Source organism: Alosa pseudoharengus, unplaced genomic scaffold (assembly GCF_046254945.1).
Source record: "Alosa pseudoharengus isolate Yale_2024_CS ecotype anadromous, Long Island Sound unplaced genomic scaffold, YU_APseudo_1.1 YU_APseudo_1.1_scf_5, whole genome shotgun sequence".
NCBI classification, from domain to species: Eukaryota; Metazoa; Chordata; class Actinopteri; order Clupeiformes; family Clupeidae; genus Alosa; species Alosa pseudoharengus.
In genome coordinates this window covers 27,114,290-27,356,789 of record NW_027468837.1, presented here as the reverse complement: position 1 = coordinate 27,356,789, position 242,500 = coordinate 27,114,290, and the positions used below count along the sequence as shown (strand labels likewise).

General features: G+C 40.4%; 10 protein-coding genes and 1 pseudogene across 10 annotated transcripts in view; 9 read left to right on the top strand and 2 right to left on the bottom strand.

Annotated features, from left to right (window-relative positions):
* The first annotated feature begins 7,387 nt into the window (after positions 1-7,387).
* On the top strand, positions 7,388-20,490 carry LOC143104108 (von Willebrand factor A domain-containing protein 1-like). The gene is made up of 6 exons (XM_076268050.1): positions 7,388-8,003; positions 10,405-10,959; positions 14,470-14,802; positions 15,772-16,056; positions 18,570-18,851; positions 19,393-20,490. Exons 1-6 carry the CDS (start codon positions 7,922-7,924, stop codon positions 19,404-19,406), a joined length of 1,551 nt encoding a protein of 516 aa, XP_076124165.1. The 5' UTR covers positions 7,388-7,921; the 3' UTR covers positions 19,407-20,490.
* A 1,192-nt stretch (positions 20,491-21,682) lies between these two features.
* Positions 21,683-30,935, top strand: LOC143104139 (cyclin-L2-like). Its single transcript, XM_076268092.1, has 10 exons — positions 21,683-22,000; positions 22,339-22,413; positions 22,707-22,816; positions 28,133-28,253; positions 28,607-28,671; positions 28,801-28,900; positions 29,181-29,436; positions 29,812-29,902; positions 30,128-30,193; positions 30,546-30,935. The coding sequence occupies exons 1-10, from the start codon at positions 21,758-21,760 to the stop codon at positions 30,802-30,804; spliced, it is 1,386 nt and encodes a 461-aa protein (XP_076124207.1). The 5' UTR covers positions 21,683-21,757; the 3' UTR covers positions 30,805-30,935.
* Positions 30,936-41,030: 10,095 nt separating this feature from the next.
* On the top strand, positions 41,031-65,374 carry LOC143104120 (olfactory receptor class A-like protein 4). Its single transcript, XM_076268065.1, has 4 exons — positions 41,031-41,332; positions 42,097-42,348; positions 43,320-43,574; positions 65,058-65,374. Exons 1-4 carry the CDS (start codon positions 41,066-41,068, stop codon positions 65,268-65,270), a joined length of 987 nt encoding a protein of 328 aa, XP_076124180.1. The 5' UTR covers positions 41,031-41,065; the 3' UTR covers positions 65,271-65,374.
* A 14,593-nt stretch (positions 65,375-79,967) lies between these two features.
* On the top strand, positions 79,968-82,865 carry LOC143104871 (olfactory receptor class A-like protein 4). Its single transcript, XM_076269204.1, has 4 exons — positions 79,968-80,234; positions 80,972-81,223; positions 82,183-82,437; positions 82,653-82,865. The coding sequence occupies exons 1-4, from the start codon at positions 79,968-79,970 to the stop codon at positions 82,863-82,865; spliced, it is 987 nt and encodes a 328-aa protein (XP_076125319.1).
* A 14,427-nt stretch (positions 82,866-97,292) lies between these two features.
* On the top strand, positions 97,293-165,229 carry LOC143104870 (cyclin-L2-like; annotated as a pseudogene).
* A 1,548-nt stretch (positions 165,230-166,777) lies between these two features.
* On the top strand, positions 166,778-180,716 carry LOC143104869 (olfactory receptor class A-like protein 4). The gene is made up of 4 exons (XM_076269203.1): positions 166,778-167,044; positions 173,132-173,383; positions 180,019-180,273; positions 180,493-180,716. The coding sequence occupies exons 1-4, from the start codon at positions 166,778-166,780 to the stop codon at positions 180,703-180,705; spliced, it is 987 nt and encodes a 328-aa protein (XP_076125318.1). The 3' UTR covers positions 180,706-180,716.
* Positions 180,717-182,425: 1,709 nt separating this feature from the next.
* ora4 (olfactory receptor class A related 4) lies at positions 182,426-184,073 on the bottom strand. The gene is made up of 3 exons (XM_076269202.1): positions 183,987-184,073; positions 182,772-183,767; positions 182,426-182,557 (listed from the first exon to the last, which is right to left on the bottom strand). The coding sequence occupies exons 1-3, from the start codon at positions 184,071-184,073 to the stop codon at positions 182,426-182,428; spliced, it is 1,215 nt and encodes a 404-aa protein (XP_076125317.1).
* Positions 184,074-189,360: 5,287 nt separating this feature from the next.
* Positions 189,361-196,639, top strand: ssu72 (SSU72 homolog, RNA polymerase II CTD phosphatase). Its single transcript, XM_076269336.1, has 5 exons — positions 189,361-189,585; positions 190,315-190,458; positions 194,170-194,309; positions 194,578-194,696; positions 195,247-196,639. Exons 1-5 carry the CDS (start codon positions 189,506-189,508, stop codon positions 195,346-195,348), a joined length of 585 nt encoding a protein of 194 aa, XP_076125451.1. The 5' UTR covers positions 189,361-189,505; the 3' UTR covers positions 195,349-196,639.
* Positions 196,640-198,759: 2,120 nt separating this feature from the next.
* Positions 198,760-208,917, top strand: tmem240b (transmembrane protein 240b). Its single transcript, XM_076268986.1, has 4 exons — positions 198,760-198,795; positions 199,096-199,202; positions 202,046-202,254; positions 208,763-208,917. Exons 1-4 carry the CDS (start codon positions 198,760-198,762, stop codon positions 208,915-208,917), a joined length of 507 nt encoding a protein of 168 aa, XP_076125101.1.
* Positions 208,918-211,446: 2,529 nt separating this feature from the next.
* On the bottom strand, positions 211,447-223,992 carry atad3 (ATPase family AAA domain containing 3). Its single transcript, XM_076268397.1, has 16 exons — positions 223,698-223,992; positions 223,054-223,130; positions 222,059-222,160; positions 221,163-221,222; positions 219,859-219,928; positions 219,142-219,307; positions 218,019-218,088; positions 217,672-217,827; positions 216,677-216,733; positions 216,371-216,496; positions 216,031-216,155; positions 215,617-215,668; positions 215,411-215,481; positions 214,487-214,654; positions 213,324-213,432; positions 211,447-212,555 (listed from the first exon to the last, which is right to left on the bottom strand). The coding sequence occupies exons 1-16, from the start codon at positions 223,888-223,890 to the stop codon at positions 212,235-212,237; spliced, it is 1,923 nt and encodes a 640-aa protein (XP_076124512.1). The 5' UTR covers positions 223,891-223,992; the 3' UTR covers positions 211,447-212,234.
* Positions 223,993-230,279: 6,287 nt separating this feature from the next.
* The window catches only part of nckap5l (NCK-associated protein 5-like), a 78,514-nt gene continuing 66,293 nt past the window's right edge, over positions 230,280-242,500 (top strand). Inside the window, exon 1 of the mRNA XM_076267301.1 lies at positions 230,280-230,449. The gene's annotated coding sequence lies outside the window, so the exon portion shown is untranslated. The remainder of the gene's footprint in view (positions 230,450-242,500) is intronic.

The window sequence follows — 242,500 nt, the reverse complement described above, 5'->3', positions numbered from 1 at the left end:
TGTAGAGAAACTGTATCTCAGTGAGTACAACATTGTAGTGTCCACAGTACCCCAGTGTGACACAGAGATCCTATACATTTAGTTGTTACCAGTTCCTATGGCGACTCAGGAAGGGACGAAGAATGAATCCTGACCACCACCCAAGTTATAAACGACTTGATTTGTCAACTTGATTGTAATGGATCATAAACTGTCAGGTCAGTTTTTCTGCAGTCATTATGCAGTAACTATAAAGGCGCAGTCGCCATTTAACAGGGGCCTTGCACTGGGCAGGAGTGAATCTAACTGAAGGTCTTCAGTGACCTATATCGTTGTGCTCCCCCTGACACAAGCATGTGCGTAATGAGAAAGCCAAATTCCATCTCTCATTATTCCCTCATACCGTAGCGGTTAGCTCTAAACATAGGGGACAAAGAGAGCTGTGGGGGAGAGTGCGTGTGTTTCAGGACATCGCTTTTTGGCATGGAGCCTGTGCATTCTTCCCCACATTCTCTGTCCGCCTCAAAGGGCCTTGAATCCTCCTAACGACTGGACAGCCGACGGATGTTTGCTAACTCCGTCAGTGGCTCTGGTGATTTGTCGTCTGATTTTTATTTATTTTGTGGTCAGGACTGTGTAAATGCTCCAGTGAGGATCCTCATGGCCTTCCCTCCACCCTCATCCTCCTCTCCACCTCTCCTCACAGGTGACAGGATATACGAGTGGTTTATTTTGGCATCGGTTCCAGTGCTGTAGATCACCAGAGGAACATATAAACAGGCTAGCGGGGCAGTCCATCAAGGACCTGTGAGGTGTCCAGACGAGGGTTGGCGCGCATGATTGTTTGCTGTTGGCCATCAGTCTGGCTGGGATGAGTGTGCCTCTCCTCTTCCTCGCTCTTCATCTCGCCCTTTTGCTGCCATCGCCGACACCGCTGATGATAACATAATCACTGCTCCTAATGTGATTAGTGTGAAATGTGCTCAGACAGATTAATCTCTCACCCATATACAGCGGGGAAAATAAGTATTGAACACGTCAACATTTTTTTCAGTAAGTATACTTCCAATGAGGCTATTTGCATGAAATTTTCACCAGACATTAGTATTAACTCAGATAATCCACCCATATAAAAAAATCCAAACATTAAAGTCCATAGGTAGAGTTATGTGCAATAAAGTGGAATGACACAGGAAAAAAGTATTGAACACGCCTGCTGACATTTCTTAAATCCTTTGTGGAAAAGCCTTTATTCGTAATGACAGCTTCAAGGTATTTCCTGTATGATGAAACTAATCAGTCAGAGTATTCTGGTGTGAGTTTGGCCCATTCTTTTAAACCGATAGTCCTTTAATATTGAAGATTTCAGGGGTCCCTCTTGTAAATCCTGATCTTTAGTTAACTTCCAAAACTGTTCAATTGAATTGAAGTCAGGGCCTTGATTTCCTTTCTCTGAAACCAATTGAGAGTATCCTTTGCTGAATGGTTAGGATCATTAGGTCCTGCTGGAAGGTCTAGCCATGTCTCATCCTCATCATCCTGGTGGATGTAAAGATTCTCCCAGAAAAAAATGACTCCATTCATCATTCCTTCAACTGTATGAAGTCTGCTAGTACCATGAGATGAAAAACAGCCCACACCATGTGTAGCAAACTTTCAACGAGCTTCCACCTGTTTTTCTTCAGCAATAGAATCATGCTGGATGAGCGTGCATAGAGGCCATGGTGGTGGAGTGCATTACCTATGATTTTCTCTGAAACAATTGTACCTGCTGCCTCCAAATCTTTCTGGAGCTTTCTCAGAGTGGTCCTTGGCTCTTGGGCTACTCTTCTGACTATCCTTCTGACTTCCTGGTCAGAAATCATGCAAGGAGATCCTGTGCATGGCCAGTTGATGATGTAGTGATGTTCCTTCCACTTGCAAATAATGGCTCCAATACTGCTTGCTGAATGATTCTGAAGTTTTGAAGTGCATCTGTAACCAGTTCCATTAATATGTTTGGCAACAATAAGGTTGGAAAGATCTTGGGAGAGCTCTTTGCTTTTACCCATCATGAAATGTTTCTTGTGTGACACTTTGTTAACAAAAAACCTTTTTATAGCCCACCAGTATGTACTAACCCAGCTTATATCAACTTGCACAGATAGGAGGGATAATTTCTCTAACTACTTATAGATTCCAGTTTGTTCCTTGCCATTCCTTGCGTTTGTGTACTGCTTTATCTGCGTGTTCAATACTTTTTCCCTGTGCCATTCCACTTTTTTACTCATAACACTACTTTTAGACATTAATGTTTGGATTTTTATATATGTGTGGATTACCTAAGTTAATACTAATGTCCGGTGAAAATTTCATGCGAATAGCCTCACTGGAAGTATACTTACTGAAAAAAATGTTGACGTGTTCAATACTTATTTTCCCCGCTGTACATATGTTCTCACACAGTCATATTCACATTCACATCAGCAGACAAGTGCTGTTATCACGTTCACCCCACCACACAAACACCACCACCACCTATTCTTTTTTTCTTTCTCTCTCTCTGTCTCTCTCTTTCTCTCTTATTCACACACACACACACAGGCAGACAGACAGAGAGAGAGAGAGAGAGAGAGAGAGAAAGAGAGAGACACACACAGTCAAACACACACACCACACCCATACACACACTCAAACACACACACACACACACACACCCACACTCACACCACCATGATTCACACATATAGAGGCTCACCCAGTTTCACACTCATATGCTCTCTATCGCTCTCACTCTCATACAGGCTCTCATACGTGCCCACTGCACACAATGATTTGTGAGCCGTCGGTGACTCTCAACACCGTGTGTAATCTCAGCTAATTTCATGGTTGTTTCCTTTCCGCTTTGATTCACGCTCATGACATTGTAACAATCTCGGCTAACAAAGAGAAACCAGAAAAAGACCTTCCAATTAGGATTAAAAGGCTTATAACGGTTGGGCTGGGCCCTTTTTCCCCCTGGCTAAAGAATGCTCTCTCCTCTGCTCTCCTCTTTTCTCCTCTTCTCTCCTGCTCTGGTATTTCCAGTTTCCACATGGCCTGGCTCTGCTTCTTTCCAGGTTGTGTCATAGCGAATCAGCCCTGGCCTTTTCCTTCCTCGGTTCCTCTCCCTTTCTCTCCATCTCCACAGGACTCTGCCCTTTACAAAAACACCCCGACACTTCCCTCTCTCTCTCTCTGCGCACCCTTCCCAAGCAGCACACTCGCTCAAGGATGGAAAAATCTAAATTATTTCCATAAAGTTCCATCACATTTATTTCTTGTAACTGTACTTTTTCATGCCGGCGTCATTGTAAACGCTCCCAAATAATCATTTGATCATGACAGTCCAATAATTGCAGAATGGTTTGAATGATTCCCGCTGCCTGACATCAGCAGGAAGAGAGACGGGTCACAAGTTCACTCCGATGTCATTTGACAGACATCATATTGGGGGAGAACAAGAGCCATCCCTGCTAATTGAAAAGGCCTGGATGTGAAGGACTGGCCTGAATTAGTAAGATCATCATTGGTTTTAATTAAGACTTCCTTCCCCAATCGGAGGTTAACTCAGAACAGATTCTGACATGGCTCCTTTTGTCTCAGCGCCACTGAGGGGCCTTTTCAGCACGAGAGATTGACAGGCAAATCGAACGACATCAGACATCTGACATTTAGACATTGGTGAATTTGCGACTCTGTTCGCCTCAATGAGGGCTTTGTCACACCGGGCGCCACTTCCATTCGCTCACTCAGCTGGGCATCCAATGCAGCTCTGCTGTGGCCGGCAATGGCACAAACCCACTCTCTATTGGCAGCACACGGCGCGCAAATGCCAACCTCCGGTATGATGACATAATTACTGCAGTGGCATTAAGGGCAACAACTGCAGCCATGCTCGGCTGTCGTTCCGCGACTTGCTCTTTGTGAATAATCACAATCACTGATGAGAAAGTGGGACGCTCCACAGAGCGTCTTGTTTGTGTGTCAGAAGACACAAGCGTTTTGCACAGTTGCTGCTGAATGTGCCCTCTGTGCACTACTGTGTGACTGTCAACAAGAAAGGAATCAGTTTCGCTGGGTTCCCATACATTTGGTGTTGTATAAATACAAGCGCACACTCTTTCATGAAGCTTAGATAGCAGATAGCCATCTCTCTCCTGGAATGCACTGAGATTGTGCTGTGCTAGCGATCACTGCCTCGAACGAGGTTTCCTCTGAATGAAACGTTTTAGTGAACTAACCGCACTGCGGGTTGACAGATATGTATACGTACATAACATTAAAAACCACACATGTGTAAAGAACACGCTGCCAATTTGTTGTGCAAACAAGTGCAGAACCTCAGCTACATAAGGGGGTTTCCGAGCACCTTGGCTGGTATGAGTTCTTCAGGAAGCGCTGGGTAGGAGTGAGGGGACCAGCAGGTCCAAACAGGTACCTGCGCAGGGGAGGCGTGGAAAATGACAGCGGCAGCACAGAAAAAGGTTAATTCGGCCCCTGTAATGTGCCCCCAACCAGCCATTTAGGGCTCCCAGTATACCTGTGATGTTCCTGTCAGGCCGCTCCCTGGCTCTACGGCACCGCGCAGGAATGTGCCCCATAGAGCTGTCAAATTGGTAGAACTTTCCACCATCTAGAAATGTGTGTGTGTGTGTGTGTGTGTGTGTGTGTGTGTGTGTGTATGTGGGGTATATTGAAAAGTGTGTGTGTGTATGGGGTGTGTGTGTGTGTGTGTTACAAAACAAAATAAGCAAAGGTGAAAATCAGAGCCGGACAGTAACGGAGTACATTTACTTGAGTACTTTTGAGGGATCTGTACTTTACTCGAGTATCATTTTTGGGGAGTACTCATGACTTTACTCAAGTACATTTGAGAGGCAAATATTGTACTCTTTACTCCGCTACATTTCTATTCATAACCGTGAGTACCCGTTACTTCTTCTAAAAAAAAGGAAAGAAAAATCTCGGAAACCCTCAATTTGTTGTTTCCCTCTCAAATGTGATTGGATTGTGCAGGCACCACTGATTGGGACAGCCTATTAGCAATCATACTACTAGCAAGCATACTACTGCCACAGTGCTTACATTTATGTACAGAAACAATATTTAGAAATATTTAGACAATATTTAGAAAATGTAGGCTACTCTTGTATTCTTGATACTCAAGTGCTTTTAAAAACAAGTACTTCAGTACTTTTACTTAAGTAGACATCTGACTGTTGTACTTTTACTTGTACTTGAGTAAAATTTAGCAAAGGGTATCTGTACTTTTACTCAAGTAATGAAGCCGTGTACTCTGTCTGCCTCTGGTGAAAATGACATCAACCACTGCAGTGATATGCAAAACATCATCAGCCAATATGCAAAGGCAGTACAAATGTACAAACCCTCACAGCCCTTAAATGTCAGAGCAGCAAAAATGTATGAACAGCCTATTGTGTCTCAGCCATGAAGTGCTGTAGTGCAATATTTGCATCAGGTCCTTGATTCACCATTACCGTTGTCCAATTGCAAACAGACTGAACGTATGCATACAGATCTATGGTCTAGAAGTATTATGATGCTTTAACACATTCTCATGTCAACTTTTTGTTTTTCAAACACTTAGATATTTGCATGGAGAAAAGGTGTGCACTACTTCTGAAGCTCATCTTTCGTGCTGAACATTTAGTCAAAACCGTCACCCTTAGTAATAATTCATCACTTTGCTCCCTCCAAACAGCAGCCTGACCCAACCTCACCCCGACCATGACTTCCCCCATTAAGTGGAGACACAACAGTAAGAGGCTGGTATGTTATCTGCTTGTGCCATCAGTGGAGGAAGGAAACTTGAGAGAGATTGGATGGATCCCTTAACAGGAATATGCGGTGGCCTCCTCAACAGATTGAGTGATGGAGAGTGTGTGTGTGTGTGTGTGTGTGTCATGTACACCAATGTCCAGATCGATGGATCCCTCTGTCGTTTCAATTGCTATGACAGAGTGACCCATAAAAAGGTTAAAACTGTGGGTGGCTCCCTTCTGTTCAATTACAAAAATAGAAACAAAACAAAACAAAACAAAATGAAAACACGCCCAAGGGGTATCGGAACTCTCACCTCCCAGACCAAACATTCAGCAATGGCAGTTCACTGTGTTTGAATAGTCATGGCAATCAGAGAACCACGATTGCATTATCACAAGCCTTTTCTGACTGTTTGTAGTCTGGCCAACTTATCTCTGTGAGCTCAACCACAACATAGCCCACTCATGCATGAACTCTCTTCACACACACACGTACGTGCTCACAGAAAGCTTAAAGAATGTGAATTTTCTTATGAACTCTCCTTAGGGACAAGCAAACTACATGTTATTTTTGTGCCATATTATACTGTTTTAACGTCTGGCTATTTATCAGGCCAGTGAACTCCCATCTATATTCTTTATGGATGGAGACCTTAACCTCTGCTTCTCTGATAAATCATCATTCCTGTTGCATATTTTTTAGCACTCTCTTACGGGCACGCACACACACACACACACACACACACACACACAAACACAGAGACAGAGGATGAGAATATGCTAAACAATGTCCATGGCTTGGTGTACAGATTACAAACACACACACACACACATACACACAAGCATCCATAAACCCCATTGTATGCTAATGAAACTTTTTGTTTTATCTTGCATTACTGAGGAAGAAATATCCCTATCTTGCAGTTTTACAGGGATATATGGATCAACCTGGGTGAGCTGTTATCCAAGGTTACATTTTCCTCGCTTCGCTTTATCATAGGCCTATGCATGTACATGCAGGTAAAGTGTCACTGAAAATACATCTCCTTGGACCTGTATGGATACAAAGACACGGTTACAGCTGAAAGATGGATGTGATGCCAACTCTTCTACATTTTCACTGCAACCCAAGGACATGAATTTGATAGAACTATTTGATCTCTCTCTCTCACACACACACACACATTCAGAAACACACAGAGACAGAGAAGAGACACACACACACACACACCTGTCTCTGCTTCACATTTCACAGTGTATCACAGTGTATCTCTTCTTCTAGATAGTGTATCTATCTTCTAGTATTTATCAGAGAATGAGGGGGAAGAACTGGTGAATAGCTTTCCACTTGACACTTGTTACAATACACACACACATACATTCTAGAAACATTTATAATTGCCCATCACGTTCTAACATGCAACAAAGTCTTCTTTGTTTGGATGAATTTACAGTTTCGGAGGTGGAGAAGAGAGAGACAGATACGTTTCATATTAGTTTATTTAATCACCTGACCTCCATGTGAAAACTCCCTTGTATGGTTGTTAACTGCTAACAAAAGGGCCAGTTCCAATAATGGTGACGCATTAACTCGTTGACTGAGGAAGGGAGTAGGCACGAGGCCAGGAAGACACTCAAGGAGGGGAGCAAAACGTCGTAGTCGTCGGTAGCCGTCCGGAGTGCTCAGGGGGAGAGGAGACGCTTGTATCATTTTGCTCTCACGGAAGGAGGGTTTATAATTCAGTAATTGCCAGAGAGGCTTGGCCCAGACTTTCAATGAAGGTATGCCAGACTGGAAAGTTGCGCGCAACTTTTGTTAACCTGTTGGAGGAAGAGTTTGCATTACAATCGGTCAGGATATGCAGGTGGCCGAACCACGGCAAGAGTTTCGACGCAAATTCTTGGGATTTGTTGTCATAACATGTGTCAATTTTGATTGCAAAAGAGGCTTGAAATCGATGTAATGTAATATAGGTTAGTTTCGAGACTGATATGTCCGTGTTGGGCGAAATCCTTGAAATGAGGGACGAACTGCGCAGCATCTTTGTCAAAGAATTAATCGGACGACGTCCTAAAGAAATTCGGCAGTAGAATTGGTCTCTTCGCCTTGTTAGTACATTGTTAGTGAGCACGTCAAGATGCGCTGGACAACGATAGCCCTCCTGATCGCTGGAGTTCTCCTTCGGCCCTCAGAAACGCAAGACACCGTACCTGTCACAGGTGAGTGTAGGCTACATGAAGAGATGGTCAGTTTAATTACTCATTGCCTAGATGGTTATTAAGGGAACTCTTAAAAAGCAAAATCACTTAATTTGAAGATCATTAACTACTGAGTTCAATAATGAAGTATGCAGAGGTGCAGGACTTCCAGAAGGTAAACCGTCAAGTAGGCTAAGGCACTAAAACTGTTTTGTCCAAAGTGTCCAAACCTACAGCCTGTGTACACACACACACACACAAATACACACACACTGAAACAAATAGTTTGTTATACTTGGCACATAGTTGTTATACTACCCTTGGCAAGGTTAATGAACATTTGTGATCCACTGACTTTGTGTCATCAGATTTGAGACTAATGCATGTATAAAGAAAGGGCACAGCTGTGAACTGAATTAGAGGGATAGCCTAATCTCAAGTGTGTTTGTGGTGGTCTATGTATGTGTAAACTGATACAACACAGCATCACAGTTATTCTCTCTTTCTCTCTGTGTATGTGTGTGTGTGTCCAGGTCCAGCAAAAAGACAGTTTTTCTTCACTATTATTTCAATCACAGAATCCTCAATGGCTCGCTTGCCAAAAACTATTGGCTGTAAATCAAAGCAATTTTTGTTACTTTTGTTACTATTAAATGTTCATTTGGAAGGCAGATAAGAAAGGTTACACCAGATGCACATAAATATACATGGCTCTGAAGTCTTAATCAAAAGGCAAACATGTGGCTTGCAGGTACAGGGCAGCACTCTGTTTGAACTAAGTGTCGAGAGGCTGTGGTCGTCCAAATGAAAGCTCTCAAAAACACATCCAAATACAGTATCCATGTCACAGGGGACTTTTTCCCCATTGGAATGCAGGGAAGGCACATTCTTTTGATCCTCCATGTATAAGTTGCCAACACTATTCCAGTCCTTCACCCTCCTTCTGTCATTCCGGTATCCCTCTCCCTTTCTCTCGCTCTCTCTCTCCCTCCCTCTGTTTTTATCCGTCATTGAATTCCAATGGCTCTCCTCAATTTTATGCCTTCTGCACTATTTATTGTATTTCTTCATATTGCTATTTTCATCCACTACTTTTAGCTGTTAATATCACTAGGCTGTTTGACACTGGAGTGAGAGGGAAGCATTACATAACATTGCCTCTTTCTCTCACCCACTTTCTGTGTCTTCTGGTCTTTCCTGCCTCTCATTTGTTCTTGAGCACTTCATAAAACTTTAATGGCCACCGGCTCTTCTTTTCAAGTAGTCTTCACCCCAAGATGAAAGAATAAAAGCAATACACAGGCTCAAAGAGAGACAAAGGAATGGAGAGGCAATGCCATTATGTTCACAAGCATGCTAAGAGCATTCATCATAAGATTCTAATTATTGAGTATTGATTTAGTGGGGTAATGTGTGTGTGTGTGTGTGTGTGTGTGTGAGCATGAGCATACCTCGGCAGGTGTGGGCTAGCACCATTGTTCTGCGGTCTACCTTTGCACTATTTCACACAGGGCTCCGGGTTGGGCCAGTAAAAGCGTCCCCACATCTCTACTCCCGGGTGCTATCATGTTGCTGCTTCATTAAATGCACTCAGTCTCACACAATGCCCCTCAGGAGTCTATGTGTTTTTCTCACAACACAGAGCCAGGGGTGTGAGTGTGAGTGTGTGTGAGTGTGCTTGAGTGTGTGAGAGTGAGTGTGTGAGAGTGAGTGTGTGAGAGTGAGTGTGTGAGTGTGATTGTGTGAGAGTGTGTGAGTGAAGCTAGAGGTGTGTTCTCTTCTCATTTTCTCTTCATCTCTTATTTTCCTCACCTCTTTCTCTTCCTCAATTTGTCATGGATAGGAATAGGGTTCGCTTTGCTATCTGACCACATTAAGTGGATTTAAAAAAAGAGAGAGAGAAAACAAATATGTGACGTTTATGTTGCTTGAGTAAAAACAAACACCTGTGGTGAATAATACCATTAGCAAACAAAGCTCTCGGTGGGTGTGAAATGGAGTTCATTATAACAAGCCTGATTGTTCTCTAAGACCCCCAGCCTGTGGAGGTAATCAGTATCTGAGCTGGTGTATAGGCCACAAGTACAAGGTTGGCTGCTGTTGTCTCCATGCAAATTTAAGCTGCCATGCATAACACACCATAACCATGTATTTTCCGAAAGGTATAGCAAAGAGATTCTCTTCTATGAATGTCGGTTATTTGTTTCACTTATTGAGGCACAAGAAAATGAATAGGATCTTTGAAAAAAAGTACATATTACACTTTTGTGAGCAAACAAGCACTGTCAGGGGGTGGGGGGATTTCCACTGTTTGCTATAATGACAACATTGTGACTGTGTTTGCCTTTCTTTCTCTCTCTCTTTCCTGTATATCTCCTCCTGTCCTGGTGTGTGGTCCCCCCTCCCCCTACTCCGTTTCAAGTGTTTAACTGCTGCGAGGGGGACATTGTCATCGTCCTGGATGCCTCGAGCAGCGTGGCCGCCTATGAATTCACCCACATGGTCCACTTCCTGTCCGACCTGCTCCGCCCCTTCCAGCTGGGCCGCGGCCACGTCCGGGTGGGGCTCCTGCAGGTGGGCACCGAGCCTCGGATTGAGTTCGCCCTGGACGGCCACACGGCCCAGAGCGGGCTGCAGTGGGCGATACGCAACACCCAGCAGCTCCAGGGCGACACCAACACGGTCGAGGCCCTGCGTCTGGCCCAGAGGCTGCTGGGAGTCCGTCCCGGGGACAAGAGAAGGGACGGCCCCCCCAAGGTGCTCCTGTGGCTGACGGACGGGGTGGAGCCAGGGCCGGTGGAAGAGCCAATGGGAGAGCTCCGGCGAGCAGGCGTGGCAGTTCTGGCGGTCTCCACGGGTTCAAGCAACTACCAGGTGCTCCGTCGCACGGTGTCTCCACCTGTGGAAGACCACTTGCACTTTGTGGACGTAGATGACATTAGCATCATCACAGAGGACCTCAGAGATGCCATCATTGGTAAGAGAAAATGGAGAGAGAGAGAGAGAGAGAGACACAGACACACACACAGACACACACACACGCAGACACACACAGACACACACAGACAGAGGCGTATCAAGCTTTTTAAAAGTGTGGGGGTTGTGGGATAGGAAAATGAAACAATCTGGCCAAATTATAAATAACTCCCTAGTATTTTCTGAGAGGGGTGCGGACGAGTATCTCCCTCAAAAAATGTGAGATTCTGATTGCTAAACACACCATTTTAATGCAGTTTGGGAGGGACAGAAGAAGCAGTGCCTATGTGTGGCTCATGTGACATGTAGGCCTACATGATCTACCTGCTATCACTTCACTATTTGACACTACCCTACATGGAAACATATCTCATGTTATAAATCAAGAAATCATTTCAGAAATTATGTTTTGTGCATGTGGGTTAGCAGGCTACAATAAATTGCCTCACAGATAACAGCCTAATTTCGAGGTATCACTAATACCTATTAAATAAATGTAAAGGACACAGAATAGTGACAGAATTGTAAGCTCAAATTCAAAAACGTTTGAAGTCCACCCATTATGCATAGGGAATATAACATTGTGTTGCATATAGCCAGTTGAATTAATGTCAATTTAAAGATTATGATTAGCAGTTTCTTTGGTTTTCCATTGACAGACAGGAAGCCACGTTGTTGTTTAAACTATTGTTGATTCTAGCCCACGTTACCTCCAGTTTCACTTGCTGCAGGGACGCACACATTGCATGAGCGCTCATAAGCGTTCTATTTGAGTTCTACATGCTGGAAATCTTAGTTCTCAGATGTAGAAATTTGTCTTGACGCCGCCGTTTGTAAGATCAAAATAAGATATAGCCTATACATGGAACGCGATCGTATTTAAGATAATAAGATCTCCAGTAGATGTAGCACTACGACACATATGACAGTGAAATGCCGCCGACGTTTGTAAGATCAGGCCAAATAAGACGTTCTAAATGGAACGCGATGTAATTAAGCTGATCTTTTCCAAGCGTTTTGGAGACATGTGTGCTGACTGCGATATGTCTATATAGTTAATGACACCAAATTTATAAGTTTTGATTGCGGAAACTTTTAGCCTAGTTTATTTTTGTTTTCAGTCCGCGGTTCCAATTCAATCTTGCTGCAAATCAGACGTGTGAAGTACCGGGCATAACTTCATTTCGCGGCTACGTGTACCATTAGGTTAATTGTTGAGGAGGCCCATAGTTTAAGAAAAGCTGCAGATCATAGACAGAGAAAGCATAATGCTCTGAGAACAGTAGCCTTTCTGCAGAAACAAGTGCCTCGGTGCGCGCACCCCACCCCCGTTTTCACTTTGACTCCCTGCATTTCTACATTGTAACAAAAACTGTCAGTCAGACAGTGAATTTTGGTTTACTAAATTAGCATAATGCGGTAACAATTATCATTTAAATTCTACCTGAAATCTGCTCACTGCAGACGTTATAATGCAGACCCAAGCAGCGGCACCCTTGTAAGACGCACACTTTGAATTTGATCAGAGCGGCTCTGATTCCTCACTGGCTAACTTGATGTGATTGGCTGGATGACCGTTCAATCAAATCAACAGACCTATTTGTGTCTCTCTGTGTGTGCGTTATGGTAGATACGGTTCCAACTCTGTACGGGAGCGTCTATTTCCATGTTTTACTTTCATTTTAATCTGACAAAAAGTGTGGGGGATAGAATCGTGTTCCAGCAAAAGTGTGTACGTTATAACACCCACATCCCCCACGCTTGCTACGCCCCTGCACACAGACACACACACACACACACACACACACACACACACACAGACTCACACACACACACAGACACACACACACACACAGAGATGGGAAGGCGAATGATATTGAGATAAAAATATTGAGAGAGAGAAATGTAGAGGTCAAAACCAAAGGAGTAAGTGATTGAGACAGATTGTATAAAGAGAGAAAAAGTCATTTGGGAAAAAAATTAGATGAAAGATAATAGATGGGCGGGTGAGCTATATTAAGGCGCTGTCCGAGCGATGGTGCAGCTGGGCCCAGAGATGACAACGTGCGGACAGTAAGCGCGGCTAATTTAGTTTCATGAGATGACTGATTTGGAGCTCAAAGCGAATTACGAGGAGATGGAGAAAACTCACAGGCTCGTCAGAGAAAAGAGCAGTGTCCAAAAAAGACACCCTGGAACAATTCCCATCCCCACGTGTGCCTATTCAGTTTAATGTAACAGCGTTCACAATCGACAAATAATGAATCTTTTCAGATTCGCACGTGGCAAAACATCTCAGCTGTGCGGGGTGGGTGGTTTCTCAGGAGCACAGTGAGAGGGAGGCGAGGAGATGAGGGACGAGAGCTTCCTGACAGCGACTTATGCAGCCCTCCTCCACTGCTCCACTCTTTGACTCGTTAAATGCTCCTAATGAACCCTGGCTTGTCTCCTTTCATCTCTCTCCTGCTTTTCTGTAACACACCCTCTCTCTCTATTTCTTTCTCTCCAACTTTCTCTCAGCCCCTTTCTTTCACACTCACTCACACACAGACACTCACACTCACAGGCTGTATCAGATCAATCTAGTTCTTTGCCACCCGAAGGGTTGTACGGATCAAACTGATCGTACCGCACCCTTCTGTCTATTAACAGTCTCATCTACACCATCAAAAACAGAATGGAGGCTTTTAGTGCCCACTAGGCTGAAATGCAATTTTCACTCTTGCTTGAGTGGTGAATACAAATGAACCCTTTTAGAATTACGAGTGGACACTGCCTCATAATGCCTTCTATTGCTAAAACCCCATTTGCAACTTTGCTTCAGCAGAGAATATCAATCAACCTGTTTTACAGTTGTGGTTTACGGTTGATGAGAGCAATCTGTGTGGCTGCAGCTCCTCATACCAGACAGGCTCAGAAGTGTTTTGACTGCAATTGATGAGATGAGTGGAATCAGTTGCCTCCCATACAGTTGTAGTGTAGTGGAGGTTTCTTCAGTCTTGATGCTTTTTGATGAAGTATATTTTTTATGTGGATATAGGACAGTTGAGAGAGACAGGAAGTGTGTGGGAGAGAGAGTCAAGGGGGGTGGGATTGGGAAATGATCAAACCAAGGTCTTTATGGAAATGTGCGGCTACGGCTGTCACCCTACTGAACTCTAGCTCTGCATCCTGGTGACAACCAACCAACTAAGCCCCCCCACCCCCACCCGATGCCTCCTTGCCTGTGCCTGTTGAGGTGTCCACGACAACAAGGAGGCGGACATTTTGCAGACTTTTTTGCCCATCATCAGCCCCCTCGCCCCCAGACAATTGCCTGTTAAGGTGTCCACGGCCATGGCAACCTTGACAGAGACAACAAGGAGGCGGACAGTTTGCCCATCAACAGCCCTCAAACTGTATTTCGTTGACTTTGTACTTACTCTGCACGATGACAATAAAGTTGAATCCATCCATCCATCCAATGATGTTTTTTTTTTATTTGTCCCATTTGTTCTCCTCCTTGTGTCAGAAATCATCCGTGCAGATCGACTCCAGGTGCGTGATGTTACTTCCAGGAGTGCCATCCTGCAGTGGAGGCCTGTTTTGACTGCACACACTGGGACCTACGAGCTGAACTACGGGCCCTCGGCTGACGGGGTACCGACGGGAGGGCATGTCAGGGGCCCAGGGACCAGCACCAGCTCCAACCGGGGGTCGTACGTCAGACAGACCCTGCCGGGAGACCACAGCACGTGGCAGCTGACCAATCTGAGGCCGGGTACCACTTACACGGCATCACTCAGACCTGAGTCCAACCAGCAGCTGCTCAAAACTCTCAGTGTGAGCTTCACCACACTATCAGGTGAGAGACAGAGCAGGGAGGGTTGGAGTAAGAACAGGAGAGGGAGAAGGAATAAGAGAAAAGAGAAGCAGAGAGGGTGATGTGGAAAAAAGAGAAGGAGACGGAGAGAAAGGACAAAGAGAGATATGGAGAGTTGGAAGATGGAAAAGACAGAAGGCTTAACACACATTATTAAAACAATATTGGGTATTTAAATACTACAAAATAGAATCATTGACAGAAGGAAGAGAGGAAGACATGTAGAGAGACTGATGAAGAAAGAAAGAAGAGGGTGGGCATATAGACACCCCCACACCCACCTCCACCTTCCACCTGTTCAGCCTGAAGCTACTAGACATTAGCTGCAGCACACCACCTGCTGAGACAGAATGGAGGGGGGGGGGGTTAGAAAGGGAGAAAAAGATGACCCGAGGAAGTGAGAGAGAAAGTGATACAGAGAAGGAGAGGGAGAAATAAATACAAAGAACTAGAGGAGGGCTGTGCAGATGGATGAGATGATATGAAACTGTCAGTGAAACTAATTCCTGAAATATGAAGGAATATAAGTTATTGATTGTAGAATTAAAGAATTAAATGATGCAGCAATCATCAATTGGATTTTTTTTTCTGCACCACAGTGCAGTAGCCGGAAATTCATGGAGTCAGGAAGTAGCTCACTTCACTGGGTACATTAGCTCATATCTTTCTTTAACTCCCTGCCATATAGAAAAAGGGTTGGATTGAAGGTTAATGTTTTCTAATGGTTTATGCTTATAAAATATAATAGAAAATGGCTCAAATGGTTCTACAAAGCATGTTAGAGGAACCCATGTGTTTTGCTTAAAGCCATAGACTGGATGAATAAGGCTTAAGACTGTTCTATTTTAATATTTCTGAAGGACAAATTCAATATCAGAAGTCTGCCAAAAGGCTTGACTGGATGTGTTCTCACTTATTTCAAAGCAAATACATGTCTTGCTACTTTTTCAGATGTTCCAGAAATTCTAAGTCCAACCACGGTCTCTATTTCTGAGTCGGGCCCAGACAACGTGCGTGTGAGCTGGGGCCCGCTGCAGCCCAGTCGGGTTCGGCGGTACCAGGTGGAGTATGCGGTACTACCCTCTGGAGTGGTCCGAACAGTCACCCTCCAGAGTCACGAAAACTCCACTTTGCTGACCCAACTGCAGCCAGATTCGCAGTACTTGGTCACAGTCACCGCGCTGCACTTCAATGGCCAGGAGAGGGCGATGTCGGTCAAAGTCTGCACTCAGGAGGGTAAGACAGGCTCCTTTGTGTTTGCATCTACAAATGGACAAGACAGGGAAACGATTTATTGCACTACCACAATCCATGACAATCCATCCTTTTTTAATAAACAGAATAGTATGTAGTCAGACTTATTTGGCTTGCACTCTGAGGAACCCATAAACACAGAGCGCACTTACTGACCCAAGAGAATACACCATGATGGGAATAGTACACAAATCCCAAGAATAGACTTTGACAATTGTTTTCATAGTCTCCAAAATCCTGAGAAATGAATGTCATTACTGAAGAGAAAGCATTATTCTCTTCTCATATAAGACTGGTCTATATGTTGGATCTAGCCTGGCATCACCATTCCACAAATGTCACTTCAGTCACTTAAAGTAAGTCATTGAAAGTATGGTAATCCATTAAGATTTGTTAGTGGAAGACACTTTACTCGTGGGCACAGAACAATAAAAATCATTGAATCAGCTTGTGCTGTATTGTGCTTTAAGGAGCTTGTGAGGGGCATTCTGAGATGTGAGAGGCATTCAGAGTTAAAGTCTATACTCAGGTTTCAGCCAGTGTATTCACATTACTTCAGATAAAATTAATCCACTTGCTGCAGGGATGATGATAACCACTATCACATTGTTGCAGCAGGTTTCTCGAATCATTGTTTTTATATTATCAAAAACACTCTGCAAAGCTTGCTGACCACTCCAGAGGAAATGTGCTCAGTCTGTTTCTGCTCTGGGACAGTATCTCAGAGCAAAAAGTGAACGAGTCAGATTCAAATTGGCAGTGCCATGCTAGACTGGGGTCATTTATCACTATGACTACCTTTCTGAGAACTACACTGTGTAGCTGACTTGAAAACAAATAAACCAAGAAGGGCTCATTAAGTCACAGAAATAGTTTCATTCACTATGCCTGTTCACATACTTTCTGTCAAGTACGGTAAAAATGACGGCTTGGTTGTTGATTGGCCACTGCGTGAAATCCCCCACATGTACATGTTATCCAGCTTGTCAGGTTTAGGCATGAGGTGGGTTGTAACAGCATGTTCAGATCCAGCCATGATGCCAGTGTTTGTTTTGATATTTCTCTGCTGACACAGATGAGATATACCCCTAACCCTGACAAGCAAATACATCACTGCCTAGTGTTGGTGTGCACAACAGAGTCGGGGATGAATATTTCCAGTGCTGTAGACCTATCCAAATCTTATGACACATTAATTTGGCTACTTCCTACTTGTAGTGGATGCTTTCACCACATGCTTAGTGTAGTTGACCTCGAGAGATTTATATTTCATCGTTGCCTGTGCAGTTAAGAGTGATGAACGACAAGGATATAGCCAGAGGATTATCTCTAAAGGTCAGCGCCTTTTTTTAGGGAGGGCTGCCACCCCGACATTCCTGAAGCTGTTATGAATAATTTACAAAGTCAAAAAACGTCTGTCTTCTAGAGCAATGTTTCTCAAACTTTTTCTGACCAAGGACCACTTAACCAATAAAAAAAACCTCACGGACCACCTAGCTAAAAAAAAAGAGTAGACCTACTTCAACAGTATATTACACAATAGGCCTACTCAATGAACCACCTTGCTTATTGTCTTTGCACCTTGCTTATTGTGTCAGATGATTCATATGATTTAAACTGGCATAGCTTACATAGTCAGTGTTATAGAACTGTTTGGATTTACATACAAGTTGGTTCAATATTTCACACAACTAATCTATATTATATTTTATCACGTCTGCTCGCGGACCACTTGGGATAGCTTGCGGACCACCAGTGGTCCCCGGACCACACTTTGAGAAACACTGTTCTAGAGACTCAGCCTCTTTAGTAACCTGGTGATGCTCCAGACCTGATGACCTTGACACGGCTATATTTATTACTTTTTAAGATGTTCAGGGGAGGGGGAGAGCAACTTAGAGGTGGGGGTGGGGGGGGGGGGCAACCTCTGGTCTCTGGCCCCTGACCCAGATGTGGCCCAGATCTGATGCAGATACTTAACCTGGTTGAACTCTGAGAGCTGCCACTGTCAGCTGTACTCTCAGACTAAATCGTGTCTATTCTTATCTCATCACTTGTCACTCTCACCCTATCTCCCCCTCCATCTTCCCCCATGCTTCTCGCTTCATGTCAACCTGTATCTAATCCCCCCCTTTCTCTGCATTTCACCATTTCCCTCTTAATCTCTCCACCTCCAACTTGCACTCCTTTTCTACTCTCATCTACTCTCATACCTGCTGTTTTTTCACTCTTTCATCTCATTTTCTTTATCATTTTCCTCTCACATTTTGTCCTACTCTCTCTCTATCTTCACGCTCCCTTTCTCTCTTTGCCCTCTTTATCTCTCTCCTCACCCCCCCACCCCCCTTGCTCCTATTGCATCTCCCTTCTCCTCAATTCCCACTTCTGTATCTCATCTTCATTCTTTATCTCTCACCCCCCTATCTATCCATCACTTCCCCCTCTCTTTACTCCTCTCTCTCCTCCTCCATTTCCTCTCTATCCACCTATCTCAGTGCTGCCACCTCTGGAGGACCTGCAGCTGAGGCCCATGGGCCGGAACTCTGTGCAGGTGGAGTGGAGAGGTCGCACAGGTGGACCACAGGGCTACTGGGTGAGCTGGGAAGGGGCCAGACCTTCGTCCTCCCGCTCGCTATCCTCATCCTCATCCCTCTACCTGCCGTCTAGCTCCGCGTCTACCTTCCTCACCAACCTGGCGCCTAACAGCCGGGTGTGTGTGTCGCCTGTGTACAAGACAGCACGGGGACAAGGCCTGTGTTGTACACACAAACATTCAGGTTTGCATGTTTCTACACCTATGTTGTAAAATAACAATGAGATATTAATAGTAAAATAACAATGAGATATTAATGCATGTTATGAATAACGTAAAATAACATATGTTATCGATATGTTCATATTTAGCATGTGAAAAAGAACATTAGCATTGGCTAAGAAAAAAGCACTGAGCAAAACTTGAATGTTGACTCCTCAGAAAGGAACTCCCTTGCTCAAATTCTATTTTTTAACTATAGCTCATCTGAATGTAATCATCTGAAGCAATCCAAATAATGCCTCTCTAATTTGTTGTCCAATTTAACACCCGAGTTCCTGCATTTAGGCTCTTATCAATAGAACATCTGTCTGTTTTGTCAGTGAAATATGCTCTAAACCCTGAAGTGCATAAGCACTGTAACAGCCTCTCTGGAATTTAAATATACAGTCGTCTTCAGTAGATCCATACAGGGATACTCTCCACCATGTGTTTATCTAACTACATTTTCCCTCTCCACTTCCCATCTCATTTTCCCTGGCTGATCCTCTTACCCTTGCCTGCAGACTTTTGGCAGTAGATGTCCAATTCTTTGAATCCACTTGGAAACCAAGAGCAAATACTGTAGGCACTCTGCTGGAAAACAAGGCCTTATCATCTCTACTCTGCAAACCCCATCAAGTTCCATTGTTGCTTCTCAGTGTATAATTATAGCCTGCAAATGGGCAAATTAATGTCTTGTTTATGGAGTTTGAATGAAATTGGGCAGTGAATGCCATGAATGATAGTAACTGTAGATCAGAGGACCAAAAGCCAGCCCAGAGACAAAAAAATTATGAAAAGGATAGGAAGAGGCAAATGCATTTAAAAATCAGACAGATGGACATTTTACATAATTTCAGCAGAAGACGTTGCCTAGCCCATGGCTGTTCTCTCGCTGAACAGCACTGTGCTACTGACGACTGAACTTTTTTTGCTGTCATCTTCACTGGGACACACACACACACACACACACATACACACCATACCATATCATACTTACAAACACACACAGATAACACAGAGAGAGCAGATGCAAAGACATAACATCACATACAGCTGCCCTTAACTAACAAATATTCAGCATTTTTTATGTTACAAACCTTTCTGCTGTAAGGCTTGAAAATATGCCAAAGGCATACATTTAGTATGATCATCTCACTAGCTCATCTAGAGTCTAGTGTACTTAGTGTTTGTGTGTGAACAGTGACACTCAGTGGTCATTTGATCAAATTACACATGACTGTCAATACATTTCTTATCAAACTATCTAAGTAATTGCTTCAATAATAGTATAATGTATGAACGTCTAATGTTTAATCTAATTAATGTATTTGAAATGAAGATGTATAGCCTATATCTTGTCTGCTTTGAGATGTAAAAAATGATTTTAATATGTATTGTAAAGAGTTAAGACATTTGGTGCTTTTACATTGGTTTGACTATTAAAACATGCAGTTGTTTCATTGTTTTAGACCATAAATTTTGCATAACATGTTTCATCACATAACATGAAAATACATTTTTTATGTAAAATTATATTTAAGTAAATATCTGTCACTTCTAAAAGTCATTGATATGTTGTGATGTAAACCAGATTAAAGGAATCAATATAAAGACTGTCATCTGTCAGTGACTGTCTTCTCATTGCACGATGTGTAAGAAGTGAAAATAAGAAGACGTCACAGTGAAGCTCACCTGGTTCGACCTCTCACCTCCTCCTCTAAGCGCCCTCACAATGTCTTCACTCCTTCAACAGACTGCCACACTGTTCACACATTCTACTCACACCACACACTGCCTTTGAAATCTCCCACATAAAAGCTATATTGTCAGCTGAACTCCACTGCTACAAGCAATTCCTGCATTCCTGTTCTATGTTAGGCTACTGTTCACTTTCATCATGCATGAGTCTGAATCTGAATTTGCACAGAAGACAGAGGAAGAATAATCCATAATCCATTTATCAAGTTGGTTAGCTCTGGCCTTTCATGAGACAGAAAGGCCTGTTAAACCCTGTCGAGGGATGCTGACACACACTAATTCTGAGGACAATTTGCATCATCTGATTAAACACTGGCAGGAATTCGGTCATGATAGCTAAACATGCCCCGTTCTTTTCTCAAAAGAATTAGATTGCATAAAATAGATGTAGGCCTAACCTAGCTGTGTGTTTGAATAACACGTGCATGCACTCATGGGCGGATTATGAACTTTTGGGCCCCTGGGCCCAGATGTATTAAGGGCCCCCCACTAATTGTTGTATACTGTATTCTGCTGCATTTTGGGGATTGCCAATACTAAATTCAATCAGATTCATAGCCTAAATCCTGATTTGTTGATATTGAGGCAATGATTCCATGCAAAGGCTTGGGCTTTAGGGCCCCCTGACCCCTTGGGCCCCTGGGCCTGGACCCGGTAGGCCCGTGCAGTAATCCATCCCTGCATGCACTTAGGCCGTTTTGTAGGCCAATCTAGCCTATATGTAATGTTAATTATGTGCATTTAAACTGATTAAACGGTCACTGTCTTTGCATGTTTAACTCAACTTCGATTTTAAAATAATCCAATAAAGTTTTAAGTCTTTCTATGAGAGCTATGTAAAAAAGTGTGTACGAAACGTGTGAAACCAAAGGAAAAAGTCTACATTTGTAAGCATGACTTCTGCAGTCCTAGGTGAAGATCAAGTGGATCAAGAAAACTGTGAATTGTCGGTCTAGGGCTAGGCTAGGCCTAGCCTACATCTTCTGTTTTTATTTTTGTGGTGAAGTTTGTCCAGTCCACATCTGAATCCGACCAATCAGAGGCCACCAGGAAGTTACAGGTTTTGCTAAGCTTGTTGTGCCTTCGCTAGAGTTCCTGCCCCTGAGCCTCGGTCTCTCCTTGCGCCTGATGCCCTCCCTTGAGCACACAATGGCGGCGGGAGATATGAGGCTGCCCGGGGAGGGGTTACTAATTAAGGACAAATTGTATTCCGGAGTAATGCTCACACTAGAGAATTGTCTTTTACCAGCGGAGCAATTAAGTCGAACCCCGTCGGCTGAGCACGGGCTGTCGGGGGAGACGGAGGAGCAGTTACGAATCAGTGGCTGCGAAAGGATACAGGCCGCAGGGATACTACTTCGACTTCCACAGGTTGGCAATGATGGCTCTTAAGTCTTTATCAAATATTTAAACCATGCCCTGATGTGCAACTGTATGAAATAACATAGCTAAATCGGCTTTATAAGGTGTTACACTTCTTGCTATTGCTACATTATTCTGTAGCCCAGGCAAGTTGTGATGTGTGCACGTGCCTTTTTTGCTGGCCCTTTCATAGCCTATTCTGTTTAGAGAGCCATTTGACGGCTTTCCATTGCATATGATATAATTTGAGCACTTTTGCAGTTATAATTGTGTCTATCGTCGTAAATGGACCATCTTTGACAGACCAAAGCGATTCATGTGCTGTGATCTCACATTGAACTCTGCAGGTTGCCATGGCCACTGGGCAGATACTATTCCAGAGGTTTTACTACTGCAAGTCATTTGTACGGCACTGTGCAGAGGTAATCTGTAAACATTCATCTTTGCAACTTTGGTCTAAGTGAGCCTAGTCCTTTGAGGAAAGGCAAAGGGTGTGGTGTAATTTTCATTTCATCATCATGCTCTGTGAATCTATAGCTTCCATGCCTGGCCTACATATGCAACTTTGCTTCATTCTTGTCATGATTCCACATTATTATTCTGGATTATTTAATTTCACCTGTCCTAATCAGATATATAAATGTATAAACCTATAAATTGTGTTTCCAGTAACCATTTGCTTCCTCGCATACTACCTTCACCTCACTGCTCTTAGACTGTTGCCATGGCGTGTGTGCACCTGGCCTCGAAGATTGAAGAAGAGCCAAGGAGGGTCCGTGATGTGCTGAATGTGTTCCACTTCCTGAAAGAGAGTAGAGGAGGCAAGTGAGTAAGCATGCTTATGCAGGTACACACAAATGAGCAAGCAAGCATGCATTGTCTTTCAAGAGCATGGATGCTCACACACACACACACACACACACACACCTGGGTACTCTTTCATGTGCACACTTGATTGCATGACATCATTCCTTTTTCCGACTCGATTTTATCTGCGGTTACCAGGATCAACAGTGGTCTGATGGAGTGACCTGTTAAATCTGAGCAACATTGACATTATCTATATAAAGTCTCTTTCATTCATTCATTCATTCATTCAGTTGATGGTGACTAGTCTGTACATGTCAGAGTAAGATGGGAGGTAAAGATGACGTGGATGGAAAAGATGACATTTGAATACTGTTGTCCTTAGTATTGATTGCAAAACGCAGTGAGTTGATCACTAAATTGGCCTTCAAATTTGTTCATTGCATCAAAATAATGTGAAAAGTAGTTGATGGATGTTGTGTCATATCTAAATGAAGTGCATATCCCTCACAAGATTGTCATCTTGCTTCACCTTTTGGCTTAAAATGAATAATGCTAAAAATAGCTAAGAGTTCCTAATGGAATAGCCTAAGAAAATGTGCCTGAAATGGTGCATCCAAATGATTGTACTCGTATTTGATGGGACACGTGAGCCTCGAGCCTCAAGCTTCGAGCCTCTGCCTACGCTTGATCATCTTAAAACATGACCTAATTTATAGGATGCACAATATATCGGCGGCCGATATATTATTAGCCGATAAGTGAAAAAATGAAAATATTATTATCGGTCCGATAACAGAATTCTGGCCGATATTTTTTAAAGTCCTAATTTAGGCCTATGTAAGGTCCAGCTGGCTACACTGAGCTAGCCTACTTGACAGTGTTGTAGTCAAGTCACTATGCCTCGAGTCCGAGTCCAGGTTCGTCCCCAGTGTTCAAGTCCAAGTCATTAAAAAAAAATTCCGAGTCGAGTCCACTACTCATCCGAGTCAAGTCAGTGTCGAGTCACTATTGATCCACGTCGAGTCCGAGTCGAGTCCCTATTGATCAAGTCGAGTCCAAGTCCAGCACTAAAGTAAGCATAGCCTACATGTCGTTCCATTTTTTTCCATTGCAGATGAAATCCTTAAAAGCAAAACGGACAATCTTCTGTCTCCAAGCAGGGGTGCCATCACTTGTGTGAAAGTAGTATTGCCAAATTTCTTGCCAAACCCAATGTGTTGTATTTATTATATCGGAGAGAATACCATACCATACCATAGCCTATAGGCCTACTCATAATAAATGAGCAATCCACATCCCAATCACACAGGCCATTAAGTCACATTATGCTGTTACTGACTGCTGACAATTGTATAGGCAGTGTTGTAGAAGTTCATACTTCACAAGAGCTAGATGGACGTTGGAGTAGGCCTATTTTGTAAGAGGTAGTGTGGATCATAAAAGGGCCATTTTTTTAAATTCTCGCTGTTAAAATAGCCTACACAATTTTAGCGCAGTTTGGGAGGGACAGAAACAGAGCAAGGCCCGTCTTGTAGAGTTGGATTTTGTCGTTCGTTCTCATGACACAGTTCGCGTCGTTCAGTTCGCCAAGATGATTCGTTCTGAATCGTTCGTTCTTTCGTTCATTCGCATTTCCGGTAGCCTACAACGTAGTTCAGCAGTGAATCATGGAATGCAGGTTCTCAGCTCCTCGTTTGTGAAAACGGTCAACACAACACTGTAATTGTAGCGGCAAATATAGCTGCAACTTAATGATTATGTGTACTTTTAGACAAAACAGCAGTAGCTAATGTGTTCATTCACCTTGACATTACATTGACATATTGAAGGTAAATAGAGTAGACTACGGCTAGATCAGCTCATTTCTTTTTTAAAAATGTGTTCATTCATAAAGGAACAAAGACCCAGTAGGCTATGCCGACAAACCTGTTTAAAGGCTTGGCAGAAAGATTATATTGATGAAAAGGTTTCAAGTCCCCATTTAGCCTAGGCTACAGAGCCATAATCAATCTGCTTCTTCTGCTTCACTCTGCCAAGAACGAGTGACTGACTTAACGAGAACGACAGACCGAAGTGAAACAGGTGGGGGGTCTTGGCGTGAGAACGAACGAACGAATGAACGAGACAGATTGAAGAGACATTTATTAACCTGGCATGACACAGAAAATACAAAGACAGCATGCATTTACCATTAGACAGATATTTAAATGTAAATGCCAATATTGAAATGCAAAATGGAGTTGTTAATGTAAACCATTATCGTTATTTTTTTATCGTATGCTCTCCCACTAGTCTCACTAGCCCATTTGTTTTTTTTCATGGAAACGGTTGCTATGCTTTCACGCCCCTCATTGGCTAATTCGATGAGAACGTTTTAGAAACAATACAGACAACAGCATACGATTGGTTTGGCTCTCGCTTTAGGAAGCTGGGCCATAGGCATTCACAGCAGCACTAGGTCAGTGTGATTCAGCGACGAACGAAAGAACGAACAAGAACTGGAAAGGCGAACCAGTTCAGGTCGTTCATTTTAAAGACCCGTTCAAAGGAACTAGTTCGTTCGCGACCGACCCACCTCTACCGTCTTGGTGAACACTGGCTACCGGCAACTGCATAATTATGTTATCACTTTACTGACACTATGGAGACATATTTCACGTCAACAATAGAGATGAAAACTAGCTTTCGGTTAACGGAGATGTAGATCATCTGCCTAATTAATTTATTTGCGCAACAGGCCACATTCTACGTTCATTTCAGCGAGATGAGTGAAATAAATGTTTTTTTAAGCTGCCATCGCCATGGGCTACTATTTGCTACGATATATTCACCTGTTAGAAATAGAACACGTTGCTATTTCCTTTTTTTTCGTGCAGTGGATTAGGCTATCAAATCGCTCGTTTGAACAGTAACAGTAATCCAGTTCACTCGCGTCAGTCAGGGAAAACACTGTTCACCAAGTCACGATGATCAGCTATCCAGCAGCAGTGTGTGTTGTTTAGCCTAGGCTAAGTGTAATCTTAGGTAATGTTTTGTCATGTATGAGAACTAATATGCAATAACCTACTACATTGAAATAGCGGCGGCCATATCTCCAGGCATTTTGGTGTTAAAGTTAACGTTAGTTTGCTTTGCATGTGAACATGATGTGACTTGCGATGTACGACACGAAGCAGTAGCCTAACATTCCCTTGAACTAAAATTAGTATTACGAATAATTTAGATATTAAAATCATGTAGCAAATTGTAGCCTAATGACATACTACAATTATAGCCTTATGATGTATTACAAAAAAAAGTCGAGTCCTCGACGAGTCACCGCGAGTGCGAATGCACGAGTCCGAGTCCAAGTTCGAGTCATTCAGTGCTTAAGTCCAAGTCAAGAGTCTCTAAATTTAGCTTATGACTCGGACTCGAGTTCGAGTCTCGGACTCGAGTACTACAACACTGCTACTTGAGCTTGGTTGGCCATACTTTTTCCTCAATATAATGTCAGCGGTGTGAATGTATTTCACCACTCTAACAAAATCTGTGGATATGCGTTCATTTGGGAATCTGTGCATCTCAAAATCCTCTCATGAATGATCCGCCATTTAACCTTAACAGAGCGGAGCTCAGCCCCATCTAGAGCCGTCTTGTGCTGGTGTGTTTGCACTTTACCGCGCTGGTCGGGGAAACAAATAAACAAACTCGTTAGTGGGACGAGTACATAAGTAGGCCTAGTTCTAAGTTGTGTTTTAGTATTATATTTGCATTACTTTAGCTTGGGTTTTGTATTATTACCTAGAAATATGCTAACCATTCGTGCTTCAGTTCCAGACAGGTCATCATAATAAGTTATTAAAACCTTCGGGGCTAACGCCTTTCATTTCTGCTGCAGCAGGTTGTACGCAACAGAGTAGACGGACAGAAGATACAGTCTGAGGAGTTGCAGCTTTATTCAGTTACCCGCAGTTGAAACTAAACCTAAGTTTCCCTCACAAACTCTGATTTGGTCGCTATACTGTAGCTTATTCCAAGCTGAGCCGTTTATGAGCGTTTAGTCCTAAAACGATTCAAACTCTCTAGCCACTCACTCGCAATTCACTGACGTCAGGTTCACTAGGAGCCACACATACTGTAGGGCTAGGCTACTGTTATGTTGTTGACTGCCGTACTATTGAGGACTATTATGAGTTATGTCCATCATTTGGTGGTAGGTAAAATTACTGCAATAAAATTATGCTTATTAAATGCTTTCCCCAAATCACTTTTCACAATTTTTTTTCAAGAGTAATATTATCGGTTATCGTATCGGTATCGGCCACAACAAACCAATAAATATCGGTTATCGTTATCGGCCCTAAAATTCCATATCGGTGCATCTCTACTAATTTATCAAGTACTTTTAATCACCTGATGATATCAGATGAGTTCGGTTCAAGCTGTGGGTTTACAGAGACAGCTGTAGTACTGCACTCATCACTATATTTCATGTTTTCGCTCCGCTCACTTTCTCTCTTTGTGCTCACCAATGCCTGGCATGTTTGTGAGCTGTGTGATGTCAGACACATCACATCCTATGCTTTGTGACATGAATGAATGAATGAACGAATGAATTCATTCATTAATGAAGGATCGCCTTAAGCTGATCTTATTGGGCTGGCTTTTCGCAAAAGTGATCTTCACTCAAGTTCTCTTTTAGTCCAGAACTAACTGGCCCATTTTGCATGAAGTATCACTAACCACATTCACGTCCTTGGTAGAGTTGCATACCTTGTGTCCATGGAGAACACTCAGCAGGACATTTAAATTAGTTACTTACTTACTTATCCATTTGGCTGATGCTTATCCTGCTTGATGATGCTTAAAGCGACTTACCTACGTTAAGTATTACAAGAGCATGTCTCCCCAGTTGCCCTGCTTTGCTCAAGGGCACAACAGTCGCAGTCAGGAATTGAGCCCACAACTTTTCAGTCAGCTCTATCTCAAGTGATGGACCAATGTGCTAACAGCACCAATATCATGCCCGTGGAGAACACAGACTGCTGGGAAAAAAATGTTTGTGTGCATTATGCTGCAAGTTGCACAGGTTAAAAGTGTCCATTAAGGCCCCAGCCGTGACTCAACTGGCTGGGGCACCTGCACCGTACACCGATTCCAGCCCCGTGGTCCTTTCCGGATCTCACCCCGTCTCTCTCTCCAACTCGCTTCCTGTCGTTCTCAACAATCCTATCACATTAAAGGCATAAAAAGGCCAAAATATAAAAAATAAATTCAAATATACTTTAAAAAGTGTCCATTAACGTATATGTGTAATTGTTAATGATTTCCAAATCCCCTCTCCAGTAGAGGGTACTACCCCATGCCCTTGGATGGCAGTTACATCAACATGAAGAGTCAGGTGATCAAAGCGGAGAGGAGACTACTGAAGGAGCTGGGCTTCTGTGTGCATGTCAAACACCCACACAAGGCAAGTCCTGGTCACACACACCATACACATACACGCACTAATATACGCGTATGCAGATGTGGCCCTGTCTGGCTATATTGGTTTAAATACTCCAACTTATTTTGATAAAAGCTATATGAGAGGATTTATGAAATTGTTGTTTTAAGGTAGTCCATTGAACAAAGCATGTCTCTGAATTCAGTGCAAAAGCTGCTAGTACTTTGAAAAAGCTCAATTAGAATTTGATATGAGGGATATTGTTATGGTTTGTGGTTTGATTTACTTTTTTGTTATTTTCCTTTTTTCATTTAAACAAATCACTACTTTCTGTTCTCGTGAAAGCCATTAGTAACAGTTAGTCTTTTTGTTTTTAGATCATTGTGATGTACCTGCAAGTTTTAGAATGTGAAAAGAATTCAGAACTAGTTCAGATGGCGTGGTAAGTGCTTGCGCCTCCTCCTCCTCCTCAGTTCTGCTGTGTTCCGTGCTCAAAATGAGCATTACATTTCAAGAAGGTAATAAATAAATCTCCGACTGCTCTCCTCATTTGCCTCCCATCTCTTTGCAGGAACTACATGAATGACAGTTTGAGGACAGACGTGTTTCTGAGGTTCAGAGCAGAGACTGTGGCCTGTGCCTGCATCTACCTGTCCACCAGATGCCTACAGGTCTCCCAGCTCTTACCATTTTTCCTGCTAGGCAAAAGCATGAAAATGCACTCAGTTTCTGAGAAAGTTTGTGCCTTCCACAAGTAATTGGTGACAAGTGCCCCTACTTGCACATTGAGCAGATTTCCTTCTTTAAAACCTCCTGCTGGTAATTGTCATAGTCGGTTAAAGCTACCATGTGATTGTTTGCTAACGGTTAGTTGTGCCAGTTTATAGTTAGTATGTTGTTTTCTGTTTGCTTGTATTTACTTTGTTTGTGTCTGTTTAAACTCTTGGTCAGATCCCTCTACCAGATGAGCCCCCATGGTTCCTTTTATTTGGGGCGAGGGAGGAGGACTTGCGGGATATCTGTGGAAGGATTCTGCACCTGTACACCCTCCCGAGTGTCCCTCTGTCCACCCTCCTGAAACAGGTAGAGGAGACGCGTCAGGCCCTTGATGCCCTCAGCAGCAAGGGGAAGCCCAGCATGGCGATGTCTGCTGCTGCCACCCCCAACTTGGAGCCATTCAGTAGCTTCTCCCCTGCCTCCAAAGCCGGTGAGGGTGCGGAGGTTGCCTGATTACTGTTATACAACAATTGGGTTCTATGGAACTATTTATTTGTTTCTGATCGGCCGAGAGACGTTCCATGAGTTGGAATATCCCTGGACTGCTTGAACAAGAATACACCTTTGCGTTCTACTCCAGGTTTTGTATACAAGCATAATGATTTTTGTGGTGGTTAGACAATGTAGTGTACACTGTCATGCACCTCAACTTATATAGGCTTTGCACGCTTTGCATGTCTGCTCATGGACAGTGAATTTCAATTAAATCTTAAAATTAATTAAAATCTTTGTTGTAAATTTGAAGTGATTGTTACAATGTTGGTTGAGTGTTTGTTTTTGCCTTCTTTGCATTACCTCCTCACAGCTTCCCCTGCTGATGGTCGGCCCAATCACGAGACTTCTCTCAACCAAGTGGCCCTGAAAAATGCCTGTCGGAAACTAGCCAACGGAGATGAGTAAGTACTCCCAATATTTGCCTGTGCATTGGTGTGACTTGGTCTCCCTGTGAAAAGTATTATAGAGGTTGGACCTAAAATCTGAGAAATTAATTTCACACTAGCCAGTTGTGGATACCTTGCAGTGTAGATTGATATATTTGTCTACAAATTCAACATTAAATTGAATTTAGTTACATATTGTTATTACATTACATACATAAATATTTTTTTGTTAAATTGTAGGCAAGAGCGACTTAGTCGCAGTGAAGAGAGAAGAGAAACCAAAAGCATTTCTCCCCCGAGACGCAGGTATGGCAAGGAATTGTCTCTGCAGGAGTATATCTTAATTATAAGCACTAGTGTCTATTCCCTCTTCTTCCAAAGCACTCCCTTAAGCATTTCTTACTCTGTCTTTTGATTAGGGCTGTGCGATTTATCGAAATAATCAATTGTGATTATGACTTCTAATGATTATGAAAACAAAATGATGATTTTGCTACGTTCAGTTTCAAGTTTTGAAAGTGGATGAGTTCCAAAATCACAGAGTAATCGTGTTTAATAATCGTGATCTCAATATTGGACAACATAATGGTGAATGGTGAAAAAAAAGATTTTTGCCATAATCAAGCAGCCCTGCTTTCGGTCCCTCTCTTCTCCACAGGCGCAGTCGCAGTGTTGCCTCCCCCCATCACTCACTCTCTCCAGTGCGTCACAAAAAAGTCTCTCACAGAGAAAGGGATAGAGAGAAGGACCGGTGGAGGGATAGAGACAGAGATAAAGACCGCAGTAGGGAGAAGAGTAGGGAGAGGGAAAGAGAGAAGGACAGAGAGAGAGACCGACAGAGGAATCACCGAAGAGAGAGAGAAAGAGGGGAGAGAGAAGGACCCAGGAAGGAAGTTCGTTCGTCACACAGAAGATGACCCTTCAGATCAGAGGACCACATTCCAAGATGTATTATGGACCAAAAATCAAGTTGTAATTTTTTAAAACTTTAGACAAAAAGCTGTGACTTTCATAAACAGTTTTTGTAATAAAAAGTTGTCATATTTTATGTTTTCTTGGTCCATAAGTATCTTTGTGTGTGTGTGGTGTGTGTCTACTCCACATCATTGTAAATGAGGGCTAAGCTCTCAATGATTCCTCAAGTTTAAATCAAATCAACAAAAATGAGAGAAAAAAATCTAAATGAAAAGATGTGTAGCGATAAATCTGACTTTTAAAAACACTTCATCTGTGTTGGAAAAGTGAGCCCAAAAATTGTGGTCGCCTCTCCACAACCTCCCCCAGGGCTGAGACAGATTTAATGAACAGCGGTAGCTGCCAACGGTGCACTCTTTGACATCACCATGCTGTTATTAATTACTGTCCTGTGTGCCTTCGAGACAGCTGTGTAATACTGCTTACCTATAGGTTCAGTGCTAAATCAGAAAGAAAAGACTGTCAACAACTGAATTTACATATATTTTAAATGATGTTAGGATTTAGTTTAGACATCAAGAATGAAGTAACCTATAATAGTCAAGTCAAGTCAGATTTATTTGTATAGTGCATTTAAAGAAGCCCTATGCAACAATTTTAGCAAAAATAACCTTAATTATGCAGGTTGAGAGTCGTTCTGATGGTTCTACAACACTTTTTGGGTCGTTTGGTGGGTGCTTCGTCTCCCCTAGTGCTTCTCCGCGGAAAAACCGAATATGCAACTTTCTGGTCCCGGACCGAAGAAATCCGGATGTGACTCGGCGGAAGGACTCGAAAATGTAGTCAGATTGTAGTTTCTAAGAAGACTGCAAAACGGACTCCCAACTATAGGGTGACCAGACGTCCTCTTTTGCCCGGACATGTCCTCTTTTTGAAACCTAAAAATGTGTCCGGGCGGAATTTCAAGGTCGTCTGGGATTTTGTTATTCTAGCCTCAAACATGTTTACAGCGAATTTGCATTCTCTCTTTCATTCATGGATATATCTATGTCTTTCGTTCACATACTAGTCACGGCCTCCCCCTACAGTTCGCTTTGCATTGAGTGGAAAGTGTAGGGTGTTGAGCCTGACCTTAGCTACCGTCATTGGTCGATAGTAATCTCAAACATTTGGTCAGTCAGTCACCTCATTAGCGCAAACTTCCTTGTTTAGTGTAAGTTCACGGACGAATTAAAACGTAAATTTCCATGTTTTTGTCTAGGTCGATATCAACATGAAGCTGAGTGCCGGACCTGCAAAGCAGGCACTTACGCGTCGGTCGCAAATAAGGTGCCAACGACCTACAGGTAGGCTACACAATGTTCAGCAAAGCATCGAACGGCAGCGAGGGGTGAGAGCTCATCAGCTAAAGTGACAGAGTTTTTCGACCTTAACATAGGGAGGGAAAGGAATCTCATCGCCATCTAGTGGTTGCGTTCCTAGAGTTTAGCGGAGGGGATGGGATTTTTTTTTAGAAAAAATATATCTCGGTGCACATTGGGATCTTAATTTAATGCCTTCCATATGTTAGGCACTGGGGTCACCTCTATTGCTTCAAGTGGTCATACCTTATTTTTAGGATCAGTTGAATTGTTTTGAGTTTTCGTCGTAACATGGTGATAACAAACTACAGTTGCATGTGACGTCACAGGTTTGGCTGCTTAATCTCTTAACTGATCAATACGGCAATTTGCTTAACTGGCTTACATATTTTTGTAATAACGGAAGGTGATGTAAACCGCGTGGTGATAACCTTAATGTCCGGATAACTGGTGTTGTGCTTCTACTCACATGAAGAGCTGGCAGTAAGTGTTAAGTGGCAATGCTAACCAGGCTAATAAACAAACCATGCTACCTTGAGTAACGTTGAAGGGTAAAGTCACGTGGCTTTTTTGTAGTTCGTTTATGAAACAAAAGGAGCAATTTCGATTTTTTAAAATAAGGCAAAATAGGGTCTGACATTTTCACAGTTAGAAGATTATTACTGTATAGACACTGAAAAATATTTTTGGTGGATAAGATCGCTGATTTGGCTTCACAGTATTTTTTTTTAAATAGGTCTATGGGACTTAACATTGGAGCTGCTCTTCTAGTCATATAGGTAGACATTCAGTGTGTTTGAAATAATTAATTCGATAATATTTTCCATCTTTGCAGAGGAAAAGTTTTGTGTAAAGGGAATTAAAGGCCTGTCTCATATAGACGCCTGTCTCTAATACTAGCCGGTGCAGTTTGGCGATTTGGGAAAATAAAAGCCTGGGCTATTATTTGGAGTTTTACGGTAATCCTCTATCTACTGCAGCCTATATTCAGGTGAATTAAAGATGTTGGCATAACATGAGGGATAGATGTAGGCCTATTTCTTTACAAAATAAATATCTAATAATAATGGATTGAAAAGAGGTAGGCCTAATAATAGACCAGACATGATTGAATAGATGGTTTGATAGATAGATTGAAAATGGACAACATATCCACAACAGTCCCCATCAACACAACTGTTTTCATAGGTCAGGACTATTAAGCTCTAAAACAGATTGTTCAAAATTATAGAGCTACTGTAAAAGATTCATGTATTTTCAGAAACACCTTGGATCAAATTTAGAGATAGGCTATGCAACATTAAAGATGGGTCGCCATCCAAATGTATCTTGCGAGTATAGAGCTCAACAGCCCTGCTGTTATTGTTTTTGCACATTTAAAACTTTCATGTTTTCAAAATAGTCTTTTGAGGCTGAAAGGCTGAGGAATGAAAGTTCTGCTGTGTTTATTGCAAACAAAATTCCGCGATATCTCCCGCGAGTCACGTCAGGCAGACTGTAGCCTGCCTGTCCGGGATGAGCTGCCCTCTGTTGTAGCTCCTCCCGGCTAGCCTCTGAAGATCACGTTTACGTAGAAAGCCAGACCAAGTCAGTAGTGATGGGCAAATGAAGCTTTGGTGAAGCACTGAACCACTTTGAACAATTCAAAAATGGGTTCATTACTCGAAGCTTCAGTAACAGCGACCTCTCCTGGTGAAAAGCCAAGACTGCATCTATTGCTAGATAGTGGACAGGAAGCTTTACTAGTGAAATAAATCAAGTGCACGCACCTAACCACCCCACCCCCACACATACGTAGTGCACATGAATAAGAATGGCATATCATTATTTATACAAATAAAGATTGATCAGGAGCCATCAGAATAAAGTTTTCCCACGTATCTCTTACATTGTAATAAAAACAAATCGATATGAACAAACTATGCTTGTCACAGTAGAGGCTATGAACCAAAAGCAATGTTGTGCATTAGCCTAAAGTGTTTATGCTTTGAGCGCGCTACCATTCAGACTATAAACGAGGCCGTGCCAGTTGCAGTGGCCGCACGATTGGTTCGCGAGGCGGTGGCGCTGCGAACCACTCAGGTGATTCATTCAGAGAATGAAGCAGTTTCTGCTTCGGACGTCATATGTCACGTGATTTTTCCGTAGCAAAGCAAGCTTCGGAGCAGTGGTTCAAATGGAATTGTAGTTACTGGTTTGAAGCACGTATCGAAGCTTCAGTGTCAGACTGCCATCACTACAAGTCAGACTCAGCCGAAGTCGAACTCGCCTAATAGATGCCGGACGGAGCGGCGTAGTCGCCAGCGTACCCGTGACACCCAGACATAGGCTACATTTAAGAAATAAACACAAAAGATGCTGGACGGAGCGGCGTAGTCGCCAGCGTACCCGCGACACCAAGACATACAACAAACAAATGAATAAATAAAATAAATACAAATTAAAAATAAAATTAGTCCAATTTCCAACCGGCTGAAAATGTCCATGGGCAAAGATGACCCGCGTGAAAACTGCGCACAGCTGTGTCTTCACAACCGATGCAACACCAACAAAGTTCTTTATAACTGACCAACCCGGAGAATTCACTGGCAGTCTGGAGAGCACTGGAAGAACAAGACAGTCCGAATTTGTGATGGGCGACCCTGCTGATTATCAGCTCGGTGGTCCTAGACAGTGACCGTTTGTTGTTTGTTGTTTCATGCTTGACGCTGTCATCAGAGTTTCTTAGCACTCATAGTCCAGTCATTTTAGGAGAAAGGGTTGAACAAATTGCAACACAAGCAAACTTAACTGATTTTGTATCCTCAATATGTCCTGAGTAAGGGAAAAAAAGCCCCGAAGAATCCCAATAGGGGAAAGTTTAGAAAAAGACCTAAATATACCCTATTCATGCGCCTATACAGTATTTTTCTCACGCAAATAGGGGGAAAAAATTAACCTTCACATATCACCATGAAAATTACTGAGTTGATTACTTACATCAAGACAAAAAATGTATTATACGTTTTTTGAAATTGTTTGTTAACATGGGCAAACAGGACATAATGTAATTATGTATTGCTAATGTATATAGTGACCCAAAACTAATTGCAACATTTGACAAACAAATTGTCCAAGGCATGGAGGAAGATAATACATGTCTTAACTGGTATTATATATCATCTAGAAGGGTATATGCTTATAGAAAATATATAGTTTATGGTGTTTAATTTGTTTTCCCTGGACAGTATAGGCCAAAATGTATCCACTTTACACTAGATTCCCCTTTACAGAATAGAGGGCAATGTATTGTGCATGGCATAGAGGAAGATGGGAAATGTCTTAAATGGTGTTATACTTCCTCCGGAGGGTATATGCTTTCAGAAAATATATAGTTTAGGGTGTTTAATTTGTTTCCCTTAATAGTGCAGGCCAAAATGTATCAGCTGTTCACTTGATTCGCCTATACAGAATAGAGGAGTATGTGTTATGCATGGTATGGAGGAAGATGGGACATAAGTTGATTGATGCTATATTTCATGTACAGTGCATATACTTTTAGAATATGTATAGTTTTGACTGTTCTATGACTTTGGTAAAACCATGACCCATAGGCATGCATTGTTAATTATTAATCTTAAACTATATTTATTAGTATAGCATTTTTGCCAGATGTCACAACAATAGAGTCACTTTTTTGGAGGCTAACTGCAGTTATCCCATCTGCACCCTTCTGTCGAATTAGGACATGATCATGGCCATCTTCAACTTTGCCTTCACAATTTTCCTGCATTCACTAACATAAACATACTGTGCTTTCCGATTATTGTTTTAGACAAAAATTGTGCAAAGTAAAGGGGCATCATACAGGCCCCTCTGATTGGACAGACAGTATATCAGTCAACCCCTGGGCAAGAGGTCAATTACTATAAGACTTGCAAAATGATGGACTGATACTTTAGTGTGATATACTGTATGTTTCAGTGACCTCTAAATCAGATTACGTAAACACCAAAACCACTTTCCTAGGCTGAATAATGCCTAACTATGTGTTTGTACAGATTACACATTGTGGAACACTTACATGCAAAAATCCACTTGGCTCTATTTAAAGATTTAACAACCATTTCCATTGATTCAAAGGGCCACAATGTAAAAATAGACACCAATTTTGCAACAAACCAGTCTGAAATAAGCCAAAGGAATTCACTCTTTGAAAATAAAAGAATGTTCCTCAACAATGCAAGATTCTAAATTTCCATGTTAAGTTAGATGGGGTCAGATATTCTTTAGAATGTGTATTCTACAACATTCTAATTACAGTTTTATCAGTATTTGCTGAAGAATAATGCATAAAACAACCCTCATTTTAACATATTTCCACCAACTGGATTTTCATGGTCTTTTACTATGGTGTAAAGATCACCAATTGAAATATAAAAATGTGAGAATAAATTCTGTGAAAATAAATTCTGAACAATTCTGTTCAGTTTTGGGTCAGACCTTTGCCTGGACTATTAGCTCCGTTGTGGTATTTATACAAATTAACTATACGTAATTACATTATGCCCTGTTTGCCCATGTTAACAAACAATTTAAAAAAGCTTATAATACATTTTTTGTTTGTCTTGATGTAAGTAATCAACTCAGTAATTTTCATGGTGATATGTGAAGGTTAATTCCCCCCCCCTATTCACGTGAGAAAAATACTGTAGGCGCATGAATAGGGTATATTTGGGTCTTTTTCTAAACTTTCCCCTATCGGGATTCTTTGGGGCTTTTTTTCCATTACTCAGGACATATTGAGGATTCAAAATCAGTTAAGTTTGCTTGTGTTGCAATTTGTTAAACCTTGACCCCTATTTTGGCTTAAAATGACTGGACTATCAATCCAGACTCCAGGCACCGGTAGATGCTAGCATGGCAGCTAGCATGTCAGCCGCAGCTCGGTGGTCGTGGCAGCTGCAGATCTCTTGCAGATTACGGATTGCAGAGAACGTTAGGCACCCTTGCTGAGCAATCCCTCCGTCCAGACATTGGATGTGCAGCGTCACGGATGGATGAGGGACTTCAGAGACATAAGGCAGGCTAGCCAAGGCGCTCATCAGCCCAATGGAAGCTGGTTAACGTTAACTTCACGTTGATGGTGTCAGCCGAGTTTGTTAATCAGAAAAAAGGACTAAGAATAACACAAAAACGATCGAAAATAACATAAATAAAGAGTGATTACATTTAACTAGAAAAATAAATAAAATTACGAACATTACATAAAAACAAACAAAAACATGATGCCAGACGAAGCGGCGTGTCTCCACGTGTCTAGTGTGACCATTAAAGGATTTTTGGTTGGAAAATGTTGCCTCAAATTATAATAATGGAAATAATGATATTGGGGTAAGAATGGTGAAATCAGAACTGATTTGTATCAAGCATTGGTGTCCACAATTGTGCTTTCAGAATCAAATTGTGTGAGGATATGACTTAGGCTATTTAACCCTTAGAACCCTAAGCTGTTTTTAGGGCATTTTCACTACCTTTATTCATAAGGATTTATTCTGGTCATTGTAAGTGCCACACACACACACATTATATATTGTTTTTTTCAGCAGAGTCTATGCTATCCAGATCTCATTTCATGTATTAGTACTAGCATTGTATTTAAAGAATTAAAATACAAAAAGCTTATTATAAAAATTCTTATATTTTGACATGTATCTCACCACAACAATCTCATAGCTCTACATGCATTTCATTTGTGTGTAGGGCAGACTGTCCTGAATCTGGCAATATCATTGCCATGGTGGAGGGATTCTCTGGGGCTGAGCAATTTACAGAAATATGTGGTGTGTGATTTACGGAAATAAATGCCATTTTTTATTTAGTGATGAAAAATTACCTTTCTGCGCTCCATATCTGTGACACGAACTGATCTGACCTGACTTGACCTGAGTTTGCGTGTTAGCCTGCGTGTGTATGCACTCATAATGATTCTCAACTTTTTACTGCATTGCCATAAACAAAGTAAAGGCAAAAAAGGTGTTTCTTTGTTGAACAAATTGGGATGCAATGTGAGCCTTGAATTGGATGCCATGCAGGAATTTGCTAGGATCTCAAAACCGGATTATGAACATGCTCTGCCATAGAAAAACACACGATAGCGTTGGATTATAAACATGCTTTGCCACAAAAACAGACAAAAACGTGGGGTAAGTCCAGCTATATGAAGTTATTATTTTGCTGTCACGTCGTCTGTTTTATAACCCAGAAGGACGTACTTGGTATCTTTCATCTGACATGCGTGGCATATCTATCCGATCACGGGTCCGCGAGTAATTCAAACGAGAGTGATGGGTGTGCGGCATTGGTTTGTGTACATGACGTTATTATTTTGCAGTCACTTCGTCTGTTTTTATAAGCCAGAAGGATCGATATACATGATATCAATGAATAGCCCTGTGTCTCCTATTTCATCTGATATGCTTGCCATATCTATGCGATCACGGGCCCAAGGGGTCAGGGGGCCATGAAGCCCAAGTCTTTGCATGGAATCATTGCCTCAATATCAACAAATCAGGATGTAAGCTATGAATCTGATTGAATTTAGTATTGGCCATCCCCAAAATGCACCAGAATACAGAAAATCACATCAAACAAATTAAAAAAATTCTGGGGGAGGACCCAGGGGCCCGAAAGTTCATAATCCGCCTATGGTTCTAAGGGTTAATATTAGTAGACCCACAGCTTTAAATTTAGGACTATGAAAAAGAAAATAATTTAGGCTAGCAATCTTTAGTTGAAATCTATTGTAGAAGGACCCAGTGTTACTGTATTAATACCTGGTGTACATAATTAAGATGGCAACTGGGGTGTTAGATAATCAAGGATTGGGATAGACATGCCTGCTTAACTTTCACATGGCTAAAGCGACAGTGCTTCTTTCAAAGGAACTAGGTTACCCTCGCCTGTCAGCAGACCAAAGTTAACTCGGGGAGTCAGATTGATCACCTGGGGGATAAAAATTTTTTCAGTAAGTATACTTCCAATGAGGCTATTTGCATGACATTTTCACCAGACATTATTACTAACTTGGATAATCCACCCATATAAAAAAAATCCAAACATTAAATTTCATAGGTAGAGTTATGTGTAATAAAGTGGAAGGACACAGGAAAAAAGTATTGAACACGCCTGCTGAAATTTCTTAAATACTTTGTGGAAAAGCCTTTATTTGTAATGACAGCTTCAAGGCATTTCCTGTATGACAAAACGAATCACTCACAGTATTCTGGTGTGATTTTGGCCCATTCTTTTAAACATAGTCCTTTAATATTGAAGATTCCAGGGCTCCCTCTTGTGAATCCTGATCTTTAATTAACTTCCAAAACTGTTCATTGGATTGAAGTCAGGGCCTTGATTTCCTTTCTCTGAAACCAATTGAGAGTTTCCTTTGCTGAATGGTTTGTATCATTGATCTGCTGGAAGGTCTAGCCATGTCTCATCCTCATCATCCTGGTGGATGTAAAGATTCTCCCGGAACAAAATGACTCCATTCATCATTCCTTCAACTGTATGAAGTCTGCCAGTACCATGAGATGAAAAACAGGCCACAACATGATGCCACCATCTCCAAACCTCACTGTTGGTAGGGTATTTTTCGGGTAATGCACAGTGCCATTTCTCCTCCAAATATGGTGTGTAGTATGACATCCGAAAAGTTCAATTTTGCTCTCGCCTGACCAGAATACATTCTCTCAGTAATTCATAGGATTGTCTAAATGTTGTGTAGCAAACTTTCAACGAGCTTTGACATGTTTTTCTTCAGAAATAGAGTCATGTGGGATGAGTGCGCATAGGCCATGGCGGTGGAGTGCATTACCTATGATTTTCTCTTTAACAGTTGTACCTGCTGCCTCCAAGTCTTTCTGGAGCTTTCTCCGAGTGGTCCTTGGCTCTTGGGCTACTCTTCTGACTATCCCTCTGACTTCCTGGTCAGAAATCTTGCAAGGAGATCCTGTGCATGGCCAGTTGATGATGCAGTGATGTTCCTTCCACTTGCAGATAATGGCTCCAATAATGCTTGCTGGATGATTCTGAAGTTTTGAAGTGCATCTGTAACCAGTTCCATTGATATGTTTTGCAACAATAAGGTTGCAAAGGTCTTGGGAGAGCTCTTTGCTTTTACCCATCATGAAATGTTTCTTGTGTGACACCTTGGTAACAAAAAACCTTTTTATAGCCCACCAGTATATACTAACCCAGCTTATATCAATTTGCACAGATAGAAGGGATAATTTCTTATAGATACTTATAGATTCCAGTTTGTTCCTTGCCTTTGTGTACTGCTTTTTCTTAGCGTGTTCAATATTTTTTCCCTGTGCCATTCCACTTTTTTACTAATAACTTTACTTTTAGACATTAATGTTTGGATTTTTATATATGTGTGGATTACCTAAGTTAATACTAATGTCCGGTGAAAATTTCATGCGAATAGCCTCACTGGAAGTATACTTACTGAAAAAAATGTTGACGTGTTCAATACTTATTTTCCCCGCTGTATCTCTTCTGCATCATGAGTCTCCTGGATGTGGTTGCCATGGTGATATGTTGCATCCTATTATTAGGAGGAGGTTGCACCAGTTTATATGGCAGAATACCTGGTTGGTGCACATGTTGCTTTTCTGGACTGACTTCAATGACATGGCCATAATTTTAATGGGATTGAGCAAGCAGGATACGCTGGGACAGGACTGAATGAACTTCACTTTCTTGGGCCTTAAGAGGAAACGGAGGTCCGGATGACCATTCTTGACCTCGATGTATAATAGATGATGTTAAGACAGTCATTTCAGCCAATAGTCTTTCAAATTATACTATGAAACTATACCTATCTGAGTCTCAAAAAGAAGCCCCACCGGTTTGGGCCATGGAGGAAATACACGCGACCGTGAAGCCCATTGGTATGGGTCTCCGGATCCGGGTGTCAGACATTCAGACAACGTTCTACCTAATACTGGTTGTGATTGGGATCCTGGGAAATGCAACGATCATTGGTGTGATTGGCAAGGGTGTTATCAAGGACCAAGGTGGAGGTCGCAGTTCGGACATGATCCTGGTGAACATGGCCTTCTCCAACCTCATGGTGTCCATCACGAGGAACACCCTGTTGGTCATATCAGATCTGGGAGTTGAGGTAGGTGGGATGAGGCTGATTGGTAAAAGTTATAAGTGCCTTTACTCAGAGCCAAGACATAGATTAATGATAGAATAATCATTGCAATTTTGTGTAGCGTGCCTTCTGATGTGGTGAACTGGGTAACAAAGGAGATGTATGTTAGGTAGGATCACAGGGATGACACGATTTGCACTTCTGCTCTGAGGTGGTTATTTTATAATGGCTCACTATAAGTTCATGAACTGACTGCCCTACTTTGACATCCCTGCCTCTGGGCCGTGGTGAAGATCAGTGAAATGGATGAGCGGGGGTGTCACATTTAACTTCTTCTAAAGGGCTTGTGAGCCTGTTTCTTGCCTACTCGTGGGAAATTCTTTAGTTTAAGTTGTAACAGAAGGGACACATGCTTAGATTATATGATACTTTTCAAAAGTAGGCCTGTTTAAAGATCTTAGGCCTGTTTAAAGATCTTTAAAGATAATAAAGGATAACTTTGAGATCATGATGCATCATAAACTGATTAGATCCATTCTACAAATTTCAACAATCCTATCAATATTTCTTGGGTGTTTTTAAGTCAGTCCCACCAATTGAACATATGCAATCTCATGGTTGTAGGCTACACATGCGGTTCACAGAGTTTTTTGTTCTAATGCAGTACTGCCTGCGCTGTTGCAAAAGTTTCTGTATTAGGTCACTGGATTATGATTGCAAATGCTTCTTGCTCTCTTTTCTTTTCTATTGATAAGATCTCTCTGGCCTCTCTTTCTTGATGATGCTAGCTGTACTCATCCAGAGAATGGTGCCAGTTCCTCATGGGCCTGTGGGTGTGGATGCGCTCCGTGAATGTGTGGTCCACCTTCTTCCTCAGCGCTTTCCATTTCCAGACTCTCCGGCGCATCACTCCCATCTCGGTCAACAGAGGCCTGTCCAAATTTGTCTTTGCTGTCTTTGCCATCATTTGGGTCATCAACCTGCTGTATGCCATCCCTGCATATATCTTCTCAACCAGTGGGGACAGGAACTCAACAGAGGTATGTGCCCAGTGTACATTGTGTCCCCCACACCCACACCACACACAGAGCTGAAGATGTGCAGTACAGGGCCAGAAGATGTGGTCTCTTAATCAGTAAAACATGAGTGCTTGTTTTGGTGATGGTCTTGATGCAGGATGCAGGATGTACTTTTGTCCTGATGCAGGATGTACTTTTGCACTGAACCTAAAAGAATAGGACAATAGAATATAATAGTATAGACTTTATTGTCATATCAGGCACAAATATTGCCTTTGGTCCCACCAATAAAATAGACAGTACATACAATATACAGTATAGACACAATTCAAAAAACACAACATATCCATGGGATAAATACCTCACAAAATAGATCTCGATTGCATATTCTCTCTCTCTCTCTCTCTCACACACACACACACACAGAGTGCTCCAGTCCCTCCATCTTCCTATAATGCTCCTTCCCCCAGACCCCCCATCCTGCCTCCCCCTTCTTCTCCCAGACCTAGCTGGGCACATATGCAGTACATAGCTAACCAAACTAAACTCCAGTGTTTATTTTTCCATAGTTCATTAACCATAGTAATTGCATTTGGGATGAAAGAGCCCATGTAGATCTTTTTCTTTGCCATAGACTGTAGCGCAGCCCTGAGGGAAGTAACATGAACAGTATAATTAATTCTGATTCGATCACAATATCAATGCAGAAGGATTTGTTACAATAGAGTATGGAAAATGATATGTTATCAGCTATTGTACATTGTACGTTTATGGTCTTGGGATGTTATACTGTACCCATCTGAATGGGTACTAAACTGAAGAACAGTTAGGTCACGCTGTTAAGTATTCTAAATATCTGAACCATGACAAGTACTCCACAAAGGTTTTTTGGGTTCTTTAATGAGAGAAAGATGAATAATATTCCAATATTTCTCTATAAATAAAAGTAAACACCAAATAAACGTTTACCTCATGCTTCCAATCGCTTATAGACTTTAATGTTAGTGAGCAGCACCACACGCCCCCTGCTGGGCTGCGTGTGGAACTTCCCCAGCTCCTACAGTGGCCTGGCCTATGCGACAACCTCCATGGTGATCCATGAGAGCCTCCCCATCATCCTGATGAGCTTCACCAACCTGGGCTCGCTGCTGACGCTCTATGCCCACCAGAGCTCTATCCTTCACACGCAGAGGAGCCCAGATGCCCCCGTCATCAGGAGAGTGCCCGCCGAGAGACGTGCTGCCAAGGTAACATACAGAAACTGTCAGGTGTGCTGGAAGCTGTTTCAAGCGAGTGGGGCTGATGGCTGGGTTGGAAAACACGTGACGTCATTATGCTGTGGGCTGTGGCTGACGTTTTCAACATAATATTATATAGTGGGGCTGTTAAGCTCTTAAAATAGGGACGATCTTGCTTTTTATGAAAGAAGCATGAAACTTTCAGGGTTTATTCTTGATGACCTAAGCTTTAATTTAAGATCTGGAGGCATTCTCAGTTTGACCTCTGAGTTCAGATAGAGGTCACTAACCTCTGTAATATGTTGTGACACTACAGGTGAATGGGGTAAAACAAAATAATAATAGATAATATAGAGACCATGAAACTTTCTCAGTTGATTACTCATGTTAAGCTAAAAAAAATGTATTGAAAGTTTTTTATATTTTCATGTTTAAATATGCAAATTAGGCCTTATCTCATAAAAAATGTGCTAATTTGCATACATTTTAAAAAACAAAATCACAACGTCACAACATAGCCTATTACAGAGGTCAATGACCTCTATCTGACCTCAGAGGTAAAACTGACAATGCCTCCAGATCTAAAATTAAAGCTTAGGTCATCAAGAACAAACCCTGAAAGTTTCATGCTTCTTTCATAAAAAGCAAGATCGTTGAGCTTAACAGCCCCACTAGTAGGCCTAGGGGAGAACTGGTACAACAGCGGTACAAATGTAACAGTGTTTTATTCTCAAGATATGGTCTACGGAAACGTAAACAGACACATATCATGTAATTATGTATAATCTTACAGCCATCCAAATATGAATGGTCTACTATAAATACGAACAGAGATATTAAGCAAAAAGGTGCAAAATTCCAGCATCGCGAATTTTTATTTATTTTTTAACCGCAACTGTTTGTTTAAGTTTGCTTCGTGAAATTTGAGCGTGTGGACTCACATGTCATTCATATCTTCAGTCCCTCTGTTTCAAGTTAACATGAGTGTCATTTGATTTATATAGTCACAGCAAATGCAATTAAACGAAAATAAAAACATGACCTGTGCGGGTCAGTTGTAACACCAGTCTCTATAGAGTGTCCCAGTGACGCCACTTCCATTTGCCTCCATGGAACCTATCTTTCAAAAAATTTTGAACGCCAGTCTATGGCGAAAAAGAAATTATTTTTTTGGTCCCGGTTGACTTGTGCCTTGAATTACCCATATGATTTTTGTCAATTTTAAAGACAAATTCTCATGTAAAGACATTTGCAGTTTGTTTCGTAACTATTGAATTACAACATTGTGAAAGATTGTAATTCCAACGACTACAAACCCATCAGTCGCGCTAGTGACGTTAGCTCATTCACAGCCACACTAGATTGTACAAGCATACCAGCAACAGGTCTTAATTGGGCTTTCCTTGCCGATGAAAATACCATGAGTCAGAGGATTAAACACATCAGGTAAGTTGTATTCGTCCATAGACTGTACATTAGATACTGTTAAGTGATATAGCAGGCAGCAAGATGCAACCGTTAACTAGCATAACAGCTAATCTCATCGTTAATTACGTTGGTGACGTACATCGTTCGAGACGAGAGATGTAGTCCACTGAGCGGATTCGCACAAAACCAACATAACTTTTGAAGTCTATCGAACAACAGTACTTTCTTGACGTGAAAAATTATCTTTTAAATTCACAGACATCTTATGTGAAATTCGTGGCACAATTCAAACTGGACCAAAAAATAATTGTTATCTCTCCATTACCTCCCGTTCATATTTTTTTGAAAGGAAGGTCCCTTGTAGCGGAAGTAAAACGGAAGTCACTGGGACACTCTATGGCAAAATGAACTGATTTTATCGCGCATGCGTAGGGTGACCACCCGTCCCGCGTAGCGCGTGCGCGCACAGCGTTTGAAGCCCAATTCATGCGTCCCGCAAATTGAGACTGTGTCACGCATAATCAATGCTTGCTCAAAAAAAAGTTGGTGCTCTATATCCTGCAGCCGGTTGCACCAGTTGAACGTAAGTTCCATCTTAGCTTAGTTCTAACGTAAACTACGTTGAAGTTTACGAGCTACTAAAATGTATCGGTTTGCACCAAACTGAATAGTTTCAACGTAACACCAGAGAATCGGTAGACGGGCTCTGGTAACACAAGTTATGACTTAAATTACACCCCCCTCTCCCTAGGTGTAAGGTCCGTCGTAGCGTAGGTGAATTGTTAACATGGGTTTCTCATTTAAATTGTGGGGATGTTAAATTTAACAAAGTATAAGTCGAGAAGAGTTACATACGCGACCGATTACACACATTTAATTTAGCTAGGCTACTTGAGCAGTGCTTGAAAGTCGTTTGTATACACTGGAAATCATATGGACCTAGCAGTAGCCTACAAATAGGCTACCACAAATCTACCTATTATTACCACACAAAGCACATTTCATTGCTGTGGATTGATCTGTTATCAGAGATTTCATTAGCCATAGGCCTACTTGAAAGAGTGTTAACGTTACCGTTACCTTCACTAACGTTAACGTTATCCACTGCGGTAGCACGAAGCTGAAGTTGGCCGCACATTCAGAATGCGGTGTAGTTAAGTTTCGATTCCACCTTAAATATTGCAATTTTCTACCGACAGGGGGCAGCGCTGACTGCAAATACGCGATAACACTGGCATTTGCCTAGTAGCAGACGAACACGTAGGCTACTCCTCACAGACGAATAAAAGCCTTTTTTCTGGTGACTCCATTGTCGTTTAAGTAAATGATACAACATGCTTTCTGTCAAATAAATCGGTTCATATTGCACTTGTTTTGGGGGGCCTTTTCTGTTTCTTCTTTACATGAGCTATATTTCATATTTTACAATTTATGCACTAGATTTGATACCCATTGCTCACACATGATTTGCCGTGAGATATTACACCACATCCCGATACTACCGTCTCACAGTGTTCATATGACACCCAGCATGCCAAATTTCGTCGTGGAAAATGCCCATTTTTCTTACATTTAAATTACTATATTTCATATTCCACAGTATATGCACTAGATTTGATACCTATGGTCCATACATCATTTGCCGTGAAATATTACACCACATCCCGATACTACAGTCTCTGAGCTTTCATTTGACACCATGCATGGCCAATTTCGTCGTGGAAATTCACCCTTTTATTACAATTGAAATTCCATGAGCTGTTTTTCATATTCCACAATGTATGCACTAGACTTGATACCTATTGCCCACACAACATTTGCCGTGAAATATTACACCACATCCCGATACTACCGTCTCACAGCGTTCATATGACACCCAGCATGCCAAACTTCGTCGTGGAAAATGGCCATTTTTCTTACATTTAAATTACATGAACTATATTTCATATTCCACAGTATATGCACTAGATTTGATACCTATGGTCTATACATCATTTGCCATGAAATATTACACCACATCCCGAAACTACAGTCTCTGAGCTTTCATATGACACCTTGCATGCCATATTCCATCGTGGAAAATGGCCATTTTCCTTACATTTAAGTTACATGAGCTATATTTCATATTTTACAATTTATGCACTAGATTTGATACCTATTGCCCACACATCATTTGCCGTGAAATATTACACCACATCCCGATACTACAGTCTCTGAGCTTTCATTTGACACCATGCATGGCCAATTTCGTCGTGGAAATTCACCCTTTTATTACAATTGAAATTACATGAGCTGTTTTTCATATTCCACAAATGTATGCACTAGATTTGATGCCTATTGCTCAAACATCATTTGCCGTAAAATATTACACCACATCCCGATACTACCGTCTCACAGCGTTCCTATGACACCCTGCATGCCAAATTTCGTCGTGGAAAATGGCCATTTTCCTTACATTTAAGTTACATGAGCTATATTTCATATTTGACAAATTATGCACTAGATTTGGTGCCTATTGCCCACACATCACTTGCCGTGAAATATTACACCACATTCCGAAACTACAGTCTCTGAGCTTTCATTTGACACCATGCATGGCCAATTTCGTCGTGGAAAATGGCCTTATTTCATAGATTTAAGTTACATGAGCTATATTTCATATTTTACCATTTGTGCACTTGATTTGATGCCTATTGCCCACACATCATTTGCCGTGAGATATTACACTACATCCCGATACTACATTCTCTGAGCTTTCATTTGACACCCTGCATGCCAAATTTCGTCGTGGAAAATGGGCATATTTCATAGATTTAATTTACATGAGCTATATTTCAGAAAAAAAGAATAACTGCACAATGGATGTAATTGCACGCTCCTCGTGATCATTGTCAGATTTCAACAGTTATGACTGACAGTCGGAGTGTCAAATAAGAGACCTGAGTAGCGTAGCCTATAGCTATATGCAGAGTAATTCTCATTCATGCTATACTTAAGCACACATATAGTTTGTGAGATTTTTTAAATAGTGCAAAGTCTGTTGTATCTGGATGTGCTGTATGTCACGCCAAATAGGGATCAAATCTGCATAAATCGTAAAACATGAAATATAGCTCATAGAATTTCAATTGTAATGAAATGGGGATTTTCCATGACGGAATTGGCCATGCATGGTGTCAAATGAAAGCTCAGAGACTGTAGTTTCGGAATGTGGTGTAATATTTTCCACGATGGAACTTGGCATGTAAGGTGTCATATGAAAGCTCAGAGACTGTAGTATCGGGATGTGGTGTAATATTTCACGGCAAATGATGTATGGGACATAGGTATCAAATCTAGTGCATAAATTGTGGAATATGAAATATAGCTCATGTAACTTAAATCTATGAAATAAGGCCATTTTCCACGACGAAATTGGCCATGCATGGTGTCAAATGAAAGCTCAGAGACTGTAGTTTCGGAATGTGGTGTAATATTTCACGGCAAATGATGTGTGGGCAATAGGCACCAAATCTAGTGCATAATTTGTCAAATATGAAATATAGCTCATGTAACTTAAATGTAAGAAAAATGGCCATTTTCCACGACGAAATTTGGCATGCAGGGTGTCATAGGAACGCTGTGAGACGGTAGTATCGGGATGTGGTGTAATATTTCACGGCAAATGTTGTGTGGGCAATAGGTATCAAGTCTAGTGCATACATTGTAAAATATGAAATATAGCTCATGTTATTTAAATGTAAGAAAAATGGCCATTTTCCACGACGAAATTGGCCATGCATGGTGTCAAATGAAAGCTCAGAGACTGTAGTTTCGGGATGTGGAGTAATATTTCACGGCAAATGATGTATGGACCATAGGTATCAAATCTAGTGCATATACTGTGGAATATTAAATATAGCTCATGTAAATTAAATCTATGAAAAAGGGCCATTTTCCACGATGGAATTTGGCATGCAAGGTGTCATATGAAAGCTCAGAGACTGTAGTATCGGGATGTGGTGTAATATTTCACGGCAAATTATGTATGGGACATATGTATCAAGTAAAGTGCATAAAATGTGGAATATGAAATATAGCTCATGTAAATTAAATCTATGAAAAAGGGCCATTTTCCACGATGGAATTTGGCATGCAGGGTGTCATAGGAACGCTGTGAGACGGTAGTATCGGGATAGGGTGTAATATTTCATGGCAAATGATGTGTGGGCAATAGGCATCAAATCTAGTGCATAATTTGTCAAATATGAAATATAGCTCATGTAACTTAAATGTAAGGAAAATGGCAATTTTCCACGACGAAATTTGGCATGCAGCGTGTCATAGGAACGCTGTGAGATGGTAGTATATCGGGATGTGGTGTAATATTTTACGGCAAATGATGTTTGGGCAATAGGCATCAAATCTAGTGCATACATTTGTGGAATATGAAAAACAGCTCATGTAATTTCAATTGTAATAAAAGGGTGAATTTCCACAACGAAATTGGCCATGCATGGTGTCAAATGAAAGCTCAGAGACTGTAGTTTCGGGATGTGGTGTAATATTTCACGGCAAATGATGTGTGGGCAATAGGTATCAAATCTAGTGCATAAATTGTAAAATATGAAATATAGCTCATTTAACTTAAATGTAAGGAAAATGGCCATTTTCCACGATGGAATTTGGCATGCAAGGTGTCATATGAAAGCACAGAGACTGTAGTTTCGGGATGTGGTGTAATATTTCACGGCAAATGATGTATGGACCATAGGTATCAAATCTAGTGCATATACTGTGGAATATGAAATATAGTTCATGTAATTTAAATGTAAGAAAAATGGCCATTTTCCACGACGAAGTTTGGCATGCTGGGTGTCATATGAACGCTGTGAGACGATAGTATCGGGATGTGGTGTAATATTTTACGGCAAATGTTGTGTGGGCAATAGGTATCAAGTCCAGTGCATACATTGTGGAATATGAAAAACAGCTCATGTAATTTCAATTGTAATAAAAGGGTGAATTTCCACGACGAAATTGGCCATGCATGGTGTCAAATGAAAGCTCAGAGACTGTAGTTTCGGGATGTGGTGTAATATTTCACGGCAAATGATGTGTGGGCAATAGGCATCAAATCAAGTGCACAAATGGTAATATATGAAATATAGCTCATGTAAAGTAAATCTATAAAATATGGCCATTTTCCACGACAAAATTTGACATGCAGGGTGTCATATAAAAGCTCAGAGACTGCAGTATCGGGATGTGGTGTAATATTTCACGGCAAATGATTTATGGGCTATAGGTATCAAATCTAGTGCATAAATTGTGGAATATGAAATATAGCTCATGTAAATTAAATCTATGAAATATGCCCATTTTCCACGACGAAATTGGCCATGCATGGTGTCAAATGAAAGCACAGAGACTGTAGTTTCGGGATGTGGTGTAATATTTCACGGCAAATGATGTATGGACCATAGGTATCAAATCTAGTGCATATACTGTGGAATATGAAATATAGTAATTTAAATGTAAGAAAAATGGGCATTTTCCACGACGAAATTTGGCATGCTGGGTGTCATATGAACACTGTGAGACGGTAGTATCGGGATGTGGTGTAATATCTCACGGCAAATCATGTGTGAGCAATGGGTATCAAATCTAGTGCATAAATTGTAAAATATGAAATATAGCTCATGTAAAGAAGAAACAGAAAAGCCCCCCCAAAACAAGTGCAATATGAACCGATTTATTTGACAGAAAGCATGTTGTATCATTTACTTAAAGATTGGTCGACAATGGAGTCACCAGAAAAAAGGCTTTTATTCGTCTGTGAGGAGTAGCCTACATGTTCGTCTGCTACCATAGATATATACACTAGATGTCGCCTTGACTACTGCTGTTCATTGGAACGAATGCGTCAATCGAGACGCCATCTTGCTTCAGTGATCCACTCCTCTATAATGCATTAGCGTCAATCTGGGCAAAGATCTAGCGAAAATAAAATCACCATAAATCGTCAAAATCTCAAGCAATTATCTAGTTTTTTGGGTTGTTCCAACTGACAGGCATGTATTTATGGTTGAGTCTAGAGAAAACTAAGCTTAAGACGATAATAAAGATACATTTTACCCGTCTAGCCCCATAGACTCCCATTCATTCTGCACTAGCTAGCGGCGGCCCCTAGAGGAACAATGAGTAAACTGCAACCAGGTTCGATACAATGAAAGTAAACAGGCTCTTCGTAGACAGGCTCTGGTTGAGGCCACATACCCCTCGTCTCGTTTACTCATGTAAGTTGTAATCTCACCAGAAGTTGCTGTAGATCTGTAGAACATTTGCCTCTGCTACTACATAGGCTACGCCAGTCGTTACTTTTATAATCATGGGTCAGTGCCATGGGCAAACGAGATGTAGCTGAATTCATAAATGACAAAGCCATGAGAAAGGTGATTTTCTTACGTTTCAACAACAAAGAAGCCAATCTGCCATCATTGTTAGAAGTTCCCAAATTTGTCGCTAATCGCTAAAAAGGTTTTCTATCGCTGGGGATGGCCAAACGTCGCTAAATAGGTAACGCTGACAATACAGGAGAACTAGTTTAGCGCTTCAGATCCCTGTACCAAGATGGCGGCAGTGTTGACGCATGCTGAGAAGCAGAAGGCGACATCTAGTGTATATATCTATGGTCTGCTACTAGGCAAATGCCAGTGTTATCGCGTATTTGCAGTCAGCGCTGCCCCCTGTCGGTAGAAAATTGCAATATTTAAGGTGGAATCGAAACTTAACTACACCGCATTCTGAATGTGCGGCCAACTTCAGCTTCGTGCCTACGTTAGGCCAAGTGGTGGCTGAAATATTCCCAAAGCACATATAGCCTACAATAAAATAAAGTCTGTTATTTACAAATACAGTGTTATTTTATTCCATACAACAAAGTAATTGCGGAGGAAGTCAAACCTAGATGTGACTTTATCATACAACATTAGTGAACGTTAGGCTACCCAGAACACTGAACAGTTTTTTTCCCCCTGCGCCTGCCTTTACTAACATGCAAGTCCACCATCCTTCCTCCCCCTTCTCGTTCCGTGAACCTCTGGCGTTGTGAGTTAAGACTTTTTTTTTTAACTGTTCCTGTGGTGTTGAGCAACTACAATTCCTGTTAATCCTACAGTTTTACATTATAATTTATTTAAAGTGAATAAATAATGAAAAATAAATAAAATGAAATAGCTAAAGTAAATCGGAAGTGGAAGTGGAAGTGCATCTGTCAATTCATTGAATGTTCAAAGTATTATGAATCTTTATTTAGAAAAACAAAATACACATTGGTTGGCCTATTCATGATGCATCAGCAATTACACATGTTTAGGGGAATAGGGCATTATTAATATACCATGTAAGGTGGTATGTGCTAGAAATGGGTAAACCAATATCAGTGAGTCTGACCGTGAGGTGGGGGCACCGCCACGCCAGGCAGTGTCCCACATTGTCCCTCAGAAACATACCCCTTGTCCCCCCTTGGGCTTATTAGCAGGTGGTCACCCTACGCATGCGCGAACATTCTCATTGCGAGTTATGGATTATGATTTTTGTGCCGCGATCATCCAATTAAAGTTAACACAGCAACTTGAAATATCACTGTTGGACCAAATGCTTCAGACATGTAAGAAATAAGCAGTTTATTAACTATATTTACTGGTTTTATCAAGTGGATATGGCCAAAATAAGCATATTTAAAGGTTATTGTGAGCTAGCATAACACCGTAACATATGGTCTGCAATCGCTAATCAATAATGCAATAAATTAGCTGTAACAGTCATACATTTGGACTTTTTTTGTTGATTTTATATGAAAACAGATGCTCTTTGTTTAACCCAGCAGTGTTTTGTGTTAAAATATGTTATAGGATTCACGATTTTAGCACTGTTAGAATCTAACATATTTTTTAAATTCTGTTTCAACTTTCATGGAGTAGACATGTACAACTCTGTTCTGGTCAAATTTCACATCTCTCAAGTCTATCGTCTTTGTGTAAATCGAGTTTGAATTGGAAAAATAAAAAAGTGTTACAATTGTGCCGGTGTTCCAGTTTAGATGGTGAGCAGGTTAACTTGTGATATTTGCATAAAATCCGTGAATATTCAACAAGACCCTGCCTACTTGTTAACAACGCTATGCTCTGCCTCCGCCCTTCCAGTGCTGGAGATTCACATTTTCACAAGCCTATGTGGCGACAGAATAATAAGCAAGATCTTGCCGAAAACACGTGGAAATCACCAGTTCATGTATAAGGCATGTCTGCTTAAGCATCCACACAAAATGTTGTGCAAACAGGAAATGTGTCAAAGTAAATCAGCGAAGGTTTTGTTGGGTTTCGAACATGAGTGTCACTGAGGCAAAATGTTCCAAGCAGCAAGCACTATCACCAATACGCCACAGAGAGCAACGCTTGTCATTAGTAGACTAGTCTACTAGTTTACTAGCTATCCTGATGTCCATGTTAACTGGTGATAGCCTATGACATGAGCAAACATAGCGAATGCATGCCTTGAATAATGCAGATGAATTTTGCCTCAGTAATTTTGCATCACAAACAGTAACAAACTGGCATGACCCCATCAGACATTGTTCGTTTTTTGTGCAGAAACACACATTGTGCGCAAAAATTATGAATATCACTTGTGGGCCTCGAACTGCTCACTAAAATAGCAAGCTAGCAGTAATAGGCCACCCTGTTAACCTTACACCACTGGTCATTTAGTCTCTACAATAGCATGGTGTTCCAATTAAATTAATGTGTAGGTCTATGTTGTCTTGTGACAGCTTATTTGTTAACCCATTTCACCCCATCGGTCACAATTGTGACCGAAAAAAAATATGTACTTATAAGCCTCTAAAACTGTAAATGGGGAATATCCCAATACTCTTTCAGTAAATATTGAAACAATAGAGTGTTTCAATGAAATGTGTGCAGTGTCAAATGTTTTGAGTAAATTGTCACATGACCAGAGCTGTTTACTTCCTGGTTGCACCTTGAGAAGAGGATGACGGCCTCACAGCTCCCAAATAAAAGGTTTTTAAAGTATGTTAAAATAAACATAGGACAAATATTTTTGTACACATGGTCTTTAAGGTGTCTAGTTATGATATATACATTTATAATTATTCAAATGTCTTTGGTGTGTTTGCAGAATGAGTAAACATGTTAACGGTCACAATAGTGACCGGTGGGATAGAATGTTGTATCTAGATGCACACATACTTCTACACCTACAAACACACACACATACTCATACATACACACATACAGAGACATACACACACACTTACACACAGATACACACACACATACATACTCACACACACATACACACAGATATACACACTCACACACACACAGACATACACTCACTCACACACACTCACACACACACAAATATACACACTCACACACACACATACACACTCACACATACACACACACACAAATACACACATACACACACACACAGATATACACTCACATACACAGATATACACACTCAGACATACACACTCACACACAGACACAAACACACACACAGACATACACACTCACACACACAGATATACACACTCACACACACAGATACACACTCACACACACACAAATACACACACACACACACACAGATATACACTCACACACACAGACATACACACTCACACACACAAAGACACAAACACACACACAGACATACACACTCAAGGGGACTTCACATTGCACGCGACATGCACTTTGCCTGCTGCTCACACACCCACCTGCAGATACACACACACACACACACACATATATATATATATATATATATTAGGGGTGAACGATTTTGGAAAAAAATCTAATTGCGATTTTTCTCACCAATATTGCGATTGCGATGCGATATGCGATTATTTTTAAGCTCTTTATCTTCTGTCTTATTCAATAAAGACAAGCAATATATTGTTCTATAGTATGACCAACACAAAATTAGATAAGTTAAACATAAACTGTTCTTTCCTGGAGCCCAGGCCTATGTTATGATGGCATTAGGTCATTGAATATGATTGATGAATGACATATTTTAATCACATTAGTAGACCTATATTTGTTGAACTTCCAGCCTTGTAAACATTTAATGATTCTGATTCGTTTCTATTTTGTTTCTATTTCATGTAGATATGACCTTCTTGTTAGTTAACAAATAGGTCTACATGTAGTGGCACTGACACGGCTTCTCCTTGTCCTGTGCTCTCCATACACACGGGCGCGCGCGCGCAGGCACACACACACAGACCCGCTCCTCTCCTCTGTAGGCTACTTACACGTGAATCGGAACAAACTACTGTAGATTGTTGTAGCGCAAATAAATGCGGCCGAATGACCGTTCGGCTCGGTGTTAACTAAAGGTTAGCATCATCAACACCGCAGCGCAATACGCATGCATGCCAATTAACTAGTTTGTTCATATCACAAAGCCAATCGCGGAGACAAAACTCTTTAAACATGCAAAGTTAGCAGCATGTATGTAGCCTAGAGCCTTAGCTGGTAAGCTAATGTTAGAACAGCTGGGTTTTTGGTGGTTAGCTGTGTCAACTACTTGCGGATAACATTATGCATCAATTCTGTGCCGCCAACCCCCTTGGATATCGCAAATGCCCCCACTGTCACTGTACTCCAGTAAACAAAGTCCCCAGTGCACAGGTGAATGGCTGCTGTGCAGCCTAAACAGTCGTGGAGTTTTAATCGTCAGCTGGACAAGTGAACGAAGTTACCAGCCAGAGTAGCAGCACAGGGGAATTATGAACTAGAACCAGGGACATGGCAGGTTCGAGCAAAAGGTAATGAAGAGGTTTATTTTTAACCAAAGTAGCTCTACTGATCAGACCTTTCTTGACACTGTTAGCTGGTCCTCTTGTTTACATTTTTTGCTTTTTCAGTGGTCGGTGAGAAGAGTCGGCGCGTTGGCAAGCGCAAGTATAAATGCGTTTTGGTGACGTCACATATTACAAATCGCAGCCTTTGCGGTTTGAAAATCGTGTTTCATCATATCGCGATATTATCGCAAATGCAATAAATCGTTCAGCCCTAATATATATATATATATATATGTGTTATATGTGTGAGTGTGTATGTCTGTGTGTGTGTCTGAGTGTGTATATCTGTGTGTGTGTGTATTTGTGTGTGTATGTCTGTGTGTGCGCGTATATATATACACACACACACACATGTGTGTGTGTGTGTGTGTATATACGCGCACACACACAGACATACACACTCACACACACAGATATACACACTCAGACACACACAGAGACATACAGTACACATGCACACACACACACATATATATATATATATATATATATATATATATATATATATATATATATATATATATATATATATATATGTGTGTGTGTGTGTGTGTGTATCTGCAGGTGGGTGTGTGAGAGCAGCAGGCAAAGTGCATATATATATATATATATATATATACACACACACACACACAATATGCACACTAACTCTCACACCCCATGCAGATACACACACAGAGACCATATACACTAACTCTCACAACTACATGCAGACACGCACGCATGGGGGGTTCTATTTTAACGAGCCGAAGCTCCTGGTAAAAAAACAATGTTTACATATTTTTCATATTTATTATTGCCAATGGTGTCAGTGTTCATATCAGTTTAAAAAATTCCTGTCAGAATACCTTTATTTTAACAAAAAAGCAATTTGAGCAACCTTTAATTGAGTATACGCATATTATCCTAAATAAAATCCATAATAAAACTCACTTTTTCATCTACTTTTATACATTTAAAAAAAAAAAAAATTATTGATTACTTCAAAGGGTTGCTAATAACACATGATCTGCATATTTGCATGTCTGGGAAAAATTTGGGCTTAAATGGGTTAATCGATCAAGATATTCATTATAGCAAAAATAGGCTATGTGAATGTTTTGCAACAGGCTGCTGAGCAGTAATAAGCTGCAGTAATAGGATAAATATTTCCTAATTTATTTTATATCTGAAACAAAAAGCACACAAAAAAACAATTACCTAATTTCATATTGAATCACTAAATAATAGACATATTATTTAGTGATATGCAGCCTTATGCTAGCGTAGACTTCTTCAGCCACAGGACTACGACGAATAGGCACAGCATACAAAAATGAATAACGCTAAAATGCTCGGCGGCAGTATAGGGGATTTAAAACCATTTCTTACCTCGATTTAAAGTGCACCAAACATGGCCTTGCGTTCTGGAGTGTTGCCGATGAAGCTCCGAACAAGAGATGGTAGCTATATCCAGCCTGTCCAGAATGTCACTATGTATGTGCATTAGCGCCAGATGTGTCAACCTCTTCTGGCTTGTGGTAGGCTACTTTGGGTCCAGGTTTTCAGTCATCTGAGTGCTGAGAATGATCTTTCTGATGGAGCAGCTGACACAGGTAGACATAAACAAAGCTCAACGAATGCCTCAACTTCTTTAAATAGCGCAGTAGTTTGGGGATGCAAGGATGAAATTAATTCAGCAACCCTTTTTCACTGCAACGAACCTTTTCTCCTTAGTTAGGTCACCCAGTAGAGTTAGTTGCATTTGTAGGCGTGATCGATTGAACTTTTTCGGGGGTTCCCATAACTATGTTTACTTTTCTTAACTGTGTTACTCGAAAAAAAGTCAGAAATACGTTTCTGCTGCCTATTGCTAGCCATGTCCAAACAAATGTGAGGTGACGGAAGCACTTCCTGAGGAGTAGCCTAGTCTTTTATCAACGAAATATTAAAATAATGAATCATTAGTTTATATCTTATAGGCCTACACAGCCTCTTTAAATATAATAAAATAATAATAAAATATAGCTGCAAGCAGCAATGTGGGGGCCAAGCAGGCAGTTCAGCAGTCCAGATTTGCCATGCAACTTAATGCTGTGGCATCAGGCATATAGCATTAAGCAGTCACAGCAAGTTCCATGTCAAACAACCCAAGATTGGCTGAGTTACAAGGTCAAGATTCACATAGAAACATAACCGATTTTGTGGGGCTGAATCAGGGCTGAGTTTCGCTGCCCCCTCACCCAGCCAACCCACCGCCGCAATCGCCCCTGCCTGTCCCACCCTGCCCCACCCTTGCACGCAAGCATTAGAATTAACTGGATGGAACTCGCTGTCATCAGTTTAACATCATAAATAAAAGATCAATTGAGATATGATCATGCTTGCTGTAATTTCAATGCACCCATAGAGGTCAAAGGTCACCAAATGATTTGTGCATCATTAGGATGAACCAGACGGTTCTATGGGATGCCATTGACCTACATTGCAGAATAATGCAGCAACTACAGGCCAAAATACATTTTTGCCAATTACAGAGCCCCCTAGAGGCCAAAGGTCACCAAATTTCTTGAGCGTCCTCCTGGTGGGTCCAGAAGACCATGTACTAAGTTTGGTTTTGATACATGAAAGCGTTGCTGAGATATGAGCTCACTTCCTGTTTGGCGGCTCCGCCGCATATTTCGATTGGCTGTTACAGGCAAACGCTTTTGTCAATTGTTCCAGAAAAAAATACACTGATAAGGCATGGTCTGAGGATGGTCTCTGCCAATTTTGGTGAGGATCAGCTGAAATTTGTGACTTGTAAATACTTATTCATGTTTTTGATTAAATCCAATATGGCGGCCAAATCAATTATGTTGATGTCACAAGTTGTCCTCTGTTGACCTAAGGACCTTCGACAGTATTGTCAGACACCACTAATCCGTTTTAATTCTAAGCACAACAGCAGCTACAGGCCAAAAGGCATATTTCTTAATTGCAGCGCCCCCTAGAGGTCAAAAGTCACCAAATTTTTTGAGCCTCCTCCTGATGGGGTCATGAGTCCATTTCGCCACCAATTTCGATTGGATATTACGATATAACGGTTTTGAATTTGAAGAATCTGTTGGATAACTTTTGTGCGGCTTGGTCTGAAGATCATATGTACTAAGTTTCGTGAAAATCGGACAAACTATGTGAAGCGTGAAACTTTAGTTTCACTTTCGATAAAATCCAATATGGCGGAAAATCCATCATGGCGGAAAATGACGTCATAGGGTGCGTTGAACTCGGCTTGATCCAAGGATTCCAATGATACCTCATTTTTGAGAATCTATCCTACGGGTCAAAAGTTACGTGCGTGAACGCATGTTCAAATTTGGCCTGTTGGTGGCGCTAGAGCGCTTGAGGTGCCGTTATGAAACTTGGTGACATTAAACATGGGACTGTCCCCAATCAGTGTGCCAAATTTCACAACTTTTGACCAGACGGTTCTATGGGCTGCCATAGACTTCCATGGCGGAATAATAATAAATATAACCGCAAGCGGTGATTTACGGGGTCCGAGCAAAACAAACATGATGGCATAGCTTTTTAGTTTTATATATGCTTTGATTGTTTGGGCACAATTGTTCAAAAGAAACGTGATCGGATTTCGGTTATCGGATTTCAGTTACCGGATTTCAGCTATCGGATTGGATCAAATCTTGAAAATGGGTTGTTCAAAGGGAAACAAGGATCCTGAAATTGGATTAGATCACATAATCTATTCTTGGTTTTGATCTGGATAAAACCTTCACTTTGTGTCGTTCAACACTTTTGAGTTGGATTGGAATAAATTTGATGCATAAAATTAGGATTACCCTGTGCTGTAACATTATAGTGTGCTAACCTCCACAACCCAACAGTATTCTAACAATACTTGATTCTACAGGACTATTTATTTGTTGTGGATAAGATGAAGGGTTTGATAATGGAAGGCAGTGTTTCCCACAGAATTGAATTGTATTTGTGGTGGTGGGTTCTGTGTCGGAGTCAATAAGATAAACAGCGTATAATTATACAGTTATACTTGCCTTGCACTACAAGTCCATATTGACAAGTAGCTGTAATGCTGTAATGTTATAGTGTGCTAACCTCCACAACCCAACAGCATTCTATTCTAGTATGCTAACCTCCACAACCCAACAGTATTTTAACAATAATGCTTCAGGTGGGATTTGAACACTCAACATAAGGATGACCAGTACAAGGCATTATCCCACTAAGCCACTGTCAATCCTACATCTTTGCCAGTCACATTCACATGCTGAAAATGTGTATTGGTAAACACACAAGAAAAACTCCAAGTATACATTTGACAATAAAATGAAGGGCTTTCCTGAAAGAGAACACCTGAAAACGTTTGGAAATTCTGGGACAATTAGACATTTGTAGAGAAGAACAGTAATGGATGAAATATAAATATGATAGACTTAATGATGAAGGAAAAATAGTAAACAAAGAAGTTCCACTATATGTCTTCGAGTGTGTCGGCATTCTGATTCTTGGCAACTAATGAGTGTGAATGTTGATTGCCTGATGTCATTCAGGTGCTGTTCAATGGTGTGACTCTTCAATAACCAATAGCATGTGCATCTTGAGCCTAAAGCTCTAGCAGGATTCGAACTCTCAACCTAACAAACACCAGCACTAGGCATTGTCCCTCTGAGCCACTAACAATCCGACATATTAGGCAGTCACATTCACATGGTGAAAATGTGTGTTGGTAAACACACAAGAAAAACTCCAAGTATACATTTGACAATAAAATGAAGGGCTTTCCTGAAAGAGTACACCTGAAAACTTTTGGATATTCTGGGGCAATTAGACATTTATAGAGAAGAACAGTAATGGATGAAATATAAATATGATAGACTTAATGATGAAGGAAAAATAGTAAACAAAGAAGTTCCCCTATATGTCATAGAGTGTGTCGGCATTCTGATTCTTGGCAACTAATGAGTGTGAATGTTAATTGCCTGATGTCATTCAGGTGCTGTTCAATGGTGTCAATCTTCAATAACCAATAGCATGTGCATCTTGAGCTTCAAGCTCTAGCAGGATTCAAACTCTCAACCTAACAAACACCAGCAGTGTGTAATGAGTGTGAATGTTAATTGCCTGATGTCATTCAGGTGCTGTTCAATGGTGTGACTCAGAAGGCTCAATGGTATGGAGTGATGACACGAAGATGGCAGGTTTCGGTGCAACACAAGTTAACTTTATTTGAGTTTCAATTCATCTGTTCTTTTGTTCTTTACTTGTATGTGTGCTGCATCAAAGAGGAAACAAACAGAAAATGGAGTAATCAGTGAAATGGGGTAAATCAGTACAGATCCCAACTCACAAACAAACCAATTGACATTTGAACAATAAACTGAAATCATAAGGCTATATAAGGTACAACTAAACAATACTTGACATCCCAAGTCAACCAACATCACCTAATCATCTCTCACATGGGACTCCAACACACCAAACCAACAAACAAAGACCTTAACTTTACACATGATGGCAGAGCTACTCTACAAACTGATAAACATCACAAAAGTCATAGTGAGGGTGATTAAAGTGATGACTTACGTTAACTCAAAGACGCACACAGAGCAGGACACACTGGAGTGCTGGGTTGAGATGAACAAAAGAGCGAACTGAGGGCGAGCAAACAATTTATCCTGGTCTGAGCCCCTGCTCCGGAGCTACAGGGTTTCCCAGCGGGTAAACTTTGGAAAGATTTGCAAAGATTTGGAAAAGATTTTTGAAAGACTACAGTCTCAGACCCTCTCACATCTAAAGACAAGTAGTAGAGTTTTAAGTCACAGACTATGATTTTGCAATGACTAGGGATCTTGCAGGGTCACTATTTACAAGACTGCAACATGATTCCTTTAAATTATTACCCATTGTGCAATAGATAAACAGGAACTGAAAATTATAGCCTACTAAACTCAAAGTCGTATTTTCATGTTTCTGCAGCATTGTTTCATGCGTGACATCCTTAACCGATATAGAGTTGTTCTGTCAAGTGGAAGAGCCGACTAAATATGTATAAGAAATGACAAATATTATAAGAATAACAAATAATTATAGGCTACAGCTTATAATTATACAGTAATACTTGCCTTGCACTACAAGTCCATATTGACAAGTAGCTGTAATGTTATAGTGTGTTAACCTCCACAACCCAACAGCATTCTATTGTAGTATGCTAACATCCACAACCCACTAATGCTTCAAGTGGGATTTGAACTCTCAACCTAAGGATCACCAGTACAAGGCATTATCCCACTGAGCCACTGTCAATCCTACATGTTGGCCAGTCACATTCACATGGTGAAAATGTGTATTGGTAAACACACAAGAAAAACTCCAAGCATGGAGGGGCGATTAGACATTTGTAGAGATGAACACTAATAGATTAAATATAAATATGATAGACTTAATGATGAAGGAAAAATAGTAAACAAAGAAGTTCCCCTGAATGTCATAGAGTGTCTCGGCATTCTGATTCTTGGCAACTGATGAGTGTGAATGTTGATTGCCTGATGTCATTCAGGTGCTGTTCAATGGTGTGAATCTTCAATAACCAATAGTATTCGAGCTAGAGCCTAAAGCACTACCGGGGATCCTATATGTCATAGAGTGTGTCGGCATTCTGATTCTTGGCAACTAATGAGTGTGAATGTTAATTGTCTGATGTCATTCAGGTGCTGTTCAATAGTGTGAATCTTCAATAACCAATAGCATGTGCATCTTGAGCCTAAAGCTCTAGCAGGATTCGAACTCTCAACCTAACAAACACCAGCACTAGGCATTATCCCACTCTGCCACTGACAATCATACACATTCAGCAGTCACATTCAAATGGTGAAAATATGTGTTGGTAAACACACAAGAAAAACTCCAAGTATACATTTGACAATAAAATGAAGGGCTTTCCTGAAAGAGTACACCTGAAAACTTTTGGATATTCTGGGGCAATTAGACATTTATAGAGAAGAACAGTAATGGATGAAATATAAATATGATAGACTTAATGATGAAGGAAAAATAGTAAACAAAGAAGTTACCCTATATGTCATAGAGTGTGTCGGCATTCTGATTCTTGGCAACTAATGAGTGTGAATGTTAATTGTCTGATGTCATTCAGGTGCTGTTCAATAGTGTGAATCTTCAATAACCAATAGCATGTGCATCTTGAGCCTAAAGCTCTAGCAGGATTCGAACTCTCAACCTAACAAACACCAGCACTAGGCATTATCCCACTCAGCCACTGACAATCATACACATTGAGCAGTCACATTCAAATGGTGAAAATGTGTGTTGGCAAACACACAACATCAAGAAAATTCCTAGCATACATTTGACAATAGAATTAAGGGCTTTATAAAAAAGAGTACATATCTGAAAATGTGCACTGTTAATGGTATCCACCTAATGATGGTTGTATGGTTGTTATCCAAGAAAAAAAAATTACTCATATAGGAATATAGGTGATATAGGAGAAATGGGCTGAGTGGTCGAACTTTATTGGCCTATATCTCTGAAATGGAACAACGTATCCAAATTCTTTTGATAACTTTTGTGAGGCTTTGTCTAAACATTGTCTGTGAGAATTTTGGTGAAGATTTGATAATTTTTGAAGCCTGTGAAACTTTTTATGATGTTTGGCTTTTCTCTGAAATTGTGGCAAAAGTAAACATTTTTAGAGCATAAGACCAGGGTGAAAAAGATGCATCTGAATGTAGAGATTAATATGATGAAAGAATTTTGAGTCTAGGTGAATCTGGTAAGGAGAAATAAGCGTTTTTGACAAGAGCGCCACCTTTGGGTGCAGTACCCCAAATTTGGGTTATGGGTAGTGGGGGGTACTGGTAACAATACTTGAAAATGTCAAGTTTCTAGGACTTACGGTTTATAGGAATATAGGTGATCTAGGAAAAAAGGCCTAAGTGGTCTAACTTTATTGGCCTATATCTCTGAAATGGAACAAAATATCAAAATTCTGAGCGATAACTTTTGTGAGGCTTGGTCTAAACATTGTCTGTGATAATTTTGGTGAAGATTCGATTATTTTTGAAGAGTGTGAAACTTTTTATAATGTTTGGCTTTTCCATGAAATTGTGGAAAAAGTAAACATTTGTAGACCATAAGACCAGGGCCAAAAAGATGCATCTGAGTTTAGAGATTAATATTCTGAAAGAATTTTGAGTCTAGGTGAATCTGGTAAGGAGAAATAAGCATAATTATCTTTTTTTTTCAATAGCGCCACCTTTGGGTGCAGTACCCCAAATTTTGGGTTATGGGTAGAGGGGGGTACTGGTAACCATACCTGAACATTTCAAGAGTTTTGGAGTTACGGTTTAGGCTGCAGTATGACTTTTACAGAATTTTGGCCAAAAAATGAACGGTACAGAAACAATAGGGTTCCTGCAGCTACGCTGCTCGGACCCCTAATAAGAACAAAGAGAAACACAATGGTTGCCTCGCAGCTTCGCTGCTTGGCCCCCAATAATTTCACGTTTTTAAAGCAACACCAAAGAACTTTTCCTCTGTCGCATGCACTAGCCTATTTGTTTATCCAGAGCGGCTTTGCAAATAACAATGTCCACAGACAAGGTAGAATATGTTGCATGATTTTATGAAAGTACGATGTATTGCGACATCAGATGCAAGTCAAATTTGTAGTTTCTCATGTCTCATTCCATCGAACTACAGATCCGCTACCCTATCCGGCAAACTTACATAGTGCGGTTATAGCCGTTAGAGGGCCGCGAAGCGAATGCAGAAAGTGCCGTTCACCCTGTTACGAGTTGATGAACCACTGAAACGATTTTGGAAACATTATTTTAAGGTACAAAAAACTCTTTGGTGTTGCTTTAAGTACAATATTATGTTACTCCACAGCCCCCCACCATGGGGGGCTGATGCTATGACGAGGGAGGCTGCAGCCCCCGCAGCACCCCCCTTCCCGCATCTATGGAAACTGTGCTGGTATAGCCTGGATTTTAGGGAATAATTCAATTAATACAGTTCTTTACTCAGTTGTATATATTTACATTAATTGTGTAAACACCCTATGAAATGTAAATGGAAGTACATGTAGATAACAATTCCTTTCATAATAATATGGTAATTTGGTCATTAACAGCTCTCGTTGTCCATCTCTGTCTCTCTCTCAGGTGATTCTGGCTCTGATCATGCTGTTCATCTCCTCCTGGGGTACCAGTATCATCTCCGTAAACTACTTCAATTACAACCGTGGCTCATCTACAGATTTTCTGTTGATCATAGCTCGCTTTGCCAATATCACCTTTATTGCACTGTCCCCCATTGTCCTTGCTTTTGGACACAGAAGATTACGAGCCTTTCTGAAGGCATTGATCACTTACTGAAGGCTAGACCCTCGCACACCAAAGAATTCCCATCACCAAAATGAAATGAAAACTACCCCTTCAAGAGCTTTCAGTGGACATTTTGAGCTTGTCTGGTTCTTGTCTTGTTCTCACCACTTACTCATACAACTATAAAAATCAAATGTATCACAAATGTGTGAAGAAATGCTGTAATTAAAATCAGTCACCAGTGTTGGACAAGTTACTTCAAAAGCGTAATGCATTATTTATTACTTGTTACTATCATTTCAAAGTAATTTGTTACATTACAACAGTGGTCCCCAAACTTTTTCTTCCGAGGGCCAGCTCACTATGCCTGAGGGCCAGATACTCGGAGTATATCAGTAACCATAAATAGCTTAGTGCTGTGAACAACAACAGTCTAGTTGAATATTCCAATTAATTTAATCATAGGCTACTGCAATTTAATACCATTTAATACCAGCTGTGTTTATATTGCCATCATGCCATGTAAAATGTAGCTCAAATGAAATAATACTAATAAAAAGACTTTAGCATTCCCAAAAGTATTAGAAGGGAGTCACAAAAGTATATTTTATTTAAAATGTGTGGACTCTGAACTCTGTGTCTTTGCATACACAGCTCAAGCAATATCCTACAAATAATTTAAAGTTGTCAAACTATGAGAGTTTTATGAAATGCTGGCAAAAACATCTGGAATGACCACCATTCTAACTTTCACTCACCTGATGAGAACTTTGTGAATTTGGATGAACATTTGAACGAGTGAATAAGTCCCAGAAATATGACTTGAATACTGTAGAAGTTAGTTAGTTATTAACAATTAATTGATAAACTTTTAGAATACTTTGATCACTGATGCAGTCAGCATAGGCCTCTTACATTGTTTGCATAGGCCTACATTTCATTCCGTTTTTGATGGTAAACGCGAAACAGCGCCAAAACAACCACCAATGGACAAAAAGAGTATTACACGTGTACTGTTAAGACTAGGGTTGGGCATCGTTTCAATTTGAACGATTCCGATTCCAATTCCGATTTCTTATTTCGATTCCGGTTCCTAACGATTCTTGATTCCGATTTTTTTTTAAAGGCAGGGTCAAAAAAAGTTTAGGATATTTTAAATGAGCTAGCTAACCAACGGTCTTTCTCAGGGTATCTGCACATTTTCCAAGTGCAAATTTAAAGACTTTTAAGACCTTTTCAAGACATCTAAATGAAAATTAAGACTATACCACGGCAAAAAGATATATATGACTGTTTATGCAATAGTTTTTTTTCCTACTAATTTTAACCCCCACCCCATTTTGGATGTCTACAGAAGTTACCAAATATATTTTGGCGAAAGAAAATAATTGTGTGTGAATTACCTTCACAGCTATAAATGCCCAATTTTAGGGTCTGGACTGCTTGCTTTTGAAGCTGGCTGTACATATTTGGTTTTGCTTATTTTTTTCAAAGTTAACTAAGCTATTTACATATTTTAATAAGCCTACTTTATATAATTTACTATGTGCATCTATTGTCCAATATGCAGCACAGCAAATTAAAGTTAATCCACTACTTTACATTTTGCATACCAGTTGTATCTAAATCAACCAAAGCTTGACTGAAACATTGTAAATTAAGAGACAGGTCCTCTTCGCATGATCCTGCTGAAAACTGCTGGTTTCATCTCAAGCACGCACGACACGTATTATGAACGCACCTATTTTTTTTATGTAGCAGTCGCCGACATTCAAAACATATGCGGTTATATTTCACAACTTTTGCGAAGTAGGCCTAGCCTACTGGGAAACGCTGGCAAGCAAGCTGCTGGCAGATATTACAGGTAGGCTATTATAACTTAGACAGATATTTTCTTCCCTAGGCCAGCAACACACGCTGGAAAGATGTAAACAGATCAACTTAACATATACAGTATTTCCTCCTGATTGCGAAGCACTGCATATAATTTCACCAGCAGTCTTCGCGTCCATAGTTTGTGAAACGATGCTGCGTCCGAGCAAAGACTTTGGATGCCAAGCGCAACTCCAAAAAGAAGAACAAATGAGCGTCCGGCTTGAGGCTGCGCCGGACGCCGGACAGGGCTTTTAAAATCCATATGTCGGCCTAAATTCGAACATATGTCCAACCTATCGCTAACTGGCTTACCAACTCTTTCTCCCGCTCATTCCACGTAGGCTACCTGTCTATCTCTCAGGCCTCAGCTACACTACGAAAACGCCAGGCATATTATTTTGTACATAGGCCTACTGTATTATTATTATTTAACCAAACCCGTGAAAAACATCTTCACTCTGCAACCACTACACTTCCTCCCGTAGCCTAATAGCCTATCACTTATAGGCTACAATTGCGTTTTAAATACACGAAACTGGATGGAGATATCACTCGCTCTCTTGTACTCACTGGCGGTCCCATACGCACATTTAATACCTCTCTTTCGAAAATTCAGTTGTATTTAAGACTTTTTAAGGATCCGCGGGAACCCTGCTTTCTGTATGAAATAGTCTGACCTTCTCCATGAATTTTAATTCTATTAACTATGCGCTTCTTCGTTGGTGTTCAGCCGTTTCTTCTTCCGGTCGGCGGACTGGGAATCGAAACTAGGAATTGAAATTTAAACTTTTGAACGATTCCAGGAAAATCGCAAAGATAGTCCCGGTTCCAACCAATACTCGATATTCGATACCCAAGCCTAGTTAAGACTCGCCATAGAGAATGAATGGGGGAAATTACGGAGGTTATAGTTTGACATGTCGTACTCCCAAAGATTGTTAAGGGCGGTTCAGGCCAGATGCTATATACCACAGACATGTTTTGGGGGGCCACCCAAAATGAGGTGGCGGGCCGTATCCGGCCGTAGTTTGGGGACCACTGCATTACAATATTACTGTCTTTGAATTGTAAGGCATTACACTACGTTTACATTACTTTTACCAAAATAACAGGAAATATGGATTTGGTGTTCTCAAGAGATAACCCTCTCTGATTAAATAGGCTAGGCGCGAGTGGCGATATTGCGCAGTATGCGCAGTTGCGCACGGTAGGCCTACAGTATAGTTATAACTTGACACACGAACACAACAGACAGAGATTTTTCATAAAAATTGATTCCTTTTAATTAATTTCAACATATTATTGATTGCAATAGTCCATATTTCATTTCAATTTCACAATACAAAGAAATAGACTAAAAAATTTAGTCGGAGTGCCATTCTCAATTTCACAACTCATTTGAACCAGACCACCGTCTCAGATAGGCTATCCTCAGTGTCAAACACAATAATGCATGTAGTAACAGGGAAAATGCACTGGCAGAAATTAATAAAGCCATTGCAGCCAAACTATGTTCTAGTATTATAGGCAAATGTACACATAGTGATATTAACACCTGGGTGTTCAGTCGTCTCATGTTAAACCGTGTAAATAAATAGAGGAACCATTTTGGAATTTGCAGTGAGATCTTGTCGGGTAGCCATCAGAGATTGCTAACAGGTGTTTCAAAATATCTGGGAACTTTCCGGAGCTCTGAATGGCAGAGGATAGCTACAGATCAATTCACACAATCATTGAAGTAGGCTATTATGGGCAATAGTGTATGGTTTTGTCAATAAACATAGAAGAGGCGAAGCGCAAGTTCAACAGCAAACAGGACTTTTTCAGCACATATCAAACCATGTAGGCTAGCCCAATGAACGCCAATGTAAATAGACAAAACACTCGCATCAAAGCAGGGTGATTTCTTCGGACTTGCGAGTGCTGTCAAATCGATCGTATGCGGTTTGCTCATACAGGGTGTCTTCCAAACGGGTAAAGTTGCTGCCTTTTAAGATATCTAACTGGGGAGCAAGGCAGCAAGTCCGGTTCGAAACCGAAAAACAAATTCTGCTGCCTTTTAAGATATCTTAGAATTCCCAAATAACGGTAATTTTTGAAGGCAGCATCGATGCACACTTCATGCTCCCTCCTACCCATAATCCCTTGCGGCAACGTCTGAAACAGCTGTGAAAGGTAAACAAACATGGCGGATGACATCGGTAATGGCTGCTGAATCTGTTTAAAATGTCATTTGTGTGACCTTATTTTGCTTAGATTTGTAGAAAAGAGATGAAAAATAAACAACTTACTATCTGATTATGCCATTGTTGTAACCATTAATAGCGTCTGGTCTGATATATCTGCCGGCCGTAAAACTAATTTATACCGTTAGCCTGCTAGCTTACGTAAGCTAATTTAGTTTAACGTCAGGCCTTTGCTAACGTCACACCGTAGTGTTAACCAAAGATTCTAGAGTGCTACGCTCATTTTTAAAAGATGCATTTAATCCAAAGTCATGTCTAGTTAGACAGCTCTCTATGTAGGGAGGGAGGCAGTAGGCAGCTGTCTCCCGTTTCGAACACACCCATAGTCTAGTGGTGTGGTGGTGAAGTGCAGTCATGCTGCGTTCAAGAGCGTAGGGTAGGTCTACGTCCAGTAGTAGCCTATATTTTAATTTAACGTCTTTAATGGTAAGAGATCGCACTGGGATGGATAATGAGCGTTGTTTAAGATTAAATTACAATGCCAGACACCTTCAGATATGAGAGTCCCCCTCAGAATTTTGACTTTTTTGTTTTTATGGGAGCTAGTCCACTCTCAGCTCCCTCGTAATTCGAGCACTGACTTGATAAGTATTGATAAATGGTGCATTGTCACTTTAAGAGAGCCTAAATGTTGACAGAGTAGACGCAACAGCATTACTGACTTCCAACCATGGAGGTATTATATATAACTGGAGAGAGTGACTAAGTCCCGCCCTCCATACAAATGAATGGTGGAGGCTAGGCTAGTAAATCCGGCCAATTCATAGTCTACGCCATCTTGAACACTGGGGTTCGGATCCAGCGCCAGTCGACTCTGACCATGCGCCAGTTACAAAGCTGGAAATGACGCATGGACCAACGTCGATTTTTATTGGATATTCTGTAAAAAGAGTGTCATCCTCCAGTAAGAGGGTGGCGATAATGCACATAAAGTCCTTGCCTCATAACAAGAAGAAAAAAAAGTTGCTCGGGAACGCGCATGGAGTCCGAGTGGAGTCGCCCTGAAGCGCAACTTAATTTCATTGGATAACACAGCGGCTCTAACTAGGAGCGGTCTGCTTGCTGTCCTGCTGCAAATATGCATTCGAACTTGACGTGAAATATCCGTGGTCGAACTATAAATAAACTATTCTGTTTTTAGTGCCAAGTGTAGCGCATTTTTACAGTCTATGATTAGTTTGTTTTTTATTTTATTGTTTGCCATCTCATAGCGGGTGCTCTAAACGTATTCTAGCGTTGGCCCATGACCAAATCAAGCCTATAATAGCCAGTAGCCACAATAATGACTGGAGCCAGAGCCCTCAAATAGCCACCCTGTTTTGAAAATAATATTGAAGATAGTATTGAAGATAACGCACAAAACGGTCAGCCTGAGCGGACAATTACGTCCCCAACTCATCTAAAATGTGGAGTCTTTACTTTGAGTTGTACACCGCACAACCGTAAAGTAACGGTTAAAGAGACTATTGTCTGCGGACTCAGCAAAAAACAGTTTACTTACGCATCCACGACATCCAATCTTTGCGCTCACCTGTGGAGTTACCATCCAAATGAAGCAGCGGTGTCAGAGGCACAGTAGACGGCCAGAGCATCGCCAGGCGTCCAACATCGTATGATTGCATTTCCGTAAATCCTAAATTATGTCCAGGGTCTGCTATTTACTTAGGCTGCAAAGCACAAGTATTTATTTGAGGTATGCTTATTCGAGGCAGACCTTTATTTCTTACTGTAGCGTCGGTGGATGTTCATGTCTAACGTGGAATGAGTGTCTCCCAGAATGCAGTGCGAGTGAATGCTAGAATGTGTAATGTCGATTATAATAGTTGTAGTTACGTTTAGCATGTTGTGTATTTGTTAGCGTGTTAGTCTCTTTGGTTGTACCTCATGTGCTTATCCTCGTGTTGATGTGTGTGGTAAACCCTTATTGTGTGTAGCATGTGCGGCTGAGACTACCCCTGTGTTGCCCTATGTAGGTGTCTGTGTCCATATGAGTCTTCCTGTTCCAATAAATGGCCGTCCTGGCCAAAGGTGAATCTTGTCTGAGGGTGAGATCGCTACATTGGTGTCAGAAGTGGGATGGGCCCCTCCCGGGGCGCGAAGATCTACGCCAGATCAAGACGGAGAAGAAGGCCGAAGACCAGACCAGCAAGATGGCGGCGGACCTCAGCAGATGTTCCAATGGTCCTTTTAAGGACTAGCCAGCTCGCTGAGCTCGCCACTTCGGAGGATGGGGGACCTTCCGGCCCGGCGCGGGACCTGTGCAGGCGACCAGCGGGACCAGCCCTGCACAGCCGACGAGAGCTGCCAGCGCTGGAGGAAGCGGCCCCGGCTGAGGAGTTCCCGGCTCGACGCCGATGTCGATGCTGCCGTCATCCGAGGATCTCATCCATAGAGAGCGCGAACTCTCTGACGACCTTGGAACACGACCACAGCGGCCGGGTTTACACCGCCAGCTACGGAAGAGCGTCAGCTGCCGGTCGAGAGTGTGATGGAGTCATAGCTGCTAGTTCGGGAGCTTGCGGTGCTCCAGCTAGTGACCAAGAGGGTAACGTCGACCTGTAGAGCCTTGGGAGCTATCGTTTTGTGGACTGTTGAAGTTTGAAGTGCGCACGTTCGACACAAGTCGGCGCAATGTTTTTCATGTTTTGTGTGTGAGTTCCTGTGTGTCCCGAGCCTGCTGAGAGGGTCGGGGTCTCCATTTCCCGCCACAGTGGAGCATCGTTGTGCTCGAGAGACAGCCGACAAAAGTTCTACAAGAGGGCAGCGCGAGGAGGGACCTCGACGTGGACTGCTGACCGCCTGGAGATCGGCACACTGTGGACAGGTGGCAACGGCCACGAGCTGTCACAGTAGCCAGAGGGGGCTACCGAACGTCCAGGGGTTCCAGCGTATCCGGGGGTTCGGCTTGCAGTGGGACTGTTTGCTGCTGTTTGAGGTAGTGCAGCTGCACGGCGGGAAACTGAGGGCCCAAGCGACACCACGACCCACGTCTGGCCGGTTCTGGTGCTTGTTCGGGGGAGAACTGACGTGACAGAGGCAGCCGAGAGCCCTTCCAGTCGGGATGGGTTATCGTGCAGCCGGAGGCTTTCCGGTCACTTGGACTAAGCACTGGGATTGACACCGACGCAGCCGCGAGCGGTGAGCTGAGCTGTCATTGCCGGGGACGACAATGGCTCGGGAGGGGGTTATGTAGCGTCGGTGGATGTTCATGTCTAACGTGGAATGAGTGTCTCCCAGAATGCAGTGCGAGTGAATGCTAGAATGTGTAATGTCGATTATAATAGTTGTAGTTACGTTTAGCATGTTGTGTATTTGTTAGCGTGTTAGTCTCTTTGGTTGTACCTCATGTGCTTATCCTCGTGTTGATGTGTGTGGTAAACCCTTATTGTGTGTAGCATGTGCGGCTGAGACTACCCCTGTGTTGCCCTATGTAGGTGTCTGTGTCCATATGAGTCTTCCTGTTCCAATAAATGGCCGTCCTGGCCAAAGGTGAATCTTGTCTGAGGGTGAGATCGCTACATTACATTGTACGTTATTGTGAGACATGCGTTTTGTTTGGAGCGGCATACCAGGCTATCAAACGCAGACGATTTTCGGCTTTGGTATGGGATTTAATTTACTTTTTGACTTTTATTATATAGTTAAATGTTGAGGCTGATGGGCATTTAAATATAGAGGGTATTTGATGATCACTGTAAAGTTTCGTGTTGGAATTTCCAGCTGTTTGCGAGACAAGGCCATTTTCATTCATTGAACGTGCGCTGTGCTCTAATGGAATCCTTATTGCATAGAGAAGTAGCCTAAATTGAGTTTTTTTTTTTTTTAATTATGCATGGTTTACTTTTTATTAAATTCGTAGGCTGGAATGCCTCGCGGCAATAATTGTGTTTAAATGTAGTAGCCTAGTGCTTCAGCCTCTGGCAAGCTCCAAAGGGGGCGGCTAGGTTGAGAGCAACGTGTTGGATGGTGTAACGAGACAAGGTCTTTATGCCGCTGTTCATATGTTTAGGCTACGTTTGTTCGGGACAAACAACAACGAAACAAGATCAATAAAATTTTCTTTATTTGTTTATTTGTCATATGATGGATAAACAACCATAATATGCACGTCTTCTCATAGGATCCTCAAGAAATACACACTGAATAACGTTTGGCTGTAGCCGCCGGATAGGTACCCGCCCACCAACATGTACGCGCATGAGAGCTCGTGCCCAACACGGATTTTCGTGCATGGCGCTGGTTCCAAATGCTCCATGCAGCGCCATATTTGAAAATGGCGTATGCTAACATGCCGAAGCTAATCTGCACGCTCTTGACCCCCTGCTTCCAACACACAGCCACAGCTGCGCTCATTCAAGGTGATTTATTCCACAAAACCAATCACATTACAGGTACACACCCACATTAAGTCACAGGTGTCCGTGTTCAATCAATTCAATCAACTCAGGATAACGTCAAATAAACATCAATAAACAAAACAAAACAAAACATACAAGTTGAGAGCACACGTTTAACACCCCCACTTGCTCTCACATTATTAATATACATCATTTTCCCAAATTAAATGCAGCAAACTTTATCAACTTATACTTGGTGGCAGGCTTTGTCAATACATCTGCTACCATCTCATCAGTTGGACAATATTCTAACACAATTGTACCATTATTTACAGTAGATCTAATAAAGTGATACTTGATGTCTACATGCTTGCATCTTTGCCTGCTTACGGGATTTTTTGCTAAGGCTATTTTGTACCTTGGTTATCTTCGTATACCTTAGGTGGTGAGTACTGACATTTATCAAGATTTTCTAACAGCTGTTTAAGATAGAGACACTCTTGTATGGTTGTGGCTAGGGCTATATACTCTGCCTCACAAGTGGACAGTGGGCTGTTTCTTTGTCTTCCATGAAATCAAAGCACCACATTCGGTTAGACTTACACAATAGCCTGTTGTACTACGTCTGTCATTACTAGCCGCCCAATCTGCATCACTGTATGCTTTTATTCCTAGTGTCTCATTACATTTTCTGTAACACAGCTCTTTGTCAATCGTACCTTTAAGATACCTCAGTAAATGTTTAACTGTGGCCCATTGCTCAACAGTAGGCTCTGTGAAATACTGTGCCAGTTTGCTTACCACAAAACTTATATCAGGTCTAGTACAGATGGTCAGATAGATGAGGCTTCCCACTGCCTCTCTATATTTTTTCACATCAGTCATCTTTTCAGCATCATAAGTAAAGTCTAATTTCTGTTCACAGGGTGTCGATCTAGGTTTGCAATCCTGCATGTTAAACCTTTCCAATATTTTTCCCACATATTTTGTTTGTGACATTCTCACACAGTTGTCACTCTGGTTAAAATCAATACCCAAAAAATGCCTTAGTTTTCCCAAGTCCTTCATTTTGAATCTTTCTGTAAACATGTCCTTCACATCTCTGAGAACATTTTCATCACTTGCAGCAATCATCAAATCATCAACCCATATTACAATTATCACTTTTTCACTCTCGGTTTCCCGTATGTACACACAGTGGTCAGCTTGATTCTGCTCAAAATGGTTTTTGGTTAAGTACTCATGTAGCACCTTGTTCCAATTTCTGCCAGATTGCTTTAGCCCATATAATGATCTTTCTAATTTACAAACCAATTTTTCATTTGTGTCAGATTTCACCTCATAACCCTCTGGCTGTTCTATGTAAATTTCTTGGTCTATGGGTGCATTCAGGTAAGCAGTTTTAACATCCATTTGGTGCAAAATCATGTTTTCTTGCGCTGCTTTTTGTATTATCACTCGGATACTCGTCAAGTTAGCTGTAGGGGAAAATGTCTCCTCATAATCTACACCCCTCTTCTGATTGTATCCTTTTGCCACAAAACGTGCTTTACACTTTTCAGATCCATCTATGTTGTTTTTGATTGCATAAACCCATCTACCCCCCACTGCTTTCTTACCCTCAGGCAAGCTACTCAAGGTAAATGTGTTATTTTCTCTAAGTGACTGTATCTCCTCATCCATTGCAGCACCCCACTCTTTTGATCTGTCTGAGGTTATAGCGTCTGTGAAAGTTACAGGTATGTTACATGTCACTCTATAACAGTAATCTATGTTAATCTGTACCTGATCAGTTTCCTCATCAGATGCCTGTTGAGAAACATAGTCATGGAGATAGGCTGGCCTCCTTCTCTCTCTAGAAGGGTACCTAGGCTCAGGCACTTCAATTATCTGGGTCTGAGGACTGCTACTTAGTTCCTCCTCTTTGATTGGAATCTGGTCACTTACTGGACTTGCTGTCACTTTCTGCCTAGTCCTATTGGCCATCTGCTCCAGATCATCATCATCTACAATGCTGGTCTGAGTCTGTTGCTCAACACCGGTCTTAGAAAGAAACTTGACTAACCTGTGCTTTTGCACTTTCCTGCTCTCAGGGAAATAGATAAAAGTATGCTGGACTACTTTTGTCATAACCAATAAAAACACCTTTTTCACATCTTGGATCCAGCTTTCTTTTATCTTGTTTATAAGCAAAACACTCTGAACCAAACCTTTGCATTCTGGATAGATTGGGCCGTTTCCCTGTTAACATCTGAACTGGTGTCTGTTTGGTGCGTCTGTTAAAACACCTGTTCCTGGTAATGGCTGCTGTCTGCACTGCGTAAGGCCACAAACCTTTAGGTAACCCACTCTCTATCAGCATGCACCGTGCCATGTCAAAAAGTGTACGCCAATTTCGCTCCGCTGTACCATTTTGATGGGGAGAATATGGTGCAGAGGTCTCGTGTCTAATACCATTCTTAACCAACAAAGTTTTGTAATGCTTTGCAGTAAACTCAGTGCCATTATCAGATCTAAGACGTTGAATTTTACCATATGGGGCCGTATCTGCAAGAAACCTCTCTGTTGCTTGTAGTGCGTCACTTTTATTCTTAAGGGCATATACAAACACTGCACTGGAAAAATCATCAGTGAATGACAAGACATATTTGTACCCCTCTCTGGACTCTGGGTGAATTGGACCTGCCAAATCTGTGTGCACTAGTTCTAGAGGTCTTTTAGCTCTCACATCAGGCTTTCTATTTCTGGTTTGCGTAAACTTGCCTTGGGTGCACACTTCACAAGATGGAGGTTTGTTTATTGGACCTTCAATTTTCATGCCTTCAACAACACCTTCTAACATCTGTACATCATCAAAATTACAGTGTCCCAGTATTTCATGCCATGTCTTTAAATCATAACATCCCTTAACTCGGTCATCACATCCATCAGGTACTGTATGCAAGTAATATAGTCCATCATGTACATTAATGGGAAATTTTGTACCGTCTTTGTGCACCAGAATGTCCTCGCCTTTCTTGAAAGTCACAATCGATCCGCTGTCAGCCGCTGCTTGCACCGAGAATATGTCCTGCGGGTAAGAGGGAATGTACAGCGCCCGTCTTAGCACTGTTTTGAGGTGGCGTCCCCGGCTGTCCACCAAGCAGACCTCTGCATCACCTCGGCGCTCTGCCACTCCCTTGCACCTTGTGCCGTCAGCCAGCTCCATGCAATGAGTCCCGGCCTGGAACTCGTCATCAAACCTCTTGAACTTGGCGATGTCTGTGACGATATGCGAGGTTGCTCCGCAGTCGACCATCAGGCCCCTCATGTAGATACCCTGGTTGCTTGGCTGGAATCCTGCCGCCCCATCGGTCACCAGGAATACGTACTCGTCTGTCATTTCCTCGGCGGCCCTCCATGTTGAGTCCTGGCGCCGTCTCCTTCTGCAGGTTGTGTCGCGGTGTGTGTTGCTTTTGCAGTGGCTGCACCACAGTTTGCGGTGGCAAGCGCAGGCAATATGACCCTTCAGGCCGCACCGATAGCACACCACGTCCGCTGCAGCCCGTTCAGCTCCACGTTCAGTTGGGCCTGCACTGGCAGGTCTCGCAGTCCTTTGTCGCGCCCGCACCGCCATAACATTGTCCTCAGCGGCTAGGGCTGGAGACATCTTTTCGATGTCCTCGTAGCTTCGAAGCTTCGTTTTGAACTCGGCAAACGTTATTGTCTCATCTGCTTGCGTTACATGGATGGCAAACGGTTTAAAAGTCTCAGGAAGTCCCTTCAGAACCATAGCCACCAGCAGCCCATCACTCAAAGTCTCTCCAGCATTTCGTAATGCCGTGATAGCAGTTTCTGCACGAATAACATATTCAGTCACACTCTCGCTGCTTGATTTTTGAAGCGAGGTCAGCTCAGTATACAGGCTTATTACTCGGCTTTCCTTTACCTGCATAATAGTCTCTCAAAATCTTTAGAGCTGCGCGCCCATCATCGGCTGCCTCTCGCATCACGAGCGATAAACTTTTATCGTCCAAGAATTGTATCAATTCTGCATAGGCCTCAGCATTTGAGGCCGCTTCCTCTTCTGTCTCCACACCGTCGGGCTCTGTTGTGATTATCCCTTTCAGTCCTTGCAGCCGGAGGTGCCCCAAAAACTTAATCTCCCAGATTTCGTAATTCTTCTCATCTCCGTCAAACAGAAGCCGTGACCAGCGACCGCTATGTTCAGAGGATTTTCTGGCGTTACTCATGGTGCTACTACTTCAGCACGCTAAAAACAAATAACGCGGTGTACCTTGCTTAGGCTTACTCTGGGCCCATAACCTGTTGACAGAGTAGACGCAACGGCATTACTGACTTCCAACACACAGCCACAGCTGCGCTCACTCAAGGTGATTTATTCCACAAAACCAATCACATTACAGGTACACACCCACATTAACAGTCACAGGTGTCAGTGTTCAATCAATTCAATCAACTCAGGATAACGTCAAATAAACATCAATAAACAAAACAAAACAAAACATACAAGTTGAGAGCACACGTTTAACACTAAACGGTTCTCATAACGTCCTTTTGCCAGCTATTGTTCACAGGCTGATAGGCCTACTCTAGCCTTGTTTGTTTGCACCACATTGACAACACAATATTAAGTTATTACAAGGAGCCTTCATTGTTAGGATATGGAAACATGTCATGAGTTGCTGCTAGCGTGACATTTCTGTTTGCAGTTGGCCATTAAAAGTGCAGTATGAGCATGGTAGCCACCTAGCTATCTGAATGGAATACGCTATGTTTCAGTCGGCATTGTGCCTAACAAACGCTAGTTAGTCTGTTAACATTCATATTTGCAAGCCTCAAGCACAGACGTCATCACTTTAAATCCTACCTGTTGCCTTTCACCGTCCACTTATTTAACTGCTGTTGCATCCCTTGACATGACATGCCATCTCCCTCTTTCTTTTTCCATTTTTAGCCGCCAACAGCTTTTTTTGCTGTATCCATCTTTTTCCATAGACGGCAACTGACTACCCGTTGGCCTATCCGCATATAGCGCATACCCACTTTTTGCGCCACTGAATGGCCTAACAACACATCGGCCAGCTCGAATTCGTCCACACAAGCAAATCTATACAATTGGCACAATGTGCCTGTGCCACAAATCAGATCAACAAATATGAGAGAAAACATCTAAATGAAAAGATGTGTAGAGATAAATCTGACTTTTAAAAACACTTCATCTCCTTTGGTAAAGTGAGCCCAAAGATTGTGGTCGCCTCTCCACAACCTCCCCCAGGGCTGAGACAGATTTAATGAATAGCGGTAGCTGCCAACTGTGCACTTTTTTGACATCACCATGCTGTTATTAATTACTGTCCTGTGTGCCTTCGAGACAGCTGTGTAATACTGCTTACCTATAGGTTCAGTGCTAAATCAGAAAGAAAAGACTGTTGGTCAACAACTGAATTTACATATTTTAAATGATATTAGGATTTAGTTTAGACATCAAGAATGAAGTAACCTATAGTAGTGTGACCATTAAAGGATTTTTGGTTGGAAAATGTATTGCCTCAAATTATAATAATGGAAATAATGATATTGGGATAAGAATGGTAAAATCAGAGACTGATTTGTGTCAAGCATTGGTGTCCACAATAGTGCTTTCAGAATCAAATTGTGTGAGGATATGACTTAATTAATAGTAGTAGACCCACATCTTTAAATTTAGGATTATGAAAAACAAGAGAATGTAGGCTTGCAATCTTTAGTTTAAATATATTGTAGAAGGACCTAGTGTTACTGTATTAATACCTGGTGTACATAATTAAGATGGCAACTGGGGTGTTGGGATAGACATGCCTGCTTAACTTTCACATGGCTAAAGGGACAGTGCTTCTTTCAAAGGAACTAGGTTACCCTTACCTGTCAGCAGACCGAGTTAAACTCGGGGAGTCGGATTGATCACCTGGGGGAAATATCTCTTCTGCATCAACCCCATGAGTCTCCTGGATGTGGTTACCATGGTGATATGTTGCATCCTCTTATAAGGAGGAGGTTGCACCAGTTTATATGGCAGAAGACCTGGTTGGTGCACTCGTTGTTTTTCTGGACTGACTTCAATGACATGGCCATCATTTTGATGGGATTGAGCAAGCAGGATACGTTAGGACAGGACTGAATGAACTTCACTTTCTTGGTCCTTAAGAGGAAACAGAGGTCCAGATGACCATTATTGACCTCAATGTATAATAGATGACGTTAAGACAGCCTTTTCTGAGTCTCAAAAAGAAGCCCCACCGGTTTGGGCCATGGAGGAAATACAAGCGACTGCAAAGCCCATTGGTATGGGTCTCCGGATCCGGATGTCAAACATTCAGACAACGTTCTACATAATACTGGTTGTGATTGGGATCCTGGGAAATGCAACGATCATTGGTGTGATTGGCAAGGGTGTTATCAGGGACCAAGGTGGGGGTCGCAGTTCGGACATGATCCTGGTGAACATGGCCTTCTCCAACCTCATGGTGTCCATCACGAGGAACACCCTGTTGGTCATATCAGATCTGGGAGTTGAGGTAGGTGGGATGAGGCTGATTGGTAAAAGTTATAAGTGCCTTTACTCAGAGCCAAGACATAGATTAATGATAGAATAATCATTGCATTTTTGTGTAGCGTGCCTTCTGACATGGTGAACTGGGTAACAAAGGAGATGTGTGTTAGGTAGGATCACAGGGATGACATGATTTTCACTGCTCTGAGGTGGTTATTTTATAATGGCTCACTATTAGTTCATGAACTGACTGCCCCAATTTGACATCCCTGCCTCTGGGCCGTGGAGAAGATCAGGGAAATGGATGAGAGGGGGAGTCACATTTAAGTTCTTCTAAAGGGCTTGTGAGCCTGTTTCTTGCCTTCTCGTGGGAAATTCTTTAGTTTAAGTTGTAACAGAAGGGACACATGCTTAGATTATATGATACTTTTCAAAAGTAGGCCTGTTTCTTTAAAGATAATAAAGGATAACTTTGAGATTATGATGCATCATAAACTGATTAGATCCATTCTACAAATTTCAACAATCCTATCAATATTTCTTGGTGTTTTTAAGTCAGTCCCACCAATTGAACATATGCAATCTCATGGTTGTAGGCTACACATGCTGTTCACAGAGTTTTTTGTTCTAATGCAGTACTGCCTGCGCTGTTGCAAAAGTTTCTGTATTATGTCACTGGATTATGAATGCAAATGCTTCTTGCTCTCTTTTCTATTCTATTGATATGTTCTCTCTGGCCTCTCTCTTCCCTGATGATGCTAGCTGTACTTATCCAGAGAATGGTGCCAGTTCCTCATGGGCCTGTGGGTGTGGATGCGCTCCGTGAATGTGTGGTCCACCGTCTTCCTCAGCGCTTTCCATTTCCAGACTCTCCGGCGCATCACTCCAATCTCGGTCAACAGAGGCCCGCCCAAATTTGTGTTTGCTGTCTTTGTCATCATTTGGGTCATCAACCTGCTGTATGCCATGCCTGCATATATCTTATCAACTAGTGGGGACAGGAACTCAACAGAGGTATGTGCCCAGTGTATATTGTGTCTCCCACACACACACCACACACAGAGCTGAAGATGTGCAATACAGGGCCAGAAGGTCTCTTAATCAGTAAAACATGAGTGCTTGTTTTGGTGATGGTCTTCCTGATGCTGGATGTACTTTTGCACTGAACCTAAAAGAATAGAACAATAGAATATAATAGTATAGACTTTATTGTCATATCAGGCACAAATATTGCCTTCGGTCCCACCAATAAAATAGACAGTACATACAATATACAGTATAGACACAATTCAATAAACACAACATATCCATTGGATAAATACCTCACAAAATAGATCTCGATTGCATATTCTCTCTCTCTCTCTCACACACATACACACACACACACACACACACACACACACAGAGTGCTCCAGTCCCTCCATCTTCATAATGCTCCTTCCCCCAGACCCCCCATCCTGCCTCCCCCTTCTTCTCCCAGACCTAGCTGGGCACATATGCAGTACATAGCTAACCAAACTACACTCCAGTGTTTATTTTTCCATAGTTCATTAACCATAGTAATTGCATTTGGGATGAAAGAGCCCATGTAGATCTTTTTCTTTGCCATAGACTGTAGCGCAGCCCTGAGGGAAGTAACATGAACAGTACAATCAATTCTGATTCGATCACAATAGCAATGCAGAAGGATTTGTTACAAATGAGTATGGAAAATGATATGTTATCAGCTATTGTACATTGTAAGGTTATGGTCTTGGGATGTTATACTGTATTTACCCATCTGAATGGGTACTAAACTGAAGAACAGTTAGGTCACGCTGTTAAGTATTCTAAATATCTGAACCATGACAAGTACTCCACAAAGGTCTTTTGGGTTCTTTAATGAGAGAAAGATGAATAATATTCCAATATTTCTCTATAAATAAAAGTAAACACCAAATAAACGTTTGCCTCATGCTTCCAATCGCTTATAGACTTTAATGTTAGTGAGCAGCACCACACGCTCCCTGCTGGGCTGCATGTGGAACTTCCCCAGCTCCTACAGTGGCCTGGCCTATGTCACAACCTCCATGGTGATCCATGAGATTCTCCCCATCATCCTGATGAGCTTCACCAACCTGGGCTCGCTGCTGACGCTCTATGCCCACCAGAGCTCTATCCTTCACACGCAGAGGAGCCCAGATGCCCCCGTCATCAGGAGAGTGCGCGCCGAGAGACGCGCTGCCAAGGTAACATACAGAAACTATGCTGGTATAGCCTGGATTTTAGGGAATAATTCAATTAGTACAGTTCTTTACTCAGTTGTATATTTACATTAATTGTGCTTACATTTTAGTGATATATTACACACTATGAAATGTAAATGGAAGTACATGTAGATGACAATTCCTTTCATAATAATATGGTAATTTGGTCATCAACAGCATCTCTGTCTCTCTCTCAGGTGATTCTGGCTCTGATCATTCTGTTCATCTCCTCCTGGGGTACCAGTATCATCTCCGTAAACTACTTCAATTACAACCGTGGCTCATCTACAGATTTTCTGTTGATCATTGCTCGCTTCGCCAATAGCACCTTCATTGCACTGTCCCCCATTGTCCTTGCTTTTGGACACAGAAGATTACGAGCCTTTCTGAAGGCATTGATCACTTACTGAAGGCTAGACCCTCGCACAGGCTAGACCCTCGCACACCAAAGAACTCCCATCGCCAAAATGAAATGAAAACTACCCCTTCAAGAGCTTTCAGTGGACATTTTGAGCTCGTCTAGTTCTTGTCTTGTTCTCGACACTTACTCATACAACTATAAAAATCAAATGTATCACAAATGTGTGGAGAGATGCTGTGATTAAAATCAGTCACTATGACTGACACAATACTTTCTGATCATTAGAAGATATTTGTCTCTATTTCTGATCTCTTTCCGTTGTTTTGTTTGCCTCATTAATTGGAATGCAAATCAGCAGGCTAGTTGGTCCTCTGTCTCTTATACACAGACATACACTCACATTCTTCACATTCCTTTCAAAACATTTATAATTTATTCAATTTCTGTTGATGCTCATTGACTCTGAATTTGACATAAAGATGATGTGATTTGTATACTATCTTGCTTTAGTATGTCATGCCAGCATGGTGCTAACACAATCTGTTTCGCGTTCACAGGCTATAATTAAGTGTGCTTGCAAAGCAGCACACTTATTGTTAAGGGTTCGAGCAGCGTAGCTGCAGGACCCCTATTGTTTCTGTACCGTTCATTTTTTGCCAAAATTCTGTAAAAGTCATACTGCAGCCTAAACCGTAACTCCAAAACTCTGGAAATTTCCAGGTATGGTTACCAGTACCCCCCTCTACCCATAACCCAAAATTTGGGGTACTGCACCCAAAGGTGGCGCTATTGGGGAAAAAAGTTAATTATACTTATTTCTCCTTACCAGATTGACCCAGACTCAAAATTCTTTCATAATATTAATCTCTAAACTCAGATGCATCTTTTTGGCCCTGGTCTTATGGTCTAAAAATGTTTACTTTTGCCACAATTTCATGGAAATGCCAAACATTATAAAAAGTTTCACAGGCTTCAAAAATTATGAAATCTTCACCAAAATTGTCACAGACAATGTTTAGAGAAAGCCTCACAAAAGCTATCAAAAGAATTTGGATATGTTGTTCCATTTCAGAGATGGCCAATAAAGTTCGACCACTCCCAGCCCATTTCTCTTATATCACCTATATTCCTATATGAGTATTTTTTTTCTTGGATAACAACCATACAACCATCATTAGGTGGATACCATTAACAGTGCACATTTTCAGATCTGTACTCTTTTTTTTTATAAAGCCCTTAATTCTATTGTTAAATGTATGCTAGGAATTTTCTTGATGTAGTGTGTTTGCCAACACACATTTTCACCATGTGAATGTGACTGCCTAATATATAGGATTGTCAGTGGCTCAGTGGGATAATGCCTAGTGCTGGTGTTTGTTAGGTTAAGAGTTTGAATCCCCGGTAGAGCTTTAGGCTCAAGCTCGAATACTATTGGTTATTGAAGATTCACACCATTAAACAGCACCTGAATGACATCAGGCAATCAACACACAGTCATTAGTTGCCAAGAATCAGAATGCCGAGACACTCTGACATTTAGGGGTACTTCTTTGTTTACTATTTTTCCTTCATCATTAAGTCTATCATATTTATATTTCATCCATTAGTGTTCTTCTCTACAAATGTCTAATTGCTCCAGAATTTCAAAAAGTTTTCAGGTGTACTCTTTCAGGAAAGCCCTTCATTTCATTGTCAAATGTATGCTTGGAGTTTTTCTTGTGTGTTTACCAATACACATTTTCACCATGTGAATGTGACTGGCCAACATGTAGGATTGACAGTGGCTCAGTGGGATAATGCCTTGTACTGGTGATCCTTAGATTGAGAGTTCAAATCCCACTTGAAGCATTAGTGTTTGAATGCTGTTGGGTTGTGGAGGTTAGCATACTAGAATAGAATGCTGTTGGGTTGTGGAGGTTAGCACACTATAACATTACAGCTACTTGTAAATATAGACTTGTAGTGCAAGGAAAGTATAACTGTATAATTATAGGCTGTTTATCTTATTGACTCCAACACAGAACCCCCCCCCCCCCTTCACCTACCACCACAAATACAATTCAATTCTGTGGGAAACACTGCCTTCCATTATCAAACCCTTCATCTTACGGCTCCCACACACAGCTGCGTTCCGTCAATGCATGCCAGTGGGTGTTCCCGACGGTAGCTATGCAAATGACTTGAAGTAAAACCGTAATGTGATTGGTTGGTGCCGTCCGTAGATTGGCTTGATTGGCCGGTGCCGTCTGTCGGTGCAGCAACAGCTGAACTCCTCAACGCGAGCGGCGGGAGAAACGCAACGCAATGGACCCACAATTCAGTTCGGCAACGGATCACGTGAGCCCATGTAAAGTGAATGGGATGCGTCTCCAGCAACGCGAAGCACGCAGCTGTGTGTGGGAGCCGTTATCCACAACAAATAAACAGTACTGTAGAATCAAGTATTGTTAAAATACTATTGGGTTGTGGTGGTTAGCATACTACAATATATTATTGTTAGAATACTGTTGGTGAAAAGACTCCCTAAGTTTTTATATATATATATATGTAAGCAATGGGACTTCATTACCCAGAGTCACGTAGTATAAAATGACATCTGCTGGAGTAGAATGCGCATTGGAATCAGCTGTCAGGCAGGGGGAGTGGACAAGAGTGGAAACGCGGTAAGCTCGAATTGTTTGGTGTTGCTGTTAGACGTCGCTAGTGGTATCACAATATATGGTGTTTATTTGAAATTTGGTTCTCATAGATTTTCAGCAAGTACATGCTGGGTTAGTGCACAGGCGTGCAGTGATTTTGGAGAGTGGCCCGAAACAGCGGCAACTTGCAAACCCAACGCCGGCTTTATCATATGGTATGTATTCCTGCCAAGTGCTTTGATGTGATGTGAGCCTCGTAAAAGGGGATTATGTGATTTGACCACAAGCTATTTTGTAGAACTTAACTGGCGACTGAACAGAAGCAATTACTAACGATTCTCGCAGAGACCGCCAACCACTAAGGTGCGTATAACTTAAGTGTTTTGAAATGGTAGCCCCGGTCAGCCGGATTGGGATACTTATGTTTATTGCCCTTAACTCATTGAATGCCAAGCTGTTTTCGGAAGCTTTGTCCTAGAGTGCCAGCAAACTAGACCATTGTTGATGATTTTTGTACAGCCACAGCATATTCTGTGTTCTAGCTATGAACACATACAATGGCTCGTTTAAAAGGTGAGACTTAAGCTCTCAGTGGGTGCAAACCGTGTGTTTCTACACGCCTCTGTTCCTGAGAAATCCCAAGCTAAACAGTGGCTAGTTTTCATCAAAATCGCTGTTTTTCTTCTAGAAATGGAGATATAACGTCTTTCATGAAATATGAAGTGTTGCCTGTAAACTTTCCGGGAAGTGATCAGCGAGACCTGGCGAGACTGCCACCTAGTGATAGACTCACGAAAATGGCTTGGTTTTAACCTGACGTGCATGCGTTACTGATTCGACCCAAAGCGGCAACCGAGTTATGATAAAATGTCCAGATAAAATGTCCAGATTGTGTGTTTTCATGAGTTTTCGATCGTCATATATTTCATTTCCATTCATCACAGAGTTCCCAAAATCACATATAAGGTGTGTTAGAGTGTCTAGTTTCGTAATTTTAAAAAAAGAGCTAAAAACGTAATATTACGTTTTTGGCACTCAACGCATGTGGCACTCAATGAGTTAAACAGATCAACTTTGGCGCTGCATCGCGAATGCTAAACTGGCTTGTGTGCTTGGGCGGATCTCCTCGTAAAAGTAGGTAGGCTACCCGTTGGTTTACTAAGCTGTCACCAGATTCTAGTTTGGCAATGACTTAAATGCGCGTATATTGTGTGTAGCCCGTGATTTTCTCTGGGTCTGGCTTCAGTGACGGAGCCGCGCACATTAGAAGCCCTTTGGCCTCGAGGCCCGTTGATTGTGAGTGTTTGGTTTATTACTTGTGAGTGATAGTAGCCTGTAATATCGCACAATGGGAGTGAAGGAGTTATGACTGCACGACTGAATAAATGTGTGTTTCAATTTCTCTTGTAGGATTGCGGATTTTTTCCCATACCGTGAATTATCATGTGTTTTAGCTTTTGTATCATGCCGTGCTTATGAATTTATTAGTGTCGGGACTAGGGCTGGGATAAACGATTATTTTTTAAACGATTAATCTAGCGATTATTTTTTCGATGCATCGATTAATCTAACGATTCATTTTTTCAGTCCGATTCGATTTCGATTCGATTATCGATTATCTCCCCATTAATTCACTAATAGCAACTTATACATGTTTATTTACATATCTGAATGAAAAAACATGAATTATTTAACATTGCAATATATGTTTATTGCTCTTAAGATTCCAAAATAAAAGACTGAAGTGCAAGTAACTACAAGTGCAAAGTAATGTATTCTTAGTCAGAGTCAGGTAGCATTCAATAAAGTTTCAGTTAGTCATTTTAAGACGTTCTTGTGGGAATCATGTGTGGATGCAATTCATAACGTAGTTCAAATAACAGTTTGTACTTCTCCTTTGGACAAGCACTTTTGAGTCTTGGAGTAAAACACTTTTCCATTTCCATCTGGATTTTGCAAACAGTCAATAAAATGAGCCCTGCATGAGTAATACAAGCAGCTGCAAGTAAGCATGCTAAACTTGACATCCAAACAGTATTCTAACGTTAGCTTTGAGATAAGGTTACTGCTTGATTGCATACTGTAACTTAACTTCGTTTAGTCTCCTCAATGTACTATGTTGTGATAAGACCTTAGCAGAGTTTACTTTAACTTTAATGCAGCGGTTTTGAACAAATTTGCGCAGCATGGTCACGATGCTAAGCGGATTTAATAGCAATGTAGCCCACTGTGTTCTATGCAGTGCTTCTATGTGGCAACTAGTGTTGACGAACTGACCGAAGTGTCGGTTAAATAACCCGGTTCGTGTCACTGAGCCGGGAGAATCGAGTGCCAAACGTCAAAAACCGACTCAGTGTTCCTAACATCCATTTTCACATACAGAGCAACACTGGCTTGATTGGCTGTGCTCGAGTGTTCTCGTCGCTACTCTTTCATCGTATCGCGTATTAGCGCCTCTACTGGAGTGGTAGTATAATCAGTCAAACTATGATGAGCCTGTATGGCTCTGGGCCTCATAACCGTGGCTGTCAAAGGAGTCAAACAGTTCGCTAGGTTCTCCGGGCCTCGTAACCGTGGCTGCCACACGAGTCAAACAGTTCGCTAGGTTCTCCGGGCCTCGTAACCGTGGCTGCCACACGAGTCAAACAGTTCTCGGCAAGTTGTAATCAACCGATCACATAAGCCTTTCTAGTGCAAACTAGATGCTTATGTTCATGGACATTTTATCGATGGGAAAGTATTATATCACATACAAATACACATAGGCCTAATGTTATCTTAGTAGCCTAGTCAAGTTAAATAAATGCTTAGAAGTGAATGACTGTAGGCTGCAGGCTGTCACGAGGAGACAGAATGAGACCGAATGTAACCGTGCAACAACCTGTACCCTTTATCTGGTTCTCGGCTAGTTTGATTCATACCAGCCTTAGTGCATCGTAGCCTAGATTATTTATTCATGGCAATTCACACATTATCGATGGGGAAGTAGGCCTACATCTCATATTAGCCTACACGTCATATTATCTTAAAGTTATAAAGTTAAATGTTAGAGAAGTGAATGTTGCTTAGCCTCACGAAGACCGTGCCAGGCTGAGCAAGACCGTAGTCGAGGGTGAGTCTAATGTTATCAAACGGTCTAGGTTCTCGACAAGTTAGTTATTAACCAAGCCTTAGTATCGTAGATGATTGTGTTCAATTTACACATTAATGAGGGGGAAGTAGCCTACATCACATAAGCTTCAAATAGGCTACTGGGTAGCCTAGTTATAAAGTTAAATGTTGCTGGCTTCGTTTGTCACGAAGAGACCGCGCATCAGGCTACTTCGCCTACTAAACGAGACCGTAACCGAGGTATAGGCTATGAGTCTATGTAATCAAAACGGTTGTCTAGGTTCGTGGCAAGTTATTAACCATGCCTTGTTTTAGTGCATCGTAGAGTCTAATCAAACGGGTGTTATCGCAAGTTTGAGTTATCAACCGATCGCAGAAACCTATTTATTTCTCGTGCATCTTAGGTGATTATGTAGCCTACATAGAGGTTCATAGGCTACATTACCGATGGATATAAAATACAAATACACGTCATGTTATCTTGGTAGTTGTTAAATGAGATGTTTGTTGGTAGGCTGTCACGAGGACTGTACAACAGGTTAGAGACCGTAACCGTGCTAATGCATGAGTAATCAAACGGGTGTCTAGGTTCTTGGTAAGTTGAAAGCCTTTATGTTTCGTGCATCTTGGAATTGTTCATTGAAATTCATATCCTAAATTACAAAGGGGGGAAATATTATATGACATAGGCTATGTTATCTTGGTAGTTAAGTTAAATGTTAGAAGTGAATAGGCTATTGGTAGGCTTACGAGGAGACCGCGCGCACAGCTGACTACTGAACAAGACCGAATGTAGGCCATGGGCAGTGCTTGAGTCTAGTGTAGGTCAATATGAGTGTGTATGTCAGCTAATTTCAGCGACATGGAGAGCATGACATTTGCAGCTTGAGGCTACATGTCTTGGAGCGATATGGCGGGGGAAGTAACGCGCGATATAACCCCCCCCCCCCCCCCGTCGCGCGAACCGGTGACCGAATCTATTAACTCGGTAGGCCAACCAACGACCGTCCGGTTGAACCGACTTGCGTGTAAGAGTCGGTTGTCCCATCACTAGTGGCAACAACAATCCTTAAACAATCGTGAATATTTTGTTAAATGCACATGCAGAGGAGGAGCACCGGGCTCGTTACGAGAGAGAGCGGGCGGGGCGAGGAAAGGCTGTGTGGCAAGTGCAGTGGCAAGTGGCAAGTGCAGCTCAATGACATTATTTTATCTCATCTTTAATTTAAATAGCAGGCCTACAGCATAGAACATCAATGTGTGGTGGCCGGTTTTGATTTCGTGGTGCCCAGCCACAGATTAGTCAACGTATGAAAAACACTGATAGTGTAAAATTAAAAATATTTAGCAGCACACGTTATGCTTGACGAATCGACGCTCATATTTTGCGTCGACGTATTTTTTGCGTCGACGTCATCGATTACGTCGACGCGTTGTCCCAGCCCTAGTCGGGACAGAAGTGCAATTCCTCCTTTTAAGAGGGCATTTGTAAAGGGTTTCCCTTCTCTTTGGGGATTGGCCATTGTGCAATTTGGTGAGGTAATCAGCAGCGAAACCTACTCCTGCTTGTTATGTGGAACATTAATTTATTTGTATAGTGTGCAAATTCTAGCCTATGCGTTGACTCGGGATCTGAGGTGGACAGCGGGCACTTCTCGGATGTGATAAGGTGATCACTTTACTGCTGTGATTCTTATTGGAAATGCTGTGATTTGTAGTGGGATAAACACAAGTTAATGCTGTGCTGTCACGTTTGCTGTGGGAATTGTAGCCTCTTAGGCCTATAAAATAAATTGTTTGTTTAACAGGTGGTTCTCCATTTTACACCGAGAGCTGCGTGCTGTCCATATTCCCTATAACTCTATTGGCTGTGGATCCATGAGAACCGATTGTTTTAGTCTTTGACCTGATATACTGATGATGAACAAGAAAAATGACATTTTAATGTGAATATTAATAAACTATTTCTGTATCGCTTTTGCACATCAGCCTCCAGCTTGTTTCATCTTGATTGCAAATAGGTTCTTCCACACCTTTCAGATAAGTGCACGCATGTATGTGGATGGACACTGGCGTGTATGTCCTGCTATTTTACTGTTTACTATTCACTTGATACATTCCGCGAGTGAAATCTGCCATTTTCGCATACTTTTTGAGTGTTACTTTAATTGCACTGCGCGACCATGGCGATCAAGCACTACCAACGTTACCTGGATGAATTCAGTTGGCTACTACGGAACAAGCTGGAATCTTACCGTTGGATTGGCTATCCTGGCACCACCGGCGGCAGATTCTAGTCTCTCCTACCAACATCGCTGTGGCTTTCTGTGCCTTCCATCGACAGCACAGTCGCTGTATCCAGGTGGGACCTCCACTTGGAATCGCCCTGCAGTGCAACCAGTGGCTTGGCGCCTAGCCAAGCTAGCCACCCGGCATGGCTCTCATCAGATACTTCGCAACAGAACTGATGAATCTCTGCTCCTCCATCCCGCCGAGCTGCCTAGATGTCATAAAGTCTCTCCACATCTTGCGTCGTCCCAGATATGTCCACAGAGCCTCCCGATATAAGTTTGTGCATATGAATACAACTCCGACTGTCACTTCAGTCCGATGCCATACTTCCTTGTCGCGACGTCATCAAAACACACGTCACGCAGAGCTTGGCAACCTGCGTCCCTTGGCTTGTGCTGTCATATCTGGCCCTCTGATACATCCACCATGAAGATGGCAAACTTTATGCTCCTGAATACTCGCTCATTAAACAACAGGCAGAACTAATTCATGACATAATTACTGAAAGAAAACTCCATTTAATGTGTTTGACCGAGACATGGCAAAATCAGCAGGATTTCTTCTCTCTCAATCTGGCCACTCCCCCAGGCTATGTATACATCCAAAAGTCTCGCTCCTTGAACCGTGGTGGTGGGCTGGCTGTCATATACAATTCTGACATCATGGTCAAAGAACTCCCCATAAATTCCAGCACTTTCGAATGCGTGCACTTTGTGTTGACTGGGGCTGCACAGCTACAAGTTATACTTGTCTACCGCCCTCCCAAAGCCAACAGTGGGTTTCTATCTGAATTCTCAGAGTTACTCACCACTGTCTGCCCCATGTCCCCATCCACCATAATTTTGGGTGATTTTTAATATTCATGTGGACTCGCAAAGCTGCCCATTTGCAACAGAGTTCTTATCTATCCTTGAGTGTTTAAACATAACGCAGCATGTACATGGCCCCACACATGACAAAGGCCACACCTTGGATTTAGTCTGCTCCACTGGCATAACTCCCCTCAATCTCCAATGCCTGGACCTAGCTGTCTCAGATCACCGTGCCATCCTCTTCTCGGTACCTGAGCCCCCACCCAGACTGCGTGTGAATCGAACAATCACGTTCAGGAACATCAAGCGCGTATCCACACCTGTACTGTCGAGCATTCTGGCAGAACATCTTGCCTCCCACCCCTCCAGCTACTCTGTGGATGCCCTTACTGAGCACTACAACAAAGCTCTCTCTCACAGTCTGGATGCTGTCACCTACAAATCTTACTCCTTACATACAAATTCCTCAATGCTCTTGCTCCCCAGTACTTCTCCGATCTAATCCAGCATCACTCCCAGCCAAGGTCCCTGAGGTAAGGACCCGCTTGTCATCCCCCGTTCCAGGCTACGGACTTTTGGTGACAGAGCCTTCTGTGTTGCTGCCCCCACCCTTTGGAACAGACTACCTCTCCATATCCGCCAAGCCCCCACACTGGCTACGTTCAAAATAGGGATCGACCGATATGGTTTTTTCATGGCCGATACCGATATCAATTATTACCAAAACAGGAGGCCGATAACCGATATGTAAAACCGATATGTCAGTTGTCAAAAAGGGGGGTAGATAGTAAAGGCTATATGCTGCAAAAATTTAGGGGAGTGATGCTGGATTAGATCGGAGAAGTACTGGGGAGCAAGAGCATTGAGGAATTTGTATGTAAGGAGTAAGATTTGTAGGTGATGCGTGACTTCACCGGGAGCCAGTGAATTAAAAATCATTTAATTATGCAAACCTTTCTTTCTTCTTTTGATACACAATTGTCTATCAACTTGCATCACTTTGCACGTGTAAATCCTGTGTATCATGTTAATCATAGAGTAGGCCTGCACAATGGGCTATGTGCTTGTTAAGGGACCTGTCACAAAGAGGATGCTTTGCCATCGTGTGTGTGAGTGCACGAGAGGGAGAGGAAGAGGTGCATGCGTGATGGCAAGTGTTACGGTTGAATAGTTTAACAAAACAGTTTTAAAATAGTTCTTAGGCTATTTAAGCATGCAATTTGTATCCATGTGTAGGCTATAAGCTACACTTTTGAGAGTGGCACGTGAAGGCACGTTAATAGCCAGCTCATGACGCGATTTTGTTCAGGTCGGATTAAATTACGGTTGGCCCAGGTTGCATGTAGTCTTTTCTGACAGTCCGTTTCAAAAAGGAGCAATTCTACTTTTTGACGTTCGATATCGCATAATTTAGGACTTGTCTGTACTATGTCCGCCAAGGTGTCCCGTTATTCACAATTAACGAACGAGGCGGAGGCAGAGAACTCCCGACGCGCAGCACCCGAATTTGTGGGCTAACTAGTAAACAGCATCAGTAACGTGCATCAATCGGGAATTCGCTAAATGAAGGAAGTGGGTGCTTTACTTATTGATCCGGATCAAAGAGACAATAGCTTAAGTGGAGTTTTTGTAACTTCAGTGTAGATGATTGTGATTCACTGCAACTTCAGCAATGTAGGCTACCTTCCTTACCTTCGAAAAATAGCTCCGTAGGCTACAGCTGAAGCCCAGTCTGCCTCAGTGAGAATCCTAAACTTTGTCTGTGTTCAGTCTTCGATCCTGATTGGCTGCATTCGTGCTAACTAACAAATCAGACGGTGTAGTGGGCGGGACAATGCTCTTGACCACAGAGTAGCAAATGCAGGGAGTGAGAGACGCTTTACAGAAAAAATAGCGCGTTTCATTTTTTATCCATTTCAATATTGGCTTATCGGTGGAAAAAATGAGCGATACCGATTATTATAAAAATGCTAAATATCGGCCCTAATAATCGGCCAGGCCGATAATTGGTCGACCCCTAGTTCAAAAAGCACCTAAAATCACATTTATTCACTGAGGCCTATGGTCCTTAACCACCCTGCCCCCCAACCCCACTTCCACCCCCTCCTCTCTTCTCCCCTCTATTCCCCTGCCCTACCTCCTTTTGTAAAGCGACCTTGGGTTACTTGAAAGGCGCTAAATAAAACCAAGTTATTATGACCGCCGCTAGCGAAGCGGTCATATATGGATTGTCAAAGTTATTATTTTTTTCCCCCCCGTCATCTACTTCCTGAAATTTTGGTCAACGATACCCGGGGCACCGAAACACCGGGGCACATGAAATTTGGTGGGTATGTAGCCCCACTAGACTTTTACGGAAAAATTTCGTTTGGTCCCCGGGGGCCACTCCCCCACCGCGCTGGGCCCCCCAAAACCCAAAAAATGCAGTTTTTCCTAAATAACTACCTGAACCGTGGCCCTGAGGATGAAGATTTTTTTAAGGTATGTTGGTCTCAAGGGCCCACATCAACCTGGCCCATAATCACTCATTTGTGATTTGCACCCCCACGGTAAAAAATTAAAATGCAATATCATTCTGCTTTAATCGCCCCTATCTTCAGTTAAGATGTTCAGAACTGCACCAAATTAGATAGATAGATAGATAGATAGATAGATAGATAGATACTTTATTGATCCCCAGGGGAAATTCAAGGTCTCAGCAGCATACATACAACAGACACATTCTTTAACAGCAGAAAGAGTCATTAAAGTATATAATATAAAAACACAACTAAGCAGTAAGGACAGTAGAAGTTAAAGAATATGCTAAATATACTAAAATACAAATTATACTAACACTGATAGCAATAAAATGTATGGTTAAAATGGATAATAATTTAACTTCAAGACTACTTTTAGTTAGCCATGTAACCCATCTTGGTTTTAAACAAAGACACTATCCCCTCCCCCAATGGAATGCTAATGTGCTGGTTTAAGGCCTATCACTTACACAAGACAAAGGATGCTTCCTTGATATAATGTATCCATGTATCATGAAATGTAAATGTATTCATGTCTGGTATCATTTTGATAGTCTCATTACAAGGATTGTAATGATGTGATTGTGAGAATGTTTGGAACATTCTATAAGTGATATTTCTGATATATAAGATATCTCTCCTCATGCTATTCTGACAAGAATTCATAGGTGTGAAGTGGGTGTGAGTAGGTGTGTCTGATACCAACTGTAGAACCAATCAAGTGGGCTTGTTCTTGGCGCCACTTTGTTCTTTGTTTAAACCATTTAAAAGTAACTAAACTGCAATGTTTGTGGGATCAGATTTTCAAGATTAGAGCATGGAGAACTGAGAGAGAGAGGGTGATCCTACAGAGGCCATGGCCTTGTGCCATGGCCTGGGCTAGGCCTACATAGACCTTTTTTGTACTCTCTCTGCTTGTAACAGAATAAACCTGATTCCTGAGTTTTTCCTGAAGTTCGCCAGTCTAAGATTAATATTAAGTAATTAGTCACCTACAATTACTTTCATGGAGGTTCCAACCGCAGAGATAATATACTTTTGTCGCTGATTCTAAGATGCCGCAGTTTTTTTTCCCTTTTTTTCTTTTTCTCATCGCTTTGGTGTCAGCTCCCAGGTAAGGACGCTTTTTATCTGCATTTCTTCTTTGGTGATGAACGAAGGTGGATCTGTAAACCCGGGCGGTTCCTGCTAACCACAGTTTGGAATGGGCGTTAAGATATCGGGAAAGACATTCTGAGTGAGTAGACATTTTGGCAAAACCGTAACTTAATAGTGGACACAAAATTGTGCTTCCCCGATTTTGGCAATATTTTGGCAAAACCGTAATTTAATAGTGGACATAAATTTGTGCTTCCCCGATTTTGGCAAAACGTCGCACAAGACGAATTGATCCATATTTTGTAAAGCGTCGATATATGTGTTGGATTGAAGTCCAATGGTGCCTCTTTATTGTATATAAAGAGTAAATAGATTAGCGAGTGTGCTAGGCAACTCAATATTAATCACTGTGGTATAGTGAGCGATCTATTTTCCGCGGTTTTAGGGACGTCAAGTCCTAAGAAGCTACGTAGCTTATGCCCCTCTTTGTTTACAGAACATTTTTATTCCTTCATTACCAAAACAGAATATTAGACAGAACTTGGCGCTGCTGTTTTTGTTTTTATCACCAAGAGCGTATGAGCGGCTAGAATCCAAAGTGTTAAGCTAACACTAGTCTTGTTTTGTTTTTGAGTAGATGTGGTGTTTTGTTTTAGGCTACATCTACACTCAGATGATGAATCCAGGATTCATGTCGTAATCTTTTTCAAGTGTGAAAACAGCATAAGCTCAAACAGCATAGGCCTAAGCTCAAGAGAGCATGGTTAGGCCTCTTTTAAGTACGCCTGAGCTAACTAGCTGCCGCTAGGGGCGTCTAGATGTCTTTGTGAGCTAATATGAGCTAACTGAAAAGGCTTGACTAAACTTCTTTTGTTCTTTTAAGCAGGAAATTCTTCCTGCAGCCCGTTTAAAGTTGTCCTCCAGCTCCATGGAGCTGTGTGTGTCTGTGTGTCCAGTATGAATGAATGCGCGTGTGGGCCGGCCCTGTGTGTGTGAAATTTGTTTATTTCGTTATATGTGTTTGTTTCCATTTTTTTTGTTTCAAGTCCTTCTTTGTTTTCTTGGGTCAAAAGTTTTCACACCTTTTGCTATCTTATCTCACTGCCTTTGTTCCTAGCAGCACTGTATTCTATAACCAACCCCCCAGCTTCTCCCCCATGGACACAAAAGGAACTTCACTGGGGAGATATGAACCTAAGAGGAGTTTTAATGGGAAACCATTGTTGATTTCAACCATTTTCTTTCTTTCATTTGAGGGACATCTTTTGGGGTTTAACATGTTAAGACAGATTTTTATTTTTGCTTGTATGCCAATGGGAAATGTTTGCTACATGTTTACGCCTTGTTTGATGTGGGCAAATGTTCAATTGAATGGATTCATACCCACAACTTGAGTTTCTTTCTGTTTGAAATTACCTTTTATTTGTTTTTAGTTTGTATTTTTTTGTTATAGTTAAGAAACTATAAAAAGGGGGAGATAGATGGTATTGACTTGAAATACCATCTAAGTTTACTGGTTTTATTGCTCAAATGGTCATTTTTTAAATGCCTACTGTTTTGTTTTACTGACCCTCACTTCTAATGCAAAATCTCTTTAAAAGACATGCAGGGGTACCCTACCCACGTGAGTCTGTGGATTATTTTTCTTTTAAACATCTAAACTTAACCAAAGTTTATTTATTTTCTTTATATTGGCCTTTTGCCAATAGATGCAAATGTGTAGTCTCTGTTTGGAGATAAATAGCCCTGCTATGTTAGAAGACCCATACTGTAGGTGTGACTGTCTCCAATTGAGAAACTGAATACATTAGCATACTGTTGTTGACTTGTGAATCTGCATTCACGAGACACTGTTTGACTCTGTTTACACTCATGCTAATGTCTCTCAAAGTTGTTGTGAATCCACTCTCCAGAATCTCTTTCATGCCAAAAGGGACAAAGGGAGGTGTGACATGCCTTTGTCTTCGACTACCACTAAGCAAACATATCAGAAGATCCTTTCAAGATGGCGAATGGCTCCACCAACCAGGCTCAGCTACCACGCCAGAGCAGCAGCCGTGGAGACCAGGCCATGCCACTGGACGAGCTTGATGGACCAGACAACTCTGCCCTGGGCTCAGGTACAGCCAGCCGCAGCGGTCGGGGCTAGGCCATGTCATGAGACGAAACTGGACGAGGCTCAGGAACCACAGGTCCAACGGAACCTGTGGCAGAACCAACTGCCATGACTCTGGAAGCAACAAAACCGGACTGACTGAAAGCAACGAAAGGGGGTGCCGAAAGCAGCATCGCACTCCGCATCATCAAAGACACTCATGGCCCATTGTTCATGGACTGTTTGGACTGACACAAGGGTGCACGCCGAACGCGGCTTGCATGCACACCCTTTGCACTCGCATACACTTACACTGAAACAATGCAGACACATTCAAGTTTCATAAGAGGACCCTTCTTCAACGGAAGAGAAACGCAAGAAGGGATGTATGCTGAACGCTGCTTTCCTTGCTCACGCACACACTTACATTGATTATGGACTGATTATGGACTTTATAAAAAAAAAAAAAAAAAATTGTAAAATTGTTCAAGAAGGCTCATGTTATGGAATCTTATTTTAAACTTCAAGTCATTCAGACTTGAAAAGGGGGAATTGATAGCAATAAAATGTATGGTTAAAATGGATAATAATTTAACTTCAAGACTACTTTTAGTTAGCCATGTAACCCATCTTGGTTTTAAACAAAGACACTATCCCCTCCCCCAATGGAATGCTAATGTGCTGGTTTAAGGCCTATCACTTACACAAGACAAAGGATGCTTCCTTGATATAATGTATCCATGTATCATGAAATGTAAATGTATTCATGTCTGGTATCATTTTGATAGTCTCATTACAAGGATTGTAATGATGTGATTGTGAGAATGTTTGGAACATTCTATAAGTGATATTTCTGATATATAAGATATCTCTCCTCATGCTATTCTGACAAGAATTCATAGGTGTGAAGTGGGTGTGAGTAGGTGTGTCTGATACCAACTGTAGAACCAATCAAGTGGGCTTGTTCTTGGCGCCACTTTGTTCTTTGTTTAAACCATTTAAAAGTAACTAAACTGCAATGTTTGTGGGATCAGATTTTCAAGATTAGAGCATGGAGAACTGAGAGAGAGAGGGTGATCCTACAGGCTAGGCCTACATAGACCTTTTTTGTACTCTCTCTGCTTGTAACAGAATAAACCTGATTCCTGAGTTTTTCCTGAAGTTCGCCAGTCTAAGATTAATATTAAGTAATTAGTCACCTACAATTACTTTCAACACTTAATACAATATATAAAAATATACTAAAATACAAATTACAAAAATACAAATTATACTAACACTTAATCTAAATCGATTCTAAAAACAGTATCCACATAGTGGTGATTAATAAATCAGAGGCGCTTGCAATGACTGAGGCAGGGACTGAGCCTGTGATTCTCTGTGCATAGTAAGGTATGGTAAGGTGCTCTAAGGTGCTCTGTGTGAATGAGTGTCATGGTGGTAGTGCAATGGTGATAGTGGTCATGGTGATAGTGCAAATGAGTAAGTCAACAGTGCAACAATGCATAAATAAAGTAAAGTAAAGTCTATATATCTATATATTTAACTATACTTATTAAATTATTGGTATTATTTATGTGTATGATTGACCTGGCATTCTCTGGGGGTATGCCAAGTTTCGTACTGTACACTCATTGGCCTGTAGATGACGGTGCACACATATACACATGCACACACACACAGGCACGCACATACTACCGTTTTCGGCAATTTGAACGGCCAGTACATAATTACAAATTTAGTAGGATGAAAGAAAAGCCAAATATTCATCATCATCATCATCATGGCTGCATTTCCAGTATTGGCGATACGTAGTCGTTTGTCCACTAGATGGCGCATCGTTGCAGTGAGACGTAATTTTGTTGGAAGTTAAAAAGTGGGTTGGAAAAACAATGGACGCTTCCTACAAGGACTGTAGTTTACCGCAGAGAACGTCTAATAAGGATAGGACGATTTCCACATGAAATGTAATTCCCATTGCTTCTTGAAGCCGAAATAAATCTGAGAATGTTTATCAGACATGCTTGGTTTTTACTGCAGGTAGGCTACGTTAATCTTATACAAGTTATATCCCATAGACATCTAGCTGCTATGGTTATATCCTAGAACATAGGTAAAATAATGTTAGGCTACCGTTAGCATTTGTTGAGTGATGGAGGCCCATTTCATCATTGATGTATTTGTAGAAAACCATAAATGCGGTTATTATAGGCTACCAAGCAAATTGATAACAGCACTAATTGTATCTTTCGACTGTCACCTCATTTGCTTATGACCATAACCTAGGCTACTAACAGGAGCTAAGTGAGTTAGCCACAACACGTTCGCTACGTGATGGTTTTCTAATGGAAAATATATAGGCTTCCTGAAAGATAACCTGTCTATATGATGCATCCTAAACACCGGGCTGGGACATTTCTGCTCAAAGTCTCAAAAAGCATCTGAGTCAATGTTCATTCCCAAACACCCATATAGACTACTTCAACCCTTTATTTTCAAAGGTGATTCAAGTAAGGAAGAGCATGGCTCAAAGTAAAGTAACTAGGACTGAAACTACATAAATTCGTCAAAGTGGATCATTTGTGTCAACTCGCCACAATGTAGATTTATTAACGCACCCGTGATGATCTACATCTCCATTTAAACCAAATGTTTTAAAGCGCACGTTGAGAGATGTATCCAGGGCAGGGCTGTACCTACACATATTTGTTGCACGTGCTACAAAAATCCTTCTTTGCGATGGATGATTTAGTACCAACGTTACACCGGTCCGATACAGTTTTGCCTATGGCTGTTACCGTGAGATGCTTTTTGTTTGTTCGAAGTGCGTGGGTGTGAGAGGGGAGTCGATGTGCTTTGATTCCAGCTTGGTAGTTGTAGTTGCTTGATAGTCTATGCGATTAAAAAACATGTGTGTGAAGTATCCAAACAATGATAACGCTTTCATTATGGCTGCTTTAGCCACAGACCTTGAGCTACTGTACAGTGGGTTGGGTTCCATTTAGAAGTGTCCACTTCATTCGCGCCTTGATTAACACAGCTGCGTGAAATGTACTACTGATATGCAAAACTATTAACTTTTCGCCAAGAGGTGGCAGCTTGATACTGTAAGCCATTGGTTCCCAAAGGAGATTTTATTTGGGTCGCCAGCATAGCCTAGTGACAATTTATGTTGTGTAATAGGCCTAGCATAGGGCCTACCTTATATAGCTTATGTTAACAGTCACGGTTTTGTCATACCTCCCTCTGGGGGCGAACACGTCGCGGGGGGGCGCCAGTGCGTGGATATCTCAATCGCAAAATTAAACAATATTTCTATCTGGCGCCTACCATGGACTAGGCTGGGTGAACTCAGCCTGATCTGCCGGCGATTCCTTTTCGATTTCTTAAAAGATTGAGCTTGGTCTGGCGAAAGCCAGACTAACCATGGACCTCATAGTTGCAAAATGCAAGGGAAAATGAATCAGCATATTATTTGCACAAACAATTACGGACAGTAGCTCTTCAACTTGGCCCGTTAAAGGGGTGGTTCAGGATTTTGGACATAGGACCTCATTTCCAAGTAAGCAAGTGTGATATTTATCAGTGGAGACCGTTTTCAACACGTTTCATCCAGTCCTTCTAATTGCAGAGTTCACAGGTGCTAGGCTAGGTATGTGCTAGCCTGCCACTAAAAACAGTCTTACCCACTCCAAAGTACACCCGAGGCAAATAAATTATAACGCCAGACTATCGATGTAAATGTCTGTATTGATAGTGTTATTTCTAACGTTATTCTAACCTTGCATTTCAACGATCGCATTACATTTTGAGGGACTAGTTTCTTAGCAGCGGCGGAATTATACTTGCTCCGGTTAGTAGTACTGCGCCGAAAAGTAAACAGTAAAGCGCACTCGAATGGGGATACCTAGTAGTAGCCTTGGTAATAGCAGTCCGCCGCTGAGTTGCAAAATGACTACTAACAACTAAAGGGACCAAAGTATAACTATTGCAATGCGATGCAAGGGTAGTTGTATTTCTTACACTATTCTATTAACACAGACATTTACATCGATCGTCTGGAATTTGCCTCAGGTGTACTTTGGAGTGGGTAAGACTGTCTTTAGTGGCAGGCTAGCACATACCGTTGACTTGCGCTAGCCTAGCACCTGCGAACTCTGCAATTAGAAGGACTGGATGAAACGTGTTGAAAACGGTCTCCACTGATAAATATCACACTTGCTTACATGGAAATGAGGTCTTATGTCCAAAATCCTGAACCACCCCTTTAAAATGTGTATGAACAGTCTAGCAACGCATTTCATGAAGGCCCTTTTGGACATGTCAGTTATTTGCACCACTGGGTAAAACGGCATTTTGTTTTAGACTACTGGTATTTAATTTGTGCATTGACAATAAAGCTGAATATCATATGAACTAGATGACTAAACTTATGCATATGTAGAAGAAGAAACATTCACAAAAATCCATGACATGACCTCTCTTCTTGATAGCTATTGAAAACTGCATGGAACTGACAGGGATTGTTTTGTTTAATAATAAATAAATAAATACATTATGCTGCTACCTTCTGCTTTTCCCAAATACAATGTAGCCTACAGGTGTACCTTTCATCAGTCCAGTTGCAATGGATGGACTGTGATGAACTGCCCTACTTGTGATTGTTTAGATATTTTAAAGGTTTTATAACAATGCTACAATTTTTTTGGCAAGTGCTACAAATCTAGTCACCTTTGCAGCGTCAGTAGGCTACTTTGTGTGCGGCCCGCAAACACACATTCCAAACAAGCATACACAAAAGTTTCAAGAGTGGGGGATGGAGTAGAAGATAGAGACAAATTCATTATTATGATTTATTTTCGCGGAATGGATGTACAGGACTGAGCGGCGGTCATATTTTGTACCGCTATGCGGTACATCTAGTTATTATTATTATTATTATTATTAAGTGGGAGTGGCGTAGTCACATATAGGCCACATATATATATATTATTATTATTATTATTATATTGTTTCTCATTTTCAAATGTTCACTTAAATCTGCACAAAGTTGCAGGATTGTTTGGCTCTGCCACCTAACCACGCCCAGTTTACCTGCTGGGAAACCCTGTAGCTCCAGAGCAGGGGCTCAGACCAGGATAAATTGTTTGCTCGCCCTCAGTTCACTCTTTTGTTCATCTCAACCCAGCACTCCAGTGTGTCCTGCATTGGGTGCGTCTTTGAGTTAAAGCGATGGTTCGGAGTAATTTCACCCTAGGGTCCTTTGCACCATGACCCCGAGCCAAACACCCTCCCAGAACCTTTTTTCCCTTGGTCCAGCCCTGGTCGAGTAGCGCTGTCAGAAACTAATGACGTTCTGCAGTCGTGATGGAACCAACTTTTATCTCGTAAATTACCCCACTAATAATGCCCTGAATGGTACGAAACTTCTGCAGTAGTACAACTACGACCTTTAGTCCAATAACGAGGCATTAGAAAGTTTGTAAGTGCACCAGGAGTTGCCTGATTATCTGCTACTATACCGCTGCGTCGACGTTTCTTCCGTGATTTGGGAAAAGCCTGTAAAGCAGCATGCCCTTGGTCAATTACTGGATGGGAGACCACATGAAGTCACAATAAAGAGAATCTTATTGCTGCCACTATGTGTTCTCTAAATCACTTTCTTCTTAAAAAAACTCTCGATTTTTGACCATTCTGAGAGTTTAGTTGAAACTGTGTGGTTAATGGTGAAGTAAGAAAACATAAACAGATACGATCTGAAACAATACCTTACAAATCAAACAGGGATCGAACCACATTTGAGCAGCCTGGGCTACCGTGCAAAAAACACCCTCACTACACCATCATGGTTATTGCTTAAGAGAAAGCTACACTGTTAATTGAACGTGCGGGCACGCCTGCCGACACCGGTGAAATGTACCGAAGGTTCACTTAACTTTGGTCACATGACATGGGGATTTTGAACGATGTTTCGAAGCAGTGGTCACATGACATGGCTGTTTTGAACCACGTTTCGAAGCAGTGTTTTGAAACACTTGTGCTTCGAAGCCTCGACACTGATTCTAGACGTCAGTTTCGAAAGTCAAACCCCTACTATGACTTTTGTGATGTTTATCAGTTTGTAGAGTAGCTCTGCCATCATGTGTAAAGTTAAAGTCTTTGTTGGTTTGGTGTGTTGGAGTCCCATGTGAGAGATGATTAGATGATGTTGGTTGACTTGGGATGTCAAATATTGTTTAGTTGTACCTTATGTAGCCATATGATTTCAGTTTATTGTTGTGAGTTGGGATCTGTACTGATTTACCCCATTTCACTGATTACTCCTTTTTCTGTTTGTTTCCTCTTTGATGCAGCACACATACAAGTAAAGAACCGATGAATTGAAACTCAAATAAAGTTCACTTGTGTTGCACCGAAACCTGCCATCTCCGTGTCATCACTCTATACCATTGAGCCTTCTGACCGAGGCTCTGCCTGCTCGCCACACACTCACTCTACCTCAACCCACATCGCCCCCTACAGTTCCTTCAGTTGGGTTGTGGAGGTTAGCATACTAGAAGAGAATACTGTTGGGTTGTGGAGGTTAGCACACTATAACGTTACAGCTACTAGTCAGGACTTGTTGTGCAAAGCAAGTATAACTGTATAATTATAGGCTGTTCATCTTATTGACTCCAACACAGAACCCACCCCCACCCCCCTTCACCTACCACCACAAATACAATTCAATTCTGTGGGAAACACTGCCTTCCATTATCAGACCCTTTATCTTATCCACGACAAATGCATAGTCCTGTAGAATAGAGTATTGTTAGAATACTATTGGGTTGTGGAGATTAGCACACTAGAATAGAGTACTGTTAGAAACCTGTTGGGTTGTGGAGGTAAGCACACTAGAATAGAGTATTGTTAGAAAACTATTGGGTTGTGGAGATGCGCACACTAGAATAGAGTACTGTTCGAATACTGTTGGGTTGTGGAGGTTAGCACACTATAACGTTACAGCACAGGGTAATTCTAATTTTATGGATCAAATGTATTCCAATCCAACTCAAAAGTTTTGAACAACACAAAGTGAAGCTTTTATCCAGATCAAAACCAAGAATAGATTTTGTGATCTAATCCAATTTCAGGATCCTTGTTTCCCTTTGAACCCATTTTCAAGATTTGAAATCCGATAGCCGAAATCCAGTAACTGAAATCCGATAACCGAAATCCAATGACGTTTTTTTGAACAATTGGGCCCAAACAATCAAAGCATATGTAAACTAAAAAGCTATGCTACCTCATGTTCATTTTGCTCGGACCCTGATAATCACCGCTTGCGGTTATATTTCTTAAGTTTTATTAAGTGTGCTTGCTTGCAAAGCAGCACACTTATTGTTCTTCTTAAGTTTTATTAAGTGTGCTTGCAAAGCAGCACACTTATTGTTCTTCTTAAGTTTTATTATTTTTCCCGTCTCCCTAATTATTTGTCAGCTCTAGTGCCTAGGCCCTTTAAGACAGAGACACCGTTCCAACTTTAAAACGTCCGGTCAGTACCGGTGTAAGTTGGTCGCGAAGATGACGTCAGGTGGGCGTGTCGTTCGTCCGCCATATTGGATTGAACAGAAATCGAAAATTTTCACAGGTCACAAATTTGGTCCGAACGCCACGAAACTTGACGTACATTATCCTTGGACCAAGCCTCACAAAAGTTACCAGAAGGATTTTTGATTTTCGAAAGCGTTTGCCTGTCACAGCCAAACGAAATCGGCGGCGAAGCTCCGAAACAGGAAGTCGTCCATATCTCAGGAACACTGTCACATATCGATACTAAATTTTGTATTTGAACTCGGGACTCCAATGTGAGGGTGCATAAGCTAAAAAAAAAAAAAGAAAACATTCCAAAAGTTTCCAGCATTTGCAAACCACCCACCCATATTTGGTAACTATCACCTTCCACATTTGCAGTTGTACTGGTACATCTATCACAATGCCTTCCAAGTATGCACAATGTCTCTGGGCAGCCACAATGTCTCCGGGCAACCTTGCCCAATCATGAAATCCTTGCTCTGCCAAAGGATAGTATGGACTTACAAACTGAAATGGTAAGGGGAACATTAGCTATGTATTGCTGACGTAGTACAGTTATTTTCATTTTCAAATTTTTCATTATTGTTAAATATCATGATGGAAAAGTATTATTAAAAATGTTACAAGTATGCAAATGCATATGTTTATGGGCATTTAGGTTTTACTGTGTTGTTTTGTTGTAAAGACATGCAAGGCATTCTGGGCCGTACAGTGGTCGGCAGCACTCCATAGGCTACGTATTAATATGAATAGGTGTTTCTGTAAACCTAGGGACAATAAACAGCTATCTCTGTTACAAAAACGAGCTGGTAATCGCTCATTGAAGAGGGAACTATGATAAAAAGATTGTTTTCCTAAAAGCATGGAGTTGACGAAAGAATAAGCAAGCAATGTCACGTTAATGTTAAATACATCTGAACGCTAGGTGGCAACGTTGTATTACATTTTACTAAATACGGTGGCATTAGTGAGCTTCATAAGTAAGGAATACTTATATACCAGATATAATGAGTCATATGGTAGTGGTCAACATAAATGTGCCCCTTCTGTTATTAGAATGCTAAGCGAAGAAGCATCCTAAGCAGAGATTTAACATTATTCATTTCTTGTGTGGCTAGAAGCTAGGGAGGAGATGTTGCTGTATGGGATTTATGTTGCTTAGCGTGATGCCATGGTCATTTGATATGAGATGCTTGTACTCGTAACTTTAGGACTCCTTTTTTTTTTTACTAAGAGTAATTCAGGAAGCATTTTAGCACTAAAAGTAGCACCTGAGTCTGTGACAGCTTAAAAGAAGTCGCGAAGACTCCTAACTCACTAAGACCGAACAATTCTGTGGTGGCATTTCACATCGCGATGTTTTGAAATGCGTCTGCAGGAGCTAACAATCGCGAGGGAACAATTTTGCATTGTAGGCATAACTAAGGGATGCAGTAACCCCACCAACAACAACCAAAACTAGCCTACTCATTGTCAACATGTACATTAAATGTAACGTTTCATTGTGAATCAAATTAAAATGTTCTCCTCCTTGCGTTGGCATAGGCATATGGTGACAGATTAATTTAATAATGTTGCTGCGTGGATGAAGTGGCCACTTCTTAATGGGACTCGCTGTATGGAAGTAGGCGTAGTAGTAAAATAGAGATGCTTCAAATAAGATAAGGTTAGGATATGCCCGCTTGACAATGGCAGAGATAGAACTGGCCTTTGGCCATAGCAACCATCCATTTAGAACGACTGGCCTTCATAGCAACCAAAGATCTTAGTATGCATTACATTAGTATACAGTATGCATTCAATGTGATGCAAAGTATAGAAAGGTGATGAAATATACAGAGACAGGTCAAGAAATATAGTGCAATGTAGACAGTAGTATACAGTTGATTTACAGAAGGTGGTTTAGAGTAATATGAATTAAATATAAATATGTGCAGTGTATTAGCAGTTACCTCATACAATAAGTAGAATAATGTATGTAGATGTAGCAGTAACAGTATAATAGTAGAAATAATAATATAGATATATGCAGTGTATTAACAGAATATAATAAAACAGAATAATTATTGATATTCAATATGACAAATATATAACAGATATGTACATAACATACAGCTATGTGCAGTGTGGAAACAGTGTCATTGTAGTGCAGAAACAACATCATAAGAGTAGTAAGAATAAGTCTATGTGCAGGATGAATAGTATGAAGATCAGTAGAATAACTATGTATAAATGTAATTACAGTAGGCCTATGTACATTTGTAAATAAATAGAAAACTATGGGTGAGAGGGATAAATTTAATTTTATTTAATCGTAAAGTAAATTGCATTAAATTAAATTGCAATTAAAAATCGCAAAAAGTACAACCAACATCAACTACAACGTCTAAAGAACCAGAACCTTAGTGTAGTTTTTTGCTGGGTCCCAGGCCATGTTGGTCTGAGGGGAAATGAGAAAGCGGACAGTGCTGCTAAGCAAGCCCTCAATGAAGAAGTCACAGAATGTCAAATCCCTGCCCCAGACCTTAAACCTATACTGAACTCTTACTTCACAGGTAAGTGGCAATCTGAATCGGATTAAAATGTACCAACAACAAGCAAGGAATGTGAATTTTTTAGCACGTTTTCATTATCCACTGGGTCGTTATGGGCCACACAAAATACGGTGTTGCTAAAATTACTACTATTGTGGCTATTAGAGACATGCGTTCATGAGTATCCAGCTACATTCAATGAGTTAAGTAAAATACATTCACACACACACACAAAAACATCACTAATGTTGTGGACATTCCGTTATTCTGAGATACATCAATAGGCTCTCAAAACAATCCCAAACAGACATAAGGTCTTTATAGAGCAAATCCATATAGATTATTTGTCAAATAAACCAGTAAAACAGAATTAGGGGATGGAATATATAACATTCACACTCATAGCTCATTTTTTAAAAATAAATCAGTGAAAAAGTATCCTGACAAACAAGCAGCATTTTAATGCCTTGGTCATATTTCAAAATGTTAATTCTTCTGTAGGTTACCTAATAGCCCAGTTTGAGAGGCGCAAGACACGTGACATTACTTATTTTTGCAGCCAAACACTGCTGTCGTTTTATTTTATTGATTTGATCTTAGTCATAGAAGCTAAATTCGAAGGCAGTCCACAGGTAAAATCCAACGAACCGCATTCACCCCGCAAGCCAATAGTTGAATAGCCCTCTACTAGAGCTTTTGGGGTATTGCCACTCCTCCAACACTGAAAGGCACTGTTAGAATGCTTGGATCAAGCCAGGTTCAGCATAGCGTATGCCACTGTCTGCTCACGTTGTTGACCGGACCAGGGCAAGCACACTTTCGCAAGTCCCGCCGGAAATGCAGTCTAGTTTATACAAATACTTTTCCTGAACTGTTTACAATCAGACAGCAATCATGCAAACACTCCCCTGTATAACATCCTACTTAATGTTCTGGTTGTATTACTTCAGAAAACAGACAACTTCCAAAGACATGGCTATCTCTTAATGTTGTATCTATAACACAAACTCATACTCTCTCTAATTGGCTAATAGTAGCATTTCACACTAAGCAGCCTGCGAGGCCATGTCACACATGCGCACACACACACACACACACACAAAAAAAAAACACAAACACATACACACACACACAAAAACACAAACACACACACCTGGGTAAATGCTCTAGAAATGGCCGAACAACACATCGGCCAGCTCTAATTTGTCCACACAAGCAAATCTATAGGCCTACAATTGGCACAATGATCAGTTTCTGTCATTTCCTTCTTGTGCGACTCTTTCATGTGCACAGTTGATTGCATGACATCATTCCTTTTTCCGACTCGATTTTATCTGCTGTTACCAGGATCAACAGTGGTCTGATAGAGTGACCCGTTAAATCTGAGCAATCACTATATTTCATGTTTTCGCTCCGCTCACATTCTCTCTTTGTGCTCACCAATGCCTGGCATGTTTGTGAGCTGTGGGATGTCAGACACATTACATCCTATGCTTTGTGACATGAATGAAGGATCGACTTCAGCTGATCTTATTGGGCTGCTTATTGGGCTGTCTTTTCGCAAAAGTGATCACTCAAGTTCTCTTTTAGTCCAGAACTGGCCCATTTTGCATGAAGTATCACTAACCACATTCATGTCCTTGGTAGAGTTGCATACCTTGTGTCCATGGACAACACTCAGCAGGACATTTAAATAAGGTATTTACTTACTTATCCATTTGGCTGATGCTTATCCTGCTTGATGATGCTTAAAGCGACTTCCCTACGTTAAGTATTACAAGAGCACGTCTCCTCGGTTGCCCTGCTTTGCTCAAGGGCACAACGGTGGCAGTCAGGAATTGAGCCCACAACTTTTCAGGCAGCTCTACCTCAAGTGATGGACCAGGCACGTGCAGAGAAGTGGGGCTACAGGGGCTAGCACCTGCCCTTTTGCCCCTTTGATGTCCAAGAGCCCTTTTGACAAGACCCGTTTTTTACTTTTTAAAATGTGTAATACTTCCGAGTTCCAACGTTAATATTCGCTAAAATGTCTCATTAATAGTTTGTGAAATTAGAAATTTACAAAAATAACAATTTTCTGTGTTAATTGAAATGCCTTGCGGCCATCAATCCGTGACGTCATACATTTGAGTTAACTCTCAGAAGGTGCACGCAGTAGGCCTGTCAAACTCGATTCCTTTTAAGGATCCGGGTTATTCTGAGTCACTCACTAAACTGATCCGGGTTGAACAAGTCACTTGAGTCACTTGAGTCAGTATTGCTAAATCGCAAAGAAATTCAGTCCTACGTTCAAGCAGTGCAGTGGGGTGCTTAATTTCGTTAAGTGCCTTCTCATGTTGGATGTGGATCCTCCATGATTTGAAACCAGGTTTTTGCTGTACTTGCATTTAGCCTAAGAGTTAGAAAATTTGCCTAGGTCTAATGCTACTCTGCTACAATGTTTATTACCACTACTATATACTAATAGTAGGCTACTAGGAATCTATTCTAATAGGTATTAGGCTGCTAATACTAGGCAACTAATATTATTAGCCTATTAATCATAGCTATATATATATATATATATATATATCATGTTAGGTAGCCTAATATAATATAATATAAAATAGCCTAATATAATAGCATCAAAACCTCCACCCACTCACGGGAAAGAAAGCAGTTTGAGCCAGACTGTTTATTTATTGTCTTAACCTAGCCTAAGCAATTGACTTTCAATGTAGACATATAAACAGGAACGTAGAAATGCCCTGCAGTGAATAAATTATTATTATTGTTATTATTATTATTATTACTACTACTACTACTATTCTCATTAGGCCTATTATTATTATCACCTTGACACGAGTAGAAACTAGGCTACTTGCTCGTCTACAGATCCACTCATGACAATGTAGCCGGCTGATTCGACTGACTCGCACTCATAACAACATAATGTAACCGGTCCGCCCGGTTGATCCAAATGACCCAGGTAGGCTACTCAAGCAACTCCATAAAGAGCTTGCAATGTTTCGGACTGTCTTCGCGACCTAATTGCATTGTAAAGTAGGCTATGCGTGCAGAATGTATGTTATTTCAGAAGTGAAAGCATGGCTTTTGTTGTGGATTTTCTTTTAACCTTGTCGAGGAGTTACTCGCTCCTCTAAAGATCCACTCATGACAACGTAGCCGGCTGATTCGGCTGACTCGCACTCATAACAACAACGTAACCGGCCCGCTTGGCTGATCCGACTGGCTAGCCTACTCTCCATACAGAGCTTGCAATGTTTCGGACTGTCTTCGCGACCTAATTGCATTTTAAAGTAGGCTATGCGTGCAGAACATATGTTATTTCAGAAGTGAAAGCATGGCTTTTGTTGTGGATTTGTTTTTCACCTTGACGAGGAGTTACTCTAAAGATCGATCCACTCATGACAACGTAGCCGGCTGATTCGGCTGACTCGCACTCATAACCTAACCGGCCCGCCCGGCTGATTGATTGACCCGGGTAGATAGGCTACTCAAGCAGCTCCATGAGCGTGCAGTTCGGACTGTCTGCACGACCTAATTACAGTGCATGAAAATGCACTGTACTGTTCTTCCTAGGCTTCTTCTTATTATTATTATTATTATTATAGTGCATGAAAATGCACTATACTGTTATTCCAAGGCTTCTTCTTATTACAGTGCATGAAAATGCACTGTACTGTTCTTCCTAGGCTTCTTCTTCTTCTTCTTCTTCTTCTTCTTATTACAGTGCATGAAAATGCACTGTACTGTTCTTCCTAGGCTTCTTCTTCTTCTTCTTCTTCTTATTCTTATTAGAGTGCATGAAAATGCACTCTACTGTTCTTCCTAGGCTTCTTCTTCTTCTTATTAGAGTGCATGAAAATGCACTGTACTGTTCTTCCTAGGCTTCTTATTCTTCTTCTTCTAACGCAATTAATGCAGCTTCAACCGCTTAACGTAGAAACTTCATTCAAACTATGTTACGTAGGTCTTACTTAGGACATGGGTGCTTTGTATTTTTCAGCTTTGTAACTTTTATACTTTTTAAACTATTAATTAAAAACTGTTCAAAATTTCCCCATAGACTTAACATGGGCTGATGACATCACAATAGAGCCGTTAAGCAATTAGAATCCTATGGCAGGTGTTCGGGCCAGCTGCATCAACTGCCAGTCTCAGGCTTTAAGCATACAAACTGGCCCTATTAAGACTACACATCCTGTTCAACTGCTTCCTCTGCCAAAAACTGTTTCAAAATAAAAGTCCTCACTACAATATTTCACTGTTAAACAATTTAACCCTTTAAACTACTGAACTTTTATCTGTTCAGCCATTGTAACTGTTACTTGTCATCAACTATGACTCCTACCCACTGTAGCTAGTTAGCTAAGATAGCTAAGTAACTTGGTTAGCATAGTTAGCATGCTAGCATGTTAGCATGCTAGTTAGCATGCTAGTTAGCATTTTTAGCAAAACTGTTAAAAACGATTAGCTAAGTTAGCTAAGTCACATGGTTAGCATAGTTAGCATGCTAACATGTTAGCATGCTAGTTAGCATTTTTTGCAAAACTGCTAAAAATGATTAGCTAAGTTAGCTAAGTCATATGGTTAGCATAGTTAGCATGCTAGCATGTTAGCATGCTAGTTAGCATTTTTTAGCAAAACTGCTAAAAATGATTAGCTAAGTTAGCTAAGTCACATGGTTAGCATGTTAGCATGTTAGCATGTTAGCATGCTAGTTAGCATTACTGTTAAAAATGATAAGCGAAGTTAGCTAAGTCACATGGTTAACATAATTAGCATGTTAGCATGTTAATTAGCATAGTTATCATAACTAATAAAAATTATTAGCTAGGTTAGCTAAGTCATATGGTTAGCATAGTTAACATTTTAATATTGTTAGCATGCTAGTTAGCATAGTTACTTGGTTACCATTATTATCTTTAACATAGTTAGCATAAATACTAGCAAACATTGGAGCCATTCCAACTGTTAGTTATCGTCAACTATCTGCCTAAATAATTTAACCATTTCAATTATCAACCTATTTAACTGTTCAGTCATTCCAACTATAGTAAACCTTATCTACCAAGCAAATAATTTAACCATATGAACTCATCATATTTTTGCATTTTCATGCACTGTATTTCCTTCAGGAAATGCTTTTCTAGTTATTACAGTGCATGAAAATGCACTGTACTGTTATTCCAAGGCATTTTATTATTATTACAGTGCATGAAAATGCACTGTACTGTTATTCCAAGGCATTTTATTATTATTACAGTGCATGAAAATGCACTGTACTGTTATTCCAAGGCATTTTATTATTACAGTGCATGAAAATGCACTGTACTGTTATTCCAAGGCATTTTATTATTATTATTACAGTGCATGAAAATGCACTGTACTGTTATTCCAAGGCATTTTATTATTATTATTATTATTATTATTATTATTCTAACGCAGCTAATGCAGCTTCAACCGTTTAACGTAGAAACTTCATTCAAACTATGTTACGTAGGTCTTACTTAGGACATGTGAGCTTTGTATTTTTCAACTTTGTAACTTTTATACTTTTTAAACTATTAATTAAAAACTAATCAAAATTTCCCCATTGACTTAACATTATGATTATGACATCACAATACGGCCGTTAAGCAATTAGAATCCTATGGCAGGTGTTCGGGCCAGCTGCATCAACTGCCAGTCTCAGGCTTTAAGCATACAAACTGGCCCTATTAAGACTACACATCCTGTCCAACTGCTTCCTCTGCCAAAAACTGTTTCAAAATAAAAGTCCTCACTACAATATTTCACTGTTAAACAATTTAACCCTTTAAACTACTGAACTTTTTAACTGTTCAGCCATTGTAACTGTTACTTGTCATCAACTATGACTCCTACCCACTGTAGCTAGTTAGCATGGTTAGCATGCTAGCATGTTAGCATGCTAGCATGTTAGCATGCTAGTTAGCATTTTTTACAAAACTGCTAAAAATGATTAGCTAAGTTAGCTAAGTCATATGGTTAGCATAGTTAGCATGCTAGCATGTTAGCATGCTAGTTAGCATTTTTTACAAAACTGCTAAAAATGATTAGCTAAGTTAGCTAAGTCACATGGTTAGCATAGTTAGCATGCTAGCATGTTAGCATGCTAGTTAGCATTTTTTATAAAACTGCTAAAATGATTAGCTAAGTTAGCTAAGTCACATGGTTAGCATAGTTAGCATGCTAACATGTTAGCATGCTAGTTAGCATAGTTAGCAAAACTGCTAAAAATGATTAGCTAGATTAGCTAAGTCACATGGTTAACATAGTTAGCATGTTAGCATTGCTAACTACTAAAAATGCATTAGCTAAGTTAACTAAGTTAAGTATTGTCCACCTATTTAACCGTTCAATCATTCCAACTATATTAAACCTTATCTTCCAAGCAAATCATTTAACCATATAAACTATCCACCTATTTAACTGTTCAGTCACTCCAACTATATTAAACCTCATCTACCTAGCAACCAATATAGTTTGTTTTTACTCTGTATGATATTTTACATCATATTTTTTACATTTTTATGCACTGTATTTCCTTCAGGAAATGCTTTTCTAGTTATTACAGTGCATGAAAATGCACTGTACTGTTATTCCAAGGCATTTTATTATTATTATTCTTCTTCTAACGCACTTAATGCAGCTTCAACCGTTTAACGTAGAAACTTCATTCAAACTATGTTACGTAGGTCTTACTTAGGACATGTGAGCTTTGTATTTTTCAACTTTGTAACTTTTATACTTTTTAAACTATTAATTAAAAACTAATCAAAATTTCCCCATTGACTTAACATTATGATTATGACATCACAATACGGCAGTTAAGCAATTAGAATCCTATGGCAGGTGTTCGGGCCACCTGGACCAACTGCCATTCTCAGGCTTTAAGCATACAAACTGGCCCTATTAAGACTACACATCCTGTCCAACTGCTTCCTCTGCCAAAAACTGTTTAAAAATAAAAGTCATCACTACAATATTTCACTGTTAAACAATTTAACCCTTTAAACTACTGAACTTTTTAACTGTTCAGCCATTGTAACTGTTACTTGTCATCAACTATGACTCCTACCCACTGTAGCTAGTTAGCATGGTTAGCATAGTTAGCATGCTAGCATGTTAGCATGCTAGCATGTTAGCATGCTAGTTAGCATTTTTTACAAAACTGCTAAAAATGATTAGCTAAGTTAGCTAAGTCACATGGTTAGCATAGTTAGCATGCTAACATGTTAGCATGCTAGTTAGCATTTTTTACAAAACTGCTAAAAATGATTAGCTAAGTTAGCTAAGTCACATGGTTAGCATAGTTAGCATGCTAGCATGTTAGCATGCTAGTTAGCATTTTTTACAAAACTGCTAAAAATGATTAGCTAAGTTAGCTAAGTCACATGGTTAGCATAGTTAGCATGCTAGCATGTTAGCATGCTAGTTAGCATTTTTTGCAAAACTGCTAAAAATGATTAGCTAAGTTAGCTAAGTCACATGGTTAGCATAGTTAGCATGCTAGCATGCTAGTTAGCATTTTTTGCAAAACTGCTAAAAATGATTAGCTAAGTTAGCTAAGTCACATGGTTAGCATAGTTAGCATGTTAATTAACATAGTTATCATAACTAATAAAATGATTAGCTAGGTTAGCTAAGTCATATGATTAGCATAGTTAACATTTTAACATTGGTAGCATGCTAGTTAGCATAGTAACTTGGTTAGCATTATTATCTTTGTTAACATAGTTAGCATAACTATTAGAAAACATTGGAGCCATTCCAACTGTTAGTTATCGTCAACTATCTGCCTAAATAATTTAACCATTTCAATTATCAACCTATTTAACTGTTCAGTCATTCCAACTATAGTAAACCTTATCTACCAAGCAAATAATTTAACCATATGAACTCATCATATTTTTGCATTTTCATGCACTGTATTTCCTTCAGGAAATGCTTTTCTAGTTATTATTATTCTTCTTCTAACACAGCTAATGCAGCTTCAACCGTTTAACGTAGAAACTTCATTCAAACTATGTTACGTAGGTCTTACTTAGGACATGTGAGCTTTGTATTTTTCAACTTTGTAACTTTTATACTTTTTAAACTATTAATTAAAAACTAATCAAAATTTCCCCATTGACTTAACATTATGATTATGACATCACAATACGGCCGTTAAGCAATTAGAATCCTATGGCAGGTGTTCGGGCCAGCTGCATCAACTGCCAGTCTCAGGCTTTAAGCATACAAACTGGCCCTATTAAGACTACACATCCTGTCCAACTGCTTCCTCTGCCAAAAACTGTTTCAAAATAAAAGTCCTCACTACAATATTTCACTGTTAAACAATTTAACCCTTTAAACTACTGAACTTTTTAACTGTTCAGCCATTGTAACTGTTACTTGTCATCAACTATGACTCCTACCCACTGTAGCTAGTTAGCATGGTTAGCATAGTTAGCATGCTAGCATGTTAGCATGCTAGCATGTTAGCATGCTAGTTAGCATTTTTTACAAAACTGCTAAAAATGATTAGCTAAGTTAGCTAAGTCATATGGTTAGCATAGTTAGCATGCTAGCATGTTAGCATGCTAGTTAGCATTTTTTACAAAACTGCTAAAAATGATTAGCTAAGTTAGCTAAGTCACATGGTTAGCATAGTTAGCATGCTAACATGTTAGCATGCTAGTTAGCATAGTTAGCAAAACTGCTAAAAATGATTAGCTAGATTAGCTAAGTCACATGGTTAACATAGTTAGCATGTTAGCATTGCTAACTACTAAAAATGCATTAGCTAAGTTAACTAAGTTAAGTATTGTCCACCTATTTAACCGTTCAATCATTCCAACTATATTAAACCTTATCTTCCAAGCAAATCATTTAACCATATAAACTATCCACCTATTTAACTGTTCAGTCACTCCAACTATATTAAACCTCATCTACCTAGCAACCAATATAGTTTGTTTTTACTCTGTATGATATTTTACATCATATTTTTTACATTTTTATGCACTGTATTTCCTTCAGGAAATGCTTTTCTAGTTATTACAGTGCATGAAAATGCACTGTACTGTTATTCCAAGGCATTTTATTATTATTATTCTTCTTCTAACGCACTTAATGCAGCTTCAACCGTTTAACGTAGAAACTTCATTCAAACTATGTTACGTAGGTCTTACTTAGGACATGTGAGCTTTGTATTTTTCAACTTTGTAACTTTTATACTTTTTAAACTATTAATTAAAAACTAATCAAAATTTCCCCATTGACTTAACATTATGATTATGACATCACAATACGGCAGTTAAGCAATTAGAATCCTATGGCAGGTGTTCGGGCCACCTGGACCAACTGCCATTCTCAGGCTTTAAGCATACAAACTGGCCCTATTAAGACTACACATCCTGTCCAACTGCTTCCTCTGCCAAAAACTGTTTAAAAATAAAAGTCATCACTACAATATTTCACTGTTAAACAATTTAACCCTTTAAACTACTGAACTTTTTAACTGTTCAGCCATTGTAACTGTTACTTGTCATCAACTATGACTCCTACCCACTGTAGCTAGTTAGCATGGTTAGCATAGTTAGCATGCTAGCATGTTAGCATGCTAGCATGTTAGCATGCTAGTTAGCATTTTTTACAAAACTGCTAAAAATGATTAGCTAAGTTAGCTAAGTCACATGGTTAGCATAGTTAGCATGCTAACATGTTAGCATGCTAGTTAGCATTTTTTACAAAACTGCTAAAAATGATTAGCTAAGTTAGCTAAGTCACATGGTTAGCATAGTTAGCATGCTAGCATGTTAGCATGCTAGTTAGCATTTTTTACAAAACTGCTAAAAATGATTAGCTAAGTTAGCTAAGTCACATGGTTAGCATAGTTAGCATGCTAGCATGTTAGCATGCTAGTTAGCATTTTTTGCAAAACTGCTAAAAATGATTAGCTAAGTTAGCTAAGTCACATGGTTAGCATAGTTAGCATGCTAGCATGCTAGTTAGCATTTTTTGCAAAACTGCTAAAAATGATTAGCTAAGTTAGCTAAGTCACATGGTTAGCATAGTTAGCATGTTAATTAACATAGTTATCATAACTAATAAAATGATTAGCTAGGTTAGCTAAGTCATATGATTAGCATAGTTAACATTTTAACATTGGTAGCATGCTAGTTAGCATAGTAACTTGGTTAGCATTATTATCTTTGTTAACATAGTTAGCATAACTATTAGAAAACATTGGAGCCATTCCAACTGTTAGTTATCGTCAACTATCTGCCTAAATAATTTAACCATTTCAATTATCAACCTATTTAACTGTTCAGTCATTCCAACTATAGTAAACCTTATCTACCAAGCAAATAATTTAACCATATGAACTCATCATATTTTTGCATTTTCATGCACTGTATTTCCTTCAGGAAATGCTTTTCTAGTTATTATTATTCTTCTTCTAACACAGCTAATGCAGCTTCAACCGTTTAACGTAGAAACTTCATTCAAACTATGTTACGTAGGTCTTACTTAGGACATGTGAGCTTTGTATTTTTCAACTTTGTAACTTTTATACTTTTTAAACTATTAATTAAAAACTAATCAAAATTTCCCCATTGACTTAACATTATGATTATGACATCACAATACGGCCGTTAAGCAATTAGAATCCTATGGCAGGTGTTCGGGCCAGCTGCATCAACTGCCAGTCTCAGGCTTTAAGCATACAAACTGGCCCTATTAAGACTACACATCCTGTCCAACTGCTTCCTCTGCCAAAAACTGTTTCAAAATAAAAGTCCTCACTACAATATTTCACTGTTAAACAATTTAACCCTTTAAACTACTGAACTTTTTAACTGTTCAGCCATTGTAACTGTTACTTGTCATCAACTATGACTCCTACCCACTGTAGCTAGTTAGCATGGTTAGCATAGTTAGCATGCTAGCATGTTAGCATGCTAGCATGTTAGCATGCTAGTTAGCATTTTTTACAAAACTGCTAAAAATGATTAGCTAAGTTAGCTAAGTCATATGGTTAGCATAGTTAGCATGCTAGCATGTTAGCATGCTAGTTAGCATTTTTTACAAAACTGCTAAAAATGATTAGCTAAGTTAGCTAAGTCACATGGTTAGCATAGTTAGCATGCTAACATGTTAGCATGCTAGTTAGCATAGTTAGCAAAACTGCTAAAAATGATTAGCTAGATTAGCTAAGTCACATGGTTAACATAGTTAGCATGTTAGCATTGCTAACTACTAAAAATGCATTAGCTAAGTTAACTAAGTTAAGTATTGTCCACCTATTTAACCGTTCAATCATTCCAACTATATTAAACCTTATCTTCCAAGCAAATCATTTAACCATATAAACTATCCACCTATTTAACTGTTCAGTCACTCCAACTATATTAAACCTCATCTACCTAGCAACCAATATAGTTTGTTTTTACTCTGTATGATATTTTACATCATATTTTTTACATTTTTATGCACTGTATTTCCTTCAGGAAATGCTTTTCTAGTTATTACAGTGCATGAAAATGCACTGTACTGTTATTCCAAGGCATTTTATTATTATTATTCTTCTTCTAACGCACTTAATGCAGCTTCAACCGTTTAACGTAGAAACTTCATTCAAACTATGTTACGTAGGTCTTACTTAGGACATGTGAGCTTTGTATTTTTCAACTTTGTAACTTTTATACTTTTTAAACTATTAATTAAAAACTAATCAAAATTTCCCCATTGACTTAACATTATGATTATGACATCACAATACGGCAGTTAAGCAATTAGAATCCTATGGCAGGTGTTCGGGCCACCTGGACCAACTGCCATTCTCAGGCTTTAAGCATACAAACTGGCCCTATTAAGACTACACATCCTGTCCAACTGCTTCCTCTGCCAAAAACTGTTTAAAAATAAAAGTCATCACTACAATATTTCACTGTTAAACAATTTAACCCTTTAAACTACTGAACTTTTTAACTGTTCAGCCATTGTAACTGTTACTTGTCATCAACTATGACTCCTACCCACTGTAGCTAGTTAGCATGGTTAGCATAGTTAGCATGCTAGCATGTTAGCATGCTAGCATGTTAGCATGCTAGTTAGCATTTTTTACAAAACTGCTAAAAATGATTAGCTAAGTTAGCTAAGTCACATGATTAGCATAGTTAGCATGCTAACATGTTAGCATGCTAGTTAGCATTTTTTACAAAACTGCTAAAAATGATTAGCTAAGTTAGCTAAGTCACATGGTTAGCATAGTTAGCATGCTAGCATGTTAGCATGCTAGTTAGCATTTTTTGCAAAACTGCTAAAAATGATTAGCTAAGTTAGCTAAGTCACATGTTAGCATAGTTAGCATGCTAGCATGCTAGTTAGCATTTTTTGCAAAACTGCTAAAAATGATTAGCTAAGTTAGCTAAGTCACATGGTTAGCATAGTTAGCATGTTAATTAACATAGTTATCATAACTAATAAAATGATTAGTTAGGTTAGCTAAGTCATATGATTAGCATAGTTAACATTTTAACATTGGTAGCATGCTAGTTAGCATAGTAACTTGGTTAGCATTATTATCTTTGTTAACATAGTTAGCATAACTATTAGAAAACATTGGAGCCATTCCAACTGTTAGTTATCGTCAACTATCTGCCTAAATAATTTAACCATTTCAATTATCAACCTATTTAACTGTTCAGTCATTCCAACTATAGTAAACCTTATCTACCAAGCAAATAATTTAACCATATGAACTCATCATATTTTTGCATTTTCATGCACTGTATTTCCTTCAGGAAATGCTTTTCTAGTTATTATTATTCTTCTTCTAACGCACTTAATGCAGCTTCAACCGTTTAACGTAGAAACTTCATTCAAACTATGTGACGTAGGTCTTAATTAGGACATGTGAGCTTTGTATTTTTCAACTTTGTAACTTTTATACTTTTTAAACTATTAATTAAAAACTAATCAAAATTTCCCCATTGACTTAACATTATGATTATGACATCACAATACGGCCGTTAAGCAATTAGAATCCTATGGCAGGTGTTCGGGCCACCTGTTTCAACTGCCAGTCTCAGGCTTTAAGCATACAAACTGGCCCTATTAAGACTACACATCCTGTTCAACTGCTTCCTCTGCCAAAAACTGTTTCAAAATAAAAGTCCTCACTACAATATTTCACTGTTAAACAATTTAACCCTTTAAACTACTGAACTTTTTAACTGTTCAGCCATTGTAACTGTTACTTGTCATCAACTATGACTCCTACCCACTGTAGCTAGTTAGCATGGTTAGCATAGTTAGCATGCTAGCATGTTAGCATGCTAGCATGTTAGCATGCTAGTTAGCATTTTTTACAAAACTGCTAAAAATGATTAGCTAAGTTAGCTAAGTCACATGGTTAGCATAGTTAGCATGCTAACATGTTAGCATGCTAGTTAGCATTTTTTACAAAACTGCTAAAAATGATTAGCTAAGTTAGCTAAGTCACATGGTTAGCATAGTTAGCATGCTAGCATGTTAGCATGCTAGTTAGCATTTTTTGCAAAACTGCTAAAAATGATTAGCTAAGTTAGCTAAGTCACATGGTTAGCATAGTTAGCATGCTAACATGCTAGTTAGCATTTTTTGCAAAACTGCTAAAAATGATTAGCTAAGTTAGCTAAGTCACATGGTTAGCATAGTTAGCATGTTAATTAACATAGTTATCATAACTAATAAAATGATTAGCTAGGTTAGCTAAGTCATATGATTAGCATAGTTAACATTTTAACATTGGTAGCATGCTAGTTAGCATAGTAACTTGGTTAGCATTATTATCTTTGTTAACATAGTTAGCATAACTATTAGAAAACATTGGAGCCATTCCAACTGTTAGTTATCGTCAACTATCTGCCTAAATAATTTAACCATTTCAATTATCAACCTATTTAACTGTTCAGTCATTCCAACTATAGTAAACCTTATCTACCAAGCAAATAATTTAACCATATGAACTCATCATATTTTTGCATTTTCATGCACTGTATTTCCTTCAGGAAATGCTTTTCTAGTTATTATTATTCTTCTTCTAACGCACTTAATGCAGCTTCAACCGTTTAACGTAGAAACTTCATTCAAACTATGTTACGTAGGTCTTAATTAGGACATGTGAGCTTTGTATTTTTCAACTTTGTAACTTTTATACTTTTTAAACTATTAATTAAAAACTAATCAAAATTTCCCCATTGACTTAACATTATGATTATGACATCACAATACGGCCGTTAAGCAATTAGAATCCTATGGCAGGTGTTCGGGCCACCTGTTTCAACTGCCAGTCTCAGGCTTTAAGCATACAAACTGGCCCTATTAAGACTACACATCCTGTTCAACTGCTTCCTCTGCCAAAAACTGTTTCAAAATAAAAGTCCTCACTACAATATTTCACTGTTAAACAATTTAACCCTTTAAACTACTGAACTTTTTAACTGTTCAGCCATTGTAACTGTTACTTGTCATCAACTATGACTCCTACCCACTGTAGCTAGTTAGCATGGTTAGCATGTTAGCATGCTAGCATGTTAACATGCTAGTTAGCATTTTTTGCAAAACTGCTAAAAATGATTAGCTAAGTTAGCTAAGTCACATGGTTAGCATAGTTAGCATGCTAGCATGCTAGTTAGCATTTTTTGCAAAACTGCTAAAAATGATTAGCTAAGTTAGCTAAGTCACATGGTTAGCATAGTTAGCATGCTAGCATGTTAGCATGCTAGTTAGCATTTTTTGCAAAACTGCTAAAAATGATTAGCTAAGTTAGCTAAGTCACATGTTAGCATAGTTAGCATGCTAGCATGCTAGTTAGCATTTTTTGCAAAACTGCTAAAAATGATTAGCTAAGTTAGCTAAGTCACATGGTTAGCATAGTTAGCATGTTAATTAACATAGTTATCATAACTAATAAAATGATTAGTTAGGTTAGCTAAGTCATATGATTAGCATAGTTAACATTTTAACATTGGTAGCATGCTAGTTAGCATAGTAACTTGGTTAGCATTATTATCTTTGTTAACATAGTTAGCATAACTATTAGAAAACATTGGAGCCATTCCAACTGTTAGTTATCGTCAACTATCTGCCTAAATAATTTAACCATTTCAATTATCAACCTATTTAACTGTTCAGTCATTCCAACTATAGTAAACCTTATCTACCAAGCAAATAATTTAACCATATGAACTCATCATATTTTTGCATTTTCATGCACTGTATTTCCTTCAGGAAATGCTTTTCTAGTTATTATTATTCTTCTTCTAACGCACTTAATGCAGCTTCAACCGTTTAACGTAGAAACTTCATTCAAACTATGTGACGTAGGTCTTAATTAGGACATGTGAGCTTTGTATTTTTCAACTTTGTAACTTTTATACTTTTTAAACTATTAATTAAAAACTAATCAAAATTTCCCCATTGACTTAACATTATGATTATGACATCACAATACGGCCGTTAAGCAATTAGAATCCTATGGCAGGTGTTCGGGCCACCTGTTTCAACTGCCAGTCTCAGGCTTTAAGCATACAAACTGGCCCTATTAAGACTACACATCCTGTTCAACTGCTTCCTCTGCCAAAAACTGTTTCAAAATAAAAGTCCTCACTACAATATTTCACTGTTAAACAATTTAACCCTTTAAACTACTGAACTTTTTAACTGTTCAGCCATTGTAACTGTTACTTGTCATCAACTATGACTCCTACCCACTGTAGCTAGTTAGCATGGTTAGCATAGTTAGCATGCTAGCATGTTAGCATGCTAGCATGTTAGCATGCTAGTTAGCATTTTTTACAAAACTGCTAAAAATGATTAGCTAAGTTAGCTAAGTCACATGGTTAGCATAGTTAGCATGCTAACATGTTAGCATGCTAGTTAGCATTTTTTACAAAACTGCTAAAAATGATTAGCTAAGTTAGCTAAGTCACATGGTTAGCATAGTTAGCATGCTAGCATGTTAGCATGCTAGTTAGCATTTTTTGCAAAACTGCTAAAAATGATTAGCTAAGTTAGCTAAGTCACATGGTTAGCATAGTTAGCATGCTAACATGCTAGTTAGCATTTTTTGCAAAACTGCTAAAAATGATTAGCTAAGTTAGCTAAGTCACATGGTTAGCATAGTTAGCATGTTAATTAACATAGTTATCATAACTAATAAAATGATTAGCTAGGTTAGCTAAGTCATATGATTAGCATAGTTAACATTTTAACATTGGTAGCATGCTAGTTAGCATAGTAACTTGGTTAGCATTATTATCTTTGTTAACATAGTTAGCATAACTATTAGAAAACATTGGAGCCATTCCAACTGTTAGTTATCGTCAACTATCTGCCTAAATAATTTAACCATTTCAATTATCAACCTATTTAACTGTTCAGTCATTCCAACTATAGTAAACCTTATCTACCAAGCAAATAATTTAACCATATGAACTCATCATATTTTTGCATTTTCATGCACTGTATTTCCTTCAGGAAATGCTTTTCTAGTTATTATTATTCTTCTTCTAACGCACTTAATGCAGCTTCAACCGTTTAACGTAGAAACTTCATTCAAACTATGTTACGTAGGTCTTAATTAGGACATGTGAGCTTTGTATTTTTCAACTTTGTAACTTTTATACTTTTTAAACTATTAATTAAAAACTAATCAAAATTTCCCCATTGACTTAACATTATGATTATGACATCACAATACGGCCGTTAAGCAATTAGAATCCTATGGCAGGTGTTCGGGCCACCTGTTTCAACTGCCAGTCTCAGGCTTTAAGCATACAAACTGGCCCTATTAAGACTACACATCCTGTTCAACTGCTTCCTCTGCCAAAAACTGTTTCAAAATAAAAGTCCTCACTACAATATTTCACTGTTAAACAATTTAACCCTTTAAACTACTGAACTTTTTAACTGTTCAGCCATTGTAACTGTTACTTGTCATCAACTATGACTCCTACCCACTGTAGCTAGTTAGCATGGTTAGCATGTTAGCATGCTAGCATGTTAACATGCTAGTTAGCATTTTTTGCAAAACTGCTAAAAATGATTAGCTAAGTTAGCTAAGTCACATGGTTAGCATAGTTAGCATGCTAGCATGCTAGTTAGCATTTTTTGCAAAACTGCTAAAAATGATTAGCTAAGTTAGCTAAGTCACATGGTTAGCATAGTTAGCATGCTAGCATGTTAGCATGCTAGTTAGCATTTTTTGCAAAACTGCTAAAAATGATTAGCTAAGTTAGCTAAGTCACATGTTAGCATAGTTAGCATGCTAGCATGCTAGTTAGCATTTTTTGCAAAACTGCTAAAAATGATTAGCTAAGTTAGCTAAGTCACATGGTTAGCATAGTTAGCATGTTAATTAACATAGTTATCATAACTAATAAAATGATTAGTTAGGTTAGCTAAGTCATATGATTAGCATAGTTAACATTTTAACATTGGTAGCATGCTAGTTAGCATAGTAACTTGGTTAGCATTATTATCTTTGTTAACATAGTTAGCATAACTATTAGAAAACATTGGAGCCATTCCAACTGTTAGTTATCGTCAACTATCTGCCTAAATAATTTAACCATTTCAATTATCAACCTATTTAACTGTTCAGTCATTCCAACTATAGTAAACCTTATCTACCAAGCAAATAATTTAACCATATGAACTCATCATATTTTTGCATTTTCATGCACTGTATTTCCTTCAGGAAATGCTTTTCTAGTTATTATTATTCTTCTTCTAACGCACTTAATGCAGCTTCAACCGTTTAACGTAGAAACTTCATTCAAACTATGTGACGTAGGTCTTAATTAGGACATGTGAGCTTTGTATTTTTCAACTTTGTAACTTTTATACTTTTTAAACTATTAATTAAAAACTAATCAAAATTTCCCCATTGACTTAACATTATGATTATGACATCACAATACGGCCGTTAAGCAATTAGAATCCTATGGCAGGTGTTCGGGCCACCTGTTTCAACTGCCAGTCTCAGGCTTTAAGCATACAAACTGGCCCTATTAAGACTACACATCCTGTTCAACTGCTTCCTCTGCCAAAAACTGTTTCAAAATAAAAGTCCTCACTACAATATTTCACTGTTAAACAATTTAACCCTTTAAACTACTGAACTTTTTAACTGTTCAGCCATTGTAACTGTTACTTGTCATCAACTATGACTCCTACCCACTGTAGCTAGTTAGCATGGTTAGCATAGTTAGCATGCTAGCATGTTAGCATGCTAGCATGTTAGCATGCTAGTTAGCATTTTTTACAAAACTGCTAAAAATGATTAGCTAAGTTAGCTAAGTCACATGGTTAGCATAGTTAGCATGCTAACATGTTAGCATGCTAGTTAGCATTTTTTACAAAACTGCTAAAAATGATTAGCTAAGTTAGCTAAGTCACATGGTTAGCATAGTTAGCATGCTAGCATGTTAGCATGCTAGTTAGCATTTTTTGCAAAACTGCTAAAAATGATTAGCTAAGTTAGCTAAGTCACATGGTTAGCATAGTTAGCATGCTAACATGCTAGTTAGCATTTTTTGCAAAACTGCTAAAAATGATTAGCTAAGTTAGCTAAGTCACATGGTTAGCATAGTTAGCATGTTAATTAACATAGTTATCATAACTAATAAAATGATTAGCTAGGTTAGCTAAGTCATATGATTAGCATAGTTAACATTTTAACATTGGTAGCATGCTAGTTAGCATAGTAACTTGGTTAGCATTATTATCTTTGTTAACATAGTTAGCATAACTATTAGAAAACATTGGAGCCATTCCAACTGTTAGTTATCGTCAACTATCTGCCTAAATAATTTAACCATTTCAATTATCAACCTATTTAACTGTTCAGTCATTCCAACTATAGTAAACCTTATCTACCAAGCAAATAATTTAACCATATGAACTCATCATATTTTTGCATTTTCATGCACTGTATTTCCTTCAGGAAATGCTTTTCTAGTTATTATTATTCTTCTTCTAACGCACTTAATGCAGCTTCAACCGTTTAACGTAGAAACTTCATTCAAACTATGTTACGTAGGTCTTAATTAGGACATGTGAGCTTTGTATTTTTCAACTTTGTAACTTTTATACTTTTTAAACTATTAATTAAAAACTAATCAAAATTTCCCCATTGACTTAACATTATGATTATGACATCACAATACGGCCGTTAAGCAATTAGAATCCTATGGCAGGTGTTCGGGCCACCTGTTTCAACTGCCAGTCTCAGGCTTTAAGCATACAAACTGGCCCTATTAAGACTACACATCCTGTTCAACTGCTTCCTCTGCCAAAAACTGTTTCAAAATAAAAGTCCTCACTACAATATTTCACTGTTAAACAATTTAACCCTTTAAACTACTGAACTTTTTAACTGTTCAGCCATTGTAACTGTTACTTGTCATCAACTATGACTCCTACCCACTGTAGCTAGTTAGCATGGTTAGCATGTTAGCATGCTAGCATGTTAACATGCTAGTTAGCATTTTTTGCAAAACTGCTAAAAATGATTAGCTAAGTTAGCTAAGTCACATGGTTAGCATAGTTAGCATGCTAGCATGTTAGCATGCTAGTTAGCATTTTTTGCAAAACTGCTAAAAATGATTAGCTAAGTTAGCTAAGTCACATGGTTAGCATAGTTAGCATGCTAGCATGTTAGCATGCTAGTTAGCATTTTTTGCAAAATTGCTAAAAATGATTAGCTAGGTTAGCTAAGTCACATGGTTAGCATAGTTAGCATGCTAACATGTTAGCATGCTAGTTAGCATTTTTTATAAAACTGCTAAAAATGATTAGCTAAGTCACATGGTTAGCATAGTTAGCATGCTAGCATGTTAGCATGCTAGTTAGCATTTTTTACAAAACTGCTAAAAATGATTAGCTAAGTTAGCTAAGTCACATGGTTAGCATAGTTAGCATGCTAGCATGTTAGCATGCTAGTTAGCATTTTTTACAAAACTGCTAAAAATGATTAGCTAAGTTAGCTAAGTCACATGGTTAGCATAGTTAGCATGCTAGCATGTTAGCATGCTAGTTAGCATTTTTTGCAAAACTGCTAAAAATGATTAGCTAAGTTAGCTAAGTCACATGGTTAGCATAGTTAGCATGCTAGCATGCTAGTTAGCATTTTTTGCAAAACTGCTAAAAATGATTAGCTAAGTTAGCTAAGTCACATGGTTAGCATAGTTAGCATGTTAATTAACATAGTTATCATAACTAATAAAATGATTAGCTAGGTTAGCTAAGTCATATGATTAGCATAGTTAACATTTTAACATTGGTAGCATGCTAGTTAGCATAGTAACTTGGTTAGCATTATTATCTTTGTTAACATAGTTAGCATAACTATTAGAAAACATTGGAGCCATTCCAACTGTTAGTTATCGTCAACTATCTGCCTAAATAATTTAACCATTTCAATTATCAACCTATTTTTAAAAATGATTAGCTAAGTTAGCTAAGTCACATGGTTAGCATAGTTAGCATGCTAGCATGTTAGCATGCTAGTTAGCATTTTTTGCAAAACTGCTAAAAATGATTAGCTAAGTTAGCTAAGTCACATGGTTAGCATAGTTAGCATGCTAGCATGTTAGCATGCTAGTTAGCATTTTTTGCAAAATTGCTAAAAATGATTAGCTAGGTTAGCTAAGTCACATGGTTAGCATAGTTAGCATGCTAACATGTTAGCATGCTAGTTAGCATTTTTTATAAAACTGCTAAAAATGATTAGCTAAGTCACATGGTTAGCATAGTTAGCATGCTAGCATGTTAGCATGCTAGTTAGCATTTTTTACAAAACTGCTAAAAATGATTAGCTAAGTTAGCTAAGTCACATGGTTAGCATAGTTAGCATGCTAGCATGTTAGCATGCTAGTTAGCATTTTTTACAAAACTGCTAAAAATGATTAGCTAAGTTAGCTAAGTCACATGGTTAGCATAGTTAGCATGCTAGCATGTTAGCATGCTAGTTAGCATTTTTTGCAAAACTGCTAAAAATGATTAGCTAAGTTAGCTAAGTCACATGGTTAGCATAGTTAGCATGCTAGCATGCTAGTTAGCATTTTTTGCAAAACTGCTAAAAATGATTAGCTAAGTTAGCTAAGTCACATGGTTAGCATAGTTAGCATGTTAATTAACATAGTTATCATAACTAATAAAATGATTAGCTAGGTTAGCTAAGTCATATGATTAGCATAGTTAACATTTTAACATTGGTAGCATGCTAGTTAGCATAGTAACTTGGTTAGCATTATTATCTTTGTTAACATAGTTAGCATAACTATTAGAAAACATTGGAGCCATTCCAACTGTTAGTTATCGTCAACTATCTGCCTAAATAATTTAACCATTTCAATTATCAACCTATTTAACTGTTCAGTCATTCCAACTATAGAAAACCTTATCTACCAAGCAAATAATTTAACCATATGAACTCATCATATTTTTGCATTTTCATGCACTGTATTTCCTTCAGGAAATGCTTTTCTAGTTATTATTCTTCTTCTTCTAACGCAGCTAATGCAGCTTCAACCGTTTAACGTAGAAACTTCATTCAAACTATGTTACGTAGGTCTTACTTAGGACATGTGAGCTTTGTATTTTTCAACTTTGTAACTTTTATACTTTTTAAACTATTAATTAAAAACTAATCAAAATTTCCCCATTGACTTAACATTATGATTATGACATCACAATACGGCCGTTAAGCAATTAGAATCCTATGGCAGGTGTTCGGGCCAGCTGCATCAACTGCCAGTCTCAGGCTTTAAGCATACAAACTGGCCCTATTAAGACTACACATCCTGTCCAACTGCTTCCTCTGCCAAAAACTGTTTCAAAATAAAAGTCCTCACTACAATATTTCACTGTTAAACAATTTAACCCTTTAAACTACTGAACTTTTTAACTGTTCAGCCATTGTAACTGTTACTTGTCATCAACTATGACTCCTACCCACTGTAGCTAGTTAGCATGGTTAGCATAGTTAGCATGCTAGCATGTTAGCATGCTAGCATGTTAGCATGCTAGTTAGCATTTTTTACAAAACTGCTAAAAATGATTAGCTAAGTTAGCTAAGTCACATGGTTAGCATAGTTAGCATGCTAGCATGTTAGCATGCTAGTTAGCATTTTTTACAAAACTGCTAAAAATTATTAGCTAAGTTAGCTAAGTCAAATGGTTAGCATAGTTAGCATGCTAGCATGTTAGCATGCTAGTTAGCATTTTTTATAAAACTGCTAAAAATGATTAGCTAAGTTAGCTAAGTCACATGGTTAGCATAGTTAGCATGCTAGCATGTTAGCATGCTAGTTAGCATTTTTTACAAAACTGCTAAAAATGATTAGCTAAGTTAGCTAAGTCACATGGTTAGCATAGTTAGCATGCTAGCATGTTAGCATGCTAGTTAGCATTTTTTACAAAACTGCTAAAAATTATTAGCTAAGTTAGCTAAGTCAAATGGTTAGCATAGTTAGCATGCTAGCATGTTAGCATGCTAGTTAGCATTTTTTATAAAACTGCTAAAAATGATTAGCTAAGTTAGCTAAGTCACATGGTTAGCATAGTTAGCATGCTAGCATGTTAGCATGCTAGTTAGCATTTTTTACAAAACTGCTAAAAATGATTAGCTAAGTTAGCTAAGTCACATGGTTAGCATAGTTAGCATGTTAACATGTTAGCATGCTAGTTAGCATAGTTAGCAAAACTGCTAAAAATGATAAGCTAGATTAGCTAAGTCACATGGTTAACATAGTTAGCATGTTAGCATTGCTAACTACTAAAAATGCATTAGCTAAGTTAACTAAGTTAAGTATTGTCCACCTATTTAACCGTTCAATCATTCCAACTATATTAAACCTTATCTTCCAAGCAAATCATTTAACCATATAAACTATCCACCTATTTAACTGTTCAGTCACTCCAACTATATTAAACCTCATCTACCTAGCAACCAATATAGTTTGTTTTTACTCTGTATGATATTTTACATCATATTTTTTGCATTGTCATGCACTGTATTTCCTTCAGGAAATGCTTTTCTAGTTACAGTGCATGAAAATGCACTGTACTGTTATTCCAAGGCATTTTATTATTATTATTATTATTATTCTTCTTCTAACGCAGCTAATGCAGCTTCAACCGTTTAACGTAGAAACTTCATTCAAACTATGTTACGTAGGTCTTACTTAGGACATGTGAGCTTTGTATTTTTCAACTTTGTAACTTTTATACTTTTTAAACTATTAATTAAAAACTAATCAAAATTTCCCCATTGACTTAACATTATGATTATGACATCACAATACGGCCGTTAAGCAATTAGAATCCTATGGCAGGTGTTCGGGCCACCTGTTTCAACTGCCAGTCTCAGGCTTTAAGCATACAAACTGGCCCTATTAAGACTACACATCCTGTTCAACTGCTTCCTCTGCCAAAAACTGTTTCAAAATAAAAGTCCTCACTACAATATTTCACTGTTAAACAATTTAACCCTTTAAACTACTGAACTTTTTAACTGTTCAGCCATTGTAACTGTTACTTGTCATCAACTATGACTCCTACCCACTGTAGCTAGTTAGCATGGTTAGCATAGTTAGCATGTTAGCATGCTAGCATGTTAGCATGCTAGTTAGCATTTTTTGCAAAACTGCTAAAAATGATTAGCTAAGTTAGCTAAGTCACATGGTTAGCATAGTTAGCATGCTAGCATGTTAGCATGCTAGTTAGCATTTTTTACAAAATTGCTAAAAATGATTAGCTAAGTTAGCTAAGTCACATGGTTAGCATAGTTAGCATGCTAGCATGTTAGCATGCTAGTTAGCATTTTTTACAAAACTGCTAAAAATGATTAGCTAAGTAAGCTAAGTCACATGGTTAGCATAGTTAGCATGTTAGCATGCTAGTTAGCATTTTTTGCAAAACTGCTAAAAATGATTAGATAAGTTAGCTAAGTCACATGGTTAGCATAGTTAACATGCTAGCATGTTAGCATGCTAGTTAGCATTTTTTGCAAAACTGTTAAAAATGATTAGCTAAGTTAGCTAAGTCACATAGTTAGCATGCTAGCATGTTAGCATGCTAGTTAGCATTTTTTGCAAAACTACTAAAAATGATTAGCTAAGTTAGCTAAGTCACATGGTTAGCATAGTTAGCATGCTAGCATGTTAGCATGCTAGTTAGCATGCTAGTTAGCATTTTTAGCAAAACTGTTAAAAATGATTAGCTAAGTTAGCTAAGTCACATGGTTAGCATAGTTAGCATGCTAACATGTTAGCATGCTAGTTAGCATTTTTAGCAAAACTACTAAAAATTATTAGCTAAGTTAGCTAAGTAACATGGTTAACATAGTTAGCATGTTAGCATTGCTAACATGCTAGTTAGCATAACTACTAAAAATGAAAACATTAGCTAAGTTAACTAAGTTAAGTATTATCCACCTATTTAACCGTTCTATCATTCCAACTATATTAAACCTTATGTACCAAGCAAATCATTTAACCATATAAACTATCCACCTATTTAACTGTTCAGTCACTCCAACTATATTAAACCTCATCTACCTAGCAACCAATATAGTTTGTTTTTACTCTGTATGATATTTTACATCATATTTTTTGCATTTTCATGCACTGTATTTCCTTCAGGAAATGCTTTTCTAGTTATTATTATTCTTCTTCTAACGCACTTAATGCAGCTTCAACCGTTTAACGTAGAAACTTCATTCAAACTATGTTACGTAGGTCTTACTTAGGACATGTGAGCTTTGTATTTTTCAACTTTGTAACTTTTATACTTTTTAAACTATTAAATAAAAACTAATCAAAATTTCCCCATTGACTTAACATTATGATTATGACATCACAATACGGCCGTTAAGCAATTAGAATCCTATGGCAGGTGTTCGGGCCACCTGTTTCAACTGCCAGTCTCAGGCTTTAAGCATACAAACTGGCCCTATTAAGACTACACATCCTGTTCAACTGCTTCCTCTGCCAGAAACTGTTTCAAAATAAAAGTCCTCACTACAATATTTCACTGTTAAACAATTTAACCCTTTAAACTACTGAACTTTTTAACTGTTCAGCCATTGTAACTGTTACTTGTCATCAACTATGACTCCTACCCACTGTAGCTAGTTAGCATGGTTAGCATAGTTAGCATGCTAGCATGTTAGCATGCTAGTTAGCATTTTTTACAAAACTGCTAAAAAAGATTAGCTAAGTTAGCTAAGTCACATGGTTAGCATAGTTAGCATGCTAGCATGTTAGCATGCTAGTTAGCATTTTTTACAAAATTGCTAAAAATGATTAGCTAAGTTAGCTAAGTCACATGGTTAGCATAGTTAGCATGCTAGCATGTTAGCATGCTAGTTAGCATTTTTTACAAAACTGCTAAAAATGATTAGCTAAGTAAGCTAAGTCACATGGTTAGCATAGTTAGCATGCTAGCATGTTAGCATGCTAGTTAGCATTTTTTGCAAAACTGCTAAAAATGATTAGATAAGTTAGCTAAGTCACATGGTTAGCATAGTTAACATGCTAGCATGTTAGCATGCTAGTTAGCATTTTTTGCAAAACTGTTAAAAATGATTAGCTAAGTTAGCTAAGTCACATAGTTAGCATGCTAGCATGTTAGCATGCTAGTTAGCATTTTTTGCAAAACTACTAAAAATGATTAGCTAGGTAAGCTAAGTCTCATGGTTAACATTGTTAGCATTTTAACATTATTAGCATGCTATTTTTGCATTTTCATGCACTGTATTTCCTTCAGGAAATGCTTTTCTAGTTATTATTATTCTTCTTCTAACGCACTTAATGCAGCTTCAACCGTTTAACGTAGAAACTTCATTCAAACTATGTTACGTAGGTCTTAATTAGGACATGTGAGCTTTGTATTTTTCAACTTTGTAACTTTTATACTTTTTAAACTATTAATTAAAAACTAATCAAAATTTCCCCATTGACTTAACATTATGATTATGACATCACAATACGGCCGTTAAGCAATTAGAATCCTATGGCAGGTGTTCGGGCCACCTGTTTCAACTGCCAGTCTCAGGCTTTAAGCATACAAACTGGCCCTATTAAGACTACACATCCTGTTCAACTGCTTCCTCTGCCAAAAACTGTTTCAAAATAAAAGTCCTCACTACAATATTTCACTGTTAAACAATTTAACCCTTTAAACTACTGAACTTTTTAACTGTTCAGCCATTGTAACTGTTACTTGTCATCAACTATGACTCCTACCCACTGTAGCTAGTTAGCATGGTTAGCATAGTTAGCATGCTAGCATGTTAGCATGCTAGCATGTTAGCATGCTAGTTAGCATTTTTTACAAAACTGCTAAAAATGATTAGCTAAGTTAGCTAAGTCACATGGTTAGCATAGTTAGCATGCTAGCATGTTAGCATGCTAGTTAGCATTTTTTGCAAAATTGCTAAAAATGATTAGCTAGGTTAGCTAAGTCACATGGTTAGCATAGTTAGCATGCTAACATGTTAGCATGCTAGTTAGCATTTTTTATAAAACTGCTAAAAATGATTAGCTAAGTTAGCTAAGTCACATGGTTAGCATAGTTAGCATGCTAGCATGTTAGCATGCTAGTTAGCATTTTTTGCAAAACTACTAAAAATGATTAGCTAAGTTAGCTAAGTCACATGGTTAGCATAGTTAGCATGCTAGCATGTTAGCATGCTAGTTAGCATGCTAGTTAGCATTTTTAGCAAAACTGTTAAAAATGATTAGCTAAGTTAGCTAAGTCACATGGTTAGCATAGTTAGCATGCTAACATGTTAGCATGCTAGTTAGCATTTTTAGCAAAACTACTAAAAATTATTAGCTAAGTTAGCTAAGTAACATGGTTAACATAGTTAGCATGTTAGCATTGCTAACATGCTAGTTAGCATAACTACTAAAAATGAAAACATTAGCTAAGTTAACTAAGTTAAGTATTATCCACCTATTTAACCGTTCTATCATTCCAACTATATTAAACCTTATGTACCAAGCAAATCATTTAACCATATAAACTATCCACCTATTTAACTGTTCAGTCACTCCAACTATATTAAACCTCATCTACCTAGCAACCAATATAGTTTGTTTTTACTCTGTATGATATTTTACATCATATTTTTTGCATTTTCATGCACTGTATTTCCTTCAGGAAATGCTTTTCTAGTTATTATTATTCTTCTTCTAACGCACTTAATGCAGCTTCAACCGTTTAACGTAGAAACTTCATTCAAACTATGTTACGTAGGTCTTACTTAGGACATGTGAGCTTTGTATTTTTCAACTTTGTAACTTTTATACTTTTTAAACTATTAAATAAAAACTAATCAAAATTTCCCCATTGACTTAACATTATGATTATGACATCACAATACGGCCGTTAAGCAATTAGAATCCTATGGCAGGTGTTCGGGCCACCTGTTTCAACTGCCAGTCTCAGGCTTTAAGCATACAAACTGGCCCTATTAAGACTACACATCCTGTTCAACTGCTTCCTCTGCCAGAAACTGTTTCAAAATAAAAGTCCTCACTACAATATTTCACTGTTAAACAATTTAACCCTTTAAACTACTGAACTTTTTAACTGTTCAGCCATTGTAACTGTTACTTGTCATCAACTATGACTCCTACCCACTGTAGCTAGTTAGCATGGTTAGCATAGTTAGCATGCTAGCATATTAGCATGCTAGTTAGCATTTTTTACAAAACTGCTAAAAATGATTAGCTAAGTTAGCTAAGTCACATGGTTAGCATAGTTAGCATGCTAACATGTTAGCATGCTAGTTAGCATTTTTTACAAAACTGCTAAAAATGATTAGCTAAGTTAGCTAAGTCACATGGTTAGCATAGTTAGCATGCTAGCATGTTAGCATGCTAGTTAGCATTTTTTAGAAAACTGCTAAAAATGATTAGCTAAGTTAGCTAAGTCACATGGTTAGCATAGTTAGCATGCTAGCATGTTAGCATGCTAGTTAGCATTTTTTACAAAACTGCTAAAAAAGATTAGCTAAGTTAGCTAAGTCACATGGTTAGCATAGTTAGCATGCTAACATGTTAGCATGCTAGTTAGCATTTTTTACAAAACTGCTAAAAATGATTAGCTAAGTTAGCTAAGTCACATGGTTAGCATAGTTAGCAGCTAGCATGTTAGCATGCTAGTTAGCATTTTTTACAAAACTGCTAAAAATGATTAGCTAAGTTAGCTAAGTCACATGGTTAGCATAGTTAGCATGCTAACATGTTAGCATGCTAGTTAGCATTTTTAGCAAAACTGTTAAAAATGATTAGCTAAGTTAGCTAAGTAAAATGGTTAGCATAGTTAGCATGCTAGCATGTTAACATGCTAGTTAGCATAGTTAGCAAAACTGCTAAAAATGATTAGCTAGATTAGCTAAGTCACATGGTTAACATAGTTAGCATGTTAGTATTGCTAACTACTAAAAATGCATTAGCTAAGTTAACTAAGTTAAGTATTATCCACCTATTTAACCGTTCAATCATTCCAACTATATTAAACCTTATCTACCAAGCAAATCATTTAACCATATAAACTATCCACCTATTTAACTGTTCAGTCACTCCAACTATATTAAACCTCATCTACCTAGCAACCAATATAGTTTGTTTTTACTCTGTATGATATTTTACATCATATTTTTTGCATTTTCATGCACTGTATTTCCTTCAGGAAATGCTTTTCTAGTTATTATTATTATTATTATTATTCTTCTAACGCACTTAATGCAGCTTCAACCGTTTAACGTAGAAACTTCATTCAAACTATGTTACGTAGGTCTTAATTAGGACATGTGAGCTTTGTATTTTTCAACTTTGTAACTTTTATACTTTTTAAACTATTAATTAAAAACTAATCAAAATTTCCCCATTGACTTAACATTATGATTATGACATCACAATACGGCCGTTAAGCAATTAGAATCCTATGGCAGGTGTTCGGGCCAGCTGCATCAACTGCCAGTCTCAGGCTTTAAGCATACAAACTGGCCCTATTAAGACTACACATCCTGTCCAACTGCTTCCTCTGCCAAAAACTGTTTCAAAATAAAAGTCCTCACTACAATATTTCACTGTTAAACAATTTAACCCTTTAAACTACTGAACTTTTTAACTGTTCAGCCATTGTAACTGTTACTTGTCATCAACTATGACTCCTACCCACTGTAGCTAGTTAGCATGGTTAGCATAGTTAGCATGCTAGCATGTTAGCATGCTAGCATGTTAGCATGCTAGTTAGCATTTTTTACAAAACTGCTAAAAATGATTAGCTAAGTTAGCTAAGTCATATGGTTAGCATAGTTAGCATGCTAGCATGTTAGCATGCTAGTTAGCATTTTTTACAAAACTGCTAAAAATGATTAGCTAAGTTAGCTAAGTCACATGGTTAGCATAGTTAGCATGCTAGCATGTTAGCATGCTAGTTAGCATTTTTTATAAAACTGCTAAAAATGATTAGCTAAGTTAGCTAAGTCACATGGTTAGCATAGTTAGCATGCTAACATGTTAGCATGCTAGTTAGCATAGTTAGCAAAACTGCTAAAAATGATTAGCTAGATTAGCTAAGTCACATGGTTAACATAGTTAGCATGTTAGCATTGCTAACTACTAAAAATGCATTAGCTAAGTTAACTAAGTTAAGTATTGTCCACCTATTTAACCGTTCAATCATTCCAACTATATTAAACCTTATCTTCCAAGCAAATCATTTAACCATATAAACTATCCACCTATTTAACTGTTCAGTCACTCCAACTATATTAAACCTCATCTACCTAGCAACCAATATAGTTTGTTTTTACTCTGTATGATATTTTACATCATATTTTTTACATTTTTATGCACTGTATTTCCTTCAGGAAATGCTTTTCTAGTTATTACAGTGCATGAAAATGCACTGTACTGTTATTCCAAGGCATTTTATTATTATTATTCTTCTTCTAACGCACTTAATGCAGCTTCAACCGTTTAACGTAGAAACTTCATTCAAACTATGTTACGTAGGTCTTACTTAGGACATGTGAGCTTTGTATTTTTCAACTTTGTAACTTTTATACTTTTTAAACTATTAATTAAAAACTAATCAAAATTTCCCCATTGACTTAACATTATGATTATGACATCACAATACGGCAGTTAAGCAATTAGAATCCTATGGCAGGTGTTCGGGCCACCTGGACCAACTGCCATTCTCAGGCTTTAAGCATACAAACTGGCCCTATTAAGACTACACATCCTGTCCAACTGCTTCCTCTGCCAAAAACTGTTTAAAAATAAAAGTCATCACTACAATATTTCACTGTTAAACAATTTAACCCTTTAAACTACTGAACTTTTTAACTGTTCAGCCATTGTAACTGTTACTTGTCATCAACTATGACTCCTACCCACTGTAGCTAGTTAGCATGGTTAGCATAGTTAGCATGCTAGCATGTTAGCATGCTAGCATGTTAGCATGCTAGTTAGCATTTTTTACAAAACTGCTAAAAATGATTAGCTAAGTTAGCTAAGTCACATGGTTAGCATAGTTAGCATGCTAACATGTTAGCATGCTAGTTAGCATTTTTTGCAAAACTGCTAAAAATGATTAGCTAAGTTAGCTAAGTCACATGGTTAGCATAGTTAGCATGCTAGCATGCTAGTTAGCATTTTTTGCAAAACTGCTAAAAATGATTAGCTAAGTTAGCTAAGTCACATGGTTAGCATAGTTAGCATGTTAATTAACATAGTTATCATAACTAATAAAATGATTAGCTAGGTTAGCTAAGTCATATGATTAGCATAGTTAACATTTTAACATTGGTAGCATGCTAGTTAGCATAGTAACTTGGTTAACATTATTATCTTTGTTAACATAGTTAGCATAACTATTAGAAAACATTGGAGCCATTCCAACTGTTAGTTATCGTCAACTATCTGCCTAAATAATTTAACCATTTCAATTATCAACCTATTTAACTGTTCAGTCATTCCAACTATAGTAAACCTTATCTACCAAGCAAATAATTTAACCATATGAACTCATCATATTTTTGCATTTTCATGCACTGTATTTCCTTCAGGAAATGCTTTTCTAGTTACAGTGCATGAAAATGCACTGTACTGTTATTCCAAGGCATTTTATTATTACAGTGCATGAAAATGCACTGTACTGTTATTCCAAGGCATTTTATTATTATTATTATTATTATTCTTCATCTAACGCACTTAATGCAGCTTCAACCGTTTAACGTAGAAACTTCATTCAAACTATGTTACGTAGGTCTTACTTAGGACATGTGAGCTTTGTATTTTTCAACTTTGTAACTTTTATACTTTTTAAACTATTAATTAAAAACTAATCAAAATTTCCCCATTGACTTAACATTATGATTATGACATCACAATACGGCCGTTAAGCAATTAGAATCCTATGGCAGGTGTTCGGGCCACCTGTTTCAACTGCCAGTCTCAGGCTTTAAGCATACAAACTGGCCCTATTAAGACTACACATCCTGTTCAACTGCTTCCTCTGCCAAAAACTGTTTCAAAATAAAAGTCCTCACTACAATATTTCACTGTTAAACAATTTAACCCTTTAAACTACTGAACTTTTTAACTGTTCAGCCATTGTAACTGTTACTTGTCATCAACTATGACTCCTACCCACTGTAGCTAGTTAGCATGGTTAGCATAGTTAGCATGTTAGCATGCTAGCATGTTAACATGCTAGTTAGCATTTTTTGCAAAACTGCTAAAAATGATTAGCTAAGTTAGCTAAGTCACATGGTTAGTATAGTTAGCATGCTAGCATGTTAGCATGCTAGTTAGCATTTTTTACAAAATTGCTAAAAATGATTAGCTAAGTTAGCTAAGTCACATGGTTAGCATAGTTAGCATGCTAGCATGTTAGCATGCTAGTTAGCATTTTTTACAAAACTGCTAAAAATGATTAGCTAAGTTAGCTAAGTCACATGGTTAGCATAGTTAGCATGTTAGCATGCTAGTTAGCATTTTTTGCAAAACTGCTAAAAATGATTAGATAAGTTAGCTAAGTCACATGGTTAGCATAGTTAACATGCTAGCATGTTAGCATGCTAGTTAGCATTTTTTGTAAAACTGTTAAAAATGATTAGCTAAGTTAGCTAAGTCACATAGTTAGCATAGTTAGCATGCTAGCATGTTAGCATGCTAGTTAGCATTTTTTGCAAAACTACTAAAAATGATTAGCTAAGTTAGCTAAGTCACATGGTTAGCATAGTTAGCATGTTAGCATGCTAGTTAGCATTTTTTGCAAAACTGCTAAAAATGATTAGATAAGTTAGCTAAGTCACATGGTTAGCATAGTTAACATGCTAGCATGTTAGCATGCTAGTTAGCATTTTTTGTAAAACTGTTAAAAATGATTAGCTAAGTTAGCTAAGTCACATGGTTAGCATAGTTAGCATGCTAGCATGTTAGCATGCTAGTTAGCATTTTTTGCAAAACTACTAAAAATGATTAGCTAAGTTAGCTAAGTCACATGGTTAGCATAGTTAGCATGCTAGCATGTTAGCATGCTAGTTAGCATGCTAGTTAGCATTTTTAGCAAAACTGCTAAAAATGATTAGCTAAGTTAGCTAAGTCACATGGTTAGCATAGTTAGCATGTTAACATGTTAGCATGCTAGTTAGCATAGTTAGCAAAACTGCTAAAAATGATAAGCTAGATTAGCTAAGTCACATGGTTAACATAGTTAGCATGTTAGCATTGCTAACTACTAAAAATGCATTAGCTAAGTTAACTAAGTTAAGTATTGTCCACCTATTTAACCGTTCAATCATTCCAACTATATTAAACCTTATCTTCCAAGCAAATCATTTAACCATATAAACTATCCACCTATTTAACTGTTCAGTCACTCCAACTATATTAAACCTCATCTACCTAGCAACCAATATAGTTTGTTTTTACTCTGTATGATATTTTACATCATATTTTTTGCATTTTCATGCACTGTATTTCCTTCAGGAAATGCTTTTCTAGTTACAGTGCATGAAAATGCACTGTACTGTTATTCCAAGGCATTTTATTATTATTATTATTATTATTATTCTTCTAACGCAGCTAATGCAGCTTCAACCGTTTAACGTAGAAACTTCATTCAAACTATGTTACGTAGGTCTTACTTAGGACATGTGAGCTTTGTATTTTTCAACTTTGTAACTTTTATACTTTTTAAACTATTAATTAAAAACTAATCAAAATTTCCCCATTGACTTAACATTATGATTATGACATCACAATACGGCCGTTAAGCAATTAGAATCCTATGGCAGGTGTTCGGGCCACCTGTTTCAACTGCCAGTCTCAGGCTTTAAGCATACAAACTGGCCCTATTAAGACTACACATCCTGTTCAACTGCTTCCTCTGCCAAAAACTGTTTCAAAATAAAAGTCCTCACTACAATATTTCACTGTTAAACAATTTAACCCTTTAAACTACTGAACTTTTTAACTGTTCAGCCATTGTAACTGTTACTTGTCATCAACTATGACTCCTACCCACTGTAGCTAGTTAGCATGGTTAGCATAGTTAGCATGTTAGCATGCTAGCATGTTAGCATGCTAGTTAGCATTTTTTGCAAAACTGCTAAAAATGATTAGCTAAGTTAGCTAAGTCACATGGTTAGCATAGTTAGCATGCTAGCATGTTAGCATGCTAGTTAGCATTTTTTACAAAATTGCTAAAAATGATTAGCTAAGTTAGCTAAGTCACATGGTTAGCATAGTTAGCATGCTAGCATGTTAGCATGCTAGTTAGCATTTTTTAGAAAACTGCTAAAAATGATTAGCTAAGTTAGCTAAGTCACATGGTTAGCATAGTTAGCATGCTAGCATGTTAGCATGCTAGTTAGCATTTTTTACAAAACTGCTAAAAAAGATTAGCTAAGTTAGCTAAGTCACATGGTTAGCATAGTTAGCATGCTAACATGTTAGCATGCTAGTTAGCATTTTTTACAAAACTGCTAAAAATGATTAGCTAAGTTAGCTAAGTCACATGGTTAGCATAGTTAGCAGCTAGCATGTTAGCATGCTAGTTAGCATTTTTTACAAAACTGCTAAAAATGATTAGCTAAGTTAGCTAAGTCACATGGTTAGCATAGTTAGCATGCTAACATGTTAGCATGCTAGTTAGCATTTTTAGCAAAACTGTTAAAAATGATTAGCTAAGTTAGCTAAGTAAAATGGTTAGCATAGTTAGCATGCTAGCATGTTAACATGCTAGTTAGCATAGTTAGCAAAACTGCTAAAAATGATTAGCTAGATTAGCTAAGTCACATGGTTAACATAGTTAGCATGTTAGTATTGCTAACTACTAAAAATGCATTAGCTAAGTTAACTAAGTTAAGTATTATCCACCTATTTAACCGTTCAATCATTCCAACTATATTAAACCTTATCTACCAAGCAAATCATTTAACCATATAAACTATCCACCTATTTAACTGTTCAGTCACTCCAACTATATTAAACCTCATCTACCTAGCAACCAATATAGTTTGTTTTTACTCTGTATGATATTTTACATCATATTTTTTGCATTTTCATGCACTGTATTTCCTTCAGGAAATGCTTTTCTAGTTATTATTATTATTATTATTATTCTTCTAACGCACTTAATGCAGCTTCAACCGTTTAACGTAGAAACTTCATTCAAACTATGTTACGTAGGTCTTACTTAGGACATGTGAGCTTTGTATTTTTCAACTTTGTAACTTTTATACTTTTTAAACTATTAATTAAAAACTAATCAAAATTTCCCCATTGACTTAACATTATGATTATGACATCACAATACGGCCGTTAAGCAATTAGAATCCTATGGCAGGTGTTCGGGCCAGCTGCATCAACTGCCAGTCTCAGGCTTTAAGCATACAAACTGGCCCTATTAAGACTACACATCCTGTCCAACTGCTTCCTCTGCCAAAAACTGTTTCAAAATAAAAGTCCTCACTACAATATTTCACTGTTAAACAATTTAACCCTTTAAACTACTGAACTTTTTAACTGTTCAGCCATTGTAACTGTTACTTGTCATCAACTATGACTCCTACCCACTGTAGCTAGTTAGCATGGTTAGCATAGTTAGCATGCTAGCATGTTAGCATGCTAGCATGTTAGCATGCTAGTTAGCATTTTTTACAAAACTGCTAAAAATGATTAGCTAAGTTAGCTAAGTCATATGGTTAGCATAGTTAGCATGCTAGCATGTTAGCATGCTAGTTAGCATTTTTTACAAAACTGCTAAAAATGATTAGCTAAGTTAGCTAAGTCACATGGTTAGCATAGTTAGCATGCTAGCATGTTAGCATGCTAGTTAGCATTTTTTATAAAACTGCTAAAAATGATTAGCTAAGTTAGCTAAGTCACATGGTTAGCATAGTTAGCATGCTAACATGTTAGCATGCTAGTTAGCATAGTTAGCAAAACTGCTAAAAATGATTAGCTAGATTAGCTAAGTCACATGGTTAACATAGTTAGCATGTTAGCATTGCTAACTACTAAAAATGCATTAGCTAAGTTAACTAAGTTAAGTATTGTCCACCTATTTAACCGTTCAATCATTCCAACTATATTAAACCTTATCTTCCAAGCAAATCATTTAACCATATAAACTATCCACCTATTTAACTGTTCAGTCACTCCAACTATATTAAACCTCATCTACCTAGCAACCAATATAGTTTGTTTTTACTCTGTATGATATTTTACATCATATTTTTTACATTTTTATGCACTGTATTTCCTTCAGGAAATGCTTTTCTAGTTATTACAGTGCATGAAAATGCACTGTACTGTTATTCCAAGGCATTTTATTATTATTATTCTTCTTCTAACGCACTTAATGCAGCTTCAACCGTTTAACGTAGAAACTTCATTCAAACTATGTTACGTAGGTCTTACTTAGGACATGTGAGCTTTGTATTTTTCAACTTTGTAACTTTTATACTTTTTAAACTATTAATTAAAAACTAATCAAAATTTCCCCATTGACTTAACATTATGATTATGACATCACAATACGGCAGTTAAGCAATTAGAATCCTATGGCAGGTGTTCGGGCCACCTGGACCAACTGCCATTCTCAGGCTTTAAGCATACAAACTGGCCCTATTAAGACTACACATCCTGTCCAACTGCTTCCTCTGCCAAAAACTGTTTAAAAATAAAAGTCATCACTACAATATTTCACTGTTAAACAATTTAACCCTTTAAACTACTGAACTTTTTAACTGTTCAGCCATTGTAACTGTTACTTGTCATCAACTATGACTCCTACCCACTGTAGCTAGTTAGCATGGTTAGCATAGTTAGCATGCTAGCATGTTAGCATGCTAGCATGTTAGCATGCTAGTTAGCATTTTTTACAAAACTGCTAAAAATGATTAGCTAAGTTAGCTAAGTCACATGGTTAGCATAGTTAGCATGCTAACATGTTAGCATGCTAGTTAGCATTTTTTGCAAAACTGCTAAAAATGATTAGCTAAGTTAGCTAAGTCACATGGTTAGCATAGTTAGCATGCTAGCATGCTAGTTAGCATTTTTTGCAAAACTGCTAAAAATGATTAGCTAAGTTAGCTAAGTCACATGGTTAGCATAGTTAGCATGTTAATTAACATAGTTATCATAACTAATAAAATGATTAGCTAGGTTAGCTAAGTCATATGATTAGCATAGTTAACATTTTAACATTGGTAGCATGCTAGTTAGCATAGTAACTTGGTTAACATTATTATCTTTGTTAACATAGTTAGCATAACTATTAGAAAACATTGGAGCCATTCCAACTGTTAGTTATCGTCAACTATCTGCCTAAATAATTTAACCATTTCAATTATCAACCTATTTAACTGTTCAGTCATTCCAACTATAGTAAACCTTATCTACCAAGCAAATAATTTAACCATATGAACTCATCATATTTTTGCATTTTCATGCACTGTATTTCCTTCAGGAAATGCTTTTCTAGTTACAGTGCATGAAAATGCACTGTACTGTTATTCCAAGGCATTTTATTATTACAGTGCATGAAAATGCACTGTACTGTTATTCCAAGGCATTTTATTATTATTATTATTATTATTCTTCATCTAACGCACTTAATGCAGCTTCAACCGTTTAACGTAGAAACTTCATTCAAACTATGTTACGTAGGTCTTACTTAGGACATGTGAGCTTTGTATTTTTCAACTTTGTAACTTTTATACTTTTTAAACTATTAATTAAAAACTAATCAAAATTTCCCCATTGACTTAACATTATGATTATGACATCACAATACGGCCGTTAAGCAATTAGAATCCTATGGCAGGTGTTCGGGCCACCTGTTTCAACTGCCAGTCTCAGGCTTTAAGCATACAAACTGGCCCTATTAAGACTACACATCCTGTTCAACTGCTTCCTCTGCCAAAAACTGTTTCAAAATAAAAGTCCTCACTACAATATTTCACTGTTAAACAATTTAACCCTTTAAACTACTGAACTTTTTAACTGTTCAGCCATTGTAACTGTTACTTGTCATCAACTATGACTCCTACCCACTGTAGCTAGTTAGCATGGTTAGCATAGTTAGCATGTTAGCATGCTAGCATGTTAACATGCTAGTTAGCATTTTTTGCAAAACTGCTAAAAATGATTAGCTAAGTTAGCTAAGTCACATGGTTAGTATAGTTAGCATGCTAGCATGTTAGCATGCTAGTTAGCATTTTTTACAAAATTGCTAAAAATGATTAGCTAAGTTAGCTAAGTCACATGGTTAGCATAGTTAGCATGCTAACATGTTAGCATGCTAGTTAGCATTTTTTACAAAACTGCTAAAAATGATTAGCTAAGTTAGCTAAGTCATATGGTTAGCATAGTTAGCATGCTAGCATGTTAGCATGCTAGTTAGCATTTTTTACAAAACTGCTAAAAATGATTAGCTAAGTTAGCTAAGTCACATGGTTAGCATAGTTAGCATGCTAACATGTTAGCATGCTAGTTAGCATTTTTTACAAAACTGCTAAAAATGATTAGCTAAGTTAGCTAAGTCACATGGTTAGCATAGTTAGCATGCTAGCATGTTAACATGCTAGTTAGCATAGTTAGCAAAACTGCTAAAAATGATTAGCTAGATTAGCTAAGTCACATGGTTAACATAGTTAGCATGTTAGTATTGCTAACTACTAAAAATGCATTAGCTAAGTTAACTAAGTTAAGTATTATCCACCTATTTAACCGTTCAATCATTCCAACTATATTAAACCTTATCTACCAAGCAAATCATTTAACCATATAAACTATCCACCTATTTAACTGTTCAGTCACTCCAACTATATTAAACCTCATCTACCTAGCAACCAATATAGTTTGTTTTTACGCTGTATGATATTTTACATCATATTTTTTGCATTTTCATGCACTGTATTTCCTTCAGGAAATGCTTTTCTAGTTACAGTGCATGAAAATGCACTGTACTGTTCTTCCTAGGCTTCTTCTTATTACAGTGCATGAAAATGCACTGTACTGTTCTTCCTAGGCTTCTTATTACAGTGCATGAAAATGCACTGTACTGTTCTTCCTAGGCTTCTTCTTATTAGAGTGCATGAAAATGCACTCTACTGTTCTTCCTAGGCTTCTTCTTCTTCTTATTATTATTCTTCTTCTTCTAACGCAGTTAATGCAGCTTCAACCGTTTAACGTAGAAACTTCATTCAAACTGCGTTGCGTAGGTCTTACTTATGACATGTGGGCTTTGTATTTTTCATCTTTGTAACTTTTATACTTTTTAAACTATTAATTAAAAACTACTCAAAATTTCCCCATAGACTTAACATGGGCTGATGACATCACAATGGACTAATTAACTTGATTTGCACCTGGTATCATCTTCCAGCTGCTCATCTAGGCCCCATCAAAGAATCAGTTCAACTGATTGCACCTGTATCAACTGCTTTCTACTGAACTAGACAAACTCTCTTTGTCTCTCCATTCTACAAGGATATAAGACACATTTCATCCAACTTTCTATCCATTCATCCTCTTCAAACCATTCACTCATCCACCCATTAAACTATCCATCAACATCCATTAAACAATCTGCCTATCAACATCCATTCAACTTTCTGTCTATCAACATCCATTACACTATCTACATTTAACTTTTAAACTATATACCAGGGGTCGGCAAATAGTGGCCCGCGGGCCAATTTTGGCCCGCCATCTATTCTATCTGGCCCGCGAGATGACGTTAATTTGCTGTTGAATGAATTTTTTTTTTAACCCCATGTTTTTAAAAAGAAAAAAAGGCCTACAGCAATCCCATCAATTTCAAAACATTTATTGAGGTATAGATGATAGTCCTACTAAAGTGACAAAACAGGTGGAACATCCTTGCAGTTATCCATGACGCACAGGTCGGAACGGTATTGGCACGCGAGTGCGCGTAATCTTGTGCAAAAAAACAACAACAGTGTCCTGTCTCCCTCTTCCAGTGGGCAAGGTCAAAAATAGCCTATGTTACGTTAAATTAATAGGCTTGGCATTAAGAAATGCAGGCAGGCTCAACACATACCTCTGCTTCCATTCTTCTTTGTAGGTCCTGCATTCTGAATCAATTTTTCTTTTCAAGGCTTTTGACAACGACATTTTGCATCGATAACTAGCATATAGCAATGTTCAGCTAATCATTTACACGTCATCCAAAAGAATAATATTTGTAGCCTACACATTAGTTACGGCAAGTTGCTAGGCAAGTCGCCTGTTTCATGAGAGACGACAGGAGATGCAGCAGGCGGCATAAAAACAGCGCACATAAGCAAATAAACGTTTTTAATGGAATTAAATTAAATGCATTTTAAAAGTTAGATGATGTTTATTTTAATATAATATAATAATTAATAATTTAAATAGTAGGCCTATAACCCCCCCCCCCCCCCCCCCCCCATTACAAAAGCTATGGCCCGCGATGCCATTGTCTGAAAAAAAATTGGCCCGGGTCCAAACGTAATTGCCGACCCCTGCTATATACTCTGTCTGAGGCTTTAAGCATACAATAAATATGGCTCTATTAAGACTGCCGTTAAGCAATTAGAATCCTAGGCCAGGTGGCCAGGCCACCAGCATCAACTGCCAGTCTCAGGCTTTAAGCATACAAACTGGCCCTATTAAGACTACACATCCTGTTCAACTACTTCCTCTGCCAAAAACTGTTTCAAAATAAAAGTCCTCACTACAATATTTCACTGTTAAACAATTTAACCCTTTAAACTACTGAACTTTTTAACTGTTCAGCCATTGTAACTGTTACTTGTCATCAACTATGACTCCTACCCACTGTCGCTAGTTAGCATGGTTAACATAGTTAGCATGCTAGCATGTTAGCATGCTAGTTAGCATTTTTTGCAAAACTGCTAAAAATGATTAGCTAAGTTAGCTAAGTCACATGGTTAGCATAGTTAGCATGCTAACATGTTAGCATGCTAGTTAGCATTTTTTGCAAAACTGCTAAAAACGATTAGCTAAGTTAGCTAAGTCACATGGTTAACATAGTTAGCATGCTAGTTAGCATTTTTAGCAAAACTGTTAAAAATGATTAGCTAGGTTAGCTAAGTCACATGGTTAGCATAGTTAGCATGCTAGCATGTTAGCATGCTAGTTAGCATAGTTAACAAAACTGCTAAAAATGATTAGCTAGGTTAGCTAAGTCACATGGTTAACATAGTGCTAGTTAGCATAACTACTAAAAATGAAAACATTAGCTAAGTTAACTAAGTTAAGTATTATCCACCTATTTAACCGTTCAATCATTCCAACTATATTAAACCTTATCTACCAAGCAAATCATTTAACCATATAAACTATCCACATATTTAACTGTTCAGTCACTCCAACTATATTAAACCTCATCTACCTAGCAACCAATATAGTTTGTTTTTACTCTGTATGATATTTTACATCATATTTTTTGCATTTTCATGCACTGTATTTCCTTCAGGAAATGCTTTTCTAGTTCTTATTATTCCTCTTCTTCTAACGCAGTTAATGCAGCTTCAACCGTTTAACGTAGAAACTTCATTCAAACATTGACGCGTAGGTCTTAATTAGGACATGTGGGCTTTGTATTTTTCAACTTTGTAACTTTTATACTTTTTAAACTATTAATTAAAAACTATCAAAATTTTCCCATTGACTTAACATTGCCCTTTATGACATCACAGCAATTAGAATCTTATGGCAGGTGTTCAGGCCAGCTGGCCCAACTGCCATTCTCAGGCTTTAAGCATACAAACTGGCCCTATTAAGACTACACATCCTGTTCAACTGCTTCCTCTGCCAAAAACTGTTTCAAAATAAAAGTCCTCACTACAATATTTCACTGTTAAACAATTTAACCCTTTAAACTACTGAACTTTTTAACTGTTCAGCCATTGTAACTGTTACTTGTCATCAACTATGACTCCTACCCACTGTAGCTAGTTAGCATGGTTAGCATAGTTAGCATGCTAGCATAGTTAGCATGCTAGCATGTTAGCATGCTAGTTAGCATTTTTTACAAAACTGCTAAAAATGATTAGCTAAGTTAGCTAAGTCACATGGTTAGCATAGTTAGCATGCTAACATGTTAGCATGCTAGTTAGCATTTTTTACAAAACTGCTAAAAATGATTAGCTAAGTTAGCTAAGTCACATGGTTAGCATAGTTAGCATGCTAGCATGTTAGCATGCTAGTTAGCATTTTTTACAAAACTGCTAAAAATGATTAGCTAAGTTAGCTAAGTCACATGGTTAGCATAGTTAGCATGCTAGCATGTTAGCATGCTAGTTAGCATTTTTTACAAAACTGCTAAAAATGATTAGCTAAGTTAGCTAAGTGACATGGTTAGCATAGTTAGCATGCTAACATGTTAGCATGCTAGTTAGCATTTTTTTACAAAACTGCTAAAAATGATTAGCTAAGTTAGCTAAGTCACATGGTTAGCATAGTTAGCATGTTAACATGTTAGCATGCTAGTTAGCATAGTTAGCAAAACTGCTAAAAATGATTAGCTAGATTAGCTAAGTCACATGGTTAACATAGTTAGCATGTTAGCATTGCTAACTACTAAAAATGCATTAGCTAAGTTAACTAAGTTAAGTATTGTCCACCTATTTAACCGTTCAATCATTCCAACTATATTAAACCTTATCTTCCAAGCAAATCATTTAACCATATAAACTATCCACCTATTTAACTGTTCAGTCACTCCAACTATATTAAACCTCATCTACCTAGCAACCAATATAGTTTGTTTTTACTCTGTATGATATTTTACATCATATTTTTTGCATTTTCATGCACTGTATTTCCTTCAGGAAATGCTTTTCTAGTTCTTATTATTCCTCTTCTTCTAACGCAGTTAATGCAGCTTCAACCGTTTAACGTAGAAACTTCATTCAAACATTGACGCGTAGGTCTTAATTAGGACATGTGGGCTTTGTATTTTTCAACTTTGTAACTTTTATACTTTTTAAACTATTAATTAAAAACTATCAAAATTTTCCCATTGACTTAACATTGCCCTTTATGACATCACAGCAATTAGAATCTTATGGCAGGTGTTCAGGCCAGCTGGCCCAACTGCCATTCTCAGGCTTTAAGCATACAAACTGGCCCTATTAAGACTACACATCCTGTTCAACTGCTTCCTCTGCCAAAAACTGTTTCAAAATAAAAGTCCTCACTACAATATTTCACTGTTAAACAATTTAACCCTTTAAACTACTGAACTTTTTAACTGTTCAGCCATTGTAACTGTTACTTGTCATCAACTATGACTCCTACCCACTGTAGCTAGTTAGCATGGTTAGCATAGTTAGCATGCTAGCATAGTTAGCATGCTAGCATGTTAGCATGCTAGTTAGCATTTTTTACAAAACTGCTAAAAATGATTAGCTAAGTTAGCTAAGTCACATGGTTAGCATAGTTAGCATGCTAACATGTTAGCATGCTAGTTAGCATTTTTTACAAAACTGCTAAAAATGATTAGCTAAGTTAGCTAAGTCACATGGTTAGCATAGTTAGCATGCTAGCATGTTAGCATGCTAGTTAGCATTTTTTACAAAACTGCTAAAAATGATTAGCTAAGTTAGCTAAGTCACATGGTTAGCATAGTTAGCATGCTAGCATGTTAGCATGCTAGTTAGCATTTTTTACAAAACTGCTAAAAATGATTAGCTAAGTTAGCTAAGTCACATGGTTAGCATAGTTAGCATGCTAACATGTTAGCATGCTAGTTAGCATTTTTTTACAAAACTGCTAAAAATGATTAGCTAAGTTAGCTAAGTCACATGGTTAGCATAGTTAGCATGTTAACATGTTAGCATGCTAGTTAGCATAGTTAGCAAAACTGCTAAAAATGATTAGCTAGATTAGCTAAGTCACATGGTTAACATAGTTAGCATGTTAGCATTGCTAACTACTAAAAATGCATTAGCTAAGTTAACTAAGTTAAGTATTGTCCACCTATTTAACCGTTCAATCATTCCAACTATATTAAACCTTATCTTCCAAGCAAATCATTTAACCATATAAACTATCCACCTATTTAACTGTTCAGTCACTCCAACTATATTAAACCTCATCTACCTAGCAACCAATATAGTTTGTTTTTACTCTGTATGATATTTTACATCATATTTTTTGCATTTTCATGCACTGTATTTCCTTCAGGAAATGCTTTTCTAGTTCTTATTATTCCTCTTCTTCTAACGCAGTTAATGCAGCTTCAACCGTTTAACGTAGAAACTTCATTCAAACATTGACGCGTAGGTCTTAATTAGGACATGTGGGCTTTGTATTTTTCAACTTTGTAACTTTTATACTTTTTAAACTATTAATTAAAAACTATCAAAATTTTCCCATTGACTTAACATTGCCCTTTATGACATCACAGCAATTAGAATCTTATGGCAGGTGTTCAGGCCAGCTGGCCCAACTGCCATTCTCAGGCTTTAAGCATACAAACTGGCCCTATTAAGACTACACATCCTGTTCAACTGCTTCCTCTGCCAAAAACTGTTTCAAAATAAAAGTCCTCACTACAATATTTCACTGTTAAACAATTTAACCCTTTAAACTACTGAACTTTTTAACTGTTCAGCCATTGTAACTGTTACTTGTCATCAACTATGACTCCTACCCACTGTAGCTAGTTAGCTAAGTTAGCTAAGTAACTTGGTTAGCATAGTTAGCATGCTAACATGTTAGCATGCTAGTTAGCATTTTTAGCAAAACTGCTAAAAATGATTAGCTCAGTTAGCTAAGTCACATGGTTAGCATAGTTAGCATGCTAGCATGCTAGCATGCTAGTTAGCATTTTTTACAAAACTGCTAAAAACGATTAGCTAAGTTAGCTAAGTCACATGGTTAGCATATTTAGCATGCTAGCATGTTAGCATGCTAGTTAGCATTTTTTGCAAAACTGCTAAAAATGATTAGCTAAGTTAGCTAAGTCACATGGTTAGCATAGTTAGCATGTTAGCATGCTAGTTAGCATTTTTTATAAAACTGCTAAAAATGATTAGCTAAGTTAGCTAAGTCACATGGTTAGCATGCTAGCATGTTAACATGCTAATTAGCATTTTTAGCAAAACTGCTAAAAACGATTAGCTAAGTTAGCTAAGTCACGTGGTTAGCATAGTTAGCATGCTAACATGTTAGTTAGCATTTTTAGCAAAACTATTAAAAATTATTAGCTAAGTTAGCTAAGTAAAATGGTTAGCATGCTAGCATGTTAGTATGCTAGTTAGCAAAACTGCTAAAAATGAAAACATTAGCTAAGTTAACTAAGTTAAGTATTATCCACCTATTTAACCGTTCAATCATTCCAACTATATTAAACCTTATCTACCAAGCAAATCATTTAACCATATAAACTATCCACCTATTTAACTGTTCAGTCACTCCAACTATATTAAACCTCATCTACCTAGCAACCAATATAGTTTGTTTTTAAGCTGTATGATATTTTACATCATATTTTTTGCATTTTCATGCACTGTATTTCCTTCAGGAAATGCTTTTCTAGTTCTTATTATTCCTCTTCTTCTAACGCAGTTAATGCAGCTTCAACCGTTTAACGTAGAAACTTCATTCAAACTATGTTACGTAGGTCTTACTTATGACATGTGGGCTTTGTATTTTTCACCTTTGTAACTTTTATACTTTTTAAACTATTAATTAAAAACTATCAAAATTTTCCCATTGACTTAACATTGCCCTTTATGACATCACAGCAATTAGAATCTTATGGCAGGTGTTCAGGCCAGCTGGCCCAACTGCCATTCTCAAGCTTTAAGCATACAAACTGGCCCTATTAAGACTACACATCCTGTTCAACTACTTCCTCTGCCAAAAACTGTTTCAAAATAAAAGTCCTCACTACAATATTTCACTGTTAAACAATTTAACCCTTTAAACTACTGAACTTTTTAACTGTTCAGCCATTGTAACTGTTACTTGTCATCAACTATGACTCCTACCCACTGTAGCTAGTTAGCATGGTTAGCATAGTTAGCATGCTAACATGTTAGCATGTTAGCATGCTAGTTAGCATTTTTTACAAAACTTCTAAAAATGATTAGCTAAGTTAGCTAAGTCACATGGTTAGCATAGTTAGCATGCTAACATGTTAGCATGCTAGTTAGCATTTTTTACAAAACTGCTAAAAATGATTAGCTAAGTTAGCTAAGTCACATGGTTAGCATAGTTAGCATGCTAGCATGTTAGCATGCTAGTTAGCATTTTTTACAAAACTGCTAAAAATGATTAGCTAAGTTAGCTAAGTCACATGGTTAGCATAGTTAGCATGCTAACATGTTAGCATGCTAGTTAGCATTTTTTACAAAACTGCTAAAAATGATTAGCTAAGTTAGCTAAGTCACATGGTTAGCATAGTTAGCATGCTAACATGTTAGCATGCTAGTTAGCATTTTTAGCAAAACTGTTAAAAATGATTAGCTAAGTTAGCTAAGTAAAATGGTTAGCATAGTTAGCATGCTAACATGCTAGTTAGCATAGTTAGCAAAACTGCTAAAAATGATTAGCTAGATTAGCTAAGTCACATGGTTAACATAGTTAGCATGTTAATATTGCTAACTACTAAAAATGCATTAGCTAAGTTAACTAAGTTAAGTATTATCCACCTATTTAACCGTTCAATCATTCCAACTATATTAAACCTTATCTACCAAGCAAATCATTTAACCATATAAACTATCCACCTATTTAACTGTTCAGTCACTCCAACTATATTAAACCTCATCTACCTAGCAACCAATATAGTTTGTTTTTACTCTGTATGATATTTTACATCATATGTTTTGCATTTTCATGCACTGTATTTCCTTCAGGAAATGCTTTTCTAGTTATTATTATTCTTCTTCTAACGCAGCTAATGCAGCTTCAACCGTTTAACGTAGAAACTTCATTCAAACTATGTTACGTAGGTCTTACTTAGGACATGTGAGCTTTGTATTTTTCAACTTTGTAACTTTTATACTTTTTAAACTATTAATTAAAAACTAATCAAAATTTCCCCATTGACTTAACATTATGATTATGACATCACAATACGGCCGTTAAGCAATTAGAATCCTATGGCAGGTGTTCGGGCCAGCTGCATCAACTGCCAGTCTCAGGCTTTAAGCATACAAACTGGCCCTATTAAGACTACACATCCTGTCCAACTGCTTCCTCTGCCAAAAACTGTTTCAAAATAAAAGTCCTCACTACAATATTTCACTGTTAAACAATTTAACCCTTTAAACTACTGAACTTTTTAACTGTTCAGGTATTGTAACTGTTACTTGTCATCAACTATGACTCCTACCCACTGTAGCTAGTTAGCATGGTTAGCATAGTTAGCATGCTAGCATGTTAGCATGCTAGCATGTTAGCATGCTAGTTAGCATTTTTTACAAAACTGCTAAAAATGATTAGCTAAGTTAGCTAAGTCACATGGTTAGCATAGTTAGCATGCTAACATGTTAGCATGCTAGTTAGCATTTTTTACAAAACTGCTAAAAATGATTAGCTAAGTTAGCTAAGTCACATGGTTTGCATAGTTAGCATGCTAGCATGTTAGCATGCTAGTTAGCATTTTTAGCAAAACTGCTAAAAATGATTAGCTAAGTTAGCTAAGTCACATGGTTAGCATAGTTAGCATGTTAATTAACATAGTTATCATAACTAATAAAATGATTAGCTAGGTTAGCTAAGTCATATGATTAGCATAGTTAACATTTTAACATTGGTAGCATGCTAGTTAGCATAGTAACTTGGTTAGCATTATTATCTTTGTTAACATAGTTAGCATAACTATTAGAAAACATTGGAGCCATTCCAACTGTTAGTTATCGTCAACTATCTGCCTAAATAATTTAACCATTTCAATTATCAACCTATTTAACTTTTTAGTCATTCCAACTATATTAAACCTTATCTACCAAGCAAATAATTTAACCATATGAACTCATCATATTTTTGCATTTTCATGCACTGTATTTCCTTCAGGAAATGCTTTTCTAGTTATTCTTCTTCTTCTAACGCAGTTAATGTAGCTTCAACCGTTTAACGTAGAAACTTCATTCAAACTGCGTTGCGTAGGTCTTACTTATGACATGTGGGCTTTGTATTTTTCATCTTTGTAACTTTTATACTTTTTAAACTATGAATTAAAAACTGCTCAAAATTTCCCCATAGACTTAACATGGGCTGATGACATCACAATGGACTAATTAACTTGATTTGCACCTGGTATCATCTTCCAGCTGCTCATCTAGGCCCCATCAAAGAATCAGTTCAACTGATTGCACCTGTATCAACTGCTTTCTACTGAACTAGGCCAACTCTCTCTGTCTCTCCATTCTACAAGGATATAAGACACATTTCCTCCAACTTTCTATCCATTCATCCTCTTCAAACCATTCACTCATCCACCCATTAAACTATCCATCAACATCCATTAAACAATCTGCCTATCAACATCCATTCAACTTTCTGTCTATCAACATCCATTACACTATCTACATTTAACTTTTAAACTATATACTCTGTCTCAGGCTTTAAGCATACAATATGGCTCTATTAAGACTGCCGTTAAGCAATTAGAATCCTATGGCAGGTGTTCGGGCCAGCTGCATCAACTGCCAGTCTCAGGCTTTAAGCATACAAACTGGCCCTATTAAGACTACACATCCTGTCCAACTGCTTCCTCTGCCAAAAACAGTTTCAAAATAAAAGTCCTCACTACAATATTTCACTGTTAAACAATTTAACCCTTTAAACGACTGAACTTTTTAACTGTTTAGCCATTGTAACTGTTACTTGTCATCAACTATGACTTCTACCCACTGTAGCTAGTTAGCATGGTTAGCATAGCTAGCATGTTAGCATGCTAACATGTTAGCATGCTAGCATGTTAGCATGCTAGTTAGCATTTTTTGTAAAACTGCTAAAAATGATTAGCTAAGTCACATGGTTAGCATAGTTAGCATGCTAACATGTTAGCATGCTAGTTAGCATTTTTTATAAAACTGCTAAAAATTATTAGCTAAGTTAGCTAAGTCACATGGTTAACATAGTTAGCATGCTAACATGTTAGCATGCTAGTTAGCATTTTTAGCAAAACTGCTAAAAATGATTAGCTAACTTAGCTAAGTCACATGGTTAGCATAGTTAGCATGCTAACATGTTAGCATGCTAGTTAGCATTTTTAGCTAAACTGTTAAAAATGATTAGCTAAGTTAACTAAGTAAAATGGTTAGCATAGTTAGCATGCTAGCATGTTAGCATGCTAGTTAGCAAAACTGCTAAAAATGATTAGCTAGGTTAGCTAAGTCACATGGTTAACATAGTTAGCATGTTAGCATTGCTAACATGCTAGTTAGCATAACTACTAAAAATGAAAACATTAGCTAAGTTAACTAAGTTAAGTATTATCCACCTATTTAACCGTTCAATCATTCCAACTATATTAAACCTTATCTACCAAGCAAATCATTTAACCATATAAACTATCCACCTATTTAACTGTTCAGTCACTCCAACTATATTAAACCTCATCTACCTAGCAACCAATATAGTTTGTTTTTACTCTGTATGATATTTTACATCATATTTTTTGCATTTTCATGCACTGTATTTCCTTCAGGAAATGCTTTTCTAGTTATTTTTCTTCTTCTAACGCAGTTAATGCAGCTTCAACCGTTTAACGTAGAAACTTCATTCAAACTGCGTTGCGTAGGTCGTACTTATGACATGTGGGCTATGTATTTTTCATCTTTGTAACTTTTATACTTTTTAAACTATTAATTAAAAACTACTCAAAATTTCCCCATAGACTTAACATGGGCTGATGACATCACAATAGACTAATTAACTTGATTTGCACCTGGTATCATCTTCCAGCTGCTCATCTAGGCCCCATCAAAGAATCAGTTCAACTGATTGCACCTGTATCAACTGCATTCTACTGAACTAGACCAACTCTCTCTGTCTTTCCATTCTACAAGGATATCAGACACATTTCCTCCAACTTTCTATCCATTCATCCTCTTCAAACCATTCACTCATCCACCCATTAAACTATCCATCAACATCCATTAAACAATCTGCCTATCAACATCCATTCAACTTTCTGTCTATCAACATCCATTACACTATCTACATTTAACTTTTAAACTATATACTCTGTCTCAGGCTTTAAGCATACAATATGGCTCTATTAAGACTGCCGTTAAGCAATTAGAATCCTAGGCCAGGTGGCCAGGCCACCTGCATCAACTGCCAGTCTCAGGCTTTAAGCATACAAACTGGCCCTATTAAGACTACACATCCTGTTCAACTGCTTCCTCTACCAAAAACTGTTTCAAAATAAAAGTCCTCACTACAATATTTCACTGTTAAACAATTTAACCCTTTAAACGACTGAACTTTTTAACTGTTCAGCCATTGTAACTGTTACTTGTCATCAACTATGACTCCTACCCACTGTAGCTAGTTAGCATGGTTAACATAGTTAGCATGCTAACATGTTAGTATGTTAACATGCTAGTTAGCTTTTTTAGCAAAACTGTTAAAAATGATTAGCTAAGTTAGCTAAGTAACATGGTTAGCATAGTTAGCATGCTAGCATGTTAGCATGCTAGTTAGCATTTTTTGCAAAACTGCTAAAAATGATTAGCTAAGTTACCTAAGTCACATGGTTAGCATAGTTAGCATGCTAGCATGTTATCATGCTAGTTAGCATTTTTTGCAAAACTACTAAAAACGATTATCTAAGTTAGCTAAGTCACATGGTTAGCATAATTAGCATGCTAGCATGTTAGTATGCTAGTTAGCATTTTAGCAAAACTGCTAAAAATGATTAGCTAAGTTAGCTAAGTCACATGGTTCACATAGTTAGCATGCTAGCATGTTAGCATGCTAGTTAGCATTTTTTGCAAAACTGCTAAAATGATTAGCTAAGTTAGCTAAGTCACATGGTTAGCATAGTTAGCATGTAAGCATGTTAGCATGCTAGTTACCATTTTTAGCAAAACTGCTAAAAATGATTAGCTAAGTTAGCTAAGTCACATGGTTAGCATAGTTAGCATGCTAGCATGTTAGCATGCTAGTTAGCATTTTAGCAAAACTGCTAAAAATGATTAGCTAAGTTAGCTAAGTAAAATGGTTAGCATAGTTAATATGCTAGCATGTTAGCATGCTAGTTAGCATAGTTAGCAAAACTGCTAAAATGATTAGCTAGGTTAGCTAAGTCACATGGTTAACATAGTTCACATTGCTAACATGCTAGTTAGCATAACTACTAAAAATGAAAAAATTAGCTAAGTTAACTAAGTTAAGCATTATCCACCTATTTAACCGTTCAATCATTCCAACTATATTAAACCTTATCTACCAAGCAAATCATTTAACCATATAAACTATCCACCTATTTAACTGTTCGGTCACTCCAACTATATTAAACCTCATCTACCTAGCAACCAATATAGTTTGTTTTTACTCTGTATGATATTTTACATCATATTTTTTGCATTTTCATGCACTGTATTTCCTTCAGGAAATGCTTTTCTAGTTGCATTTTAATATGCTACATCTATACACCAAACCTAATTATGTATAGGCTACATGCAGAACATTGAATGTTATATTTCAGAAGTGAAAGAATGCCTTTTGTTGTGGAATTGCTTTTCACCTCGAGGAGGAGCTACTCGCTCTCGCAGATCCACTCATGACAACGTAGCCGGCTGATTCGACTGACTCGTACTCAACGTAGCCCAACCGGCCGGCTGATCCGACTAACCCGGATTGCTACTCAGCCGCTCAGCCGCTCCAATCTTGAGTCCCATGGTCTGTGAGTCTGCAATGTTTCCGGCTCTGCGGGAAGTTAACCAGTTATCTCGGACTGCCTGCTCACTCAGTCGCTTGAGTTGATTTGTGGAGTTGTGGTTGCCTACGAAATTGTTACATTTTTGGCAGCTACGATGGCTAGGACTAGGAGGCTAGCTAATGTTGCAAGAGGTTTGTGTGTGGCGCTGTTTATCGTTTTAGATTGAATTGTAGTAGGACCTATTTTTTACAGTCTATGAGTAGGACTCAACTGATCCGAGTTAATGATACTAGAGACTCGCGACTCATGGGTTAATTTAAAGATACGGGTGAAAGATCCGAGTGAATCACAACTCAAACAGGCTTAGCACGCAGGCACAGTGCTGCAGGAGACGTTTGGGAGCACGGTAAGGTCACTTGGCAGTTAGCCTATCTGAACATGCAATAGTATTCAGCTTAGAGATAGAGAATAAAATGTTTAAAGTTGTTTCATGTTTAATGAAGTAGGCTAACAAACCCGTTTAACAATGTCATGGTCCATCCATTTCAATAACCTGGCAGCTTCAAAAATCTGAACGCTGAACGTTTATAACATTCTGTTTAGGTTACTATGTTATAGTAGCTTATGTTAGTAGACCTAGTTCATAAAACAGAGTAGGCAAACCTTTTCTAAATAGTCATAAGCCGACGACATAGGCTACTGTAGTTGTTTAACTAACCCAACTCCACACGTCGTTCTCTGTTTACAGTAGGCTACATCAGTGTTTCCCAAACTTTTTTTCTGGGGACCCACTTTTTTCAAATGACAGACCATCGCGACCCATTTCACTTCAAATCTACCCTGCAACCACCAATATTGTTTTAGGCCACAGGTTCTCCAACTTTTCTATGCCTTTCCCAACCATACATTGCTATAGGATCTAGATAGATAGATCCTGCTTTGATCACGGTTGTGTTGCATTTTGAGCACCATCAGAACACATCATGAAAACGGAAAAGACCTATTTGTCTGTGCCCTGGCTACAGTAGGCCTACAGTACATGCACTCCTATTGAATTTTTAGAACCAAGGAGAGAAATCAGAAAAATGTGTTACAGCTCTGTCTGCTATTTACACCCATTCTTCTTGATACATAATGAATAAATATGAAAATGTATAAAATGTTTATCAGTACATTAGTCTACTTTGTAAATTGCTAAACCATATAATAGCCTGTCCCACCATCATTGAAATAGCATAATGCTAGAATTTAAATGCAAAAAAAAAAATGTCCAGCTCAGGTTCAGATGATTAAAGCTTTATAGGCTAGGGAATGTTTTATTTTATTTATGTATTCTCTATTGGGTTGTAATCAAAATTACGTTTTAAATAAAGTTAACACGTTTTCTGAAAATTTTGTTCCATGTGCCCTTTTTTTTTATTTGAGCCCCTGCCCCCTCAAAGGTCTCTGCACGCCCCTGTGATGGACCAATGTGCTAACAGCACCAATATCATGCCCGTGGAGAACACAGACTGCTGGGAAAAAAGTGTTTGTGTGCATTTTACTGCAAGTTGCAAAGGCCCCAGCCGTGACTCAACTGGCTGGGGCACCTGCACCATACGCCAGCAACCCGGGTTCGATTCCCGCCCTGTGGTCCTTTCCGGATCCCACCCTGACTCTCTCTCTCCAACTCGCTTCTTGTCATTCTCAACTATCCTATCACATTAAAGGCATAAAAAGCCCAAAATATACTAAAAATATATACTAAAAAGTGTCCATTAAACGTATAAGTGTAATTGTTAATGATTTCCAAATCCCCTCTCCAGAAGAGGGTACTGCCCCATGCCCTTGGATGGCAGTTACATCAACATGAAGAGTCAGGTGATCAAAGCGGAGAGAAGACTACTGAAAGAGCTGGGCTTCTGTGTGCATGTCAAACACCCACACAAGGCAAGTCCTGGTCACACACACTATACACACACTAATATACGCATATGCAGATGTGGCCCTGTCTGGCTATATTGGTTTAAATACTCCAACTTATTTTGATAAAAGCTATATGAGGGGATTTATGATTTTTTTGTTTTAAGGTAGTCCATTGAACAAAGCATGTCTCTGAATTCAGTGCAAAAGCTGCTAGTACTTTGAAAAAGCTCAATTAGAATTTGATATGAGGGATATTGTTATGGTTTGTGGTTTGATTTACTTTTTTGTTATTTTCATTTTTTCATTTAAACAAATCACTACTTCCTGTTCTCGTGAAAGCCTTTAGCAACAGTTTGTCTTTTTGTTTTTTAGATCATTGTGATGTACCTGCAAGTTTTAGAGTGTGAAAAGAATTCAGAACTAGTTCAGATGGCGTGGTAAGTGCTTGCGCCTCCTCCTCCTCCTCAGTTCTGCTGTGTTCGGTGCTCAAAATGAGCATTACATTTCAAGGTAATAAATAAATCTCCGACTGCTCTCCTCATTTGCCTCCCATCTCTTTGCAGGAACTACATGAATGACAGTTTGAGGACAGACTTGTTTCTGAGGTTCAAAGCAGAGACTGTGGCCTGTGCCTGCATCTACCTGTCCACCAGATGCCTACAGGTCTCCCAGCTCTTACCATTTTTCCTGCTAGGCAAAAGCATGAAAATGCACTCAGTTTCTGAGAAATTTGTACCTTCCACAAGTAATTGGTGACAAGTACCCCTACTTACACATTGAGCAGATTTCCTCAAACATCCTGCTGGTAATTGTCATAGTCGGTTAAAGTTAGCATGTGATTGTTTGCTCACGGGTAGTTGTGCCAGTTTATAGTTAGTATGTTGTTTTCTGTTTGCTTGTATTTACTTTGTTTGTCTGTTTAAACTCTTGGTCAGATCCCTCTACCACAGTGGTCCCCAAACTTTTTCTTCCGAGGGCCAGCTCACAATGCCTGGCTCCAAGAGAGGGCCAGAGACTCGGAGTAGTTCTATATCAGTAACCATAAATAGCTTAGTGCTGTGTCTACAGCAGTCTACCTTAGTTGAATATTCTATTACATTTAATTATAGGCTATTGCAATTTAATACCATTGTTAGCTGTGTTTATATTGTCATCATGCCATATCAGTGTAAAATTAAATAATACTAATAAAAAAAAACGTTTACATTCCCAAAAGTATTAGCAGGGAGTCCCAAAAGTATATTTTATTAAAAAATGTGTGAACTACAAATAATTTATCCTACAAATAATTTAAAGTTCTCAAAATATGAGAATTTTATGAAGTGCTGAAGTGGTCTGAAATGACCACCATTCTAACTTTCAGTCACCTGATTTGTGAACTCTTTGTATGAACATTTGAACGAGTGAATAAAAAATAGAAATAATTATCCCAGAAATCCCAGAAATATGACTTAGTTAGTTAGTTATTAACAATTAATTGATAAACTTTTAAAATACTTTGAGCACTGATGCAGTCAGCATAGGCCTCTTACATTGTTTGCAGCCTACATTTCATTCCGTTTTCGATGGCAAACGCAAAACAGCGCCAAAACAACCACCGGTGGACAAAATTAGTATTACATGTGTACTGTTAAGACTCGCCATAGAGCAGTGTTTCCCAAACCTTTTTTCTGGGGACCCACTTTTTAAAAATGACAGACCATCGCGACCCATTTCACTTCAAATCTACCCTGTAACCCTGCAACCACCAATATTGTTTTAGGCCACAGATTCTCCAACGTTTCTATGCCTTCCTCAACCATACATTGCTATAGCCTAGGATCTAGATCAGTGTTTCCCAAACTTTTTTTCTGGGGACCCACTTTTTAAAAATGACAGACCATCGCGACCCATTTCACTTCAAATCTACGGTTGTGTTGCATTTTGAGCACCATCAGCGTGAAAAGTTGGAAATGACCACTGAAAAGATTGGGGAAATTCTCGCATGTTGCGCAGTCGTCATTCGTCAGCATAGTAAGCTGTTCCTGTATTTCTAAAAAAAAATTGTAGGCTATGTTGCGTTGCAGACAAATGGGTCCATAACACTGTGGACGTCAATTCCGATGTAAACAGCAAATAACTGAAGTCGTTATATTGTATTGTTGTATTATATTATATTGTATAGTCGTTATATCAGAACAAGAGGCTTTTGCGCAATTCGCCTTTACTTTGGAGAGGAATAGTGTTTAAAATGTCCATTTAAATTGTAGCGAATTTTAAATTGTTGTGAATTTTAAATCAGAAATAAGAATGTGAGGAGGTTGCTAAAAGATTGCATCTACAATCGAAACTATACATGCAAATTGAATGGCCTTATGTCCGGTCTATGGATGTCTGCTTTAGTTGACAGCATGGTCACTAGATTTTAATTGGTAAAGTTGAGGAGCTGGTATCTGTTAATGTTCGTGCAAATAGGCGGATTCATGTCGTTTGCAAACTGCGAGGTACATGGCAGGCGCCCCACAGAACGGTTTCATTTTGAGAGGTATCCATGCTCTGGCACCCCCTCTGCGATGCGTTCGTCCCCCAGTTTCATGCGCCAGTTTCATGAGCTTTTATGACAAAACCGTGACTGTAGTAGTTAACAAACTACATCCTAATAGAAAAATTTTAGCTTTTCTGGTATCATATGACAAATGGTATCAGTTAGGCCTATAACACAACATAAATTGTGCTGGCGACCCAAATAAAATCTCCTGCGACCCACCCGTGGGTCGCGACCCAGACTTAGAGAATGAATGGGGGAAATTGCGGAGGTTTTAGTTTGACGTTGTTGTACTCCCGTGCGGGCCGGATGCTATATACTACGGACATGTTTTGGGGGGCCACCCAAAATGAGGTGGCGGGCCGTATCCGGCCAGCGGGCCGTAGTTTGGGGACCACTACTCTACCAGATGAGCCGCATGGTTCCTTTTATTTGGTGCGAGGGAGGAGGACTTCTGTGGACATCTGTGGAAGGATTCTGCACCTGTACACCCTCCCGAATGACCCTCTGTCCACCCTCCTGAAACAGGTAGAGGAGACGCGTCAGGCCCTGGATGCCCTCAGCAGCAAGGGGAAGCCCAGCATGGCGATGTCTGCTGCTGCCACCCCCAACTTGGAGCCATTCAGTAGCTTCTCCCCTGCCTCTAAAGCCGGTGAGGGTGCGGAGGTTGATTACTGTTATACAACAATTGGGTTCTATGGAACTATTTATTTGTTTCTGATCGGCCGAGAGATGTTCCATGAGTTGGAATATCCCTGGACTGCTTGAACAAGAATACACCTTTGCATTCTACTCCAGGTTTTTGTATACAAGCATAATGATTTTTGTGGTGGTTTGATGAAATAAATGTAGTGTACACAGTCATGCACCTTATAGGCTTTGCACGCTTTGCATGTCTGCTCATGGACAGTGAATTTCAATTAAATCTTAAAATTAATTAAAATCTTTGTCATTTTGAAGTGACCTCCTCACAGCTTCTCCTGCTGATGGTCGGCCTAATCACGAGCCTTCTCTCAACCAAGTGGCCCTGAAAAATGCCTGTCTGGAAAGTAGCCAATGGAGATGAGTAAGTACTCCCAAAATGTGCCTGTGCATTGGTGTGACTTCCTGTAAAAGGTATTATAGAGGTTGGACCTAAAATCTAAAAAATTAATTTCGCACTAGCCAGTTGTGGATACCTTGCAGTGTAGATTGATTTAAAAGTGTATATTGTCTAAAAACATTAAATTGAATTCAGTTACATATTGTTATTACATTACATACATAAATATTTTTTTGTTAAATTGTAGGCAAGAGCGACTTAGTCGCAGTGAAGAGAGAAGAGAAACCAAAAGCATTTCTCCCCCGAGACGCAGGTATGACAAGGAATTGTCTCTGCAGGAGTATATCTTAATTATAAGCACTAGTGTCTATTCCCTCTTCTTTTAAAGCACTCCCTTAAGCATTTCTTACTCTGTCCTTTGATTAGGGCTTTTGCGATTTATCAAAATAATCAATTAATTGTGATTATGACTTCCAATAATTATGAAAACAACATAATCGAAATATAATGATTTTGCTACATTCAGTTTCAAGTTTTGAAAGTGGATGAGTTCCAAAATCACTGGGTAATCGTGTTTAATAATCGTGATCTCAATATTGAACAACATAATGGTGAATGGTGAAAAAAAAGATTTTTGCCATAATCAAGCAGCCCTGCTTTCGGTCCCTCTCTTTTCCACAGGCGCAGTCTCAGTGTTGCCTCCCCCCATCACTCACTCTCTCCAGTGCATCACAAAAAAGTCTCTCACAGAGAAAGGGATAGAGAGAAGGACCGGTGGAGGGATAGAGACAGATAAAGACCGGAGTAGGGAGAAGAGTAGGGAGAGGGAAAAAGAGAAGGACAGAGAGAGAGACCGACAGAGGAATCACCGAAGAGAGAGAGAAAGAGGGGAGAGAGAAGGACCCAGGAAGGAAGTGCGTTCGTCACACAGAAGATGACCCTTCAGATCAGAGGACCACATTCCAAGATGTATTATGGACAAAAAATCAAGTTGTAATTTTTTAAAACTTTAGACAAAAAGTTGTGACTTTCATAAACAAAACATTTGTAATAAAAAGTTGTCATATTTTATGTTTTCTTGGTCCATAAGTATCTTTGTGTGTGTGGTGTGTGTGTCTACTCCACATCATTGTAAATGAGGGCTAAGCTCTCAATGATAACTCAAGTTTAAATCAAATCAACAAATATGAGAGAAAAAAATCTAAATGAAAAGATGTGTAGAGATAAATCTGACTTTTAAAAACACTTCATCTCTGTTGGGAAAGTGAGCCCAAAGGTTGTGGTCACCTCTCCACAACCTCCCCCAGGGCTGAGACAGATTTAATGAATAGTGGTAGCTGCCAACGGTGCACTTTTTGACATCACCATGCTGTTATTAATTACTTTCCTGTGTGCCTACGAGACAGCTGTGTAATACTGCTTACGTATAGGTTAAGTGCTAAATCAGAAAGAAAAGACTGTTGGTCAACAACTGAATTTACATATTTTAAATGATATTAGGATTTAGTTTAGACATCAATAATGAAGTAACCTATAGTAGTGTGACCATTAAAGGATTTTTGGTTGGAAAATGTATTGCCTCAAATTATAATAATGGAAATAATGATCTTGGGATAAGAATGGTGAAATCAGAGACTGATTTGTATCAAGCATTGGTGTCAACAATAGTGCTTTCAGAATCAAATTGTGTGAGGATATGACTTAATTAATATTAGTAGACCCGCATCTTTAAATTTAGGATTATGAAAAACTAGAGAATTTAGGCTTGCAATCTTTAGTTTAAATCTATTGTCGAAGGACCCAGTGTTACTGTATTAATACCTGGTGTACATAATTAAGATGGCAACTGGGGTGTTGGGATAGACATGCCTGCTTAACTTTCACATGGCTAAAGCGACAGTGCTTCTTTCAAAGGAACTAGGTTACCCTTAGTTTAACTCGGGGAGTCAGATTGATCACCTGGGGGAAATATCTCTACTGCATCAACCCCATGAGTCTCCTGGATGTGGTTACCATGGTGATATGTTGCATCCTCTTATAAGGAGAAGGTTGCACCAGTTTATATGGCAAAAGACCTGGTTGGTGCACACTTTGTTTTTCTGGACTGACTTCAATGGCATGGCCATAATTTTAATGGAATTGAGCAAGCAGGATACGTTGGGACAGGACTGAATGAACTTCACTTTCTTGGGCCTTAAGAGGAAACAGAGGTCCAGATGACCATTCTTGACCTCGATGTATAATAGATGATGTTAAGACAGCCATTTCAGCCAATAGTCTTTCAAATTATACTATGAAACTATGCATATCTGAGTCTCAAAAAGAAGCCCCACCGGTTTGGGTCATGGAGGAAATACACGCGACCGTGAAGCCCATTGGTATGGGTCTCCGGAACCGGATGTCAAACATTCAGACAATGTTCTACATAATACTGGTTGTGATTGGAATCCTGGGAAATGCAACGATCATTGGTGTGATTGGCAAGGGTGTTATCAAGGACCAAGGTGGAGGTCGCAGTTCGGACATGATCCTGGTGAACATGGCCTTCTCCAACCTCATGGTGTCCATCACGAGGAACACCCTGTTGGTCATATCAGATCTGGGAGTTGAGGTATGTGGGATGAGGCTGATTGGTAAAAGTTATAAGTGCCTTTACTCAGAGCCAAGACATAGATTAATGATAGAATAATCATTGCATTTTTGTGTAGCGTGACTTCTGACATGGTGAACTGGGTAACAAAGGAGATGTGTGTTAGGGAAGAACACAGGGATGACATGATTTTCACTGCTCTGAGGTGGTTATTTTATAATGGCTCACTATTAGTTCATGAACTGACTGCCCCACTTTGACATCCCTGCCTCTGGGCCGTGGAGAAGATCAGGGAAATGGATGAGAGGGGGAGTCACATTTAACTTCTTCTAAAGGGCTTGTGAGCCTGTTTCTTGCCTTCTCGTGGGAAATTCTTTAGTTTAAGTTGTAACAGAAGGGACACATGCTTAGATTATATGATACTTTTCAAAATTAGGCCTGTTTCTTTAAAGATAATAAAGGATAACTTTGACATTATGTTGCATCATAAACTGATTAGATCCATTCTACAAGTTCCTATCCATATTTCTTGATGTTTTTAGTCCCACCAATTGAACACATACAGGGCTCTATTGCACAAACAACCTTGATTTTTTACTTTTACCTGAGACATGGTTAGATCAAGCAAACAGTGCTGCTACTCTCATCGAATCAGCTCCCCCAAATTTTGTTTTGTCAAATGTTTTTTTAGTGCTACCAGAGCAAATAAAAGAGGTGGGGGGATAGCCACAAATTTCAAGACGTCTTTTCAGTGCAATCAGTCGTCATTCGGTGACTTTACTTCATTTGAATATCTGTGTGCACGCATTAAGTCTTCTCCTCAGATATTATTACTGACAATTTACAGGCCTCCAAAACATTCAGCTAAAGTTTTTCTTGAAGAGCTAGGTGAACTGCTATCAGTCGTTTGCATATAATTGACTGTCTTATTATATCAGGGGATCTAAACTTGCATGTGGATAATCCTGAAAACAATTATGCCAAGGAATTCATTGCACTAATCGATACTTTCTCCCTAACACAGCATGTACAGGGGCCAACACACTCTCTCGGCTATACCCTCGACCTTGTAATCACAAAGGGTCTCGATGTCTCTACAGCTGTTAAAGACCTGGCCTTATCTGATCATTTCTGCGTGTTCTTTGATGTGTCTATGTCCCCACACACTCAAAACACAGCTATGATGGTAAAAAGGAGAATCATAAATGATCAGACAAGTGCTCTATTTGAGCAAGCACTTTCACTAAAGTCAAGTCAACTGTCAGACTCTGTAGAAGACTTATTTGATCACTTTAATGCAAAAATGGCAAACATTATGGATGACATTGCTCCATTACATTTCAAGAAAGTTAAGGACAAACAGAAAGCACCATGGAGGCAAAATCCAGCAGTTAAACTTCTAAAAAGAGAGTTTAGGAAGACTGAAAGAAAATGGCGTAAATACAAACTTCAGATCCACTAAATCCATAAAGAGATGCTCCGCACATATAACTCTGAAATATGCAAAGCAAGACAGTCTTTCTTTTCTAACATTATCAATAGAAGATTAAATAACACTCGTATTCTATTTTCAACTGTTGATAAGTTAACAAATCCCCCCTCACAATTAGCGCCTGAACTTCTCTCAACTAATAAATGCAATGAGTTTTCATCTTTTTTTAAAGGTAAAATTGACAAAATCAGACTCAACATATCTGCTCAATTACAAATTCAACAACCTGAACTTCCAGCAACAAACAGAGGGAAAACTTGATGTCAGAGTTCAGCTTGATAGACTACGAAACACTTGAAAAAACGGTACAGAATCTCAGCTCTTCCACATGTGTCTTAGACACTCTGCCTACCAATTTCTTCAAAACTGTTTTTCACCTCATAGCGGAGGATGTCCATCAAATTGTAAATGTATCACTGCTGTCTGGCACTTTTCCTAAGTCACTGAAAACAGCTGTTGTAAAGCCACTTCTCAAGAAGAATAACCTGGATGCCTCAATGCTAAACAATTACAGGCCCATATCCAATCTACCTTTTATTGGCAAAATTATCAAAAAATTAAAAGTCTTTAATCAATTAACCACCTACCTAACATCAAATGGGTATTTTGATTACTTTCAGTCTGGTTTTCGGGCAAATCACAGCACTGAAACAGCTCTCATTAAAGTTTCCAATGACATACGCCTCAACACAGATTCAGGTAAAACATCAGTCCTAGTGCTACTGGACCTTAGTGCAGCATTTGACACTATTGATCACAATATTTTACTACACAGACTAGAACACTGGGTTGGATTTACATAGTTGTAAGCTGGCTAAAATCATATCTACAAGAAAGGAGCTTCTTTGTTGCCATCGGACACTGTACCTCAACACCAACGTCCTTGACCTGTGGTGTTCCCCAGGGGTCGATCTTGGGGCCACTATTATTCATATGCTCCCACTTGGACAAATCATCCAAAATAATTTGATCTCATGTCATAGCTATGCAGATGACACACAAATTTACTTACTGTAGCTCTGTCACCAAACGACTATGGTCCTCTTGAATCTATGTGTCAGTGTATAGAACAAATCAACACCTGGATGTCTCCAAATTTTCTTCAGCTGAACAAAGAAAAAACTGAAGTAATTATATTTAGTAAAAAGGAGGAAAGACTTAGGGTTGCCACTCTCCTTGACACAAAAGGGTTGAAGGCAACGGATACTGTTAAAAATCTTGGTGTATTAATTGACAGTGATCTAAATTTCAACAGCCACATGAAAGTGATAACTAAATCAGCTTTTTACCACCTCAAAAATATTGCCAAACTCAGAGGGCTGATGTCAAGACATGCCTTAGAAAAACTCATTCATGCATTTATCTCCAGCAGGGTTGATTACTGCAATGGACTGTTCACAGGCCTTCCTAAAAAGACTATTAACCAGCTTCAGGTGATACAAAATGCAGCAGCTAGGATTCTAACAAAAACTAAAAGAACTGACCACATTACTCCAATTCTTAAGTCCTTGCACTGGCTTCCAGTAAGTCACAGAATTGACTTTAAAGCACTATTGCTTGTTTATAAATCAGTAAATGGAGCAGGACCTAAATACCTGTCAGACACACCTTCTCGTCCTCTCAGGTCCCAGGTGAAAAACCTGCTAGTAAAACCTACTGTTAGAACTAAACATGGTGAAGCAGCTTTTAGCTGCTATGCGGCTCAGCTGTGGAACCAACTTTCGGATGACATCAAAAAGGCCCCAACTGTAGCCAGTTTTAAATCTAGACTTAAGACCAAACTGTTCTCAGATGCTTTCTGCTAACTGTGCCGAGTTACAAATTCTGAATCTGTCTTGATAATTATTCTACCTTATCTTTTATTACTTTTTTACTACTTTTGCCTTTGTTTTTGCTTACTAATTATTCTTTAATTTTAAATTATTTTACCTTGTGTTTTATGGTTTCTTTTTATTATGATCTTTACCTTTTAACTATTCTTTGACTATATTGCCCTTCTATGCTTTTATTCGTTATTATTGTTTTCTTTTGTTTATGTAAAGCACATTGAATGACCTCTGTGTATGAAATGCGCTATATAAATAAACTTGACTTAACTTGACTATTTTAATGGTCTAAAATGGAAGTGTCTTTGCGCAAAACGCAAGTCACCTTGTGGACGAATATTGGGCGCTGATGCTATTTTACCAGCGGGATAATTGACTGTTGCGCCCGACGCAAATCTAAAATGGGGTGGTTTGAAGTAGCTACATTAATCATGGGTGTGGTTTGGGCGTAACGTGCAATAAACCAATCAGCGTCATCTCACATTCCCTTTAACAACAGGCACGCTTGTTACAGCTGATTGCTATTATGGTGGCGTATTTGCCAGGTGCAGCCAGCAGTTCACAGCGCTATAATCACTGTTCAGTTGGGAACAGTTAGCTATTGATTTTTCCTCTTGACAAAATGTAATGCAGAATTGTCACAAAGACATACTTTCCGATGTTTTGGGAGCACTCTCACTGAATCACGAGGTTATGAATGCATGGTGATATTTTTGCAATGTACAATGTAATCTAACATTACCTCTCTATAGACAATGCATATCTTCTGTCAGTTAATCTCTTCTCTCCCGTGCTGCCACTGGGGCATTTGGGTTAAATGGCATCGGCATGCAATATAACATCACGTCTCCTTAAGTCCTCTAATATTTCCTAATTTATGTCAACACATCTATGATTCGTGAATGTGTACGCTAGATGTATGCCTATTTTTTCACATCTTAATGGACACCACACTGATTTCCCTCAAGTGGTAATATTTTTCTTTGAAATTATGTATGGTTTACAGAAATACGATGTAAAGATGAGAGGAGTGAAGTGTGCATCGCGCAGCACAGACGGCAAGGGGTCCTTACCATCAGGCAACTCAACAACGAGAAACAGTTTCCAAGTTGACCTAACTTTCAACTATTTACAATATTTTCTGTTAAGTAGAGTTTGTAAACACGTTATCATCAATTTAATGCACGCACAACATTTGTTTGAGCAGGAGAGAGAATAACAATGAATGGATGCAGCAACTACAGAAATTGTAGCCATACTTGCTGCTTTCTTGTACTATCTATGGTTGCTGGTTAACAGCACATAAAAAGCTGATTTAAGCTAATTCACTAACTCAAGACTTCAAGGCCATCATGGATATAAAATGTTTTTTGAAAATAACGAAAGGATGGAAGGAACATAGCAAAGCTTGGAGTTATTTCAGATGGGCTATGTGAAAAATACGGTCCTTGCGGTCCGTACCCACACGCAGGATGAGCGGCTAGGACTCACTGAGGTGAAGTGATGATGGGGTGAAGACACAGCAGGCAAACGTGGATTTTGGTGGAGTGCAGATTTATTTACAGTGCGATAACAGTGCAAACAAAAAGACTTGACAAAACAAAACAAAATTCAACCAACCGGTTTCTTAAGCACTAGCAATTTCCACACTGAAAACTTTCCATACAACCTCTTATCCAGTTGACACTCTTTAGTCTCTCACAAGGCTCTCCCACAACATGAAATGAGCCAGCCTTAAATAGGCCAGCCAATTACCCAATCAAGACCTGGGTTAAACCACTTAAGAGGGGTGATGGTCTGTACCAATATCCCTCTACTGTTAAAATCTTTCCCATTACAAAGACACATACATACACAGCAATAAAACTGAAACTTAGTGTAGGTGGGTGTATATTTGATTGCAGACTTTTAACAGGGTAAAACACGAGGTCTCCAAGAGAGACAAGAGGTCTCCTTTTCACAGGCTACAACAAGGTAGGTAAAATTATGGTGCTTAAAATCTTAGCGCAGCTGGAATAATGCTTAGGCTGATGTTAAAGCGCACGCGATGTTTAAAGCCATACACAACGGTAAATTGGAACAAAACTAAAGGTAACTTTAGCCTTTATAGGGCTGTATAAAGTTGTCCAAATTAATAGGTCGTAATTAGGCGTTGTTGTTGTAAAGATATTGCATGTAGATGTTGTACTATATAGGCTATTACATTTTTAGGTCACCAATGCACGAACAAAAATGGACAAATATTATCAAGGCTTTGAATGTTTCCGTCTGTGCACAGGGGTGTCTGTAGATTGGTGTGCAACGCATTCATTCATGCAGGCCTGTGGTCATGCATGCGCCCTTAAAATAGCATCTGCATTTGCGCCACAGACTTTAGACCAGGGAGTTCCTGGTCTGTGGCGGAATTGTTTTCTGAAACTGCAAAATATCAACAGTGAACGTTTGCGCTGGAACACGCCCCGTCTTTTCGCTGAACCGTCCCCGTGGGCACAATCGAATTCCCTAATTTACAGGCATGTACCTGTGGAGGGAAAATTCCAATATGCGCTGTCTGCAAAATAGGAAAGACAAAAGCGCGAGTATACAAAGTCAATTGCGCTAGGACACAAGATAGAGCCCACAATCTCATGGTTGTATCCTACACATGCTGTTCACACAGAGTTGTTCTAATGCAGTCCTACCTGCTCTATTGCAAAAGTTACTGGATTATGAATGCAAATGCTTCTTGCTCTCTCTTTTCTTTTCTATTGATAAGATCTCTCTGGCCTCTCTCTTCCCTGATGATGCTAGCTGTACTTATCCAGAGATTGGTGCCAGTTCCTCATGGGCCTGTGGGTGTGGATGCGCTCCGTGAACGTGTGGTCCACCTTCTTCCTCAGCGCTTTCCATTTCCAGACTCTCCGGCGCATCACTCCCATCTCAGTCAACAGAGGCCCGCCCAAATTTGTGTTTGCTGTCTTTGCCATCATTTGGGTCATCAACCTGCTGTATGCCATCCCTGCATATATCTTATCAACCAGTGGGGACAGGAACTCAACAGAGGTATGTGCCCAGTGTATATTGTGTCTCCCACACACACACCACACACAGAGCTGAAGATGTGCAATACAGGGCCAGAAGGTCTCTTAATCAGTAAAACATGAGTGCTTGTTTTGGTGATGGTCTTCCTGATGCAGTATGTACTTTTGCACTGAACCTAAAATAATAGAACAAAAGAATATAATAGTATAGACTTTATTGTCATATCAAGCACAAATATTGCCTTCGGTCCCACCGATAAAATAGACAGTACATACAATATACAGTATAGACACAATTCAATAAACACAACATATCCATGGGATAAATACCTCACAAAATAGATGTCGATTGCATATTCTCTCTCTCTCTCTCTCTCTCTCTCTCTCTCTCTCTTATACACACCAGGCTTGTGCAAAGTTCCAGAATTGAATTGAAACTGGCTCTTAAATTCGAATTAAATTCTTGAATTTCACTTGCATTTCAATTGAGGTAGCAAACAGGAAGCAGAATTGCAATTTGAATTGTGCACAACCCTGATACACACACATAGCCTGGTCCTTACCGCCTGTGACTACGTTTCTCTTCGCCATACAGTCTGGAACAAAGTAATAATAATCTGTCTCCTTAATAGGCGGATGCTTATTTCGAGGTTTAAAATCATTGGAGTTCTGGCTCTTACGCTTACCACCACCGCTTCAGGCTCTGCTTCCCACTTCTGCTCTCAGTAGTAAACAGACCGCTGGCTAGTATGTAGGCTACCTGACCGCCAGGGCAGTCTCTTTGTAGTGGATATATCCCTAACTTGCGCCAGCCACAGACCGAGAGTTGTATACCAAAAGCGTCATGTCACCGAGATTATATCAGCTCTTGTCACACGCCAGTTTTCCTCTTATCTCTTCTCGCCGCTTATCAGACGATTGTTGTTCTACGCAGCCCGGTGACTTTGTCGGAGCTACGGAGCTTACTTCGTCCTACACGGGCTGTTCAGACTTCACTCTCGGATAAGTTGGATTGTACTGACGACCTACGTGTTATTTAACCTGGAGCTTGCTCAGTTAAACTAACAGTTGTTCGGCATAAAACAACACAGCCTCACCTTGAGCGATGCTCGGTGACTGGCTAACGTTACTGTCCACAAGCACGGTAGCCTCGGTTTAGTTATCACCATCTGATAAATCAAACTTTTCCCAAAGCGAGTTGGAAGGAGAGCTACAACGTCCCTGCCATTTATAAAATTGACAAGACAAGCCTCTTGCTCATGCTTTAATTGCGTGATGCCCTCGAGAGTTGCGACAACTTCGCGGATAGCTTCTAGCGTCTCTTCCTCCGTCGCCATTGTTGCTGTGCTGTTGAACTACAAGCTTCGCTGGACTACAAGCAACTCGGCAGGCAAGTTCCGCGTCATCACTCAACTGTTCACTGATTGGCGCGGTCGTACGCGAGCCGCATACTGTGGGTTGGGCCAGACTACGTGCGAGGCTGAAATCAAATTTTGGCCGGAAGTACGTAGGATGGTAACACCAGGCTAACACACAAACACACACAGAGTGCTCCAGTCCCTCCATCTTCATAATGCTCCTTCCCCCAGATTCCCCATCCTGCCTCCCCCTTCTTCTCCCAGACCTACCTGGGCACATATGCAGTACATAGCTAACCAAACTACACTCCAGTGTTTATGTTACAAATGAGTATGGAAAATGATATGTTATCAGCTATTGTACATAGTCCATGAGCCACAGGGGGTCGTCACTACCACTTGGGGGGGCAAATTCTCACTATATTTTTCTGAAAGCTAAATATCTCTGGAGTATAAAATGGTATGATAGCAAGTTGGATCTTGTAGCTTTGTGGCTGTACAGGCCTTCAAAGTTGACCTCTGATTCGACAAAAAAGGAAATTCCGCCTATTGGCTTTTTTTGTTAAAACACTCATAAGAGCCTAGAAAATAATCCAAATCTTATTATTACTGATGCATATGTGGTGTTTGATGTTGGCATACATATTTTGACTCATTATGTGATTTTGCTCTTCATTTTGGTTGATTAAATTCAAGATTTATGTGCTAAAAAAAGCTAATTTGAGTTTTCAGAGCAACATGTTATGGCAATACCTGAATGCAGACCTTATTGATCGATCATTACTATTCTACCCTCCTTACTTTCAATTGCGAGTTGAAATGAATGTTAAATTATGACATACATAGGTCTGCAGTACAAATGTTCTTTAAATTGTAGCTGAAACGAGTACAAAGGATCTTTAATCTATTCATTGAATTCATCGTCAGAACAGGAGCACAGAGGATGCCATCTCTATGGCACTTCACTCTGCCCTGTCCCACCTTGACAATAGCAACACCTATGTAAGAATGCTGTTCATTGACTTCAGCTCAGCGTTCAACACCATCATCCCCTCCAAACTGATCACCAAACTCAGTGAATTGGGCATCAATACCTCCCTCTGTAACTGAATTCTGGACTACTTGTATTGCATTCATTGTGTCTACACTTGAGATAAATAAGTTTGGTTTTTCTTTTATCACATATACATATATTGGTAGATGTTTTTTCTTTACCTTGACATGTTTCGACGTATACTTCCATCTTCATCAGAAGATCACACGGTGGAGTAGTGTGACGCATTTTTATCAGCTGATGTTGTTACGGAGGTGTGATCCACCTGTCAGTTTTTTGACAGGTGGACCACACCTCCTGCTGTCAGTCAGCCGCCCCCCAGGACGGCACTCCAGGTATGGGAGAGCATATATGCTCTCTCATCTCTGTTCATCGTCTTTGGGCTCCGCTTTCTTATTTCAATCGCCTCCTTTATCCAGCGGTGGTATCGGTTGTTCTCCTGCTTAATGACTCTGGCATGCAGGAGGTGTGGTCCACCTGTCAAAAAACTGACAGGTGGATCACACCTCCGTAACATCAGCTGATAAAAATGCGTCACACTACTCCACCGTGTGACCTTCTGATGAAGACGGAAGTATACGTCGAAACATGTCAAGGTAAAGAAAAAACATCTACCAATAAATGTGTATGTGATAAAAGAAAAAACAAACTTATGGATTCTGGACTTCCTAACCAACAGACCTCAGTCTGTTAGGTTAGATAATCGCACCTTCTCAGCCATCGAACACCAGTGTACCACAGGGATGTGTGCTGAGCCCTCTCCTCTACTCCCTCTTCACCTATGACTGCACATCTGTACATGGCTCTAACACCATTGTCAAGTTTAAAGATGACACTACGGTGATTGGTCTCATCAGCAACAACGATGAGATGGCCTACAGGGAGGAGGTCCAGCACCTAACATCGTGGTGCACTGATAACAACCTGGCTCTCAACACCAAGAAGACCAAAGAGCTCATTGTGGACTTCAGGAAGTCTAAAGCTAGCACACACACACCCATTCTCATCAACAGGACTGAGGTGGAGCATGTCACCAGCTTCAAGTTTCTGGGTGTCCACATCTCTGAGGACCTCTCTTGGACCCTCAACACCTCTACCCTGATCAAAAAGGCTCACCAGCGTCTCTTCTTCTTTCTGAGGTCCATCTGTCTCCTCAGATCCTGGTGAACGTCTACCGCTGCAACATCGAGAGCATCCTCACCAACTGTATCATAGTTTGGTATGGCAACTGCTCTGCCCACGACTGGAAAGCACTGCAGAGGGTGGTGAAAACTGCCCAACACATCACCGGTTCCTCACCCCTCGAGTGGCCATCCAGGGCAAGCGATGCTTGCGTAAGGCACACATCATCAAAGATTGTTCTCTCCCCAACCACAGACCGTTCACTCGACTCCCCTCCGGGAGGCGTTACAGGTCTCTCCACATCCGAACCAGCAGGTTCAGAGGAAGCTTCTTTCCTGCGGCTGTCACCCTACTGAACTCTAGCTCTGCATCCCGGTGACATCCAACCAACTAAGCCCCCATCACCCCCTGCCCCGCCTGATTCCTCCTTGCCTGTGCCTGTTGAGGTGTCCACGACCATGGCAACCTTGACAGGGACAACAAGGAGGCGGACATCCCCTAGCCCCCCCCACACAACTGCACTACCCTATCCCACCCATCTATTTATTTACAAATGTACATACTGTAATTACACTTATACTGTACATAGCCATATTCCACTGCTTTTCATCCTGCACATACACTTAATACTATTGTAATGTTACTGTTTCTGCACTACAATGGTACTGTTACCACACTGCATATAGTTGTACATACTGTACATATCTTTCTATATGGTTCATACTAAATATCCATATTTATTCAGTTTTTCTGTAATATATTCTTTTAATACACTGCATATATCTATATTGTTCTTACTACTACTATAATGGTACCGCCACTACATTGCACATACCTGTACATGTTGTTCATACATTGTTCATATTACAGTACATAGCCATATTTATTCTGCTCTTAACTGCTAATACACTGCACATATTTATATTTAATTTATGCTACTCTAAACCACCTTCTGCAAAACAACTGTATACTACTGTCTACACTGCACTATATTTCTTGTCCTGTCTATGCACCACCTGCCTATACTGTGTACAGTATATCACATTGCACTTTTCTGCTTTTTTGCACTTCTGGTTAGACGCAAACTGCATTTCGTTGTCTCTGTACTTGTTCTCTGCACAATGACAGTAAAGCTAAATCTAATCTAATTTAATCTAAAAAATTATCCTCCCTCTGCTTTGCCTCTTTACGGATCATGCTATGAATAGCAGCAGCAATGTCTGCATAAGTTGAGACATTGTTATTGACCTTCTGGACCAGAGACATTCCATCAATGATTGTTGCTGTATTATATTCATCTGGAAGATTATCTGATAGTGATGCAAGTTTCTGCAAATGCTTTGCAAGTGCTGCTTTAGAGGTTTTCCTTGGGGTCCCCTCAGGTGTCGCCAAGGTCCAAGAGGGTGACAAAAGACTTCTCTCATGTCCAGTCTTTAACATGATGGTCTTGCCATGTGCCTGTGTTTTCTTTTTTGACTCATGCTCGTAAATGTCTTTAATTTTTGCTTTGTCAATGTATCATGGAATTTGTGCTTAGGTGTATGTGACTCCAGCCTCTATGTCATGATCTTTGCCTGTAGTATGAGCCTGAATCAGATCATCCCTAACCTCTTGTGTTGCTTTGCCTGCTGTAGATATGCAAATGAACTCATGTTCCTCTGAAAATGGATTGATCCAATTTCATTGTTTGTCTCATCTCATCAGAACTGTGTAGAATTTTTAAAACTGTTGTAAATGTATGTACATGTAGATCTTGGAAAATATTTATTATTTCTTTTCAATGGAAATTATTTTAACATCAGATGAAAGACAATTTTAAGTATGATGATAATAATAATAATAATAATAATAATAATAATTGTACATAATGATAACAATGTGTGAAGTATGAATATTTTCACCAACCAGTTCATCTAAATGTAATTCCCACATTCTTACTAGTCAAAAGTACAACTGAAATGTATAATGTAGATCATTTTAGCACCTGTGATGCAATTACCATAATTTCCCAACTATTAGCTGCAGCTTATATTGATTTTGCAAAATTTCTTCAGCTATGAGGTTAATACACGGGGGCAGTTAATATCGTATATGGTTTTGTTTCTTTCAACTTCATAAAACACTGTCCTGTGGCTTATACACAATACGGCTAATACACAGAAAATTACTGTATGTATTTCATGTGCCCTGGACATTATAAAATTATAATATTCATGTTAAGCTGGGTACATGTGGTGATGTGAACAATTTTCATATGGTATTCCTTGAATGTAAAGGTAATATGTGATTGGTAATCATGATGTTTTGATCTCTTGGAATATCTCTTATTAAATACTAATTTACTGAATTTTGGGGTGTTTCTGAATAGTACATTTACAAATAGTAAATAGCATAGCAATGCAGACCTATGTAATCATTTGTATTTCAAGTCTCTGCTGGGAGGTAGGAAGGTATAAATACATTGATTAATGAGGTAGTGGGCATTTCAATTAGTGCTGCAACACGTTGTGTCTCTGAAAACGTAGATTTGCTCATTATTACACATAAATCTTGAATTTTATCAACCAAAATTAAGGGCAAAATCACATAATGATTCAAAATATGTATGCCAACATCAAACACCACATATGCATCAGTAATAATGAGGTTTGGATTATTTTCTGGGCTCTTATGAGTGGTTTAACAAAAAAAAGCCAATAGGCGGAATTTCCTTTTTTCAAATAAGAGGTCAACTTTGAAGGCCTGTACAGCCACAAAGCTACAAGATCCAACTTGCTATCATACCATTTTATACTCCAGAGATATGTAGCTTTCAGAAAAATATAGTGAGAATTTGCCCCCCCAAGTGGTAGTGACACGCCCCTTTTTGGGCCTGTGGCTCATGGACTAACATTGTAAGGTTATGGTCTTTGGATGTTATACTGTATTTACCCATCTGAATGGGTAAACTGAAGAGCATAGGTCACACTGTTAAGTATTCTAAATATCTGAACCATGACAAGTACTCCACAAAGGTTTTTTGGGTTCTTTAATGAGAGAAAGATGAATAATATTCCAATATTTCTCTATAAATAAAAGTAAACACCAAATAAACGTTTGCCTCATGCTTCCAATCGCTTATAGACTTTAATGTTAGTGAGCAGCACCACACGCCCCCTGCTGGGCTGCGTGTGGAACTTCCCCAGCTCCTACAGTGGCCTGGCCTATGCGACAACCTCCATGGTGATCCATGAGAGCCTCCCCATCATCCTGATGAGCTTCACCAACCTGGGCTCGCTGCTGACGCTCTATGCCCACCAGAGCTCTATCCTTCACACACAGAGGAGCCCAGATGCCCCCGTCATCAGGAGAGTGCGCGCCGAGAGACGCGCTGCCAAGGTAACATACAGAAACTGTGCTGGTATAGCCTGGATTTTAGGGAATAATTCAATTAGTACAGTTCTTTACTCAGTTGTATATATTTACATTAATTGTGCTTACATTTTAGTGATATATTACACACTAAATGGAAGTACATGTAAATGACAATTCCTTTAATAATAATATGGTAATTTGATCATTAACAGCTCTCGTTGTCCATCTCTGTCTCTCTCTCAGGTGATTCTGGCTCTGATCATTCTGTTCATCTCCTCTTGGGGTACCAGTATCATCTCCGTAAACTACTTCAATTACAACCGTGGCTCATCTACAGATTTTCTGTTGATCATAGCTCGCTTTGCCAATATCACCTTCATTGCACTGTCCCCCATTGTCCTTGCTTTTGGACACAGAAGATTACGAGCCTTTCTGAAGGCATTGATCACTTACTGAAGGCTAGACCCTCGCACACCAAAGAACTCCCATCGGCAAAATGAAATGAAAACTACCCCTTCAAGAGCTTTCAGTGGACATTTTGAGCTCGTCTAGTTCTTGTCTTGTTCTCACCACTTACTCATACAACTATAAAAATCAAATGTATCACAAATGTGTGGAGAGATGCTGTGATTAAAATCAGTCACTATGACTGACACAATACTTTCTGATCATTAGAAGATATTTGTCTCTATTTCTGATCTCTTTCCGTTGTTTTGTTTGCCTCATTAATTGGAATGCAAATCAGCAGGCTAGTTGGTCCTCTGTCTCTTATACACAGACATACTCACACATTCTTCACATTCCTTTCAAAACATTTATAATTTATTATATTTCTGTTGATGCTCATCGACTCAGAATTTGACATAAAGATGATTTGTATACTATCTTGCTTTAGTATGTCATGCCAGCATGACAACCTGTCTCGCGTTCACAGGCTATAATTTATACAAATATTTTTCCTGAACTGTTTACAATCAGACAGCAATCATGCAAACACTCCCCTGTACTGTATAACATCCTACTTAATGTTCTGGCTGTATTACTTCAGAAAACAGACAACTTCCAAAGACATGGCTATCTCTTAATGTTGTATCTATAACACAAACTCATACTCTCTCTAACTGGCTAATAGTGGCATTTCACACTAAGCAGCCTGCGAGGCCATGTCACACACACACACACACACACACACACACACACACACACACACACACACACACAAAACACACACACACACACACTCACACACACTTTTTCCACAGCATTTCAGGAGTGGTGAAAGATAATGCTGATTCCAAGGGGCCAGTTGATCTTGTTAAGTCTGACAAAACGTTATGATGCCCCAGATTAATACCATATGCATTCTTTATAAGGATGCTTTATAATTTGAAGGAAAATGTATGCATAAGTCCTCATGGGTCACTGTGTTATGTGTTTCCACCTTATTTGTGTGACATATTTTTTTGAATGTTTGTGAGGTCTTGATATTTGCCATCTGTTGACAGGGCCCTGTCTTAATTATTACTGTGAGAGAGATCCCTTGGGTTGCTGGGTGGAACTTCCATACCTTCACCACCTTTGGCCACAGGGATTTCTAATGAGGAAAGCTATATGCCAGCGAGGCACATTTTGCCCTAACCAGCCTTTGATGATTAATTAATCCCTAGGGTCCATACCCTGTAATGTAATGTGCACACACAACTCCGCTGCGCGTCGGGGTTCTGTTCTCCCTGTCGGGACTTATTTTCTGATAAATACCGGCGGACATAGGCTACATTATCCCTTACATAATATATATGAACACTGTTCACATATGCTAATATTAATTTATTTACAAACCTACATATATGGTATTTATTTACAAACCTACAAGAAGGGTATATTTACAACATCATCTATTTACATACACAGTATACACACAGTCAGCTTAACAGCTCAGTATTGACTGCATTTAATACACTTCCAATCAATATTGTGAAATGAGAGGCCCTTTTGAAGCTGTGCAGTCTTGTCTTTCATCTCACTATTTATTCACAGCTTAAAAACCTCCGACTTAATCAATATTGGTTGCTTTCCCTCTTCCCTTCTCTTGAGGATGATTCTGGCTACACATGTTTTCATCCCCCTAACAGAGCACCTCTGTCATCTAGCATACTTCAGCTGCAGTCGTGGCATTTCAGCTATGCACCTGAAGGCCAGTGCCAGCGTGCTTCACTGATGTCGTCCTCCCTGGGCTGTCTCCCACTGGACACAGGTGTTGGTGGGTGGTGATGAATGCCATCATGTCTCCCTGCACAGCGGGAACTCTCTTCAGCCAAACACAACATCAACACTTGATGAGGAGCCGTCACACACACAACTCACACACGTATGGCTCCATAAAATGAAAAAAGTCAAAGCTCAAAACACTTGTTTTTACTGGATTTGCTTCTTTTAAACAACCTCCAACCCACAACATTCACACACACATTTACTGTCAGGTACAGACACACCTGTACGTGTAGCTAGGTCTTACCTCTCACCTCCACTTTTATGATCCCCCTCTCTGTCTGCTCTTTACTCAGCTCTGTCTTTTTGCTGATGCTCATGTCTGACACTAACTCTTCTTCTGTTCTACCATGTGAGCATTTGGCTCTGTCTGCCCAGCCCAGGATCATTCCCACAATCCTCCTCCTCAGCTTGCCGTGCCCCAGGGCCACCACCATGGGGCTGAACCCCACGAAGAGCGAGGCGGAGAATTGGGCGACGGTCAGCAGGCCCTCGGCGTGGTGCCCGCCGTCGTGGTTGTAGTAGGTCACGGCCGCCACTTGCATCGCCCAGCACACCACGAACAGTGACACCAGCGCCATGATCACCTGACCCGCCTTGCGCTCGCTGGCCACGTGCTTGGCCAGCTCGCCCTGCTGCTGCTCCTTGCCGGCGTCGGAGGCCGTGACGGAGCGGATGTGGCGTGCCAGCGTGAGCAGCGTGGCCAGGTTTGTGCCCATCATGAGCACGAGCGGCACCACCTCGTTGAGCGCCAGCGAGGTGGAGGCGAACGCCGAGCCCTGCTCCGCACTGGGGAACTCCCAGACACAGCCCAGCAGCGGGCGCGTGGTGCAGCTGATCACCATCAGCTCCACAGTGCCATTGCCGTGCATGTGCGTGGTGTAGACAAGCGCCGGCAGCGAGAAGGCCAGGTTGACGCCCCATACCAGCGCCAGCGCCAGCCACACCTGCCGGCGCTCCCGCTGCAGGGCCAAGGGCCCCACCATCACCCGCTGGCCCCGCAGCTTGACGCAGTGGAAGGCGCTGAGCGCCAGGGTGATCCAGCAGCCCACGGCGCGCCACCACACCCACAGCAGCATGAAGAGGCGGCACCAGCCGGGCGCCAGCGACACCTCCAGGCCCAGATCAGAGGCGAAGATGGGCACAGTGCGAAAGAGCGACGTCAGCAAGTTGGCGAGAGAGAGGTTCACCAGGATGGTGTCTGAGGGGGGGAGGTGGCGAGACGAGCTCTCAGTGGCCGACTCAAAGACCTGGGGAACAGGTGAGAAACACACATGGAGGATGGAGAGAGGAGGGGAACAGAGGTGTGTCATGAGCTGGATTACAAAACCAAACTATTCTAATTCAACAATAACTGATTCAATGAATACAGCTGACGTTTGTATAATTGACTACTGTACATTTTAAACAGACTTTATTCATCTGTCAAAACTTTAAAACTTTCCTGTCATAAAGATTGCCTGACTTACCACATAGATGACCAGAATGTTCCCCAAGATCCCAGAGAAAACCAGAAGCCCAAATAAAATGGCATCTACTGTCAGCACCTCGGACATCTCTCCATCAGCTGGGCATAGTTGTGCCTTCGTTTGCCATGTCGAGCAGAGGAAAGTCCCAAGGTTTGTGTCTTTCCCACTGGTCAGTGTGCCCAGAGCTGTCACTAACTGCCATCCCAAGCTTTTATACACACACTCACATCCACACATGTGAATGATCCTACAACTCTGTCAGCACTCTCTGTGCTGATTGAGCCCATCTTCTTGGTCATTTACTCTCTCCAAAAAATCTGTTGCCCAGCAACATGGCCTCTGAGCTGCTTACTTACTACAAAATTTCTCCATCCGTGATGATTGTGGGGATGATGACAATAGACTCTCTGCTCAGCACAGGTCAGCTAATCAGCATAAATAATTCCAATGTAAGGAGAGAGAGAGATTTGCAGATATTTTACACTTCAATGACCAGGCTACTCTGAGGCACATAGGAAAATGCTTATACGTCCTCTGTGTCCAGCAAAGGTTACATGATTGATGCATTTAAAAAGAGAATTATCATGACGCCTTAGCTTAACCAGTCACCAGGAGTTGAGTCCATCCATGCCTGGCTAGATGTCTTTGCATTTTTTTTTAAATGTGAGGGGATAGGTCCTTTTAGGGAACTGTTTTTTTGGTTTGAGGATAACTGATTAAAAAAAAAAAGTATGACCTGATAGAAAATGACACCAACCATGTTGCAAAATAATGAAACCAAGGGTCATGTGAGATGAAAAGAGAAATGAGGGCATTAAGAATGCCAAGATTTCAGAATGGTCTAGGGCAAGGTCTCATGAGAACCCAAAAAGCCATGAATAGTGCACACACACACACACACACACACACACACACACACACACAAACTAAGCAACTTGGGGGAAAAGAGAAGAAAAAGAAAGTTTCAGTATCTAAAAGAGAGATCAGAATTATAGTTATTACACTGATTTGATTTAGACAAAGGTTCTGATTAAGACAAATGTTCTGTCAGGCTTAGGTATGAGCTACACCAGGCGCGTAACTGAAGCGTTCCGTTCGCGACGCGTAAAATCCATTTTAGATGAATGGTCTATTGAGCTACACCAGGCGCGTAACTGAAGCGTTCCGTTCGCGTTTCGTCTGCTGCAGCAATTAGCTTCCATTATAATCAGTGGAAGTAGCTACACCAGACGTGACAGTGGGGCGTACGTTCGAAAAAAATAGACCATTCATCTAAAATGGATTTTACGCGTCGCGAACGGAACGCTTCAGTTACGCGCCTGGTGTAGCTCATACCTTAGACAGCAAACACACATACACAAATGTCAAAACAGAGATTTTGATCCACTTTTGTCTTTCATTGTTAAAACACAGCTGAGAATTTCACCATATTGATATATGCGATAACATTACCACTATACAGTATTGGATAATAGAGGCTTTTTACACTAAGGGGAGCTTGGGCCCAACAGGCTTGTGAGGCCATGCCATGTCACTTTTACCCAGGAGGGCTTATTAGAGACTGCCTCTGCTTGTGCTGATTCAGCGTGTTTGTGTGTGTTGCTGACGACACATCACTTGACCTCAGTTGAATGCTGATCTCTCGGGATAATTACCACTTGCATTCATTTGTTGATCTTGAGGTTTACGTTTGATCGTTTTGATGATTCAGACTTCAAACATCATTAAACATACAAAACTGAATGTTGGTGTTGGTGGTGCACAAATAATTATGTTGACAGCGTTATTTTTTTCTTTGTCTCAATGACGCAAGAACAGTATACCCTCTTCTACCCAGGACTCATAAAGATCACCTTCATGGCGACCTAATTAACATGGGTGAGCATATTGCATCCACACGAGGTCGCCACTTACTCAGCAATTACTCAGATTGATACAGATGCAACATAGTGCGCTGAAATGACATAAGCCATTCGTAGCCTAATGCATGGAAACACAACTTTTAACCAGCGAATAATACAACCATACACATACATCAATGCATAAATACACACATACATAGTCCTCATACACACATACTCACAAACAAACAAATAAAGCAATAAATTAATACATAACTCCCACGTTAAAGTGTGGCGTGAGCACCACTGTACGGGATACAACACGCAGTCCGGAGCAGTAAGACCTCCTGGCTGCTGGACAAGAGAGAGCCACAGACGAGGAACCAGTGATGTGAAAGGGGACTAGAAGCCTAATGACTCATGCTGTTGACTGGTGAGGATGACTTTAAACATCCTGACACTTCAACTGTCTCTCCTCCTCTCTCACGACAGGAAGGCACATCGGAGCATCAAGGACGCTAGAGGCAGCCGCGACAAGTAAGACTAAAAGAAATTGACATTACTACACATTATTATTTTTGCCGTCTTGTGAGTCTGCATTGTTGACGTTGTAATTAGCCTATATGTTGTTGACATAGCATCGTGTTTTCGTGACTGCTATGCGATGATACAGGCAAAAAGGTTGTAGCCTAATTTTATTTAAAATGTTCCAGAATTTTTATCTCACTTCGTGCACTCCGTTTTCAGGTCAGCCTTGTCCCCTGTGGAGTAGACTAGCCTAATTCCAAGGTTTGGATTTAACGAGTTAGTCAGTATAAGGAAGGATGTGTTATGGCAGCGAAGGAGGTGCATCTCTGCCCTCCCTCTGTTTTCGGATGTCCATCGGTTGTGACAGCGCTGTCTACCATTTCTGACCACCGTATGCCATCAACCGTACACTGAAGAGGCTGCACTATGACAGGTCTGCCTATATTGGCTCTCATCTCCTTTTTCTTACTGCTGCTCTGTGCGACCCATGCGGGTGCGTCTCTCCGCAGCTGGGAGTCGCGTTCTTCTCCGGGATCATCATCACCCTCTTCGGATGAAGGAGGCGTGAGTCGCAGGGCAGTGACCTCGAAAGTGGGCTCGCATCTTAACCAGATCGATCATCAAAACGCCAGCAGCCCACAGGGATTCCGTAACCTAGATACTGACTCAGCCATACCAAAACCACAGGAAAGCACCCTCAGCCATAAAATTGGAAACACTTCAAACTCTAACACCAGCAACACCACCAGTCTGACATTCAGATCACCAGGCCATGTCCAGGACAGCTCGGGAGACACGGGGCCAACATGTGCCTATCAACTACTGGAGCAGGGCAGCACAGACCGCCTCTGTTTCCGCCAAACTCAACGCCATCTCACTTGCCCCAGCAAAGACTGCGAGAGAGTGAGGTCTCCTGGAGGGTCATTGGTGGCCAATGTGTTCTCCAACGGCAGCGTGCTGATCCAGTGGACAGCCCAGGAGGATGCCCAGTTAGCAAACAGATGGGGTATGGCAGACAGGCCCCTGCACCGTGCCCACCGCACAGCCATGGAGACTCAAGGTGCTGGTTTGGCAGGAGGGGGGCAGGAGGGGGGGACACCTGTGACAGCCCAGCCTAGAGTCCCAAAGCGAGGGGTGGCCAGGCGACAGGGTGGCTTCAGGCTGAGCTGCTGGTGGAACGGCAGCTACACTCAGTTTGAGTGCACGGGAGTCCATCTTGGCTCCAGCTGCAGGGACTACCTGCTGAGCGAGTTGCATGAGAATGTGCCCTACCGTATCTGCCTGCGACCCATCACGACTGTGTGGAGTTCCAATGGCGACGACTGTGTGGAGTTCAGCGTCTCTCCCACGGGGATGCAGGACATTGTGATTGCCATGACGACCGTGGGAGGAGCCATCTGTGTGATGCTGGTCATCATCTGTCTGCTGGTGGCTTACATCACTGAAAACATCATGAGTCCTACCACACACACACATATGTCGCACACACACCACTAGGATGCCATCACACACTCACACTCATATTTACACACACACCATCACATTCCAACCACTAACACCACCCACATAACACAGGTACTCATGCACATTTACTCAAACTACTCACATCTACACGTTCCACTAAAATATTAGGTCATGTGACTGAAAGTTAATGCATGGCATAACCTCCACATTACTAGATTAAAACCCACCTAAACATATGGCATCACAATTTCCTCTTGACTTGAAATAACCTCTACTGTATTCTCAAGTATACTGTTTGTCAAAATTCAGAATTGCTGAATTTCTTCGAATAATGTATAAAGGTTAGATGTGAATTTACCTTATCAGTGTTAATCCTCCCTATGTTGTCATTCATAATATTGCATTGACCTTATAGGAAAAATAATAATACTTTAGAGTACTTTAGTTATGTGAAATGCCAAATGCAAATTTCGCCAAAAGGCATTGATTTAGTGTATTTGTGTGTTGTCAATTATTATAGGTTTTCACAAATCATCAAGACAAACTTTTTTCAAAGAGTTGTTTTCACCGACTACGCTGTACATGCTAATGAACCCCAAAACCTGACAAAATGACATATATGCCTTATAATTCCACACCTGTGCTCGCAAAAGTAGTAATGCTGTAGGCTTACTTTAGGGACCTAGACTGTTTGTCAGTCAGTATAAATACTGTGTTCTACCCTTTGTGATCAATAAAGCAATCTTAATATTATACATTATTATGTATTATAAACTATTTTGTTATGTGCCTTTATTATGGTGGGAAAACTCTTCTTATGTGGAAGAGGGGCAGGGTAACCTTGATAAGATGTGTCATTTGTTCATTCAAAAATGCAATGAACTAGGACAGAGAGGTTGCAATGCAGGCTGGATTAACTAATAAGAAAAAATACAAAGGGAAACAAAAAAAATGACTTCATTCACTAAAATAAAATGTAACAATATTGTCATATGATTATGCCTACATCTCTTAGGCAAAGAGACTAATTGTCACATATGTGGGAAGGGGGGTTTGGGGGTCCTCCCCCAGAATTTTTTTAATTTGTATGATGTGATTTCCTGTATTCTGGTGCATTTTGGGGATGCCAATACTTTAATTCAATCAGATTCATAGCCTACATCCTGATGTAATGATATTGAGGCAATGATTCCATGCAAAGGCTTGGGCTTCAGGGCCCCCTGACCCCTTGGGCTCCTGGGCCTGGGCCCGGTTGGCTGTGCAGTAATCCATCCCTGTATGGGATATGTATGACTACGACGGCAAAGAAGCCATGATCTGGGCGTTAAAAGAGTATCGGCAGACACCAGATCTTTCCTCACTGAATGTTAATTCATACGCTTAGCATTCCATTAGGGTGCAACATTCATAGAAACAATGTTACCTCGGCAGGAATATGTGAGCACAGAACACCACTCTGAAGCGTGTTCTCCTGACGTAACTGGCCAAGAGGGCTCCTCCCCCACTCAATGACATCAGCAAAAACGCTTAAATCTCCTTCCGCCATTTTACAATCTGTCCTAGCACGAGAGTACACGGTCGTAGTCGTCGTGTAATATAACGAATACATTTCGCACACTATATTAGCTTGGACAAAATTATCTGACTTTTCGAGTTTAATCAGTTATTTTATTCGGGAGAAGAAAGATGCCGAGCCACCCGCTTCGCGTGGCGGTTGTGTGCTCGAGCAACCAGAACCGCAGCATGGAAGCTCACAACATCCTCAGGTAAAAATGAACGAAGATACCACAAGTTGGCCGAAAAGAAGAAGACAACGAGCTGTCCCTCGACGGTTTTTTCGTAATCTCTCGTGATTTTTTACGATCTTCACCTTGCCGTACGCAAACAACAACAACAAAAATCTCGACGCAAACGCAAAAACCTTTCAGCCCAACCGTGGCTTAAACCTGACGTTAGCTATTCAATTTATTGGCGAAAATAGATATTTAACACCATTTCAGGCATGGCTGTTAACGTGTTTATAATAATTTGTGTTAAAACAGCTGGTTACGACATTACAAGCGATCTTATCGGACAACAGCAGGATATGACATTTGTCTGTAACGACAAGTTTACCGGAAGCTTGCTAGCTGTACAAAATGGAGTGCACCTGAGTGCGCATAGGCTTTCCAACGTTACAAGTTAACTTCTGTCATAGACAGCAATGAAACTTCTTGGAACTTCTAACATTAATTGGATTGGTGATAAAGTAATACAATTAGACCTACTGTTAGGGAAATTAGATTTAGTTTTCGGAAGCCATATGGTAAGTCCAATTGATCCCAAAGCAAGTGATTAATCTTGCAGTAAGGATCTCCCCAGTGATGTCCTTAGGCTTACTGGGGTTCAAAAACAAGATTATCCTCTCATCTTCTGTCTACCTACTGTCTTCCCTCTATGCATCTGTTCCTCAGCTTCTGTCTATTCTGTATTTAATCCATTCTCTATCTCCACAGCAAGCGTGGGTTTGACGTGCGATCATTTGGGACGGGATCACACGTGAAATTGCCAGGCCCAGCACCGGACAAGCCCAACGTGTATGACTTCAAAATCACTTACGAACAGATGTACAACGATTTGGTCCGCAAGGACAAAGAACTGTATCCCCTACACACACACAACACTGATGCGCACACGCATGTTTTAGTTCACGTAGGCTTATGCACACACACACACACACACACACACACACATATATATATATACACACACACACACACACACATATACATACATACACACACACACACACACACACACACTAGTCAAGATGATTGCTGGGTCCTGTGTGATATCTTCTATGTACTTCATGCACACCACTTTTTTTCTTTTGCACTTGAAACTATTTTCCCTAAACAAGTTCTTTACTCAAACAGCACAACTTTTGAAGGTGGTCAGTATTTGGCTAATTTGTCAAATTGCAGGTAGATACAGAAATGGCAGGTCAGAATCTAAAAATGATTGCACTCACATCAGGCACCTAATTGGTGTAGTGAATGTGTGAGTAGTTTATTGAATTTGGTGAAGTTAAAGTCAAAGGACTCCTTGGCAGATATGTCTATTTTAGAAGTTCATCAGGATATTCTGGGGGGGGGGGGTAGGTGAGTGGCAGTTTTGGGTGAATGATGGACTCTTGTTAGGGATGTGTTTGTTCGGTTGCCATTTAAAAAAAATGTAAACTAATGGATTCATTTCAGGAGGGACACTGCTAGCACTACAAAATGTGCTATGTTTGATTGGGAAAGGGTGTTGTGTTTTGTTGCCATTGTTTCCCAGAACTGCCTTTGAGAATCCTGTGGAACACACATTTCAGCTTCAAGGACAACATTGAGGAATTGACTCTACATTAGAATGTAGTGTACATTAAGAAACATAGGTTATCGTTTCATCCCATATGGTGTGGGATAAGCTAAATAATGCATGTACCTGATTTAAAACCCATGTGCTATCCTTAGTCAGCATGTTAGGTTCATTATGTAGGCCTAGCTGTTACTACTTTTAGATTAAAAAAAAAAAAAAAGGTTTGTATTGAAGATTTAAAAAAAAAAAAAAAAACAACGACCTAACCCACTGAGCATTTGGAAATCTCTGTAAAACTAATCTGTAAACAATTTTCTATAGGGACATCATCCTTAAGATCTTTTGATATGTAGGCTATTATGACAGGCCACACATCCCCTGTGGGTATGTGTCTCTCTAACCCTGGGGAGGGAAAGAGTGAGGATATGAGAATTCAGCAGTCTTAGAATATCGAGAAGAACCTTGGGAAGGCTATGTTACATACAAACTGAGAAATGTTCACTTAAACTTTTTAATTGTTATTGCTTTGGGGATTTTTAGGACTGAAGTTCAACACTCTTTCAAAAAGAGGTGTATAGAGCACATTGAGTATTGCCATAGTTTTTCTTGGCATGTATTTGACACCATTTTTAAAAAACGGTATTGTTTCCGGTGCTACTCAGATGGATTTAGTTTGGAGATTGGAGCCTGCTGGCCACCTACTGGTCAGTTCTTGTAAATTAACAGAAATCAAGCAACATTGGAAAGAGAAAGAGGGGAAAAGGCCACACTGGCTTTTGTTATTTTACACTTATTCAAAGTAATCTTTGTTACGAAGGGCATTCTATTTTTGACTTATATGAAGAAGTCAGTAATGCAGTTATGTCTGACTTATTGATCTGATTTACTTTAGCCTAATAGAGCTAGAGTTTTTTTTAAATATATATATATATATATTTATATTTATATATATAATATGTGTGTGTGTATATGCATGCATGCCAGCCATATGCCAGCCATATGTTGGAGATGGAATGGATTGTCAGACGTAGCGCTGTGTCTTTGCATGTATAACGATTAATGTTATTATTATTATTATACAGTATTATTTGCAGCCCACACACAGAGGTGATCATATAGGTCTGATGTAGCCCTGTGTGGCGTCTCATCGAATTTGTGAATGCACTGACCTTTTGGGACAAATTTCACTGTATATAGTTCGCCAATCAAAATTAAAGCTGCTCATGGTTTTAGGTGGAAACAGATGTTAGTTGTAAAACGAGTCATTTGACAGATTGGCCACCGTACAGATCAACTGGCTTGATTATAATCAGGCCATGTGTGGAGTGTAATGACATTTGGCAGGAGATGGCCTGATCATTACTCCATTTAAATTTATGCAGGCTTGCATATGTGTTGTTGAATAAGGGCAATGTCATGTAATAGAGTTGACCTACTTGGATTCGCAGTGTTTTTACAGTTCTGCTTGTGTTTGGAAGGCATGCTTGCAATTTCAGAGTTTCATTAGGTTGGGATGGCAACCATAGTCGTTACTTAAGCCGGCCTTACATTGTACGATTTTGGTGTGATTTCAGTCTGTGACCAAATTTCCAAAGTCGGACAGAAATCATGGGAGTTGTACTAGAGTCGCGGCGTGCTACCGTCAACTAGATCGTTTAGTGTAAGGTGCCAATCTAAACGGTTTTAAGTCAGTCGGAGTCAGGCTTTTTCTAGATTTGCTGTAACGACAATATCAAACATGTTTGATATCACAAGTCTTCCTAGTCACAAATCCTAGTCTGCGACTTAAAACTATTTGACTTGTTTTTAGATGTGAGAGGGTCTGAGACTGTAGTCTTTCAAAAGAACCTTTCCCAATCTTTGCAAAATCGTACAATGTAAGGCCGGCATCAGTTGTTATTAAGTGGGTGTGATATGATTGTGTTGAGATCATGGTGGTTAGGGGTTAAATACTATTCGGTATGGTTGGTTCTTTGGGCTGTCTGCTCAGTCCAGTTAATGTAAATGTAGATTCATGCAGTCACCTGTTGGCAGTTCATATCAAGCCTCAGAATTATGGCAAAGCTTTCCAAACAGAGACCACCTTAGCAAGAAAGAAAATGTATAAGGTGGCGCATGGGTAAGAACATAATTGTTGACTAGCACTATTCTACAGCTGCTATTCTCAAAAATGTATTTAAGCACTTAAATAGTGAATTGTTTGTTTGACCATCATATCTCAACCACAGCCATTGAGGGATGTGTGACTGGAGAGGCCTTTTTCCTGGACATTCCCAACAGTTTTTTAAAAAGCTAAATAACTATGAAGATGTTAAAGAATGGTTTTGAGAATCCTTCTAAGCTTTATGTAGCAATAAATAATGCAACTATCCCTTTCTCATGAAAATGCTAGGGATGAGTACCCAACCCCCCCCCCCCCCTTCTCTTTTTCAATCTTCAAAGAGATTGAAGTCTTTCTGTAGTGGTACCACTAGGTGGCATAGGAGTCCATTTTTTTTACCCCCCCTGTCAGCCACTGAGGGTTATGCCAGCTGCAGATTGGGTAGCAAGAGCTAATGGGATTGAGGGTTGTAGAAGATGAGTGATACCTTTCTTATTTTAATTTGCTCAGCCACTTGAGTGGTTGCATTAATCAATAGGAACTTTTTGTCTATTTTAGTGAATTACTACTCTTACTGGGAAAAAACCCCGACCGTGTTTGTACACATTCCTTGTCTTGGGGAAACAAATACAGTGTCTTGGTATTATTACCCTTTGAACATCCCACCCAATCAGCATGCTGACAGTATCAAGGATTCAATTGAAAATTAGTCAGAAATATCCTCTTAACACATTAAATGCACCTTTGAGTAACACAGTTGCTCACAGCAATTGTAAATAAGGATATATACTTATATATAAAAACTAATTTGTTTGAGTTGGGCTGCACGTTTCTGAAATCAGTTATACTTGCACACTGTTTGAAAAGCATTTCCTATATCCTGATTTCCTTAACCCAAGCCACCCCTCAGATACACACAGAACGGAATCCTCCACATGCTGGATCGCAACAAGCGCATCAAGGCACGGCCGGAGCGATTCCAGAGTTGCAAGGACCAGTTTGACCTGGTCGTCACCTGTGAAGAGAGGGTCTATGACCAGGTGCTAGAGGGTGAGTGCTAGATATTTCACATACTAGTAGGATGATAAATATTTTGTTTAGCTTTCCTTGGTAAAATGCTTAAGACATTGAGAGAAAGATAAGTGTATGGTTTCGAGTTGTTCGTGTGTTGCTAAATTATAAAATGGTGTTTTTATCCTAACCTCTCATCTGTTTCTTTTCTGTATCTGCCCATCTGGTCTTCCATCATGCCCTCTGGCTTTACTTGCACACTCTCTCTCTCATTCCCTCCTATCCCTCTCCTTGTCCTCATCTCCAGAACTGAACTCGCGTGAGCAGGAGACCTTCCAGCCGGTACACGTGATCAACGTGGACATTCAGGACAACCACGAGGAGGCCACTCTCGGAGCCTTCCTGATCTGTGAACTCTGCCAGTGTGTGAGTATCTCAGGGTGATGGCCGCTCCCACTATTAAAGCTAAGGCTTTTTTCGGCCTGCCTCTTCTTCGGCCCACCTACCCTCCACATGTTCCGCCTTGTGGTCAATCCTGGCCCTGAGAACACAAGATTGAAGTCAGTACAATTACAATACTCCTGATTGGATGAATATAGTGTGTGCAGGTAATCAAGTGTGCCTCTGTTTTGGTTTGTGCCTCTGGTTTGCAGGATGGAAGATGAGATGGGAACCCCCATATTATCTTAATTTGGTGCTATATGCACTGTGCTGTTGTATGTAGAGCAGTGGTATATCTATACACCTCATTATAGATCTATAGCCATTGACTACTGTCTTAATAACATGGAGTGCTATTCATTACGTGTGTTATATAGTACATTCTTTGTCTTCATATGGAAAGCTATCCTCTTATGCCGGTGTCACCTGCACTGATAAACCGGAAGTAATGGAGATCGATAATCCATCTTAAAATGAATGTTGAAGTTAGTTTACGGAATGTTAATGTATGTTGGTCTGGTCTGCTGTTCCTCAGATCCAGCACACTGACGACATGGAGAATGAGATGGACGAGCTGCTGCAGGAGTTCGAGGAAAAGAGTGGCAGGCCCTTCCTCCACACCGTCTGCTTCTACTGAGCAGCTGGCTGCTCCATGCGCTGTGCTGCGACGTCATTGCACTGTCTCTCCCCAAAGTCACACATGAATTTACACAATATACACATATGCTGTGGGGGGTGGTGGGTTACCCACGATGCAGCATCAACCCCCCCACACTCACCCCTGCCATTCTCTAATGACCTCTCACCCTCTCCAAGTACATAGGAAGGGCATTGCCTCCCCCTCCCACCATAGTCCAGAGAGCCAAGGAGGGTTGATCTACTCTGCTCACATGTGAACAATGTCACTACAGCTGTGAGGTGGCGTTAAAGGGTTACTTTTGTTTACTTGGTGAGATTTGAATTTTGGCTGTGCAGAGACAGAGGTGTAAACCATCTTTTGCACAGCCTTGTAGAGCTACAAGATTAGGGTGCAATATCTGGCTATGTAGCCTTCCTTCCTAGTCATTATCCCACCCTCCCCATCACTGCTCAGTGATGCCTGAGTGGCTGTAGGGGTGTGCGTGTGTGTGTGTGTGTGGGGGGGGGGGGGATACTAATGTTAATCAACCCAGTCATGTCCCAACAACTTTCTACTTTAACTCCAATTACCAAGGCTATGGGTCACCTCATTCTAATCTAAGACCTTTGCCCCCTCCAGCTCTCTGTCACCCTCTCCGACATGGATACAACAGTTATGATGACAGAAGCCCCATTCCACTCTCTTCACTCGCTCCCTCCCTACTTTCCTCTTCCTCCCCCTTTCTTTCTTTCTTTCTTTCTTTCTTTTTCTTTCTTTCTTTCTCTCTCTGTCTCTCAGTGCCCCTCTACTTCTGTTTTCCCCTCTGAGGGCAGATTGGTTTACTGTAAGTACTTTTAAGTGTAATAATCATTTTCCTTTTTTATCACTTTTGCTTTTGTCAAATACGCGTGATGCCCTGGGTTGTGCAAAATGAACACAAGTGTAGTTTCTTCTATTTTGTGTGAGTGTGTGCGTGTGTGAGGAGAGCTAAGATGATGTGTAGTGTTGTGATGTGAGTGTTCTTACTTCTCGAGTGTACCGAGAAAAGATGTTGATCCAAGTGACGGGAAGGCAGTGAGTTAATGATTACATCTTTATAATTCAATCACATTGTTTTGATACATATTTTAAACCTCAGATTTGTCATCTGCTCAGGGGGGAAATTGTGTTTTTTTTTTTTTTCTTTTTTGTACATTTAGCAAGACTACAACATACTGAATTAATTGCAAGCTGAGAGCTCAGTCCAGAGTGCCTGAAATTCCTTTTGTAAATAATGATTTCGCTAAAGGAATAAATGTGTCTAGCAAAACTATTTGTTTTGTGCCTTTTTTATTTACAGGATATTTGTCAGATGGCTAACATATGACTACTACTTAATAGAATGGCGAGCTGTTATGGGATTGAATGACTTACTGAGATTTTAATAAAAAAAAATGTTATGTTGACCTACTCTGGTTTATAGTTGGAATATTTACAGGAAAAGGTGGAAACAGTGGTACAGACAAGCCTTTGGTGTCAAAACTACAAGGGGGAACAGAGTGAGTCCAAGGTTGTCTCGGGGTTAGAAATGTCCAGGGTTCTCCACTTCGAACTGGGTTAAGTGATGGTGGGGGATGGATGATTAGGATACCATGGCCTTCTTGCAATGCCCCTGGGACTCAAAGGCCTCTGATGACATTGAAACTTGTCCTTGAGTGATGGTGGAGACAGTATAGGCAATCAATTCTCAAAGTCTATACTTAACTGTTAGCACAGCTGTGCTTAGATGATACAGAATGATCTCTAACGGTCAGGTTTGCTGGTGCCTTCGAGTCACATTGTGGGATATGACCTATCCAGTGTAATAAAGAATAGAAATATAACTCTATGCACAAACCTTAATGTGAAAAGGAAATTACAAGTCTAAATTATAGTGGTACATAAAAGACAATGAGTCTGTAGGATACAGATTTTCAAAGCTTGTTTCAAAAGTAAAGAAAGGGGAACGTGTCTCTTGGTCAATGGTGTTTGTTACAGTACAACTACAAGGTGGTCATGAATTTGGGCCTCTAATTCATCAAATAAAAAACAAAAGAATTGAAGCACTCTTGTATGAAAGACATATAGGCTTTTTATTGATCATACAGAAGTGTCTCAATTCTTTGGTCTTTTTCACTAATGACCTAGAGGCCCATTTTGATGAGCACCCTGTTGAGGGAAGTTTAAACTGACAAGGAAAATGAGCTGTTCAGTTTGTGGCTGTACAGGTGATTAGGCCCTATAACTGAGAAAAGCTGATTTCAACAATATATAGGCTACTGCATTCAACAGTTAACAAAATAGTCCAGCACACTGTACTCCCATGCTCAGTAATTGACATTCGCTTTAGTGCCAATCCTCCACCGGTGTCCGCACCCCCCTGACGGCGAAGTCGCCAATTAAGTGAATGGGTGGCTGTCACAGGCGAAGCCCTGCCCCAAAGAATGGTGCAGAATACCAATTTGATCTGCAATGTCACTCGTCACAGGGGAGGAATGTGCTTACCAATGTGATGTAACATTGTATCAATTACATGGAGCCAGTTTGTTCCAGTGCGCATTAGGCCTATACAGTAGGCTACTGGCAAAGCATTTTGCATGAAGTGCAGACTGTTACAGTTAAGCGATGATGGGTAGCCTATTTAACTGCGTGTTTCTGTAGGCTATATATATAAAAAGCCAACACACTGCAATTATCTCAGGAGGCGCTAAAAAACCTTCGGTAGCTTACAGGGCGCAGGTTTTCACTGGTCTCTTTCTCCAGCGAGTCAGTTGCTGTCTGATCTCTTCTGAATCGCTAGGTGGGAGGATCCAGTGTTTGCCTGCGCAAGTGCTGTAATCTTCGCTACCGTTGGATACCGAGGGAGAGGTAGGCTACGCTATTACAGTTACGACACTACTGTCAGCCTGAACTCGCCACAGATGCTGGAGAGAGAAAACAAGCAACAAGCGTCGGTTGCTCGAGAGAGACAAGTTTCCCTCGACAGGGCGCGGGAATGAGCTACGCACCGTGAGAGACTTCATCTTGACTCACTCTTTGGAACGGTCCTAATGCGCACTGCATCTGTAAAGGCGAGGATACCTTCTCGAAGCTGTTTTCTCGCGTTTCTCAAACACCAGTGCCACTCCTCAGCACACAGGCTAGCTCTCAGGTGGAGGTGCGTGTGTCATCTATGGCGGGGATGTGAGGTGACAGGAGAGAACGCTTGCTGAATCCGCCAAGCACCGTGCCTCCAGCGGGCGAACTGAGAGGGAAAGCAGTGTCGTGCCCCGGTTCGAGCTCTATCTGTGAGCACCTTCAACCGAGGACAGCTGTTATTTCAGCAGGTGGAACCACCGGGCTGCCGTGAACTGGAGGGTGAACGTAGGGAATCGTCGAGTTTTGGAAGTTTTGCACATAATTCTGAGCACCATGATGTTTATGATTCTCGGGGCTGCCATTGTAATGGTAAGAGGACTTACACACCCACTTCCCTAGTTCTTAGAGTAACGCGTCTCACAGAACTGGCACTTGTGCATTTTCTTCCTTTTTGGATATATAGTAACTCCAGTGACTGCTTGTAGATCAACAGGCACCTCCAAATAATTAACGGTTTTATGTGCATACAGCGGACATTTTTATGTTTAAATTTTTTACAACGGATTTTTTTCTCCATATATTTTTCATTGAAATGTAGTCTATTTGTGTCACCGGCAAACTGCCTTTGCGGCCCGTGTCGTCCCAGTTGACTTGGATGGTTCTTTGCAGGCGGTAGCGTGTTTAACGGACATGAACGCTCTTCTGGACCGCTTTCACAACTATATCTTACCACATTTAAGAGGAGAGGACCGCGTCTGTCATTGCAACTGTGGAAGGTAAACCATAATTGTAATGTAACAGCTCGAAGAGTATTAGAATAATCATGGCTGTGCAACATCCTCTTTATGGTTTCTGCTTAATCTTCTTAAAATTCATAGTTGCCCTGCACCATCACAGACATAAAACTGTAAATACAAATAGAAAGAGAAAAGTGAATCACCTCCACCTAGGACTGTTTCAATAAGTTGTCACTAACAACTATTGATTATTTTGTCAAGTGCTGTGAGTTGATGTGTCTCCAGACCTCCAGTTTGCTCTGCTCAAGGTGATACTTTGACAATGTTCTCTGTTCCCTGACTACATGCATGTCAGGATCTGCATTGTATGTGAAATGTTTTTTCTCTCCACTTTTAATCATCACTCTGATCTAAGTTTGTTTCTGACTGCATTCTTGAATGCACCTACATGCTCTCCAGTACAATAGTTCGGAGCCTGTAAAATTATGCATTCTTTTGCTGACACAAGTAATAAAACACATGGTTCCACCATGACATCAGCTAAGGTGCAAATGCAAAAAACAAAACAAAACAAAAAAGCTTTTTTGAAGAGGAAACTCCATTCTAAAACCCATTCCCTGTGATGGCAGACTGGGCAAACAGGGTCTCCACATGTCAAAAGCACTGTGTTTGTGTGTTACACGCATTTTCATTGTCATATGGTTTGACATTGTGCCATAGACGGAACAAGTGCCTCAGACAGACTATCTTGCAATTTACTACATGTACCCTCATGAATGAAGAGTCCACCTGCCAGTGTATTAGCATGGAGTTTGGTTGATACGTAAGCATATCAGTGTCAACTTTTGCTAGGTGAATTTGAATGCAGGAATTTTCAGAATAGATCCTCCTCTAAACATGCAGAAGAGGGGTTGTCTTTTCTTTTTAACAGAAAAGTATGAGATGAACTGGCCCTCATGGGATGTCTAAAAGCACTCATGGCAAAAACAACTATGAAGTGTATGAAATCACATGTTAATGATCCCCCCCTTTGCTGATAGATGAATGGAAGTTAAAGCCTCATCTCTCTGGGTGTCTGATTGTTTGGCTGTTAAACTGGTCCGCTGCTACCACAGCTTTCTTTAGAGCTTCACAGTGTTGCCTTAATCTCCCCTGATTCTGAACCAAGCACACTCCCACGCAACTCTCAGCATATATCTGCGCTGCTGTCTCACAGGCATTATGCTTTATAAACAAGATGTTTTTACACTTTTTTTATAGGAAAATATCTCCTCAGAGCTGTTTGCTAGTGAAGGCCGGGTTTTAGTCTGTATATCTCAAATGCTGAGTATTTATAAGATGCCAGGCGGCCACTGCCTGTGAATACTTCATGCTGCAGTGTAACTCATTTTGTTTGCGGCACAGCTGACTTGTTTTGAAAGCCGCCCCTGGTGTTTTCTGGCTTTTTCAGCTGCAGTGACTTTCCTGAGAGAGAGAGAGAGAGAGAGAGAGAGAGAGAGAGAGAGAGGGAAAGAGGGATAAAATGAGAGAGAAAGAGAGAGCTGTTGCTGCACATATCTCACACCTACTCAGACCCCAGGGCCTCACAACCCTTTCTTTTCTAGGAGTATTGGGCTCTCTAAATCTCACACCCTCCCAGCTCTATTTGTTTCTACACACAAACACACAAACACACACACACACAAATATACATACATGCAGTCATGTACATATGTGTTTGGTGTGTATGCTTGTGTGTGTTTGTGTTGATATATTTACTGCTCTAAGGCACTGACTCTCTCAGCTCTGTTTCTCAGAGTGAATATTTCGTTCAACTCTGTTGCTCCCTTATTCTCTCCTTCTCCCCTCAGTGGCACCTTTCTCTCCTTTTCTCTCCTTGTCGGTCTGTCTATCCTTCTCTTGTCCCCTCTGCCATACACCTTTCTCCTCACCTCTTTCATCCTATCTAACCCTGTATCTCTCAGTATCTTAAACCATGTACCCCTCTCATTCTTGATCTGCATCCTGCATCTGCATCTAAATGCTCTCATTTATCTATCTCTCTCTTTCTCTCTCTCTTGCCCCTGCTTCCTCTTCTCCTTCTCCAAATTACTGCATTGTGCTTATCTGGCAGGTTTGGTGTTAGGCCCTTGGTCCATGTTGTGAGAGTCTGTCGGCTACCCAGGGGATTATGGGCGCAGTTGTCCGTGATGCATTCCTCCAGCATCCCCTAAGCCCTCATTAGACCCAGTGGGCCCCCCAGTTCTGCCGCCCGCAAGCCCACAAAGCCATTAGAGTCTCCTCATCTTTGCAAATGCACGGAGCGGTGTTCACCTTGTTGCTGAAATGATGATGAATTAAAGCATTTCTCCCACACGCTCTTCCCCATTTCTCTCCCTCCCTCTCTTGTTTTCTCTCCATTTTATTTCTCTCCTTTTCCTCTAGCCTTTCATCCCTCTATCCCCCCTTCTTTCTCTGGCTCCTTGGCTTTTGTTTAGTTCCCATTATTCGGCTTGCCTGCTCTCATCACAGTGCCTTTATTCGCTGTCATGATACATGTAAGACAATATTCATTCTCTTTCCCATACTCCTTTCTCTTTTTATTCATTGGTCCTCTTTCTCTCTTTCTCTCTCTCTCTCTCTCTCTCGCTGGTATATGCCTCTCCACCTGTCCCTCTGTCATCCTTCTGCTGTCATCCACTCTCCTTGCCTCTCTCGCTCGATCCCTTTGGTTCATTTCAGTTGAAAACACCCCCTTTGGCATGACTAAGTCTCTTGCTGTGTGTCTCTTTTTCTCTCTCTCTCTCTCTCTTTCCCTCCACCAATCTCTCTATTTTTCCCTCCATCATGCCATTCACAGGCCATCCTGTTCGTCCGCTGACAGTCTCCCTCTTTCCCTGTAGGCACCATGTGCACTATGTGATCCCGTACGACGGGGACCAGTCGCTGGTGGACTCCACGGAGAACTACTTTGTGAGCAGCGGTGTCACCAAGCAGGAGATGGACCTGATGCTGGGCCTGCTGCTGGGCTTCTGCCTGAGCTGGCTGCTGCTGTGGCTGGATGGGGTGCTGCACTGTGCCCTCCGGGCCTGGAGGACCAGCCCACACCACGGTACGTCCACACAGCCTCAGTGGTGGGATGATATTATTTAGACTAGAGTGTGCCGACACTTTCTGTCACTTGCCCATACACACCTAAGCCAAAATCTTTTACTGACAAACATTTGATAAACAATGGTTTTATTGAGCAGTCCTGCCGAAAATAGAACTGAATCGTAATCAATACAGTTGCGGCGGCATAGTTTGATGCTGGGGTGTGGGGTTGTACTTATAACAATGGAATCTATGAGTGGAGGCCTTTAGAGAGAGACTTATTCCCATGCAGATGCCTTATTCCCATTCATGGGAGATTACTTATTCCCATTCAGATGACTTACTCCCATTCATGGGAGATGACTTATTCACATGCAGATAACTTATTCCGATTCAGATGACTTATTCCCATTCATGGGAGATGACTTATTCCCATGCAGATGACTTACTCCCATGCAGATGACTTATTCCCATGCAGATGACTTACTCCTATGCAGATGACTTATTCCCATGCAGATGACTTATTCCCATTCATGGGAGATGACCACGCTCTTGAAAGGATTATTTTAAGTCTATATCAGTGGCCATTCTGAAGCCTCTCCGGAGGCCATTCTGGTAAACTGACCAGTGTATCCAACCAACCAGTGAATTCCAAGCGTCAGTGGTCGCAGGAGAGACCACTAGGGGAAGCTCTCTAAAAGCCTGGTTCACATACAGTATAGGCAGTCAAAGTCAGTCCTGGAGTGTGTGTGTGTGTCTTGTGTGATTTGCCAGAACAGAATCACTCTCTCACTTCACTACTACTTGCATCTCTGCTCTGCTTTGTCCTATTATCAAGCTCTCTGTGCTGACTGTTGTAGAATAAATGCTGGCCTGTTGTAGAATAAATGCTGGCCTGAGACTAGAGCAGGACACAGCACAGGTGCATGTGAGTGAGTCAGGCACTACATTCTCTTTCCCTCCGGATGTCCCTTCAATCTCTGGAGCTTGGTGTGCACGTCATAAACGTATTACACAAGCATGCGATCGTCAGTGGGCAGGAATATGTGTGGGCTTGCGGAAGCTCCAGAGGTCTCCTGGTCATCGTTATAGGTGTGGTCCTTCAAACCAAATCCAGGGCTCACTGCGTGGTCCTGGTCAACTGACAGGATGCCACTAACGTAAGGGCACAAGAGCGTAGTGATTCCAAGGAGAATGTGTGAGAGAGACAATTGTGAATGGCAAAGGTGTGTGTCAGTGTATGAGGATAGTCTGAGGAGTTTGGGGAGAGTCTGATTGAGTCTGCGGGTAAGAGTAAGCGAAGAAGGGTGAGTAAAGTTTGCTGGATTTGATTATAATCTGCTGTTGCTGGTTTATACCACCTTAGTTAATGTTGCATAGGACCGCTCCACACTTTTCTGTTGAGGTGGAGAGACGGTAAGAGAGGCTGAGTGACAGAGAGGAGGAGGTGACAGAGAATGGTAGAGAGAGACAGAGATAGATAGACTGTAAGAAAAAGAGAGCGAAGGAGACAGAGAGAGAGAGAGTGTTGAGGTATGGGGAGCGTTGCATTGTGTTCTGAGTGTATGGCCTCTAATACTGCCTCTAATACTGTAGGTGGGATATCAACCTCTAATACTGTAGGTGGGATAGGTGGAGAGAGGGAGGGAGAGAGAGAGAGAGTGGTACTGTGTGAAGGATTGATACTTAATAATAATAATAATAATACATTTGATTTAAAGTGCCTTTCAAGTCACCCAAGGACACTGTACAATAAGAGAAAAGGATATAGACATAAGAGTAGCATAAAAACATTAGACAGGGACAGTGGGCCCTATCATGACATTCTAAAGTGCATCGTCACTCGTCAAAAGTCTATTCAAATTTAGTAGGATGTCCAGTTTACATTGAGAGGGGTTTCGTTATCAAACGTGGAGCGCATGGCGCACCAAGGTGTTCCTAGGTTTTTTAATCAGTCATATGGGTGGGTTTGGGGCGTAACATCATTTTAAACCAATGAGAATTACATCTGTCATTCCCTTTAACGGCACAACGCGTGATATGTCAAATAAATGCATCGGTATTTTGGCATTCAACGGCGCATTTGAAGGGGGCTGCTTGCGAGACCGTATGGAATAGTCATTCTTAGACCATGCTTTACTAAAACCTAGCATAGCCTTCACGCATTTGCACTCGTCTATTATTTGAACTCATTGGCAAAGTGAAACTAACTTCACCAAGGATTCAGTCAACGACAAGACAGTTATATGCAGTTACTTTCACCATTGACTGACAATGGGTTACCACCGAAAACATAGGCTGGAAAAAGCAACACTTACCCTAATATTGCTCAAATGACTGAATAAAACAACATTTATCCTGCAGAGGAGTTGTTTATATCTCGTGACAGTGCGTCTTCAGCTGTGCTCCATACGTGTCTCTCACCTCTCCCCTAATCACTTTTAACCGTTATTACCAATTTGCAAATGATGGTGAATAACTACTCATCATGAGATGTACAGTATTTCGTAATATCTTGGACGTGCGCTGGTGTGCGTTCATGAATGATAGAAGGATGGTGCGTGCACCTGCCAATATGACTGTTGTCATGCGCTCTTAAAATAGTATATGAACAACTCGCCATTGACTTCTGACCAGGTTTAGGTGGTGTATGATAGCGATTTTTAGACAACGCGCCAGGCCCCTCCGGTTGTTAATTGCCACACCCCTGGGCGCAATGCTTAAAAAATAAACGTGCAAAATACCAAATTAAACTTTCCGTGGGTGAAAAACGAGTATTACGCCATGCGTTGGTGCCCAAAATACAGCCCAGTATACAAGAGAACATAGACATAAAAGCAACATATACAGGGACAGTACAAATAGACAGTACACTTAGTAAAACACACTATACATTCAGCAGGAGACAGACATTGCCAACAAAAGTAGAATAAAATAAAATAAAACAGTAATAGAGGAGCAAGTGGGATGGAGGAGGCATGGTTATGAGTAGGAAGGAAAAGCAAGAGTGAAAAGGTGAGTTTTTAACATGGATTTAAAGGTGGACAGGGAAGTGCTTTGACATAGTGCAAGTGGGAGGGAGTTCCAGAGTTTGGGACCAGCCACGCTAAAGGCCCTGTCACCCATGGAACGGAGATGTGCAGTGGGGGTGGATAGGAGGTGGGCATCAGTGGAGCGTAAGGTGCGGGTTGGTTGGTAAGGGGTCAGGAGGCTTGAAAGATAAGAGGGTGCAAGATTATGTTGTGCTTTGAAGACAAGAAGGATGATTTTGAATTGTGTAATTGAAATGTATTGTACAGGGAGCCAGTGTAGTTGATGGAGGATGGGAGTGATATGTTGCCAGGGCCTGGTACGGGTGAGAACTTTTGCAGCGGAATTTTGTATGTATTGTAGCCTGTCTAATCTCTTTGCTGAGACACCAAAGTGCAGGGCATTACAGTAGTCAAGTCTGGAGGGTATGAAAGCATGAATGAGAGTCTCAACAGGTGTAGGGTTAAGGGACGGGCGGAGTTTAGAAATGTTTTTGAGGTGGAAGAAGGCTGTTTTAGTGATGTATTTGATATGAGAGTCAAAGGAAAGGGTAGAGTCAATTATGACACCAAGGTTTTTGACTTCAGAGGTAGTGGTGGTGAAGTAACCAGGGATGGATAACTGTGATTGTTCCAGCTTTTTCAGTACAGATGGTGTGGCAATGAGTATGGCTTCTGTCTTGTCATGGTTTAATTTGAGAAAGTTTTGTGTCATCCAGTTGCTTATTGCATTGAGACAGGTGACCAGATTGGAGGGAGGGAGTGTGTGTGAATATAGATTTGTGTGTTGTCAGCATAGCAGTTGTACTGTGTGAAGGACTGGTACTGTGTGAAGGATTAGGAGGGGAGTTAGCATAGGAAGTGTGCAAGAGAGGCTGTGTAGCAGGGAGGTGTGTGTGTGTGTGTGTGTGTGTGTGTGTGTGTGTGTGTGTGTGTGTGTGTGTGTGTGTGTGTGTGTGTGTGTGTGTGTGTGTGTGTGTGTGTGTGTGTGTGTGTGTGTGTGTGTGTGTGTGTGTGTGTGTGTGTGAGAATGTGTGTAGGAGGGGGAGGAGAAAAGAAGTGAGTGTGTAAGTGAGGGAATGTAGAGATAGTAACACCTACTGGGTTGGATGGAGTAGAATGGCTGCAGCATGACCTCAGAACTACCGTGAGGAGCTCGCAGTGAAGAGTGTGGTGATTTGGCAGCTCATCAGTGTGCTGGCTATAATGTGGCACTTTGCCACGCCTTTGCAGGCCGGCCCAGTCCAGAAACACACACACACACACACACACACACACACACACACACACACACACACACACACACACAGAGTGAGAGAGAGAAAGAGTAGAGCGGGAGAGGAGGAGCGAGAGAGAGACTGAGAGAGAGAAAGTGGATGAGAAAGACAGTATGTCAATGTCAAAATGAGAGAGTGGACGAATGTGTGAGTGAGTGTACCTAATCACCTAAGAGCATGTTCGCCTGTGTTGAGTCCAGCGGTTTTTGTTCTATGTGGCAGTGCTGGTGTTGTGCGATGCCAGCTGGCCTTCTCAGGGATCAGGCCAGCCGGCCCAGACATCTGGAAATGCCTTATCTTACAGCCCTGCAGCAGAAGGGGTTATTGTTGCTCATGGTCATTACTCAAATAAAAATAAAACAAAACAAAAACAATAACAATAAGTGCTTCTCAATGCAATACAATACAATAAGCACTGTAGGTTCCGTAGGCCAAGGACGTGTAGAACATTAGATACATCAGATCTTGAAGAAGCACTTAGGGCATTTTTCAGCTCTGATAAGTGTGGACACATTGAGGGATTGGGACTTTGCCATTGCAATAAGCACCTAAAAGCAGACCATAAAGCTCATAGCTCCAGTGGATGGGATTACAGCAACAAATGAATTTGTTGGAGGACAGTTGTGATTTTTCTCCCTTTTCATTTATTTATTATTTTGCAGATGCAATTCGTTTCTTGTGCTTAAAGCTGCAGTGGTGTGGGCGATCTTCCTCTCGGTACAGACCTGTCAAATGTTTCCCTGGGCACTGAGCGGATGACTCAAGCAGCCCACTTTGTCACGGTCTTTCTTCAGATTACCGCCTTACATTTTCTCAAATGTCACGTCGGCTCAGCGAATATTTGGCTTCAGTGCCACAGCACTTTTAGGGAAATGCTATGTGTTTTGTGTCTCTGAAAGTGGTTAATAGCTCTCTGTATGCATTAGAAAAGATGACCGGTACTTTCCTGTAATGCATGTTTGTGTATATACGTTTGTACACGTATCCATACGCCACTAGTCTGGATTTCTTTACAATGCATTTCATATCCACACACATAAAGAAAGAGATTTAACATGATTTTTTTATTGTTCTCTGATAAAATCAGATGGCCTTTAAAATGGTATGCTCAGAAAGCTGTTGTTTTTCTATATTCAGCATGGGCATTAATATATTCATATACTGAGACCTACATTTACACATAAATTATCTCTTTTTTTCCCCCACCTTGTTGGACTATGAATGTCTCATCAAGTCCCACAGCGCAGAACTATGAGTCTGGATTGGATTATAATTATAAATCCGTTTCTAGGATGGTATTTCATTTTACAAAAATGTAATTATGGAATGTAATTAATCTCTCTTTCCCTCTCTCTCTCTCTTTCTCTCTCTGCCCCTGTGTAGTTCACACCATCTAACACCCGCTTCATTCTCGTCAGTATAAATTGAAATGGGCCGTTATTTGAGAGGGCAGGGAATGTCTCCTTTTCTTGCCATCCACTCTGTCCTCCCTCTCTCCCCTCCTCCCCTGCCATCCATCCATCCATCCCTCTTTCCAGGCAAATAAGTCATCCTAATCACTCGTGTACCTTTATCAGCTCAATTAAATAAAAAGGCCTGCGGTACCAGCCCGCATGGCCTGAATTTACAGTTCAGGGGCACGAGGAGTGAGCGCATGAGCGACCTTGTGGATCTCTGGTAGTAGCACACAAATCACCTAATATAATAGGAGCCATACATGGAGCTGTAATGTGCCACGTCACCGGTGCTCAGTCAAGATGAAATAGCTCACTGTCCTACAGAACAAGGTTGGGGCTACGGCGGAAGAAAGGTTAAGTGCTTAGTGGAAGTGAGATCAGAGTCGAGCGTAGTCTCGTGAGGCCAGGCAGACGTAGCTATGCCACTTAGGTGATGAGAACTGACAGGCTAGAGTTGGAAGGCATTGAAAATGAGGACTAGAATGACTGAAAGAATAATAGAAACTACATATTCCAGCTTCCTCTGCAAGACCCTTCTCCATTACCACTCCAACTATACATGTACTTTTAGTGGAGCCTTGTCAGAGACTCTTGATCCCATTCACAGTTGGACCTGCTTCACATTAGTTCTCTCATGAGCAGTAGAGGTGGATCATTAATATCAGTAATCAGTAATATCTGCAGTATTTTACAATACAACAGATAATAGTATTTTATCATCCAAGTTTCATAGTCTAATTTTATCCTTTTTTGTCCACATGCAGACATCGTGCCGTGGGAGTGGCTGTCTCGGGTGTGCAATCTGCGGGAACTGCGCAGACGGCTGCAGCTGCGGCTGCTGGAGGACTCTGGGGGGAACATGGTGCACATCAAGCAGAAGCTCTATCACAACGGCCACCCCAGCCCCCGCCACCTCTGAGGCAGGACCCACCCCCCAAACCTCAGATAAGGCCCAGCACGCCTTTGACCACGTTAGTGTACTGATGGCCCAACATGCAGAGTTTGTTCCAGCAGAGAGACAGACGGACAGGCAGACTGATGGTGGACAGACAGACCGACAGATGGACAGCACCACCTCTCACCTCTCTTCAGAGAGGGCACATTTCACCTGTGACCCCTCCCAGTCCATCTCTGGCTCCTCCTGTTTCCTATCAGACAACAGAACGCTCGACTATTAACACATTCATGTGTTAGAAATGGCGCCATCCTGCCATCTCAAGACATCTCCCTCTCCATACATCCACCCTGAGACAAACGGCTCCTACACACAGTTGTGTGCTGTAGACGCATCCCATTCACTTTACATGGGCTCACGTCATCCGTTGCCGAACTGAATTGTGGGTCCATTGCGTTGCGTTTCTCCCGTCGCTCGCGTTGAGAAGTTCAGCTGTTGCTGCACCGACAGACGGCACGGCCAATCAAGCCAATCGACAGACTGCACCAACCAATCAAATTACGGTTATACTTCAAGTCATTTGCATAGCTACTGTCTGGAACACCCACTGGCATGCGTTGACGGAACGCAACTGTGTGTAGAAGCCCAAACTGCTCCAAACCATGAGGACCACGCATTGTGTCTTTAAGGCAACCACCTGCTGTCCCACCCTGGAGATCACACAGCCACCTCAAACCATCAACTACACCGTCAGACACGACCCCTACTATCACCAGTCAATGGTGCTGCATCAGTTACAACAGCTCCACAATCTCAGTATTTAGTGAGACAATTCACAACATGGGTATTTTGAAACCTCTCGTTGACACCAGCATAGCTGACAACCTTAAGTCGACCCTCACCTGACGCTCATTGGCTTGTCCATTGGTTCTTTAGTTTGCCATTCTGTGAAGGAATTCTATCATGGGATGTCATTAGAAAGAATGTGTGTGCATGGGGGGTAGGAGTGGGGGTGAGTAGGGGCTATTGGAAGAAGGTGTACAGTAACCTTTGCTTGCAGGTCTTTTGTAGAGTAGGTGTCTACTTTGCTTGCAGTAGTCTGCTTTTAATCTGTCCTGTTGGTGAAAGTGAGCGTGCGTATGTGTGTTTGTGGAAAAGAGGTGGGAGGGAGTCCAGGTTCATATATTTTTGATGTCTCCATTTTTCAAATGGGATTTTGCGCCCAGGGAAAATGTTTGTTAGTGTCTATTTTGGAGAATTCGCATGTTTATATGAAAAAAACAAAAACACACACATTGCGTGGGAGGATAAGTGCAGGTGCTAGTGGAAACATTAGTTGGGGTTCTGATTTTTTAAACACTTAGCAGGGGTTGGGTTTAACAAAAGCATTCGTAGTCAAAATAAATATTGTAAATATTTTTTTTCCCTTGGATTGACTAAAAGTCGTTTCAATTTTAGGTAAAAACTGGATGTTTTGCACTGATAATGTTGGAGAGGATGGACTGAAGGAGAGAGAGGAGGGCATTGAGATTTGGCAAGAACGAAGTACTCAAGGAAAGTTCTGGTAAATGATTCATGCCCTTAATGAATTATGGGTATTACTTTGGCTGCTTTGTGTGTCCCTTGTGGAGATTGTTTCAACTAACACATATATCACCACTAAATGTGTGCGTTAAATGTTTGAGTTGGACCTGAGAAAGCCAAAGAATGCATTGTAACACTGTGAGATAATCAATGGTTTGGTAAACCATTTTAACGCAACTGTAGATGATGTTGATTACATGTGACTACATGAAGACTGTAGGCTATGCTTAGCAGGATCCGCTTGATATTTGCAGTAACTGACCACGTTGTATAAGGTTCAGTAACTGTGAAAATGGGTCTTCAGTTTTTAACTTAGCCATAGTTTGAAATAGGTAATTGTTCTGTGAACTCAGACAGCCTCAAAATGTGCTAGTTAGCTTCTGAACTTTAGTCTTTCTAAAATATTGCAGGGTTACTAATGTGGACGTACGGTAAATACAAGTGATCATTTGTGTATATGCAGAGAAACTACATTCCAAATGACAGCAGCTCAGTATGAAGGCAATATACAAAGAGCAGTGAATAGAGTGATGAAAAGATTTAAAAAAAAAAAAAAATACAGTCCTTGCATCTTACTGCATGAACATTAACAACATACATGTTGTAGACACATGAATTTTGCAGATCTGGACTACTAGTGTCTCTGCAGTGTAAGAGGTTTGTGGTCTTGCTGTGTGTGTCTATGATGAGAAATGTGCTTTATGTGTATTAGGATGTTGGAATGTGTATGTCCTGGTTGGTTGGGATCATGTGACTTGAGGTGTCGCCGGGATTGGCTCGGTCTCTCGTCTTGAAGTACCCAGTGTCCCCTCTCTCCCTCACCGTTTCCTTGTTCAGATGTTGCTGTTGTGAAGACGAACCTCTGTGTTTCAATAAAAGTTTGATGGTTTGTGATGCGTTTTTACCATTGATTGATGCAAAACCAAAATCAAAGAAAATATGTTTTAAAAAAACCCGACATACAACACATACTAGCAGACTTTAAGAAATCATTATGTTTACTGTTCATAAAAACATACATTTCCATCTGATTAATATTTATCCACTTTATATTAGTGACATGGAATTATAGCTCATTCTTCCTTCATGTAAAGTAAACTTACACAGACAGGGTGATTTGATTCAGTCACAAAATACAGAACATCACACCATTTATAATCATTCTTCTCATGAATACAGTTCTACGTCTTACCCCTCTCATCCCTCTCACATGAACACAGACTACAGGCAAACAGGTAACAGTGGCCTTCTGGATATGACGTGTCCAATCAGTGGCTCATAAACTTCTTAGTCTCCATCCCAGAGCACCTTAATGTCTCATCCATCTCTCCCTCCCATCCCCTCCTCTTCCTCAGTGCTGGGCCACAGCTTAGTGGGTGGTTAAGTCCCAGAACCTGCAGTCGTAGCAGCAGTGCCCCCACACCAAAGAGGTGCCCAGGTACCAGAAACTCTAACCCCACCACCTTGCATGAGCAGAGTATCACCCGTTCCTGAGCACTGGCATCAAGTGTCACAAGTGCATAATTTAATGTAACGTGCAATGTCTGGGGTGACACATGTGCCCTGCTTGTGGACTGGGGGATGTGGTGCCTGTGCCGGAATCTGATGGGGACGATGGATGGACTCTGAAATGGAGACATATGTTAAAATGACTCCTGATGCTCCCATTGGTCTTTAGACACAAACAGGCCGGAGGTCAGTAATTGAGGTTATTGGAGGAAAGACGGTGAGAAGTGATGGACTGTAAACTAGGCCAATTAGACAGGAGTGCCGTCCTTGGGAGGCGGTGCTTCTGATTTTGTCCCCTTGCCTGTCCCCTCCCCTATTTTGCGGTCCCTGAAGGGGGATAGTAATTCTAGAATGTTCCCAGAGAAGGCCTGCGGTGGAGGCGTTCCGTGAGGCAATGTGAAGCCCATCTTGCCCAGGTCAACGGCTGCCCCTACGGTGCCATCCCCTTCCCCCGTCGCCTCCGTGTGGAGCCAGTCCATCTTCTGCCGGTGCTGCCTTATGGCCTCTTCCACCCGCGCATCGATCATGGCCTCCGTCAGCACCCCATCTTCAGAGGAGTACGCCGCCGCCTGGGATGGGGAACAAGGGTGTGGATGAGAGCGAGAGAGACAGAGAACGAAAGAAAGAAAGAACAGAGGAAGAGAAGGCAGTAATTAGGTGACAGGAAAACAAGGCCGGAGTAGACAGTGTTGGATAACCGAAGAACGGAGTAACAGAAAAAGGCATCTAGTCCAGTCCAGCATCTAATTAGAGCAAGTGCAAACAATCACACAAGAACAGTGGAGTTACTCTTTTAGGAAATATCTATCCAGCTACATAGCTGTTACAAGTCTACATCGTTGAACACAGAAGGAGGCTGGCTAGAGTAGCAAGCCACAGAGTGTTTACACCCAGCTAGAGTGGCTGCTTCTGCTTCTCTATCTGACTGACTGAGGCCCTCTAGTGGAGAAGAGGCCTCACTGTGCTCCAGTGAGTGCCCCACTTCTCAGTGCTGTCAGGTCACCTATGGAGCATCACTGAGAACATGTTCCAGAGTTATTTTAAGCTGAGGTAAGCTCCATTTCTAAAACAGAGCTCCACGGCTGAGACGGAGCTGAGAAAACACCAGCCAGGAAAAGAAACAGAGGGGTTGTTGAGGATTAGTGAAGCCAACTCACTCAAAGGAGGCTTTGCTAAATGATTCATGTGGTAAATATTTCAAGGACTTAATGAATTGTGGATACTGTTTTGGCTGCTTTGTTCAAAAATACTGAAAAATCACAGCAAGAGTGAATGAGTGAGAATGAAGGAGAGACCCAAAGACAGGACAGGAACGATCAGCCCAGACTTCCACTGACCTGCCAGGCGACGCCCAGTTTGGAGATCTCTCTGCCCGACATCCCCTCGGTCCGCTTAGCGATCTCCGAGCACTTCTGTCCGTAGTCAAACTGGGCCAGCTTCAGCCTCCTGCACAGTCAGACCACATTCTATCAGTCATGTCATTCTCACAGAAACACATTTTCTATACCTTCATAGAATCAATTAGCGGACACTTTAATTCAAAGCGACACATGGACAAACACTGTCTAATCAGCCAGTGTACTTCCTGAGTAGTGAACTGAGCTACTGAAGGACAACAGAAACGTACAGGATAGCTCTTGCCCAAAACACACGTGCACACAGCCCATTTGGTTCAAATAGTTCAGGGAGGCAACCACAAAGAAGACTAAATGTTCCCAAAGTTACATATCTGTTCATACACCAAAGATGTTTATTTATGTAACTTAAGGACAAGGCAATTGTACCTTACATGTGCTTTCTTCATGATCAGCCCATGGCTCATTTGTACTGTTAACCCTTTCTGTTACCAGCAAAAGTAACCTTACATAAATGCTGCCACTATACCATTTGCAAACATCTTTACCCAAATGCTTAAATGTACTGATGTTTTCCCTGGGTACCCTACATGCTCGAGCTATGACAGTACGCAAGACTGCTGGATGTCTTCATCTTGATTCACTCCCTTGGCCCAGAGGCTGCTGGGATTGGGCTGTTCTGTTCCGCTCCCCAGTGAGCGGTAATTAATGGGCCAGTCCAGATGGCTCGGTTCTGCTGGTGTTCTCTCTGCCGCAGAGCAGAGCCTGACGCAGAACAATCCTCACTCACTTAAGAACAGCAACACCCCCGCTCAGCCTGTTCTCACTAGAACGCAATCTGGGCAGTGCTTTTGATTCATGCTTACACTTACTTTACCTGATGGAGACTCTGTTGGTGGTCCAAAGAAAACGATAAAGGTGCCAAAACTGGTACTTACAAGCTTGCTGCCAAAATGTGTGAATGCGAGTGTATGTGTGCACTGTGTTTTAGTCTCTAAATAGTGTGTGTGTGTGTGTGTGTGTGTGTGTGTTTATGCATCATTTGTGTGTGAATGCGTGTGTGCGTGTGTGTGTGTGTGTGTGTGTGTGTGTGTGTGTGTGCGCGTGTATGTGTGCGGCGTGCGTGCGTGCGTGCGTACACTCACTGTTTCCCCCCAGTGGCGGGCTCCAGCACATATCGGTCGAAGTACAGGCGCACCAGCCTCTCCCGCTCCTCCAGCCCTGGCAGGGCGAAGTTGACGATCTCGTCAATGCGGTCGTTTATTGCCCAGTCAAACTGCTCCGGCTGGTTACTGGCCAAGACCAGCATGAACCTGAGACAGAGAGCGCACGTTTGATTAAAACATCTGCCAAAGGACGAAACGCAAACACTGATATTCTCACGGGCACACAGTGAGGCAAAACATGCACACTGGTAAAGAAAGCCCTTATTCATTAACCAATGGTTGCACCAAAGAACAGAGCACACCAATGTTGGTAAAATTCTATATCCAAGCACCATCTTGATCATTACTTTTCACTGGTGTATGATTACATATCAATACGTCTAATTGCAAAGAAAAGATAATGTACAAACACATGTCATGTACACTACGAAACAAAACAACTTCACCCCTTATAAATGCCTTACTTTTGACCTTAAAACCCCTTTATAATTAAGTAGGTTTTAAGTAGAAATGTGCATAGATTAAGGTCAAATAAGGAGAAAAGCCTACAGAATTTACCCCTTACTTTTTCGATTTCCCCTTTCCCCCCTTAATCAAGGAATCCCTGAATTAACACCTTAAAATAATATTAAGATATACTTAAATTGTTCTTAATTACCCCCTTCATCACAACAAATAAAGGGAACTTCTGACTTGACACCTTAAATGTAGATTAAGGGGTCACATCTTAAAATGACATTTAAGGTAAAATAAAGGGCCTGTTTAGCAAATTAAGGACCACTTAACTTAAATTAAGTGGTTTAGGTATGTTTTCAGGGGTAATTTAAGGTAAATTTGAGTATGTTTAGTTTTGTAGTGTGTGTAATAGTTAGCGATAAAGAGTAATAAAGGATAAGGACAAACTTGTTGCTCTGTTCTCCAGTGCGGTACAGGAATGCATTTAGTGTAGCTCTCAGATCCTCACTGATTTTCTCCTGTATATAAGACACACAGACAGACGGACGGGCGGTAAGGAACGAGATGAATATAGAGAAGTCGGACCTGTGAAGAATCAACAAAGTGTCGACACAGAGCAGGAACGAGAAAGAAAGAGACACACGAGAACTCACAGTGGATCTTTTGCGGAGGAATGCATCGGCTTCATCAACGAAGAGCAGGAGGCTGTGTGGGACAGAGAGAGAAAGGTGGGGCATCTTATTATAACTGGAAATCACATACATAGTTGCTCAGATTGGTTGGAGTTTACTGGCTTGTCTACAAGGGCATTTTTGCCTATTAAAAGGCCATTCACACCAAGAACGATAACTATAACGATAATGACTAGCTGATATGAATGACGACGTCCACACATAAACAATAACGATAACAACGCTAATATTAACGCTAATATAAGTTATCTTTACAGTTATCATTCCTGATGTGAACAGCCCTTGTATGTAAGTCCATGCTTAGGTTCTTGGAAACACATTTAAACACAACTGCACTCTTGTGAGACAGTGAGAAAAACTCCAGGCGTGCATTACCCTCGTTTGCTAGTGTTGGCCCAGTCGAACACCTTGTGCATGGCTGTCACGCCCTCACGTCCCATTGGTGCCACATCACCACCTGTCATAATGGCGTAATCCATCCCAGAATGCATTGCCAATTTCTAACCACAAGGACATGGTGGAAGGTTTGAGAATGACATTGTTAATGACATTGTTAATATACACGAACCCACAAGAAAATTATTTAGTGTTTCGCCACAACAAAAAGGAGCGGAGACATTTGGCTGGTAATATGCAATGAAAAGATCCTACAAGGTCCAGGGCATTACTGCAAAGGCATCATTTGGAGAAGGGAAAAAAACAAAAACAAACTCACTTTGGCAAAGAGGGTCTTGCCAGTGCCAGGTGGGCCGTACATGAGGATGTTGCGGTACAGCCCTCGGTTCTGCCGTGTGTTCCTCGTCGCTATGGCGATGTCACGCACACGCTCCTCCAGGACAGGCTGAAAAAGACCAGGAACATAATTGTGTTAAAAAAAAGAAGATGTTTCTGTGTATGTATATGTGTATGTATGTTTAAAACTAGTGCTGTGACTAGCAGAAGATGTAGATGACTGTTGCACTTGCACATGAATATTGCAATGAATAGGTGAATGTGAATCCATGCTGGTACTGATACTCACGCTAAGCACAACCCCCTCCAGAGCATCCTGAGGCTTGCTGCTCAGGCGCTTTGTCACCTGAGAGAGAGAGAGAGAGAGAGAGAGAGAGAGAAAAATGGATAGTTAAAAATACGGAGGAAAGACAGTAAAAGATAAGAGGCAGTGGGAGGGAGGGAGGCAGGCAGAAAAAAAGAGTGAGGTAAGAGAGAGATACAGAGAAAGGTAAGAGAGAGAGAGAGAGAGAGGGACACAGAGAGAGAGGGATTGAGGGAAAAGAGGTCAAGAACTCTTTAAGGCACACTAAACTTTGAAGCAAGACAGGGCCCCTCTAATCAGCTAAAAGCTCCTCAAAACTGATTTATGGCCGTCAGCACAAGCCTCGGCCACATGCCAACTGCTCTCCTTCTCCCTCTCCCACTCACACTAGGAACTGTAAACGGCAAGCACGCTGATCTACTGCAGGTCTCAGGCTGTTAAATATCCCCATTTCAAAAAGGTATGTGCTTAACAATAGGTACCGGAGCACTGACCTCTAACTGGACCTTTTGACCTTGAAATTGCCAGTGCAACCACACTGCTGTTCCACACTGTGCTTCAGTGCTGATGGTTGCCCCCAATTCACCACTTTAGGCTCACCTTCCTAGAGTTTCTATGCTTAACCCTGAAGCATTACACCTGACTAAGGTAATAAATGTGATGAATATTGGCCTTACTAGACTAATGTAGACTTTCCTTCACAGGAAATGGATGAATAGGTCTTTCAGGGTTTTTTTTAGGAACAAAGTGTTCTAAAGAGTTCTTGCCAACGTAATGTATGAGTTTAAAGGTCTCCATTATATTTTTTTTTTTTGTGTGTGTGAAAAATTGCTTGAAATTTGGCCAGCGCTCACTTGAGCCTGAGAACAAAATCTTAACACAGCACTTTGGAGAAAAGTGTGCTCCGGGAGCGATGGCACTCTGATGGGAAAGACAAATGTGGCGCGTGAGAGAGGGCCTCAGGCCAGCAGGTCCTCTACCTTGATTGGATGCTTGATGGCTTCGCCCACAGTAATGCGGGACGTCTCGCGGACCAGGGAGGGCTTGCCGAGACGAGCCTCGATGTAGCGCCCAGCCACGCCCGTGGCGTTCCGCGCCGAGTAAACGCCAACTGCAAGCAATGTAAGTCCTGCCACCTAGAGGTATGAGACAGGAACTGCAGGTTACCTTCAGTTTGCCAGTCAAACACTAATAGACCTAATATTCCCCGAACCAAATGCACATGCTTTTTTGCTTTAGTGATGCCGACAAGAACCACCCATGTTAGATAAAAATATCACAATTATTCATTTTTTCTTCCTAGTGAGTAATGATGCATTGCACTCACCGTGGCTGTGACCTTATCCCAGTCTGACACAAAGGCTCGGAACCCTTCTCCAAACACTGCCCCCGCAGTTCTAGAAAGAAACCACACACACAAAAATGACATAAGGGCACGAAAAAAAAGGGAAGACGTAACAATTTGTTTTGTTACAAATTCAAATTCAGTTTGCTTGCACATCACCCTGGACTAAGAGCCATATGTATGCGTGTCTGTGGTCACTCTCCCGGGGACCGTCGAATCTGCATGAATGTGGTTTCTCCCTGCACCGACACGCCTGACTCTACAAATCATCTAATGACAATGCTTTTTATCAGCTAACCGAGATGTGCTACTCTGAGCAGGAAAAGACCCAGCTCATGCAGTGCTGTGGGAGCCCACAAGCACTGGGAAACACTACCATATGGTGTGTGTGTGTGTGTGTGTGTGTGTGTGTGTGTGTGTGTGTGTGTGTGTGTGTGTGTGTGTGTGTGTGTGTGTGAAGTGGCTTTACCACTGTTCTAGATGGCGTACAAGACAAGTCTATTTTTGGCCCCAGCTGTGGCGCAACTGGCTGGGGCACCTGCATCGTACGCCGGCGACCCGGGTTCGATTCCCGCCCCGTGGTCCTTTCTGGATCCCACCCCTGCTCTCTCTCCCATTCACTTCCTGTCAATCTCCACTGTCCTATAATTAAAGGCATAAAAAGCCCAAAAAAATATAAAAAAAAAAAAAAAAGACAAGTCTATTTTCTATTGTATGACAATGTGTTTTTACTGAAGTGTTTTAACGAGCAGACCAAAGTTATAAGTGAGACATACACGCTCACATACACGCTAACACGTAACATGCATTGCATAGAGCATGAATAGGCAAACAGAGTATTTCATTCGTACAGCAACCCTTAGTACGCCATCCATGTATGTTTGCTAAGAACTATATCCTCAGACTGTTTGCAGCAGACTAAAAACAGTTTGTCAACGCTTCCCTTTGCTAATTTGAATGCAGCCGTTATTACATCTATTATTTCCAAATGTCGATCGAATCAAACTATAAGTTTGTAAATTGTAGCTGACTAAAATCGGGGTATCTGTGCCAATACTCTGTCCTACCACAGTCTACCTGTTGGTACAGGAGTCTGCATGCTTACTGTATGCTCTCCAGTACAGTCTGTCGGTGTTCAGCGGCCTTCAGACGGATCTGCTCGCGGATGATGTCAGCGTTCTCCCGCTCCACGCGTCCCCGAGCTTTAGACTCCGCCTCCACACGAAGCATCTCGTTCTTGTGACGCAACTGCATCTCATGTTCGATGGTGGCTGTGTGGAAATTAAAAAATAAAAAATAAACACATACCAGTTATAAACTAGCTATATAGCATTACATGAGCTCACATAGTAGGCACAGATGTGGATCTTCTTTACAGGATGAATTAAGCCTAACAATTGGAGTTTTAAAGTTCTATTCTTTGTTGCCTCCAACTCCAACTTGATCCTATCCAACTAAGCATAACTTCATAGCAGCACAGGTTCTTCCAACCAAAACATCCTGCATCTGTGGCCATGATATAACAAAGACCCGAGACTGTAAGTGGCAGATAGCAGTCACTCAATAGAAAGGTCTAAAATACAGTAATTTCCTGTGTATTAGCCGCATTGTGTATAAGCCACAGGACAGTGTTTTATGCAAGTTAAAAGAAACAAAACCATATTAATACCATATTAACTACCCCGTGTATTAACCGCATAGCTGAAGAAATTTTGCAAAATCAATGTATATGCTGCGGCTAATAGTTTGGAAATTACTGTATAAATAAATCTCTGTACCACTAATGTTGCTAATATCTGTGGAGATGGTTCCACTTCCTCACCTTTTCTCATGGCCTCCTGCTTCTGAACAGACTCCTCCTGCCTGCGCAAGTTCTCTTCATTGATGGCTTGCTGCAAATTAAATCAAAGATGGTCTCAATTACATCCCTACCAATACATCTACAAGTCACTTCTCACTTGTAAATACCGTAGTTTACGAAAGAATACAGCACAAAGTACTTCTGAATATAGATATGTAGGGTTCAATAATGTCACAAGACTCACATATCCTTCCTTAGTAACATCTACAGTCTAATTAGATCCATCTTTAATCGTAAAAAGCGTTCAACGGGTCATTCCGTGTGCAATCATATAAGGTTACTGCTGCACGGTCTCAGATTTTGTTCAGACTTTAGGTGGGTTCAAATTCACAATCTTAGGCAAACGTTTCTATTCAAGTCTTTTGTCCTTATTTTTTAGCTCTTGATATTATTTCAGTTTTACAGCCTGAATAGCACGTTACCTAGGAGACCATGCTTGAGCATTAATATCTTCAAAAGTGCTATTCAGCCAGTATGTGCTCAGTTTGTATGGCATACTTGGAGACAAAAAAAAGTACAAAAAGTACAATAATATATTAAAGGAGAAATCTGGCGATTTTTCACATAGATCTCAAGGTCACCGAGTACCGTCATGCCCCCAGAGTGGAGGGCTGTAGCTGCCTGGCCGACAGTACTCGATGACCTCGAGAAACGGAGATCTATATGAAAAAATCTCCGGATTTCTCCTTTAAGGATAAAAGAAGAGGTCATTTTCAAAGGCTCATTATATGGGCATTAAGTGCAATAAATGGCAATGTTATACCATAGACATTATTATATATAGATATAACCGTGCAATTAACTATGTGTATTGTATGAATGTATAACATCTGCCACAATTTAAAAATGTTCATGTTCTTACTACCTACACCACATACAATTTTGGTCCCATGACAATGAACAAAAAATACAATCACATAATGTGATCCTTAATATCTTCACGTTAGTATGTTGTGGAGACCTAAAATATTGACACAACATTATTAAAGAATTTTGTTTGCAGACGAAATACTGTTTGATGTCATGTGGTTGCAAAAAAACAATAATACCCTCAATATCACTCTTTTTGCACTTTGAATGTAGGGCCTAAATCAACATACAGTACAAACTGTAATGGTCCTACTGAGAACATGTTTGCCTTCCACTATTACACTATTATAAAGTCAGGCTAGGAATATGACAGGTTAGGAATAGATATTAATGCCCAAACATGGCTTCCAGGGAATGACCCCAGTGCAAATGAATGAGAGGGCAAGGACACCTACCTGTTGTCGGAGCTGGTCATCATACCTCTGCCTTGCCAGCTTGTCCTGGTACTGTGCCCGCTATAAAACACAAAAGTGTCAATCATGGATGCACAGTAGAGGAAAACATGCTCATGAAACAAAGCTGCTCTAGCATGATAGCACCCACACCCCCATAAGATCTAATGCTAATTAGAGGCCCTGTTGATCATGTCGGATCACCAAACCCAGATTTTGGTTCAAACTCTTTGGATCCACTCCGAGACAAAGTCAGCTTCAAATAACAAGACTGCCATACACTTATCCTCACAGAGCTGCATATTAGTCTCATGACTTCAATAACCTTTCATGGAGGAGAGAAATGTATCAGTACAGTCTTTACTATAGAATACTCTATCATCAGGGGCATGTTCAATCTCTAAACCGTTTTAATACAGCTTCCACACTGAACGACATGTGTACTCCAAATGCAATGGCGTGCAACTTTCTTTGAGGCACCTTTTCTCATCAGCACTGATGTGTATATAAAACCCACTGTATTACAAAAGTAATGTGCACAAGGCATCCAACTAAATTCATTTACAAATGCAAAAGTTGAAAAATAAAAAGCACAAATAATAGCATTTTCAGCTGCGCTTGTGTAACACAACAGGGTTTTCAGTGCACCACTGTTTACGTTGAAACGTTGGCTGTCTTGCCTAACTACAGTATCTAGCTAACACGAACAACACTTGTGTAGCATCAGTATGGACCCTTTCAAGAGAGTTCCATTATCAGCATCATAGTTGGCCCCACAAGACTTCCTTTTTAACATTCCATATGTTATCTTAATGCAGAAGTAGATTGGGAACCAAATAGAACATTCAAGCATTGTTTTTGTTTTTATTGTTGAAAGGGTCTATAGTATTGAATCTTACAGCCTGGTTCTGCTTGGTCTCCTCTTGCACGGTCTTCCTCCTCTCTTCGGCCTGGATGCGAATCTGGTCACCTTTCAGCTGCTCCAGTGCCGCCTCATACTCCTGAGGGTTAGGAAGAGACAGAGAGATCATTAAAGGAATCACGGTTAATTGACTGAAGCTCACTATTCCAACATTTCAGTCATGGGTAGAGTGTTTTTGGCTACTCTGTAATGTGGAGGTGATAAACTCTCATCATGAGGCTCCATAGAATAATGAAAGAATAATGAGCAGATGGAGCCTTGCCATGTTAGCAATGACTTATAAGTATATAAGTATATATACTCTTTTGATCCTGTGAGGGAAATTTGGTCTCTGCATTTATCCCAATCTATGAATTAGTGAAACACACACAGCACACAGTGTACACACAGTGAGGTGAAGCACACACTAATCCCGGCGCAGTGAGCTGCCTGCATCAACAGCGGCGCTCGGGGAGCAGTGAGGGGTTAGGTGCCTTGCTCAAGGGCACTTCAGCCATGCCTACTGGTCGGGGTTCTAACCGGCAACCCTCCGGTTACAGGTCCGAAGTGCTAACCAGTAGGCCACAGCTGCCCCCGACCCACTTGAGGTGAGATTGTACAACCCCTGCCCTTGACTTCTCTTTTTGTGTTTGTTTCATCCATTTAGTAATAGACACTGTGCTGTCTGTCTATGACCTATAGGCAATTAAACATTTAAAAAAGGGGGTGAGAGCAAACAGAGTACAGTTCATATACTACAACGATATGTGTAGAGCTTGTGATGGGACCAGAACAGATCTGCTAACCAAACATGGGACTAAAACGATATTTCAATTAACTAGTTATCTAATCATCTGTGTGTGTTTACAATACTGCATTACACAACACGCAGCTCATCTACCCTTTTTTGTAACAATCAACCATGCACACACTAATCAAAATGTATCAGATCATGCTGTATTACAGTATCAGAATCAGAATCAGCTTTATTACCTTTATCTTGGTCTGATGCTCCATCTGAACACTCTGCTCCTGCATCCGAGCCAAATCCAGGGCCTCTTTGGCATGTCCTGCAAAGGGGACCAGACAGCGGATCTTATCAAACACTACAAAAACTGACCAGGCTTATTGAATGATAAGCAATACTATAAGGGCATTTGTGTAAATAGGTGAACCTTGTTCATGACCACACATACACATAATTAAATGTACTGGCACATGAGACTGAGAGGCATGCTAGACCACTGTCACATGACTGCATGGGATTGATATTGACCTTCGAACTTTTACCCTTGATAGTATAATTAGTCGCAGGCCGGCGACCATCAGAGCAGCCTACATACTGTAGCAAGCACTTACTTAGGATCAACATTTATAAAAGCCTCAATGGTGATGGCTTATTCCTTGGCCTACCTATCGCACTTGAAGCGTCACACAAATATTAGCTAATGTCTAGTAACGTGCTGAATGGTACCATCCATCCTCATGGTGACCATGAGACCGCGATTGATGTTCGTTGCATCATCTTCGTTGGTGTGCATCACCTTGCACTGTAACCAGCCCACTGGACCTGTTCTCTAGCTGAGAAAGCACCTGCCGTAACTGAATGAATGATAACTGATGAAAAGGAAACTTACGTGATTGATCAAGGTCTTTGGCTGCCTTGGCCGCACGTTCCAGCCCTGTTGGATCAAAGTTGCTCCATTTGTCCTTGGGTCTGTCACCGCTAGATCCACCGGATCCTCCGGCCGGCGGAGGTGGAGGTGGCGGCACCGGCATCTCCGGAGGAGCTTCGGGCTGCCCTCTGTTAAGGCCGAACAGCCAAGACATTTTGGGTTTCAAAGATGAGCTGTTAACGGCCCGTACCGGTGGCGAATGTCCCTGTGTCAAGTCAGTCACTGCTCACTACACACAGCAGTTACACTTCCTCTACACGCGTGTCACGCTGCATCCATATGCGCAAGTGCAAAGAGGTAAAGCTTACCCCTGAATGAAAATCTTCGTCGATTGGATGAAAATGGACCTCGCTCTTTTCCATTGGCTAGTCGTTTGTCCTCAGCAGAGGTCATGGCAGAAGCCACACCCGTCACTGCAGTACGGTAACCGCTAAGGAACAAATCAGGATTTCGTAATGTTTTATCATAGAATCTTCGATTTGTTCTATCCAAAAAAAGGGACTGAGAAACCTAGGCCTATTCCATGTTTGATATATCATGACATATCTCTTATGCTGAAGAATTACTAGTTGCAACTCTTTTTTCAGTAGAATTGCAACCATTATTATTTTAGGCTACATTAAATAATGATGAAATGTGATGAAAAATGAATGAAAAATGATGAAATATGATAACAGTTAAAGTAAACTATTTTAATTAAATAATACTTTCAATATTATCCATATTTCTGTATTACACATGCATGCGCGCACGCACACACACACACACACACACACACACACACACACACACACACACACACACACATCCACACACACACCTCTTTTACTTTATTTGATTCCACTTAACAGTTTCATCGTTTGCACACATGCATATGCACACACACGCATGCACGCACACACACACACACACACACACACACACACACACACACACACACACACACACACACACACACACACACACACACACAACACACACATCTCTTTTACTATATTTGATTCCACTTAACAGTTTAATTAGGAATTAGGAATAATTCAGTAAATTAAAGCAGTTCAGCAATCTATCATGACTTTTTACAAGTTTGGGTACGAGTAACATCATCTGTTCCAAATAAACATGCTTCATATAACTGCTAATATGGAACAGTACCTTGCCAACTGTTTGCCCTTTGTTTTATATAGCCCCCCCAATGTAAAGTCCACGGGCCGCCAACCTATACATGACCTAGGAAATCAACCACACAAAACACAATGACATTTGTATCCTAGGTTCTCACTGGCAGAGATCAGAAGGCTGAGTTTTTGTACAGTATGAGTCCTGTAATAGATCAAAAGCACACACACGCGCGCACACACACGCACACACACACACACACAGGCAAAAAAATCCAAACCAAAGTACTGTATGCTTGGCTTAGCACATGTTGACAGATTTGGTGGTGTTTCTTGTCTTGAACAATCTTTAATTAATTTGACAGCATAATTGTCTTCCTGGTATCCTATCATTAACCCTGCAAACATTTTCTCTTTTACACAGCCAAATAGTTCCAGTACTCACTAATAATAATAATAATAATAATAATAATAATAATAATAATAAACCATAAGGCAAGATGGTCCCATTTACTTGGAACAATCATGAGTAGGCCTACGCTACAATCTCCACAAGATGGAACCCAATCTCTTTCCATGCAGAATGAGTAAAGCCAAAACACCGCTTTTACTTATTATACTCCCAACACTAGATGGCGCTATAACTCAGGAAAGATGTGATGATGGTACCTTTTCCTGCTCTATAGGTCTCAGAGCACCACATGTTACAGATCTCTCCTTATTCTTTAATCTTTTACATCCCTTAACCTTCCTGTGAGAGTCTAACCCTTTATGGTAATCAAATTAAATGTTGTAATAGACAAATGACATGACACAGGATCATGTGCCATGCGAGAGAGGGCAAAAGTGATGATAATTACACGGTTTTGGGGGTGCATTTGTTTATATGTTTGTGCACCTGCATTATGTTCCTTTAAACACCTGAGCATAAATTAAACTATAGCCTTATATGGACCCAGGAACAGGGTGTAGGCACCCACATCAGAGATAAAGAGCTGGAGCTAGTTTTGCATATGGAGGATTAGGGAGAGGAAGTTTCCATGTCTGTAAAGCTTTTACCTTTTTCAAACATTGCGCATTGATCTTAGGACACCATCAGCTATTATTTAATTTCATTTGTCAATACTCCAACAATTAATTGCATACTCTCTCTATATATATATAGAGTAATATATCCAGGAATTATTGAGCTGAATTATTTGAGCTGACCTAAACAATAATTTCCACAGGAAAATAAAGATATCAGTATGGCCCACCAGAACATATGTCCTTGAGAAAGTGTTTTGTCATGACAGTATAGCCAGTATCATCACCAACATAAAACAAAAGTTCAAGTAAGTTCAACTTCCACTGAATAAAGTGCTGTTGAAAGTTCATAAAACAGGTTATAAATAAACATACAAACACATTAAAAGACCTGCAGCAGGCAGGCAACAGCAAGAGGCAAGCACAAATTCCAGACATGGAAGCAAGTCAAGAACACCAGAAAATACAGGTGATGAGTCTGGACTTTAAAGCAGTGACAGTGACAGCACTTTTTAAATCAAGTGGTAACTGTCCACAAGCATAGTGCAGTGACTGCACAAGGCTCTGTCACCTTTTTCGTTGAAGTGTGGCCGTGGGACATGCAAGAGAGCTTTGCTGCTAAATCGAAAAGCCTTGTTGGCTGAATGTAAATGAATGACGTCACTGATAATATGTGGTCAGTAATAATATGTCAGATGATAAGCTGTGGTTTTCTGCTATTTCTCATGAAATTACGTGAGATGTTCCACCCCCTGCTTACCTAGCACTTTGGGCTTGGGCACTACAGTGTGATATTTGAATTAATCACTTTCTCTAAATACCCTTAACCACTGCTGTGTCCAACCACCATCCAGTTTCAACCAGTTTTTTTATGATAAGAAGGGTGTTGGCTTAGGGACTGTCAAGCAATATGGAGTGCTACTCCAGTTTTTTGCTGCTTCCATATTATTGTATTATTTATGTGCTACTAACTAAAACTGAAGTCTATTTGCTACTAACTAAAACTGAAGTCTACTTGTAAAGTGTTCTGCTGGGATACCTTATCATGGGCACATGCAGAGCATTGCAGCGGTAACAGATAGGCTTGGTCTGATCAGCTGTCTGCTGGCACCTCACTAAGGCAGGGCTCTCCCTAAGCCTCACCTCTTCCCCTAGATCCCTCAGCCTGAAGCCCTGGCCTAAACAAACAATGGCTCCCATCCTCCAGATGATCTGCGTGCCCATTCCCATGGTGAAATAATAACATCCTGGGATCTCTTTCAAGGGGAGTTTCCAGCCAGGATATCTGTACAGCAACAAATTGAGTTTAATCTACTTTTCATGACGTTTTGGATTGCCACAAAATCTTGGAGAATAGAGTATGCCTTGTGCTCCTGTAGTTCAATGGTGCGGGAAGGTGCTGTCAACACAGAGATCACAAGTTCAAGTCTAAAAAGGCATACATACTAATGAAGATATTCATATTCTGCAGGTCATTGCAGCAGTTTTGTTATTACATGGTAAATGAATGCTGAGTGTGTTGGAACACAAAATGAAAACCATTTATGCTTTGACTAATTGAAGGACAGAGGAATATTACTGCCAATAAGCCAAACAATTGAAGGACAGAGGAATTGTACTGCCAATAAGCCAAACAAAATAATAATAATAACACGTCTAATGTCAAATAATGACACAACCATTCATTCATTCATTCATTCATTCATTCATTCATTCATTCATTCATTCATTCATTCACTTACTCAAAGAACTGTAAAAGTTTGGGAGCAAGAACTTGGATTACTGATAAAAAAAACAACCTCTCCCTAACTCTACTACTCCTGTTCCCTCTCCCCTTCACTCAACTTGTTTCGAATTAAGATGAGAGAGAGAGTGAGAGAGAAAGAGAGTGTTTATTAGTTGGACCAGCCATTTTTGTGACTCAATAAACAGGAATCAGTGACGTTTTCCCTGGAACAATGAGGTCTCACATATTTTAGCCGACTGAAAGACAGCATGTAACAAAAATGGACACTATTCAGGATGGGAAGGTCAAGGTCACTTCAGTGTGCTTAAGTAGACTTGTCAGGATAAGTGTTTTATAGTTGGGTCAGATTTGTCTGTCAACATCACAGTCCAAGAGACACTACACCCACGATAATGTTTTTCACTTGCAAATCCATTACAACCTCAATGTTGTCATTGTTTCAGTGTGATTGTTGCCCAAAATGTTCAACTGAACCACATTTCTGGTGAATCATGAACTGGTATATTTGTGATGAAGTTGCTAACAGCTATACAACATTATTTGGAAATGTAGTAGATATCTTGTTCCTCTAGCATGTAATAAAAACCACAGTCACTTTTTTGCAAGGTATGAACGTTTAACTAGCGCATTATTACTGTAATACAGACAGCGTACTGCCACATCAGCATCGGATTTTAAACATCTCTCTAGCATCTTCTCTATCTTATCCTATTTCTTCTTCCAGTGTAGCTGGATACATGATTTGTTTAGGCAATAAATCTGTCAACTCTTTCTTATCCGTCATCAGAGCCCTGCATAATGGGTCTAATGATTTCAAATGTCGCACCGTTTGTAAACAGAAGTGGATAATTATGTCAGGAGAGAGGAATGTCGCCATAGTACAATGCCATCATTTCCTGGGGTCAATTATTTTTAGCCACCATAGGCAAGGCTGCAAGTGTAAAAGTGTTGGCTGCAGTGAGGGGAAGCGTAGGCCTACTATGGACTGTCTGTTTCCTGTTTACGGGTTTTTGTGTCTACCCCTGTAAACCTGGGCTGGGACTGCGTGAGTGGTCCACAACTGGAAAAGACAATAAAAGACCTTTAATTCTTTTCACAGCTACAGCTGATAACACTTGTCGGGTTAGCCGGAGAATTGTAAGTGGTGGTCAATAGGCGTGCACCGGTGCAAGCTGTTTTTTTTTTTTTTAACATATTTGACAGTGGGGTGGTTTTAAACAACAGCCAGGGGCTAGTGCTTTCAAATACAAGACTTAATTTACAACTCTAGTAATAACAGCCTCTGCCACAAAATAGTGTGTGTCTGTGTGTGTGTGTGTGTATGTGTGTGTGTGTGTGTGTGTGTGTGTGTGTGTGTGTGTGTGTGTGTGTGTGTGTGTGTGTGTGTGTGTGTGTGTGTGTGTGTGTGTGAGAGAGAGAGAGAGAGAGAGAGAGAGTTATTTAAATGTTTACACAGTTCATTGACTGAAAAAAGCTGATGAAAGCAGTCAAAATGCACTACATATCCTGTTGCTGCTATCCTGCTATTGTGTTATCTATCATCGGGCCCCAGACATAATAAAAAGCTTTTATCCTTTCATTCTGGGTCATCTGTTTTTTTTCTTTTTGTCAGTGATGGTATGGTGTGTCAATTGATGAACTTTTTATGTGATTGGGATATGTGATGAAAAAAAAAAACAGACCAGGTTTCTTGAGGATGGCAAAATTCTAAGCATTTTTCTCTTGAGGTAAACAGCATATATTTCTCACAAGGACAAAAACATTCTAAGTGTTTTCTGATAATACAATTACCCTGTCAACCTCTACAAAAATGTGCAGTTTTCAGTATTAAGTTGTGTTTCAGCCCAAACAACATTACCAGAGCACAGTTCTCGTTGGCCTGTCAAATGGCTTGCTGTTTTGTTTTTGTTCTGCAACAGGCATAATTTATGGGCAATATAGCAAAAACACTCAAACTTAAAAACACTATATTTCTGTGCAGTTTTACTTCTAAATCCAAGTTTTATTTTAACAAATGAATCAATGTTCAGACAGAATAAATATGGCTTCTTTAAATGTTCAAGGCTACTTTTTTCATGGTTGGATCAATTGCACTCAAGCTGCTATCCAGCTTGATTTTTGATTAAATCAATGTTAAATTGAAATTAAATGATACCATGAATAAATGTTGAATGAAAGAATGAAAATAAGGTTTGTAAGGAGCTCAGCCAGCTACCCCGTATACATTTCTAACACAATGTTGTAATTACTCTATTGAAATGTAATAATTTGACTCTTCATATCTTCTGGACCAGGCATGACGGACTCATTAACTGCAAGTGATGCATGATATGGACTGAACCACAGAGAACATGATTTGGACAAAACTCTAGGCATCTTGTCCCAAAACCAACCAAAACTACTGATTGTGGTCACTTCATTGCAAAGTAATAGCATGTATTAGAACTACTTATAGTCTATGTTGCGCCTGTAATTGTGGAGATTTATTTGGCCAATGAAATGATTACTCCAGTAAAAAGGACAGAGAATGTAATTTCTAACTGAGTTGTGAGGACCACACATGTGTCGTCTGGTCCAATGAGATCGGCGAGGCGAGAGAAATTTAAAGCCATGACATCACATTTCCTGACGAGTGCGTCCAAATGCGGAAAGACCTCGGAGAGGGTCTTTTTCGTTATCCGAGGGCAGAAGGAATGCCGTTATTTTAAACAATAAAGGGTAACGTTATTGCTTTTCAAAACGTATTTTTGGACGTGACCCAATTTCACGTCGACCCCAAAGCTTATGACTTTTTGCGTCCCTCCATGCACCATTTTCTGCAGTAGGTAAGTTCATGTTATTTTCCCCCAACCTACAGTATTCTGTTACGCTGAGTGTTTAGGGAATGCCGGAAAAAATCTGTGGACATGGAGATGGGACGGACATTGCGGGTTTCTTGAGGATGTAGACCTAGCGCGTAACCACAGATTTGATGTAGGCTAATAAATCCTCGTAACGATACGTGACTGTATGTTAATGCAATTTCAGTGTTATTGTTACAATGTTATCATAGGGCTGCAACGCTTTCCACCCCTGCGTTGTATTGGGGTACAGGAGAGAAAGGGAAGTCACCTATCCAAAATGAATAGCCTAGGCTACGTTCTATCGAAACGGCACAACCTCAGTGTGGCATTTGTAAATCGAGGAATACTCAACAAGCCATGCACTGACAATGTTCGATTGGAGGACTACGCGGTCCGGCTCCTGCAACTAATCTATTTGTGGCTGATATGTTGGTCGACTGCTTTTTAAATGCTTTAGTGGGCTATCATTACTCTGTTGGCTGGCGTCTCCGTTCGTGCATGTAAACATATGATACAAGAGAGTGTTAAACCACCTCCTCACAAAAAGATTAAACACGATGTATTTGGGGTGTGTTCAACCGAAGGCAACATCTGCACGGATTATCCAGAAGACCTTTTGTTTTAGGGCGAAACAGCATCGTTGTTCCGCTTTTATGGGGTCTGGTCAGACAATACAGATGCCTTGCCTTGTTATCAATCTCGCAGTCCACATCTTGAAATCATTACCCATACTCGAACTGGTTGTTTTTGTTGGAAAGGTTTGTTCGGTACAGTAAATCTGAATTATGTGGAGACAATGTTGCCACGGCACACCTGTGAACATTTCCAAATATTTACACGGGTCTTTTTTTCTCTTTTTACTTGGCCTATTCTGGGACCGCTGCATCGAATAGGCTGGGTCTGACTTCATCTCTCTCTCTCGTTCTCTCTCTCTCTAAACCCCCGAGTCATTATGCGAATTGCACTCTACCTTAGGCCTATAGCGTATTCTCATGGCTGCTTCCACACATGACTTCATAGACTTGGGATGATGCCAGGTCAGCGTGCAACCTCTGATTAACTTATGTCCAAGATTACATAGTTTTGGTTAATAATAAGCACAGTAAATTCTTGGCTGCCACACACTCTTTCCAGGGCAGGCAGCATCTGGAGTGCAGCATGATGATGATAGCCAGCGTGATGGTGCTCTATAACAAAAGAATGTGTTTTGTGTAAATACTTGAGATTAGGTCAGCAGCCAGTCTCTATGTGCGTGAGATGGGGAGAATTAGTGCGCTCATTCTGAGGGTATTTTTGAGGTTCAGTGAAGACTAACCCCTTGTGAGAGGAGTAACACCCCTCAAGCCCTGCTGGAAACACAAACATACACATCAATACACATCTGTGCAAGGAGAGCACAGTAGTTGTCTGAGATGTTTGTGGACACTTGTTAAAGTATATAGCATGCATCTAAACATCTAGATGACACAGAGGATGTCTTTAGGCTACTGTAAATTCCTTGAAAGAAATTAAATTGGCCAAATGTGTCTGGAAGGGTTTCTGCATATTGTTCACGAGTGAGTACTACACTGCATGTCATTTAATCTGTGTCCTGACCTTGTCCGGATCATCAGGTCCCATTTAGAGGATCTGGTGTTGTTTTCCTACTTTCCAACAATACAATGTTCATGGTGATGTTACAAAAAAAAAATGGAACAACAGTCAGTCAGAATAGGTTTGGCAAAAACAACATGATTTACCATATTCATTCAGAATCCAATGACCTAAACAATGCTATAGCTCCATATGGGAATGGATGTGTTCATCTTTTGTTTGTTTAGATCCAACCTCTGTGTCAATGCTATATCTCAACAAACTGAAAAAGTTTTATCTGACCACCAAACTCAAGACAGCAGTTTAAAGGAGTACCCTTCTCAAAAAAAAAGGCCTTTTTGTCCTGTTTGACCATGCCTGCAGAAGAATGCATGCCAAGGTTGCTGTTTCTAAGCACTGGCCTATGGTATCGCGATGTCTCACATAATTACATGAATGGGATAGAGGAGATAGAGGAGTTTGTGTATCAGGAAGCAATTTAATCTGAACTCCTTTGATTGTTATCTGCCTTTGATGGTGCAAGGCTGGCCCCCAGAGACAAGGCTCGGCCTCATATTGGTTTTAATGGAAGACAACTGCAGTGGTCAGCCCTGGACCAATGACTTGTCAGGACCCTTTCAAATTAGCGTGGAATGGCTCTCCCATTCTGATTGCCCCCTCAGACTAATAGCATCAGTTCAGGGGTCAGTTAGGTGGGCATTTTAATGACTTTTGATCAGAGTTGAAGAGGCCTTGTTGAGTTCAAATCGAGACCAAAGGGTCACTACGTACTAGGACCATGTGAAGAATACTGTTGTCCCCGATAATGATTTTTAACTGCTTGGTCATCATGCGGATGATGTATGCGAGCAATTGAGCACAATTGGCTGACTTGCAGACAACCCCAGGCACATGCTTGCAATAAAAAATACCGATGTTTGTTGGTGGGTGATTCACTGGGTCTACCTCAAGCCAGGGCAGTACAGGGGAAACTGCTATACAGACAAGTCACCCACAGCCCTGGACAGCAAACCAAGGCTTAAGAACCCCCCTTGCCATACTAACCCTCTCCTATCTGAGAAATGAACTTAACTTGTTTTCAACTACAAATTACTTTTCACTTGTTTACAACAAAACCAAGCTGCCAGAGTTTACACAAACAGATATATCCCTTTGGAGCAATGTCTGAGTCCAAATCAAAATATGCCAACAGAGATGAGAATTCAGGTCTTGGATTCAAAAGTTGTGTTTATTCGTGACTCAAAATCCCCAGCAGTTGCCTTGTTTTGGTCTGTAACTGAATTAAAGCATCAATTTCATCCAATTTGATTAGAATCATACTTCCATATTCCACACATTGTCCCTTCAGTTAGCAAATTAAAGATATTCTCCAAGCCAGTGGTAGCACTGAAGTGCCACAGACCTGCTGCATCATACAGTTTGTTGGTCTGAGACTAAAGGTGGGATAACGTTTGAATAAACGAACAAAAGAAAATATTGTCATAACATTATCGTAAAGCAATAAATGAGGCACTAGTTAGTAGGGGTGTAACGGTACACAAAAATCACAGATCGGAGTGTACCTTGTTTTGAAGTCACGGTTAATTTTCGGTATGGTATAGCCTGTAGGTACTGCAAGCCAAACATTTGCTGACAATATTGCTGATGCTCAAGGGGAATAGTATTTTGAAAAGGCATCAATTGTCAACTAAACTGACATATACGTCACATAATATGTTTGTGTGGTAACTCGAATTTTAGAAACATGGTCCGCATTCTGCATTTGGTACACTCGGTACACATCTGAATTGAACCTACTGTAACGTCCTGTACTTAAATGGTTCGGTATGAATACATGCACCTTTATACCCCTACTAGTTAGCCATCTTGAGTGATGAATGGTCATTGCAGTCATGCACTAGTTGTTGGTATTTGAAATGGACATTTCGAAACCAAAACCCCACTCCTGCCACAGACTATGTATGAGGGTTTAGATTTGCATGTCACTCCAAGCTGGCTAATTTGTTTCTGTAAACTCCTTTCCCTCACTCCGTCCTCCTACCTTGTTCATCTCTTTTTCCTTTCTATCCCATCCCTTGTTTTCCTGTTTTTTATTTTTAAACTCGTCATCCTCAGAATCCACTCTCACTTCACCACTCCGTTGCTCTCATTGCCTCTTGGGTTTCAGTTCTCCAGAGAATCAGACTCGTAAGACATGAAAGCCTCCTCAGAGGCATGTTGGCCCAACATGATTGGGGAATAATGAAATTTATAGAGCTCTTGTCAAGTGAAGTCATAATTCATCAAACCGGTGTTAATGTTGTTTGAATGGATTTGGTACAGTGCCCCTCTGCATTGACTATAGAATAAGGGGATTGATTTCATCCTTTGCAACCTACAGGCCCATTGCTGTGTGGAAATAGGCCGTTAGCTAATATGAGGGTAGTGGATATTAAGACCAAGATGGCACTCAGTCTATGTATAGATTTACACTAACAGGCCTCTGTGAGTGCAGCGTTTGGGTGGCTTTCTTTGCTTGGCTTCTCTCTGTGTCTATCGCTTCCTCTCAGCGTGTATAATCATGTTAGAAGCCCCACATCTTGCCATGAAGGTTTTCAAACAGCATACAGGCATGCACATGAGAACGTGCATCTGTGTGTGTGTGTGTGTGTGTGTGTGTGAGGGTGTATTTGGGTGGCAAACAAAGAAGATTAAACTGCTCACTCATCAGCATCAGTACTTTTTTGTTTTCTGTATTCATGATGTACTGGTACATTTCTTTGTATATGTGCATTTATGTGTGTGTGTGTGTGTGTGTGTGTGTGTGTGTGTGTTGTGTTATGTTTGTTTGCGTGTGGGCTCATATCTCCCGCTTCACGTTAAATCAATTTCCATTCTGTCACTTTAATCCGCTACACCCTCTTGATTTTGATTGCGACTCGTTTGACCAGCTTGGTCACATTTTGTCTCTTTTGACCGCATGCGATGAATGCCACAGCAGAAGACACGAGTGACAAAGGACGCTTCGCCCTCTCAGGACCCCCCCCCCCCCTGCATTATTTTACTCCCCTGGCCTGTACTGTGTGCCTCAGGTATGTTTCTAAACATGAGATAAGTATAGATAAGTATTTTTTAGGCTACATGAACACTCACTCGCAGTGCAACAAGTCTTACTCATGTTTTACACTTCCCGGCTCTGACTAAAACTAATGAATGTCTTAGAAAACCGTTCACCATTCAGGTGAGTTTCTGACCATGAGATGGACTGTATTTCAAAGCTGTTTATTTTCAGCTTTCATGTCTCTGTCCCCCTCGGTTCCTGGATGCAGAACGTGAGGGCGATGGCTTCCAGTGTGGAAGACTGAGGGCGTGTGCGTGTTTGAGAAATTCTTCCCGGTCTCATCCCTGATGACCAGATTAGCCATGGTGTCACATAAACATCTGGTCTTCCTCACCAGCGATGGCATCGATTGCGCATAGCGGCGGAGAGAAAGTGGCGCCATCGCAGTGATGGAATCATTCAGCCTTAATGTATATTTCAAAGCTTCTTCAGTGCCCCATTTTCTTCATTCACTCTCTCTCTCTCTTTCTCTCTCTGTCATGTCCAGTATCTCTTGATCTCTGTCGCCCCTTCTCCGTCTCTTTTTTCTGTTTTTAACCCGGAGCCTTTGTTACATAAGCCAACATATGAACAAGAAAGAAGTGAGCTCAAAAGAGATGAAGACAGCGGGATGGAGAGTGTGTGAGATAGAAAGTGAGTGATGCTATTTATAGTAGCATTTTGTTGTTTGTAATTGCCTCGTGTGTTTGAGGTGGCTAGGGTTCATGGTTTGAGCTGTCAGTGGCTCCCTTCTCCTGTTACTCTGAGGGTGGCAATCATATTGTGTTTGCAGTTGGTAGCGATTATTTCTGCCGTTTGATCTCTGAGATTGCCTCTCTCTCTCTCTCCCTCTCTCTCTCTCTCTCTCTCTCTCTTTCTGTGGCATGGTGCTTTCCACACATCTCTCTCCTCGGGGTTAATTTGTCAGTGGCGGAAGCTCACTCGTCTGTGCAGCGTGGTGGCTCTCTATACATACCACGCTTGAAATACACTTAGGCTATTCTCCTGTGAAAGACCTCCATGTTCTCCACGGTTGCACCAAAGACCCCCCTGGCTTATTTTCACAGAAACCCACAGTTCTGACTGAAGCACAGTCCAACCCTGACTGGGCCTAGCGTCATGGTCTCTTGTGTGCAGTCAGTAAGGAGGCTCTCGGCTATTTGGTCAGGGCCGTCCATCTCTCTCCCACTGATTTCTCTGGCCTGTCGGAGAGGCTGCCAAGCACGGTGACAGATTGGTTGGCAGGCGGGATGGTAAGCGCTGTTCGGAGCGCGCGGCATCGCCGTTGTCAGATTAAGCTGTCTCTTCGGTGCTGGACTGAGACGCTTACTGTTTTGATGCCTGTCATTCGCCATGGTGCTGGCAATGGCAGCAAGAATGAAATTCTATTCTAGTCTATTTTATTCTACTCTACTCTACTTTTATTCTACTCTATTTTATTCTACTCTACTCTACATATGTTCTTTTCTTTGTTGTCTTGTATTTCATACTGTTTTGCTGTATTCTTTTTCCATTCCATTCCACCTCCCTTTTTAAAGTATTCTTCTGTATTGTGTTCTTGGTTCTTCTTGGTTTCTAGTCATTTTCACGCTGTCTGCTGTATTGTATCAATGTTCTTTGTGGGTTCTAGTCATTTTCATGCTGCTCTGCTGTATTGTATAGATGTTCTTCGTGGGTTCTAGTCGATTCCACGCTGCTCTGCTGTATTGTGTTCTTGGTTCTTCGTGGGTTCTAGTCGCTTCCACGCTGCTGTGTTCTTGGTTCTTCGTGGGTTCTAGTCGCTTCCACGCTGCTCTGCTGTATTGTGTTCTTGGTTCTTCGCGGGTTCTAGTCGCTTCCACGCTGCTCTGCTGTATTGTGTTCTTGGTTCTTCGCGGGTTTTAGTCGTTTTCACACTGCTCTGCTGTATTGTGTTCTTGGTTCTTCGCGGGTTTTAGTCGTTTTCACACTGCTTCGCTGTATTGTATTGTGTCTTCCTTCTCCTTCATCCGGTGCTCTTTGTCCTCCCCTCACCCCAGCGCCGGGCCCAGTGTGCATCCTGACGTGCCGCCGTGATGAATGTGTTCCTTAAAAGCCCAGCGGGGCTGCAGGCCTGTTCGCAGGGACACCCCTCAGATGGGAGTCATGTGCTCTCCTCCAGCTGATAAATATACAGGCCCCCCTTTATGAGCGAGTGCTGGACGACTGCACCCTGGTGGTGGTGTGGGGGGGGGGGGGGGTTGGGAGGGGGCAGGAGCGGGGGCAGGGCATGTGAAACAGGAAATAGAAAGTGAAATGGAAACGTTTTTTTATCTCCCGTCCCCCACATTATGCAAAGCCATGTCCGGCAGGGATGCGGAGTCTGCGGTCGCCGCGGCGGCCAGCTCCAAACGCGTCCGTGGAATGCCGGCTCTCAGATGCTGCAGGCGGGCCGGAGACAGGGGCCGTTAGGTAGATTATAAATGGTTTGGTCTGGTCTCTCCATGCCGTGAAGGTCTGCTGTGTGGTGTGTCCCTGGCACACAAAGAAGCTAGTTGTGGAGGAGGAAGTCAGCAGAGATGGTGTTTAGCTTTGGGCACATGTGTGCATAATGTGTGTGTGTGTGTGTGTGTGTGTGTGTGTGTGTGTGTGTGTGTGTGTGTGTGTGAGAGAGAGAGAGAGAGAGAGAGATTGGGGAGGTTGGGGGTTGGGTCTACACCCAACAGGAGGAGTAGTTTATAGCTATTACTGGTAATATGTGTCAACAGAACCATGTCATAAGCTTTTCAGGGTATGCTCAATGCAGTTAATTTGGTTATTACTGAGGTTAGAGATGAGGGCAATGATGGAGTATCAAAGTGAATGAGTGAGAATATGAATGAATGAAATAGTGAGAATGATGCACGTGTGTAATAATATAGCAATTAAATAAATGAATAGTCATAAATCATTAGTGATTTAGCACCTAGCGGTTAATTGTGAGAGGTAGGTGGGTGCTCTGTTGCCTGATGAGAGCGAGAGAGCATCATCTTCAATTTGTAATGGATGTCTCATTTTAGAACAATAATACTTGTTTAATCATCAGTAACAACTACAGTCAAATAACAATACTACTGAAACTACTACTGTGGCTACCAGTAAGACTACTACAACTACTACTGTGATGATTGATGCCAATGATATAGTACATACGTTTTCTTAAAATAGGAGAAACACCAGTTTGCTGTCAATGACACAAAGACAATAGGAAGCTTAAAACAAAGAGATGACTCCATATCCTGCTTAGCCATATATTTTCCACTGGCAGTCACTTCCTGGTCTCTATCAATTGTGACATCAAGGGATGTTGACTTGACATGGACTTGTTTAGATGTATGTATTCAAATGCAAAGCTGTGATGCGTCACATCTCAAACGGTCCCACGAGTGCACCAGCAGGGATGACTTGAAATATTTAGGCGTTTCTGCCCTCAGAAAAGAAAAATGAATTCAATATTAAAGATGCTGCCAGAGCCGGCTGCTTAAAGGATATGTGGGGGGAAATGCTCCTGCTATCTGCCTCTGTGTCATCTTTGATTTGTCACACAGGCTACACTAGTCCAGATTTCTGGGCTCACTACCTTTTTTTTCTCCCTTTTTGTTTGACTTCAATCTTCTTTCATTCAGACAAAACATGAAAAACTCTTTCCTATAACCTGTGCACCTTTGGGAGTGGAACAGCTTCTGAGGCGTGCGCCACATGTGTTAGGAGGAGATTTTATTCATTTGTTTTTGTTTTCATCTCAGCCAGTCTGACTGGGGTCAGCGTCTCGGCAGAAACGGCCCTACGCCTGTCGTCCGTGATGAATGAAATGAGCTCCAGGAATCAGTGTTTTGCTGCGCTGGCAAAAACAAACACCCTGTAGTGGTGGCACCCGGGTTCCGTCTGTGGTTAGAGAGACAACGCTGCAAGCACACTGACCTCAGTACAGCTGAGAGAGAGCAGCCGCCAGACACATGACATATGAGGTTCTTGATTGGGGGGGGGGGGGGATGAGAGTGACCTGAGGTCAGGTCAGACTTTTCCTGTGCCTCTTGAATCTCCTGTCATCTATCCAGAGTTCCTGCAACCTTCACCTCCCCAGAGCACATACTAGCATTCAGATGAAGACTGTTATATTACTGAAGCACATGCATGTATGTGAACATGCTGCATATGTTTTCTGCAGCATGCTCTTTGTCTGTGTGTCTCTTTGTCCTTGTGTGCACTTGCACCCAGACATTCACACACACACACACACACACACACACACACACACACACACACACACACACACACGTTGTAACATATATTAGCTAGTGATGACTGAGCAAATGTGAGTATATGTTTATGTATAGACACTGAAACAGAAGCATGTAGATGCATAGCCACTTTTCACACACATTTCTCATTCCTAACATATGTGCACATATTCTGTTTTGTGCACATTCCAACACACACACACACACACACACACACACGGGAAACGTAATGAGGCCACCCGAGCCCACCCTTCTCCTCCCTGCCTCTATCTTATCTTTCCCTCTTCCCTGGTTTCTTCTCATCACCCCTTTCATCTGGGTTCGGTTGCCATGGCGCTGGATCAGAGCGGCAGCCTCCTTTTGGTCTTTGTTTCCTAGTTGTTGTTTTGGGGAAGGGTCTCTTGCATGCCAGAGTATTTGATAATTACTATCCCAGATCTCTGCACACACACACACACACACACACACACACACACACACTTGGATGTTCTGATTTTACCCTGTATCAGCGCTACATGTACTGTATGAACAGACAAGCACAGACACCCCCCCCCCCCACACACACACACACAAACACACACACACAGACATGGTCTAATTTCACCATTTATCATCTACATGCATGCACTGACTGTACAGATAAATTGCCACAGACACACACTCACCCACACTCACACAGTTGTGCTCACAGACGCTAGCTCATTATCCATATCCATATGCACACACACAGTCATGTGAACGCTACACACACACACACACACACACACACACACACACACACACGTACACACACACACACACACACACACACGCACACACACGCACACACACACACACACACACACGTACACATACACACACACACACACACACACACACACACACACACACACACACACACACACACAGACACGGCGAGCAAGGAGTCGTCAGTGAAGATATATGAGTGGCTGAATCTCTGGGAGACATCTCTGCTATATTCCCCCACTCGGCACGTGCTTGGATTAGGCTTCCAGCTTAGTCGGCACTGTCTGCGCGGCGCAGGCCCATATTTCTCGCCCGCTCCCTTTGTTGCGCTCGCGCCGTCCCGCCGTCTCTTTTATCAGCACTTCCTGCACAGCCTTCCTTGCTTCGGGAAGCGCTCTTGTGCGCTCGTTTTTTTTTTTTTTTGCACATCCCACCAAAATGTCTTCCCCACCAGTCAGCCTCCAGACATGGCACTCTATCTATGTAGATTGAATTTGCTTCGAGAGACAAAGAGAGAAGGAGTGTGTGTGTGTGTGTGAGAGAGAGAGAGAGAGAGAGAGAGAGAGAGAGAGATGGAGAGAGAGAAAATAAATAATCCAAATGTATCGATGAAATGGGCCAGGTAAATGGCTCATAAATAGTCTCTCTTAAGTCACTCGTGTCTGCTAGTTTTAAATGAGGTCGTATTCGTAATATGTAAGTCAATACGATCCCCCCCCCCCCCTTCTGCTTGCCTCTGAGCAAGTCCATGTCAATGCCTTGGAAGACAATGCAACATCGCAGGAGCAGAGAACAAGATATTACAAGGTCAGATAGCACATATTTCCTCTGCCCTAGTAATGTAATTGGATGCAGTATCAATAATTGGACTGATTTGCCGGGGCTTTCCAACTGGCATTTGCACGTTGATCAGCTTATGGATGATAGAAAATGGGCACATTTGCAAGAATGGAAGTGGAACACAGCAGCAGCAGCAGCAGAAGCAGCATTGGAGGATGGGATTGCTTGATGCCTGCCTGTAATGTGATTAAAGAGAATGCTGCGTGGGTGGTGGTGATGGTGGTAGTGGTGGTGGGTGGAGATTGAGGGTGGGGGCTTAAGTAGCTGGATGAAGTGTTTGTCCAGCATCCCTCTTTTATGAAGTGAGGGCTGGGATCCCAGACATGGATTACACCTGGTCCTCCTGGAGGAAAAAAATTATAATGTGAACAGAGAATCTCGTGTTTGGGACTGAAATTTGGGTGAGGCTGTAGGCGTAGACAAAAGTGAAAGGTGTAACTTTGCTTAAAAGCAAATCAGCTGTCATGTCAGAACGTCTCACTTTTCAACTTCAGCCGATCTGCTGGGTTTTGTTTCATTCATTTTGATGGTAGTATTTGAGTTTATTGTACAAGACATAGAGATGCTATGAGGAACTGGTGTTAATTATAGACGCTCTGATTTGAGTGTAAATCGATAAGCAGAAGAGTGAATGAGAGACTGTAGTCTAATGAATTACACCATCCTGTCTGGTCCAATCACCTCTACTTAGTGAGGTGAGTGAGAACTGAGGAGAATAGTGTGTGTGAGGAGAAAGGAGTGTATGTGTAAGGAGAGAACAGTGTGTGTGAGTAGAGAGCAGTGCGTGTGAGGAGAAAGGAATGTGTGCGTGAGGAGAGAGGAGTGTGTGTGTGAGGAGAGAGGAGTGTGTGCGTGAGGAGAGAGCAGTGTGTGTGTGAGGAGAAAGGAGTGTGTGTGTGAGGAGAGAGCAGTGTGTGTGAGGGTGGCCATGCTGGGCTGGTTGACTGGCTGAATGAAAGGGGGTCATCCCTCAGTGCAGGGTAATAACTCTCTCTACTACTCTCTATCTCTCCCTCTCTTCTCCACCTCTATCTCTCCTTCTCTCCTATCTCTTCCTCTCACTCTATCTCTCTCTTCCTCTCGCTCTCCTCCCTGTCTCGCTCACTCTCTTCTTCTCTCTCTCTCTCTTCCCTCGCTCCCTCCTGTAAGAGGCTTATCCCTATGGAGTTAGAGCACAGCCAAAACCCCCCCCACCCTCCACACAACCCCCCCGCCCCCCTCTACTGCTACCACCCCCTCTGCTCTACAGCCCTCTTGAGCCACAGTGGCCTAGTCCTGTAGTCCTGTACGCATGGCACGCGCACACACACACACACACACACACACACACACACGTGCACATACTTGATGCACACACTCCATTCCACTCATGCTAAACCCACTTTTCCCAACACTGTTGCATACCTCTCTAGGCGTAGCACTCTGGCAGTAAAGTACACATACAGTATGCACATGCTGATACACACACACACACATACACACACACACACACACACACACACACACACACACACACACACAAACGTACATGCACAC

What these genes read in the sequence shown, in the direction of transcription:
- LOC143104869 (XM_076269203.1), top strand. Translation starts at nt 166,778, where the DNA reads ATGGAGGAAATACACGCGACCGTGAAGCCCATTGGTATGGGTCTCCGG. An exon ending in TATCAGATCTGGGAGTTGAG is followed by an intron (nt 167,045 to 173,131) that starts GTATGTGGGATG and finishes TGATGATGCTAG; the next exon opens with CTGTACTTATCCAGAGATTG. An exon ending in GGGACAGGAACTCAACAGAG is followed by an intron (nt 173,384 to 180,018) that starts GTATGTGCCCAG and finishes AATCGCTTATAG; the next exon opens with ACTTTAATGTTAGTGAGCAG.
- ora4 (XM_076269202.1), bottom strand. Translation starts at nt 184,073, where the DNA reads ATGTCCGAGGTGCTGACAGTAGATGCCATTTTATTTGGGCTTCTGGTT. An exon ending in ACATTCTGGTCATCTATGTG is followed by an intron (nt 183,768 to 183,986) that starts GTAAGTCAGGCA and finishes CCTGTTCCCCAG; the next exon opens with GTCTTTGAGTCGGCCACTGA. An exon ending in GGGGGATCATAAAAGTGGAG is followed by an intron (nt 182,558 to 182,771) that starts GTGAGAGGTAAG and finishes GTTTGGCTGAAG; the next exon opens with AGAGTTCCCGCTGTGCAGGG.
- LOC143104108 (XM_076268050.1), top strand. Translation starts at nt 7,922, where the DNA reads ATGCGCTGGACAACGATAGCCCTCCTGATCGCTGGAGTTCTCCTTCGG. An exon ending in GAGCTTCACCACACTATCAG is followed by an intron (nt 14,803 to 15,771) that starts GTGAGAGACAGA and finishes CTACTTTTTCAG; the next exon opens with ATGTTCCAGAAATTCTAAGT. An exon ending in CAAAGTCTGCACTCAGGAGG is followed by an intron (nt 16,057 to 18,569) that starts GTAAGACAGGCT and finishes CACCTATCTCAG; the next exon opens with TGCTGCCACCTCTGGAGGAC.
- ssu72 (XM_076269336.1), top strand. Translation starts at nt 189,506, where the DNA reads ATGCCGAGCCACCCGCTTCGCGTGGCGGTTGTGTGCTCGAGCAACCAG. An exon ending in GAAGCTCACAACATCCTCAG is followed by an intron (nt 189,586 to 190,314) that starts GTAAAAATGAAC and finishes CTATCTCCACAG; the next exon opens with CAAGCGTGGGTTTGACGTGC. An exon ending in TCTGTGAACTCTGCCAGTGT is followed by an intron (nt 194,697 to 195,246) that starts GTGAGTATCTCA and finishes GCTGTTCCTCAG; the next exon opens with ATCCAGCACACTGACGACAT.
- LOC143104139 (XM_076268092.1), top strand. Translation starts at nt 21,758, where the DNA reads ATGCCCTCCCTTGAGCACACAATGGCGGCGGGAGATATGAGGCTGCCC. An exon ending in TACTACTTCGACTTCCACAG is followed by an intron (nt 22,001 to 22,338) that starts GTTGGCAATGAT and finishes TGAACTCTGCAG; the next exon opens with GTTGCCATGGCCACTGGGCA. An exon ending in ATGTCAAACACCCACACAAG is followed by an intron (nt 28,254 to 28,606) that starts GCAAGTCCTGGT and finishes TTTTGTTTTTAG; the next exon opens with ATCATTGTGATGTACCTGCA.
- LOC143104871 (XM_076269204.1), top strand. Translation starts at nt 79,968, where the DNA reads ATGGAGGAAATACAAGCGACTGCAAAGCCCATTGGTATGGGTCTCCGG. An exon ending in GGGACAGGAACTCAACAGAG is followed by an intron (nt 81,224 to 82,182) that starts GTATGTGCCCAG and finishes AATCGCTTATAG; the next exon opens with ACTTTAATGTTAGTGAGCAG. An exon ending in CCGAGAGACGCGCTGCCAAG is followed by an intron (nt 82,438 to 82,652) that starts GTAACATACAGA and finishes TCTCTCTCTCAG; the next exon opens with GTGATTCTGGCTCTGATCAT.
- atad3 (XM_076268397.1), bottom strand. Translation starts at nt 223,890, where the DNA reads ATGTCTTGGCTGTTCGGCCTTAACAGAGGGCAGCCCGAAGCTCCTCCG. An exon ending in AGACCAAGCAGAACCAGGCT is followed by an intron (nt 221,223 to 222,058) that starts GTAAGATTCAAT and finishes TGTGTTTTATAG; the next exon opens with CGGGCACAGTACCAGGACAA. An exon ending in CCCGCCACTGGGGGGAAACA is followed by an intron (nt 213,433 to 214,486) that starts GTGAGTGTACGC and finishes CTGACTGTGCAG; the next exon opens with GAGGCTGAAGCTGGCCCAGT.
- tmem240b (XM_076268986.1), top strand. Translation starts at nt 198,760, where the DNA reads ATGATGTTTATGATTCTCGGGGCTGCCATTGTAATG. An exon ending in TCGGGGCTGCCATTGTAATG is followed by an intron (nt 198,796 to 199,095) that starts GTAAGAGGACTT and finishes GGTTCTTTGCAG; the next exon opens with GCGGTAGCGTGTTTAACGGA. An exon ending in GAGGACCAGCCCACACCACG is followed by an intron (nt 202,255 to 208,762) that starts GTACGTCCACAC and finishes GTCCACATGCAG; the next exon opens with ACATCGTGCCGTGGGAGTGG.
- LOC143104120 (XM_076268065.1), top strand. Translation starts at nt 41,066, where the DNA reads ATGGAGGAAATACACGCGACCGTGAAGCCCATTGGTATGGGTCTCCGG. An exon ending in TATCAGATCTGGGAGTTGAG is followed by an intron (nt 41,333 to 42,096) that starts GTAGGTGGGATG and finishes TGATGATGCTAG; the next exon opens with CTGTACTCATCCAGAGAATG. An exon ending in CCGAGAGACGTGCTGCCAAG is followed by an intron (nt 43,575 to 65,057) that starts GTAACATACAGA and finishes TCTCTCTCTCAG; the next exon opens with GTGATTCTGGCTCTGATCAT.